Source organism: Athene noctua, chromosome 2 (genome assembly GCF_965140245.1).
Source record: "Athene noctua chromosome 2, bAthNoc1.hap1.1, whole genome shotgun sequence".
Lineage (NCBI taxonomy): Eukaryota > Metazoa > Chordata > Aves > Strigiformes > Strigidae > Athene > Athene noctua.
The window spans coordinates 9,771,890-10,060,247 of NC_134038.1; the positions used below are offsets into that span (position 1 = coordinate 9,771,890).

At 41.1% G+C, this 288,358-nt stretch overlaps 3 protein-coding genes across 3 annotated transcripts; all 3 read left to right on the forward strand.

The window, feature by feature from the left end:
* The first annotated feature begins 21,780 nt into the window (after positions 1-21,780).
* Positions 21,781-225,001, forward strand: KCNQ3 (potassium voltage-gated channel subfamily Q member 3). Its single transcript, XM_074898411.1, has 15 exons — positions 21,781-22,118; positions 191,022-191,112; positions 193,203-193,329; positions 195,096-195,268; positions 197,213-197,368; positions 198,570-198,680; positions 199,900-199,995; positions 201,333-201,427; positions 203,116-203,142; positions 214,804-214,991; positions 216,086-216,188; positions 218,648-218,779; positions 221,370-221,468; positions 223,211-223,295; positions 224,247-225,001. Exons 1-15 carry the CDS (start codon positions 21,781-21,783, stop codon positions 224,982-224,984), a joined length of 2,559 nt encoding a protein of 852 aa, XP_074754512.1. The 3' UTR covers positions 224,985-225,001.
* A 14,591-nt stretch (positions 225,002-239,592) lies between these two features.
* On the forward strand, positions 239,593-258,018 carry HHLA1 (HHLA1 neighbor of OC90). The gene is given in 16 exon segments (XM_074898412.1): positions 239,593-239,670; positions 242,488-242,596; positions 244,051-244,110; positions 245,238-245,318; positions 245,785-245,868; positions 245,962-246,045; positions 247,411-247,494; positions 248,062-248,118; positions 248,227-248,313; positions 249,095-249,187; positions 250,015-250,212; positions 250,734-250,805; positions 251,034-251,105; positions 257,047-257,203; positions 257,546-257,628; positions 257,847-258,018. Coding segments are annotated over 16 exon segments (1,443 nt in total). The 3' UTR covers positions 257,891-258,018.
* Positions 258,019-263,027: 5,009 nt separating this feature from the next.
* On the forward strand, positions 263,028-284,593 carry OC90 (otoconin 90). The gene is made up of 15 exons (XM_074897576.1): positions 263,028-263,062; positions 265,091-265,100; positions 266,723-266,792; positions 267,012-267,071; positions 267,301-267,475; positions 271,419-271,531; positions 272,928-273,056; positions 274,557-274,598; positions 275,428-275,484; positions 277,630-277,680; positions 279,963-280,109; positions 280,462-280,560; positions 282,125-282,299; positions 283,398-283,504; positions 283,977-284,593. The coding sequence occupies exons 1-15, from the start codon at positions 263,028-263,030 to the stop codon at positions 284,285-284,287; spliced, it is 1,581 nt and encodes a 526-aa protein (XP_074753677.1). The 3' UTR covers positions 284,288-284,593.
* Positions 284,594-288,358: the final 3,765 nt, after the last annotated feature.

The following is a 288,358-nucleotide window of genomic DNA, read 5'->3' on the forward strand; positions in this document are numbered from 1 at the left end:
CACAGCTCATTTTGTCTGGGTAACTCATCAGTGAAGACATCGTGATCGAAGCTCCAGGCTGCTCGCAGCCTTCCTCTGGGGAATTTCCTGGGAGGAAGGGGAAGCTGTGTGACAACATTAATTAATGCAAGAGCCTGTGCATAACTCCCTGTCTGGGAAGGGGACCAGGTGTAACCAGAAGGTGCTGAGACAGACAAGCACGTACTGCAGAGATAACCAGCATATATACACTCTGTGTAGCACATACCATACAGCTGGTGGCCTTTTGTAAGGTCTTCCAGTCACAAAGTGGCCAGGTTAGATGGTTTCCATTCCCACACCAGTGTACTGCATCAACCATGTTGGTAGGAGGGCACTGGGGGACAGGCTAAACCCCCTGAAATCCAAATCTCCTCCATACTAGGTAAAGGCTTGTTTGGATCCTTCTTTTGGCCCATGAATATTAGCTTTGCCTTGCTTCACCACGGCGGTCCTGATGTAAGTCTCCACCTTAGCTGCATACTGGGAAAGCCAGTGTCTACAGTGCTTGCAAAGGGCTTTGGGTCTAAGAAGCAAAGGATTTTCCTAACAGCATATGGAAAGCTGTGGCTGTGGTTACAAAAAGCAGGTAATTCTATTTTCTAGAAAGAATATAAAGAAGAAAAATTCCATAGGGACATTCCTCAAATCTTTTTCTTCCGTCTCCTAAAAACCATGAGAAATTCTGCTAAGAAATGCATTTGTTAAAAATGTATAGGAAAAATAAATCACTGGTTGGTATGCATGTGACAGGAGTACCGTCCTTCGCTGGAAATCTGGAGATGGTATTGTACCCAGCATGGCACTGCAGGCTCTGTGAACAGCCTCTGCCAACAGCATCTCAGAGCAGTCCTTCTGGAAAACTGCTGGAAACACACACCTGTGATAACCTAACTAACCACTGAGTGTCATCTTTGCTCCACAAACCCAGCTGAAAAAGTACTTGTATGACAGAAAGGAGAAAGTATGTTTGGCCCTTAGGGAGAGCTCAGATATAACAACTGTTAGGAGCCAGACACAATCCTCGTTGTAAACTGGAGAGCTTTAACTCACCTGCTTTAATAACATAGTGCTCAGCCTCTGTGATCTGTAGTTTCTCCCTGATGTTTTAAAGTAGGTAGTTGAACTTAAAGATCACAGCTTGCTTCTAGAAAAGGGAAAGACTAAATTTCTTTCTGCTGTTGACTCCACTGACAACAACCGCGTTAAACCTGGGATGGAACTGACCCAGTGACTCATAGGGCTGAGCTAGTGGGCACAAAAGCAATACTTTTATACCTCTCTCTCCATACTTAGTGGCTGGATCTCACAGTGCAGAAATTGTTCTGTTTCCTTCCTCATTCATTAATTCCAATATATAGTTCTCCTGATTTGACCTGTGTCTCTCTTGTATTGCAACTGATAGCCTAATTCTTATATTTTCCACTGAACATTGGCCAAGGTTTTTTGTCCAGGGATCAATGCAACATCATCTGAACCAAGACGCCCTACCCAATAACTATAACTCTGAAGATGGACTCAGCCTCCTTCTCAGCTCTTGCTGGATGGGCTTTTGCAGGGCCCCAGCTCTGTTCTCTGCCACGTCAGAGAATGCTGCCAAGATCTCAGGGACCTGCAACACATTTCATGGCTTGGCAGGAGACAAGCTGTGCCAGTTCAGGTTACTCTCAGATGACTTGTAACTCGGAGCAACCTCCAGCATGTCTCTCCCAGACTCTCTAGTTATGGTTCTACATGGGCAAAGCCATGCACATAGTAATTTCCAGCTGCTCTGAGATGTTCAAAGCCATTTTCATCCATCATTATTCTGCTGACTGCAAATATCTTTGCCTTTGCTTAGCCACAGGACTCTCAGCACCTTGGTTCTCACTTCCTAATCCCTCTCCTTATCACCCTCAAGATGATCCTAGGGAGCACTTCCTCTTCGTTGCTGTATCAAGAGGTACAGCTGAGCACCACTGCATAATCAAAATGTATTTATTGGTTTCTTGCTACTATATATAATCTGTTAGGAAGTTTGAATCCCTGCTGGGGCTGATCAGGAAATCATTAGACTGAAGTAGAAGAAAATTAAATTCTAGAGGACACCGTTCTTCCTAAACTGTACCATAAGGATGCAGAAAAATATGGAGATTCATGCAAGAGGAGGGCCCTGAATGCCAGAGGAAATTCTCCACCAAGAACTTCTGATGGAAGGAGAAACAGAATCATGGCAGTGTCTGCCATTTCAGTTTGATCTGTGTATCTTCTGTGCTGACTTATACAGAATTACTGTGTTGAGACAGCAAACGAACAGTATCTGGTTTCCCCCAGCAATTTATCCTTGGACGATTAAAACTGTAAACTCAGAACATCCTCTTGCAAGAGGACAAATCTTGCTCAAATCTGAACAATGACACTGAAAATACCTCAGTTACGGAGCTTTCATTTCAGCCAGCTGCTAACAGACTAATAGCAAGAACATATCTTAGTGTCACATACATTGGTCCAATCTCATAGGTGGAGCTCCTTAAACTTGAAGGCTGGCTTTAATTTCTAGGTCAGCTATTGACCCATTGTCTCTCTTGTCTTGCCCACCACCCCAATAAAACTGATGAAAAGTCACATGTTTAAGAACTAAATAACGCTCTTATATGGGCTAAAGATTTGAGCACATCAGATATGTAGTAGAAGTCTTCAGGTCTTAGCTGGGATGGAGGCAGTGATCTTGAAGTGTGACTTAAGAGAATTTGTTTTATTGAAGCACCAAGCAAAATGCTCCTGTCACCCTTTCTTTTATGTAACTTCAGAATATGAATTATACAGTGACTGACTTTCAACTAAATAATATGTGAATGTATTTTTGCATCCAGGCACTAAGCAGGTTGGACAGTCTGTATTTCACAAAATCACATAGTCATTGAGGTTCGAAGGCACATCTGGAGCTCACCTAGTCCAATTCCCTGCTCAAAACAGGGTCACCTAGAGCAGGCTGCCCAGGACAATATCCTGTTGGGTTTTGAATATCTCCAAGGATGTAGACCACTCAACCTCTCTGGGAAACACATCCCGTGTTCAACCACCCTCAAAATACAAAGGTTTTTTCTTATTTTAAGTGGCAGTTCCTGTATTTCAACTTGTGTGTATTGCCTCTTTTGCTATGACTGAACACCACTGAGAAGACTGGCTCCATCATCTTTATTTCCATGAAAAGGTTTTTATACACAGGGATAAGATTCACCTTATGCTTTTCTGCTTCTGCCTGGTTAGTATGAGCTCTCTCAGCCTCTCTTTGTGTGACAGAAGCTCCAATCCCCTTATCATTTTCACAGCCCTTCAATGGACTTGCTCCAGTATGTCCATGTCTCTCTTGTACTGGGGAGCCCAGCACTGGACACAGCCTGTAGATGTGTCTCACCAGTGCTAAATAGAGGGGTAGGATCACCTCCCTCATTCTGCTGGCAATACTTTCTCTGATGCAGCCCAGGAAGACGTTGGTCTTTGCTGCAAGGACAAATTTCTGTGTTATGATCAACCTGGTATCCAGCAGGGACTCCCAGGTCCTATTCTGAAGAGCTGTTTTCCAGCTAGTTGGCACTCAGCACATTCTGGTGCATGGGATTGTTCCTTGCCAGACACAGGGCTTCCCATTTCCATGTATTGAATTTCATGAGATTCCTGTCAGCCCATTTATCCAGCCTGTTAAGGTACCTCTGAATGGCAGCATGCCCCTCTCCTGTATCCGTCACTCTTTCCAATTTTGTATCACCTGAAAGAGGCTACACAGTCCAATCATCTAAGTCAGTAATGTATATGGTAAACAATATTTGCCCCAGGATCAACTCCAGATTACACCACTAGTGACTGGCCCTTGGCTAGACTGCTGCTGATAACACTTTAAGCCTGACAGCGGATTGTTTATGACCTGATGTGTTGCCCCTACAGGAGATACCAGAGTGATTCAAGTGCCTCACGAAGACTAGAGTCTGTGAATGTGAGGCTTCCTCCAGTTGTCTGAATGTCGTGGTTTAAGTCCAGAGGGCAACTGAGCACCATGCAGCCACTTGCTCACTCCTTCCCCTTAAGGAATGTGGAGGAAATCAATTTAATGTAAATGCTACCACCACTTAATTTTCCAATCAGAGTAGGACAGTGAGAAATACAACCACATCTTAAAAACACCTTCCCCCCACCCCTCCCTTCTTCCCAGGCTCAACTGCACTCCAGATTTCTCTCACTCCTCCCCACAGTGGCACAGGGGGGCAGGGGATGGGGGCTTTGATCAGTTCCTCATCTGTTGTTTCTGCCACTGCTTCTTCCTCAGGGGAAGGACTCCTCACACTCTCACCCTGATCCAGCATGGGGTCCCTCTCATGGGAGACAGTCCTCCATGAACTTTCTCTGATATAAGTCCTTCCCAACACACCAAAGTAGGCATCATCTACTGCTTTTTTTCAGCTCAGGTGCCCTGTAGCAGACATCTGTCACCATATCACCTCTGTTTGTCTGACCACTACTCCTGACCCATAAGCTTCCTCATCATCCATCCATTCCTAGGCAGAGCTCCATGTCTTCCTGCTGCTCTTGTGTAAAGGGCAACTTGCTAGTCTTTCCAGACTGTCCTTCCTGAAGAGCTTTTGTCCATCCACTGAGCACTCTTCTCAGCTACCCCACCACAGCTCTATGATCCCAATGAGACTGCGTTTGACAGGCTTTCTACTAAAAATAGAGCATTTTCATTGCATTAAAGAAAAATGGTCAGGTTTAGCAGCCTTCAAATGCATATCTCCCTGTTCATATAAAAGCTTAATGAATAATCCTAACAAAAAAAGTCACCTTAGAAATGAGCTATATTGATGAAATAGAGCAACATGGGAAGATGAAGAGACAGCAGCTCAGAAAACTAACATTCTTCAAATTCTAAAACATTAATAGCATGGGAAAGATTGTTTTAGTGAAATTTAGACCTCATTAAAAGCCAGTGGGATCTCAAATGACCTTTCAGTCCAGCATAAAGAGTGTGGTAGGAAAAAGAGGCAAAGGAAAGTTGTTGGCACCTGAGGACACAGTCCTCATCTTATGGCTTGGGAAACAAAAGTGTTTGTCTGCTCTGGTGTTCACCATCAGTTGTAGGGGTTTGTCTTGCTAGGACAGCTACTTCTGCACTAGGCTGGCTTGGCTTGTAAAAACTATGCCAAATGGAGCTATGGGGCTATTACTATTTGTTCATGTTCTTGGTCAGCATAGCCAATTGGTGAAACTTCTGCCTAGATAAAGTTGTTTCCTTGGTGTGGTGCTCATCTGTAGCCCCTGCCACAGTGATTTCTTTTGCCTATACAGAGGCACTAGAAGGTAGCTCACATATCATGATGTTTTGCAGTTATCTCATGTTTGTCTTTTTGCTTTATAGCCATGCATCTCTTCTTCTACAAATTGTAATGCATCTCCTTCTCCTTTCTCCTTCTCTCCATATTTTCACATTTTCCCAATTATTATTATTTTTTAAACAGTGGTAATTTCTGGAGGTTTATATTAATCACATTTTTGTCAGGTTGTACCTAGGAACACAAGAATGAGTCCTTTTAGTATGCAGGCAAAGAAGTTCCTTTGCTAAAGAACTTCAACAGAAGAGATCCCCCAGACAGAGTATATGACATACAAGGCAACGTGCTGACCTCACATGGTATGTTAACCTTCCCTCTGTTTTCCACTTCTTTGTAAAAATTATGTCCCAAGCCCAGACAAGCTAAAAATGTAAGAGCAGCAAGTAAAGAGTGAAGCTGAGGTGAAGGGAAGGAGAAGATTAAAGTGAGTCATAGTGGGAACAAAGCAGTGTCAGACCAGAGCTTTCCAAGGAGCCAGACATCCCCACTTCAGATGCTTTGGGAAGTCCTCCTATCAGGTGGGCCTCCCCAGGCCTTCATGGCAAAGATTTAAGGTGAAGGTATTGTCTTATCTGGGATGAGGAAGAATGTGATGTTCCCCTGGGTTGGAGGTGAAGAAATATCCTGTTACTAAACCTGTAGATTTTTTGTCCATCTGCATGGAGAAAAGAATCTAGTGTGCTGCCATGACCTCAGGTTTTATTCAATGTCTCTAGATATTTGTCACTTCTGATTTTTGCATTCCTCCTAAACGTGGAGCCAACACAATGCAATGTGCGGGTCTGCTTCTGCTTTGTAGATATAATTTCCTCTCACATCAAGCAGTTCTTGGAAGAATTCATCATCTTTAGGAATCCTTTCATAAAGGTTTGGGAACTGATGAAGCATAATTAGGTCATTTTTTAAGGCCAGACCTGGAGTCATGTCACTGATCCAACAGCTACAAGGCACAACAATCCAGTGTGGAGTTAAACACTGCTTGCCTTTACACCCAAGCTGTTTCCCCTGAAGCTATTTTTCATTATCTCAGATTACTTAGTTACGAAGATTTTAGGAATAAGGACACAAATCCTGTCTTCTTGGTAAGCCTTAAAATTGGTACAGAGCTTGCAATGCCGATATTAATAAAGGGTTGCAACAGTTCAGCTATTAATACATTTTCTCTGGCAGGGCTTAGCAAAATATGATGAATTCTGGGTAGAGTATGTTATGCTAATTAGCATAAATATAGGAAAGACCTTTTCCCTTCTGAATATAAGGATACTCAAAATGAATACTGTAGTTAACATATGCACACAGGAACATTAGATTATATGTATCACTGGCAACATCATCTTATTAGCTACGAACATATGCTTTGTACAAGAAGAGGCTCTGATTGTTAAAGAAAAGGCAGAATACTGGCAGATGAGGTGATGAGAAGAAGGAAGAGATGGAGCTCTTTGGATATACTTCTTAGAGACAACCTCGAAGACTTCTTGAACTGAAAACTGACTCTTTCTATACAGTATATAGAAGAGTGTCCTCAGGGTCCTTTGGGGAAAAAAATCAATGATCCAATCCCCTCCTCCACATCACATTTATATCAGTTGATTAATGTGGATTGCTTTTTTCCCCTCTTCAAAGGAGGGCTATCCTGCAAAGAAAAGGGGGAAAAAACAAACTACCAAAAGATATCTTTCCCCACAATATTCCGAGTATTCAGCTCTATAGAAATGAACTGCCTTGTCTGAAATCATTCCCAAGAATATAATAACTCCATAGGAATAAATGGTTGGCTTGTTTGTTGGTTTTGTTGTGGGGTTTTTTATTTTTTATTATTTTATTTTATTTTATTTTCCTTTAAATACTATCTTGAAATAAGACATGGAGAAACTTCCAAAGCTTTTGTAATCAATTGACAGAATTGGATACTGTGCATGAAATATTTCTTTTAGAAAGATAACTGGGAGTGTGTCACAGTGGGAACTACAGTAGGATAATGAAGCACAATCCTAATTACAAGACCAAAACGAAATGCTAATGCTTCTCAAATCACACATAGTGCACAGACAGTAGATGTTGTTAAAGTGGAGGTCTTTATATCTTTCCTCTTTCTTTCAGTATCCCTTTAAGCCAACAAGAAGTTCTCTGCTATTGTAGTTCACATAAAGCAGAGAGTTTCACTCATGTTTATTGATGGTGATGATATAAAGAGATTTAACCTCCTGAACCAAAAGTAGGAATTTAATGTGCAGTGGGAGTTTTGGATTTGAAGGCATGTAGGGCATAAGGCTGAGGCAAGGGTATCTTACAAAAGTCCAGGGGTGTCTCCCACACACTGCTAAAATTTACTCCTCTTGACACTGCACCAAATTTACTGTAGGTTTCAGTGAATCTTTTGTCAGGCATCTGATGGAAAAGTCCGTTAGGAATGGTGGAATTATTAGGTGGCCTTTGGGTCAGGCCTAATGAGGAGATCTTTCCAGTTACTTGAGGTTGAACTGTAATTTCTCTATGAATGCTTATGAGCAATTTTACATATGAGAGTAATAAGAGGAAGTAGAAACAAATGGACAGCACGAGTTCCTTTCATTTTTCATTCAGAAACTGCCAGAAAAATCTGCTTTCTTCATCTCAAGACTAGAAAATGGCATCAGACACCATATTTGAAGGACTCTGAGCAAATAAGGATATGAGCAGTCTGACCTAGCAAAGTTCACAGAAGTCAAAGCAAAGTTACCCACCGACTTCCTAGAGTTTTACTTTGGTTTTTGTTTTGTTGTTTTTTTTGTTTTGTTTTGTTTTTAAGAGTGACCGTTTCTATTTGACCTGTATTGTAGTGCTGTATCATAAAAATTTAAGATGATACACAATATCTTCTATTATTCAGTATTACTCTGAAGATGCATCAAATGGAGTATGTTTTCCAAACACAGGATGGTCCGTCTGCCGTGACTTATGTTGCAGTCAGTTCTCTGAGGGATACATTACATGACTCAAAATCAGTTTGAAACACAGTCCCACTTGGTTCCTGGTAATCACACTGGAGATGCACTTTGCACCATGCTATGCACAGAATGTGTTGTCTTATTCTGATCCATCTTTTTAGTCTCTATTTTCTTCCAAGTACACAAAACACAGGGGCAGGTCAACAAAAGTTCACGGTTTTGGTGAGACAGCATTTGTGATTATGGTTCTCGCCTGTGTGTTTGTTTATAGTAAAAGGAATGTATGTATATATAGCTACACTATAAGCGTGACTGTTACAGATTGACTCTTTTTTTCCAGGTTGAAGGAGGAAGGAAAGGGAAGGCAGAACTGAAACCAGCCATTCAGACAAAAAATGTTAGATTTTTTTTTTTCTTTCTGCATTAAATCTTAGATACTTTTATTTTAAAAATGCCAGAACTTTTTTTTTTTCATTAAATTTTAGATGCTTTTATTTACAGAATGCCTCTATAACCTATTCTTGATCCAGTCACTACAGTCTTACATTTGATACAATATAAGTGTGACAAAAGCAAAAATAATCTCTAAATTGTTGTATGCATTCAATATCTGCTTGTTAACAGAAGTGCAATACCAGTAATTTGCAAAAGGCTTTGGCTAGTAAGATAGATACCTCAGAGAATAAGTATTTCTCCTTCTGCCCAGCAACAATTTACTGAAGGTCTTTATTTAGAAACATAGTGAATGTCTTGAAGAGGGACACAGAAGTACATCTGCTCCAATCATAGTCTGTATAATTTTGATTATCAGGATCCAAACTGCAGTACATGGATGCAGTTCTTTAAACTTCTGAGTGGACTCCTGCAGTCCTAAAAATTAAGTGGTCTAAGCTGCCTAAACAGTTCTTTGATGTTTAATTGCACATGAAAGGTTTTTGCATATTATAGAGATGTTCTGAATATTGTACTTATTTTTCCTTTACATGTGTTCTCTGTCGACCAGATAAGTTAAGATTTCCTCTATCTCACTGGTGCACTGTAAACATTGGTTAAGTGAAGAGCTGGAAGTATTTAATTATTGTGATAATATGAGGCCATTATAACCCATTGATTGTAGGTAGCTGGCTCCAGGGAATGCACTGTATAAGCATCTGAAATGCTTTCCAGATACTAATTATTGCCACATCAGTCCCATTTGAAGGTAGGGAAATCAAGGCGCGGATCAGTAAGCACTGGGGCTTTCAAACATGACAAGTGCCAGTCTAGACCCTGAAATCCATATTGAAAATTTCCAACTAATTAAAGTGTTTTACTCTTTCCAAGCTTGCTGGAAATCTGTTGGGGAAATGCAGAGGTATTCTGTCAGTGCAGAACTTCTGGTGGTTAATACGTCTTGTGCCTAGGTGATTCAAGGACAGATGTTGGAAACCATGGGCCAAGCGGCTTGCTCTGTGCCATGGTGTGAGCCGCTGGGGTGAGACCTGGGAATCCCAGATTCAGCCTCCTGAACCTCCTTCCCTTCCATCTTTCAGTCTCCAGTAGCAGCAAGTCACACTTCTGGTCCAGCACAGCTATGGCACAGAAGGAAATGCCAAAAGGCAGCTGAGGTAGTGAGGAGAAACGCGGGCTTCTCTCCAATGTGCACAAATATGTAATGTCTTGCTAATGCATTTAAATTAATGCTCTTGTAGCTTCCTGGTGAGAATAAAAATATCTTGTGGTGCAGGCACTTTCCCTTTTAGTGAATAGTGATGCCTCCAAAGAATGAGGTCTTGACAGTCTGAAAGAATTAAGTCTCTTTTCAAGCAGAAAGGTCAGCTACAGGCGAAGGAGCTGCACTGAGAATACCTTTAAACTGCTCTGTCACTTCCCTCCATGATGAATTGCTGGGAGCTCTTTCTCCAAGGCTAGATATATTTAGACTTTCTTTGATAGATCATTCTTTTAAGGGCAGATTGATTTGGCCAAGGTATGAGCAGATCAGCTGTAATTTGGCCTGAAAGTAGATAGTGATCTGGCAAAATGGATCCTTGTCTGTAGCAATTCCCCTTAGCTTATTTTCCTGTAGTAGATCAGCCTTTATTCACTAACTGGACTCTGTGCTGAACCCTGTTACATTCACAAGTGCCAGCAGGACTCAAAGGGATAAGAAAATGCCCAAGAAGACATTTAACACATTTAAATCTCTTAAATTTGTGGGATTCAAACATAGGTTGCAAGAGTCTGTTGAACTAGAGGCTGTGGCGTGCTCCTCTGCAAGCAATAGCAAAGTCTTGGGATGGGCTCTGGTTCTTGCAGTGTCCAAAACCTCTGTCCTGCAAGTGACTGCAATTTCCAAGACCTCACATTGTGGCATCAACAGTCCTTTCCAAAGCAACCTGAAAGCTTATTTCCCCAAAAGGGACCAAACCTATTTTTTTTAAAAAAAACTTATTTTTTTCCGCATGAAATTGGAAAAGTGAGTTTGCAGTGCTCTTCGGAAGCTACACAGATGTGCCTAACCCCTGCTACAAGGAACTGTCCCCATGGGGATCACACATCTGGAATGGTAATTCCCCACGGCAGAAAAGAGAGACCATCGGATCCATCAGACTCTTAAATTATCTTGCAATGTTTCACAGCCCAAAAAAGGACACCTTTTTACCTTAATAGAGCAATGACCAGCTTAGGTATCCAAAAGCTATGGCTACAACAGTCAGAAGTCATTTCTCTGTAGGCAGAATTTTACTTGCTTGTGCACTAGGGATGTAACCTTGGCATCCTGCACTCCAGCAGTGCCCCTTGGCCATCATCAGTCTTTGGTGGGTGTGCTTTTGGATATTTGAGGCTATTAAGATGGTACAACTACACTAATGGACTACATTACAAAAATAGGGAGAGATAGATGCCGCACTGGAAAGGAACAAAAACTGCATTCTGGCTGCTGTCAGACTGCTGAATTCAGAGCAACACCATAAAAATGTCATGCAAATTCAACTCCACTAAAGAACATCATGCAACTTCAACAGTATTGCAAGAAATCTGAAGGCTTAGAAAGGACAGTGGGAGCGATTTGTTTCTTTCTGTTCAAAATTCTGCATTTTAGCTTTGGCCAAATTTCTAATTTTATTACTACTGGTTTGAACCTCTAAAAGAGAACTTTGAAATGGTAAAACACACACTTCAAACAAATCTTAAAATGAAAAATTTTGACTCTGTCTCAGCCTCTGAAAAATAGGCAAAAAGGCCTCCACTCCATTTCATCCTTGTCATCATCTTCCGGTTAACGTGTTTTGAGTTTGACAAAAAAAACCGGTTCCCCTCAGCTCAGCTTCAAGACCCATCATGAACTCAAGAGGCTGAATCCATTCATCTCACAATACTTCTGTTCTTATAGTTTGCTAGAAACATCTGTCAAAGATTTCAGCATCACAGTTCATAATAAACATGGATATCACAAATGATCTTCTGCCTAACACAGAGGATGAAACTGGAATTACGTTTGAGTGTTCTTCCATTTGGCTTCAGCCTCCTAGAAAACAATCTCAAGCCACAGCCAAAGCCCAAGCATCAGCTGCTGTGAAAATGAGATGGGACAGCTAGATCAACAGACAAGCGTGCAAGGAAGAAAGATTTTGGTTTTCATCTAAAAACCAGAGAATAAAACTGATGTCTCGTTTGGGAGCCCAGAAGGTTATGGTATCCTCTTTGAAAGGTGAAACTTTACAACATAATGAGATTTTAGGATGTCTGAAGATTCAGACAGACATGGGGGTATGTGGCCTTGCTACTGAACCTCAGTTAAAAATGCATCAAATCTTCCCAGGTTACAGGGTCCCCAGATCAGCAAACAGACATCTGACTGACTGGGAACAGCCCGTTCAGTCCCTGCCTCTCAGTGATGCTGCCCTGGCCAGCCACGTGTGTCCTCAGAGTCCACCCCGAGGAGAAAACAGTGCCCTGGTTTAAACCTCCCTGAAGATCTGAGCATGAGGAGCTACTCAGACACTGAAACTTTGAATTATTTTTGGCTCAGCCTTTTAACAACTCTTCCATTTTGTTGTTTTTGTTTTGTTAAACTGGAAAAGAATCAGCTTCCAAACTATTAGTGAACAAAAAGTGACTTGCCTTCTCTCTCAAAACTTGTTTCCAAGAAAGAATAACAATAAAAAGAAAGAGCTTAACTTGTCTCATATTGATAAAAAAATTGGTTTATCTTTTTTTAATCAGTTCATACCATTCAAAAGAAAACTCTGAGAGAGTCTTTAACTTTTTGCTGAAGTATTTCCACAGATTTACATTTCTAGCAAAGTTTTCAGGTGCCAGACCACTATTCTCATATCTGGGATGTGTCCACTCCTCAGCAAGCCCTGAACTAAATCACTGATGAAATAAATGACAGTAACTTCAGGCGCTGAAAGGAACCATCTGGTGGATATGAGGCTAACAGATGTGCTTTCACTGTCAGTACCTCAATCCACATAAGAACTACACTGCTATATACCTCCTCTTTCCCCTGCTTATTAATAATGTAACATTTCTGTTCTTCAGTGCTGAGGGATCCCATCCATCATGCCAGGCCCTGCGTAGTGCCAGAGGTTGTAGTCTCAAAGCACTAAAGCCCTAATGCTGTGAACTCTGTGCACTGGCCTTGGAAGAAAATGAATCACAGGACCAAGGCCTAAGGAACTGAGACAAACAACTGCTCCTGAATGGGACACAGAGTAATATTGATCACAGCCACCAGGAAATAAGTTATAGTTGGAAGAGAAAGCGAGATGTAAGTGCTACACCTACGTATTAATTGACAAATCAACTCTCCTCCTGAACAGATGAGAGCAAATCTTATCCCTCCCTGCTGTGTCTTCTAGACATACTGTCTCCGATCACAGTTTCTTTGGATCTTCCATTATGAAATCAAGCTAAGCATTAATATGATTTAAGGAGACATCCATATTGTCACTGGAGAGGTATCCTGCACTCACCCAGACCCACACTTGCGATGTTCCAGCAAGTGCAACTTGCTGGGTAGACAGAGGGATTCTTCAAAGCAGAGCCTTGCGACCTTGTTCTCATGGCTACCTCCTGCTCAGGCCTTTATAAAAACAGCAAAGGTAATGATAGTAGAAACAAGATGCTCTGATAGTGCAGGGTCTCACATCATTCAGGGCGGGTGGTGTGGACTTCTGCTGTACAGAAAAGTGGAATAAATAATCAATTTGGCAGATTCCCAGCGAATCTCTTGCTCTATAATCTATAAGCATTATGCTACACCTGGGAGCTGCAAGAAGGGTATAGGCACCCCAATTTCTTGCCTGAAGTTTTCTTTGGTACTGTGCAGGTTGATCAACATTTATCTTTGTGCAATAAAGTACAGTTTTCTACAATCAATAACAATCCATTTCTCCTACTGAAGACTAGCACACAGAAGGTGTAAATTATGGAATAGAAAACCAACATTTGAGAACAACAGAAGCCATAGATTTGGGAGCATCATTCAAAGACAACATGTTTATTGGGGGTCTGTTCAGCTGCAAACCACATAGAAAAATATTGTGAGCTCCTGGCACTGTGCAGCTCACTGTTGTTTTCAGCATGAAGAGACCGCATGGGCTGGAGAGCTGTGCCTGCTGGTGCAGAAGAATGTCTGTCCTGAGAGAAGCTGTCTGAAAAGTGGGGTATGTGTGTGCTGTGGACATGAAGACTTTTGCTGGTCCTTCAGAGCAGCACCGTTCAGAAAGCCCTCAAGGAGTTGCTTGTCAGAGGCTACTTCTGATGAGAGAAGGGAAGTTGGCAATGGGTTTTGTGTCATCTTAGATACAACTGAGCAAGGAAAGGGAGGCTGGAATTAGATTTCCACTTTCACATTTGCGAAGACAGAAGCTGTCCTAACACAGGGCAATTTCTGCCTGTGCTTGAGGAAGGTGACAAGTGACATTCTTGGAAGACTGGAGTGAAATATTGCTGCTACTAAAGACAGTGGACAGAAACTTTGCCCATAGGATCACTGCCAGCCCACAGGCTCTTTCAAAGGATGTTCTCCTCTCAAGGGCTCAGCTGGAGTTGGATTCCACATGTGAAGGGCTGATAACTATGAATGATAGTGCAATTCTGGGTTAAATTTATTGAAATTAAAATATATGTCAGGTACCTCAATCAATCATTTGTGTAGCTGCGTGTTTAGAAGTCAGAAATGAGGCAATATTTAATTGTGGAGTCTCCAGCCTTGGAGATATTCAAAAGTCATCTGAACATGGTCCTGGGCAACTCTAGGTGGTCCTGCTGGAGCAGGGGGGGTTTACCAGATGACCTCCAGGGGTCCTTTCCAACCTCAATCAGCCTGTGATTCTGTGATTCTGTGAATATCTGAGACTGCTTCCTATCCATCAGAGAGAGCTCCAGCTGAAGTTATTGGAATAGACTATCGAGTGTTGTAAAGCAGGCTGTACCGTGATGACTTGACAGTGAACATCACTATTTCAGTTTGTGTAATGCTTCATGTACAACCAGTTTATGGTCCTGTCCAGAGCTGGTAGTGAAGTTGTACTAGTATTCAATCATTCTCATATTTTACTAACAGTGGTGGAGCCCATGTCATGAAGAAACACGATTCTGGTACCCAAGACACTCAAAGCAAATGCCTCCCTTGCCTTGCTCCACTAGAAGGGACTTGACTGAAGAATTTGCAGCAGATCAGTTTATATCAATTATAAACTGATATTAAAAGGTTTCTCTCATATGCAGCCACCCTTCCCCCCTTTTTTCTACTTTAAATCATGCCATGTGGCCATTCCTATTCTGTGTAAATTTAGAAGCAGTGGATAAATATTATCAGAGGATACCCAAGATACTGGTTTGTTAAGCCAGGCTGCTTTCTTGTTTAAAAGTAGACAGCATAAAGGAAACCAGTGGGTGGATTCCCTGAAAGACACATCATTGTAAATGTGACTTCTTCAGGTCTGAAGGCAAAGAGGGAATTTGGGGTGCACCCTCTGTAAAAGCAGCCACAGGCTGCACCTCCTGGTAACTCTAGAGTGACCTTGTTTGCTGTTGAATTCATAGCATGATCAGACTGCCATTACTGACATTTCAATTCATTATTCTGATGTTAAGGGTAAATATCCAATTGATAGGGATTTTAACACTTTAACACAGAGAGACTTTATTATAGTAGGCATAATCTGGAATCTTAAAAATTATCTGGAAAGAAATGGAAAAAATATTTCAGTCAGTAATGATTCCACTACATATTCCTTAGAGCTGGCAGCTGTAGTGATGAGAGTTCAAATGTCAGGATTTTGGGTTGATCCTGTGATGTCCCAACACCTGGAAGTGAGACTCTCACCTTACTTTCATTCACTTACAGTCAGGAGGGGAAGTGAGAAATTCCAAGAAGCTCAGAAAAAGTTGTAAAACATGAGACAAGATGAAAGAAAGCGAAAGACCCGTGAAGAACCATCTTTATTTGCTTGGGTTTCTTCCCTGAAGAACCATGTTATTTTTTTCAGGCAGCCCTTTGGCAGTGCTGCCCTGCCTTGTGTGCTAAAGGGACATGCCTGAAAATGAATCACGATAAGGCAGATCCAACAACCTAAAAAGGATAAGCATGCTCTTCTCAGAAAGTTGAGGAATAAAAAACTTTAGGATGAGTATTTTTGTCAAGAAAGTCAAGGAATAGGATGGGCAGAGCTTGGCGGGGCTAGAAGTCCAAGGTTTGGAAGTGCTGATACATGGATGAACCTTACTGGCTGAAATCCTTCTCCTGTCTCAAAGACAAGGGCTGTGCGAAATCATGAGACAAGATTATGGATGCACACACACTTTCTGCACTGTGCCATGGATTCAGTAAGGTGAGCATGAGTGAATTATAGATGCTTTTTTGATTGGCTTGCAACGATCTTTTAATGGCATTGGGATGGCGTGAAGTTACAGTGTATTGATTTTTTTTTTTGTCCATGCCATAATTTGTAGTGGTGGAGATTTATTTTCCTCCTTATGTTTTCCATGAAGCTAGTAGACAGCAAGGCCAATGACAGCTGGCAGTTGGTCTCCCAATTCTATTGATGGCACAGGTGGCCACTTCTTGTGCTCCTAGGATCGTTGAGTGCCAGGAGACTCAATGCTTAGGGAGAGCAGAGTTGGCATGGGTGATTTCTGTGGACATATTTCCACCACTGGCAGGCAGTGACATTGTCTGCTAGGTCAAAGCTTCTGCAGTTGCAGTCAGGGAACTTGCCAGCTCCCAGACCAAGGGACCCATCCTGGTAAGTATTTCCCTCAAGCGAGCACTGTTTCTATGAAGGTATTTTAGAACTGGTGTTTTATTTTGGGTTTGTTGTTTGGTTTGGTTTATTTTTTTTTTCTTTTAATGAATTTTGGGACCAGCGCAGTGCCAGCCACACAGTTATTCTGACCCTGAACAGGAGCTAATATAGGCTTTCATTTCCAGCTGCACCTTGTCACTGCAGAGAAAGGGAAAACAGCTTGAGGCAGCAGCTACTTTTCATCAGGCTCATCTGCAGTCTAAGGAAGGAAGAGCTGGCTGTCATAACTATCTTTTATTTTTCTGCACAGCTTTGAGATTTCATGGACATCTCCACCCTTTTTCCATCAGCAGATTTAAGGAGCAGACACAGATTTCAGTCTTCCCGACAAGACTCTTGTGTGCCCTTCTGCCTGGCCTGGTTTCATGGAGTTCATGCAAAGATCTGGAAGCCAGGAGATGACATTTTGATCACTTTGACCATCTGCAGATCACAGGCTGTAACTTCAAGTTAAACTAGGCCACAGCTTTTAAAAATAAAGATCAAACCTGTAACTCTGTCCTAAGACCAAGCCTGAGAGTGTTTCATTCCTGACTAAGCTGTTCTGCTGATTGACTCTTAGGCTTCATTTTGTGTTAGTTTAGCAGGCAGGAGCAATAGCCACAGCTTCACCACAGCTTAGATTCCCTCAGTGCTAAGCCCTAAGAAACAAGCCCTAAAAAGAAGAGCTTGACGTGTAACCAGAAAGAACAAGCAGGACATGGATGCACAATGATGAGGGAGGAAAAGCTTGAGCGTATCTATGCTGCTGAACACTGAAGTCACAGTACACGAGATAGGTTGGGTGTTTGAACAGTGCAGCTGTGGCAGCATAATGCTGTGTCTGGGAGAGCAATCCCCTACATCACCCCCATGGGGCTTCAGGTCTCTTTTATGGCTAGACTGCTCCTACTGCCAGGCATTCATCAGTAGGTGCTCCAGACTGTATGCAGGCACACTGGTTGATTTTGTGGGCATCCCAGTAGCGAGTTTTAACAAAATGATTGAAAGGGATCACAAGGTAGGTTGGTGTGTGGATAGAGTCCTCCTCAAAGCCTTTGGAGCTTTGGAGGAGAGAGCACTGAGGGTGCTTGATGGAGCTCCTACCCAAGGTTGAGTGGAGGTTGGTGTTAGAGACCAGCTAAAAATGGGATCAGATCTTGTCACCCTAAATGGGAAATGAGAAGCCCTGAAGCACTGCAAAAAATTTGCTGGGTAAGATAGAGGAGCCAGCAAAAGGATAGAGAGAGAAGGGCAACAAAGTTCAACACCACTTGTGTGCTTACACTGAAACTGAGATCCCAGTTACTTCTGTGGTTATATAGCTTCACCCTCCATGCGCTGGGTCTTGTGATATGTAAGATTGCCAGGTCAAGAGGTCCTCAAGTTTCAAATCTTTCATCCCACAAAATGATCTCTGTGGTTCTGCTCTTTAGCACCTTTCTCAAAGCAAGTCCTACTAAAGTAGGACATGACATTTTAGTGACAACATCACACTATAGACAGTGCTGCTTTCTGTTCTCGATTCCTAGATAGCCCCCTGACCATTTTTTCAAGTACCAAATCTCTGTTCCTCTGTCACTGAAGCTCATGAACAGCTGTTTGTCTGTTTTGCTCCTGAAGTCTTTTGCAGAGTAACTGGTTCTCTGTCTGCAGTTTTCCTTCTTGTAAACATGATCCAGATGCTCCAACTGAATGTTCATGTGTCTCTACTAACACTCTCTGTGTGTCTGTGTGTGGTTTATTCCTGTGCTTTGTCATTCACAAGAATCCAGCTGATCTATGAATAAGCCAAGATAAAGCCATTTTATCTTGACCAACAGATATAATCTCTTCCTGTTTTTCTCTGACTTTAGACTATAACCTCTGCAGCTGAATCAGTTTTCTGTTCGACAAGGGCCAGCATAGCCTACTGGGAGATGTTTATCACCAGCCCCTCTGCCTGCTTCCAACAGAGCCTGTTACAGCCTCCTGGCTGCAAACTCCAGCTCGGCAGAAGCACTTGCTTTTGATTACAGACCTCTCCAGTGTCAGCCAAGGAGGTGGATATCAAACCTGTGCACGCTGGGTGCTGCCAGCAACACATCATAAATAATAGTAATGGAGCATAATTGCTCATCAAGCCAAATCATAGCCTGGAGTGCTCCATCTGGCCAAACTCCCTTTGACGTCAGTGGGAGCTTTGCCAGCAGGTGTGCGATAGGATGGGGGTCCCAAGCAGCGGTACCACCAACGAGGTGCTGTAGCACTGCTATCAAGATCTGATTCAGATCCCCTTGAAACTGCTGGGTGTCTTTGCACTGATTTAGAAGACTTTAGCTAACTCGCCTTGTGTTACACTGCTTCCCAGCTAGTACAGCTACATCTGCGTGATAGTTATCCCAGATGGAGCATGGAGGAGGAGAATTCCCGACACTGAGAGATAGGATTTTAAATTTAGAGAGGAGATGGAAACTTCTTCCAGTTGGGTCTTAAAAGGTGGTTTGTACGGGGGTGATTTGAGACTTGAAAATGCCCCAAAAGCCTGCCTTTTGGAGGATGCAACTGAAAAAACATACCATGTAATTGATACTGAAAAGTCTTGTGTCCCTGGTGTAACAGCTTCAAAAGCCAAACAAGCTGGTGTGCCTGCCTATCGATCACCTATTGCTATTTGACATTGGTACAACCCTTTGCAAGTGAAAATAATTTACTGCCCCCCCTCCCCAATTATTTACCATCCCCATCTTGGTTTGAACATTTACTGTTGTGGTTCAAAACTGTGATGAATTGGTTAGCTGTAAATTTTCTTTCCTCCCCCATCCTCCTCCCACCTCTTCCTGTGTAACGCTGGGATGAAGGTTAAGGCATAGGGTGTTATCTGAAGTAAGTGCTCTATTCTCAGTGCCCCATACATCCTCGCTAATGCTTATAGCTCCCCTGAGGTATTGGGAAGTATCATCGCTATTGTACTGAGGTAGAACAGGAGCTGGAGAGAGATAAATGGCCTAGTTATCAAAACTTCCTAGCCTCCCACAGCCCTCCTTGGGAATACAGCTATAAATGACATTCAAATGATGCTGATAGATGTTAGCTGAGCAGGGAGCAGAACGCGTGCGTTCCCAGTGCTGTGTTCGGGCCAGCCACTTCTTGCTGATAGTGTCATGGAGATCTCAGCGAACCTGACACTGGCTGCTGACGCTGTGGCCGTGTGGGTGAGATATCGCGCTGTCTGCTCACATCTGCTTGTGGACAAATCCTGGGGTTGCAAAGGTTCAAAATCAGATGGTGACTGAGACAGATTAATGCTGGAGCTTGCAGAGCCGAAGGCAGAGGTGGTTTTTCTTCTTTGGCACAGAATCTGCTCAGTTTGGGCCCTCAGAGATTCAAATAACAAATGGGAAACAGCTCTTCTTCCACCCAGCAATGCAATGACAGAAATGTCATTTTTGAGTGACCTGGGGACATCTCTAATCGTGGCCTATAGTCTGAAGTAGTATGGCCTCTGCAGCCCTGTGGTGGGTCCAAAAATCACCTCCAGGAGCTCCCTTTCCACCTGTTGGCCTTCCTAGTGTGTGGAACAGGAGAAGGACTGCTCAGATCATAAATCCCTTGGGGAATGGAGCAGGAGCAGCTAGAGTAGGTGGCAAATCTGCTTCTCTTATGAGTCTGGAAGGGCTCTTGGGTATCTTGGCATCTCTTCAGGAGATACCAGGAAAACTCCCCCATCTGGAGGAGGAGAACGTCTCATGAAAACAACCAGCAATCTGCAAGGCTTCGTCTTTTCTCTGTATTTTATTATTATTTTCTGGCAAGAAAGAAAGGCTCATTTAGACCCTTTGTATCCTCCCAAGGTGTAGCAATGCAAATGCTCAGCCTTGCGGGCAGGTTTTTACTGAAGAGCAGCTCTAAGAGGAGAAGGGATGTTTCGAGTGTGTTGCTGCAGAAAAAAATCCCAGGGCACCAAGGGTGCGGGGCACACACTGCCTCTTCGCATCTACCTTGAAGCCAGGAAACTGAAAGGAAAACGGTACAGGGCTGTCAATCAATCACATCCCGTCAGGATTTAGGTCCGGCTCTGGGCCGGGGTGCTGGTACACATGCTAAAGCGGAGGGGGGGTTGCTCTTAAGTCCAACGGGTGAGGACAGACGCCCCCTCGGGGCTGCAGCTGGGCTTGGGCCGCGGCGCTGCTCCCTCGAGGAGCCGCCCGGGGGGTGGGTGCGCAGCCGGGGCTGGGGCAGACGCAGCATCTCCCGCAAAAGCCCCGTGCAAAAAGCTGCTCCCCGGCGGGGCTGGGGGGTGCCCGGGCGTGCTGCCCTTCAACACCCCCCCACCCCCCCCTCCGCGGGCGGAGGCCCCGGCTCGGCTCGGCTCGGCTCGAAGCGAGCCGCATCGGCAGGCAGCGCCTCCAGCCGCCCACCCGCCGCCTCTCCCGGCATCCTTCATCCCCATCCTCCGCTCCTTCCTGCTCCGGCGGCGAAAGCAGCCCCCCGCCGGGGGCCGGGGATGCCCTCCCCCTCCCCTCCCTCCCCTCCAGCCGCAGCGGGGGAGGGGGGCTGTGATGCTGCAGGGGGATCCCCGGGTGTCGAGCGGGGTCTCCCCTGCCGCCGGCTGCCGGGATCTCCCCGCTCGGCGCCGGCGGCCCCAGCGGCGGCTGCTGGGGGCTGGCAACCGGGTGGGCGGGTGGGGGGCAGCCCCGCGGCGGAGGGCCGGCGCCGGTGCCCCACGCACCGTGGATGACTAGACACCCGGGGCTGGGGGAGCGGGGGGCGGGCGCCCGGCTATTTGCTGGCTGCATACAATGGGCCACTCCCTAACGTGAGGGCTTGGGGGGAGGCAGGAGCTGGGAGGAGGAGGAAGAGGAGGCGGGGGGGGGAGGGGGGAGGAAGGGGCTCGGGCATCGGGCTGGTAAATAAACTCCGCGATGATTTCCCTCCCTTGCGCCGGCCCAGGTGCCCGCCGCGCTCCTGCCCGCCCGCTGCCCGCCGGCGAGGATGACCTGACGGGGATGTGACTGTCTCCCCCCACCCCACCTTCTTCCCCCCCTCCCTCCGTATACATATATATGCACACAGATGTATATATGTATATAAATATCTAAGGGAGCCGCTGTGGGGGGGAGGGGCGCGGAGCTCGGATCATGGCCCTGGGGCTCCCGGGGCTGCCGCCGCCGATCTGCAGCTCGCCTCCGGGGCCCGGCGGCGACGATGGGGCTGAAGGCGCGGCGCGGCGCGGCGGGCGGTAGCGCGGCCGGCGGGGCGGCGGCGGCGGCGGGGCGGCGGGCGGCGGCGGGCGGCCTGGGCGACCCCGAGCAGGGCTCGCTGGCCCTGGGCACCGGCGCCGACCGCGACGGGACGCTGCTGCTGGAGGGCGGCGGGAAGGAGGAGGGCGGCAAGCGGAGCCCGCCGGGGCTGGGGCTGCTGGCGAAGACCCCCCTGAGCCGCCCGGTGAAGCGGAACCACGCCAAGTACCGCCGCATCCAAACTTTGATCTACGACGCCCTGGAGAGACCCCGCGGCTGGGCGCTGCTCTATCACGCCTTCGTGTGAGTACGCGGGCGCGCTGCCCCCCGCGGAGCGCGGAGCGGGGCTGCCCCGGGGGCGCGTCCCGGGGAGGCGGCGGGGGGGTGGGGGCTGCCCCGGGGAAACGCGCCCGGGGCCACCGTTTTGCTTCATCATCGTCGGCGTCAGGCGCTGCGGGGGGCTCGCTCCAGCACCGGGGCGGGGGTGGCGAGGGGTCGTCGTATGGGCTGGGCTGCAGAGCGCTTTTAGATTTTTTTTTTTTTTTTTTTCCCCGTCGTCGGGTTTTCCAAAATGAGCAGCTGCTTTTAAGTTTGTGTCGCTCTCTCGTATGTACGCCCGCGTTGCCTTGGAGCGGCATCCCCGAGCCTCTGAGCTTCAGCCCCTGGAAAAGGGATGCGAGAAAGCCCAAGCGCTGAGCGGTTTTAAGGCTCGAAGTGCTTAAGGGGGACGCAGCCGGCTCCAGTTCAGCCTGGAGCATTGCGTGCGGTTCAGCTAGGTGCTGTAAGCCCCGAGTGAGGCAACTCTTTCAGTAGTTGAAAGTGTCAAATGAAAAGCATCGGGTTTTGGTCCGGTAAGCGTCACCCTGCAGTGCATGGAAGCCGAGCGCTGCAGCCCTGACAACCAGAAAGTTAAACTGACCACGAGCGAACTGAGATGAAACAAACTCTTGTTGTGGCCAAAGCCGACAAGTCAAGTTAATGACCATGGTTTTGCATTCCTGAAAATTCTGATCCTTTGAGTTTTCTTAAGCAATATAGGAAAAATAAATCTGTTTACAGCACAGAGTGGAGTTGGCAGAGTCCTATTAAAATAAATGTGGGTTTTCATGTTGTGAATGTGTTTGAAAACCCAGGGGATTATCTGTGATCACGGTGTTACTGTTTTTCTTTACTGCTGTAACATGTACAGAGCTCTACGTGACAGAGGATTTAAGCCGTGATTTCTGAAATTGGTTTATTTGCCGAAGACAAACAAAGTGCTCTAGGCTGCATGGGGTGTGAGCCTGGAGCTGGATCTTGGGAAGTTATAATCATTGGTGTAGTCTTTGCACTTGGGAATAAACACCTTGAGTGCAGGGCTGTGATTTTACCTTCAGGAAAATGTCTTGTTGATGTTCGCAGGGGTTTAGCCCTGGGTGAGGAGTAAAAGGCAGTGTTCGCCATTGAGGTGCTGCTGTGTACCACTCACTCATTGCTGCTCCCCTCTTCTCAGTGTTTTTATAAAGTGCATCTTGGGACAGAGGTTCCTGCTTTCCGCCTTAATTTCTGTGAAAATGTGGACGCTGGGTGCGGTGACAGTTTTCCAGTTCTTTCGCCCCTTTTTGCCATAGGAAAACTTGTGCTAGCAGGCAGGGAGCGACAGCATTTGGGGTGTGTTATGCTGGGAAGACTCTTTGGTCCGGAGCTTGCTGTTTGGTTCTGCTCAGTATTGCATAACGCTGCTTCTTGTTGGGGAGAGCCATGTCTGGATGGAGGGGCACCCCATTGATCCCGCCTTGGTCAGCCCCCACACACTGCATAAACGAGGCTTTAGCACTCTCCAGAGCCTTAGGAGCTGTTGGCATCTCTCTGTGGCCAGCTGTGGCAGCTGGGTCAAATCCATGCCCCAGCTCATGTCTGAATATAAACAATAGGACAGTGGGTGAGTGAGTGGGTGACAGAGGCTCAGGAGAGCTGAGAGATTCACATTTATTTGCAATGGTATTTCCAAGTTACAACATTCATCTTAGATAGCTCTCTAGATGTGTGGTTAACCTTATGCAATACAGACTGCAGAATGGGAAAAATTTTGTTATGTTTGTAAGGTTTGATCCTTCTTAGAAATGGACCTGATGCTCTATGTGGCCAACTGTCTTTGGTGACTAGTGAGTCCTGCAAAACAGATGTGAGTGTGACCTGCTCTCACAAGAAGTCAATAATGGTCCTGTTAAGACAACATGCCAAACTCATTCATGAAAAAAAGCAATTTTAGGAGCTTTTATCCTTAAAGGAAGTAAAATACACAAGTCCTGGTCCGTCAGCACAGCACAGACATCCCATCCCTTCCCAGGACACCCAGGGGAGCTCAGCAGTCCAAGGCTGCTGTTGACCACACTGTGTTTCTGTTCCGTCACAGCTCCTTCTGAACTCAGTAGAAGTTATGGGCTCTTACCTCACTGTAGGATCAAACCCTACAAAAAAACCTGCTAAAAACGATGGAAGAGTGTGCTGAGGTCTTGCTGACAGGCTTCAGAGCTTGTTCCTGTGCCTAGGGAATGATGACCTGCTCAAGGCAGGAGCAGTGCCATGGGGAAGCAACACCTAAATTGATATTGAGTCTTTGTTCTTGCTTTCAAATTAATTGTCTTTTAACCTTTTTCCTTCTGAAAATGAGTCTCTCTCATGTTGAAGGTGCTGCTGCAATGCTGCGCAGTGACATCCCAGCAGCCCCCCCAGTGCTTCGCTTCACAGTAGAACAGTTTACACTTCCCTTGGGTAGGTGAGACATTGCCATTTCTTCCACAAAATTTAAAAATTTGATGCTGTTACAATTTTTCAAGAAAAGTCCCTTTTATCGTAATGATATGTTACACTTTGTCTCAACCTTCTGAGTAACTTTGCAATAAATAACCAAAATTAAGACTAAGAATGAAGGTTGCTCTCATATACAAAAAAACAGAGAATAAACAGCTGAGGGCCGAAAGGGATTGCAGCATGGGCGGATGTGATGAATTCCTTATAGATCCAAGCATTCAGAGGTGTTTAATGAAGAGATGATGCAAAGGACTCCAGTGCTGTGTATATCCCAGGATTTAGGAGGTGGGAAGCTGCTGATGGAAGAGGGTTGCAACTTTCAGGACACACAGAGGGTGTTGTGTGGGGGCAGGAAGGGGCTTTTCAAAGGTCTTTGCAAAAGCTTTGGGTGCCAGAACTTCTAAAAGGTTGGTACAGATGGGATCTCGTTAAATTGTACAGTGATACCCATATGGTTGCAAAGGGGTAGTGATCCTTTGTGTATCTCACTCTCCTAATGCACACATAAATAAGGTTTGACACCATGCCTGTGGTAAACGCTCACTTTAGGTGGGGTTAGATCTACTGAAATGACTCAATCTATTGAAATAATTCAGTGAGAATGCATAAATGTGACCAGGCCCTACCAAGCCCTAGGGACAAAGCTGCAGGGGAGAAAGGGAGAAATTCCTGATGGCAATTTTAGTGTTCAGCTCTTACTGGCACTGATTTATGGAAAGTGACATATTTTCCTTGTGATTCTTCCTCCTTCCTTGTTCTGCACAAGTGAGTTTATCCAAGCCTATCTTCACAGCAAAGAGAAAGGTGATTTGGTCCTAAAGAAGCTGACTCTGTTTTCTTCATCATCAGAAAACATTTATTCTCTGGCAGCTCTGCTACACAGGAGATTTACGTAACACCTGTGATGTTCCCCTCTGCTAGGACACCAGGGTTGACAGACTTGGCAATATGGCAATACCTTAATGGCACAGTTGGTAAAAGAAAATTGATTTTCCCGTGAAAAATTTCACCTCTGTGAAGCTAAACTCCCTCTGAACATTTTCAGTAAAAAAAAAAAAAAAAAAAAAAAAAAAAAATATCTGGTTTAATCTTCGAGGTTTTCACTTTGGAAATGTCTCTTGGGGGTTGCAGGTCAGGTTACAATCTATCCCTGCTCTTTTCTGAGTTAGTCTCCTGGCAGGTATAACTGCTGCTCCCGTGATGTACTGTGTTTTCCTTTGTGTTGAGCAGTGCAATATATTGCAGGAAACCCCTGTGGTTGTGCCTCGTGGGATGTGTGCTTTGGCCAGGGAGACTGACTTGAGACCTGTTCATCTCCATGAGCCATCCAAATGCTTTATTTATGCACAGACGCATAAATGAATCAAATGAAAAATTGAAAACAAGTAAGATTTTTATTTTCCAGCTTATTTTTAATTGTAAGCACAAAATATTTTGTGGATAATGGACAGAATCCAGAAAGGTGATAAAATACAGATCGTTTGCAATTGCAGTTTGTGGAAAATTTTCAACCTGACTTAAGGAAAACAGAGACTTAAGGAGAGGTAGCCAGGAGATATTCTTATTTTCATACTGTCCTCTGAGACAACTGCAGCCTTTACTTTCATGGAAAAATAAGACTAGGAAAAGGTTTGGGATTAGATTTTCTTTTGGGAGAAAGTGTGCAATATCGGCTGTGCTCTGCTGGTGTAGTTCACCATGGCGTATTTCCTGATGAGAGAGGGAAACAATGGGGAACACTTGAAAGCCTTCCATGTTTGCCATGCCATCTTCTTTCAATACCACTTAATACCTGTAATAAAAAGAGGAGGCAGAGTCATGCAATACATCAAATCATCAGTATTTCTGGGAAGCGCTGGTGAGCACCTCTTGCATGACTGATTTTAGGGGGGTTGTTTGCAGAAAAGAGTGTCGCGGGACTTGGGGAACAGGCTGAAGGTCTGGAGACTTTCCATTGTTTTCCTCTTTGTCCTTTGGGAGATGGTCTGTAAGATGTGCTGATCCACCAGCCTGGGTCAGCCATCGGGGGTGAGATGGGAACAGGCTTGGGGTGAAAACAAGGACCAATATGCATCCTTTCTTGGTCTGTTTGGCATGGATAACTCTCTAAGTGAGTCCCTGGAGCAGCAGAGCAAGCCCGGTCCATTAGCAAGTGCCCTTTGCTTATCTGTTCGCCAATACAAGTTCTGTTTTAATTATTTATGCTAATTCATTGTAATGCATGGATAAATATTCTGCAATATACTTTGTAAAAAGTAATGAAGTCTTAGTCATTGGAGACCTCACTGCACACCTCTTCTATTGCGTCTTCGTCAAAGCTTGCAGAGTCTACCCTGGGTTGGTTTGTGGTTTAGCGAGATGTGACTGTAATCTCAGCCGCTGGGATCAACCGACATCACAGGCTGTGGTCATCGGCTGCCCAGAGCTGGGACTTGCTGCTAGGAAGGAGAAGGGGCAGCAGAGCCTGGGAGAGCTACAGGCTGTGTAACATGGGCGGCTTGCGATCCCCAACCGTAGCTTTGGAGTCACTTCAGCAGCTCGTAAGTGCCCAACTTTAAACACCCAAACTACCCCTGAAATTACAGACCTGGCCCTTTGGTGGGAGTAGGTGTGTTTTCACCTACAGCCTCCTATCTCCTTGCTAGGCCATCAGTGCTGACAGCAAAACCCACTCCCGGAGCAGGTACCTGCAGGTTGGGTCAGTCAGCTTGGTGTTCGGCGTTGCCATGGCTACGCTGCTAACTTGCCTAGTTTTGGTGCTGCTCACGCCTACAGGCACACGGCTGCCCTTAGCACACATGCACATCAGTGTCCCCCAAAACCCCTGGGGATGCAGGTCCCTGAGTGCCCTTCTGAGAGTGCAGTCCCCGCACTCACACCACGCGATGCAGCCTCACCTGGAGAGGTGTCGAGAGACACCGTGGCAGCGATGCAGGAGGGAGGGACTAACGCACGGGTCAACATTTGCGCCGCCAGCGACAGCAAACGCTCAGCAGTCTTTTGATGCTCTCAGCTCCACCCGGGAATAAGCCCCTCAGAAAGAAGTCATAGCCCCTGGTGTAATTTCTGTAAAACTGAACGGTTCCAAATTTCATCATTTTGATGAGAGGTGATACAGCAAAGCCCCTCCAGCAGCCAGCAAATTTTGTTTCTCTTCTTTGTTGAGAAACTTAGTAGTGAAGAGTAGCACCATCTCAGTGCTATCCCAGCAGTCCTGGAGGCACCATCAGCGGTAAAGCCCAGAACTAGACTTACCACAATATCCAGAGCCGCAGCTGGTACTCTGGTTGGAGATACCACTCGGTTCATAAAAGCCGTCTCAGTTTCTTCTTGTCACTCTGCTCTTCACAGCAAACGTCAGATCATTATGGGCCACAGCAGGGTCTGGGCACCTCTGGGTCGGTTGCCTGAGGGAGAAGCCACACGGGTTTTACTTCTTGATTTAATCTGAGATGGATGCTAGGAAGATGTTCCAAAAATATGCCGGAAGAGATTTTCCACACCCATTTTACTCATTTTGGTGCAGAATTAGAAACATTCAGAACAAATCTAATGGAAAAAAACAGTAATGAAAGACTATGCATATTAACAGCTGGATTAAAAAGTCATCACATACTGCTGGTTACATACCACTGTGTGCTTGAGCATGTGTAAGTGAATATGAAGGTGCCCCAGCAGTGCCTGCCTCTCCCAAGCATCACACCAAAGGCTACTCACCCGGCATCTTTCTGTGCTTTCTTTGGGGCTCTGTGTCTTCAAACATCACTTGATTAAATTCTCTTTATTCGTAGTGTAGCCAAGGTACAAACTTGTGCATGTATGTAGAGCACAATTCTGTACTTCTCGGTCAGTAAAAAGTCCTTTCCATCATTGAGAGGTGTGTGCAAGGTCAGGTGATGGAATGCATGTTCAAGAACAAGGTCTAGACTTGAGTAATTTGGATCTAATTTTACAGCTGTAAGAAGCTTTCCAAACAAAATCAGTCAAATGAGTGTTAAGATCATTTATATTTCATTTAGAAACATAATAGATCAGTGACCTTAGTTATAGCTAGGCAGCTGGGTGGTTGAATACTGCCGTGATCAGCCTTGCATGGTATAAATAAATAATAATGTTTATTCTTGTATTTAATAATGCTATATTCCATTCTTGTGCGTGGAACTTTACAGAAGGAATGGAGCCATGGAGACTTTGCATCTGCTATTGCTTCTGGCAGATGCTGTATTAAATGGGATAACTTAAATATTAATAGCTTTACAAGGAATATGGTCCACAAGAGCCGTTAAGTATATGCTGCCTTCTGTCTTAGGATGATAGCTGGGAAACAGTATTTTCTGTGGAGAGAGGGACATGCCCAGGGATATTTAGGTTCATGGTAACCTACTTTGTAAGAAGGCAATTTGGGAGAACCTTCAGGCTGGAAATCTGTAAATTGCTTTCCCCAGCCTTAAGCAAGCAAACTACTTAAGAACATGTTTAACTTGGAGCAAGTGAACAGTCCCACTGACGTCAGGAGGAACCTATCCAAGATGACACTGAGGTCATCCAAAGCAGAAGAGCTTGACTGAGATTTAGTGGAAAGCAGCCCTAGGAATCATCATCCTCTGCACAACCAACTTGCTGGTCTACTTGGGCTGTGTGAGATCCTCCTAAACTACAGTTCTCCACAGGATCTGTGACAGGCCTTCATCTCTCTGCCTTTAGTAGACACCTCTGCTTATAGTCACCAGGATAACACCTTGCCCTCCTGAGACATGCTGCCTCTTGCTCATTTGTGTGGGTTTTAAAAACCATGTTGAAGTGGAGTTATGTATCTCCAACACTGCTAAATCTCAGTTTGGAGACATGCCGAGACCCTGACGGGAGAAGAATCCAGTGTCTCTCGAGGTGGCATGTACTCTCACTCCCTTCTCCTACATGCATTAATCTTGCCCAAGACTTTCCTACTTTCCTTTCCCTAGGTTGCTGGTATGTGGTGGTGGAGCACTGCAGGTCCATTGTATGGCAGCAGCAGTGGAGAAATCCTAATCCCCTCTGGGTTGGCTGTTGTCTTCTTTTGACTTTACAGGCTTTATTTCAATTTATGGATGCTTGCACCTCGCTTGCCCACCATGTTGTCAGTTGTTTCTGAGAGCTGTATGGATGTGTTTCACATTCCTTTGCCAAGCTGTATTAGTTTGTGATTGTCACATTGACTCTCTAGTGGTGTTTTCTAATCCCAGATGCTTTTAATATTTACTGCCTCCTGTCCTCACTGGTGTTCTGATCACCTTTCAGATTAGTACCTCGTAATTTTGTTAACATTCAATTTAATTCTTTTTATAGATCATTAAGGAAGTACTTAATAAGAGCGGGACTAAGAAAATCACTTCAGCATTTCACTAAATAACAACTTCCTCCCTTCCTGGTTAATAAGATATCATTTGTTATGGCCAGTTTTTAATTTCATGTAATTTATCCCAGTCACTTGAATTAATACTAGAACTAAGATTTTATGAGACATTGCTTCTATGTCAAAACAGCAAATATTTCCTTGTTTCTTTTTGTTCAAACCTGGTTTTTGGTCTACATTTATCTATTAAGTTCAGTGATATGCATTTCGATATGCATATCATGGTTTCGACATGATGTGCATAACTTGTATAACAAAATAATTCAATGTTCCTAGTCCTGTCCACCACCAAAGCAGAGCTAAAGAAATGCTTAAAGCTTAAATTCCCTGATCCATCAAAGTCCCAGTTCTTATATATTTCACAGGAACCATTAGACTTGAGTTATACCTAACTTTAGGTGACTGGCAGAGATGCTCAGCCTAAACCAGAAGTCTCTTGATAGGGCATTCCCCACTGACTGTAAAGAGAGTCTAAAATTTTCTGTTTTCAGTGGGGACGGAGGAGAAGCAAGTACAGCTGTTGAGGGATGGATAGTGAAATCCCCAAAGCGCATGGTGGGGAGCTGCCCACCAAGCTCTCAGCAGTGCAGCATCAGCTCTGCTTATCTTTCTTCCCCTCATGCCTCTCTATGCACCACTCAGAGCGTTTATGAGAAGGGATTACACCCTGAGAAGGGAATGTCAAGAGCAGCTGATTGAAATTGCAGGGGAATTAATTTAGGAAGGTAATTACAAGAACTGGAATTTGCTCTTCTACCTTTGCTAACATTGCTGCTCTTGTGAGACGTGCTGGGAGAATTTCAATGCACACAGCTGGCTGAGGCTCCCTGGTCAGACTTCAGACACTGTTGGTGAAGTGACACCACATGCATAGGCCCACGGCTCAGGACCTTCCTTGCACTGCAGATATGGCAACATTTTTTCTCATGCCTGAAGTAGTCATTAACTATGTCTAGACTAATTGGCAAAGGTGTGCTAGGGATGTTCCTGAGCAGTGGCACACACTGGCCCATAACACAACATTGCTGGATGACCTGTGCCATCGTTTTAGACTCCCTGCTTTGGAGACAAGTGAGGTCGGTGATACGGATGCTGGTCACGTCAGCTGGCCTCATGGACAGAGAGCAGGACTGAGCATCTTTGGGTTGCTAGAATAGACATAGTCATTGTATGTGAGATCTTACCACTTCTAGGATGTCCTCCTGCGGCTATGCAAAAGGTCACTTTGCTTTGGGATAAGACCTTTCACTTAGATAAAGACCCAAGAAATTCTACCCCACTGAAATAATATAGGTTGCACCCTATGTGTGTGTCCAGTAACACATTTTATTTTCCGTATCCTTTCATCCTCCTGTTTATGGGACTTTGTCAAGGCTTTTACCTTTTCTGCTTCAACACTCCTTGTGCGGAACAAACTCCCATGGAGGTTCAGATACTTCACTCCCACATCTTCGCATATAAACAAAAGATTATTTTTTTGTGTTACTAGTCCAGGAGGAAGACTCTTTATGATTTGCCTAAAACAGAGAAGAATATGTTTCTAGTTGTGTTGTTGCTGATATCTGGACATGTCTCCCGCTTTTTTCTCAGTCCTTATTGTAGATGTTGCTCCATTACCTTATTAAGTCCTGGGTGCAATGACACTGTGCAAAGGTGGGGTCTGGGAGCCGTATGCTCATGGCAGTTTCTGCTCTCACAATACGTCATTATCACATAGTACATTCTCAAATACACTGCTCTTTTCAGTGCTAAATTACTTAAAACAACTGTATTTCCCTGCTTTTCTTCAGGGCTTGAGAGGCTGTCCCTCAACATTCACAATGGGATCCATCCATCTAGAGCTTTATCTGAGGTAGCTGTCTGAACCCCTTTTACAGCTGCTGAAGAAAAACAGAAAATAGAAATTTCTGGAGTGCAATTAATCTCATCCTAAAGACGATTCTAAAATAGGTGAAATTAATCACCTCTTGCAGTGCCTGAAACCTTCCACTAACTACAAAGGAGACCTTGGGTGATTAGCCTTAATTTAGGTATTTACACCAAAACCACGTGAGGGATGGGAAACTTTTTGCTTGACCTGAGAGGCAGCACTGAAAGGCACATTAAGGTAACTAAATTTAGATATGTTCATGTACGGTTATGTGTGTGCAATAGCTATTTAAGTTCTCATTATAGTCAGTAGAGATCTAGTCAATACAGTCAATAGATTTTATGGTGCAATTCATCCAACCAGATGTAGGGGTCTGATTTACATGGAAATAAATCACATCTTCAGCTCCAATTAGCAACTCCCTGTTGTCTGTAGTGGAGCCCAGGTGCCTCAATCTCTGTTAAATGTCTGCAGTAAACCCCATGTTCAGACAGAGAAGTCCTACTTCTAAAGGCAAGAGGAATATGAGACTTACGGTTACACAGGCTTTTATTAATATCAGGCTCAACGTAAAGTTCTAATTTCCTTTCCTCAGGAGCTGTACATATGTGGCTACTTATTATCCCAGGCCATGACAGGCCTACAGTCATCCCTGACATGATGCCAAAGAAAAATATGATGGTGTAGTTGAAGTCCTCAGTTTCATAATCCTACTTATGCTGCTGATTTCAGTAGCTTTAAGATCTTTCCCTAGCTGAGAGTCTTGAGTTTACCTTTCCACCTTCCCTTTGTTCTCTGGTTTGCTCTGGGGTCTATCTCCCTAAGTCGTCCCATAAATTTGTGCTTCATTTATAATCATAGTTGCAGTTGATCTTGAGGTCATGCTCCAACCCAGATTTAGCTACCTCTTGTACTGAGCTTCAGATCCAAGGGCTATGAATGACTCTGTTTTCCCTCCATGCTATTTTGGCCATTCAGGATTTGCCTGGGCACAGGCGTTACTGTGGTGGGAGTTTGCCAGCGGCAGTCCTGCTTCTTCCTATTTCTGAATTTCTGTCCATTTGCATTGCTCCTCTTGTTTACATCACTCAAAATTAGTTCCCCAAATCAATGCACAGACAACACTGCTTTCCAAAAGGTGTCTTTTAGGAACGGGAAGCCACTTTGTGAGTGGCTTGGACATTGTCCTTATGAAGCCTGTAACAAACGTAGAAGGTCAGTTTGAATGGCCTGGGATGAACGAGGGTGATTGTGTGGGTCATTCATCAGCTTAGACTGTTTTTCATGCGTTACAATTTTCTCTGTAAAGCTGGAGACTTTATAGATATGTAAGCACCATTCAGTATTTTAGAGGGCTACTCACTTTCATACACCAGCTGAATCAGTAAACTAGCATAATTGAACCTAATACTGAAATCATTGGAGAACTGTACAAAATTTGAATGCATGAAAATGCCCTGATATAAGGAAGCATTTTTGGATGGTGGTGTATTCCTTTAACAGCTGCTAGTTTGTGTTTTGCTTGTTTTTGCAGAAATACTGAGCCAGCAAACTCTTTTAGTCGTGTCAGTGCAAATGTAGAGTAAATCTATTAACGTTAGAAGAACAATCGGATTTGGCTGCTGCACCGCAAGCTTGTTCTGGACCTACTTTTAAATTTATTTTCATTTTTAAATTTCTATTCATTTTTTACTGATATTCTGCTAGTGCCAGAGGCCAAGGTCAAGGTCCTGCACCTCTGGTGAGGTACTTCCCTGCCACAACAAACTTACCCTTCCATTAAGGTAAGATGAGAATGGCGCAAATAGGAGAGCTGGATATCCCCTGGCAAGATAACAAGGGAGCACCCACCTGCTTCAGAGCTGCCAGTACTCACACCATGGTGTTCACAACTTGTTTCCTTCACATTGGGAGCTGGTTTATGCAAGCATGGAGTCTTTCCTTCTCTCTCTACTCCCCAAAGTGGATAGATGATATTTCCTCCCTCCTAAATGGAGTTATTTAGTTAACAAATACGGTGTTATATGTAAATGAGACGGGAAAGTTGAGCAAGTGAAGCACTGTCTGTCTGCCCATTTCTTGTTGTAGATCCTGTCTGATGTTGGGGCTATAGGAAGGAGTTGACAATTACAACCATAAAACCATTTAGTTCAGAAGGGTTTAGAGGTCTCTAGTCCAATCTTAAGAGCAGGGCTAACTTCAAAGCCAAGTCAGGTTGCTTAGGGTCACATTCAGTTAAGTTTTGTGAATCTCCAAGATCTGAACTATTTTCTACTGTGAAGAGTGATAAATTTGGTTGCACTTCACAGAATATGTTGCTTTATGCATTTCTCATAACAGGCAGACATCTAGGCCCAGAGTCATGGAGAGTCTTCTTTCCTTCCTGCTCCATTCAATCCTGAATATGCACGGACAGAAGGGAGATGTAGCACCGGGACCGAGATGCTGGCCAGGTCAGCCCACTGTGTGGGAAACAGCACTCATATTAACCGCAAAGAAAGCTGCTTGCTGCTAGGCTAACTAGCACCAACATTGTCAGTGTTTGAATCCTGACGTTGGGAAATGCTAGGGGTAATCTGTAGTGTAATCAGTAGAGTTCACTGAAAATAGGAAACCTTTCCCAATGACTTCTCAATTTTTTTACTGATGTTGTAATTTGACACCTCCAGCAATTTTTCATCACTCAGAAGAACCATTCAGTCTCCAGTAATTTATCCCTACTCTACAACTCTTCCTGACTTTCTGATCTCTTCCTGTCTACCCGTTCCTCACTCAATCTCATCTTTTCTCCTTCCTTTAGTGGCATTCACCTCACTACTGAAGCACAGCACCAATCACTGGATCATCCAGCTGTGCTTTGTGTGGACACAAAGTCTTTCATACTTCATGTCACTACAACAGTAGAGTTTAGTTGGACTTAAATTCAGTTGGCCTAAGTGCTGATAGCAGGTTGATGGAGATGACATGACAATTTGTCTCTTACCCAGACATAGCTGTATATACTTTTTGGTCTTTTTTATACTTTTTTTTTTTAAATTTACTGGACTTTGACATTGAGTTCACCTATGTCAGGATTAAAATTGTGCCTCTAATTCCCTCAGAGTAGGGACTCAATAGGAATTACTTTGTCCATATGGTGCGAGGTAGTTTAGGTGCAGGAATTACCTTTGAATCACCTTGTGTTTCATTATCATTAGCATTTCTTTTTTGGATGCACAGCTCCCTGATGTTGAAGCTGGCATCCGGTGGTAAGGTACTCCCGCTGGACCAGCCTGTGACTTTGGGCACAGTCCTTACGCAAACAACATCACCGTAGGAGAAGCACTTAGAGTTGGTGTGATTCAGACCGACACAATTCTGAGTCACTGCTCCTGATCACTCTTTGCTCTAGGGGTGATGATGGTGTTAGGGAAAGAGTGATTTATTGATGACCTGTGTAGGTAACAGCTTTCTTGCAGTGACTCAGCTGTTCTCTCCAGAAAGAGGGAACACGAAGTGGAGTTGGACACCCATCTCCCTTCCCAGAAAGGGTAAAAACTGAGCTAATATCTGTCCCTTGAGTTTATCCACATTCCTGGTCTCAGCAGTAGGAGGAAGAGGTTTAGGAGCACCTCATACGGGTTAATCCAAGATCTGCATGCTACTTCAATCACAGCTGGAATCACATCTGCTCCCAGACCTGAGATGATAATACAAGGTCCTAGTCTGCAGCTCCATTTGCTGCCAGTGTTAACCAAGGAAAATAAAGGATGGGAGCTCCTGATGTAACAATAAATAGACAGCAACTTTAGCGAGTGAGCATATAGGCAGGACTGAATGCAGTGTCTTACTGCCTGGATCACCACATTCCTCAGCAAATGGGTTGAGAACAAAACATTGCTCCCAGAGACCAACGCAGGGCATAATCACCTTCACAGCAGCATTTTAATGGAGACTATATGAAAGCTTTTCTGTTATAGAGTAGTAACTTACAGATTTCTGGAAGGAGTAACTCTAAAGAAAACATTAGGATGAGTGAACAAAGGAGATTTTGGGCAGGCGGAAGTGTGTCAGCGTTCATCTTCACTGGTGGTGCTTGTTTTCATTTATTCTACCATGAGTTAATTTCCAGTAGAAGTAGATAATATGTTTAGAAGCATTAATCTGAGTGCTCCATCAATGTTTGTTCCAGGCTATGAAGACGGAGTTTCTGTTATAATAGAGAGTTTTTTAATTGCATAAATGATGATATAGCAACAGTTGGAAGATGATGAAAGATAAATTCAGGCTAAAGATAAGGTCTAATAGAGGAGCAGATATCTGCGGGAAGAATTTGTACAAGAAATTATCAATTTTCCACTTGTCATTTTTAAACCAAACTTGGAGAATTTTCCAAAAGACAGCCGTAGGCTGTATCTTAGCTGCAAAATATGGGCTTAAATCAATAATTCTGAATATTCTTGGCTGGTGATTAAGCAGGACTTCAAGTTATAAACAGGAATATGTTGGGTTTGAGTTTTTTTTTTTTGTTTTAAATTTAGCAACAGATAAGCAAATGTGCAATGAAGTAACTCAGGAAAAAGGAATACACTTGTTTCTTAACTGGACTGTTAGCATTATCATGTAACATAGCATAAGTAGTAGCAGTAACAGTAATTGGGCTGGGATTCTTAGGACTAAATGTAGGTGTCTTCACTGTAAATGTCTAAATGTGGCCAAGTCATTTCAGTCTCTTCAGTTGCCAGTATAGACCACTGCTATAGGAGTATTGGTGATCACCTCATCCTGAAGTAAATGATGACACTGATAAATCACATCCTGATGACCAGAGATGATATGAGATAGAGATCTCTTGACTATAATGGGAGCTCCTATACATGACTTTAAGTGAGATGAGTCCTATCCTAATCACATTGTTGAAGGCCTTGTGGGGATGATAACTGTACAAAGTACTCTGGACAACAGGCTAAAACAGAGCCATCTTTTTGGCCTGAAGATGACTGCTGCAGATGTTAAAATCTCATCTCAAGTCTGGAACACCTTTGTCAGAGCAGGTAAGTGCATGAACCATGATCACCAAATTTCTGCAGTGTTGGATTCTGATTCAGTTTTGTATATAAATCTTGTTGTGGTGTCTCTTAGGTTCACCTCGTGTTCCTGTGGGACTCTGCAGATGTCTCCCAGGCTCCATGTGCATGCAAAAATGAAAGCTCATCTCGCATAGCTTTGCGAGACTGGGATGAGAAATTGTTGCTAATCCCTCTGGGCAATGTAGTTCCTACATTGATAGCCAAATAATAATTCTCAGGATGTGTTGGGTTTTATTGCCTGGAAAGTCAATGTTATCCGATCTAGAGCACAAATATCTAGCTGTTTCCCTGAGTTATTTAAAAAAGTAATTACAATATGGTCATTCCTCCATAGCTGTCAGCTTTGTTGAAGAGTGGGATGTAATTTTTAGGTGTCCATGCAGTCTCTTTGCCACGGATCCTGCAAGGAGAACAGATGGACCTGTCTAGTTTCTGCCTTGTCCAGAGGGAAGAAAGAATGGTTTTCAGCCCACTTGGTTAAAAAAAAAAACCAACAAAAAAACAACAAACCAACAGAGGAGGGAGCAATAAAGCCAATATTTTTTCAGAGTGATGTGAGAGCAGCGATGGTGCAGGGAAGAAGCTGGCAGCTGTGCAGTTCCAGTGACAATGACAAAACAGCAGCCAAGCTGGAGAAAGGGGGCAAGGGAGATGTTGGGAATAAAGCTCCAAAAGGGAGAAAGAAGAGGAGTAACTGTGCTGTGAGAGATAAAACAGAAAGATGAGGGAAATTAAGGCTACTCTTACAGGTGAACATGTTAGGAGCTACTTAATAAAGGTGCTGCTTGTATAGAGAAAACAACTTAATTGCCCTCCTGGTGCTTTGGTGTCTGTTTCAGGCAAGGTGCCTATTTTCCTCTAATTAATTGTAAAGTGTCTTCAGTGTAAAACCTGTTGCTGCTTTTGGCCTACATGGGAGAACTCTATGTTCTGGGTGGACTGAGGACAAGCTCAAGACCTGGTCATCAGTGAGATGTCTTGGCCAGGTAGTGGTGGAAAATGGCTGTTTGTTTCTTGAGCTGCTCTGTGGGCAGCCGGGGGCCGTGATTTCTGAGATGTGTCCATCTTCTTCGTACATGTCACGGTTGTCATCTTCACTTGGCAGTAAGATCTATGAGTTACATGCTGGCAGACAAACGGCAGGAGAGTTAAACTTCATTGGTTATTTTAGTGCAGAGCATAGCCCTCAGAGCTGAAATCCAAGGACATTGTGCTTTGTGGCAATTTGAGACTGATCCTGGGACAGTGAACCTCCTTCTCTCCCCTACATGCTCATGGTTTAGCTGCAAAACCTGGAGAAGGTCTGAAGAATAAAGAGTGAGACTAAAGGAACAGCACATTCAAGGCATGTTAAATGTAACTTCAGTGGGGAAAAAGAGGAATAGCTTCATCTACTCTTGAGCTATAAAAAGGGATGCCAGTGAGACACAAGGCAGGTTACACTTCTGCTTAAACACTCTCAGGAGCAGCCTCCCGGTTACCTCAGACAACAACCACACAGGAGTATCTTTAAAGAGAAAGCAAGTTTAGGGCTTCAGTCCCTTGACTGGGAAGCAAGCCAACACTGGCATCACAGTTAGCCATCGCTGTGCAGAGTGTGATGGCTTAGAAAAGGTTAACAAGCAATTGCCAGATCATCTCCTTTCTTCCTGATGCTAGAGCCTTGGGACTGAGTGGTGTAGCCCTGGAGAGACAACATCTGCCACCATTCCTACATGGGAAAGCAACCTCATGTTGAATTAGACCTGAAAATGTGTCTGCTTTAGACATTGCTGGTTGAGATGTCTACCTTTGAGGGGGTCTTCTTTGCCAACTGGATTGTGGTTCTTCAGGCTGGCACCACGTGGACAGATTTTCCAGATTTTCTTTATAACAGTGAAGCAAAAATGCTACTTTTATCTTTAGCTTTTTTTTTTTTGTTTGTTTGTTTGTTTTTTTTTAATGGAATCTGTGTCTGTCATGACGTATCCTGGCTCCACAAGCTGAGGGTTAAGAGCAATAACAATAAACCTAAGAGTTTGCAGCACTGTGAAAGGCATGTAAGTGGGATGATGGTTTTAGCTATTCTCTTTGTTCTCATGGCCTGACTGCCTCTCTTCAGTAAGTTTCTTTAATTCTGTGACTCACGTAATGCCTTACCCTGGTACATGTTATCAAGGTGCAAGACCTTTTGTAATTCTCTGATTACAGTTTTATATCATCTACAGGACATTCCCTGAAGGTTGGTGGTTTGTTTGGGTTTTTTTTAAGATTAGGCAGAGGAAAATCACTGGCCTTATTCTGAGTCAGCAGATCTAACATAAAATCAGGCTTTTAGCTGGAGATTAATCTTCATGTCATGGCATCCTTTCTAAGCCCCCGAATCATTTTTAGTGGAGATAAGGAAATTATTAGCAGCGTGCAGTCATGTGATAGACTGAAATGAATGGGAGGTGAATGTGATGGCAAAGGTTATGTCTGACATACCTATGAATGTGTGTTTGAAATAGCATAGTACCACACAGACACCACAGCTCATATTCCTATTTGAATGCAGTAGGTGCCTTTTTACTAACCCTGAAATTATTTATAGTGCATTTATACACATTGCAGAAGTACCTTCAGGGACAAGCAGAGATGAAAGCTCTTTGGGCTTTGTATCCTTGTACCTTCCAGAGTATCCCAGGCTCCTTTCAGCACTTTTAGGTCCCATCACATTGTTTCCATAAAACCTCCAACCTTCTCCTGAGAAGCTCTTAAGATGCAGACACACCTGACCTCCTCAGCAAGATGCAGTCCCCCCTGCCCAGCTGTATCCCTTGTGCTGTGCACTGCCCATACATCACAAAGAGGATCCTTGCCCCAAGATGTGTCCAAGTTTGTACACAGCAAGATATGGAAAATGACTATGATTATCAACTGGGGCAGGTACAACTTAATAAGAAAACAGTTACGATTGCTGTAACAATTAGTAGTCTCAGTGCTCTGGTATTATTACTGTTTTACATGTGTGGCACAGAGACAAGCCTCTTGCAAGAGAAGACTGGAAGGAGCGTAGTGCTGGATTTGCTGATTCTCACAGACTGCTCTTTCCTTGCTCACAGGAATTGACATGAAAAGGAAAGTGTGAAAAAAGTGGACCAGTAAGTAGTGGAAGTTGATATCACTGGTGGAAAAGAGTGTGATGTCACTCCACAGGTAGCAGTGGTTCAGTATTAGTAAATGTTCTCTGAGAACTGTGGTTTCAGCCCTTCGTGGTGTGTTCTGGGATGAAATTGGGAATTAAAGGTCAGGGACCACTGGAGAGACTGTTCCCTCTAACTGTACTTGAATTGATATGCAAAAGCCATACTCAGAGCTGGCATCCTCACTGGCAGTGTCTTCGCTTATGCCACAGATTAAATGACTTTCTTAGGATACCTTTGCTTTGTCACTGTTCCTGAGGGGGTGGGCTCCAAGCCCAGGTGGGACTCATTGATAGTGGAAGGTGTGGACACACAAACTGGTTTGATCTGTCTATTTTCACTTCCAGGGAGAGAAGATAAACCAACTAAAGGCTGTCATGTTTCAGGGCTGCTAATTCAGCTTCTTTTATATCAGTTCAGCTCACCAGGGATGAAGGAGTTACTGACTTCAGGACTCGGGGACTGTTCCATTCATGGCGCTGAAGAAAGTGGAGTAAAAAAATGTGGTGGCATTCATTCAAGAACATACATTTTTTTATGGCTGGTGTCTCTTACATGGTCATGCCACTGGCTGTACTCCTACGCAGCTGGGTGCTCATACACAGCATGAGATGAGGTGGAGCATTTATCTAATTAACTATTACCTGATTATTATCTAATACATCTGCTTGCCAGGGCCAGCTGGGTTTGTGTTTCTGACCGGTTGGGAGGTTCCATCCATCTTCATGCTCGAACTGTGCTTTGCAGCCTCATCTTGCTTAGATTCATATACAAGCTCCAGGGAGATTAGCAGATTTGTTTAATTCACTTAACCTGAACTCTGCTGTTCCCTCGTATTTCCCTGAGTCTACTGACACTGGAGGGACTGGAGAATTTAAGAAATGCAGCCTGTATTTATCCTCTGCCCCTACCTGTGGCCTGTTTCATCTCTGCCTTTCCTGGATTGCAGTGGCTCATCTTTGGTGGAAACGCAGAGGATTTAGGGAGACAAGTGAGAACAGAGAGTTGTATAACGCAGAGATTTTCTTCCTCTTCTGGGCGACCGTGAGCTGGTGAGCTATAGCATTTCATGGCAGCTGCTGCTGCATTTTGGGAGATGTATGGGCTAAATCCTATGCACAAATCTCAAGGTGGCAAGTGCTCAGCTCATGTATGTTGTTTATGTTGTTGATTTATGCAGATAGGCTGTGGTTGGCTTTGTTTCTGGTAACTCTGGAAAGCAAAGCCTGTTTTCTAATGTCTGGATCCCATATGTGGTGCTGCTGTATGTAGGCAATGTGGGCAGTATTTACACAGGTGCTGGATTACACCTGCCTGTCTAGCTCCCTCAGGCAGCAATCGACATCTTCTCAACAAGTGGGTCTTGTTGCGAGGTGTCTGTTTTACTGGGCAGGAAAGCTACAGTGAGGAGAGATGGGCCAGAAGGACTGGCAAGGGAAGGCAGTGGATTGATTTTGTAATTTTAAAGGCCAAAACTTGTTACGGTGGGATGTCACTGGTAATTGGGATATTGAGGATCAATGGCTGAACTTTGTGAATTTTTCAGTAATTAGAGGAGGGAGAGCAAGCAATGAAAATGGAAGACCTGTTCATCAGAATTAAGACTTTAATTAAAACGTTTATGTTGCAGCAGCAAGAACCTAGTTACAGTTTGTGATCTCACTGGGCTTAAAGCTCTTCAAACTCAGAGTAAGAAACTGGTCTTTGCCCCAAAGACCTTACAATTTTAGTGTTATAGAGGAATTAACAGGTGGATCGAGAGGAAGAGGGGTGAAACAAGAATCATTGGCAGTACTCCCAGTTTGCACTCAGTAGAAACTGTTAATAATGTTATGTGCCACAGGAATGGGTAATTTGAAGAAAGGCTATTAGAGAAGTTGGGGAGGTAACTTCATGCATCTTTGCATCTTCCAGCTTATGGCAGCGCAACTAATGCATTTGGGGTGTGTGCAATAAACATCTGACACATGGCCAAGGGCTAGCACAGAGCTGGGACAAACTGCTGTTCCCAGCAAGAGGCAAGAGAAAGCACAGGAGGAGTCATGACTCAGAGGTACATTTTTCAGTCAAGATGGTCTCCTAGCATCTGGGCTCCAGCATCAGCGCTGAAGCCCAGCCCTTAACGGTAAAGCTTTCCTAAGGATGGCATGCTGTGCTTTGCAAAACACAGGTGAGTGCTCCTAGTGGGACACCTCTGCTCAGTGTCCGCTCCTCAGCCTTAGCTGAAAAATATGGGCAGATCCTGGATGAACCTTGCAGCACTCTGAAGAGCTCTCTTCAGTAGTGTGCAAATTAAAACTTTCTGATGTAAGATGTTTGTTGTGTCTCAGGAAAAAAAAACCTATCAGTCCCAGTATCTCTCTCGGTTCAGCTGCAGATGGTTTTTCCAGAAGGATCCTTGTCTTGTCTGTTAACGCATTGGAGGTTATCACTGACAACATAAATGGAAAGAAAAATGAGTTAGCAGCTCTGAATAGCACGTTGAAGGGCTCTCAGAAGAAACAGTGGCATTTCCATGTATCATAAACTGAACTGGAAGTTGGCTGGATCTTCTGGTGAAGATGAAATGAACTAAGAAATAAACTTGCTGCAGAGAGGCCTGTAGTGCATAAATGCCAAAAACCTGCTTCTGGCAAAGCCATAAGACATTCTGCCTTTCAGCATCTTTCAGTGTTGTGTCCTTTGGTTTTATAGTCTGCCTGCCACAGGGAGGAGCAGAGTTTGGAAATCAGAAATAAGTGTGCAACTAATTTTAGAAATGCTGATATGGCACGCCACTGCTCACTAATTTATTTAAATATTTGGCTAGAGAATTGCTCATTGTGGAGGAATGAATAAAGAGAGTTTATTCTGTAGACAACAGTTGAATAACATTAAAAGTGAACTTCATAAATTGTCTTTTGTATTTCCATCACTTCTTGTAGTAGCCAACTATTAAAAAAACAGAACAGCTCCCTTCAGAAAAACTCGAAAGACTTCCAAGGTGCAGAAGGCTTTTATGCCACACTTCAGACTTGGCAAACTGAAGAGGTACCAGGAGAAGCTGCTCAGTGTATCTACATACGGCTTTAACTTGGAAGTGTAACCATTTTAAATGTCACCACTGATTTCACAAATGACTCTATTGGTGTTGAACAATGTGGCTGGATAACACGCATATTATAAACAAGAAAAATATGATTTTTTTTTTCTCCGTTTTGGTGTGTTAAGGCAATGTCATGAAAGCAGCCATTATCTCCCACTACTAAACACGAGGTAGGTAAAAGTTTCCAGGACTATAGTATCTCATCATAGATAATAACTATCAATCTTATTTCCTGGTGTGTAATTGTATAGGCACTGTCACTGATAGAAGCAGGGACAGCCCTGTAAACTCAGAGCTGCAAGGCACAGACTCAGCCCTTTACATCTCAGAAGAGAGAAGTGTTTCCAGGTTGTCATCTCCCCTTATACACTTCATTACCTCTAGCTATTTCTATGACTGCATTACGGTCACCTCTTGGTCCCTGTTCTGGCTGTGGTGGGTGCAGGAGGTACGATGGCAGAGCCAGAGCAGGGGCATGGTCCCTCTGAGCAGTGTCATGTCCATGGGGCACGTCACTGTGGCTCCTGCGCCTGCAAGCCTACCTGCCCGCTGCAGGCCTCTGGTGCAGCCCAGGGTACTGCTTCCTTACAAGCTGCTGCTTCTCTTTGACGGGATGGTTAATTTAATGACATTGTTGCCATGGCATGAAGATCTGAATGGGTGGTTATGTGAATGGTGAGGATTTGCTAGCAGTTTCCAACGTAGGTGATGTAAGCTTCCAATGTAAAGAATATTCTACCCAGAATTTTTATTTTCTGTTTAAACTTGTCACTGTTTTTTCAAACGCAGTGTTTTCTATAAATCGATTTTTCCTGGATATGGTGTTTTCTCAGGCATGAGGTGTTTTGTTTGGGGCAGATCTTGTAGATGGCATAAATCCTTTGATATATGAGCACCTAAATTCAGTGTGGGGTAGATTATTGTTAGCAAAAGAGACTGGTAATCCAAACTTCCTAGACTACCTGGGGAACAGTACTGAGTACAAAATGGGGTTACCAGAGAGAGGGAAAGGAGGGCATGTAATGGAGCACATATCTTTCACTGTTGTGAACTGAGTGATAACTAGGCAGGTAGAGGCTGGAAACAATTGACTATAATTGGTCTGTTGGGAGTTTAATAAAACCTTTAAAGCAATTAAAATGCTTTTATGGAAAACAGATTTGGGCATCTTTACTAAGGAGGTCTTAACTGCAACTGCTGTTTTAAATGTTAATTATGGTTTTGTGAAATGTCTCTTTGAAGCAAGCGATATCAGCGTGGCGTGCTCCACAGTCAGGGGCTGGATCCTGTGGCAGAGAGGTGATCTGGTGTAGTCAGTCCTGTGCCTGTGAGATCACTGCCTTTTGGAGCATATGGTTCCTCTGTGGTTCCTTCTCACCCATGCCCATGTCCTTCTTGAAATTCAGACTGCTGGGGAATGATTTGTAAACCCCTCCTGCAGACTCCTTGGGGTATCTACCCCGTGTAGAGATGCAAGGGATCTGTGGGTATGCTGTGTCATGTGAGGGAGGACTATTTATAGCCAGGAAAGCTGAAAAGGTAGGCACTGAAAATAAGCAGATTATATAAAGATCAGTCAAATATTCCAGTTTTCCTCTAGGTTATAAAATAGCCTTTGTTATAATAGAAAGGCATAGTCTTTAATATGTATCTATATATTGCTGTCATTGCCTGTATCTTAGTGTTTGGAGAAAGCACAGGGATCCTTCTACAAAAATCAGTTTCCTGATTATTGTTACTAGAGCTTTTAGGAGTTAAAAGTTGCTGAGCCATTTCCAAACAAATCTTTCCTTCCTATGTGCTCCTAATTAGAAAAAAAAAAAAATCCCTTTAGACCTATAGTGCCTCTTTTTATCATCATTAGGCAAACACACTTTAAAAGAAATTTCAACACATTTGTTTATTGAATTTTGAATAACAGATGACCTGGCTGTCTTTTAAAAAAGTCTCTTAGTGGTGCTGACTCCCAGTTTCAGTACAGATCCCAAGATACTTGAAGTGTTTCTTGCAATTCTAACCACAAGAGCCTTTTTGTGATAATTATAGCATCTTTTTACATATATGCTAATCTTCTTTATTTATTCCTTTTGCCTGTGGAAGGTTTACATTTCCAGGCAGTCACAGAGACGTATGTATAAGCTTTCCAAGATAGAAAATTGGGAAATGAATACTTCCAGCTCTCTCAAATATGCTTTTTTTTTAAAAAAAAAAAACCCACAACACAAAAAACCCCAAACAAAACAAAACCCCAAAACAAAAAACTTTAATAGAAGCTTCTCATTTGTCCTGGGGACTCAGTTCTGATTTTGCCTGTGAGGGGCTGCTGCAATTATTGTATCTTTCCAGAAGAGAAGAATGCAGAAGTTTTTTTGAAACATGACAGGTTCATAGTCTTAAAAAAATGGTGTGGGTGAGATTATGAGGGCAGAAGGAGAAATAGCTGATGTAGTTAAGTGGGAAAAGTGACAAGTCTGTTCAGTAGATATTGTGTGAGACTATCCCATTTACTTGTGATATTACAGGAGGACCTGGCAAATGTCCTGGTGAATGAGGACTGCATTGGGCTGCATGTTGTACAGCCACGGGGTAGAATTGGATCCTTCCCTCATGTGCTCAGAAAGCTCTGCCTTCATTTGGACATCAGGAGAGACTTCAGACTTTTCAGACTCCTTTGGCAAGCTAGTGACAAAGATACTGGGATGAAGGAGATTTTAATTTGTTCTCTGAAAAGAAGCAGTCAGCGATGTAAGAATCCAGGACAGGAAGGCGATCTTTGCAGGGACTAAGTTCTGTCCTCTTCTATCTGAGGCAGGAACGCGATGTGATCTTTTCCTTAAATGAATAAAGTCTTTGTGAAAGCTAATTAGAAGCTGTCCATACCGGACTCAGAACAGGTCTGCAGTACAGTGCTGGACTGGCACTAGTTTTGAATCAGGAGCTCAGGTGTCAGTAGCAGCTGAGAATGGAGCTCTACAGGGACTGTGAAGGAGGCTGAGAAGGAAGCAAAAAGACTGAAATAGTCAGCAAATTAACCTGAACTGAGGTCCATGCTTCTGTAGCCAGGCAGTTTGTAAGAGCGAACAGTGTACAGAGAGCCTGGGCACATCTGCACATCACTGCTGGGTACATGGATCCCGCTGCTTTGCTCCCACGGCTGCTATTTGAAGGCTGTTCAAGGCTTTTGCTATTTTAGTGGCTCAAAACCTTTCAATTCCATATCTATATTTATGCGCAGCCTGTGTATATTCATTTCTGTCTTTTGCCAATGCCGGTTTTCAGTTCAGACAGCTCTTCTGCTTCCCCCATTCCTCACTTTCCCAGCATAATTAAAGGGAGCAGTCATCTTCTATCTTAACAGCTTTCTGAAAAGATAACATGTGTGGATCTAAGAGGAAAAGACCCAAAAAACAACCTCGTGACTTTTTTGGACCTATTTCTTTGCATTTTTCACCACCTTGCTCTATAATATATGAACCAAAAGTTAGCTCTGACAGACTCTTACTGTCTTGTGATTTATTGACATCAGTGTTTTTAAGTCCTTAATCAAGACCTGGCTTCTAATTTTCCTAGGCACTGCATAAGAACAGCACAGCATAAAAACTTGCTTTCCACCTGCGCAGTTCATGATTATAAAAAATGAGAGACAACAGAAATATGGGGCATGAGAGACCTTGTTAATGGATGTACTTGCTCCTCTTCAAGGTTTCTTGAAAATACCTAGTTAAATTTAAACTTGGGTTCTTTTTTTCCCTTATGATTTATTATAGGAAAAGTAATATAGGCAGGAAGAGTGCCTAAAAATATACAGGTTGCTTTTTTTCTTTATACCTTAGAATATTGGAAATGTCAAAGCTAATCTTTGCTCCTCTGGAGGAGGCTCTGGCATGTGTTGGAGCCCAGCTGTCGGAAACTGCAGCGATCTCTGTCCAGCTGTGTTATCTGAGTGCTGGGAAGCAAAGCCAGAATCCTTCAGTGCCTAGTGTCTCTCTGCCACCTCACCTGCATCTCCAGTAAAGCCTACAGGTCTTGGTTCACCTGCTTTACAAAAGCAGCCTACAACATTCGTTACCTGCCAGTCCCTTGAGGTGGTGTCAATGAATTTGTCTCTCTGATTAGAAATTCCTTTTGAACTTCTTACGAATTCCCATAATTTACCTTATGAATGCGTCCAAACTAAAGATTATCCAGGTATAATTATGGTGATGTTTTGCTCTTTGCTTAATCGATTTCTTTTCACATCTCCTCTTTAGAAACTTCTATCTTTGTGTCCCACTTTTCCATATTACTTAGGATGGATTAGCATTTCCTCTAAGTAATAACCTTAACGGGACAAATTAACTTTTAAAAAAAATCTAACCTCACATCTGAGGGATTTAATGCATGGGGTTGTTCACTGAAGCTAAGCCCCATCTTTAGGAAGGGATCAGTCAAACAGTTTATCTTTGTACAGATGTCAGATTTATAGCCTGCCTTTACTGTAAACTGCAGAATTAATCCAAGACATGGGCTAAGGTGTGACTGAGATTCACTGATGATTCATGGTCAGAACAATCCATGTTTGTAACTGTGCTGCTCTGTCAACAGAGACAAAGTTGCACTATGTTTGTACGAAGGCTGGGCACTGATTTTACGGCATTAATATCAGACAGTGGAAATGCATTAATTACAGCCTCCTCCTTGATTTCTTCTTGTTCTTGTCACAAGGTAGTTGCAGAGGTGGGAAAAATGCATAAATTATTTTGCAGGAGTGCTGAAGACTCCCATCAAAGATTTAACAAGAAAACTGCGACAGGACGTTGCCACATACAGCTTTTGTTTTTAAAGCTGTGCAGATAAACGATGACAGATCAGATAAAAATGGCTGTGATTGACTAGCCCCTTTGTGTTAAGTTTGGGGCCAGTAATTTGATGGAGAAGGAGGAGGAAGAAACCCCAAGTAACTAATAGGCATCCAGGATATATATATATTTTTTTTTAAGTAGCTTCTAAAATTTCGTTAGAAACCAGTGGATGATTATCCTGTGTTATTAACAAGCTTCACTAGACATCATGTGGAGTTTAGGAACATTAAAAAGCCACTGTAATGATGTAGGGCTGAGAAAAATGTATGAAAAGTAACCTTTTCTCTTCTCTGGAGTCCAGTTTTATTAAACCAGCTTGGAGGATAATTTTTCCACTTTCTAAGGAAATAGACTTTGCGAGGAAGACTTGTGAAACCCCAATTGTTTTACATTTTATAGCACTTCCTTGAACTCCTCCCATTCTTTTCATGTTCTGAGCACCAGGAGTAGATGTATTCTAGAGAATACAGTGTCCCCTATACTCAGTATAACCTCAAAATGTAAGATTGGGTTGGACTTTAGCTGGTCATCTAGTCCATCCCTAAACAAGAAACCAAAGCACATCAACATATCTATGTCATTTGTGAAAGGTATTTGTACAACTTCTTCTTAAATATCTGAAATCATGTTGAGTGAATAATGATTTAGAGCATCTACATCCATTTCACTACCTTTCCTGTCAGACGGATTTCCTCCGTATCTATTTGGAACCTGTTTCTTCTTACCTTTGTCTTTATATATACTCACTTTCATTTGATATCTCTCTTCTTATAAATCACACATTCCCTGCGCCTTTTTATTACTGCAGCAGGAGTTCATGTGACCATAACCCACGAAGTATTTCCATCTGAATCACCTTATCTGGGTTCATGGTTGGTTTTGTAGCTGTGGTAGTTGCATTTTGTAGTAGTGACTTGTTCTTGTTACTTTCTACCTACTGATCTGTGTATCACTGCACTTTCCTGGTAAAAGCACTCTATCAGTGACCATAGCAATAAAAATAAAAATAGTGCTAGACCAAGGACCAGTTCTTGGTAACTTCTAAAATATATCTCCTATTAATATCTGTCTTTTGTGATCTGTCAGTAAGCCAGTTGTAACCCATTTATTGTATGTTACTGTAAGTTTTTAAAGTCAAAATACTATGTTACTAAGTCACATGCTTTTAAATACAAGCACTATAATTAATTACATTTTTGCTTCAGTTTTTTTGTTGGTATAGTCTAGAATCCAGCATTATATTATTTACCCAGAATCAGCATCACGCTGGTTGGTTTGTAGTTCCCTACTTCATCACTTTTACCCTTTTCAGTATTAAAATGATGCTGATAGTCCTGCAGTCATTTGAAATTTTGTTTCCCAAGATTTGTTGAAATTAACTTTACTGAGAGTTCCTCATCCCTTAAAGGCCCTTGGTGCAAGATATGTGTCTGTTGTTTTTAAAAAAAGTTTAATTTTAGCAAATGCTACCTCACATCCCCTTTTCATCACAGATGGCAATCTCTCTGTTCCACCCTCGGTATAAAATTCCTGCTTAGTTTGATACACAGACAAAAATATCTATCCTTTGAAAATTTCTACTTTTTCTACTTGCCTAAGAACAGCTTTGCTGTGTGCCTCTAGCAATAACTCACATTGAAAAATATACTATAATTATTTCTAGCTGTATTGGTCATTTCATTGTTCCCTTCATTTCCCTGTTATCAGTCGTGTTTTCTACATTATATTAATTGCCATTTCCTTTCCATTTTCTGCCTGGCTCTACAAATATATAAAAATTAATGACTTACTGCCACTTCCATATCCCCTTTCAATATATAAGAAGTTTTGATATTTTTTTTTCAGCAGAGCACTGCCATGACTGGAGGATTCTGGCTTTTTGAGCCTCCAGTGGGAAGTTTGAGAGCAATTCCCACTACAGTCTTCCATTAGCATTTCTTGCTTTAAATTTGTGTTCCCGCCAGTGATGCTGATAATCTCACTAGGTTCACAAAAAATAGCCCTTTCAAAAATTCTTATACTGCTGGTCACTGGTGTGTTCTGTTTGAACACAATAAATGTAAACAGATTATCATAATAATCATTGGTATCTAAGCAACCGCTCATTTTTAGGTCATCAATTGATTTTTCTTTGTCCATCAAAATGACGTCCAGGATTAAGTTACACTGTACTAGGTGGAAGATTTCCTCTTTCAAGAAATTACCTATTTTTAGAATGGCATCTCAAGTGAGGTCACCTATAATGAAAACGATGCCTATGGATCAGGTCACCTCATTCTCCAGTGTTATTTAAAAACTGATAACAGGTAGTAGTACCCAGTTCTCCTTCTTTATGTGTAAGTATGATTCAGAGGGGTAAAGTGGTTTGTTTGTTGTCACTCAGTAAGTTGATGGCAGATTTAGGAGTGTTTACCCCTACCTTGTTATGCTACAGGTGGGAAGTATCAGTGCTGGGAAGTATCAGCACACTGAAGGCAGAGGCTGTGGGTGCCTCTGGCTTCAGTGGGGTAATCTTCACCCATGTCCCTGAGCAGGACTTAGCAGGTTTCAAAAGATTTTTTTATGGGCCGATTTCTCATTGCAGCACATAGCTCTAGCTCTTTCTCAGTGCCTGGAAGGCGCAGGAAATCCTGAGAAGGTGAACCCCATAAGCTTCCAATTTGAAAGTCTTCTTTTCGTTCTCCCAAATACCAAATACCCCTTTCAGGCAGCACATCAGCATTGTGGTGGTGCTTGTTTTCTTTGCATAGTGTTCCTGCAGCTGCAAATTAGAGCTACTGGAGGCTCTTGAGGGCCTACTGAGCTATTTCACTCTCAGTAGCCTAGGTGACTCTTCACATCTGATGCAATTTCTCATGTATTAGGTAAATATTCACCTAGGATGCGATTTAGAAGAAAACACTCTGCCTTGTGATGCAACAGCAAACCACCAAAGTAATGTACACCATGAGCTTTTGAGACCTGAAGTCCAAAGATAAGGGACATTATAACCCTAATAAACTGGCACATGACATGAGATAAAGCTCCAGAGCTGCTTTGCGGTATATTTTGAGACTGTGTTTGAGGCAAACAGGAAAGAAGGAGTTCCAGACTTGGTTTCATGCTGATGTCATTAGGACCACCTCCCAGGAGAGAAACTGGAAACTCAAAGGAGCAAGTCATCATGTGCTTGAGATTCTGAGCTGTTTTATTCTGCTGAAGCATCCCTCTCTGTTGACAACCAAGGAACCCTGGCTGGTTTACTCATGCAACCGCTTTGCTTTTGGGAGCTGTGGCTTAGTGAGTTGGTAGATGCATCATAACCTGTAGGTCATGAGACACGTCCAAGCTCACACAGAAATTCAGACCTGCTAGTTAAACCTAGCTCTCTTGGTCCAGATTAACACAGTATAAGCCTGGATTCTCTTTTCTCATGTAGGCCTTTTTCTTTGTCCTGTCTGTGGTACCTGGTTCATAGAACTGTATTTGTACAAGTACATGAATATGCCACTCTATCTTATCCTTGGTACACTGCAGATGGAAAAACAGTTCTGCTTCTGAAACTACAAATACATATTTAAACACATATTTTTTTATTAGATTGTAATTAATCCTTTGGATGAGGGATTCTAGGGGATTTTGGGAGGAGAATGATTTTAAATGGCAAATTATTTCATTTAGAAGCACATTTACTATACATAATAATGGATAGCTTTCTTATGGTGCTTTGCAACTTCAAAGTGCTTTGCAACTATTAATTAATTAACATGCGCACTCTTTTGGAGGTAGGAAACTAATTATTAACAGCCCTGTCTTGCACACAGGGAACTGAATGATAAACATTCATGTTATTTAAACAATTTAGCCATTGTATTGCATACTTAATTTGTCTCTGGGACTACCACTTCTTCATACATAATGTGGATTAATGCATATGCAAAGGAGAAAGTTAAATAGCTGCGTTGATACAATGCGTGGTGATTGGCATGCATAAATAAGTGCCCAGTGCCTAGCGTCTTAGGACTCCCTTAACATGACAATCAGTCATCCTTTCTTGTGTTCCCTCAAAGTAACTTGAGGTTGATATTTGTTCCCAAATGGGAGATGAAAGATGACATGAGCCAAGAGGTGTCCGGGGAGACGATCCCTGATGTAGTGTGTTTTGGAGCAAATCCTGTAACACAGTGGCGAAAGAAGCTTAGACTGTCTGGAGCTAGTGCTGCACATAGCTATCTATACTCTTGTGCCAAAACCCCCACACAATCCCAACTAAGACCAAGGGAAGAAGATAGTAAAAAATTCAGCCATGTTTTATTGGTGGCAGACCAGAGACACAGTGGCTCAATCAAAGTGCTATACCTGAGCTCCTATCACCTGCACCTTGTGCTCCTATTTCTATAGGCCTGAGCTAACCCTTATGTTAGCCTGTGTCCAAATCCTAGCAAGCTTCTGGCAGTAATTGTAGGGAGCCCTTGTCTCTGCCAAACATCAGTCAGGAGATGATGCTATAAAGATGGGTGGGACAGATGATTCTGCTGGAACGGGAGCAGAACACCAGGCTTGTGCCCCAGCCAGGAAATTCTGCTCCTGTGGATTGTTTGAGGAGGGTACACTTACATTTCTCCCTCTAGGAATACCAGGTGATCACCCAGTAGCATGTGCAAAGTGTGGACAGGCAGCACATTGAGATTCAGGTAGCCCTTGCAGAGCAGCACTAACAGAGCTGGAGAAATTCAGTGATCTGCTCAGAGTCCAGCACTTACACACTTTCACATATTATTTAAGGCAGGTTCCTAATTTTCCCTCCAAACTGTTGTCCATTTGGGGTTTGAGATGCTGGTGATGGGAAGCGATTTGCATCACAGACTCGAGCAGATACAGAGCTTACCCTGTAGTTCAAGCACCCTCCGGCTGCCAGGAGCAGAAGGCAATGTGTGTAACTTGTGTTGAACTTCCCACCTCTCCGTGATGAGAAGAGAAGCTGTGCTGTGAGATTTAGGACTCGCTGAACAGAACAGAAAGGACATAAGGAAAGCTGAGGAAAGCACCCTTGGGAGGGCACAAAGGGAGTGTGACAGCTGAGGGAGGAAAAGCAACTGCTAAGTAAGCAGAAGCATTACCAGGCTTAGAGACTTGGAGAGCTTAAAAAAGGCAACGGGAGCAAAGCACCTGGGAGTGTGCGAGAGCCTGTGGGATCTTAACAGAAGTGAAACTGTGCAGACCCTTCCCAGGCTCCCAGGACATCCAGTCTGTGGGCTGGTGAGAAATTACCAACATGATCTTCTGATCTCTGCACGGCGGTGTGTGTTCCCGTAAGGCTTTCTGTGCTTGAAGGTGGACTGTCCTTATCTCAGCTCCTGACTGTTCGACTAACAGTTTCCTTCAAGTTTTCTATTTGACAGTAATCCTACTTCTTCCTTCATGGTCTTTTCTAACTCAGCACTGTCCCACTACCCTTTGGGCTCCCCTTTGCCTTCCCAGCAACATCCACACTTTTTGCTTAACCCTCCCCATAGAGAAACCCATGGTTCACGACACTTGGATGACACTTGCATCTCTTCTCGCACCTCTCCTGCTACCTGCTGTCCCTCCCCCATGTTTTTGTTCCTCTTCTGAGATTCTCATCTTGTTCTGGTGTACTCTGCCCTATCCTCTATTTATACAGCTCCTGGCAGGCTTGTTTCTGATCTGAGCTGATGTCTCTAGGCATTGCCTTCATACTATTAACAGTAACGACCACATAGCTTTTTAATTTCTTGATGCGTTTTTAAGAAAACCTATGTTTAGCTCTTAATTTTGGTGTAGACAGTGTATTCTTATCAGTAATTGGCCTATTAAGTTATGGGTACAGCTGAGTAAATTTCATGCTTATAAAAATGTTTGAGCAGGCAATGCATTTAGCTGACAACAGACTGGTATTTATGTAGTTCCAGGAGAGTAAATAAAGCCTATTCGGTGGCCATCATTATAGCATTATTTTCTCTCCCTCCTTCCATTGCTCTCAACATGATGCAGAAGCCCAACCTCATGCACAGAGTCGTGCCTCCCAGAGGGTATTAAATTTCTTCAGCTTCTGCTGAAATGAATGGCACTGGGGATGTTCCCTGCCCTCCAAGACCAGGCTCCAATTCCCAAAGTATAAGCCTGAACGGTTATGAGGCTGTTTCTAGTGTTCATACCCTTTGTGACTGATGGTGTTCAGTGCAGGACTGATATTACCTTTGCCTCTCCAGCCCCTTTTGTGGACTGTGCTGGTGACACTCATTATTTCATTCATCAGTTAATATATACAGCATGTAGGGGAGTGTTTTTGAATGCTGGGCAAAGTCAAGATTCCACATTTTTTTTCTTCTAATGTTTATGCTTGGAGTAACTTTTCTGATTCTACTATCCTTATCCTTATCCTTATCCACAAAACAACCTTGTAAAGGAAATACTTATTTTGAAGTCATTAAAATGACAGCTACAGACCTCTGTAACCCCTTAGACAAGTCTTTGTGTTTGTTGATATTAGTATTTGAATGACAGCTTTGTAAAGCAGTCAACTTGTGCTTTGTTTTCTTTCAGTTTTAACAGCTGAGGGTGCATGAGTGGACATCTTCGAAACTTATAGAAAGGTTTAAAATTAACCACATCACTGTAATCAATGTCTTCTAGGTCTGGGTCTCCAAAAAATGGACCCAGGCAAAAAGTGAGCATAGGTGGTTCCTGAGAAAATGAAATCTTTCTTTCTGCTTTAAAAAAATCCAACTTTTATTATTTAGGACTTCATGTGTCTTGATGCTCGCAATAAGATGATACAGGCAGAGATGAAAGCACATACATGTACTAAAATTCATCAAAACAAGATTAGCATAATTATAAGAGACTGACATCAAGATGTGGAGGTTTTGTGGAGCTAACGGCACCCTGGCAATTGCTGGCACTTTGGAGTGACCCGTTGCAGTTTCCCAGTGGACATCAACAGCTTACTAGCTTACACCAAAGTAGTTGCTTGGTTTAGAGTCACTGAGTACCAAACTGAACACATACCATTTGCTTGGACAAATAAACTGAAATTAGGTTGTTGTGTCACATAAGGTGCTTGTAAAAGAGTATGTGAAGCCTGAGGTGAAATGAGAGAGTCAATCAATCGCTCTCTTCCAGCTGGAAGGAGAGTGAGCCTACATAAATAGCCAACAAACCAGATAAATACATGACAGCATGAGCAGCATCTCTGCTCTAGATTACGTACATTTGATTCTACGGCCCCAGTGTTTCCCAGCCTAGCACATCCTTTTATGAGGATTCCCTCTGCCTTTTACTATGTTGCACCAAAACGGCAGAAATGATACTGACTTAAAACTTTTTGGCTTCCATCAGTGTGCCCAAATATTGGTTTCCTATGCATTTCTTTTTTGGCTCGTTCTGTCTTTCAAAAGCTGGTATGTCATCTCCACCAGTAAGGGGAGAAGTACTGTGCTTCAGTAACGCTAGAACAGAGGTGGGGAGTGAGGCCCTTGTACATAGGAACAGGCAAAGTCATGTCACACAGTTTGAACTGAAGGAAAGGCCTGTGTGTTTCAAGTGTGAGCGATTAACTGTTAGGACAGATTAACTGAGGAGGTGCATCCAAATGCTGTCTGCCGGCAAGGCTTTTCACTGAGAATAGCTCTCTTTCTGTTTCACTTAACCAAAAATAACTCAATGGATTCCAGAAAATTTGTGTGTTAATTTCTGTGCTATGCCATGAAATCAGGGCACATGATCCTAACAGTCCCTCAGAGATTTTCCTGCACTCCCCCCATTGCGACCAGTTAGTCTGACTTCTCACGTCGCGTGGATCAGGGATTTCACTGCGGAGATTTCCCAGTATCAACCCAGTCCCTTCTGATCTCCAAATCAATGCCTCTGACTCTCCCAGGCTGACACATGGAGACAGTTGGTGCTTGGAACAGAGTAATCCAGATCTCCCCACTCCCACACCCCTGCTGTGGTGCTGCGCTCGCCGTCCCTCATATAGAGCGGGGCTATAGGCAGCAGAGCAAATGCACAGATCAGCTCTTCTGGCTCCAGGGAGCTGGTGGTTCCTCTTTGGCTGCACAGGCTTAGAAAAGCCAGGGCGAATTTTTCACGATGAATAATTTAAAGAGAGCCTTTCTGACCTCATTTTCTACATGCATCTCCTAGCAGAAAGTTGAAGCTTAAGTCATTTGTCACGGCTGAGTGTAAATCCAAGGGGAGCAGATGGGGGGTTCCCTGCTATGTAGCTGTGCAGGCACTGTGTGTGTGAAAATGGACTGCCTGGGACGAGTCAGGCAAAACCTACACAAAGGAAAATGTAGCTGCAGCTAAATTTTTCAAAACCAACCCCCTGAGTTTACGGGTGGGGCTTTGCTCTCTTGTGAACCTAGTCTAGGTTTCAGTCAGCTAGGATGCAATGTCCTTGTCAATGAATTAAACTTGTTTACTTATTTTTTTCACTCTGAATGTTTTCTGCTGTCCAATAAACTGTTTTTCTTTCTGGGATCTGCTTGTAATGGATTTGTAGCACACAATGGAAAGGCCTGACGGCACTGCCCAGGATTTTATTAACCAGCTGGTTATTCCCTCTGTATTTGCATCACTAAAAGATTCCGAAGAGATCTGGGTGGTTTTTGAGAGGGCAAAGACTGCAGTGCCACATGCAGAACTGCTGGTCATGTTTGAATGCTTGGTTAGAAACAGGACCAAGGTGGAGAACAGCTTTCTTCTGCCATTATGTGCTCTTTAATGACCTTTAAAAGTCAGTTCTTTGACTCCAAACGTAGTTGTTTGTGAAATGGGTGCAATGCAGCTGGTCTGGCTGGAAGTGCCTAGAGCTTAGTGAGATTGTGGAAGATTCTCCATCATTTGAAAACTTTACATCTGGTGTAGTGTCTTCTCAAAAGATGCACTGTAGCTGCATGTATGGACTTGATGAAGAAATTATTATCATATTGTTAACAATCTTTTACTAGTGGAGTCCTAATGGTGATAGAATAGCTTTCTGTTTTCCTGGGAAGTCCCAGTTATCTTCTTTTAGCTTTCATTACTGTGCATAACTGCATAGCCTGCCAAAGAGCAATATCGATTCCAGAGTATTGAGCAGATCAGGGCTTTTGTTTGCTGTGCAAATAGCAAAACAGCAGCAGTACTGCAGACAGTAGGAGCAAAATGAGACAACGGTCTGTCTCAGGCATTTGAATTTATTCATTATGCTGCGTTTGCAGTGCAGTATGATGAGCTACCTTAGTCTCAGTGCACATTTTCCATACGAGCTTGAGGCTGCTTTATGTGCTGTGGGGACTTCTGGCTGTTAGCTGCAGGAGGCAGCTCTCGCTGGAGCATGCCCTTGGAAGGGCTGACATGAGCTCTTAAAGATGAATTATTTAGACAGCCTCGCAAGCATCTTCTAGCCAAAGCTAAAGATACATCTGCTTGTCATGGGCAGCCATAAATCTGTGACGAGAGCAGAGGGGTTTCCCTGTGACACAGCCCAGCCTGTTGCTCACTGCTGCAGTGCTGCGCAGCGCGAATGAATTACAGGAACGGTAAGAAAGGGAACGCTCTCCCCATACGAGGGATTTGCTTTGTATCACTGTTACAATAGGATATATCCCAACATGAGCTTCAGCTGAATCAAAATCTTACACAATTAGACCAGGATTTTGCTGAGATTCTGGCTGATCAAGCATGGGGTTGCGGTCTAGTGTGAAAGGAGTTGGTACTGAGACCTGCCACTTGTGCCACCCCTAAGGCAGTTTGCACATACAGGTGATGTCATTTAATCTAAAAATAGACTCTAGTGGGGTTTGCAGCAGTTTAAGTGCTGCCCTGAGCCGACTGTATTATGGATTTTCCACTGATGTGCTCACACTGTAGGGAGTTTCCTCAATACAAACATGGCCCTAATGCCTTCGACAAATCATTTAGCATCCCTATCTCCTTTAGCTGTCAGATCAACAAGGTGCTACCTGTCTGCCTTGGATGAGGAACAATGTCTCATCATTTTAGCTTTAGCTTCCAAATAGCATGAGGTTAGAAAGAGAATTTCCTTGAGGTTAGATTCCTCTGTTCTGGGGAGCTGTGAGATTTCTTATACCTTCCTCTGAACTCTCCTGTGGGAGATGAGATGCTGTAACTACGGAGACCTAAGGACTGATCTGATCTGATCTGATCTGGCAGTTCCTCCCCTCTTGCTGGTGTGGGAATTAATTAATATTTTTTGTGCTATGTGCAATCATGCAGTGGTAAAGAAAAATGTGATGGTTAGGTGTTTTATCACTGAGCTTGTTTTAAAGATATTTCTTGATGTAAAGCCTCTTTCTGACTGCTCAGTGCTCTATTGTGCAGTGCTATCAAGTCTGTCTGAAGGACTTCTAGTAGTAGTAGCAGTAGTATTAATAATAAAAACATAATAATAATAATAATAATAAAATATAATCTAGCTCTTATTAAACCCTCCTTTGCAAGCTTTCCCAAAGTACTTTTCAAAGGTTAGTGTTTAACAGAAAATAAAATTATTTTCCTTGGGTCCCACCAAGCTCGTGTGATGCAGGTAGGAATGGAAGCGAATTTTTCAGTCTCTGTATTTTAGCAGGCACCACCTCTCAGGACCTAGAAATTGAAACTAGGTATCTGAGTTGCTTGTACAGTGAGTTTGGGCAGTTTGTCTAGGCTACAGTTTTGAAAGGGGAAAAAGAGTTATGGATGCTTCATCTGAGGGACTGTGGCTTTTGGGAAAGAAGCAGCAGCCTTTCTTATGTTGCTTTGCACATCTCAATCTCCGTGCCCCAGTTTCCTTCCTTGTTGCATGGGTACTTCCATAGCTTGAGTCATTATCATCCTGGGTGGGAGGCATTAAGTAGAGCAATAATGACTCTGATGCCTGACTCAGTTTGACATTGAGTGTCAGGAAATAGTGTATTTTCATTTGGAAATAATATATTCTTAGTCAAAGTTAGTCTTAAATAGGATTAACTATGCGACCACGTACAAACCAGTACAAGGGCAGTTCAGAGCCAGGCAGAGGACTCAGCCCTGCCAGTGCTCCTGGACTGAAAAGGCTACTACACTTCAGGAATTTTTACAGACTAAAAAAATAGCAGAGCAACGATCAGGCCTAATCCTCATCCCAGGGATAAAAGCTTTGTCCCATAGACAAAGTACCTCCAAAGCAGAGACCATGAGTGAAAGAACTGCATTCCTTGAGGTCCGAAAAAGGGACTTTGAACAAAACCATTGGGACCTTTGAAGCCACAACTGTGAGTGAGGTGGAGACATTTCCTATATCATGTCTAGAGATGCCCCCTCCAAAGGACTTGAATGCTCAACTGTGAGCTGCCAAAATGCATGCCATTTTGCTTTAATTTATAAAGAGAAATCATCAGGGATGATGATAGTTTTTCATTCATCATGGCCCAATGGAGATAGGTTGCTGGTGTGGGTTACAGGAAAAGAAGGATCCTTGTAGGTGAGAAGAGTGACAGCAGTCAAGGAAAGGGGGGGGGGCACATATGGAGAAGCACAAGAGGAGCGCTTGGACACAGACTGGTGGCCCATACCTCACTTGGACTGTTACAATACCCTAGTGTTTGGCCCAGGGAGGGTTACCTGAGCTAATGACTCTGGAGGCGAATCAGGACCTTCTGGACATGAATCAAATTTACGCAGCAGGTTAGTGTCTTGGAGAGATGTATCACTGAAGAGAAACAGGAATGAATTCCTGTGCTTGGACTGAGATACTGAAACTCTTTTAGGGGATTTTATGATGGGTACATTTTGAGAAGAACATCTGAATTCAACTTTCAGTCAGATCTTCCATTTTTCCCTTTTATTCAATACACACGTCGGTACTTTGAATGTTCCATATTAAATGCTATGTACATGGCTTGTAAATACATCATGAGTCAGCATTACCAATAGCTATGTGGCAGAACTCATGTGGAGCACTCTGTTTTTTTAAGAGCTCTTGCTTCTTCTAGAGCAGCACATTCTGGTGAGATACATTTCCTGGCGGTCACAGAGGAAAGGAAGATGAGTTAGATTTAAGGATTCTAATTTATTGGGAAGATAAACAGTTTGTGGCTAGTATCTTACAGTTTCTTTCCCATTCAATAGCAAAACACAGATGCCAGCTCTTGCTGTGTAGAACAAAAGATGAAATAGTTTCTGGGATGATGGAATATATTATTTTAAAAACCATTTGGTTTTGATCTTTGAGGAACAGGGAATGTACATTTGAGAAGGGTTTAATTTTGTTAAGGAATATTTTTGTTTGTTTGATCTTGCTTTTTGTACTAGGATATTGCAAATCTTTTGTTATGCATTATTAAAACAGATAATGAGATATAATTCTTGCTCTAGGGAATTTTCAGTCCTTGCAACCAAAGACTTTACAGCCAAAGAAACCGCAATTAACAAGATAGACAAATGGTGGAAGGAAGGAAAACATTGTCTCCAGTCTTGAGGTGGAAAGTGAGTTACAAGGAGATTAAAGCTTTAGGTTAACGAAACTCTTAAATGAATGTAACATGTGCCTAGATCCAGCCCACAAAGGAAATGTGGATGTCTTTAAGTCCTGCTGACCTTGGTTGGCTTCTTAAAAAGACCATGGAATCCAAATAGAACACAGTCAGAAATGAGTTTGTTAGTTAAAGAGATGCTTTTAGACACTTGAACTGTAACGCTTTAATATTAAGCTTGTGTTTAAAGACATGCTTGAGCTGGGACTAGATTGGGTCAAAGACCTTTGGGCAGGGATTAGATGGAAGTCAATGGCAGATTTCAAGTTCTGATACTTTGTGAGTTCTTCTGCTGGTATCTCTTATTTTTCAGGCTCGTCTGCTGATAGAATTGAGAAGTGTCCATCTCATGAATGTTTTTATCCTGATCTAACACTTCCCATTGCTCCTTTGTCCATGGAAGCATGCAGTTTCAAAATTTTGAGATTTGATTCACCATGACTTTAAAATCTATACTGATGCAGGTAATCTGAGATGATACTTTTCTCAGGCATGCAAGGAGCATGGCTGTCCACATCAAAAGGTCCCCTTTTCAGAATAAAATAATCACTTGCAGTCTCTTCTCCAAGCACCCAAAACATATGTCCAGTTTGTCAATCCTGGATATTCTTTCTGTTTACGCCCCTCTTCCAAAGCTTTTCTATTTCTCCGAAAATGGCTCTTAAAAGGGTGGATTACTGGTTTTTTGTGTCCATCAAATGACAAAATTTCCTCTGTATCCTTTCTGCTCTTGCAGTCAGAGTCTGCATCAGATTTTTGCCTTTGTCATAGGGTTTGTAGGCTTTTTTTCTAAGCTTTTATCTTCCGTGCAAAAGATATATCAGCTGCACGGTCTCTGCTGTGGGACTGGCTGAGTCATTCCTGCATTCACAAATAGCCTCAGACCTGCTGTGCATTGATAATATCTGTGCTTACTGTTGACCAGAGCTGGAGATGCTGTATTTATCTCTTACTGATGTTCTCCCTCTTCCCTTTCAGACATTGCACAGTAAGTCTCAGTTTTCCTCTCTCTGGGGTCTGACCTCTGGAGGATTTTGTTCTTCAGGGCAAGGGACTGCAGTGGTCCCTGTGTGGGACCCATGTCTGGCCAGATGATGGGGGAGTGTTGACAGTGCTAAGGTGTCACTGGGAGGTGACACTGAAGTGGGGGAAATGGTCCACCTTCTGAACATCTTCTGAACATGACGTCCATCTTCTGAACATGAGGTCTTGCTGTGTGCCATGCTTCTGTCCTGCCACAAACACCACTTTCTCTTGAGGTCTTCTCCCTTACGTGCTGGGGACAGATGGCGTGCAAACTGCCAAAGCACTTTTGCTTATTCTGTGGTATCTCGGGACAGCAGAGAGGTCATAACCATGCATTGCAATGGTGTAAGATGCAGGCATTGGTTGAGAGGAGGAAGCGGTTGTGTGAGCCCTGTGCTCAGTGTCGGACCTGTAATGGGTCTGGGAGTGCTGTGGGACAAAAGTGTTTCATTTTCTGCTTGCTTCCTCAGACCTGAGGCATAAAATGAACAATACAATGAGACCTGTTCCAGCATGGCAATGCTCTGTTGGTACACGTAGCCCTCACAGTCTCCTTCAGGGCTCAGTTTGAGCAGTGCAACTCTTGCTTGAGATCCGTACTGATGCTCCCCTTGATGTTGCAGCCTCTGCTGCTGCTCTGGATTAAGCTCCTACTGCTAATGATAGTTCCCAAATTCCCTTGTTAGCCCAGAGGAACCCGGTCCTCAGCATATCCCCTGGTATATTGCCTCAGGAGGAATGGTCTAGCAATCTTTCTATCTTTGTCGTCTGTATAGCTGCCCTTCACCTTGTTTTTTTACCCTATCATGCAACTTGAGAGCTTCCATCATAGTATGTGGCTTTGGCTTATGGCCACTGTGTTAAGATCTTTCTGTAGTTTTCATAGGCTTTTATGTCTTGCTTTCTAGAGCTGTAATTAATTCCTAAATATGGAGTAAGTAGGTAAAGAAAATTAATTTCAATGTGTCCTTCCCAATAGTCTCATTTACAAGAAAATAGCTCAGATACTGTCATTAATCATTCTTTTACACAATCAGTTAGCCAGCTGACTTTCTTCTGTTTTCCTGGTCAACAATTTTATAGTAGGAGTGCTCAGTTCATCATAGAGCTCTTTTACTGTAGACTGCACTCCAGGTAGTCGGTGCTGCCTTAGCACTGTATCACAAATAAGAGTAAGTTGTCCTGAAGTCTCAAAAATGTGATGGTGGAGGGGGTGGTAAAGGGCCAGAGTGAAGCTCCGTCCTGCATTACTCCAGTGAGCACTGTTCACTTGATAATGAGCATTTCCTACCTGTGTATCAAGCACCTGGGGGAATATTTAGTAATCAGTCACGGTGGATTTGCCTCTCCACTTGGAGTGACCCCATTGCAATTAGTGATATTAAGCTTGGGTAAACTGGGTGTAAAGTGTGAAGAGAGCTGGACCAGCAGCAGTCCTTGCACAGAGCATCTGAGGCCAGGAGAGCTGGCAGTAAATAGGCAGCTTTTTGTTATTTTCCTAAGTGCAAGCACAGAGGTTTGTTTTCTCTCATTATTTACATAATTCCAGCACATATTTTGAGAAATGTCTTTCCCTCTTCCCCTCATTTTAATTAGCTTCTTGGTGGGAAATGCTGAAGATTTCCCAATCTGTTGTCATATGACTTATGAAAGGGATAACCTCTGTATCTCAGTTCTTCTGTTCGCATTTGAAGCTGCTTGCTGGTTTCCATTTAGCCACAGATAAAATTAATTCTTAGCATCTGGCTGTAAATAGTGTTATGTCTGGCTGTGGCAGGGAGACAGGGAGACCAATTAACACAGTCTTGAATATCTGCTAGTTTGCTTTCTGGACCCATTTCTATGCTGTGTTAGAAGGCTTAAAACATAGAGGAAAAATAGGAGCAAAAGAAATTTCAGATGTGGTATTGTCTCATTTAATATTAATTTGGTGAATACAGTATGATAAAAGCTGTTGAATTCATGAAATGACTCTTTCCCTTCTCAGTAATATGATGATGGTAATTACATGTGCAGAATGTAGTAGAATACTTATAGGCCTGCCTCCAGTGAATTACTTTCAAAGTAATTTGCTGGGGATTCTTAGTAAATCGGTAGATAACAGGGAAAATAGGATTCTTACTTGTCGGAGTAGAAGAATATCAATGAGGCAGTTTAATTTGGTGGACACTGTACTATGTCCAACGTTAAGAGGTTGTTGAAAAAAATAAAGGGGTTTTGTTGAAGAGTAACAAGACATATCTGAGGTTTTCAGAACGTCATTTTGAGAAAGAGACCTCAGAAGATGGAAAGATTTAATTTATCCAGGAAAAAGGTTCTCTTAAGTTCATTTAAGAGGAGTTTGTGGAAAACTATATGGGGAAGACATTGAAAAAGAAAAAAAAAAAAAAGAGCCAGTGGGTAGAAACTGAGGCAACTGCCATTAAAAATTACACAGAAAAGCTATCTTGGCACTGAAACAACTTAGTGGATGTGATAGGTTCTTCACTTGTTTTGAAGTCAGTTTAAAAGTATTTGTCTTCCACAATAATATTCAAAATATCAAATAGAAGTTGTGTACTTGAAGCAAGCTCTGTGGGGAGGAGCTATAGCCTGTGTGACACAGAGGTCAGAATACCCTACATGACTCTTGAGGGTTCCCTCAAGGTTTAAAAACTCCGTGTATCTAAACCAAGATATTGCTTCTTCCAGAGCGTGTTATAACAGACCAAGGCAGCATTTTCAGTTGTGGTACCCTCAGGAGAACATCTGTGGAAACAGAAACTTCCTTCTCTTCACCCTTTCTCTATTTTCATGAATGAATCACCTAAGTTTTGGATTATAGTATCTACACTTCAACCACTTAAAACCCATAACTCTGCAAGAAAAAGGACATCCTGCATAGCACACTTGTTTTGTATTATTTAAGTTGCATTAGCTCCTGTTTTTCAAAACTGATGCACAACATAAGGATAAAAAAATAAGGATGGGATTCAGTTTAAATTCAAGACACCTAAATGGAGATGCCTACTATTCTCAGCTCCCACTTTAGTCAGTGGCTACCTGGGGCTTGATTCCCATGCCTGTATGTGGGTATCTCAGCGTATGAGAGATCCCATGGAGTGAGCAGGGGCAGGTTTTGGGATCAATACAGGACCTTCAGGAAACAAAAAGCCTTCTGGACTGGCACCTGGAGGCCAGGTGGGATGCTGGGACAGCTCGAAGGACACTGAATGATTAGGTGTGAGCTCAGCATAGCCAATGAAATCTGGAGTGTGACTCGGCTCACCCCACAGCAGAAGTCTACTGACCTCAAGAGAGGGTAGCGGCAGGGTTTGCTCAGCCAGAGACTGTACTTCTGTGCGTGATGATGTGATTCATGGATCGGCATCATTCATACTGCTGCAGATGGAGGGGCTTTACACCTGGGGTTGATAAGTCCAAGGAGGAGGGAGTGATGGAGCCAGGAAACTTGTAGGATCCCTTTCAGCTGTGGGTCATCATCAAAAAGCCTGCAGCTGGGAAGGGCACGTCAGTACTCTGACTTTTGCTTCCCACCTTCAAAATTTTTCAGGACCCATGCCAGGAGAACACAGGTAAATATTTTCTACCTCTCAGCCTTTCTCAAATATTATGCAAATGTTCAAATATATTCAAATATAAGCAAGACTGTTATTCCAATAGTCCCACTGACTCTTCTGAGAAGGCTTTTCAGGATCTGGATCCAGAGGGCTCCAAGAAGTTTACTGACACTCAGAATGAAGTCCCAGCACAGTAAAATGTGTCAGGAGCATCACAAGGGCTCAGAAGGAACCTCTCAGGCCCCAAGTGCACAAACATCACAAGAGTTCCAAAAGTCAGGAGGTAACTGTGTGTGATTATTCTCGACCAGTGTTTGAGCCATTAGGCTGCACTGGCTTCCCATTTTCCAGAAGCTGTGGCGTTAGCAGCGCAGTGAAGATTAATCTTAGAAAAGGTTCATCCCCATATATTTTCCTTGCAATCAGAAATTATAAAACGTAATGGAAGGTGCTAATGTTACCTCTGTGGCATAGGCAAGAAATGGCCTGTGCAGCAGGATTAGACTCTCCAATTGCAATTTTAAGTTGCAGAGGTGTTTTTTCATTTTGGATGTGTATTGCATTTACAGCATGACCCTGAATACTCCCTGTTAAGTTTTGTGACACTGATAGACCTAGTGGGGATATTTCTGAAGTGAGCAACTTTCATCCAGCAGAAGGATTGTTTCATGGAACATTTCATACTGAAGGTCATTCTAAGAATCAAATCTGTTTTGAACCTTTCCCAGCTGTAGGTGAAAACAGCAGCTTTCTGCAAGTTGGTTGCACAAAAGTGGTCTGTGCAGGAGTAAAATAGTCTTATGAACATCTGCCTCATTTCCCCTTCACTGTTTGAAAGCTTCTCATTAAAGACTGGGAACTGAGTCTTTTCTAGGTGACACTTGTTGGGAGAGGGGGTATGTGATCCTTAATCACAACTGAGTGTCAGCAGTATTATGAGAAAAATAAAATAATTTGAAAGTATAAATTGTTTTGTATTGTTCTGAGGTTGGTAAATTCTCCATCATCATCTTCTCTTCCAAGCGCTAGTTCTTTTTCTAGGCTTGTTAACTATTCTTCAGTCAATTAATAAAGTTCATTTACCCGAGCAAGAAAACTACATAATCCTCTCTGATCTTATATCAGATGATATCAGCAGCTGAGCTGAAAAAAAAACCCCCAATCCAAAACATGTTCAGTATGACAAGTTTCAGTATTGTTTATTTGTCCATAACTGGAATTCAAAGTTAAAATTCCCCCCCTTTTTTTTTTTTTCCATTTTAGAATGTGTACAGGAACATTTTGAATGGGAAAGATCAAAACAAGATGTATCAAGTTCTTGGACCAAACCAAAAAAGGTTGTTGACTCAATACTGCTTTGAAAATGATTTTTAGTTGAAACTGACATTCCTGAATTTAAATTTCTTTGGATAACTTGAGGGGAGACTGTTTGAGGGAAGAATAAACTGCTACCATATCAATCTTATTTTGCTTGTGTCAGTGTTCACAAAGCAAAGGTTGTGTCTTAAATTTCCTCTTAAGACGTTAAAAACAGGTCATGGGGACTCCTACCAGCACCCAGCTGAGACGTCCCAAAGTTAACCAAACCACAGCTGAAGTTAAAGATGACAGTTGATACATCACCACTGTTGTTGGGTTTCAAGCTGTGGTCAAGAGCTCTAAAAACTGATCTTTGGCTGAAAAAAGAAAATTGCAGAAAATAACTGAAACACCTTGGTTGTGGATTTTTTGCTGGCAGGGAGGGAAACTTTCCCAGTGTGAACCAGGTCACTGATGTTATATTATTTCCATGTGGCTTGAGAGAGCCTGACAGAGATGTATAGGGTGGAATGACTGTATTTATGTCTGAGTTTTTGCTCACATACACTGTCATATCGATTGCCTGTGTCAACAAATATACAGCATTTAATATGTCATTTTGGCATCCCCAACTAACTGCAGCTAGGAGAGCAGTACTGAATATTTTTCTTCTGAATGAAGAATGAGCCCGCAGGCAGGACATAGAAGTTCTGCCCTGAAGAAGCAAAGCCCAAATTGCTTCTCAGAGACTGAAGTTGAGACAAACTTAAGGGCTACATCTATGCTGCTGCTTCAGGTAGTGGTCACCTGGGCATGAAGTGTGATGCTAATTACACATAAGTTTACTGAAAGTGGCCAATGGAACAAGAATGTTGAGTTTTCTGGAAACATAATCTGCTTTTTGCACATCGGTTAGGTGAAAGTAATACCCACCTCCCCATGCCGCCCCCCCAGTGCCTACCTTCCTGCTCCGTTCAGCCTTGAATAGGACATTCTGCAGATTCAAACAACTGCCTACACACACATCCTGTTCAAGATTTACAGTATAAAGCATTAACATATTTTAATAAATCATCAGATTAGGCTTTTCTTCCCACCTCTTCCCAACGACTGATTCTTAGATCTAACAGTTAGCTCTGAGGTGATGGAGATAAAAACCTTAGTTTGTGAAATGGAGGACCAAATCTGGGATGTTACATAGGCACCTTTTTTCCCTTTCTATTTGGGTACCCTCCTCTCTTCACTGCCTGTGAAAATACCCAGATCTTAATACAAATAGAGGTGAAAAGAGTAAACAGAAGGTTCTTGTTGATATCAGCCAGAGTACAGTGGAGGCACAGTGAAATAAAACCAAACCACTCTTTTAAAATGAGCCTCCTTACCTTGTATTATTTATCCCTCGATATCTAGGGAATGTTGTTTCTCTGAATATTTCTCCCATCCTTTGCTAGAGCTGCCCCATGTTACCTGCCTCCCCGTGTAAAAGATGGGCACACAAATGGAGAGACAAACCTTTGAAACATTAACATGGGGCAAATTATAGTGCAAAGAGATGCACATGGGAATGACTTTTAATTCATGAGAGGTGAGAAGGATGTGCTTTGAAGGCTGGGCACTGAAGAACACTGCATAAATTTGGCACGGGTTCATTCTTACTGAAATATCCTGTTCGGTTGAATGTTGATGTTTAAGTACTCATACAGAGCAGCCCTTTATGCGAACCCAGAGGTCTTTGGGCACATTAATAAAAAAACACGGTTTAAAAATATTGTCAGCCAAGCACTGCAGCTGTACCGCACAGTTCTGTACTCTTGACTGCAGCCTGGAAGAACAGCTTTCAGTGTTCAGCTTTGGCATGGCCCTTATGGCTTACCTGGAGCATGCCTTGGCTTCCCCAGCATAGGTAGGATATTGAGCCTTTCTTTTCTGAATGCTCCAGATGTGTTGATGAAAAGAGCAGTATGAGAGCCCACAGAGGAAGCTTGGGCCCGCTGTGGGAAGGTGGGAGGTGTTTGCTCAGCCCAAGCTGACAGTGCATCAACCCCTGTTAATGCACCCATCTCAGCAGGCTTCTTAGCTCAGGTTTGGTGCCATGCAACCTGCTGCTAGCTACTGCGAGTCAGCTTTGCTTGCCTCAGGATGAGCAGAACAATGTTGTACCTAACTGGAAAAATATTGACAAACCCATACCTGCTTTGTTTCACAGTCCTCTCCATGTTGCGTTTGCCTAGCGTATTATGAATGCACAGCATCCTGCAAACCAGAAAATTCAAGTTTTATCTAAACTCTCAGAGCAGGTGACTCTTCCGCTCAAAGTAATATTTTTCATGTATGCTATTGTCAGCTCTTTTGCAGTCCTCTTTTCTACAGGTTTTAAGGTGGTTGAGGACATGCCCTTCCTGATCCCAGCCCTGCTTCCTTGAAAAACCAAGGAGAGAATTGCCTTGGGCTGCAGCAGCAGTTGAAAGTGATGCTGCAACTGCTAATTAATGAGCTGAGTCTTGACTGCCCAAAGAAAAAGCCACACGTAGTTTAGGTTGGCTGCATCTGCAGGAGCAGTAGCAGCCAGCAGTGTCTGTGTGCATGGGCTGGGCTGCAGCGAGGCAGGAGCAGGTGGTGGAACGTGGAGCTCATTCAGACCTCTCTGTCTAGGTGAAAAATCCTCCTTAATTCTCCAGTGCCTTGAAACTTCAAATCTCAGGTGTTCTCCTGCCTCTTAAAAGTTGGATAGTAGGAGAAACAAGAGGCTCAGTGAATACAGAAATCTGATTTTTCTTCCAAGAAAAAGGCTGCACTCCTGTATACCCTAGTGACAGAAAGTAGGCGGGTCCTTTTGTATCAGATATAGGCAGGACAGGTACTGATGTCTGTCGTTAATACTAATTAGTACTGGCAAAATTTTGACCATTGACCCCAGCTGAAAATTTGCCACCAGACCTTTTTAAATTTTCCACAAAAAGAACAAGCCATTACAGAAAACAAAATTAGGATGCATTCTGCATGTTAAAAAAGGATGCTACATTGGAATTTATAGCATCTTTATGAATGTGGGCTTAGTAGTGGTAAGAAGCATTACATTTATGTCTGGGATATTCCATTTGCTGTTCCTGTAGAAGTGTCCATATCTGGAGAAACTGTGTGTTTTGGAAAATTCTGGTCTCTCACAAGAAACTCATTGAAATTTGGCAGCTGACTTTTTCCTAGATTCTCACAGCTGATTCTGCTCAAGCTGGAGGGTCTCAGCTGGACTTCCCAAGAGACAGTTTTTTCCCAGGGAGCGGCAGGAGGCTGGAAGAGGAGAGCAGGCTTGCTTTCCTCCTTGATGCCCGGGGAGGAGTAGGATTGGGTGTGTAGGTGGAAGGGACATTGGGTGTGTAGGTGGAAGGGACATTGGGTGTGTAGGTGGAAGGGGGGAATGGGACAGCACATCTAACTTGCAGAAGCACTCATCGCTTCTAGCTGCAGCCAAAGTCAGTGAGAGCTGTGCTGTGGACTGATAAAAATTCTGAGAATAGAAAAAAGAAATATAGTATCCTTATTCTGAGACATCAAAAATTAAATTGTTCTTTTGATCCAGTCCTGCGGGCCTCAGTTCCCCCCTCAATAAAATAAATCTGGGATCGCTCTGATGTCACAGCAGATTTATGAAAATAAGTTTGTGTGTGTCTGTGAAGCTTGCAGAGGTTTGTACCATTGGGTGTGAGAAAGCTAATAGTCTTATTTTCCTAGCAGGGTTTTGAAGTGTGCAGCAAGGTTATGCACAGTGCAAATACAAGGAAATACTATTTAGAGGTTTGCCTAGCATGCCCCATTCTCTCTGTGCATTGAGTGAGTTGTGAAACCTGTAGAAATAATAATATATGTTCATTTGTAATTAAAGGCTTCATCATAATGCATGAGCACAGGGGAGGCAAATGAAGGTTTGTACATGTGCAATTATTGAATAACTTTCTAAATTACAGCATCTTGCTAAAGCAGCTAGAGGATCAGGCTAATTTAGTGAGTGATGAAAAAGGTCTGTAATACCATTCTGTGAAGAAATATTCTTACTCCCTATAGCATGATTTTCATTTCTTTATCAAGGTTTGGCATATTTACTTCATTTTTATTTTCTGGATTCTAGAAAGGGAATGTAAAAATAAATAGTTTTTTTCTTCAGGGCAGAGACCACTTGCTGCTTTGCCTTTGTACATTACCTGACACCAGGGGCACCATTCTTGGTGGCCTTTTGGTCATACTCATCAAACGTAATAAATAATGTTCCAAGTTCCAGATTGCACTGTGACTGTATGTTTATGCATATATATGAACATGTGTGTTTTAAAGACCCCGTACTACAATTTATTCTCTTAAGCTTGCTCACAGTTAAATGAAAATTATCCATCTTCTTTTTTCCATCGAAATTTTTAACATCCCTTTTTTCAAGAAATGTGCACAAAATTTAATAGTGAAGCCTTTCTAAAATCTCAGAAGTGGAAAATACCTCTTTACATCAAATAAGGATAATTTGGATTTAATTTTTACTTTTTAATGAATACATGGTATTGGAGAAAAGAAATGGAGGTGAAATCTTGACTCCACATAAATTGAATTTCTCTGTGGTTTTCAGTGAAACTGGAATTTTGCCTTAAGTGTAGAAAAGAGCATTTAGCTGCAATCGTTTGCCTTTGTCTGCTACATTTCATTCTCTTGAGTAGGTTCATACAGCTATTTTTAGCCTCACCTGTATTTTTTTGTCTTTGGCTTCTGAAATTGGTGCTGTTATGCAAAAGCAGTACCTGCCTTCCACTTTTCATGGATAGAAACCTCTACAAAGCTGAGATATGTCTGAAAGGATAAATTAATTAAGAAAGTGCATCAAAACACAGTAGAGGGAGCGAAGCACTTAATTCCCTTTAACTCTTTATAATCCCCCTCCATACAGAGCACAACATCAAATCAGTTACTGCATTCCCATACTCCCAGTGGACATTGGAGAAGTCAGTCTGTACTCCCAATACGACTACAAAACACTACTGTTTTTCTGGACCATTTAAGAGCCCTGGGCAAGGTTATGTCAGCATAAATACTTTTATGTTTGTCTTCAGTGACCTTTCCTGGGCTCTAAGAGGAAATCACTGCGCTGAAGTCTCCGGTTCAGTGTAGGTGAATTGGGTGCAAATACCCTAACCTCACAAAAATATCTCTTCACTCTTGCAGCCACCCAAGTCCGACTTGCACAACTTTCCACCGTACTTTTAGTCTCTGGTACCCACCTGTCAGGTTCTTTTCCAGAACAGCTGAGATGGTAGGTAGAAACTTGAGAAAATCCTGCTAGGAAAGGGCCGTCATATGGGCAAGTTCTGGTGCATGCACCATGCGGGTAGTTTGCAATTCCCAGTATGGGCACGAGGCCCACATACAAGAATATGGAAATTTGGAATCATCTTTCCTCAGCCCTTGTAAGACATGTAAGATGTTTCATACATGCAATTGTATTACATTACCCTCTGTTCTCATTTTCAGCTTAGAGACAGGAAGAACAGCATATGGTGAAGAGGAAAATAACATTTAGATGCCTGACAATGTTGCTTAGATTCATTGCAGTAGTGCCTAGTAATCTTTCTCAAGGATAAAGACCTCATCTACTGGGCACTGTGCAAATACTGCAAAATATGTAACACAGTTTCTGCCCCGGAGATCTCACAAGCCAAACATGACCAATAGGCAGAGCAGGTACCTGGAAGATGAAGAGAACATGAGACATTAAGCGAAACAGAACTTTTCTCTGACTGCTATCCTAGCTTATGGAGTCAGGCAGTTCAGTAGAGGTAATTTTAAGAGTCTTTATGTTATATCGTTGGATGCTAGGTTTTTCTTAGGTGCAGGACATATCAAAACATGACTTAAGTTTGTTCCAAACTATTCCTTTGTTTGTTTAATAAACCATTAGAAAGATAAGAAATATAATAATAACAACATAATTTTATGTGTTCCAGAGGCCCCAAATCTAATAAAAGAGGAACACTGCACTGCATGTTATTTATTTATGTTGGACTTTTGATCTGAAGTCACTCCAACAAACAAGATCAGTTCACAGCAAAGTAGACAGACCAGCGTAAAAGAATAAGAAACATCCTGCAGGAAAACAAAGTGATGATCTGGACAGAAATCATATTTATTAGAATGATTAAGGTTATGTACTTTGAGTAAACAAATACAATATCAAACGCAAGTTTTCGGTCTGTGCATCTGTGGATGGTGGACTCATTAGAGAGAATCTGTCCTTAAATCATGCAAACAGGCTTGCTACAGATAAGATTAATTTTTTAAAAGCATTCATGTTCCAACCATGAGATTTTTAAAAAATGGCAATTTAGACAGCAGGATCTTCAAACGTCCACACATTCATAACACTGCTATGTTTATTAGGGGATCGTCCAGCAGATTATTAAGACATACGTAATTACATATTCTTAGTCTAATAAAGAGGTCACTGAACTGGAATCAAGAAACCTGGTTTCTTTAATTGAGTCTTTCATTGATTTGTTGAGTATTATAGCTTATTCATTATCTCTTTGGGCCCCAGACAGGATGTGGAGACTCATGAGAGTAGTTGTGGTCCAGACAAGATGGTGCTGTCATCAAAAGCTCCCAAGTGGAGTGGCTCAGAGTACTCTGTATTGTATGGACACCAGCAGGATAGTGACTTCTACCAACCAAAAGAAGCATTTCTCTAAACCTTAAAAGTATTCAGCCCCAAAGTGACAGAAATTGAGAGGAAAGAGCTTTTTGGGAGACTTGAGTTTGCAGATGAAAAATCAGATTTTTCTCAAATTTCTTTTGTTTGGTTGAAAACTCAGTTTGACATCAAACCAAGGTGTTGACAGAGAACTTTTTGCCAACTGTACCTTCAGTCTCATTGGTAGGGACAGGTAGTTCCTGTGAACAGATGTAAAAGCAGAAAACACTAGTGAGGAACTACTACTGTGGACCTCATGTGTTGTGCTGTCTCAAGTAATTCCTGCCAAATCTGTGTTCCTGTCCTTTTCCTGGCTAGCAGAAGCATCCTGAGGCATGGACATGTACACCAAGACCAAAAAGATAAATTACTTCTGAGGCATCAGACTTTTGCAAATTCCGTTGAGCTCACTCTCTGTAATTTAAAAAAAAAGAGATCTGATGAAATTGAAACATTACTTGCATTATGATATTATATTTACTCTATTTCATTAATAAATTCAAGGAGTTTGTAGGTTGTGTGCATGGCTGAGAATGTTTTATTGGTTGTTTTATTTCTATGAATAAGATCCACTTTAATGGGAGCAGAATATTTATTTTCTCACAGAGGGATTAATATGGCATAATATAGTACAGGTTTTGTCACATAGCTATATTCAATGCCACTATAACCTGATTTGGGATAAAATATAGAAGTGCATCAGGGAACATCTGATTTTATAGCTTTTAAATTTGGTATAATATAAACCTAGCTCACTCACTGAGAATTAAAGTCATTGTAGGGCAGAAAATTTTGGAACAAAGACCAAATCGATTATTCAATATGCAGAGTTACAGACATGGTGTTTTTCTTTAGATTCATTGCCTCTGTGTAATGCTGCCTTTGTTTGAGAAAGTTTGGTTTTTTTCATAATATGCTTTTTTAAGTCCAGGGCCACTTAAATGTTTTAAAGAGATTTATTGACCATATAATATGATACCAAGAAGCCAGAAGAAGGAACAGTAGTTCTGAGTTGCAAATTCTTTGCATGTTTGAGACAAATCACATGTTATGGATGGCCCTATAACCTACACAGTAAACACTAATAACCTGTGAATTAACACATTCCCAAAGGAAGGGGATGTCAAACACATTTTAAGCCTGATTGAAGACCAGTTTTCCAAAACACAACAGAAGAACTAAACATTTAGGGGTCAATACTAAATGCACTAACACCAACAACTCCTGTTTGTGGAACCAAGACTATGGAGCTAAGCAAAAGAAGTGGACATAGTTTCTGGAAACTTCAGCATATGTTAGATACAAAATGCTTCTGCAAATCAAGTTATTGGTTTCCTGTCTAAATCTGAATGAAATAATTTCGATAACTGTGGTCCTGTTTTTGGTTTTCTCTCTGGACCAGGGCCGTGCTAGACCCCAAGGAGAAGCTATGGGCCTTGTTCTCCACTCCTTAGCCTAGTGATAGCCCTCCTATCAGCCAACAGATGTTAATTTCTCTTCCCCTTCACCTAACCTATGTATCCTAACTACCTGCTCTTAAATAGAACATAATGTTTTTCAGTCTGTCTCATCATCCCTTGTGTTACAAAGGGGAAAATAAATCTCTGAGGAGAAACCTTGGTGAGGGAATGTTGTATTAGAAGTTTTTCTGAACTGCCAAATAGCCAACAACTTCACTTATGTATTTCTTTCTGGGCTTACACTACTTGCTAATGTGGTGTAGCTTCAGAGTTTGCTGGTACTCCTACGTTCATTTTATCTTAGGGTCTTTGTGCATATTGGATATTTTTTAGCATATGAAATGTGCTCTGATCATGTGCATTCATAGGAGGCTGAAAACAGAGACCAAGGTTTGAGAGTCCAGGGACCGTTATCAGAGGTCACTGAGAAACCTCAGCATGTGTCACCAGGTCCTTAACCTGTGTCACACCCATACTGCTTTAGATCACAGAGCAGACATTTTGTAATAAACAAAGTGTGCATTTGCAATATCAAGGGATAGGAGTATGGAAGCTTACACGTATCAAACTAGAAGAAAACAGAGTTTGTAATGAGGGTATGAATGTCCTGTCTTTGGATACCTGCTCAGGAGGACTGTCACTATTTTGGGACTTGCCAGTTGGTGGAAAGCTTGATCAATAGTTTGAAAATATTTTTTGGAACATTTATTATTACGCATTTTTAAATGAGTTCAGCTTACCACTATATCTGTGGTGTATCCAAGAACATGTTTTTCCCTGCAGATACCAAAAGGAGGGAGAGAAATCATGGTATTAGACAAGAAAGAGCAGCCTGATACAGCTCACTGCACTGCAGTCGGGAATGCTTTGTGGACCAGGGGCAGACAATTTACAAATGGTATCTGTGCTGCCGTGAATGTGAAGCTCATCATTTGGGAGCTATCTATGTAATGACCGGTCCCTGTCTGATTAGTTGTAATGTCCATAAATAGTAGTAGTAACATCAAGGGCTTCTGAAGCAAATGGTGGAGCTGCCTTTGACACTGGAAATCACATTTAAGTGGTTAGTGCAGATCAGCTTGTCTGAATGTTGTTTTAGTTGAGTCTGAAAGTAACTGAAAAATTGTTTAAAAAATTCTTTTCACAAACCAAGCAGACAGCTGAAATCACTGCTGTTCAGTGGGCTCTGGAAAGAAACTTTTGTTGTTGTGATTGATCTGTAGAGTTTAGAAAAGCATTTGCTTTCCACAGTTTTCTCCCTCATTTTATCAGGGGCTCTGTTTTCTCCTGTGATCACAGCTTCTGTTACCTCTTCTTTTTTGGTTTCATTTTATTACTGAAAAAGAAAGGCCAAGACAAAGAGAAAAGTCATGAAGAGGAAAAAGAGGAAAAATTTAACATTTTGTTGGAAACATTTCATTTCTAATGAGGGGGGTTTTTTTGACACCCAAAGGAAATAGTTCTTTTTTAACAACCTGTAGTGCAGAGACTATTGCTTTTGGCTTTTCTTGTGGAAAATAAATGAAGTGAAGCTAAGGTACTTCTTTAATATTCAAATGCATATAACTGAATTCAAAGTGTTTAGGATTAAAAGATAAAGGGACCCAAACCGAAAACTTTTGGATAGCTCTGCAACTGGCCTCAATGCTGACTCCACTGTGCTAGGGGCACTATTCAGCTCTCTGAGCCATCAGAGCTGTCTCGGGGTATCCAGCCCAGCCTCCAGCTGCCTGTCCAGAAGCATGCAGCTTGCTCGAAGGTCCCCAGACGCTTCAGAGCATCTAGATGGCACTAGCAGCCTATATTTAGATACCTGAACTGAGCCCCAGGGGTATGACTCAGCTTCAAATTCAGACATTTGGATGTCTACAATGTGCTCTGGGCATCTACACTCTCATACTGAACAGAGACCCAGGTCTGAATTTGTCTACAGACAAACATCTAATGTTATGTGAAATTCCCCTGGATATTGGAAGCATCTCTGTGGGGCTGGCAGATACTAGGTGGGTGAGCAGAATCGCTTCACAAACTCCCTCAGCTGTGCTGGGTTTCTGCACGTTGCTCCCAGACAGACACCTCCGCTGTAGATGTTTCCATTGAGCTGTCTCAATCTGGAGCTGGCAGCCCCCGGGTGGTATCCATGCTCTCACACCCCGCATGTTCAGCCAGGAACAGATGGGGAAAGTACTCAATGGTGCGCGTGCTGCAAACCAGACCCCGACTGCCCAAGTGGCAACTCGGTAAAATGACAGTCCCGTCCTCTCATTTAACAACCATTCTTGAGAAATCATGAAGGAGGAAAGCCAGGACAGCACAGTGATGTTCTCACTGTATTGCAACGAAGGAACATGACTATTCCCTTTAATCTGATGGATAGTAACAGCCGCGTCTAGGTGATTCCCTCTGACTACCTTTTAGCGCTGCTGCTGCTCCGAGTTTGACAGGCAAACTGTTCATAAAATTAATTTATAAGGGAAGAGGTCACAGGAAATCCTTCATACACAACACAGTTCATCTTGTATATAACTGGGAGGTCAGGGCAAATTTTTGACACCTGCTCCCAGCCTATTTTTGGAATGGTGAGTAGGTAAATCTGCCTCGTTCTCTGATTTGCACTGAGCAACAATGTACCTGTAGAGATACTTACCTGAATCCCTGAACTGTACCAAGGCTAGTAGTTTCAGGACCATTTTTTCTATAAGAAACCACTTCAGGTGAAAAGTAAAGTTGATCTACAAGTATCTCAGAAGCATTTGTCCTAGAAAAACAAAGTTATTACATATGCAAGGAGAAAAAAATAATCACCTGGATATCCAGGTCTGACAGAACACCTTGAGAGGCTGTGTAGTCCAACCCTAGATCACAATTATTGTCTGTGTTTTCTCATGTAATGGGTAGGGAAACTGAGGCATGGTATGATTACAAGTTTTCCCTGGAGGCTCACAGCAAGAGACACTGACATGAGCCTCACACCTCTGTCTTAACCTCCATCTAATTCTGTCCAGGAGTCAAGTTGAAGTAGGATTGTGTTATGACACTCTTCTTTAGTGAACCCTGAAATGTGCCAGGAGAGTGTGCGCAGTTAATTACTGAATCTCAGTTTAAACTTCTCCAACTATATCTTCTGAGTGAGGTGCAGGAGCACTCCGGATTAGGAGCCCTGATGAATGGAAATGCAGTCCTTTGCTCAGTGAGTGAAATAAAGTGGACACTAGCTCACCTCTCCACTAAAACCTTGATGAGGAAGAATAAAAAGCAACCTCAAGATTAATTAACTAAGTTTCCAACTGTGAAATACTGCACACTTAATACTTTGGTAACATTGTGACCCTCCTGCAGAGGAGAGTGATAGCTTATGACCTTACTTTCCCCACTATTCCTGATTTATACCATCGAGATTAGAGGCCTTAGAGGTTCATCATAAAAGTGCTGACTTGTGGGGCTGTGATAAATATTGCATGAGATATACATACATGCAGAAATCTTTTATGGAAAATGAATCACTGCTAACTTAATGCTGTGGGATGCTTTACTATTTTGTAAGTACTAAATGATTCATTAAAAAAGCTTATTTACTCTGAACTTTGACCCAAACTCTTGGCAGAGATGCGGGAGCAGCAGAACTTCACTTTGAACCCGAGCATTTCGGTTTAGGGAATAGGCAGAGATCAGCTTTCTGGTCTTTTTTCCTGTCCATTTTTATTTCCCATAAACTTTCTCTGGAGTTCCCAACCTAAAGAAGGGCTCATGTACCACTTAGAACTACAGAACATGGGCACTCATCCCTTTAATTTATAATGATGGACCTCAGACACTCCAGCCATATTATATTTTTCATTTTCCCTTAGTTGCAAATCTTTACTTTTCTTGGTACTTTTTTCTTGCCCCAGGCTTAGACCGAGCCTTAGGCAGTATTCATCTGAGTGAATGCAGAGGCATGATTCATCTCAGCAAAGGCAAGCATCTACTTTGACATGTGTGACACTCTAAACTTGCTGCCTGTATGACAAGCCTTTCTTCATCTAGAAGAGGAACACAGAGATAAGCCTTCACCTTTTGTAGCCATCACTAGCAAATAGTGCTCAGGTGAAGACACTTTTAGTTGGGCCACCTCGCATCTGAGCTTCCCATCTAATCAATGAAGAGAAACAGGTCTTTTGGGGAAGATTTCTCTCACCCTAAAATAGGGCAGAGAAGCTGTGAAAGCTATGATCTACATGCACCTGCTTCTCTTCACGATCTGTGAAATATGCCAAGGCAATTTGTTCAGTTACAGACATTTATAGATAGATGAGGTGATCTCATCCATTAGCACCAGGTTCAGCCATATGGACCATGCAAGATGCCCCAGGGCATCGTGGCTGCCCCCAGCAGCCCCCTCTGGAAGGCGCCGATCCTGTGCCATATCAGCCAGTCCTACAGATGTCTCAAGGCCCTTGGACATCTCCAGTAGCACCTGACACCTACATATGGGTAAGTGAATTAAGTCCTTGGTGTAATTTATTTGTATTCCTCCCCACATCTTACAAGGTTTCTATTTGAAATAGGAAAATAGTCCCTCTTGTCAACATTTTAAGAAAGAACCTATTTTTACAAGAGTGTGTTGCAAATATGGGAAATTAAAGTCAAAGCTGAACTTCTGAACCGTGGTCTCCAAAAATAAGGCTTCCTTTTTCCTTTTACTTGCAAGCAGATCAGCAGCTCATGCAATCCAGTTGCAGACATTTAGGCTAGAAGGGTTTTGGCTGTTTGTTGCTGACTGGGCTTGTGATTGTGCAGATCACAGACATTTTCAGCATCCTGTGGACCACAGCTGACCTTCATGTGTTTGTTTCCTTCCTTGGCTGACTGTTTACTTGCTTCTCACAGTTTGATTTCCTTGGGAAGTGTGGAAACTTTCTCCCTCTTTTTTACTAGTGCCCCAGCAAGCAACATCTGATGAGCTGTGTGCATCTGCCAGCTGTAGCTGCTGGCACAGATCTCTGCTGTGCAGGTGTCTTCACTACTCTTTCATGTAACAGCTGAACACCTGTGTGGCATTAAGACATTCAAGGATTTATGGAAAGCAGGACTGTATTTGTATGGAAAATGACTCTGGTTTCAGACTTCTTTTAAATTTTTGATAGGAGATGTTGAAACAGAGGTTGGGTGCCTCATGTAGAGTTTGTTTTTCAGAAAGGTTTTTCCTTTGTTCCAGAGCACGCTTACTAGCAAACTGTTTGCATAACTAGAATAGGAGTTTGTGACTGCATGAGATTAGGAAACATGTAGACCAGTAGGATGAACAGAGGGGATGGAATTTCTTGTATCCTTTTATTAAATGATCAGTATATATCACAATTTAGACTTGATTCTCCATACTGAGTGTAACTTGACCATAGAAAACCTGTAACAGATCAGAATGCACTGATGTCCTCTTATTTGATGCTGGAGAAACAAATCTTAAAGATAACAATCCAGCCAGCTAGTTGTGAGATAAAAATACAGAAAACCCACATTGCATTTTAGCAGTGCTGGAAACTTTCTATTCCTTTTGTTATGTCTTCCATTTTCCTGACAATATCTGTATTTTTGAATTCTCTTAATATGTAACTGCATAGAAAAACTCATACATTATGTTGATTTAAAAGAAAAGTAACCTTGTAAACATTTTGCTGGAGGTTTTAAATGTTAATGAGCCAGAGTGAAGTTCTTGCTGTGGGCAACCCACGCATCTTTGAAAAGTGTAAACAGCAAGAAGGAAGGGGAATTATTATAGAGGATGGCAAGGTGGTATAATTATTTGTACCTGGCTGGAATTGCTGAAGGGAAGATGTAGGCAGTTTACAGGGGAATGACTGCGAGCACTGGCATGATGAAGCTGTGGAGCAGTACCCTGGTTTGCTTGGACTAGTGATGCAATGGACAACACAGGTCCTTGTTAAAGGACAAGAAATTGTTAAGGAAGAATTGTGCAGCAACAAAGCACTGTGTTTATAGCGTAGGTCTGTATGTCTACCTTTCTTTCTTTGGTCCCATCCCTGCCATGTGATAGGTGTATATCTGACAACCTGGAAAAAGGGGACTGAGGAGCTGGTTAACACCGCTGGAAGAGTTGATTTCACCAACTGTTTTCTGCCTCACTCCAAAATATTCTGAAGAACAAGGGCAACTGTTCATTTTTGCTCCTGAGGTTAAAACAGAACTACTGTTGCATGTACAATGCAAACAATGTCCGTTGGCTGTCCAGTAAATTCAGCAATTCTAGGAAACCTTAGATTTACTTAACAGATTCACTGTGTTGTCCATACACCAGAGATCTAAGCTACCCATTAGAGGAGAAGGTATAGCTCAGAGCCCTTTCATACCCATACAACTTGACAAACAACCCTTCCCAGACAAAGAAGTAAAGCATCACTGGTCAACACTAGAATTTGTTTAAAGAAAGTCATTGTTCCTTGAGATGTTTTGCTGTCTTGAGGAGAAAAGAAATCAAGAAACCATATGAATTTTGTGTAAAATTGTTAAATAAAGAGAAATTTTAATGGCTATTACTAGAGTAAAACAAGTGGTTGTGGTCATACAAAGTTATAAAATACTACAAAGGACATACTGAATCTGAAGTCAGACTGCACTGGAATCTAACTGCTAATGTAGCTCTAAAAGAAACTAAAGCTGTTACAGAAGTGATTTCCCACTTAGTAAAGTCTGCGGGAAGCCAGACTTTCCTGCATCTTATCAGAACTAAGAAAGCCTTTCAGAGAGGGAGTCTTCTCAGGTGATGGGATAATGATAGGGGACCTGAAATTTTCCTTCCTTCTCTGTCACATTCAAATCATGGACCTGACTAGCAAGCTTAAATTTCTTAGCTAAAACTAAAGAACCACAAAAGCAAAGTGAAAATAACCCTAAGATAAACATGGGAACTGTGGAACCATGTCACAGGTGGCGGGCATGTGTGAAGGCACCTGGTGTTGACGGGGAACAAAAAAGGCCATGGTAGTAAATGCACAGCATCTCTCTCTTTATTCTTTGGGTTAGCAATGAGTATTTATGCAAAGTGGAGCAATTCCCACAGGAAGCTGGAGAGACTTGGGGGGGGTGTTGGAGGGGTGGAGGAGGCTGGCTGGTGGAGGGGCTTATAGAACAATCTTTTTATGCTGTCTCTCTTTCTCTCTTTGCCTTTCTAATTTTAATCAAATGTTTTGTTTCTGTTGAATTTGGTACAGGCATCCCTTAAAAATGGCTCCATTGTGAATGATTCTCATTTTCCTGCCAAAAGTCATTTTAGTGGGACATGCTGGAAAATCCTTTTGTTTGCTGGCAGTCCCTCCTTGTGGAAGACCAGCTGCTCATTTCTGTTAACAGAGCAGGTCTTGATTCCTCAGGGGAAATACACTGTACCAGCAAAGCCTGCCCAGATGGAAGTGCAAAAACATAGGAAAGCCATTGGGGAAGAAGGCAAAGATTCAAAGACAAAGATGATTTTTGGCTACAAGAGTGTCTGGCTTTGCTTAGGGAATGATTCATGACCTTGTGACAGCATGTGCAATAAGGCTTCCTCTTGTTAAGAACATTTTTGGCCACTCTGGGTCCTATCACATCAACCTGTGCTGATTGTTTGGGCTTTTGATCTTTCTCCACCAAGTCAGGTGTTTCTGACTGACACTCAATTCACCCGTTTCTCTAGAAGGGGCTGTGAGAAACACACCTGGACAGACTGGCTTCATGGGGAGAGACAGAGATGGATGATGCCATCTGTCAGGAAATCTGTCAGTAATGTACAAAACTGTGAGTACTGCAGACTTACTGGCTGAAGTTTTAGATACAGGCATCATACAAGCACCAAAAAGCCCATGACACCTAACGAGGCGATTTTCTCACCAGGGGCTATTTTATTACTTTCATGTAGTGTCTGTATTCCTGTCTGCTCTTCACTTTTCTCTTCCCTTCCTCTCTTTAGTCAAAATAACCATAATTAATTTCTTTCCTTTAATGTAGATGTTGCTTGTCTTGGGAAAAACCTATTTCATCTGTCTAGGTAATGAACCCTCCGTTAAGAGCTATGGTATTTTTAGGAATTGCTTGCATATATAATCATGCCTTGCATTGCCAGGTATTTTACAGCACACCAGATTTTCCAACTTTGTCAGACTCTTTATTTCTTTACTGACAAATAGGCATGTATCTCATTCCCAGTGATGATAAGCTTAGCTGCAGGAGATACAAGAGTGGAAATCAGAGCCTGAATGTGGCTTTTTCGGTACCAGCGATCCTATTCTCCATCCTGCTAATGATGGTAGAGAGGCTCTAGACTTACACAGGGGAATTTGAAGATCGGAGATTCTAGGGAATCTAAAAAGTGTCACAGAAAGTGGTAGCAACTACCCTGCACTTAATTCACTGAATGCTGTACTGCTTTGTTTCTTAGAGGAATTAGCTGAATGAATAAATAGCTGTCTGCCCCTACGAAAATAAAGTCTAATATGCAATTAAAATGAAAGATTTTCCTTCTGAGGGTGTGGGGACCTGTTAAATAAAATTATAGGAGGACCAGATGCAAAAAGTACTGTTGTTTCACATATTTAAAATGAGGATAATTAAAAAAGTGAAACGTATAGAGTCTGTCTTTAAAGGGGAATGCATTTGTAAGCCCCCATGCTAGTATCTGTATCATTAGGGAGAATGTAAGGACTAGTTATGGTATGTGGCAGATAGAAGACTAATTACAGAACACACACTTGAATTTCCTTAGTATAATAATGAGACTTCATTAAACAGTGGCAGGGAACAGCATGATCAGTGCTGCAATCTTATTATTATTTATTTCTATTACAGTGCTACATGTAGGAATCAAATGAAATGAGAACCCCTATTGTGCTAGGTGCTGCATAAGCACAAATTAGGTGATTGACTCCTGCAGTTTGCCCACTGCTCTCTGTAGCCATTTCCTGTGGGGATTAGAGTCCAGTTCTAATAGCACTGAAGCAGGTAGCTTTTTCACCAGAATTTGTGGGAATTTATTTTACATTAAATGTGTCAAAGGATTGACTGATGGAGCACAAGCAGATGGGTCATGCAGAGCTGCGGATGGATGTACATGTAAGGGCAGAAGTGGAAGTTTCATTGGGTAAACAGGATAGTCGCACAGGTATATAAATTGAATAAATCCCTAGGTGAAGAGGTTGGATTATTGCAAGAATTGCTATTTCAAAAGAAAAAAAGGGAAACTGATAAATTCAAATTTCCTGGACCTTCCTGTGTGTCCCAGAGACTATGAAATACTGACCATAGTGACTGCATGGTGTAACCAGTTCCTAATCCTCTCCCATTTGTAGGAATAGGATTTGTTTGACTTCCTAGAAAAGAAAGGGATTCAGATGAACATGACCCATGGACCAGCCAATTCCCAGATGTTGGGCAGGACTCTCAGCAATTTTTCCCCAGCTCTGTCATCTGCTTTGGGAGTACGATGCCATGTTCTCCTTGGTCTGCAGAAAGCCTGGCAGCAGGCTGACTGGTCAACACATATCAGAGGAGTCCCGCTGGTTAATGCATGTTTCCAGGTGCAGCCCTGTCCTGTAATCCTTCCACTGTCACCTGTGACATGAGCCAACGTGTAGAATCTCACCCATGGGGTCAGACAAAAAAAAAAAATCAAGAATTTTGTCTACAACTGAGACATCTGTCAAGGAGAAAAATTTCTATTTGGAAGGCTTTTCCTTCCACTAAAATGTCTTACATCTTTTGTAATTTTACTGATTTGTACCCTGTGATGTAGGTAACACAGGGTAATAAAGAAGAAAGGAAATCAAGACACATCTAAGTAATTTTTGTCATCATTATTTCTTTTAACAGTGAACATTTGCAGCATTTATTAGACATACATTTTGCTAATGTAAGAGTCCCCATTATCAGAAAAGATCTACAAGCTCAGGATACTCTTCCTGATACTTATCTGAAGTGGATGTAAAGAAAGAGATTAAGACTAGGATAATCATATCCTGATATTTTCCCAGGATAGTTTCCCAGTTTCCTAAGACTTCTGGCTTAGAAATTTCTGGAGGTAAAGGTGCCTTCTGGATTCTTTTCTTTGTAATGAACATCTGGTTTCTCTTCTGTTATATAATACCTTCAATCAACTGTTGCCTATAAACCTGGTATGTAATCTCATTTTTTTCTTTGTTTTTCTTACTTTTCTTGCCGTTTTTATGTTATTCCTTCTATTTTGTTGGAAAAGACAGCTGGCTTTTGCTGACCCTTTCACTATCTCATGCTACTTATGACATCACAGACCTTTTTCATATCAGTTATTTCACTTCCAGCCAAAGAAATGAAGTAGATCCTCAAATGGAGACTATAAGTGTACTTTGGGAGATAAAACACTATGCTGGAATGAACCATGTTCATTGGGGATGTTATAGATTTCATTTGGCAGTAATTATATACAAATATATATTTTATATATATATATATATATATATTTACTTTTAAAAGTTTGTCTGCAGTAATCAGTTTCTTTGGTCAGGAACCAATATCGGCTTTCCAAAAGTCTTGAGTTGTCAGTGTTGCCCAAAATGCAGTGCTGTTTGATGGAAATGATTCAGTTGCGTAAACACAGGTGTCTAGTATGAGAAATCCTAGATTATCCAAGATAACTGCGTAGGGTACCAGAAATGAGATGGGAACTAAAGGGGACCTAAACTTTCTGGAGTCTGATCTGGGCTTTCTCAAGGCCAGATCAGATAACCTAGGACATGTCAGGTGATATTTACTGCTTCCTTTTAGCCAAGTGATTCTTTACATCAGTGAAAGTTAACCCTTCTTTATGAAGGTACCCACATAGGAATTAGGTGTTGGTTTTCAGGCTACTTCAGTTTAAGAATGTTGTCACCATGATTTTCACTTACATACAATGATAATTTTTATCCTAATCTATATGAATAGAGAGCGAGCTCCAGCTCTGGTGCAAGCAACTGTTTAATGAATCCACATTTGGTTAGCATTACTGTAATTTCTCTGGATGTTCTTGTGTGGCTTTATTTGTATGTTCTAATTAAAAGAACTTAGAAGCTCTTGGATGTCTATGCATTTTTTAATTAGAAAATTCAATAGTTAAGAATTGGGGAATGCAAAGATACGGCCATTTCATCTCCTGCTGTGATCTTCTTATATATCCCAAATTAATTGGTATCAAGACAAATTAGAACTTGGATAAAAATGCCTTTAGGGATTAATCCTGGGTGTATTCGCAGGTCAGGCTAATGATTTAATATGTGTCAGCTGCACAAGACCACTGAGTCATGCATTTGTTCTTGTCATATGGTGCCAGGCATCCTTGTCCTGGAGATAAACACTCGCTAGAGATCCTGTGATGCATTTTTCCAAACTAGGATATTTTGGTCTGGATGGCCTAGTCCGTTTCCAAAGACCTTGTATCCTCTGGAGTTAGTCATACCTGTGTCAGTGGGGCGTGCTCAGGCCAAATCCTCTGGGTCCAAGAGAACTCTTTGATCTGAAATGAATACACAACCATCCAGTCTAGCTGTGTTCTACAAGTTGCTTCACAGAGGCCATACTCAATTCCCTACAAATAAATAATCAAATAAAATGATTGGATCCTTGAGAATGGTGCTTTTAAATAGCACACATATGCTGTCCTTTTCTTACAGAAGACACTGTGCCCCATTTTAGCAGTTGTAGGCATGAGAATATACTTACGGCAGTCGTTTGGACGCTTTTATTTTTGTGTTGCTGTGGATGAGTGAACCTTGTGAACAGTTCTCTCAAATGCTACTGTTTAGCTGGAAAGAACAAAGATGTGGACAAATAACTTGACTGGTTGAGTACTCATTTGCTCCTAGAAAAGTAAAAAAGGGCATTGGGCTGGGGACTCCCACAGGTTCCCAGCCTTTTTAGTTTCTCTAAAAATCCCTTTGTTTTTCCTGTGAAAAGGAAACACACTACTAAATATCATGAAAGACAGCATAACTCCACAGCAGTTTTCCTACAGAGAGCTGATATGAAATTTTTCACCTTTCCTCTTGTGCTACTTCTGAAAACAAGGTCAAAACATCTGTTAGTTTTGATGAAGCCAAGATTATCACCTGCATTCTCCTGACAGTGATTCTGTGCAGCACAAATAAGAAATTATGCAAGAATAATGTCTTGGCACTATACTATTTGTATGTATGCAGTGCTAAATGAATAAAAAGTTATATGTACATGATTATAACATGTCAGCACTTAAGAACTGATAGAAGTAAATGACCCCTTACTCACAGACACAGTACAGATGCAAAGGCTTGAACATGCAAAAAAAGTGGTGTGCCTCTTTTCCCATAAAGAGAGAAGGCTCAGATAAAGTCCATGAATGCAAATGTTGCATCATGATTGCTACTGCTCTATCTGTTATAGAGCAGTGGAGTTATGTGGAGGAGAACTTGATTGCAGATATTATTTACTGTCGGATCCTTTTCCCTGGTATAATTTGGCTCAGCATATTCTTATGAGTTCTGCCTTGGGTCAGCTCTTCATGCCATTAAATAAACTGTAAATCCAAGTAACCTTCCCCTTCTCTCATGCAAATACATGTAAAAATGGCAACTGAAATTTATCAGAAATTCATGATCAGGTTCTCGGCTAATACCACCAGTTTGCACCAGCTGAGAATCTGATCCTAGCATTGCTTTTTTTTTTTTTGTCACCTAGATTTGATTAGAAATCCCTTTCTTAAAGCCTCTGTAAACTTGTGTTCTTTAATTCTATTTTAAATTCTCAGTGGAATAAGAATGTGTCTAATTTACTCCTGCAGAACGTGTCTAGAAGAATGTTCTTCAGTGCTGAAACACTTTACAGAGCATCTTTAAAACACTTTATCGAGACACTAATGGAATTTTTCTCTTTTCTACCCAGCATTCCCATTTCTAAAACTTCAAAAATATACCAGCCAGCATAATGCAGAACATGAATTGTTTAAAATCAGGCATCTTTCCTCTCCTTCCCTTCCCCCATGTAAAGCAATTTTCTTTTTAAATGTTTCAAAATTTGCAGCTGTGCTACTGTAACAGGATGTTCTTAGCTATGAGCATCTGTATGCTTTTTGACTCAAATTGTTTTAATTCAATTTTAGTGTACACTTGACGTGATGAATTCAAGTCATGTAACTATTGAATAAGCATTGGGGAAGATGGATTGAGATGGGGAAAAGTAATGTGTCATCAAATGACACATTTTCTTCCACCCTATCTCAATGTCAAGGACACAAAAGAAAGGGAATGAATTAGTTTGAACAAATATACTTAAGAGACTTGTATCACATTGCTCCTAGTTTGAATTCAGACTGCCATGGAAGGATTTGGGACTGAAATGAAGAGGTAGCAACACTAGGGAAGAAGTTTGAAAAAATGGAGCTCTTGGTGACCTCTCTGTAATGTTTTATATTCCTTGGAGTTGCCAGTGTTGCATCCGTCCAGGTTTCCTTCGAGACAGTAACAGACAAAGGACAATCCCACAACGAGAGCACTTTCACCAGCCGAGGAAGTCCCACAGCCTGTTCTTTTTTTCTGCCATGAAATTTCCATATTATTTTGGGTTAACCACACAACAGGGCTTGAGGCATGGTCACAGGAGTGGTGGGAAGTGAATTAGTGCAGCTTAATGAGTGCTGTGGTGGCTGGTCTTGTCTGTGCTTTTGGCTGCCCCCAGCATGAACATGTCAGCTCCAGCCCCCAGGGTGTGGTTGGTAGAAGCAAAGTGCGTGTTTGTGCACTGTCACCACTGAACAGTCCTCTGTGATGCTGTGGTAAACAATAGCTGTGAGTAATGTGACAGTGCAGATTATAATATATTGTCAAAATAGTTATCCATTGGTTTTAAAATTAAACTGATAGAAATATAGTTAAATTCATCCTGATTTTTTAATGGCTCAACATCAGACTTCAGTTCCAGTAAGTGAGGAGCCAGACAACCACATATTTCATCCTTTGAGGGACTGGGATCTAAATTCTGGTTCAAGGAAGAGCCTGGTTATTTAATATTCCTCTTTAGTATCTAGTGCTGCTATAAATCCTTCCTATGTTGGTTAGTTAAATGGTATTTTATATTCCTGATATATTGATTAAGAGACTAAATTAAATAGCTTCTGTTAGATTAGCATTTTCTTCTGGGAGCAGTTGAGCAGTAAAGGCTGCGTGACCTCTTCTGGAGATGCTGGGGACCCCCCCGTTGGTGTGCAAAGGTGGGGTTGGGCTTGTGATGGATATGCAGTGAATGCAAGAGCCTGCCATGTGTGCCTCAAAGTCAAAGTTTATATGTAAAAGCTTTGTAAGAGGGAAAACATAGGCAAGAACATGAATCTGCATACAGCTTCTGCTTTCATAGTGTTCAGGAAATTAGCCATGATGTAGTAGAGAACTTCTGGCTGTTGGTAATGTGTGACCGCTGTCAAGAAACTCATCTCTCAACAACTTTTTCCTCTATGAATTGCACTGATTGCCTTTCTGAATATGACGAGGCTTCATCTGTATTTGCACTCCTTCTGCAAAATGCTTTCCAGTCCTTCTCTGAGATGTATTCAATGCCTGATATTTGTGGGACATGCTTAGTAAAGATTTGTCCTTTTGCTCGCAACAGCTTTCACTCATGCCCTCTATTCACCGACAGCAGAAGTGGCCTGATTTGAATGCACACTTGGCTCAGATCATGCTTTCCCAGTGATTTTTTTTTTTTTTTTTTTTCTGTACCAGGTCCAGTGATTGTTTTGAACAAAACTCTTCATGCCCTTCTGAATCTGTTGGGCTTTTCATTTTGTTTTGGTTTGTTTTATTAATAGTGACTAATGGGAATTTTGAACAAAGCTGTTCACAGCAAACATTTCAAGTCTTTCTTCTGCTACTCCTCAAGGTAAAGCCAGGAGACATTGCTGGGAAAGTACTTTGCCAAGATGCACGTGTACATGCAAACAATATACAACTGAAGGGGTGACCCCAAAGAGAGCCTTTCAATGTAGCTCTCAGGGAACTTTTTTTAGTGCATGTGAATTGGGATATTACCTGGAATGAACATGTCACAAATTTTTCCTCCTTTTGTCTATACCTCAAGTCTTATCTCATAAGCCAGATTCATCATTCTGCATAGTTCTTTTAAAGATGTTTCCATAGGTAAAGCCAAAACTAACTGTTGCCTGTCCAAAACTAATTGTTCTATTAAAAAAGGTAAATATCTCAGTACATCTTGTGTACTAAGCAGATAATCAGAGTTATCTGATTTTTGTCCATAAAAGATGCAGGAGAAAATTGCAGACTTGTAACTGTGAAAAACCACAATTCGGACAAAAAAAACCCAAACCACAACACCAAAATACCAAGAAAATGGACTGAAATCTCTGAAGTGGAATCAGGATTTCAGATATATACTGTATTTAATGAACATGCATCTGAATCTTTGAGATCACTTTGAAAATTTCATCCTCAAAACGTATGCCGCACCTCTTAGCTTTTTATGCAACAGGCTCTCTTTCATGGAGAGTCATGTTGCAGGTACTTAATGTTATCGAAATGTTTGATGAGTATGTAAGGATAGGAGATAACAGATATAAATAATTGCAAAGGATATGATTTATATATTATATAAATCATTATCATTTAATTATCATAAATAATAAATATATAAATTATATTATTAGATATATTATACTAGAGATTTGATGCTTTTGTAGCCCATGATGTGCTCACACACTTTGTGACCTGCTTTGTTTTAAACTCCAAGCCTTGGCCATGGCAGTTCTCTTTGTGCCTTGAGTCTAGGGTGAGGATGGAGAATGTCTCTCTGAGCACAAATTACTATACAGCAGAGAGTTATTCTAGAATTTCACTATTAAGATACAAGTCTGTAGGCAAGAGAACTTTGATAGATCCTTATAATTTTAGTTACCTGCTAACACAAAAAATAGCAACAAAACATGAGGAGAACTTGCATTAGTTGAAAGCCAAGTGTTTTCAAGTCAAAATGATTAAAACTTTTTATTATTGTTATTATTTTCTCAACATCTGGAAGGTAAAGACTGAAAAAATATTATGTACTCATCCAGGAAAACCTTACACTCTGCAAAAGCTGTATGTAACAGTTTATGAAGTGGTAACTTCTCTCTCTCCCTGTGCTTGTTATGCTATCAGATACCTTTCTGTACCTCCCATGATGGTGTCAGCATCTCTTACATAGGGTAGTGGTTTTGTCAAGATAAAATATATGGTACTTGAGCAGCACCATTGTGCTCTAAAAAAGTTCATAGCACTGTCTTGGATTGTCCCCACCACGCACTGCTTCAGCAGCAGCTGAGAAGTGTAATGGATGAATTTGCTGCTGTGGGGAAAACTACTCAAGCAGACAGCTGGGCTTGCTTCATTGCTGAGGAAAGAGTGATGTCCTCTTCCCCTGCCTCAGCCTCCCACCTGCCTTTGACACCCATATACCTGCTCTTGCTGCCTCCTATAGCACCCCTCAGACCTCTATATGTCCCATTTAACTCACTGCACCTGCAAAAATTTATTTCATTTTTTTGCTCAGGTTCACTTTTCATGCAGATGGCTCAGTGTTTACAGACTTTCCTAGATTTCTTTACTGGGATCAGGTGCACTGAGGTTGTTCCTTTCCTTGTCCCATTATAATTTTCTGAGTTGGGATGTGTAGTAATTCACAGTCTGTATTTCAGTATTTTTTTTTTTTCTGTGTTGAGTTCTGTGTTATTCTAAGGACTGTTCCCAAGATGTCTTGAGAAAGAAATTTACCTCTGTGCAGTTTTTATCATGACCAATTGCCCCATGTGTTACTTGTCAGCTATTATGCCAGATCAACTCTCTGAGGACTTTGCTGTTCCTATTATTTGCAAATGCTGAAAAGTTACCTCAGTGATATAACTTGATTTGCTGAGGAAACCGATAAGAATTGGAGTCATGTCAATTACCAGGACCATGCATCCTATTTCATTTTATGAGACTGTAGCATTTTTTTTATCCTGTTTCATAAAAGTGTGTATGCCGGGGACACTGGCTTGGTATAGGCTACAGTAGTTGATTTAAATAACTCTTGACTTTTGTGGAAATAGAAAACAGACTTCTGATAAAGCATATAGCTTCAAGTGAAAGCTGGGGTCTTCAAAGGTTCTAGGCTTTCAGAGCCCTCTTCTGCTTGCAAGAAGGGTTTGGGTTTTTTCTGCTAAATAGCAGTTGAAGCTAATCATAAAACTAGGAAATTATGGGAAAGCTGACTTTCATGAAATAACACTCATAGGCATGAGGGTCCATCCCCACAATGAGATAAAATTCTCTCTGGGGTGAAGTTTTAATTCCTAACAAATTTCAGAAGAAACTGAGGAGCACCATCTGAGGCTGAACTGATCAGTGGAGGGGACCCAAACAGTCACAGCACAGTGCCTACCAGATAAAATGCTTTCACGGTCTGGGGCTTGTTCCTGCTCTGTCTGTAAGGAATATTTTCAGCGTTACTGAGCCAAGCTTTCACCTATAGCTTTTGGCACCTGAGGTCAGTCTGATGGCTAGGTATCATCAGTCTCGTGCATTTTGTCACCTCGATCTTAAAACTGTTATGGGGATTTTGGGCTGGTGGCAAATACTGAACTAATAAGGAAATCGATCCAGTTGAACTAACCCCCCAAATTTTCAGAGTATGGGTTGGTTTTTTTTTTACATGAGTCCTCTCTCTGATCCTGGTAATGCGCACATATACCAGGACTTCCACCCTAGACACACACGTCAACTTACCTCCCATGTTTCCTCATTGCCGGCTGGGCACATGGCAGTTGACGTGGCAGGAATGCCCTGTGTAGGGACATGGCATGCACTGGCTGGTTGGCTTGTATCATGTGCTGCGTGGCCAGCTGGTGGGTCCATGCTTGTGCAACATGAGTTCAGCAGATGAATTCCCACTGCAGCTTTTCCCCACTGGAGGCACTCATTCAGTTCTTACTCTTTCTGGACACTGGCTCTCAGGCAGCTTGTGGGAATTTCTGTCTTTAAGATTTTCTCTCTCGCCTTTAAATCTGTTGGAAATTGGAAGAGAGTTGAAATGCATTGGGAGAAAAGGGCGGAGGAGTGTCTGATAGACATATATAATCTGGTTTCACATGAAACTAGGCTAAGACGTGTGGATGCTCTAATGCAAAAAAGAGGATGATTTCATTGTACAAAATGTACAGATGGTTAAATAGGAGAAATAAAATGAAATAAAAAATTGTCTAAACAGTGTTATTTCTTTCTTTTCAGTCTTTTATATGCTTGCAGCCATCACAGCATTTTTATCATAGAATAGAATAATTTAGATTGGAAAAGACCTTTCAGATCATTGAGTTTTATATTTCTTTTTGCATTATTCCTTTTCTCTAGTCTATTTTCTTTTTAAGACAAACAACTTCATGGTGTCTCAGCTTTGCAGCAGTTGCACTGTTCCTTTATTTTAGTAGAAAACAAACACACAGGTGCATGAGTAGCTTCAGATGGACAGCACTGGACTTTGCTCTAGATGTGAGTACTCTCGCCTCACTGGTCAGAAACTACAAGTCTGACTTGCAAATACTGCAAAAGGAAGATTCAATGTGAATGGAGCTGGTGAAAAAAAACCTGCAATCACAAAAAACATCAATGCGAAACTCTCCTCTAGTGCATTGAGAACCAAAGTTTACAACATTAACGTGCTCCAGCCTATGGCTTTTCTTCAGCATCCGCCCAGTTTACGTGAGGGAACCATCTCCCTGCTGTCCTGGTGAAAGTAAAGCTGAATGTCACCTTCTTATTTCTCTTGCCTCTCCCTTTTGATAGTTTTCCTTTCAGTACAGGCCTAACCAAATTCTTCTTACTTTGTAAAGCTTGACAAGATCACCATTCAAGGTGCTAAGTTTTTAAGGTGCATTCATTTTTCATTTCAAATTCTGCCTCTCAAGCTATCTATAGTTCAGCATTTTGCCTGCAAATAAAGCTGTAGCTGGTGAACTGAGCAGAAAAAAAGGAGATGATAAATGAGTTAATACTGAGTTTGTCACAAGACCATTTACTGCATGAATTAAAACACAAATTGGCCTACAGGTTTAGGGTTTACCAGCCCTGCTACAGAATGTTAGTGCAGAAATCTGGTGATAGTGTGTTTGAAGGTCTATTTTTCTTAAAGCTAGGCAGCTTGGCTGTCCTCTCTTTTACTCTGGCACAAAGTCAAAAGAATAGAGAAGAACACTGTGCCCATATGAATGATGCTTTAAAAGGAGAGTGTCATACATGCATTAAATTAATCTCTTCAGGTCAGGGAGCTGACTGCTTAGCAGTGTCTGTCCGCAAAGTATTATGTACTTGTGGTCCCATTTCCTGAGGTTTAATTTATTTTTATGTCAGATGGGACTCTTAGCTGGCCTTCTCTCCTTTTGGTAGTCACAGCTACCATTGCTGTTAATTACTGTGATACCTGACTCCATGCTAGAGAGCAGGGCCACATGCCATGAGACCACTGCATTCCTACACCTCAAACCATCTCCGGTTATGAAAAAGTGAGGACAACCCAGACCTATAGGAGAAAGGATTTAACATGGGAAAAGAAGAGGTCATGTACTAAATGCCACATTAACCTTCATTTTTATTTTCATTTGATGTAGTGCAATTGTGTTACCCTTGTCTAAGAGAGCAGCTTACCTTTTACTCCCTCTCTTGCAGCCTGCAAACATCAGGTCTGGGTTCATGAGGTTTTGGCTCCATCACAGTGTCCCTCCCTCTCAGAGACTAAGTCTCTGTCAGGCTGCACTTTACAGCCATCATCTGTCTTCACTTGGTGACTGAAAGTCCTTTTCTTCCTTTGACAGCCTCTTCAAAACAAATCATTATCTTTTCACCTATGGCAAACTGAATAATGAGGAAAGGAGCACAGGACTGTGTGTATATTTGACTAATGCAAACCGTAAATATCCTAATAAATTCTCATAAATCCCAGTCAGCCAGGTAACCTCCATCTCAATGCATGAGACAGTATGGAGCGACACGTTCTTACCTCTTCTGAATGTCCCATGGGTTCCATGTGCCTGAACAGCATCCACCAACAGTAAAGTCTTGTCACCCCATAAGTTCAGGGAATAGTGCCTTTATCTTACAGATGGGAAACTGAAACAGTGGGTAAAGCCATGATCTTCAAGGGTATGTAGGTGAAATGGGATCCAGAGGAAAGTAGGCATTTAGACTGTAAGCAGATACTTAAATAACTGGAAGCTCTGCACCTATGGGGTTTCTCAAAGTCATGCAAGGAAGGCTGTGGATGAGCAGGGAGCTGAGCCCAAACAAATTTCTGTATGCTTAGACAAACACTTCATAATGATCCCAGATTTCACTACATCCAGTTATGCATAGGCAAAAGTAAGTAGGTATTCGTGTTAAATATCCTTTTCTTCTGAATGAGTTTGTGAGGATCTTTGTCCTTGTCAGCTGCGAATGTGAAGATTAAGCCCACAGAAATAAGTGGTACTTTTTTATATGTCACCCTGAGAAGTTTCCTAAGAAGTAGATCAGAGAAAGTGGCTCTCCTGCCTTGAAAGGCAGATGTCACATGTGGTTTTTTACCTTCTGTTTGGGGGTTTCATCTCTGTGAAAAATTACCCAAATCTGTCAAAGATCTGAGACCATATTTTCTGTGGTCCTCCTTGAGACTGCGGAGGTGAATTCTCCCACAGTTCTGACTATGTCAAACTTACTCCTTCCTCTGCTACTTCTACAGTGTTACAGTGCTTTGCATTTAGCCCATTACACATTCTACTGGCCAAGTGCCAAATCAGAGGTCAAGAAAGATTTGTCCCCTCTGTTCCTTGACATTAGGATTTGTTTGCAGTCACTCAAAAGCAGAAAGACAACTGCTCGTGTTCTCCGAGCCTCTCATTTTAATACCAAGACAGCGTAGAAGAAGTGAAGGACCTGTCTCACCCCTGGAAGGACTGGATATTAGGACTGTGAATCCTAGTTGTCTAACGGGTAAGGCAGGGGACAGCAAGATGACATGGTTAACCAGAGGACCACCCATTTACACACCTGATTCTGATTCAGCCTTAAGTCATACCTTCATAAAAGACTGATAAATTATACCTTGCCCAAAGTGGTCTTCTTTTATGGGGTGTGCAACAGTTGAGGCTTGGGCTTCATCTGAGGAAAGGTCAAGCACTGGTACCTTCAGCTGAAGTCTCTGGGAACTGATGACAAGACTTATGAAACTGAAGTTCTTGGTGAGTTAAATGTATGAAAATCAGGTTTTTTAGTTATAATTGTGGTGTAGCTGGACTGTGCCTGTGTGTGCACATCTGCTGTACTTAAAGCATTAATTTCCCAAGCAGTCCAGGAGTTTATTGGCTGGTTGGTTGTGAAGATGAGATAATGAGCTGGTTTAAGACAGTGGACTGACTTGAAACTAGGTGTTAACAGAGCCTTCATGACTAAGTATACACTGATGGCTACAGGAGCCATCCAGATAAGAATTTTGGACAGTTATAAAGATCTCTCCCAGCAGCTCCTGCTGTGCTTAAATGTGTTGCTAAGCATCCTGGTTGGAATGACCAGACAGGAGGTTCCCTATAGGGATCAGACTGTGCTTACATAAGACACTTGTAAATAGTAAATAGAAATTATTCCTGCAAGTGCAAAATTTGTTATATGGGGCAGTCTTTTTAGTGTAGTTATTTGTGAGATGTTTTATATGTAGTTAAGATATATCAATAGCAATACTTTATGGTTATTGGGGTGTTCACTTAGGGCCAGAGACTCCCATCATCAGTGGCAACAAGCAACTACCTCTGTTTGAGAGCTCTGATTCCTCACGAGTGTTACCCTGTGCCAAGATCTGAATAAACTAGTTCTCCTTGACAAATGTACTGTCTGTGAGTGTCTGTGCAACAGACTTTGGCCAGAAGTGCTACAAAAATGTCAAGTATTCAGAAAGATCAATCCATAGGCATGACAAACTGTGCTTTCAAGGTTAACGGTGTGTCTAATAACATGTCCCTCAACCCCAGTTCCTCGTATTTAAAATGGGGATGTTAATATTCCTGAAGTCTTATGAAGATAAGTCCGTCTTGAAGCACACAAGGACAATTATGATGCACTCAGAAAAAACTGAATGAATTCAAACTATGCAGAGTTTGAATGAGTCATGACAAAAATGGTACAGAGTTACCATTAAACAGTGGCGTTCAATTGGCGTTTTGAATAGCTACCTGCTCAGGTATATGCAATCAATGTGGTAGGGGCCCAGTGGGAAACTAGTTTGTGATTATGTAGTTAAAGACTATCATAGTACCCATGAAGAATTAGTATAGAATAAAAAGGAATGGGAAGTTAAATGACTGTACCATTTTTGGTATTTTCTTGACTGCTGAATGCTTTGACCCTAAAACTTGCTATTGTGTCACATATATTTCTGTACATGAGTGGTAATAAAAATCAATTCATTAGGGCTGAAAAGCTCATTTACAATTTCCCTTCAGAGCTTCTTGATGGAATAGTTTGTGTCCCACGAGACTAGCTTTAAGAAGTGGAACATTTCTTTTCATAAAGCTTTACCATGACACATGCAATAACAAACACTGTGCTACACCAGTATGTGTTTGTGTTTACTCTGCTTGAGATTCCCCATCAGCCCTGACCACTGTTAATAATTCTGTCATCAAAGCTGAGATTGCCATGGGAAGCATATAGACAAAGTTAAACAAACAAAGTGAAGGACTAAGGAAAAATAAGCTACTTGCATCATGGAAATCTGTGTCCTTGCAGTGTGCTAACAGCATACCAGCATGTGGAAGAATTGCCAAGAAAGGAATTAGGGAACTTCAGAGTTCCTTAGAGAGGAACCCAGGCAGGCAGACCTCACTAAAATGGAGAACTTTTTTTCTTGTGGATCCAGATTGTTTCTTTCTCTGAGCTCATTTCTACTTTTCTTCATCCAGTGTGTCTTTTTTCAATCTTGATGTATTTCCATTTGGGCCACTCCATGCTTTTAGAGTTACTTTGGCAGCATTTTATCTGAGCTTGTATCTCTGTAATAGCTGAAGGAAAAAAAAACCCAACAAAAAAACCCAACAAAAAACCCAACACAGAAAGTGCTGCTAATGTCAAGCTTGATATTAGAATCAAGTGGAGATACCCATCTCGAGCAAGTAAGAATCAGTCTGTAGGTTGCTCTTACTATGAGAAAAGGAAGAAGCATCCCAGACATATTAATGAGCATCTTGGCACTGCACAGTTGAGGATTAATGATGAGATATTTGTAGGTATCTCTGTATTAGAAATGAGTTACAGCTTGCCTGTGTTTTACAATTAATCTTGAAAGACAGGAAGGGATGTATTATTATTGCTGTGTAATTATGCTATGGAGGTCCTTTCAATAAGCTCTGTACAATGGCAGCTGAGCACTCTTCTCCTCATGTGGCAGGTGCTATGTAAAACCAGCGCTGAACCTGTTTTTCAAGTAAAGAATTGGGGACCCACGGGAACGTGCATTCCTGCGTATGCAACACAGCCATAGCAGAAGTGAAGAACGTCTCAGAGGGAGACACTTACTTGCTTCAGGCTGTTTCTGACTCAGGTTTGTTCTCTGCTTTACCCCAGAGAAGGAGGCTACAGAGAAAATAAAGGAGGTCAGATGTGTTACAAGTGATGTGTCCTTGCACAAAATATCTCTGAGATTGGTGATGCTCCTTGCCCATCATCAGTCACATAATGGGGGTGAGAGCTTGCTGGGCACCACCTTTGACTCAACCCATCAGCTGGGTGCATTGCAAGTGCAATCATATTGGCTTCCAGAGATGCCTGTCTAGAGCTATATTTACCTTTCAAAGCATCATGTCATTGGCTTGATAGAGACAGTTTTCTGAGTGATACATCCAAAATTTATGCTGAAATGCCTGCCAATACATGTAAGTACCTGGCCCTGAGACAGGTGATCCTTGGTCTTTTGCACTGGCCCCTCCTGAGAACACCAATCATTATATTGTGTTGATAAAGTCTCTCACACATCGCCTAATATAAACTGGTTTGCACTTATCCGAACTAGGCTTGCTTGTTAGGATGAGTGCTGAGGAGTGAGAGGGCTGTGTGCTAGATGAGAAGAGAAAGACTGGGCAACTGCAGGCTTTTGACCCTTCTTTGCAGGTTGGGTCCTGGTGTGTGCAAGAAAAGGAACAAAGCCCAAGAGAGCAAGTTGTCTGACATTACATTTTCTCATCACCCTTTATCTAAGCAGGCTGAAGCCTGCCAGTTATAGCCAGAAGTCCGAACAAGCTTCCTAGCTGGAGCTGTGTGTGTTAATTAGCTGCTGTGCACTTGGTGACTGAGCAGTGACATAAAGTAGCTTTCTTAGATGGATTTTAAAAAGCTGGCACTTTATGGAGAGGAATCTCCCGTTTTAGCAATTTTCTTTGTCTGAGTGCAGGTGCAGACTGTCTTTGGGTAAATATTTCTTAGAACAGGATCATTCAAATTTGTATGTGCCAGGTTTTGAGATACTTATACTAACACTGCTCAGTTGAAGCCATGAATTGGTCTGTCTCAGCAGCCGATACGTACTAGCTCAGGAAAAGGAGAAAAAAAAAGAATGTAAAAAAGAACAGGGAAAGTGCAAAATAAAGGACAAACTCTGGCAGTTTGTTGCTTTAATTAACTTCAATTTTTAATCCACAGAACATTATCTTGGCCCCATTTACACCACGGTAGCTGGACTGTGCTAGCTTAAAGGCAGTTATTAGAAAATCTTTGTCTAAGCTTGGTGAAGCTGATGGAAAGGTTTGCCTTATTTTAAGTGAGCCTGATGGTAGACACAGCATCACTGGATGGTTTCTAAGAAATACAGACCCTTATGAATATTTTCCTCCTGCTGTGCAGGGGACATGTCTCAGGGCTGTTGTTGCCTTTGTTCCATCACGACACTCCTCTGCCAGCCTCAGTGCTGTCAGAGCCTTCTTGCAGGGGAGGATTCCAGCTCCGGCAAGTGATTCCCGTTTCTTTTATTTTTAGCATCAAGATGTCTTTTATTCTGGCTGAAGGACAAAATCCCTTTTCACAGGGGCTGCTTGAACAGCAGAAATGAGTGGCTATTAAAAGAAGGCTTACTGTAAAATAGGATAATAACCTAGTTATTTTGCATTTCTAAGTCATTCTTGCATTGATATTTCCTTTCCTAGGATGCACACCAATTAAAAGCCACTGAGCAATAAAAAGCAGTCTGTGCAATAATCTGACAAAGAATCATGAGCTGTGAAATGAAAGAATTATTTTGTTGCATTAATGTGAAGATCCATAGCAAATTTTTACAAAGCAGAATTTGTCCTGGACTATTGCTACAAATGTCCTCTAAGTCTCTGAAGTCTCTTGTATATTTTAATGCCTTTTGTGTACAGATAAACACAGATGATACGTTAGGTTTCAAGGACAGCTCCTCTTCTTGCCTGTCCCCTGAATGCTCCTTCAGTGTTGTCCATATTTCTACTTGTGAACAGGTACAAGGGCTGAGCAAGGCGCTCTCATCCATGATACATTAGATCAGATTATTGACAACACATGAATATTCCTTCAGAGAGGTGGGGGTTGTTGTCTGGGGGGCAGAACATTGACTAGGAATGAGGGTAGCAGAATTTTCTCTTTCCATGTCTAATAGTTACAGGATGGTGCATTTCAGTGCCCCTGAGGTTAATGAGAAGGTTGGGAGAACCCTCTGTCAAGCTACTTAGCAAATATCATCAAAAAACAGCCGTAACTGCACTGTAGATTTGGATGCGAGAATGGAAGAGGACAGATGAAGCCTGTAAACAGAGAAGGCACTCATTATGCTAACTTGATTGTAGCTAATTAAAAAGGGATATTAGCTGATTGGATTACAGGGCATGGAGCAGAATGACCCTTTGTTCATGCCTGTGCTTGCATCAGTAGGATTCTCTGGTCTGTCCAAGAGCGCTTCTGCATTATCCTCATTCTTGTTTCTTCTCTTCTGCTTTCAGGGACAGATGCTCCCACACAGTCTGCTCGCCAGAGTAGCATGCCAAACGCCCCAATAGCTGATGTGCCAGGCTAGCTAGCGCTCTTGTCGCTCTGCTGTCAGGCCACGGTAGGGAGAAGCTGCCACAGCACGCTGTTGTTCTCTCTGACTGTTCTCAGCGGGCGTGCGGGCTGTTGGCTGCTCCAATCCGACCTTGGACTAGAGAATCAAGAAATCATATCCAGCACCTGTCAACACTGTACTAAGCAGGGCCCTTCCATGTTTGACATCCTCAGTTTCCATAAACAGAACCTCTGCAAGTTTCTTGTGCAAACTTTAATTAGATAGAAGTATTGTGTACCTACCAGATGTGAAATAATACATACACTTATTGTCATTCAGGTAACAAAAGTAGCAATATCGGAATATGCATTTGAGAACTGAACCTGACAAAGGCTGAAATAAAGCCTTGTATCCCTTCATATAAACCAACAGGATGCCTTTACATAGTCTTTTTAGTGCTCGATGTGTGAAACCACAACTCTTAGAAATGCAGTCTTAAGTGGGTACTAATTCTTTTGCCTTTGGTGGGACTGAGGTTGTTATGATTTGTCATGGTTGCCTTATGTTTTAAATTCAGAGCAGCGTGGTAGACAGGCAAGACTTCCAGAGCAGGCAGCAATATTAGAAAGCCTGAACAGAGAGTTGCATATGTGCTGGGCAAGGAGATAGAAGTGTGAAGTCTTATCCTGTGAAGAGATGAACCAAGTGATTCTATTTCCAGACTTTCTAGCTGGCCATGACCCTCTCATTCTGTTAAGCAGGCAGACATCAAATCACAGTGTTGACACTAGAAGCTGTTCAGTTCAATTTTCAGTTGAAAATAGGGTGACCACCAGACTTTCAAGGAAGGAAAGAAGAAGGAGATTAAAAAAACTATATGGCACAGCTTATTTATTAAGGAACCCATCTCACAGCATTTCCTGGAGTGGACGTAAACTATGGCTGATCCACTGTGCACAATCATTTTTAAAAGCATTATTTTTACTTGTTTTGGTGTCCCTGTCCATTAAAGTCACGGAACATAAGTGCAGATCTCATCTCACCTGTCTTTAGCTCTTTGATAAGTAGGACCCCAATCTGCACTGCTCATCTGGGCTCATGGTATAACCATGGAGAGAGACCAGCGCTTTTGGAGGGCTGTGATCTCAAGACAGGTGTCTAGCATATTGAACACTTTGTCTTATGGAGATGCTTTTCTGCATAAGCTGCAATTAATGGTGTATAAGAAGATTTTTAGACACCCAGATGAAATTTGCCTGACAAAATCTTTAGGTGTTTGTGATCTGGGTATCTGCTTCTAAGATTTAATCAAGGCTTTCATTATAGTCAATGCAGGTAAGGTGTGTCATTCATCCGATCTCTTCCTGAGGTCATCTCAGCATGTGTGAAGAGTATTCCTATAACTCATAGATTATATGAACAACAAGAATCATTTAAGATTAATCTCACCCTAAGTTTCATTGAACACCCTGGTTAGATCTCTGTTGACTATGAGGAAGCCTTTGGTGACTTGCTCAGATACAGACATCTACCATTATAGATCTGCACATGGAGTAAGATGAATGCTCTGTCACCAATCAGTCTAAATTTTCTTATCAGGCTGTTGATCACCTTGTAGGGAAAGAGGTTGGATTACCATTTTCCCATTGATAGGCAGAATGGTTGTCAGTGTGCCTGCAAAAATCAAGATTTGAGGATGCAAACCCATGATTTTTCATTTTTAGATCATGAATATAGTATTCATTAACACTTGATTTTAAGGCTACCGGTTATCTAAATCTGCCTAGGAAGTTTACTTTTATTCAGGGGTCTGGAAATGCAGAAGGAAAAAAAGGGACTCCTTTTAATCGCAAAGGATCAGGAGCTGCTACTGAAGGAAAACCTTTGATATAGCAAGAATTCAAGTATGGTCCAAAAACTGTTAAGGGAATCTCAGTCAGTCTCCAGAGATGCTACTCCTATTGTGGTTAGAAACGCAAGATAGCTAATAACATTACTCCTTTGAGTCATGGTAGATAAGATTGATAACAGCATACCCTCTTATCACAAAGTAGGGCAGACACAGTAGGAGCTAGGACTATTTAGCAGTAGATTTTTTGGCTGCCGTAGGACAAGTGAATGGCAGCAGATTTTGTAGTCAGAAAATAGGGCACTCTTACTGCAGGGAGTCATATGGCTTACCGACAGCCATTTTGTTTGAAAGGAAATATGGTCATTGATGTTGATCCAAAGAGCGATGCATACAGGGGAGACTGTGGAAATCTGGATTGAAAATAAGGAGATTATTTTAAAGGTGTTTCTTCCTTTCTTCTTTTTTATTAGTTTGGCTTTGGGGAAGATATCCTCGAGCTTTCTGTTTTGTGTATATTCATCCCTATTTCAAGTTAAAACTACCATTTAGTTGTAAAACCAGTGAATGAGTTCTTATTGCTTTGGTGCCTGGAGAATTTTTTTGTCTCATCTGCAAGGTCATATCGAGAATTATTCTAGAAATATCTGTCTCTCCCTTCAGTGGGAAAGTGAAGATAGTGATGAAAGGATTAATGTACAAAGACTTGCTGCACTGTTTTCTATTCTGCTCAATCTCTCATGGTCAGTAATGTCAATAATGCTGCATGCTTTGGTTTCTGCTAGGTCTTGTCCAAGTTTTCTATTGTTTAGAGCTTTTACAGTCTGTCTAAAAGTACATCAGGTTAATGCCCTCTTTTCTGAAATGAAGAGAAATGAACATGTAAAAACATTTCAGAAAGAAGTTTTAAATTCAGTAAATGTGTTGATTTTATATTTTAAAGTTCAGCTAAAGGTGAGGAACTTGGGAGGATTACATTAGAAAAATAAAATAGTCTAGCATGAACAGAATATTAAGGGATTCAGGTGCAAACCCTAACTCTATAGGAAAGTGCTCTTCTTTCACTTGCTTACATTTTGCCAAGAAGCTGACACATCTAAATAATACATTTTACTGGTGAATGCTGTAATTGGAAGAAATTTAGATAAGAGTGGATTCTGGGACATGGGCATACACTAGATGACCCCTCAAAGACCTTTCCAGTCCTAATTTTTATGATTCTCCCTGTAGTATGAATTGGAAAGTACTTAAGCAATTTGACTGAAGACTCTCATAAAACCCCCACCTTTCTGAAGTTCAGTTTCCTGACTATGTCCACAGACATATAAATTTGGATCAAATCTAGAACCAGATTCCCCTGAAGCTGGCAGTGAGCTAGAATGGATATAGACCAGTTTACCTAAATTCCAATGTCTGTTTTCCACAAGTATAAAAGTCATAAAGTATGTGCCCTATGATACCCCTCTCAAACATGAAAAAAGATTTTCCTACAGCTCACTGGGGAGTGGAAAGCAATAATTGGTGCCATTATTTAATAATACGCATCTTGAAATTCTTTGGGTTAGATTATTTTTTTTGTTGTTGGGTTTTTTTGGTGGGTTTTGTTTTTTCTTTAATTGAAATAGATTATTACTTTGTACATTTTATTTTATGCTCCTGGCTATGCCAATCAACCTGTCTATCCTTACCTACCGCCAATCTGGAGCTTGTTGTTTATTGCTTTTGAGAAATAGTCCATGGGTTTTCCTGGGAGTGAAATTATTGTCAAACCAAACTGTGAGGTCAGACATTTGACAGCTCTCAGAATTCAGTGTCTGGGATGTTGTGGCCTATGAATAAGTGCTAGAAACATCTTTTTTTGGTAGTGTGATTAACAATTGCAGGAAGAACTACAGCTTTCCACCCTCCTTGCAGACATTGTCTCACAGAAGGGTCAGTTGCTGTACTTTCCTGTAACTTTTTGTGAGTTATGTGATGCATTTCCAGTGACAGAATAATAATGCCCCCAAATGTCTGTAGCCATGAATCAAGCATAGCTTCTCTACATTAATGGATTATTGACTAGAAGAGCCTAGAGTTGCTGTATGATTCATTTTGCCATTCTTGTGAATACTGAGCTTTAGTGTGTCAGTTGACCTACATACTAACCTGGGAAAGTGCTTTATGAAAGACGTTCAAAGTCAGATTTTGCCTAGTGTATGTTAACAGATTTCCCTATAGATTTTTATCATGCAGTTGATTAATTTATTATTAGAACACATTATAGGCAGCACTGAGATAATTCTTTTAATTTACTTCTTGTGACCCATTTTGCCCTCTTTTTATTTCAGTAAATTTTTTTCTGTCTCTGATTAGTAGTTTCATCTTAGATTCATGGAGTCTGCGGTTGAAAAATATGTATTAGGTCATCTGGGACTTTTGTCATTACTAAAGCTGCTGTGTAGGTAATAGATGGAGGTATCACCATAGGCATTTCTGTCGCAAGGATACATCAGAGCAGTCGGCAGTGAATTTGCATAACAGAGCAAGATTGATCAGACACTTGTCCATCTTCTGGGCTTTGCTAGGTGCCTCTGTCTTGCATCAGTCACAGGGTGAAAATTAGTCTGAATTTCTAATTTGAACTATATTGCTTTTCTGAGCTATCTTGTAGTGGATTTGAACACAAATCATACAAAAACGGCTGTGAAAATAAAAGAAGAACCCAGGGATATGGGTAAAAATAGTATGCAGTGAGTCATGAGATGTGGCTTTTCTGTGTGATTCAGGCACGTTTCTTGTCTGTCACACACTGAATCTGACTTTCACAGAGCGAACATGTCTCTAGATGAAGGAGGTGATGATATTCTGCCTCATGCGTTACTACCAAAAAACCCCCCAAATCAGCTAAATTCTGATCACAAATATCTTTATTCCTGGTGAAGGGGAAGGAGGCAGAAAGGTCACAATTTGACTTTCAGATCTCCAGTTACATCTGCAAGGCTGGCACTTGGTGCGTGTATGTGGGGATCATTTCACTTGCAAATTGAGCATATTTATTGACGGGTTCTCCTTATGTCTGCCTCTTTCATACTCATACATCTTCTTGTCCAGCTCATTGAGACATTCTCAGAATAAGTACTATGTTTATGGACTGGAGGGACTAAGAGAGTTATTCAAGACCAATTCCAATGCTACCATTTCATCCAGCCCCTTCCTTGAAGATATCAAGCTCAATCTAAAAAGATATTGGTTATTTAACTCTTGCAACTCCAGAATGAATGTTAGTTCTGGAGCTTTACTATCTAACACTTAATAACCTTTTGCTATTAATCTTTTATTCCCCCTAGCTTTTGCCGCTATTTGTTTATGGTTGGAATGCTTCATCTGCTTCCCTACTATTTATTCTCCTGATGAATTCAAACACCTTTATTTAGCCATACTGGCTGCATTATTACCCGGTATTCTCTTAGATGGGCATCCGTTCTCTTTGACACAACATTGAACTTTGACTTTCTTTAACATGGACTCCTCTTTCTTGAAAATTAGTGACCCCATTTAGACATAGTATTTCAGAGGCAACCATACTAGTTATTTGTCAATTAGTCTGCAGTCAGAACTAGTGTCTAATATAATATATTAAAAAAGCTTCCAGAGCAAGAGTCTATACTCCTGAAGGTAAAAAAATAAACAGAGAGAAACCAATTTTTTTTTGAGAATTAACGAAATTTTAGTAATCTGGGGTGTATAGTCTGTTACCAACACATGAATAGAATTAAGCAGTAATATTGATGTGCCTTGGCACTTCTGTCTTCAAGTTGGAAGAGTAAATATAGTTGATTTCTTAACAGAGACACCCTAACTATAACCTAAATGAGAAATTCTTCTAATTAGGCTATTTAAAATAGAGAAATTTCGGAAAAATCTGTAGTGATAGAACATGAAAAAAAAATGTTATGCTGAACAAATATATCCCAAAACAAGAACGGAGAAACCCTTCCCTGAATTTTTAACTGTTTTATTAAAACATTACTAAAAAATAAAGACAAATATAAAGGGTTGTGAGATTATTTTTTTTAATGACAAAACATAATTTTTCTTCTTAACATTGGTGAAATGCATAAATATTGAAGCAATATTGATGATGAGAGTGTGACCCCACTATATGGGTACACTGCACTTGATCCCAGTGACACTTGTGACTCACCATCACTATGTCTTTAGTCAGACTAGAGTTTCAGGCATCCTGTGCCTGACTATGGGTCCCTCCATCCTCTTCATGCTGGTCATAGATTTTATTCATCAGCTGAGAGGAGAGGCCAGTCATGCTGGGGATGGAGAATTTCGTTCCTGAGTGCTGGGATCAGTGGGTGGCTAACATCTGTGAAGTGCTTAGGAGCAGCTTCCAGACCAAAAAGGTGCGGTATTTCACTTCCCATTTCAAAAGACCCAGCTCTTCTCACCAACCTTGGACCTGAGCTTCCTCAGGAAAGGCAAGCTCATGTTAGATAGGACAATTAAACAAAATGAGATTTAAAGGTCAAACCCTGGCCCCAGCTTGGGTTTGAGGTATGATCTGGATCTAAGTGTTGTCATTACTATGGTATGCAAACGATTCCCTGTGATGGTCATCTCAAAACAGCAGGGAACAAGAAGGAATTATGAGTTCACTGGGTCACACAGGCTTTGCCACTGGGCTTTTTCAGGGATAGCACCATGGTGTCCTAAATTAGATCCCAAACTGGTCTAACTCAAAGAGATCCTGAAGAAACACAGCCAGGTTGTAAACCATCTGCTCCCTGATAAGAGCGGACAGAGATTTCAGCATCCTCTTGGTATCACTTCCCTCCTCACTAACATAATTCCTAGATCAGGTGGGACTTTTGTATATATCCCAGTTTTTCAGCTAAAAAATGATACCACAGGGTTCAGATGATTTCCCAGACCACAAAGGAATTTAGAGCAAACAACAGAATGCTTTGGTAGAGGTCTAGACTTTACATCATCCAAAATAATTGAAGACCAATTCAGATTGATACCAAGGATTGTTCATGTAAGTCAGCTAGAGCTAAAGATAGATTAGCTTTATCCAAATAAAGGGTCTATGGATGCTAATCAAGGACAATGCTGAGATCATGTTTGGTAAACAGGAAAAGTGTAGAGGTGGAAATCAATTGGGAAGTAAGACTGACGAAGGAGAAAATGAGCCAATGGGATGTATAACCTTTTTGGGCTCAGTTGTTTGAAATTATACAAGTCATGACTGGAGAAGGGGCATATAGAGCAGAAAGGACCAGAGTCATTATTCCCTTCATCTACCGGACTCCCATAACCATCCTGATGTTGTTAAGCTTTCGTATATTCACTTCAAGAAATGACTGGGCAAGTTGGATGTGAAGAAATGTTTTTAGCTTTTTTTTGGTTTTTTTTTTGTTTTTGTTTTTTTTTTTTCATCAGTTGGCTTCTGCTGAAGCTCAAACAGCTCAAGGAATAGGAGTTCTAATATCTCTCTTTATCTTATGTTTCCCTTCCCTTTCTATGCTTACTTTTTCTCTTTCCCCTCTCTTCTTGCCATGTGCTTAAAAAAGGGATCATGCTCAGAAAACATTTGGCTGTGAAGTCATCACCAAAAAGGCAGCTAAATAGCAATTCTCTAAAGAGCACCACAATGACATAAGTTTGCCAGGTCTCCAGGTGGCCTGAAAGTATGTTGTGTCTGTCTTTCTCCTACAGTGAGCATGTTTACCAGTTAGCATCAAAATCAGAAATGGCAGGTTTTATCTTTGCTGTTCTTTTCTCTCCCCTATGTGTATCCTGTTGTTACCCTGTCCAAGGAAATGGCTTAGGATCCAAGTAAGAGCAACAGAGCTTATTCCCATCTTATCTTTTTTTTTTTTTTTTTCCTAAAAGCAATTGTATTCAATGTCAAAGACTCTTTGTAGGAATTACCTGCAGGGGAAGGAAATGAGGGATGCTGTTTTCAAAGAAATTTCAAAATCTGACAGTACTTCACTATCAAACATTTGCACTGATTTCCCCTTCCTCCTCCCCTTCCTCTTTCTCCCAGGGGCCAGCATAGCTCTTATCCAAACTATCAGTCCCATGACATGGCATGTCTGCAAATCAAGCCATGTGATGGGCATATACCTTGTCTGGTGACAAGAGAGAGACTGTGATTGTGGGGAGAAGTGGGCATTTCTGTGAAGTTCCCTTCCCCATTGCAGCCCCCAAGGCACCTTGTCTTCAGCTGATGTGAAACTTCTGATTTTCATTCCTTCAGGCCAGCTCCAGGAAATCAGCTCGTCACAGTTCTGGCCCACCAACTGCATGTGGCATAGGTATTTTGGGAGTCTGTAAGGTTAACAGTTGTCTAACAAGACAAGTAGTGACATAAGTGTCAAGAACATCTAAAAAAAAGTTTAGTTTGGGGGCTAAAAGTGCGTTGACTTATCACCGTCTCATCTCATATTTAATTCTTCATCTTGCTGCTGCTCTGGTCTCTCAGATCCATTGAAACAGAACTACCCAAACCTGAGATTTTTTTATCTTCGATCACCAGATCTCACAAGAAAACAAGCTGTAAACAGAAGCTAACTGCATGAAGAAACAGGAGAAATTTACAATGTGAAAGGCTGCTGCTTTAGAAGTAATAAAACTGCAAATCTACTGTGCTATCCCCTGCCTTTTGTGCCAATGGAGATGTTTATGTTTGTGACTAATGCATCACTGCCCAAGGCTTGCATGTCCTAGTTAGACAAGGGTGACTCTGTCTCAGTTTCTGGGGTGAAAACAATTTTAGGTTGAAAAAATGTGTTCAGCTACATATAAAACCAGAAAGGTAAAAGCAATGTATTTTCCATCCCGAGGTAACCACCTGTGCAAGCTCTTCTCTCCCGTTGCAAGTTTGAGTTTCACAAACCTGATCCAGCGCTACAGGAAGGAAAGAAAATTCTACCACTGACTTCAGTGTGCTTTGCGTCAGGGTCTGCGGAGGTCAGATGTAAATGGTTTCTGACATTGCATACATCCACAGCCTCCATCTGCTGATATCTTCTGGGGAAGATCAAAATGAAGGAACAGCCATAAAACACAAGCCCAGGAAGGGGCACAAAGATGTCTGAAATGAGGGGATTTTGTGGGGTTGTTTTTAATGTGGAGCTTTACCTATTGAATCAGTCTGAGAGGCACAACGTGCTGGTTGTTCCTGAGCGGTGAATCACGGTGGTTCTTGAGGAGCAGTGTGGGCAAGATGTACCTGTCTGCTCACTCTCCTCTGACTCAAAGCACGAATAAAAACCTGATCTGACATAAGAGCTGGGGCTGGAGCATCTCCCCTGGTTAAGCTAGAAGGAACCTTTTCTATTGCTTTCTCTTGTCTTTTTGACACGTATATTTTGGTTGAGTGTTTTTCACAAGTGTGTGCTTTAACCCATCATATTGACTCTGTCGTTCTTTATTGTTTTGAAGTCTCGAATGTAGTCCCTCGTATCATTAGCTGCATATGGCCATATGATGTTTCCCCTGCCCTTACTAAATGCAAGTACAATATAAAACTCTTGTTCTCTATTTACACACATGCTCTGAGCCAGTATGGCTAGTCTCTTATTACATATTAAATGAAGAACTTGCTTGGCAAGACCAGCCTGACAGAAGCTGCCTGCATTTGTGTGCTTGACAGTCGACCTTCATGAAAATTGCTATTTTGGATGCACTCAGTGCATCAGCACGATTTACAGCAAGTTGAATTTTCAGGAAGAAGTTGTTTCCAGATGAGCTGTTGTAGATCTGAGAAACATCCCTTCAGGGGATATGAGATCTGTCTCTCTGGTATGCAAACTTCTTGTCTCACCTCAAGTACTTATTGGTAATGTTCGTATTTTTACTAACAGTGTTTCAAGCAGACAGAAGGCCAGTGAATCGTGAATACACAGAAGAATGTTCTACTGTTCTGGTAAATTTTATTCCAGAGCAATGGAGAAATAAATTTCTTGACTTTACTGACACAGAGGCTGAAGTTTTCAAATACAGATGTGTCAGTTTAGCCCCCTAAAACAACCCTTGTAGGACATTTCTTTTGAAATGAAAATACAAGGGTACATTCCCCAGTTATCTGCTGTATTCATTTTCACATCCCATAGTTATTTTTTGTGAGCATATCCACATGCAGAATTATGTATTATGCAGGAAATATAAGAATATGTAGATATATTTAAAGCTCATGGTATGTAACCATTTCTTCACTTTCAGTAGGCTGGTTTTTTAAGTAGAAGTGTGTTTAAATTTTATCCTAGACATTAAGTCTGGAGAAACTTGCCCTTAATGGTTTAAGCTGAAATCAGTGATTATGTCTGCACTAATAAAGCTAAACAGGGCTAAGGCATGGGTGTAAGAACTGTCCTAACTCTCTAGACCATGCAATTGTTAGCATGATCCTTGTGGCTGTAACCAGGGTAAGTCCCTCAAAGGTCACATCTCAGGGAACAGTAGAGGCAAGGACGATTCTGAGTAAGAAGCAGGGATGAGGCCAGCCTGTGTCAGGGGGCAAGAATGCTGGCCACGTGGGCATGAGCCTAACCATTACCATCTATGCCAGGGGACAAATAATGAGTCTTGGTCCTTTAATTTACTAGAATAGATGTAGCCAGTGGATCCTCAGGAATTGTCTGGAGAAAGTAGATGTATGATGGCAGCAGAACCTCTGAACTTGTACTAATGAAAACCCTGAGAGAGCATCAAAAGGACAAAATGGAGAAGGCAGCCAAAGCATAGAGCACAGATATCAGTTGCATAAGTGGCTCATGCAGAGCTGGAGGCAGTAGTTAATGCCTCCTGGGTCTTAGAAGGTCTCTGCTCTATGACTGGCAGACAGAAAAGGACTTCCAAATCCCACAGCATTGCTGTTTATTCCCTTGAGCAGCAGGGAACGACTGTTTCATTATCTATTCTTATGGGACATGTCTTGTTTCAGAGCAGCTTTGCAACCCACTGCTGCAGTTAAGAGGAGGTGAGGTGACTTTGAGCTCAGTGCCCAAGGCTGAGGAGCCAAGAGGCTCAGCTTTATGCCAGAACGGGTGACTGAGGGTAAGAACTGGAAGTCATGGTACCCTGTACTGGTAATTTGGCAGAATGCTTCAAAAGTCTTGCTGCTACCAGTGGGCAGCGTAGATGTGTGAGGCGTTTCACATATTGCAGTGACCAGCGGTTGGCTGGACTATGCTTACACTGATACCCCTTGAAGAGGTGCTGAGTGGAAGAAACAAGTGCTCAGGTGAGTCCCAGGTGCTAGACATCTGAGGGCGTTGAGGCTGTTGTGGCTCAGAAGCAAGGAACAAGGGAGTGTTTCTCTGTGAGATTTCTGGCTACATCTGCACATGAAATTGTTTCTGCTGGAACAGACACTTAACTCTCTGATGGCAATATTTGTGTGTGGATCTCTCGGTCTGTCTTTTGGTCTCCTTCACTTGCCAAAGTTTAGAAGTGCTGATTAAGTTTCCAGTTGCAATCGTTGAGCTAATCTCATGCTCCCTAAAGTGGTGATATCAGATGTTGGATACATTTCTTATCAAATATAGCTTTTGGCTTCAATGAGAGTAGACGCCTACAACAAATAAACATAATAAATCTGGACTTTGAAGTCCTGGTGGGCAGTAGGGTAAGCAAGCATCAGCAGTGTGCCCTGGCAAGAGGGAAGGTTTGCAGCATACAGGGCTGTGTTAACAGAAGCACAGCAGGTAGATCAAGGGAGATGATTATTTCCCTTTACATGACACACGTTAGATTCTGTCTGTAGTACTGTGTCAGTTGTCCATGTTTGGGACCTAGTACAAGACAGATACTGGATGAAGTCCCATGGAGAGTCACCGGGAGGACAAAGGTTTGGAGCATATGCCTGGTGAGGAGATCCTGAGAGAACAGGGCTTGCTCAGCCTTGAGAAGGGTTGTCTTTGTGGAGAGCTATTAGTAACCTTCCAGTACATAAGAGGAAGTTACCAAAGAGATGAGGCAAGGCTCTTTACTGAGGTGCCCAGCGGGAAAGAGGCAGACAGTGGTCATAAATTGAAACAAGTTCAGACTGAATAAATGGATAATTTTTTTTTTTTTTTTTCTATGAAGATAATTAAGCACTGGATCAGGTTGTACAGAAGGCTTGTGTGATCTCTGTGCTTGGAGGTTTCCAAGACTCAAATGGACAATGTACCTGCTCTGATTTCAGTGCTTGGAACAGGAACTTGATCTAGAGACCTCCTGAGGTCCCTCCAGCCAGAGTATGGTTCTGCTGAGGTAACCATTTTAACTTGTGATTTAACCAGGTCAGATGGCTGTTTTCTGTTACTGCTGTGGTGCCATCTATATTCCCCAGGTTTCCAGTTGTTTATATTTGCTTGTAACTGTAGGTGTAAAGTAACTTTTACAAAGTGATAATTAGAAGTGTATCAAATACATCAGTTTCCCCCTCTGACATACCTCTGCATTCCCTCATTCCCAGTCTGTCCCAGTTTTTCTGGCTATGTATACAATCACAGGCATACACACGCAGCTGCTCCCCCAGCACGCTGCCCATGTCAGAGGCGGCACACCTAAGCAGTGTCACCTTCCTATTGTCCCCACTGTCCTGTGGTCTCAGGATTGCTCCGTCTGTCCTTCCCTCTCTGCCAGTCCCTAAATGGAGGCTGGGACCTGAAAGCACCAGAAAAACTAGAGAGGGTGCACCCCCAATCAAAAAGAAGAGGAATCATCATTTCCTAATTCACTGTGTCCTGTTCCTCCCTTTCAGGAAACTGAAACAGCAGGAGAGACGGCGATTTTTTAAAAAAGTTTAAAACTTTGGCATTTCCCCCTGTTGCAGTGTAAGCAAGCTCCCTGCTGGAGCGTGGCTGGGGGTCACTGTTTGCAGAGTGCTGCTCTGCAGCATGGCTACCCACAGAGGGGTTTTTGGTTTGGTGTGCTGCTCTCAAAGACAACCAGCCTTATCCTCCCCTCAGCTAGACTGATAATAAGGGGCTTTAGTCTCCTTATTGTTTCCATTCTGATGTTAACAGCTCTGATATGCTCAAGGAAGTCAAATGGGTAAGCTTTAGGCACCTTATTTTAGGGAAAGGTGCTATGTGCACATCAGCTGGGTACTCTGACACATTTTTCTTGTTGAGAGCATGTGGATGACAATGTGGCTCTGTCTCTGAGCTGTGGGCGAGGCTCTGGTGTCCCCTCTGCATGGAGGTGACATGGCACGCTGTCTGGGCAGAGAGGCCGAACCGACCTAGAGAGAAACAACATCCAAGCAATACTGAACAGTACACAAGACAAGGAAACCAAATAAGATGAAGAACACACTACAAATATCTTTCCTCTGGTTTAGCTTGACTTCCTTCCTTGACTCAGGCTACTTTTGGGTACACCTGTGAACTAGAGATCTCAAAAATAACCCCATTTCCAATGTGAGCAATTTTAGTTTTTTTTTCTGTCCAGGTTTTATTGCATTTGGCTGTAGACAGTAGCACGCTGGTCCAAGCTCTTGGCTTGGTTTGAATTTCTAGTGCACAGGCATTAATTTTAGTCATCACTGGATCCCTCAGAAACTTCTTCTTTTCCTATTTATTCAGAAAACAGAAGCCACAAGCACTTCCTAAGGACAAATGGAACTAATTTTAAATCCCTGCTAATTCCACAAGACAGCAGTTTTACTAATTGCCACCTTGATTAATTAAAGTGGAAAGAATTTAAGATGTTGTTTGCTTCTGACTAGGAAGGTCATTTTAATCTGTTTGTTAACTGAGTCTGAAATATAAAACTTGGTCAATATCTATTAATCAAGCTCATGCTGTATATTATCAATCTCCCTTCCAGATTACCTTTTCAGTAGGATCATATAGTCACGTTTGATTTCAGCAGTGATGGGGACTGTTACTTAAGGCCTATCTTCCTTTCTAAAGGACTCAGCAAACTGAAATTGTTATTCTGCCACCTATTACTGTAGGCTTTCAAAAGATCCCAGTCTCTTCAGTCCTCAGTTCAGCTCCAATGAACTTAGCTCTTTTTAAAAATAACATCTAAAAATAAGTGTTTACTTGGGGAGACAAGGAGGACTGTCACAGTCACATTGTGCATATATCTACAGATACATTCAGTGTTGGGATCAATGATTTAGGAGTCTTTTGAAGCTCATATATCCTGCAACTCGCAGAATCACAGAATAGGTTGGAAAAGACCTTGAAGGTCATCTAGTCCAACCATTAACTTAATACTGGCTGTTCCCAACCACACCAGATCCCTCAGTGCTATGTCAACCCGACTCTTAAACACCTCCAGGGATGGGGACTCCACCACCTCCCTGGGCAGCCCATTCCAATGCCCAACAACCCCTTCTGGAAAGAAATGCTTCCTAATAGCCAGTCTAAACCTTCCCTGGCACAACTTGAGGCCATTCCCTCTTGTCCTATCGCTTGTTACTTGGTTCAAGAGACTCATCCCCAGCTCTCTGCACCCTCCTTTCAGGGAGCTGTAGAGGGCGATGAGGTCTCCCCTCAGCCTCCTCTTCTCCAGACTAAACCCCCCCAGTTCCCTCAGCCGCTCCTCGTACGACCTGTGCTCCAGACCCTGCCCCAGCTCCGTTGCCCTTCTCTGGACACGCTCGAGTCATTCAATGGCCTTTTTGTAGTGAGGGGCCCAAAACTGAACACAGGAATCGAGGGGCGGCCTCACCAGTGCCGAGTACAGGGGTCAGATCCCTTCCCTGTCCCTGCTGGCCACGCTATTGCTGACACAAGCCAGGATGCCATTGGCCTTCTTGGCCCCCTGGGCACACTGCTGGCTCCTGTTCAGCCGTCTGTCAATCACCCCCCCAGGTCCCTCTCTGACTGGCAGCTCTCCAGCCACTCCTCCCCAAGCCTGTAGCGCTGCTGGGGGTTGTTGTGGCCCAAGGGCAGCCCCCGGCATTTGCCCTCAGTGAAACTCCCCCAGTTGGGCTCAGCCCATGGCTCCAGCCTGTCCAGGTCTCTCTGCAGAGCCTCCCTACCCTCGAGCAGATCAACACTCCCACCCAACTGGGTGTCATCTGCAAACTGACTGAGGGTGCACTCGATCCCCTCGTCTAGATCATCAGTAAAGATGTTAAACAGGAGTGGCCCCAACACCCAGCCCTGGGGGACACCACTCCTGACCAGCCGCCAGCTGGATTTAACTCCGTTCACCACAACTCTTTGGGCCCGGCCATCCAGACAGTTTTTTACCCAGCAAAGCATGTGCCCATCCAAGGCACAAGCAGCCAGTTTCACCAGGAGAATGCTGTGGGAAATGGTGTCAGAGGCCTTGCTAAAGTCAAGGTAAACAACATCCACAGCCTTTCCCTCATCCAATAATCAGGTCGCCCTGTCGTAGAAGGAGATCAGGTCTGTCAGGCAGGACCTGTCTTTCATAACCCCATGCTGACTGGGCCTGAGCATCTGGTTGTCCCACACATGTTGTGTGATGGTGCTCAGGATGAGCTGCTCCATCAGCTTCCCGGGCACCAACGTCAAGCTGACGGGTCTATAATTTCCCAGATCGTCCTTCCGGCCCTTCTTGTATATGGGTGTCACATTGCCATTTTCCAATCTGTTGGGACCTCCCCGGTCAGCCAGGACTGCTGGTAAATGATGGAAAGCGGCTTGGCAAGCACTCAGCCAGCTCCTTCAGCACCCTGGGGTGTATCCCATCTGGTCCCATAGACTTGTGTGTGTCTGTGTGATGCAGCAGGTCATTGACTATCTCCTCCTGGACTGTGGGAGGCTCGTTCTCCCGGTCTCTGTCTTCTGGCTGAGGAGGCTGGATTCCCTCAGTACAACTAGTCTTGCTATTAGAGACTGAGGCAAAGAAGGCATTAAGCACCTCAGCCTTTTCCTTATCACTTGTTGCCCTGTATCAAGCAGGGGATGGAGACTCTCCCTGGTCTTTCTTTTGCTGTTGATGTACTTACAGAAACATTTCCTCTTCTCTTTGTCTGTTGAAGCCAGATTAATTTATAGCTGGTCTTTAGACCTCCTGCGTAGCCTCACAGCATCTTTGTAATCACTGTGAGTTGCTATCCCCTTCTTCCAAAGGCTGTAATCTCTCCTTTTCTCCCTGAGTTGCAGCCAAAGCTCCCTGTTTAGCCAGGGTGGCCCTCTCTGGTACCAGCTTCTCTTAGAGCACCTGGGGACTGCCTGCTCCTGAGCCATTAACACTTCCTTCTTAAAGAGCACCCAGCCTTCCTGGACCCCTATACCCTTCAGGACCATCTCTCAAGGGATCCTGTCAAGCAGGTGTCCAAACAAGACAAAGTCAGCCCTTTGGAAGTCCAGGATGTCAGTCCTGCTTAGCTCTCTCCTGGCTTCTCTAAGAATAGAGAACTCTATTATTTCATGATTGCTGTGCTCTAGTGCTCCAACCACCACACCATCCACCAGTCCTTCTCTGTTCACAAAGAGGAGATCCAGCAGGGCACCTTCTCTGGTCGGTTCACTCACCAGCTGTGTCAGGAAGTTATCTCCCACACATTCCAGGAACCTCCAGGACTGGTCCCCCTCTGCTGTGTCGTATTTCCAGCAGATGTCTGGGAAGTTAAAGTCTCCCACAAGAACAAGGGCAGGCAATTGTGAGATTGCTCATAAGTGCCAATAGAATATTTCATCCACCTCTCTGTCCTGGTTGGGTGGCCTATAGTAGACTCCTACTACAACATCTGCCCTGTTGTCCTTCCCCCTGATTCTAAAGCAAAGACACTCCACCCTGTCTTCACTACACTTGTACTCAAAGCAATCACAACTGTCCCAAATGTACAGTGCCGCCCCCCCCCCCCCCCCCCCCCCCCCTTCCTTGTCTATCTCTCCTAAAGAACTTGTAGCCATCAGTTGGTGCACTCTAGTCATGGGAGACATCCCACCATGTTTCTGTAATAGCCACTACATCATAATTTTCCTGTTGCATCATGGCTTCAAGCTCCTCCTGTCTGTTACTCATGCTGTGTGCATTGGTATAGGTGCACTTCAGATGGGCTGATGTCCCCGACACCTTTTTGCATTTAGAGGTCCTAATTTGAGCCTGACCTTTCACAGGTGTTAGCGTGGTTACCAATCCATCAATATCCCTTTCATCTTTGTTGTGTTGCATGTCTCCATCCCTTGCCTCCACTGAGATGGCAGGGTGAGTGTCATCGCTGGCATAACAGCCCACAAACTCTGGTAATCTATCCTGGGGTTTATGTGTGGGAGTTCCCTTCCCCCTTCAAATCTAGTTAAAAGCTCTCTCAATGAACTTGGGTCTGAAAAAATGCAATTAGTCCCTGGGGGTGCTAGTTGTAGCTCAACACCATTGCCAACATGTTCTGACTGCTCTGGAAGTGTGTGTAGGCACATCAACATGCTTAATAGCTGTTCTTATCAATGAGACTAGTGACACATACCTACCTTGTGAAAATTTAAAATGAATGGTCCAATCAGTCCATTACCAATCTGATCCAAAGTCCCTTAGTATCAACACACTTCTGCTAATATTTGTGTGGTTTGTTTGTGTTTTATCATGAGACACTGGTGTTTTAAAGAGAGAAGTGCTTCAGTAGTCTTTCCAGTGGTGCACTATGAGAGCATTAAGATAGCCGCGGCATTTTGACAGAACAGCAGTTTTGTTGAAATATCTCTTATGTACTTGATCACAGTGCTCAAAGGATTTGTTGACTTTGGTCTTATCTCTTATTCTCTTCCACACAGGCCTTAAGTGAAGGGTTTAAAGCAGCCACTAGTGTCTAACAAGAATATTTTCTGAACTGACTTTTACAGGATTTTAAAAATTATTATTAAACATGAGGAATATCTTACTTGACAGGTCAACAGATTATTGGGGTTTGGCTTAAATATCAAAAGCCACAATCCTTGGCACATTTCAGCACGCTGGGGAAATGCTTGAAATTCACAGCAAATAAAATATTTAAAAGCCAATTACCTAATGTTCTGCAGGGAAACCAATGGGGAGGCATGCTATAACCCAGCACTGTGGTTTAGCTGGATTTGTAGCTTCTCGCTTCCTGATCCACTTTTACAGTGTCTGTGGGAATATTCCAACAATGTCTTGGAGACTTCAGTAAACATGAGGGTACCTATCTCAGACCTCTCTGTCTCTCTGTCTTACTGTTTCCATGGAAATGTCCTTTGATGGGGTAGGTGCACAAAGGCTGCTCCACCCATCTCACTCTTCTTGTAGTCCAACAGGCCACTACCATGGTCTCTGCCAGCAGCCTCATACAAGAAAACATGAGAGTCAACTGACAAAATGATGAAAGAAGTGGGACATTTCCTTGCTAGTTTCAGTTATTCAAGGTCCACTGAATTCCACAAGCCTGGGACAATTTACTTCAGCTGAGAATCTGCCTTAACGTTGTTTTAACTATAAATCATCTCTAGAAGCCTGTTCTACCAAACTTTATGGGAATTTTGCCATTGCTTCTAGTCCTTAGCAGCTGGATTGGAGTTCAAGCACATTGGCCAAGATCCACAAAAGCACTCTTGCCCTCGACTCCCATTAATTTCAGTGGGACTCAGGCAGCAAAATGCCTTTATGGATCTGGGACTTTATTCCAAAAATCCTGAAAAATTGAGGAAGTTTATTTAGAACACACTATACTCAGAGAGTGTGTGCCATTCCATTTGTTTGTCAAAGCCACTAATTCTTTCACAGTGCTAATATACAAATTAATGTAATTAATGGGCACATAACTTCCTGCTGATAGGAAGGGTCTTTAGTGACCATTGCTGACTTTTCTGTTAAAAGCACAGAACCTGAGCCTGCAGTAAGTCATTTAGATGAAGCAATCAACAGGGTAAGGTTGAAACCCAGGCCTCCTCGAAATTAATTCCTACACAGCATTGTTAGTTCCCCTTATACTAATAAGACTAGTGACTTTCAATGAGTGCAACTTGCCATGTAGTGGGAGAGAAGGGTCTTTATGTTGACATATTTCTCAGACACATATTCCTATTCAATTTGATCATTTTTGCTGATTCATGACATATACAGAAGGTTTCTCTGTGCAGTTGTCCCTCCTGTGTAGTAGAGCAAGACCAGTGCACAGCAGGGTGATATCCAAAGGGATTCATCAAAGAAGCAAAGCCAGCTTCTGGGTAAACTGCTGGGTTAGGAGTCTAGGACCTGGCTGTAACTCAGGGCTTTACTCCAGACTTGTTACAACCATTTTAGTAGGGAGAGGTGCAAACAGAATAGAGACCTGTTTATCATGTTCATCACTGCATCAGCTTCTCCTGGCTTTCTATCCCTGAGGCGGTGTAGAAATGTGTCTTATATTCTGGAGAAAGGCTACCAAAAATAGAGTTTTCTTTCTAGTTCAGCTAGGCCATCTTAGGTCCTTCAGACTAAAGGAAGAGTGGAGAGCTTTTACCTTTACAGAATGTGTAGAGATGTGATGCATGAGCTACTGCTGTATGAGACATCCCAAGGAGAAGCAAATGAAAGATACCCTGGATCATCTCATGACACTGGGTAAAGGCCCACATGGACAATTGGAAGGAGCTCATTGTGTCTAAAGATCCCATTGTTGTCCAGTACTGACTGGATATGCAGTCAGTAAAGTCAGTGCAGCCCAGAGAGCAATTCAGTTTACCCTAGAGTGGACAGCTAGTGTCTAGATGACTGAATCACTTCTCAGGCGCCATTGGCTGTATTGACTGAATGTCTTTGCTGCAAAAAGAGCTTAAGATACTCGGCATTCAGGCAGGCATCTATGTGGATATATATTTCTTTACTCTCAAACTGATTTCCACCCAAGGCAACATTGGCTGCTTCCCAGGATAACAGGTTGAGTTCAAACCACAGGCAGAATTTTAGCTACAGGTCAAAGTTAAAACAAATCCATGCCAAAAACTTATCTTTCTTTGCAGGACAGATATATATACCCTCAATCAACACATTTTTGTGCTGGGTTCTCATTTGATTTTAGTGCAAACACTTTATTTGTGTGCATAATTTGTCTTTTGGAAGTGTTATGTCCAGGAATGAGGACTTTCTGGTAGACAGGGTGAGACAGTAACACCAAGCAAAAGACGCACTCAAAAGACTTTACAGCCCATATCAAAGACAAACAACAGAAGGAAAGATGATGTTGGGGAGAGATTGTGCCAAAACAGGAAACTAGAGGTAGTGTTTCAAGAAGGCTGTAATCAGGGGATGGAGAAACAAGAAAGCCTTCAATGAACCTGTAAAGAAAGAAAAGTTAAAGTTTTGATTTTCAAGCACCTCTTTAAACCTAATGGTACAACAGCATAACATAACATGTAGAGATACCTGGTTTGAGTAGAACTGCTTGAACATGTATGCGTAATAGTCTGGAAAATCACACAAAGAATGGGATGTTATGAATGAAGGTCTGTACTGAGTGTGATTAAAGAGCTGTCTGGCCTGTGTGGCCTATTATATTTTCACTGATACTATAGATGATGGAATGAGAAACATGCTTAGGCAGTTTGCAGGTACCACCAAGTGGGGACTGACCAAACGCACCAGTGGGTGGGAGTCACATTCAAAAGAAGTTATCTCTGAACTTTTTAATAAAATGGTGAAATTTCAGTGCACTCGAGGTTGCAGATATTTACCTTAGGCAGAAAGACTCAACTACAAAAATAAAGGTGGGGGGAAAACAGATCTGCAGAAGTTCTGGAAATTATAGTAGGTGAGAAGATGTCCTTTACTAAGTGAACAAACGCATGCTCTTACAATAAAGGCAGACACAGGAGGACAGTAATCATACCACGTCGTTCAGTATTAGTAAGACCTCAGTCTGAAGTTTTGGGAACACCACATCCACAAATTTGGGCTAGCTGGAGAAAGCCCAGGGGAGAACAGTAAGATCAACTGGAGACATTGGATTCGTATCAGAAGATAGGCAGGACTGGGGTTGCTCAGTCTGGGGAAGACTGACAGGTGTCAAGTAACAGTGTTCAATATATAACAGATTGCTGCAAAAATAGTCTATTGTCTGTGTTGATTTAGATGGGACATGATGCAATGAAGGAATATCTCAAAGAAAAATCTTGATTTAGAAATTAGGAAAATGTTTTTAGCAGTGAGCCTAGCTAAATAAGCAAAAAATGTGAGAGGCTAGGAAATGTTTCTTCTAGAAGGTGCTGCATTTGACAGTTGTCTGTCCAGAATAGATTATTCCAGCCTGGGACTGCCAGCTGTGTGCCCCCTCCAGCTCCATTTCACTCTGATTCTACAGTGCTGTGACAGAGGGATGGCAGAACAGCTCGATGCATGTTTGTCAGTAGAACTTGACAGCCCACTAATACGGCACGCTATCACAGGCTGCCCAAGGATTTGCCCGTGTACAGGAAATACAGCGGGTAATGCTGCAAAGAGCATGAAGCTTTAAGAAACTTGCATTTGTTTTCCTTTAAATTTCACTTTCTATTTTCTTTCGGTTGGTCTATTTGTAAGCACAGTGCTCCACACAGACCAGTTCTGTTGTGGCCCACGGGCTGGTTTCCCACTGGTTAATTGCCTCTTGATTGGTTATGACTGTCATGTCAATCCTTTCCAAGGGAGTTGAAGGTAGACAACTCTAGGTATTGCTTGCAGTTTGCCTTCACTCAGGGAGACCTAGTTATCTGCAGGGGCAGCACAGGGAATGAATGAGGCTGTGTTAGAGAACCAATTTTCACTAACCTTTTCTTTGTTTTATACAAGCTTAGATCTGCTGGCCATTGCAGTGGGATGGCTAAAGGCAGTAGTCAGGCACCCAATCCCCAGTCATTCTTTGCCAGTGTGTGTATGGGAGAGAACAGTGAATTTCCCTGAGAGAACAATGAGTTTCTCTCTCTGCACCATACCGTGACCTGTGCTATGAGGACAGGACACCGAAGTATATGTATTATATCTTCACTTTAGGGGATGATAGTCTTGTTTGTGGCTGTATAATGACAGTGAGTGTTGGGATTGCTACCTATTTCTCTCACAAGGCCAATAACTGTAACAAGCTGGATGGTCTAGCTCCACTCTGGAGAGGACCATCTGAGCTGATGAACTGCTTGGCTTTGGTCCGGGCTGGCTTTCCTTCCTCTTATGCAGAGAAGGTCTGTTTCCTTAAAGGATGCAAGATGGTATTTTGTCCTGTGGCCACCATGACGTTCAGGGGAAACACAAGTGTGTCTGTGCTGAACTTATTTCACTTCCCACCTTTAATCTCTTGGCCTCTGTAGGTAGATGTTTCCAGCACCCCAGTAACTACATGCCATCTTTTGCATGTGCTTGCTTCTTTTACTTCAAAATAGAGAACAGCAATGGAGTTGATCTGCTTTGTACCATTTCCTAATGGTCAGTTCTCCAAAGAAAAGATTGCCTTTACGTTTGCCAGTTAGCAGCCTTACAGCCTGAACATGCTGAAGACATCCTCTTTCATTCAGAAATCTTGCCCTTGAAGGTCATACAGGTGTATACCCAGAAGATAATGTAAGCAAATACAGAGTGATGCCTGAGCTGTATCAGTTGTGTAGATAGACATGCTTTGCTCCCAAATATCTTTCCAGCAGCTTTTGTATTCTTCATGCTCTCTGTGTCATCCAAAACAGATATGGGTTTTAAGTGCTGCATAAAACAAAGTCAGATAACAGTGGTGCCTACCTTAACTTCAGTGTCTAAATTTATATTTAGCAAATTGATAGGTGTTTTAAGCAAGTACGTACCAAATGAGCAACTTAATCTACCTCATAAGGACTCATAAGTTCCACAGTAAGTCACAAAGGAATTTTAGGATCCATTCAGCATGTAAGAGTATAAAATATCTTTTATTTTGCTTAAATATGTCCGAAACAGCCAGAATTAGGTGTCCAGATTTAGAATCTTGGAATGTAAAAATGAATTTAGAATTCATTTTTTGTCCTTTTTTTTGTCTTTTTACTTGGTTGACTCTGTGTCTACAGGTATGTGTGGGAACTGTAATGCTGAACAATGAAGTATGCTTTCCTAAGGAGCAATGATTAGCTGTTCCAATGCAGCAATGAGTGATAGTGCTCCAGTTATGCCAAACATGTGGAAAAGAAAGCCAGTACAAACAGAACTCCGTATTTTGAGAAGTACTCGTTTACATTTTTTTCAATGACAGAATAATGATATTCTCTAGCTGTTACTTTATATCTCATTCTCCTTAATATATGCCATTTTTAACTCAGATAGATACATTTTTAACCAGTGTAGCTCCAGGACAGTCGAGTGTCAGCTTGAACATTTGAAGACAGAATTAAGGCTAAGTAACTACAAAAGGAGAGAGCTGAAGGATAGGAAAGAGCAAAAATTGGAGAAATGGATGCTCTGCACAACAGAGCACTTCGGTCTAAAAAATTATTTTTCTTTAGAGGAAACTGCAGCTCTTGTTTACTAGGCGTTTTCTGTTATTCACATCTTGTTAATGGCTGAATTTTAAGAGATGCAGTTATTACTGAATCCAGAACTGGTGTAAAGAAACATAATTTGGCAGATGAAGTATACAAGCCAACAGCATGATGAAAGAACAAAACAAAGGACTCAACAGAAAACAAGACCTGGCAATTCAGAGTGTAGCCCTCATTAGCTCGGTAGGATTTTAGAAAGTGACTGTATGCAGTGGAGCTAATCCTAAAGGAATATATGCTCTCTGAAATTAAAGATAGGGTAAGGACCATTGAGGAATACCTTGTGTATGCTCTGAGGAGCCTTTATAATTTACCTAAAAATCATAAACTTACAAGTTTTAGTATTGGCCAATTTAACAATCTCAGAAGCATTAAAAGTTTATGTTTTAGCTCAAGTACTGCATGGAATTTAATTATATTGCTATCTCTTGCCACTCCAGCAGTTTCATTAGAAGCTGTGTATGTGGATCTGACTTTGATTCTCTTCCTAATGAGATAAGACAGAAAGGCTAAAAAAACCAAATAAGTACCTGAATCTGAAATAACATGAATAATTTCCTCAGATCACCTATATCCTTAATTTTAACTGTGCTGAACAGACAGGCCCTTACTGGAAAGGATAATACACCCATAATCTTGAGCTCAGGCCAGTAATAGAGCTTTTTAATAATTAAGCTTTGGTGAGTTTTTTCCCACTGCTGTTTGCATTACCTTTCAGGGGTCCTTGCCTGGGTCACGTTCAGCTCTTGGGTGGTCAAGGTTGTCATAGGTCAGGAACTGAATTTGGACAGGTTTCCATGAACTTCTGCTACATGTCTTAAGTCTAAATCCCCCCAATTGAAGCATTGTGAAGATAGCTGTGAGTCTGTGTTTTCTTTGTGGTCGTCACCAGAGCAGGAAGGGTACTAAAACCAAACCAAATTGATGGCACAGGCGTAGAATGGGATCTAAAGTGATAATACGCTTAGTTCAGACTCTGTAGATAAGTACTTAAAGCAACCCAGGCTGAATCTTGGCCCATATCTGTTCACTCTCTAACGTACTGGTATGAGCCTTTCTTTCTCCAGAGTGTCCTGCAGCAGCCACCTACACCGAGGTTGTGTAACGCTGCTGGGAATGACACTCAGGTTTTTTGAATCTCAAAACAGACCAAGTGGGATCCCGAGTCAGACCAGGTAGAATCCTCAGGGAAATTGAGTCCTTAAGCTGGAATTGAGGACATCAGGCAGTTCTGGGTACAGCGCTTTCCCCCACAGGTGGGAGCTGGAGTCAGAGGTAGTGAATGTCTGTCCAGACCTTCTCAACAACATCCCAGGAGAAAGGAAGAACTTTACCTCAAATGGAGACTTTTCTTCTGTGGAATAGAAAAGCTGCCTCCCACCTCCATGCGGAGTGAAGGGCTATTGAAATCTGATTGCTGTAGGACTCATGCTTGCTCTCCTGCCTGTGAGCATGAAAAACGGTGTAGGCATGACTATATACATGTTTTTCTCTCAGTTTCGGTTTTAATTTTTGTCTTTCCTGTACACAGCAGATAACACCAGAGTTTCTCACAGGCAATACATGTCCTGTGCACCACATATGGGAAGTCATGCACTAGAATTTGAAATGATCAGATTTCCTGATTTATGATCAGTCATTTGTGCAATTTTCCTCCCAGGGCAATAGCACAACTTCTTTAACAAAGCAAGATAGGTCAGTTGCCTCAGTTTGTCAGGAAATGGTTTGGAAACTCTGTCAGGTCTTGTCTGTGACCTGCAAGAGTCAAAGAAACAGAATATGTTGTGTTTTGAAATTGGGATAGTTGGTAATTTAGCCGGGAGAAAATAAAATTCACTTCTGTCCCAGCCTTGCAGGACTGTCAGTGCATTTACCGAGGTAAATTTAGAGTCACACCATAAAGTTTATGCAGCGACATTAGTGACTAGTGGGGGAGAGGATAACACAACCTTCTTATTGGGCATCTAAGGAAAAGGATTAGCAACTTCGTGATTTGCTGATTGACTTTTGTAAATCAGCAAATTTCCTTCTGTGTAAAAAATTGAATCTTACTGACAATAACTTGTCTTTTCTCAGTTAGTTTCTGTTATGACAAGCAGTCCGGTTGCAAAGAAAATACTGTGAAGAGTCTTTGCTTTGGTAGTTACAGGACTATGCAGGTATAAGACACTTATGAAACCATTCCCCAGTGTGGAGCTCACAAAATGGCAGCATTTTCCACTGAGGGAGATTAAACCCCAGAAGTCAAGACAGCTTTCTAAGTAGACTGAAATTGCAGTGGAACATCTCCGTGCCCTTCCATTGACAGTTAATAAACAAGAGTGAAATTCATTTGGTTAATATGGTTATCTACAACATAAACATAAAACTCCCCATTATATTCAGGGGAAGAGCTGCTCAGTAAAATCAGTGGCGTTTAGGATGTAATTTGCCTTATCCTAAACCTCTTACATTTGGCCCCCATTGACTCTATTGACTTGTTTTTTGATTCAGTACTAGAGGTTTGGGCAATAGCTCAGGTGTGACAAAACAAAAGTTATGTTGGCTGTATCTTTATTTCGCAACAGCATGGTAATAGGTATTTTGAATATATTATGTAGAGGAATGTCATCTGCATCTGCCTTTCCTCAGAAATAAACCTGGCATTGTCAGCCTGTTCTTGAACTGTCTGTAGTTCTCTCACATTTGGGACGGAGACTTTACATGTGTCAGCTCCACAGTACAATGACCCCCAATATCTACTGTAAGTGCAAAGGCATTTTAGACATAATTAGAAAGCCCTGCAATGGGCTTAGACGGGTTTATTTCCCTTAGCACTAAGAGTTTATTGGCTTCAGGGTGAGCTGTGGGTGTAATTCTGAAAAGGTCAGCAGCGTAGTAAGAAGAGTGAATCACTTTTATAGCCAAATAAAGACTGACAGTGACCAGGGAATGATGCTTCCCATCCATGAAGGAGGATGGTGGCCCTAGATGTGTTGCTTTGCTAGGGATTGATGCTGAATCCATCTTTGAAATAGCAGAGTAGATACAACTTTTCAGTGCAAGTAAGGAAGGCAGAATATGCAGGGAGGAGAAGGTGGACTATAGACAGGACCATAATGCTGCAGAGGCAGGTGGAAATCTCTCTTGGACTAACCTGGAGGCCTGGAAGGACCACAGATATAAAAAGGTAGATGGAAACCAAAAAAAGACATCAGAGAATAACTAACCAGCGTCTGCTTCAGCTGTCCTTCTTCCTGACACACCAGGCCAAAATGGTTGCTGAGCTTGACTCTGGCATCTAGACTTTGTGACTAAAAGCAAATGGCAGGAGTTCAGAATCATTGTACCTTTATAGTAGATCCAACAGGATCCAAGTTTGTTGTTTGGTTGTTTGTTTTTTTTTGTTTTGTTTTGTTTTGTTTTTTTAATTAATATTCAGTCCATCTTTATAAATAGTTTAAAAAGGTTAAATAAAAAAGGTGTTAAAAAAATTTTGCTAACAAGAGTAGCATATACTTTATACATGGTACAATCCCATCACTTTAGCAAATCTGTTAACTGTCATAAACACTGACCAACCATTTATTGATAGTCATTAATCATTTATTATCTCTGCCTGAATTGCTTCTAAATGTTCCAGTAATATAAATTGTTCTTTCTTTCAAAATTCAATAACGCAGCAGAGCTTTACCTTCAGTGCTCTCTTTGCCCAGCATTTAATATGTTTAAAATCCCCTCCGAGTAAAAATTTCTGTAGAAAGTCATTAGAAGGAGAGTGTTCTTTACCACAGTAATCCCCCATGCATGGATCTCTGTTAATTGAGCTACTTTTCTAGACAATGCAGTAATTATAGTTCATTCAAGAGCATTGAAGAACTTCACTGTTATTTGTCCTCATTTTCTCGATCAGTGTGTGGTCTCACCAGTGTAATAAGAGGATTCCCCTTTGAATCATGGCATACAGGTATGAACTGGGTTGTCCTGTCAGTGCTGGGAATCTGCGCTGTAGGCACTCACGTATTTTGCATAGGATCATTTTTCATGATCCCTTCCCTCCATGTAGACACAGCGCAGACAGACCACACTGAACAATGTGAGGTCCCTGGCTAGGAGTCTGCTCTGTTGTTGTGTGGCGTGTGCCCTGGCTGGCACCTCTATGTGTCAAAATACTAAAATAGGTGCCAAAAATTTTTCTTGCTATTTTTATCTTGCGATTTTTAAGATCTGAGACATGTAACTATATTTACAGGCTGGGACCTGTTATGTTGTGAGGCTGACTGTATAGTTTGGGTTTGCTTTTCTTGTAAGACAAACCCAGTCAGCATGGCTGTGTTTCTGCCATAGGCAGTGTGTGGACCCCAATTTTTTTGACCAGTGACTGGGCAAGGAATTGGATTTAGCAAGTGCAGCATGTATGGCTTCCTGAGCTTGGAGATGTTTGTTCTGTTTCATAGCTCAAAGATATCACAGATAAACATTAACAAAACATTCAAATCAGCTCAGTTGGAGTGCAGAAACAGGATATGGGAACAAGACTTTATGTTACGAGCATTCTGATATGTTAAAGAAGTGAGTGGGCTTTTGCAGTGATTAATTTTCCAGGTCTAATAATTTATTTGATAATTAAAGCTGTTTCTCTTCCTAAATTATGTAATTCTGGATATAACTTCTGTAGAAAACCCATCTGTTTACTTATTAATGTATAGACACCTCTTAACCTATCAATATTGAATACTTGTTTAAACACTTACCTGAGCAATGTACATCCATGGCAGGAGGTTTATCAAGTGTATACTGGATGAGAGTTTTGAGGGAGAGAATAGATATATTCAAGTGGTAACAAAATAATTTTCAAGGTGAATTAGGTAGGGACCACAAAATTCATTGCTATTTAACAGCATCACTTCAAAACATATCTCCAGTATCTGATGATTTTCCCATTAAGACAAAGGAAAGACTCCAAGGAGGAACTTCAGTCTTCAGCTGGGAGCTGAAGCCTGACTAAGGACAGTGATGGCTAAAGGTTATTGTTTTCTAGTGAACTATGTGATACATGCTGAACTGGATCCAAAATGCTAAGATTAAGCACGTGGCATAGTTGGCAGTGCTGGTCAACCATAACTCCAGATGCAAGTAAGGAGCGATGTTTGAATCTGGATGTCGGCTTAGACCATTGTGAATGTCTGGAAAAGCTCTCTGTAACCTGTCGATCCCCTCAGCAAACAAGTAAGAGACCGAGCAAACTCTCCATTAGTGCTGATCTTTCTAACACCAGGATTATGCTTAGTATAATGCAGCTGTGCTATGGTTTCTATTGCTCCCTGCATGCCCTGCTAGCACTCATCCTGTACCCTTCACTGATGTTTGGCTTTGTAACATTAACTGCCAACTCCTCGTCCTTGCAGAAATGCTGCAATTCCTCAGGGGGGAACAAGGTAGAGATACATCCAGGCCCCAGATGCTGTGGAGCCTCAATGAACTGTCTTGTGATCAAGTGGGTAAGGTTGCAAAGGAGGCAGGTGAAGTTTGCAGAGCTATCATCTGGCAGATGGACCAGATCTCACACAGCTGCTATTGATATGTAAGCTGGGAGCTTTCAGCCCTATGGAAATTATATATTGCTTAAAATTACTTTGGATTGGCTCTCAAGATGTTGCTATCAAGGCTGTCATCTTAAGGGACAAGCTCAGACAAAAGAGGAAGAAACTAAACTGAATCAGGCAATGGTGAAGGCTGAGCTTTTATAGTCGTCCTGACCTCCATATGAGTTCTTAATTTCAACTTAATCTTCCGAGGAAAAAGCTATAGCCTTCTCCTTTTGAACTTGTCTAAGTGGACAGAAAGTTGGAAAGACTCTTTGTTTCTTTAGCCAGAAACAAGCCAAACCCATCAGTGCTTTGACAATAAAATCACAGTTAGCATTTATTGTTGTTGTTACCTGCCAGGTTGTGAATCAAATCTCTGCTTGCCATTCATTTCATCACAGAGCTGATAACTTTTACCCACCCCACTGTTACTCATGTGAAGGGCAGTGTAGAGATCTGAAATTTACTGCTGAAATTTTTAAGGTGAAAGTAGGTATGATGTCAGTAATTGCTCTGGCTACTGCCTTTTTAAGCTGCACCTTGGACAGGAGGCTGTTGAGATACACTTCTGGATCTCACTTTGTAGCTCTTTGCCCTTCACCTCTAAACAGTAATGTGTTTAGGAGTGAGATCTGTCAGGAAAGTTGTAATGGTGCATAGCAATTTTAAGCAGCCTTTAAATATATATATTTTTAATCAGATCCTAAGCAAAGAAGCACAAATAGTACTCTGAATCTGTGATGGTCTTGTAATGTTTTAGCTTAGAAATGAGGAAAAAGCAACTCTAATGAAATAATTTTGCTGCATTATACTTGGTAATTTGGCCTTTGCAATTAAAAAAAAATGTGAAGTGGTGTGTTTGTACCTTTCTGGTATGAAAGATTAAAGGCTTCATGATCATGTCTGCATGTAGTGTTATAGTGAGTTTCTGCTGATGAGCATCTCCCTGTGTTCACTCTGATAACTGAAAATATAATGGGCTCTGAAGCTGCCATTATGTTCCATCATGTCATTGATCCATAGATTAAGAACTGGCACACGCGTGCTGAAGAGCCCTAAAGGAGCTGTAATAGCCTATCTTGTCAGCAGTCAGATGCTATGGATTAAAGTGGGAGAGCGCTGAACCACATACACTCCCTTCCAGTCCCTGTGCTCTTTCATCTTTTTTAAGCTGGGAGACTTGTCAGCTTTTGGAAATATGATGTTCAGCAACTGTTGGTAAAAGCTGAGGTCACTGTGTCATACTTTTCTGTGGGCCAGCTAGGGGGAAAATTGTTGCCGTGTGGTGGTGGTTTCTCCATTGCAAATGTGCTTGTCTGTGATCACTAAAACATTCCCTTGCTGTAATATGGCCAATTCACCATTCTTTGGTCATACCGCTGGGATGTTGAATACTGGGGTTGCCGATGACTGTCCTTGCTTGCTAGGTCTATTAGTCAGCCTGACAAGTGCAGCTATGCTCCTCACAGGGTCTGCTGGAGGCACCAGCATCTGTGATAAAGCACAAGATCATCTCCAGCGCTCGATCCAAGCTCAGTCTGCACACAGCCAGTTCGAGTGTTTCTGTGTGAGGCTTCAATGAAAGCCCTGGCAGCTGAGCAACAGTGGTCCTCCTAAATGTAAACTCTGCACTGTGCTCCCAGTGTTTGTTAGCAGCATGACACTGCAGGGACCAGGATCTGTATATGTGTGTGGTGGTGGGTATTCATCTTAGTCCTTTGGGACTGCAGGGGACTGGAGTGGCCAGTGGCTTCACAAGAACCAATCCAAATCTTTCAGGGATGGAGCTGAAAGCTAATGAGTCCTCCTGGACCCAGACTGACTCCATACAGAACCGGATGGATGTCTTTGCAACTTGTGTCGGTATCACCGATTCTTTCTGTTAATCCAGTTATCTGAACCCACCATTATCCTGGATAACTGACAGTTGATCTTTAAGACAATAACCTCTATGTTATGATATTTGCAAGACATTTTTAGACTTAAGAAATCAGGTGAAATAGCAATTGCTTATTTAAAGTTTTAAATGGGATCCACTTTAGACTTTTGTAACGAGATAACATTTACCTCTGGCCACTACTGACCTGGAGCAGATCCAGCCTAATGACCTATATGGGAAAGCATCTATATCTGTTGCTGAGCATCAGAGCCAGACATTCCCTAGTGAGATGTATTTACAGTCCTTACTCCTGCAAATAAATCCAGAAAAACAGAGTTTTATGACCAGGCTGGTATTTGTTGAAATCTGTGGGATTTCTGTGAGAAGGAGCAGGGGCCACAGTCAGGGCCTTCAGGAAGAATAGTTTATGCATTTCAGGTGAATTCTGAACACTGCAGAACACTATATCATCCAGATCTCAGGGTTTTCAGGCACAGAAAGTCAGGACTATGCACTTCAGTATCAAAGTTTGATCTTTGGCTTTTCCATTTGAGAAACTTTTGTTTCTAGTCACATCTTCTACTTGCTCCATTTGCTCTTATGGATCAGGCAACTGAACCACAGTCTCCCCCTCTCCTCTCCTCTCCTCTCCTCTCCTCTCCTCTCCTCTCCTCTCCTCTCCTCTCCTCTCCTCTCCTCTCCTCTCCTCTCCTCTCCTCTCCTCTCCTCTCCTCTCCTCTCCTCTCCTCTCCTCTCCTCTCCTCTCCTCTCCTCTCCTCTCCTCTCCTCTCCTCTCCTCTCCTCTCCTCTCCTCTCCTCTCCTCTCCTCTCCTCTCCTCTCCTCTCCTCTCCTCTCCTCTCCTCTCCTCTCCTCTCCTCTCCTCTCCTCTCCTCTCCTCTCCTCTCCTCTCCTCTCCTCTCCTCTCCTCTCCTCTCCTCTCCTCTCCTCTCCTCTCCTCTCCTCTCCTCTCCTCTCCTCTCCTCTCCTCTCCTCTCCTCTCCTCTCCTCTCCTCTCCTCTCCTCTCCTCTCCTCTCCTCTCCTCTCCTCTCCTCTCCTCTCCTCTCCTCTCCTCTCCTCTCCTCTCCTCTCCTCTCCTCTCCTCTCCTCTCCTCTCCTCTCCTCTCCTCTCCTCTCCTCTCCTCTCCTCTCCTCTCCTCTCCTCTCCCCTCCCCTCCCCTCCCCTCCCCTCCCCTCCCCTCCCCTCCCCTCCCCTCCCCTCCCCTCCCCTCCTCTCCCCTCCCTACTCCTGTTTAACATCTTTATTGATGATCTGGATGAGGGGATCGAGAGCGGCTGAGGGAACTGGGGGGGTTTAGTCTGGAGAAGAGGAGGCTGAGGGGAGACCTCATCGCCCTCTACAGCTCCCTGAAAGGAGGGTGCAGAGAGATGGGGATGAGCCTCTTTAGCCTAGTAGAAAGCAACAGGACAAGAGGGAATGGCCTCAAGGTGCTCCAGGGAAGGTTTAGACTGGCTATTAGGAAGCATTTCTCTCCGGAAGGGGTTGTTGGGTGTTGGAATGGGCTGCCCATGGAGGTGGTGGAGTCCCCATCCCTGGAGGTGTTTAAGAGTCGGGTCGACATAGCGCTGAGGGATCTGGTGTAGTTGGGAACTGTCAGTGTGAGGTTAACGGTTGGACTGGATGATCTGCAAGGTCTTTTCCAACCTAGATGATTCTGTGATTAAATTAATGCTACCTCCATTAATCTAGCATCACTTAGACTCTCTGTATTCCTTGGAGAAGACAAGAGAAAAATTTTAACTATGAGTCATTCTATCATTACTATATTTTTCCTCATATGCATAGGCATGAACTTCAAGATCTGAAAGGATCCTCCAAAGCCTGTTATAGTGGGGGAGAGAGAGACATCTTTCTGCAGTGGGAAATCCAGTCTGCCTATCTTAGTGATCTGTGTCCCTCCTTCATGTTAAGATGTTTGCATGTTATTTATAGTCAAAACTTTCTGACCAGCTTTAGACCTAGTTTTATATTTTTCTGTTTCTCTTTCCTTTTATTTCTTATGGCCCTCGGTTAGTTCCAGTATGCCTTAGAAACCAATACACATTTACTCCCCTTCACTTCTCTCAATCAAAATCATGTAGGAATTACATAAGAGAGGTAACTATGGTTATAAAGAGTCTTTCACTCTGAAAGAAGGAATCTTACATGCTTTTTGGTACAATAGGGTTGAAAGAGACCTTGTTTTTTATGTAGAATCATTTGCTGCTACACTTTATAGACTCCAAATCATAATTATGCTACATGTTTTTGTTTCCTTTGACACTTTTGTAAGACCATGCCAGAGCTACTGTCATCTAATTGCTACTGATTTTGTAGCCTAAAATTTTCATGGCCAATGTTTATTTTTTAAAAAATTTTGATTCTTGGGACAGAATGCTTTCTTAACCTGAACAGGCTTGTTTTTCTTCTCAGTGTTTCTACCTCAGTCATTATTTTCATATCTCTTGTTCAGGGGAACTGATGGTTTCTTATATCAAATAATGTAGTTTCTGTTATGTTGATGTATATATGTATAGCTTTCTGCAGTAAGACAGGTATGTATGAAATGCCAGGACTGCGGTGTCAATGCAAGGCAATGGTTCTGAAATACTGTGGACTTCTGTATTAGGTAAACAACCCCTGTTTCTATGCAGTCTAAAAATTCACATTCTTTAACGTCTTCATCCTCACACAACGCTCAGTCCTCACAATAGGTGACAAAGTGCATTGTCCACGCTTTGCGGATGGGAATGCAAGGTGAAGTCTTAAATCACCGAGGGAGTCCCTGACGGATCAGGCAGCCTTGGCACACAAAGGCCCTGGCTGCTGAAATATCCTCCCTCCCTTCTGAAGTTTTCATAGTTGCTTAAGGGATTTGATTCTCAGTCCTCATTAAATTAAATGGGATGAGGGCATCCAGACATCTGAAGTCGCTCTGAAAATCTCAGCTGTAAAGGACAGCTTATTAGGCTATTTCCCCCATATCTTACAAGCAAAAAAAGAAGATCCATTGTGAGTGAAAGAGAGAGACCAGTACATCATAATAAATAAGAGAAATGGCTACTACTTTGTAATTCAATTGCAACTTCATATTAAATTTAATAATGCATACACTTTAACTTCATTTTGCTCTTATTAAGAGAAAAGAAATTGGCCCAGGCAAGCAAGCAAATAATTAAATAGAAATATTAAAAAATGCATGAACAGTATGGAGCTTAAATATATCTCGCTTTTATAGCAGCAGACATGATTTAGAAGCTGAGTCCCTAAAAATGAAGCATTCTTCAAGCTTTTGAAAGCTCTCTAGGAATTCTAGCATCAGAAATGCATTTTCACATTGCCAGTATCTCTAGAGACACAAGATTGCTTATTATTTTATGGTCCCCAGCATGGGCTATATTAAACACAGGAACACTGAAGGAAACTCCACACTAAGTGATAGAAAAGGCTACAGCAAAGCACTGGAAATACTTGTACTGCCTTTAAATTAGCTACCTGGGATATCAACATTGTACTTCCTAGCAGGCTGAGGGAAGACATGCTGTTTTCTAACAAGTACGGGCATTGGAAACTGAAGTAGCAACTTTAAAACACAACAAAAACCACTGCAGTGCCCTGCAGTGATTGCCCAATGGACCAGCCCAACCCAAGCAGATGAAGACCAACATTTGGGTTCTGAAAATAGAGATGTCACGAAAACCACTGAGCCAAATTCCAGGGCTCTCTAAGGACCCTCATGCTACGAGAATTTTGCCTGAAGAGCTTGAAGTTAAGCCAATGGAGCTGATTTCAGCCAGTTTTGTCTTTATAAATATACCCAAATCTGACCTCTTTGAGGCCACCTCACATTCACTGCCCAAAGATTTTCCAAACTCCACAGATTTTTTTTTCCACAGAGATTTTCCTTCTTCAGCCAGAAAGTTTTCTGCCCCCACACTGGATAGAGAGAACAGACAAGAAAAGGACAGGGCGCATTTAAATACACAGAAATACCTACTTAATTTGACTGACCTCTCACTTATATGCCTGTTCAAAGCTTTCTTATTCTTTCAACAAAATCCATTTGTGGTAGATAAATATTATCTGGACGTTCCAGATCAAATCACTGGGGAAAAAAAAAAAAAAAAGTGGCCAGAATTATCCTATTAAGGAGAACTGAACATTATTTCTTTAATAGACCTAAGTCATCTTTTATATTTAGAGCACAAGAAGTGCTATTGCAAGGCCAGGCAGACAGGCAAGCTACAGGAGAGGAAACCTTTGTTTCTTCAGTGTTATCTCTGCAAAAGCTGTTCATCTTGGTGACTGAAATAAGCTTTACAGTATCAATATTCCTCTCTATTTCCTCTCCTCTGCTGGAAAACTTTGCATTCCCTACCCATTCTACCTGATGATTTCAAGTCCATGTGGGAAAGGACATCCTTCTGAAAATTCTCCAAAATTATGACCCTTTCTGCCTTAGAATCACTTCAGTTCTGCTGCCAGTGACCCCACATGGTACACAAGCACTTGGGCTTGGCTATGTAAGCTTTGCCTTTAAGTCTTGGTTTCCTAAACATCATTATTTGTAGGCACGTCCATGCTCAATTGTATCTGGAGGCATTCCTTTGCAACGCAGAAGGGCTAGGAGGTTTTATTTTAAATGCCAGGAAACAGGACCACCAGAAATGAGCAACTACTACTGGCTTTTAATGTTGCTACTAAATTGGGTAAGATGGAGTGATTAAAGGCAGCCAATACAAATACTGAAAGCACATCAGGCAAAAGAAATATGCAAAAAACTCAAACTTAATTGGTGCTTTTAGGGAATCTCCATAGCAGATAGAGAAGGGTGAAAGTGTTGGTCAACTAAATGCTACACAAATGAGAAGAAAAAGGATGTGAGGTCAAAGAACTGAAAATGAAATATGTGGCTGTGTGAAAGATTTGCTTAGCAAGTGGAGCAAACGGGCTAGCAGAGGTGCAGAGTTTTTTTAACAAGGAGGGAGCTGGGAAGCAGTGCTGCACAGGCTGATGCGAGAGCCAGGCTCTACTAACTCTACTAACTGCGAGAGCCAGGCTCTACTAACGATTACAGTTACTCTACTAACGATTACAGTACTAACGATTGTACTGTACAGGTGGAAGATGGATTGGGTTTCAAAAGAAAATATGTGTCATATTTGCTAACGACAGTGACAAGCAACAAGCTAACCACTGGCAAAAGGGTGAATCTAGTTTTGAAGTGTCAAGGCAGAAGTGACACCATGGGCCAGAAAAACAATCCATGAGATTGTTGTAAGTATGGGTGAAGTTAAAAGACTTCTCACCCCTTTGTTCAGCTGGATAGGATGTTATTTCACTTAGTGACATTGTGCTTTATTGCTGTAGGATAGTTTTGACTGGCTATTTGCTACCAAGCACAGAGGTTCTGGGAATAAAACATAATCCTTGATATAGTGACAGTCTCTAAAGATCACTTCAGATTTCCAAACAGGTGAACATTATCCATGGCAAATACATGACCCGAGCCTGAAATATAGCATGACATGACTTCATTTCTGACTCAGTCTTGCAGTGGGGACAAACCATATGAGAATGACACAACTGAAGGCAAAAGAACAAAACCATAAAGCCATGGTTCCTGCATTTCACAACATAGCAAGCAGAACACAGGGAAATGGTTTTTAGCAATCACAGCAGGAACAATATTTTCCTATACTTTATCACCTGGAAAATCAGGACAACCACTTTGCATTGGCAACGTGCCTTGCCACCACCTAGGCTTGTTGTTGGCTCAAAATGTCAGGATGTTTGAAGTGTTCTGCAGAAAAGCCAATATTTAAATGGACCTAGAGTCAGATTCGAAACCTCCCTGGAACAAATGGGACTCTTACTATTTATTTGAGTGGGTTTTGGATTAAGGCAAAAAGAGCTAATTTATCCCAGTGCCTTTGGAAACCAAGGACTTGGAGAATTGGAATGGTGCTTCTTAAGGGATGCTTCTTTGTCACTGGCAGGAAGAGTTGACTCTTCAGCTGTCCCATGTTGTTATTTTGGTACTGGACCTAACTTCTGGAATTTATTGAAAGTAGCTTTATATGGCCAATATGAATAGTGTGTGCTTTTCCAAATTTTCCAACTGTTCAAACTGTTATCAGCACAGATATACATGAAGAAGTTTTTGAGGATCCAGGTACTTTGCTTTCAAAGCAAAGCAGATGGGAATGAGGTAGTTATGGAAACATCTATAGTTAGCAGAAGTGAGCTAGGTGCATATAAACATAAAAACTAAAACTGTATGATTGAAATATTTCCTATCTTTATAGTCTCATTGCTATATATCCAAAGACATGACCACTGAGAAATGTTTGCCTGTTTGGTTGATTGAATATACTTCTTTAAATACTGTGAGGCTGCTGGTAGAACAAAGTTTCAGGTCTGGTCTTTTGAATCACATGCAGGTATTTATTTACTGAAGAAACTGGCAGTTTTACTATTAAGGATTATTTTTTCTGTAGTTTGTGTCATTACGAATCCAATCTTCTCCCTGAATGTTACAATATACGTTTTTAAATAGAGCAATATTTGAAAAGATTACAGTTTATTAACATTATTAACAGAAACAGTTGTATTCATGGTAGAGTTGATGTTATAATCACATACCATTTTTTGCTACGTATTCTGAAGTTAGACTGAAAGAAAGATTCTGGTTTGACCTGTCAAACTCATACATCAGCATATAATCTGTGCCCTGAAAAATGCACTGGTATTAAAAATGCACTGGAAACAAAAGTTCTGTTTGAGTGGGGGGCATTTGTTTTACTTTTAATAAGAGCAACTTACCAAAATGGAAAGTTTCTAAGAGAAAAGCATCAATAATCATCTTGTTTTAAAAAGATCTTTCCACGATGCACAGAGAAGCCTGTGATGATGTTTGTTGCCTCTGCAGTTCTGAAGCAGCAAGATTTAAAATCAGTATGTCCAGTAGCTATGCAAGTTCATAATGACAAAAATAAAAACCTTGCTGAAGTCAAAATGGCGTATCATTTAGGCATTTCTATGCTCTTCACAAATTGATTCCTTACCATATTTTATCTGGTCTAGACTAACTTTGCCTGTTCTGAATGTACTGGTTAAATGTGAGGCTGATTCACAGCCCAGCAGATCTTGTTTGTTTTCCTGACTTTTATTCAGTATTTTTTTATCTCTTAGATATTGTTTTCTTTGGCTTTTCATTCACTTCCCCTGCTGTTTGATTTCACTGGTAACAAGAAGACAGATACACTTTTTTGAGGTGCAGTTTTATAGTTAAATCCTGCCTGGATTTACACTGGATTTTGCCATCACAAGCCAGGAGCAAGACTGAGAGTTTGACCTACACAGAGATTTAACACTTCTTCCCTCTGAGTCCTTGCCCCACTGGAACAGAACATTAAACAAGTGCCTTTGAACAGCAAGTTCTGATCCTCCTCCTCTTTCAGTCTGTGCTTATGAAACTACAGACTGATTTCCCAAGTGAAATGACAGGGGCAGCCCCCTTCATCCCTACACATGCGGGACTGTCACAGTCCTGTTTCTGCTTCTCTGAAATGAATGCTGCAGGTGGTCATGTTAGGCAGTTTTTTATTTTAGTAATTTCTTTGATTTAAAACCTATTTTATGCTGGGGCTAACGGAAGAGTCAGATCTGGAGGTCTTAGATTGTGCTATAACTCACCACCTTCTTCCTATAAGATGAACTGAAAAAAGACAGCAGATAGCAGAGTCCTTAAATAGCACAAATAGTTATTATAATTTCTGATCTAGATGTTAAAAGGAAATAGCATCGTGAAACTAACTGTAATTCAGAAATACCAGCTTGGTTTAGCAGTTAATGAAAGACTGAGATTGCAACATTTATACTTGTGATTTTCAGATAAACACCCTATCTTCTTCCTCACACATAGCTGGATCCACAGCCCTTCTCACAGCCATAATACTGGGTAAACTTTGTTAATCCTCACCACTGCTTTCAAATAAGACTCCAGTAAAAGCTACCTGGTATTTTGGTATTTAGGAAGAACTATCCAAGAATTGATCCTATAACAAATATCTGTATTAATTGTATTTTAAAAGTGGGATTTTATAGTGAAAACTTGGTGATCATAGAAATCCTGAATTCTGCTCCCAGCAATCATTAAATTTTTCATTGCTTTGCTTTATTCAATGCATGCTCAGTGAAGGAATTATACTATATATAAGTAGCTGGATACTGCCTCATCCATTCTATCAGAATGGGGTTACCGAGACAAAAGGAATACAGAGAGATCCTGATGGAGATCACAAAAGCTGTGCATTAGCATCTGTGCAGTTTTAAGGAGGTAAAAAGTGTTTCAGGTCCAAATGTGAGAGGAGTGAGGGATGATCTAAAAATTGTAAATGTCAGTGTTCTATTCTTTGTCTTCTGTAAAACAGGGAAAAACTTGCAGAAATGTTTTGCCTTCAACTATATTAAATAGGTTGCAACACTTTCAGCTGTTGACAGCTTATGTTCAAATGTAATGCAGGTTAGATTGGAAAAGAAACATTTGACAGGTTCATCCTGGTACTTGGATGTACAGTGAAAAGTTGCTTGTGCCGTACTCATTCCTTTGCATGTGGTGTGGTTTGGAAGAAATAACCTATGCAGAAAGCAATTGAAACTAGAAATACCTGCATTAAACTGGTACATGAAATAAGGTTTGGACACTGTCATATGAAAGCAAACCATTTGCAGTCTGTGGGAGTTATATTTCAGGATGACACAAAGGGCAGCTTTCATGGATTTCACTTGTTATATGGCTGCATGTCACTGTGGGAACTGGGGTATGCATCCTGGATGCACCCCATGCCTTACGTTCAGACCGGTGGGTACTCAAATCCTACATCTGCTTAGAAAAACACTGGAAATCAGAAATACTTGTGGATTACAGCGGATTATGTCAGGGATGTAGGAACTGCTCAGACTAATTTTCACTGATTAAATGTGCATCACTGAGCGATTATAGCAAAGTGTCAATTTTAAAATAAACCATTTTAGGGTGGTCCGGGGGACATTTATGCTGGACATGAGCACACAAACAAACACACAAAAAAATCCACAGTTGGAGTTGCAAAAGTTGACTCCTGAACCAACAATGATCCAAATGAAAATCAAGGTATTTAGAGTAACAAATAGAGTTCTTTACAGTGATGTGACGCAAAATCCCAGCTGCTCACGTGAAGAGCTTTCTAAGATACATGTTACAATTCTGATTTCTTAACAAGTGTTTCTGGAGTTTACCAGTTAAAGAAAAACTGTTTTGTGCTTTATAAACCTGTTAGCATGAGCTAACAGAAGTAAAAGCATTTTCTTTTAAAATATATTTGTTATGGAAAAAAATAGAGAAAGAAGGGAAGATGATTGTATGTAATTGCATAAATATATTTCAATAGGTAGTAAACTTAAGTGAAATCTTAAAGTCTTGTATCTATACTTTAAATGATCTCACTGTCAGATTGGCATCTTGACAGTTTAGTTCTGAAACTGAAATATCAAAGCGGATATTAGGTAAAAGAAGATGAATCATTAGTCATTAACTCATGGATTTATTTATAATTGCATTCAGTTTTCCAAAACTATGGCAGCCAAGAGGTCAAACTGCATCTTGGGTACATCAGACACAATATAACCAGCTGGTCAAGAGAGGTGATGATCCTGCTGTACCCAGCGTTGGTGCGGCCTCACCTTGAACACTGGGTGCAGCGCTGGGCCCCACGGTGCAAGAAGGGTGTGAAGGTCCGTGAATGCATCCGGAGGAGGGCAACAAAGCTGGTGACAGGGCTGGAAGGGATGTCCTGTGAGGGGCGGCTGAGGGCTTTGGGCTTGTCTGGTTTGGAGAGAAGGAGGCTGAGGGGGAACCTCATTGCTCTCTCCAGCCTCCTGAGGAGGGGAAGGGGAGAGGGATGCGCTGAGCTCTTCTCCCTGGGGTCCAGTGACAGGACATGTGGGAATGGATCAAAGCTGCACCAGGGAGGTTCAGACTGGACATTAGGAAGCGTTTCTTTACTGAGAGGGTGGTCAAACCCTGGAAGAGGCTTCCTAGAGAGGTGGTCCATGCCCCAAGCCTGTCACTGTTTAAGAAGCATTTGGACAATGCCCTTAATAACATGCTTTAACTTTTGGTCAGCCCTGAAGTTGTTCAGGCAGTTGGACTAGATGATCATTGTAGGTCCCTTTCAACTGAAATTCTCTTCTCTTCTCTTCTCTTCTCTTCTCTTCTCTTCTCTTCTCTTCTCTTCTCTTCTCTTCTCTTCTCTTCTCTTCTCTTCTCTTCACAAATAATTGCTATTACACGAGAAGACCTCACAACTGGACAGCCAAAGTGAACACTTCTCTTAAATTTCTCAGTTTGCTTCTGCTTTCGGCTGTTTTTCATATGAATGTCTTTCCACCTGGAAAATGTTAACTTTAGGTTTGTAAGGTCAAAGCTCACATTAAGGACTATTTTTTAAGGTGGATCAGTATTTGAATATTAATTGCTCACAGTCCCTAGAGTTAAAAGCATTATTCATCCTGTAGCCAATTTGGCTGTGGTATCAGAGATGTTACAGTATGATACATAATGTTCAGTCTAAAATACCAGTGGGCACCAATATACTGCCCAAGTAATATTTCTATTTTACCGCAGTGTTAATAAAGCAACTATGGAAGCTATAAACTGCAAGGCTGGAAGTTAAAACTGTGCAATGTTCCATGGAGGAAGTTAAGATGACCGTAAGAGTTCCACAACCCATCAGTCATTTCTATGAGCAGGAAAAAAAAATAAATTCAGATCATGATCATATGTACTGAAGATAAAAAAAGAACTTGTCAGTCTTGGGAGTGACTGTTAACCTTTGAACTACTGGTAATATGTCTCCCTGGTGAGTTTATCTGGTTGGTGAGGCAGAAGGATGAGAAAAAACAGATTTTTAGGGAAAAGATTTAACAAATTTTGAATGCTCACTGCTTTACTGACAGAAACTTCCTGCGATTCTAGGGCTGACAGAGAGACAAGGCTGAGGTTCAGTTTGTGCATTAGAGGCTGCTGAGCTCTGGCTGGCAGTGGCTCATCCCTGTGAGTTCGCATCCGGATAACCGGCAGCTCCTGCCTTTCTCTGCGGTAGTGTTGCTAGGCAGTTGCTAAGGCTGCTTTTGCTCCATCTAGATGATCTATCTGTTTTCTGCTCTAAACTGTGGGATTTAAGGGAGGATTATTCTTGCCAGCCTGAGTAGTTACACCTGGCTACTCCCTGCTGATACAGGTCTGCATAGCTCTAACGTCTCAGGTATGTAGAAGGATCCCTCATCGCTGTGCCCCAGTAACGGTCTGCATAGCTCTAACATCTCAGATGGCAGCTTGGATTAGAGCCAGGCTGCAGCAGGAGACTCCCAGGGCCACAAGGAGGGATTTTCCTTGGGGATTTAACTCCTCAGGATGAAGACTGGGACTTTTTCCTTCGAGAGTAGGTGTCACAGGTCAGCATCCGAGTCCGAACACTGGTATCATGCAAGCAGGACAGATAGTTCTCCTGGGGGTTATGGCTGATTTTGTTGCTCTGATGATTTATCTTGTTTTTCTAGTTATACCCAAAGTAGTTTTCCCTTAAGTAAAGAGAAAAGCTTTTTTTATGTCACAGATAGCTAATATTCCTTTAGTGATTAACAGCGTTATCTGCAAAGAATTTAGATCAGGGTCAGGGTGGTCAGATCTCCTATGTTCAACCACCAATAACAACACTCACTTTTTCTATTGCCAACGCATAGCCCTGAACTTGCATCTGCCTTATATAGGGACAAATGAAATGTGCAGAACACATACATATCTCTTAGTCCTGAAGTCCCAGTAACAGTTTTGATAAAATTTAATCTGCCAAATTGGATTCAAGAGATCTGGGATTAATTCTCAGTTCAGCTGTTGCCAGTTCTTTTGCTGGATATCTGTCAAAAGAGCCTATCGTGCAACACTTCTGTGCACTCTTAGGTAGTTCACTTAATCTAATTTATGGTTTGGTTCCTCTTCAGTGAAATGAGGCCAATACCTTATTACCTACCTTAATAGAGAAGCCAAAAAACATTACTGACTATGAACTATTCAGATGTTTGGAGAGCTGCAATACACAGAGGAATGTATCTGTATTTTTTTTCTTATTTAGTACAGTGATATTTTCTAAGGGAGTGTTCAGTTATCAAATTTTATTCTGGGAGAAATATTTCACATGGCCAAATCATTCTTTATCACGTGAGGTTTTTTTATAGTCCCTTTCTAGGAAGTCTTATTTTATAGAGTTTTCTCTGTTTCATCTCTTAATGTAGCTGATACCCTACTGGGTGCTTCATCACTTCTCCCCACTCCAATTTTTCAGAATGGCTTTCATTTCCCTACTGAATTATTGTGATCTCTGGTGATAGTTGAGAAGATTCAACAAAGCAGAGATGCTTCCTCTGTACCTCCAACCACAAATTCGCGGTTTGTCCTTTCTCTGTGATTGGTACAACAGTTGATTCACTTAAAATACACAGAGAGTAAGATCAAGCGCCTATGTGAAAGAAAGTGAAATGAGGTTTCATAAAATTACTGCAGGGGCTTTTGACAGATATATGTTGGCTCTTTGTATCTGGGCATTGTCTATTTTGGTTTCAAAGTGTTTCCTTCACTGGACTCATTGCAGTTACTTTACTGGGCTTCTTTAGGCTTGTGAAAAGAGGTGGCTGACAAAGCTGCAGCTTGTAGCTTCCTATCTTCAAAACAGGTATAAAACCAGACCAGAAGGGAACTGGAGAGGTTGCCTTGACAGTCTTTTGCCTGCAGGAAAGCTTGGCATCACAGAAACTATTTTTTGACTGGTCCTTACAAGCTTCCAGTGAGGAAGATGGTCACTGCCTGTGAAACAGATCACTACTAGTGTATTCCTGGTATTGGACTTCCCTAGTGATACGTAGACGTTACTTGCTGTCATTCTCTCTGTCATAACATCATCTACATACCTCCACCAAAATCACTTCTCCTTTAGTGTTATGCAGGCAAAAAAATCACACATCTGACTGCTAGGCCAGTATCATATGCTGTGACCACTATGAATAACATTGATTAGATTCAGTGAGGACAGCAGTAGCCTTAATTTTACAGGAGTAAAAAGTATTATGTAATCAAGTGTTCAAAAAGGAAATAGCAGAGGGACATGTCTTTGTGACATACTGTATCGCTGGATATGTACCAGGTAAACCATGTAGAACTGCTCCTGCTGTTGGACCCTGGATCACCAGATGTTTCAGAAGAATAAGCTGCACTGCTCATGGTTTACTGGTGAGAATTGTTCCATCTGAGAACTATCTTTTCTCAAATATTCCCCATAGACGTTACAAAGCTTTTTCTCAAGTGGAAGTTTTCTGTACCCAGTTTTGTCTCCCTGTCCCAGTCATGTCTCTCTGAAGGTATTCACATGTATCTGAACCAGATTCCATGCTCACCCTACAGATGCATTCTTTGATAAGTTGTTCTAGGGGGTTGGGTCTTTGGAGTAAATTTGCATCAGGATTGCTTTGGAAAGTATAGGTTTATTACAGAAATAGGTCCGAAAAAGGGTCCCTATCTTTCTCAGTTGTTAAACTGTGGGTAAATGAGGAGAAAGATATAAAAATATACATACATATGTAAAGACTGAAGAAAGGGAGTGATTTGGGGGGTGGGTGAGGGGGGAAATTAGGGAGTAATCAAGTCCCACTGAGAAATATGGAATTTAAACTGACTGTTGATTGCACCAGAGTAGTTCAACAAAAGAAGTAATAGAAAGTCTGCTAATCACAAGCAGCTCATATCTGACAAAATATGAGATAGTGAATAACTTTGTGTCCTTGTCTGTTCACTCAGAATTTATTCTGTCTAAATTAAAGCATATAAGGTGTGTTCGGCAAAAACTGTTTTGCTTTAAGCTCCTTATATTTGTCAGAGGAGAGATCCAGCCACGTCTAGAGTTTGCAAGAATGGGCAAAAAGTGGTCAGGTTTCTCAATAAATAGGCAGAATATTCTCCTCAAGGCATTTCTCTCTCTTCATTTACTGTTAGAAGGGCCTAGGAAAACTAGTTAAATTTTGGAGGCAATCTAACCAAATAGGGCCAGTTTACTAGTATGTTCCAGTGCTGTTGTACCTCAAATCCCTACCTAGCAGAGATCTTAAACTCTTGTACAATGCTAAGCACATCTTTGAAGTTAACTCACATAAACTAATGGGTATGCCTGTTAGAAAGCAGGTAAGTTAAGCGAGTGCTTCAGTAGCAGGCTATGTAACTTGCCAAAAGACACACACGATATCTGTGATAAAAACAAGAGCTGAACCTACAGCAGTAGAATTTCTTCTTTATTCTATAATCACAAAACTACCTTTCCTAAGTAAGCTTCCTCTTCTGCTGTTTGGATGTGAATTTTCTCCATCTCCCTGATACTGGAGCATTGTTCTCTGCATGTTACTGGGTGTTTTGTGATAAAGGATGTTTTGAAATGGAGAAGCTTGAAATATCTTTGGGAATCTGTTTCTCTTCACTGAACTTTATTGAACTTGAGTGTCTTGTGTTTCACTCTGAGAACAACTGACTCTTTCCCAGGCTTTTGGAGTTCACTTTTCAAGTGTGGGGAGGTCAGTATCGTTGGCTTTTTTCCACCTCTGAGTGCCTGAGTTTCTGCAGGAGAGAACACAAATTGTTAATGGTGAAAACTGCTCAATATCCTCTAGTGTTCTGATGACGGCAATATCCTTGCTTCGTGTTTCTTGGTATAGCAAAACACTTCAGCAGAAGAGGTTTTAAAAATCTGTTTTGTCTACTTGAATAAACAAGTTTTGTGGTGATGAACAGCCTTCATATCAAGGTCAAACCAGAATAATTGTAACTAAGCAGATTTGATAGTAGAAACAAGGCTGTATTATTTGATAAGGGAATAAGAATCAGGGTTATCCTCTGCTCTTGCTAGTTCTCAGTAAAGACCAAAACTTGCAGGAAACTTGGATGGGTAGAGATTTACTCATCGTTTTTCTTTTGACCTTCACATTGCCCAGTGTAGGGGGCACAGTCTGGATGTTGTAATGGCAAAGGTCCTGCCATCACCATTATCCAGACATACATACTGTGTATTTGGATCCAGCTCAGTGCTATGAACAGTATTCCGTCAGCTGAGTCTTGATAGGCTTTTATTTAGTTTATGACATTTATTTTGTTGCAAACCTATATATTGGCTGGTTGCCTGTGACAGGTAGTAAAGGATATCCTCCACCCTTGGCCTCCCTAACCTAGCACATCACTTGGTTTTGTCAAAAATTAATTGCCACCTTTTTGTGAAACAGCAGTTTGGCTATGACAAGAGATGGGATGATGGCCAGAACCACGCTGGCATTCCTACAGGTGTTACATGTATTGTTCCAGAGTTTTATTTATGCAACCTGGGTTAAACTGACTATCAGATATATGGTTTGGAGGAAATTTTCTCCATTTTTGGTGATCAAAAGCTGTTTGTTTTTTTTTTCTCTTTTGTTACTTCTGTAGTGTATTGCATTTGTGTGGCAAGATTTTGGTAGTGGGGGGGCTACAGGGCTGACTTCTGTGAGAAGATGCCAGAAGCTTCCCCCATGTCTGACAGAGCCAATGCCAGCTGGTTCCAAGACAGACCCACCACTGACCAAGGCTGAGCCAGTCAGCAATGGTGGTAGCACCTTTGCGATAACATATTTAAGAAGGGAAAAAAGCTGCTGTGCAATGGCAACTTGCAGCCAAGGAATGGAATGAGAATATATGACAGAAACAACTCTGCAGGCACCAAGGTGAGTGAAGAAGAAGGGAGAGGAGGTGCTCCAGGCGCTGGAGCAGACACTCCCCTGCAGCCCAGGGTGAAGACCATGGTGAGGCAGCTGTGCCCTGCACCCATGGAGGTTAATGATGGAGTACATCTCCAACTGCTGCCATGGAGGACCCCACATTGGACTGTGTGGATGTGTCCCAAGGCGGCTGTGACCCTGTGGGAAGCCCACGCTGGAGCAGGCTCCTGGCATGACCTGTGGCCCTGTGGAGAGAGGAGCCCACGCTGGAGCAGGTTTGCTGGCAGGACTTGTGACCCCGTGGGGTCCCACGCTGGAGCAGTCTGTGCCTGAGGGACTGCACCTCATGGGAGGGACCCATGCTGGAGCAGTCTGTGAAGAACTGCAGCCTGTGGGAAGGACTCACGTTGGAGAAGTTTGTGGAGGACTGTATCCTGTGGGAGAGACCCCACGCTGGAGCAGGTGAAGAGTGTGAGGAGTCCTCCCCCTGAGGAGGGACGAGCGGCAGAAACAACGGGTGATAAACAGTCTGCAACCCCATTCCCTGTCCCCCTCTGCTGCTGGAGGGGAGGAGGTAGAGAAATCAGCAGTAAAGTTGAGCCTGGGAAGAGGGGAGGGGTTGAGGGAAGGTGTTTTAAGATCTGGTGTTATTTCTCATTACCCTACTCTGATTTGACTGTTAATAAATTAAATTAATTTTTCCCCAAGTTGAGTCTGTTTTGCTCATGATGGTAATCGGTGAGTGATCTCTCCCTGTCCTTATCTTGACCCATGAACTTTTTGTTACATTTTCTGTCCCCTGTCCAGCTGAGGAGGGGAGTGATAGAGCTGCTTTGGTGGGCACCTGGCATCCAGCCAGGGTCAGCCCACCACATGTAGTTTGAGGTATAATCCACTACCCAGGAAGAACAGGGTATTTCCACTTGAATGCTTTTGCAGTTGAAAGAATGCAGTCCTCGACCTCTCCTGTTCTCTTCTGCTATGTTGTGTAGTTCTGGCAACTTTTGATCCTTTGTACTTTTACATTGTTATGGTGTGTGAAGATGACTTGTGGAGCTGAGGTTTTGTGGTACTTTTAGATGAAATGTCTCCATAGTTACCTGCAATTGCAAAGACTGTGTAGAGGCCCAGCTGGTCTCATCCATCCTGTGTTCCTGGTGTACCTATATATATACAGTCCTACAAGCAAAGATGCATAGAGTTATTTTCAGAAGTTCCTCTGAACATACTTGCTTAAACTCTGCCAATCCAGCCTCAACCTTCATTTCTGACTGGAGATGTCATTCTTGCATCCTGTTTTATGTAACTGTGTAGCATTGCTGTCATTGTCCTTCATGATGTGTTGTACAAGAGAATTCCTTATGGATTTTAAAACAGCACAGCCCTTTGATTTGGACAGAAAAATGAGTGGGTAAAATCTTAACATCTTTCAAGCTAAACTTTGGAGTATTTGTAGTAAGTCACTACATAGTACTAGTTGTCACTTACAGCATTAGTTGCCCAGCCAAGCCATCCCAGGTGGGTTATTTTAATAACAGGGTTTTAAGGCCAGAGATGTTTCCCAAATAATTTCATTATAATGCTTAATGAAATGAGACAATCTACTAGGAAAACAAATAGCACTGCTCCACTGCTCCTGAGATCTGTGTAGCATGAACAAGTTTGCATTTGAAATAGATCCTAATCACCTGGCATGACTAGAAAATGCTTATAATTCTGTTTTTCAGGGTAACAAGTGTGCTAGAGACTTCTTAGAAACTTCACAGTCTGCTTCCTCTTTTTGACCCATATGGCTAGATTATTTTTTGAGTCCTGTGAGCTGTGCTGGAGTCCAAAGAATGGTCAGGGGCTGTACACTGGGACATGGCTCCTCATGGGTGACATTGTGAGTCTCCATGTGTTGGCACCTGTGTGCCAATCTAATGCAGTGTAACATACTGCTGACAATCTCTGTTGGTTTCTTCCCTTGAGCTGTAGTGAGACCCACCAGAAGGAAAGCTATCTCAATATACTTCTGTCTTTCCTGCCTTTCCTCCCAGTTCTGAAGGTGATTTTTATGTAGAGAAGGATGTCTACCTTGCAGAAACCTGTGGTGCAGGACTGTTCTTGTCCCCTTTTGATTTTCTCCTTTTAATTTGTCTGTTTTTTTGAGTAAAGATAATTCTGAACTGACTCAAACAGACCCAAACTTGTAGGGGTGGGCGATTGGAAAGGCACAATCAGAATTTATCCACAGTGAAAGACAGGAAATTAATTTCAGGGTCTACCTCAAATGAAGTAAAAGAACCTCAGAATTACTATGAATTTAAATTACTATAAAATTCCTTCAGGCTTAATCATTAAAAGTCTAATTAAAAGGACATTATTTGGCACTATATTGTTCCACTACCTTGTAAAATATATTAGTCTGGGGCTTCTTCAGCATCAGTGCCTGCCTGCCCTCCTTCTTTCCATTGTCTTCCTCTTCCCACTTCTCTTCCTTCCTTTTCTCCCCTCCCTCCATTCCTTTTCTTTTTCCTTCTGTCTTTCCCTCCTTTGCTCTCTCTCAGCAGCCTGGGCAGCAAGTAAATTTGCTTTATTTTGAACATAGAACTGTAGTTTCCAACCTGGGGTCTGCAGACCCCCAGGGCTGCTTGTAAGAAGAGGAAAGTATGAAAAGGAACTAGGAAAAGCAAATTGAGGTACTAAATCCCTGCATGACCGCTATGCCTCTGAAAATAAAATTGGAACTTCACAAAGCAAAAAAGTTGGAAGCTGCTAGGAAAGAGGAATTATAACAAGAAAAAACATCAGGAGGTTTGGAAGGTCATTATGGGCAAATATATAGGGGAGGTAAACTTCAGAGGAAATCAGTTCAGTGTTAATATGATTTTAGATCAAAGGAATAATGTAGTACCTGAGCTGTAGACAGTTAGTGGAATTAAACTTTTGAACCTCTTCAAGATTTTTCTGACACTTTGTATAGCCATTAAAAAAAATAAATTCCTAGTTCCTTCCCTGGAGTACGTTGATGGAAGCCCGTTAATGAATTTGAACTTGAACGTTAAGGCTCTGAAACACCATTATCTTTACTTGTGTCGGATCTTTCATTCTAGTGCATCTCAGAATGATTTATAGGCATGCATTTCATAGGGCACAGGTGGCGTCAGAAGCCACATTTCTTACAGCTGTATCTGGTGCAGCCTTAAATACCTTAGCAAAAACATTTAGGTTGAATTTTTAAAGAGCTTTAAAAACAAGTGAGATATTTGTTTACAAAACACAGCAAAACTGCATGACTATGCCAGGTCTGTAAGTGAAGAATTCTCCATCACATAAAGCACAAGGATGCAGAATAAAATTTATTTGCAATTCAGACACTTAAGTGTTATGTAATTAAAGCACACTGGTTTAAGTCAGGGACATCTTTATATGTCTGTACATGCAAAACTGTCCACCACTTATTGGGTCAGGCCACAAATGTCCCAATTGTTTGTCTAAGGCTCAGCGATTTAATAGCATCTGCTCTCCAGAAGAGGTCTCAGGCTCTTTGCATGGACAGGTTGAAAGGATAAGTCTTCTCTTCCCAAAAACAACAACCAAAAAAACCCTAACCAAAACTCCAGATTGTTTCACTGCAAATTTTGGCTAAACCAGGTGATGGCAGAATCATTGCTTACTGCCTTTGTGCCCTTACCCTTATCAGTGGGCTAAATGCTGGCCAGCTTTAGGACTACAGATTCTGTTAGATTTGGAGCATCTCAAAAGCAAACTCCTTAGTGAGGTACACCAGGAGGAAATCTTATCTGGCAACACTCATTGGTGTCACTGCACTGACTGAATTGATTTGCATTAATACAGCCCTACCTATGCAGAGACTTTTGTTTAGAGCCGTCACACGTTTCATGTCAGTTAACCTTGTTCCCACCCCGGTGAACAGTGCTGCTACTTCTCATTAGGATTGAACCTGCTTTCCTTAAAATGAAGGTCACTGTGACAAAACACATGGAGAATTTTAACCATAGTTAAGCTAGAAAAGCATCTGACAAGCTTTTGGTCTTAGAGATGAGTTTATAATGGTTATACCTCTAGGACTCTTAGGAGGCAGAGTTAAATACTGGGAAGGGGTGGTAGGAAGCTGAGGAGGAGCTGAGTCATGCTTTCATAGTGCCCAAGAGTTGGCTGCTCTGCAAGGGAGGAGGGAACATATGGGAATGGTGATTGCACAAAGAGCACAATTGCATGCCTCCATTCACTCGTGTGTTGGGGACCTATTCCAATTTCTTCCCAACTTTCAACCTGTTAAGGTCCTCAGTGCTCCCAAGACTAATTTTATGGCTTGTGCAGTGGTTGTGAGTTACTTAGCCATGGCACAAGCTTTTGGAGTGCATCATTGTCATGAGCAAAATGCCAAGCATGGAGCTGCTCCAGGCTTGCAGGCATGCCTCAGTGTTCTCTGTCATAGAGGTAAAGATGCCTTTGGATTTGTTCTTTTGTTTTGGTGAACACATTTTATGGCCCAACTTTTATGGTCTACAGTTTCCAGGATACAGCATGGAGATCTGCTTTATTCCTGTTATTTAGTGTTTCTCCTGAACAATACCGATACACAAGAGGATAAGGTTTTTCATGGGCACTGCAGTGTGAACAAATATCATCTGGTTAGATTCCTGCCATTATTTGTCCACTACCTCGGTGGTGTTAATGAAGTGATGAGTATGGTCCTCAAAATAATAAAATATTAAAAATTCGAAAATCTAAAACCAAAGTTACCAGCTTTCTGAAGTGGGAGCTTTCATGTCTGATACTCTCAGACTTTTCTGTATTTCTGTCACATCAACAGATTTTTTTTTTCCTTTATTTTGCCAGAACCAGAGATTCTTGTGTAATCACATAACTGAAGGAGCTGGGGCTTAAGAAAAGTGCTGAATATTATGTTATATTGTTGCAATTTTTCAGAAGAATTGCTTCTCTGAGCAATTGAGATCTACAAGGAGGTTTGGCTTAGATTATCCAGAATAAATCCTCCCTAGACTGAGAAGCCAAAAGAATAGCTCCATGATTTTTATTCTGGGACAACCTCAAAGTAGGATTTTCCTCCCTTTGCCCTCGCCCCCCTCCATGTGGCAAACACTCAGCCCTAACCATCATCTGGGTTTCACAGCTCCCAGGGGCTGCATATGCTCAGTTGCCTGCAGCAATTGAAATGTGAGCAATAAAATAAGTGTTTTGCTTTCTGAAGCAGATTCTCGGTAGGTGTACAGAGCGATCAACACCTTTGGCTCTTTTCAATACCCTCAATATCTGTGTTAGGGATAGCCTAAATTTGGAATCAGGAAGGAGTTGCAGGGGGGTGTATTGCAGCCACACCTCCGACTGTGGCGGCCCATGCCAGAGGACACTACACAGGACCATTTCCACTCTGTGTTAACAATCTTGTGTTCTGTCAGAGCAGAAAAGCCCTTCACGTAATGGAGAATCAGCCTCTTTTCATGCACTTCCAGAACTGTTTCCAGCTGCACAGCTGAAGACTTTGCCCATGTCCCCAGCCAGATCCCCAGTGACCACCTGGAGAGGGCCCGGTGGATCCCTACTGCGTGCCAGTAGGGAGCGTTGTCAATCTGCAGACACTCATTTAATTGCCTGCCAGGGCCTCTGTGTTTCCAAGGGGGCAGGATTTAGGATTCAAAGAGATCTCATATCACTGCAGTGTGGAGCCAAGACTTGTCAAATCAATTGCCAGCTGCTGCTGATTCACTAGATGCCCAAGACAAGCAGCTTAACTTTCTTTTTCCTCTGTTTTCAAAGAAATCACTTCTCAGCTGCACACCAGGGGGCTGTTGTGAGTTTGAATTAATTTGAGACTTCCAAATTAAAATTGCTGCAATACAGCAATTCATTTCACCCTGTGAGGAATATCTAAGATCCGCTGACTCTTCCTGTGGAGGCACCTGTTTCTCTCTGAAGCCCAGCTCAGCTAACTAGCTTAGACATTTCACTGAATTAGGCACTGACTCTGATGAGCCCTATCTGAGTGTCAACTCATCTGTTTGCAGGTCTTGGGAGCCCACAGGCAGAAAACAACCCTAACTTGTGTCACAGCAGAAGTTAACTGAATATTGTGAACATAACCTATTTCCAGCAAGCGCAGGCGTGCTGCTGTTATATTTATGCTCTGGCTTAAAAACATTCATTTAAGGATGTCATTAGGGGGTTATTGGAAGCATTGTACTTAGAAAGTCTCTCTGTAAGCTAGGCTAGCCTTTTTCCCTTAGTGTGTGATCAAATTCATTATTTTCCTGTTCCTGCTGTGATTGCCAACAGTCAGATTTGAGCAAACGAGCTGAGGATGTATTTATATCAGGACGATAACATGAGGGGGTTTGCAGAATGGCATGCTATGACAAGCTCAAGAAATAATGTAATTAAATTATTGTTTACAGAAAAAAAGACTGGCACTTCGGGGTAGATGATATTTTTAAGCTCTCTTGAAAAGAAACTAGAGTCTGGAACATCCTTTATAAACAGAAATTAGAGGTCAAACACTGGATGAGAAAATAAGAATAGAGGAATTTCAACCGCAGAACTTCATTAGCAGCATGTACACATGCACATACACACACATATATGATTACAGCTCATGTTTGTGCAGATCTTGGGCAGAATGAGAACATCTATACGATCAAGGTATCACTCAGGTAAGGTTGTGTGAGCAACTACTAAACCCATGATTTCCCAGCTATTAGAAGACTGAGTTTCCCTGAGCTTGATATTAAAAATGGGTACAAGATGTCAACATGCAGTCTTCATTTTATAAATGAGGGAACATATTGATCAATTTTTGGTTTGGTTTTCTCTCATTTGAGGAGGAGTAGGAGGGGGTAAAAGAGAGTTAATCATTTTAAACTCAAGTTATTGTCTACCTATAAGCATCTAGTGCCATTTGAGATGCTCCAAAGTATCTGTATGAGATGGTAAGTAGGACACGGAGAAAATCTCCCATGGCAGCTGAAATGATAACTATCTCTGTGCAAATAAACCAAGCCCTAGATCTCTACTAATGATAATGGGAAATGTAGATGCTGAGACTACTTGTGGATTGAGCACTGAAGTGTACACACCTGTGTTTAGTCTGAGAATTAACCCTACCCTGATGCTTTTATTTTGTATAGGATTATTATTTCAAGAAAGAGTGATCAGTTTCATACTTGCAACTCTTATTACAACTGGGTTACTACTGTGACCTGGTAAATAATACTGAGTGATTTTCATGGGCTTCTCTTCACTGACAGCTGTTAGTGCTCTCACAACACTGGGGAGGTGTGCTGTGACCACACATGAACATTGTGCAGCTGTTCAGTTTTGCAATTTAGCTTGTGTATATCATAGACAATCTCCCAAACTGTGGCTGCCAACCCCCAAAAGCTTGACAGCTTTGTCTGATGGCATTTAGACTGACTTGAAACCTGTGCAAAGCTTGGCCTGTCTCCAAAGCCAAACTAGAGAGCCATCTCCACTATCCATACCCTGTTTGCATCCTCTTCCTATTTCAGGAGAAACTTGGAGGTCACAAAAAAAATGCTGTCTGCCATGTTATCACTATGCTATAGTTTATGCAGTCCAGACCCTTCAGCCCTGCTGGGATCTCAAGTCCTTTCTTCTTCTTCCATCAGACTTCATGAGGTCCATGGCCCAAAATATGAGTGTCTACTGTAGATCATCTTGTCTCCCTTGACATTATGATATTCCCCTTACTATTGACCTTTCTCTCTTCTCAACATATGTCTGTATGTGCCACTTATTTCTTCCCAGTCTCAGTCTGATCACCTTTCCAGTTCTCATGCTCAGATTAAGTTTTATTTATATATAATAAAAACATCCTTGACTGAGCTAGCAAGATGAACTTTTTGGAAAGAGTCCTATTAGAATTGGATTTTATATGGATACTGTCAGAATGAAAAGATTCAACACTGCTAATACAGCAGTTGTGTATGTTGGAAGAGTGCAAGGAGTAGACTGGAAAATGTGTTACACTCTCAGTATTGCTCCTGCATAGCATATCCTACTGCTATTTCTGGAACAGAACACCTGGATGGACCACTAGTCTGAGCTAGCAGGGTGTTTCTTTGATACCTCTTTTCCAGATTACTGTCTATTGAGGTAGACCATGTAGATCACCTGAAAAATGGTAAGGGAGAAAGTTTTTGGCTTTTCAAATTGTAGGCAACTTGCCTTGTAAGGACATATATCAGAGAAGGAGGTTACTGCCTTTTCACCCACCTCAACTGAATTCTCACCTCCCACCTTGGCCTGGGAAATGCCACCCTCACAGATCTGCTAGAAAAGATGTGGTATGATCTCTTCCTATCCTGTTTCTGTCAAAATGACCCACAATAGAAAAGACATTCCAGTTATCCCGAGCAATCTAACGCTTTTCAGCATTCCTTCCCAAAAGGGAAGTAGGTGTCATCAACTGGATAAAGACTGCTGTGATTGAGAATACTGTGGGCAGGTTCAGAGGTGTGGTTTGATTCTCAGATCTGCAGAAAAGCATGTTGCCATTAAGGAAAGAGGTGGGAAGAAGATTGTGATGTGAAAATGGGAGAACCTTCCGATGAAATGCTCCTACCTGTGGAAGGTTTGTACACTGCGCTTCAAAGAAATGTGGCAGGTATAAAGCACATTGGTTAAACAGAGAGACATTTCATTCTTAAGCTAGGACAGAGCTGATGAATGACAAAAGATGTATAAAAATCAGGTCTCAGATTTAGCAGATTTAGCTCTTTTTGGACACTATTAAGGAGATTTCACAGAATGGTACTGAATATGCCAAAATGGAGTAGTATATTCCATTTGTTGTTTACCCATCAAATAGAAACTCATGCACTCTCATACTTGAATTCCTTAATTTTTAAGTCAACAAAAGATCCTTCTGACCAACTAGTAAAATCAGCTCTTATAATAACAAGCAGACTCACAATGTCATTCTGTATCCATGAAAGAAATCTGTGAATTTTGTTTTTTCAGAGCATCTCTTTTAGAAAGAAATCAGATTTTATTCTTTTACAAAATTCTGGGAAGAAAAATCCAGCATAGTCCTCTCAATATAAAAGAAGCAAGTAGGAAATAAAGCTGTCTGTCCTTTATAATCAAAATGCAGTTAATCTAAAAACTTTAGATAATTTATTTTGCTTCTAAATTGATAGTTTGGCCTCAGCAAGTTTTCAGAGAAGAATGCTTGATTCACTGTCAGAAACTGGAACAGAGTCCACAAGTCCTGACTCTCAACCCCATATTAAATCCAAGGGAACCAGAACTGTCCCTGAGGAAAACTTAAATTAAAATTAATTTCTAATGCACTCTAAAGGCCACAGTTCTGTGGCTCTTTTCACCACTGGATTGTTTCTGATGATCTGTACCAATTTGGAACAGAGACAAAATGACAGTTATGCTTCCTAACAAGTCTCAGAAGAACCTGCCAGCTTTTGAGGTACTACAAGAAAATTATCTTTTCACGTATTATTGGCTAGGACCCCCAGGTTCTAGTTCCATTTCTCTGCAAATGTCCCTTTACACCAAACTCTGATTTCTTACTAACTAATTTGTGAGCACAGAGAGACCAGCCCAAAAACTTAAGCCTAGCCTTAGAATATACTCTTCAGTACTCACCAGCCCAGCTGAATTCTGAGCTTGGGTGAGGCCCTGTAACCCCTATATGATATGTGAAGGGTAAGGTCTATCATTGCGAGTAGATTAACATGTGAATTGACTGTCAAGAAAAAGAAAAGAGAAGATGAGTAAATTCTGACTCTCTTGGAGCTGGCTGTTTAGCGCTTGGGTAGAGATTGTGCCTTCATTCGCTACTCAGATATGAAGCCTGGGCTGGGGAGAGGCTCTTACATAAAATCAGTCCTACTTTTTTCATAACACGGGAGGCTTCCCATGGCCACAGCTCCTTTCACTTTGAAGCCCTTGGTTAGAGTTCACATTTGGATCTGGAAGAGTTAAGTCAAATCCATCAGGTCCTTTAAAAAGTGGTCATTGAATAACTTAGAGTTCTGCACATGGGTTTGGTCTGAGTTAATCCTGAACATGAAGTGGCACCTGGAGTATAATGAAATAAGAGAACACTATGAAAGAAAGGGTGGAACAGTTGAAAAACATATTGAAATTTCCTGGAAATACAGATTAACAGAGGGACAGTTTTTAAACAACAACTTCTGAAAGACATAGGAACTAGGAAAAAAAGAGTCAAATGTAGTTCTGAAACTTTCAGTGCTTTTAAATAGTTTCCACTTAGTTCTCTGGTGCAATAGGCAGCATGTGAAATGGTGTTATAGAAACCTGCACTCTTGGCAGAACTAAAGTATATGAGCAAGTATGTTCTAAACAGATCGTACAGGAAGGTGAACTTGTAGAGGAGTATGGTTTCTCTAAGCCTGAAGACCCACATTATCACAGTGGGAAGAGTGGTGAGGTAGGCTAATCCTTTCAGAGAATAGATTGGATTGATAGAGGGATCTGGTTTGTAAAGGTCAGCAAATCAAAGTCAATCCTTGAATAAGCAAGCAGAATTTGCCCAGCAGGGGAAATCTTCCAGTCCATACTGAAGCTCAGTAAAGATGACCAAGGCTCTAAGAATATAGCTATGAAAAAAAAAAAAAAAAAAAAAAAAAAAAGTCAAAATAGGGAAAGAGACTTGAGACAGAACGGCATTTGAAATTTCAGGTCAGAAGGATTTGAAACATGACAAATTATGGATTGAGTCGACTAAAACAGTACTCATTCTTGGACAAAGAAATCCGTGGTGTAGTTTATCAATTGTCTACTCATTAAGTGAAACACAAGAGGCTGAAACACATAGAACAGCACAAAGAACAAAGCTAATCCTACTAACACAGATATTTATATATGGGCCCTGTTGAGAAAGGGTACAACAGCCCAGTCTTGATTATTTACCTGAAAGAAAATGGGCATTTCAGATGGGTCATCAATGTTTTAGACAAAATGTTGTTATTGATAGGTTGATCCAGAAAGAGTGAGAAGCTGCTGAGATGTTTGTTCATTAAATCAGGCAGTATAAGGAAGGCACCAGAGCTGCTGATGTGGAACAGCAAATCAATAATTACAGAAATAAAAATGTACTGGAGTTGCTGTAATGATTGACATACAGGCACTGAAGTCAATCCTGTTCAAGGAAGACAGGTATAAAAATAAATGTAGTGAGTATTTCTATATAGCAATAAGTCATTAAACCAAAGATTTATGCTTCTGTTTAGTATTTTGCATCTCTACTCGCTGAATAAAGGCATTTGGCTACATGTCCACTTCTAGTATATACTCCTCAATATAACCCTTCAAATACTACATCTGTATATCTATACAACAGAATCACTTGCCTGAGCTACTCTTTTCCCCACGCTTCTCTTTTTACTTCTTATTACGTTGAACACAAATAAATAATTGTTCAAATTGCTGTTGTCTAACATCATGCTGGGGATAACTGTATACAAAACTCCGCAGTGGTGGTGCTGGGAATGAGACATCTTGGGTAGGTCTATCTTAATTATATACACAGAGCTCTGTGAAGTTATTAAAGAGGTGAAAACTCCTAAACTCAAACAGTAAAAAAGATTTTCATGTTCTCAGTGCAATGTGGAGAAGAGCTTCAGTTAAAAGCAGTCAGTTCAGGCTACTCCTGCATGTGTAGCTGACGTATTTCTTCATCAAATAGTCACTGAACCAACAAAAGGTAATGCCACTTTGGATTTTATTTTGTAAACAGTGAGGTAATTATTGAAGGCTAGGAGGTTAGGTGTACTTTTTTTTTTTTTTTTTTTAAAAAAAAGTACTATTGAATCAAGTGATTTGCAGTGATTAAATTTAGAATAAATGAAAAGAGATTGTTCCTACAGATTTTCCTTATGAAAAGATGGAGTCTAATTACTGAAGCCATTGGGTCTGGAGACCTCAGTGAAGTGAATGTAGTATAAACTTCACATTTCTTTTTGCCAAGGGTATAATTGGAAGTCAAGAACTTGAACCACAAGAAAGTAAATAATCTGAAAAAAAAAAAAAAAAAAGGATAAAAATTCAAATCTGTTTATCCACGTTAAAAAATATATTGAGTAAGGGAACAAAAAAGAATTGAGTAAGAAGAGCAATGTCTTTACAGGAAGTGAAGACATGATCTGCTAATTACAAAACCAACGGATTTAAACATTGTGAAAGAAATAGAAAGCAAGCACAGAAGGTTTTATGGAAGTATAAGTAAAAAAAGAAGAAGAACAGAAATGCAGGGGATGTGAGGCCAAGAGCAAAGCTTATTTGAGTACAAGCTAAAAAATACAAAGTAAATATATAATAAAGGAAGCTGTCATATTCAATATGGTAACAAATCTCAAAGAAAATAAGGCTTTCTCAGTAGGAGAATGGTTACACTCTTTGTCCCACGATCCTGAAAAACTGTCATATTGATTGTTGTGTGAGTGTTTTTAGTAGATCCATCAAACTGAGTGACAGCACGTGTATGAGGAATAGTCAGCATGTTACCTGTAGTCAAATACTGAGAAGATGCAGATACCAGCTGGCAGTCTGGCCTTAGGAGCATACATGCTGTAAGAGTTTCCTTCTTTTAAAAGAAAGAGATAAACAGAAAACGTAATGTGGCTGTGAAAGAGCAAATGCATTTGTAGGATACATCAGAAGCCTTTGCCACTGGAGAGGGGGAAATATTGAAGCAAGCTATTGCTAAGATACTAAGATCTGAAATACTGCAAGTCTGTGGTGTTTTATTTGAGGTACAATGGCTACTTGTAGGGACTGAATAAAAGGCAGATCAGAAAATCAGCTTTGTTTTCCAGAGGCTTTCAGCCACTTGGAAAGTATCTCCAGCTCCATTCAAAAATTTCTGGAAGGCCAGAGACTGACAAAGCTGCAGCCCATATCTATATACAGTTCTGTCCGTCCATATTCAGAGCAGAATAGTTCAAACTAAGTTAGCTGCAGAGGTAGGCCATGGGATAATGGAGCAAACAGAGAGATTATTTTCTTATGAGAAGAGACAAACTGAGTCAGCTTGTTTAATTTAGCAAAATGGGGGCTGCAAAAAAATATGCTGTCTGTCAATACATCAATGTGTGATCACTGGGGAGGCAAATTAAGCAGACAGGACAGTGTTGGCAGAACCAAATGTGAATATAAGGCTGATGAATATTTTAGGCTGTATACAAGAAGGGTTATGACTAGTTGAGGAGTGAGATTCTATGACACTCTCCCATTAGAAGCACCAGAGGAGAGACAAACACAGCAATGGAGATGGAGTCTGACATGCTTTTGCTCAGGATTATGTGATGTCCCATGATAGAAGAGATGTAATGACACATAGGATCAATTTCCCTTATATGTTTTATATCCTGTAATTTGCCTCGCTGCACACTGGTTTTTTAATCCCATAACCTGTCAGATTGAAACGTCCTAGTTTCAATTCTCTGTCCTAGTATCAGCAAGGTTAAAGCAGATGTTTTGCTACTATAACATTCCCTGCTTGTTTGACTGTAAGTTTCATGCAAAGCTTCAAAAGTTATTTTTACAACTCTACAAAACACTGCACCTCCCAGAGATCTGAGAGAATAAAGTTCAACCAGTGCAGTTGGTTGGGTGTTGCTAGTTATGATAACGGTTTACTGTAGCCTTACATGACATTGTTCACCCAAAAGGATTTCATATGGCTCTGAAAATTTATGGCCTGAATAATCTGTTCATGATGAGTTGTGTTTTAAACCGTGACTAGACCTACAGAGTGAATGAGATCAGCTGAGAAGTAAATGTGTTAGAATTCATTTCTCAACAAAAGGGTGTGTAGGCATCATCCATACATGTTACTCCTATCTATCAGCTCCGAAATGCAAGCACATGGGGAATGAAATGTGCCAAGACTACACTGTGGTTTGGGAGTATAGAAGTTTAAGGCAGACCATTTATTATAAGGTTCATGATAAGACACCAGAATGAGCAAACTATGCTCTTCCCGGATGTTGACTGATCACAGCTGATGAGACGTACTGCTCCTTAGCAAAATGCAACATGTACATCCCAAAACATTGCTGGGAAGTTGTTTCATAGGCATCTTAGAAAGAGGAAGACAGAGTTAATCCATGCCACTCCAGAATGCCTTGGACGGTGGCAGATGTCACAGGCTGTGTAGCTGAGACCTCCCAAGGCCGTTAGTCCTGTTGTACAGTCATGCCTCCGGAAGTCCTGAAAAGATGTAGTTGTTCAAACAGCCCCACCAGACCTACCTCCCAACCCAGAAAAGAAGAACTGCTTGGTGCAGGGTAGAGAAGAAAGAGTAGACTAGATGGTGGCCAGTTCACCAGCCTCCTTCCTTGCATTTTTTATACTGATGACGTCAAGGATCCACAGTCATGGGCATAGAACAATCATAATATAAAAGCTAATCCCTGCACCGAGTTTTTATTGAGTTCGGAGAACTTAATGCTAGAAAGATAACATCAACAACAGAAAATAAGACTTAGTCAAATACATACTTTTTAGAACCTTTTTAGCATCTGGTCACTTTAAAAATTAATTCATTAGAGCTGTTATTTTTTGAAACATTCATGAAAATCAGCAAGAACTTTACAAGCTTGGCGACAAACAAAATTTTCTGTGCCACATTTTGACCTGGTCTGCTAATGAATCAAAAAGTGTTGCTATGTTGCTCCTTATAATACATGAAGGACCATACTGCAGTCTCTCACACTCCTCCTTTGTGTGGGGTGGGGTTTTTTAGGGGTCTAATTTGCAGTACAGTTATATGGTGACATATCACTTTGTTCATAAGTTTCCTACTTATTACCATAAGTAATATTTTTCTGGAAACTTTTCTGGGCTAAAATTAAAGACTTATCTTGCTTTACTATTTCTCTAGTCTCATACTTATAGAGGCAGGTAACTGTGGGTGAATACCCTTCAGCTTTCCCACTTCTTGAGGTCAGCAGTAGAATTTATAACTGGATTTTAGTCTGAAGCCAGTCATTATTTCCTCTCTTTTTCAATTGTCTCCTTTAATATTTTGTTACCTTGCCCTTTCCTAATGCAGCCTAGCATCATCCTTGTGGTTTTGCCCAGCACAGAGCACTGAACAGATGTTTTCTTTGAGCTGTGCTCTGTCATATCAAGGCCCTTTCCCTCAGTAATCACAGTTAATTTTAGGAATCCTCAGTGAATATTAATAGTGGAAATTGTTCCATCAAATATACATAACATTACACTGAATGCTCTTTGACAATGCACTGCTCAATTACACAGATGCATTACATCATCCTGAAGTTGTAATTTTCTTTATGCTTAATTAGATTGAAAGAGAGTGCCAGGAGGAGTGGGAATGGACTACAGGTTCCTATAAACCCCTAAAGCACATTATACCCTACACTCAGAAATGTCTCTCTCCCCAGTGTTCCCCTCTAATTTTGGGTGGTTTCTACATGTTTTATCATCTAGCATGATGGAAAGGAGATAGTTGCCTTAAAAATAATAAAAGTTTTCCCTTCACCACCCTGATCAGTTTCTCTTGTTTGACCCTGCAGTAAAAACACAGATCTGCCATAGTTATAGACAGACCACAGCACAGCCTATAACTATGTCATTGACTGTCATCATCACAAATTTAGCCTGTGACTTCATCCCAGGGCCAGACAGGGGAGGGGAATGGGCAGGAAAGGAGAATGGCTGTGATTAAGTACAAGTCACCAGAGCAATTAGAGAACATGACCAGACTGTAAAAAGCACAGGGATACATCTCTCAGCCCAATGGATTCACAGGTTTTTTTCCTAGTTACAAAAGCCTGTTTTTGATGTTTGTCATCTTCTTTGCTCCCATCCTATTTAAGGAAGGTTGACTAGGCATAAAGAAGAGATACAAAGGCAAATAGCCAGGTCATTGTAGACAAGCCATGTACCTAGCAGCTGTAGCGCTGCAACCCATGGTGGAGGTCAAAGAGACAATTATCCAAGTCACGATGCTCCCTGACGCCAACAGAAGTGCATCTCTCTCTCTGCCCTCTGACATAGGCAAGCAGCTCTCACTTACAGATCTCTCTCATTACTGGTTGATTTGTGAAGGAAATCCCTGTCTTGTTTCAGTTGGTTTCGGTTACCAAATCAGGCTCTTGAGGAGTTGTGGTTCTCTTGCAGTCGTGCAGAAATTTGCTCTATAAAGCTGGAATCATAATGTGCATCAATTAGCCCTCTAGGTAACTCAGTCCAGATCATGAAGTCAGTCATTAAGCAGGACTTAATTCTGCACAAAGTCTTATTAAAACAAAACTCCAGTTAACACAATAAAATTTGGACTAACGGTGTTCCAGATCAAAGAAAAGAAGACTTGCTGTAAAGGATGAGAGAGAAGCTAAGGAATTATATAGTGCAGGGGTGTCCCGTGAAATAGAGACAAACCATCACCATCACCTGCAGTCACGTTTTTCAAGGGTCTGTGTCCTAGGAGCGAGCCACAGACGATACGAATTGCCCTACCAAGGTACTCCCTGATGTTGTCGTTCCCAAGAGCCATACAGGCTATATGACTAGAAGCGAAGACGTCAGCCTACTTCAGGTTTGATGTCCCCTGTCACATAAGTGCAATCAAATGTTCTATCAAGTGACAGGAGTGACCTTATGTATAGAGAGACACATTAGTTGCTGCTTCAAAATCATATTTTGTGGCAACAAGTTCTCATCATTTGTCAGAGGATGCTCACATGGGGCTCATGGACCAGATAAAACCCCTGTCACATCAGTGGACATCTACCCATATGTAGGCAAACTGCAGGTACTTTATTAAGATGTTATGACATGACAGGATATATCAGCTTTGTGGATGTGTATCAACCTATATGATCTGACAGTGGAGGGCTTGAGGTTCAAGGTCTCCATGTGCCTTGGCAAGATGTTGCATCCATCAGTTTGGGCAACATTTGGCATAGCATGGGATCAAGGTTATTATTTCTTTTTGTGAAACATGCAACTAGTGTTAAGTAAGATCCTTGTTAAATGACATAGCCATTCAAGGGTACTGTTGTAATCATGTTCATCTCAAAAGTGATGAGAAATAAGCCCAGTGGCCCAATGCTGTAAAACTCTGCCCAGCATTCAACTTGCATGCATTATGTTACAGGTTTTGATTTCTCATGAATATTAATAATGATCCTTTAGCACCTTTCATCTAAAGATCCCAAAGCAGTTGACAAGTATAAATTACCAAAGCTTTACAACACCCAGAAGGGGAGGTAAGTGCTGCATCCTTTTAACACTCAGGCATACAATGGCAAATGGAGGTTAACTGGCTTGTGCAGGGTCAGACAGTGAGTCAGAACGGGAGCTGGAAAGCGGTACCCAGGAGTTATCATTCCTTTGCTACCGCTGCTGAATATACACAGGAACAGGCAACCAGGGAGTTGCCTAAACAATGTTTGCTACAGCTGGTGCTGAGTCTCACAGCCCCTTGTCTGTGTGCATGGTGCCCTCAGGAGCTGAAGCACAAATGCACTCTCAGCCCATATGCTCAGGTGCTGGGAACATCCCAGAGAGCTTCTACAGGTGCTGTGGAGAGGATTTGTCTGGGCTGATGAATGTAAAAAATAATTTTAAACAGTGTGTGAGTTCAGTATGAAAGGGAAATAGGCACTGTTAGACTCCTTTTTCTGCATTTCTAGTAACTTCTGTATGGGAGTTTCTCTGTTGCCATGGTCCTTCCAGGTAGGAAAAGGTGTAAGGAATTTTTTGGAGGTACCCTGAACTGGTAACAACAATAACAACAACAGTATTCTAATGTTTCTTGATTTCATCTTAATTTGCTGAAATGACAAACATTTCATTGCTCAGAACTGTGAATAAATCATAGGGTTTCCATTTCACAGATGAGTTAACTGAAGCTAAGGAAGTGCATCTGTAGCAGAACTAAGAACAGAAAATCTTTCACTGACACAGACAGCCTTCCTTTAGTGGCTACAGGGAAGCTTTATATATGTACATGATAAAAATTTGAAATACTCTCCACTGCTTTATCTAGAAAATACTTGTCATTGTGCTGCTTCCCTAGATTATGAGCAATTATAAATGAATCTGCTGAGACATTACCCTGGAGACTAACACTAAAGTCACTGTCTAAAATGGAGCACAATAAAGATCATTACCATAATTACCAGCGTAGCCAAAGCTATTACCAAAGCCAAACCATGGCTGAAATCATTCATGGTTCCACAGATCAGAAGTTTTACATGTTTTATTTCACAGCCGAAGAGGGCTACGGATATATGCATGGCAAGTTCCCATCCCCATCTGAGAGTCAGTAACATGTTATACAATGATGCATGATTGCTTTGGCTTAAGGACCCGCTTAGAATTGTGGTCTGAATTTTGATTATATTAAAATATTCTTCATCTACCAGGTTTTTTGTCATTGTGAGCTGGGTTTGTTCCTGTCCCATATATACACTAGTCAGTGGCTGCTTTCCCTCTGCAATCAAATGGGCACTGGAAACAGGTCTTCCCCACTATGTGTTGTCCACCAAAAAATTCAACCTGAGTCAGCCATAAATCAGTAGATGATCTCTGTGGCACAGTGGCTCCATGTTGCTCAACCTGCACTAAAACAGTGTAAGGCAGAGTGCCACAGTCCAGCTGTTAAGATATGAATAAACTACCAGGAGTAATTTACAGAGATATTTAAATACTGCTGACTTAGGGGAAGTAAAATCACTGAAGCACTGAATGATGCTGGCAGGCTTGAAGCCAAAATCACATTTGCTTTTGTTCTGCCCTGACATGGGGCATAATTGGGTTACAGCTACAACTTAGAAATAATGTTGAGATTTTTTTTTTTTTTTAAGGCAAAGAACATAGATACATTTCTGACAGTGTCCGATAGAGTGTGAACACTAATTGTTCATCAAAAATCAGATATCTTCCAGACATTCAGATAGGCAGAGGTTATTAGCATTAAATCCAGAAAGAGATACTAACAAAAAAAAATAATCTGGAATGGGTGTCTAGATAATTTTTTTTTTTAATTGGAATATTTAAACTGATATTATTAATATAACTGATATTATAAATATATATATATATATATAAACTGATATTTAGTCCACTGAGGGTAATGGGATCCACCAGTGATGGTTCCCTCAAACTTTCAGTGAAACATGGACTGAAAGTGCTTCCCCCTGACACTGAGGGGCGCAGGGGCTGGGGCTGGGGGTCGCGGTGGGTCCCTGGCAGCCCTCTGGGCCGCTGCTCCCTCCTGCCCCGTGTCCCTGCTCCAGCGCGGGCCCTTCCCCGGGCTGCAGTCCTGCAGGGACAACCTGCTCCCGCCGGGGCTCTCCACGGCCGCAGCTCCTGCAGGAAATATCCCCCCGCTGCGGCGTGGGGCCCTCCCCGGGCTGCAGGGTGGGTCTCTGCTCCCGCGGGGTCTCTCCGGGGCTGCAGGGGATCCCTGCGCCGGGCCTGCAGCACCTCCTGCCCTCCTCCTCCTCCGGCCTCGGGGTCCCTCTGCTGCTGCTCCCTCCTCGGCTTCCTCCTCCTCTGCCTGGGCCGCCTTTGGCCCTCGCTCGAACCTGGTTTCCCCCGGGTGCCTCCAGCTTGGCTGAGGGGCTCAGCTGTGTCACAGAATCACAGAATTGTCTAGGTTGGGAAAGACCTTGAAGATCATCCAGTCCAACCATTAACCTCACACTGCCAGTTCCCAACTACACCAGATCCCTCAGTGCTATCCCGACCCCACTCTTAAACCCCTCCAGGGATGGGGACTCCACCACCTCCCTGGGCAGCCCATTCCAACACCAGCAACCCATACTGTAAAGAAATGCTTCCTAATATCTAGTCTAAACCTTCCCTGGCACAGCTTGAGGCCATTCCCTCTTGTCCTATCGCTTGTTACTTGGTTCAAGAGACTCATCCCCAGCTCTCTGCACCCTCCTTTCAGGGAGCTGTAGAGGGCGATGAGGTCTCCCCTCAGCCTCCTCTTCTCCAGACTAAAACCCCCACTTCCCTCAGCCGCTCCCCGTACGACCTGTGCTCCAGATCCTTCACCAACTTTGTTGCCCTTCTTAGACACTCTCAAGTAATTCAGTGTCCTGGCAGCCCCAGGCTCTCCCCACAGCAGCCTCCCCATCCTCTCAGCCGTTGTGCCTCACAGCAGAGCAGAGGTGTGCTGTGCATGGCACAGACAGCTGGCTCAGCTCCGGAGAACTGAACTCTCCCTGAGATAAGGAGGAGAGCAACAGATGGTTGAAACAAAAAATAGAGGTGAGACTGGGAAACTAATTTCTGCATGTAAAAGCCCTTGGCCTTTGCATTTTTAGGAATAGAGTTTGATCACATTTGCAAATGTATTTTGGGTTGTCTGGTTTGGGGATTCTTGATTTTGCCAAGTATCACATATTACCATACATCTGAAGATGCCAAGTCAGGTCAAGCTATATCACCTCTTGGAGTCTATCCATCACTGCAAGTGACAGCTTTGGAGGATTTTGCTTTGACATTTACTTGGCTCCCGCTGTCTTACCATTAACACAGTTCTGGTGCCTCCCTGAGAGAAACACAGGGCATCGAATATGCCTTTAAATCACCTGTTTCAGCCATAAAGTTTTAGTAACAAAGAATGAATTTCTGTCATTGGGGAACACTAGTCATTTCTTCACAGCTGCACTGTGCCCTTGGTCCTCCAGTATGACAGATCATGGGCTTCCTGGTGGCACTTCTGTTAACCTTGCAAGCACTTACACAAGGTGTTGAATTCCTACCTTCCCCTGCACAGCTATTATTTATTAATGGATTAGACCTTCACTCACTATGAGTTCTTGGATTTAGTTTGAAATGAGATATACAGACATTCAGCCTGTTCATCTATTCACTGAAAGTCGATAAAATACCGTAACCTGAAGAGGGAGAGATGTTGCACATTATAGGGTCTGAATCTTCATCCACCGGAGACTGCAGATGGTGTATCTTTCCCAGTAGGATTAGAACAAAAATTTTTCCAAGAGAACTAGTGAGTGAGAGTAGCCTTCATCCTTTTATATGTTTAATATCTCAGAGCCAGAAGACTGTATTTTAAAATAACATGTGAATGGATAAGTATTTAAAGCAGACCAGGAAGGATTAATTTTGATGCTTTGAAGGTGGTAGCACTGTTTTGCTAAGGTGAGAAAGGAGTTGCTAGAGACATATCTTGGCTTTTGTTTTTTCCCCAGTAAAAATGTTTTTTGTTTTGTTTTGCTTTGTTTTGTTTTTCTAGGACAAACTCTGTATCTCTTTGTAATGTAAAGTCCGTTGTGTCCTCAGGGTAGGAAGAAGCAAGTAACAAAATGAAGAAAAAAGCAGTGGGCAGTTATAAGATAAATTTCAAAATCTTTGGCAATGGCAAGCCTTAGAGGCAAAAAGCATTAAATTGCCTTTTGTGTATATCCAATGAGAATGTTTTTCTCCTTTGGTGTGTTGATTCTGTGTGTTTGTCATGTATTAAAATTGCTGCTTGGTCTGCATTGTAAAGATAACATAAAATGAATCCTAAATACCAGATAGAGGTTTACAGCCTGAAGCGCTCTCCAGAGTTGTCATTACTTCTGGGTTGTGGTTGTGATGGGATGTAATGTTTTATGCTCTGCAGCTTCTGGGCAAAGCCATGGGTAAAGAGGTTTAGAGAAGCTGACCGACAGATGTAGGCTAGGAGACTACTAGAGAAACACACAGCAAGTAATGAGGAATTGCTAAGGAAGAGAAAAAACAGCAGAGGGACAAGATTAAAAATGTGGGTTATCGGCTCACAACCTATCCTGCCTCTCTCTGTCAAAAGCTCTGCTAGGGACTGGGACTCATGGGGACTTGGGGGACGAATGCAAGCAGGTCCCAGGCTCTCATGAAGAGGTGGGGGGGCAAGTTGCAGCCTTCTGGCAGATAGAAACTGTTCTCATTCCTTCACCAAGGTCACAGCAGACACCATGCACTAGATGAAGTTGCTTTACCTCTGTATTCATAGCTTCAAAATCACTTTCTTGCTTCAGTGAGGTGGAGAGAGGTGTCCTGGTTTAAGCCCAAGCAGGCAACTAAGTGCCACGCAGCCACTCACTCACTCCTCCCCCTGGGTGGGTTAAGGAGGAGAAAATATACGAAAGTCTCAGAGGTCAAGACAAGGACAGGTAGGGCTCACTCACCAATTATGGTCATGGGCAAAAGATTCAATCTGGGAAGAAACCACATCAATTTAGTTTGAACACCACCACCACTATCAATTTACCAATCAAAGCAGAGTAGGATAGTGAGAAGTATAACCTCATCTTAAAAACACCTTCCCCCACCTCTCCCTTCTTCCCAGGCTCAACTTTGGTCATGATTTCTCTACCTCCTCCCCACCAGTGGCACAGGGGATGGGGAATTTAGGTTGCAGTCAGTTGATCATCCATTGCTTCTGCTGCTTCTTCCTCCTCAGGGGGAGGACTCCTCACACTCTTCCCCTGCTCCAGTGTGGGGTCCCTCCCACAGGCTGCAGTCCTCCCAGCAACAGACTGCTCCAGTGTGGGCTTCCCTCAGAGTCCCAGCCTTCATTGTGTGCAGCCTCCTGCTCTGGCGTGGGGTCCTCCATGGGCTGCAGGGGAGCATCTGCTCCACCTTGGACCTCCATGGGCTTCAGGGGCACAGCCGGCCCTCTCACCACAGGCTGCAGGGGAGTCTCTTCTCTGGTTCATCTCCTCCTTCTTCACCAACCTTGGCGTCTGCATAGGTGTTTCCCTCGCTCCTCCTCCCTCTCCGCAGCAGGTCCTTCTAAATATGTTAACACAGAGGTGTTATCACCATCACTAATTGGCTTGGCCTTGGCCAGAGGTGGGTCCATCTTGGAGCCAGGGGAGCTTCTAGTACCTTCTCACAGGAGCCACCTCTGCAGCCCCTCTCCTGCTACCAAAACCCCGCCACACACAAACCCAATACAGGAGGTAAGATTCAAAACATGATGGCACCCAAGGGTGGCTATCTTTAATGTGGTCCTGGATAACCAAAAGTAACTCATCTTTCCTTGTGATGATATTACCTGTGAGATTTTTAGCAGTCTGCCCCTTTACATAGCCACAGCTTGGGAGTGCTGTAGAAATGAACTTTTGCCCAAGTAGACCTCTGGTCTGATGTTCCATGTTGCATGTACCAGAGATGATTTTTATCCCATTCCTCAGGAATATAAGTGCTCCTGGAAGTGGGACAGGTGTGTTGACAGCAGCTGTGGTCATCAAAATGGGATGTGCTGGCAAACACCACTTGGGTCATGTGGCATTCAGGAAGGGATCAGGGATGGAGAGAGGTCCTTGCTCTCAGCATAGGTACACCTCCTCCTTACACTGTGAGCCAGTGGCTGTTTCATTGCAGGGTTGCATTTGTGATTAATGAATTTTTATCAGCACTGTTAGAAAATCCACCACAGTTTCTCGCCAGATAACATTCATCTCCTACTCAATTCCTGATTTTGGCTGTCAGATTTTGGCGGAAGTCAGACACTAAGGTGATAAGTGCTGGAAGACAGTGAATGGTTTCAATAGGCTGTATCAAAACACCTGTGTGTGTTTGGTATTGATAGGATTCGTGCAAGATCATTCATATTCCAAGACCATAACCTGGTTTCAGATAAATAGTATGTCCTGCAAAGGAAATTACCAAGCCATTCTGTGTTAATAACGCTGTACATGCATTTATTTTGTTTTTAAATGAATTTTGAGTACCAGCTTCACACTTCAGGACTGTCTCGACAAGCTATTACACCTCCCTTAATTAAAGTTTTGCTAGCACAATGGATCCTTGAAATTTCCAGGAGATACTGGTCCTGTGGCCTGTGTAAATTTGTGCTTCCTGGAGTCTGTCTTTCAGCTGAGCTCTGGACTTGTGCTGCATGCTGGAGTTACCGGTGTAACTCAGGGAAAGCAGTATTAGGTATTGTCTGGTATCATCCAGCAGAATTATGAGGATATCAGAATTAATTTCTCGGGTTATTATTAGCGCGGTTCCAATAGAAACGTCCTGATAGAAATGTTCATCTTAAGGGAAGCACAAACATTTCTCCCCTCTGCTGTTTGGGGTCTTGCCTTTGTGGAGTGTTTCAACATTATGGGAATCACAAGAGCACTGCAAGACTGCACTGAAAGGCTGTACAGGGAAGTTACATCTCAGCTCCCTGTCTGCAAAAATAAATTACTGAGACCTAGTGCTTTAAGAATTCTTAGACAGACATCAAACTGATACCAGAAACTAAAAAACCCATCATTTTAAGAAAAGTGATGAGAGTCAAGCAGATTCTTTGAATTATGTAATCTTGAATCTTATGTGTGGACAATATCTTATACGACAGGAAACTGTAACTGTGAAGTTTCTGGCATATATTGTGTAGGATGACACTTGTCTGCAATTTCAGTTGCTCCTTTCAGTTTTTCCCTTGTCATCATCAGGCAAACTTTATAGCATTGGTCAGGTTAGCTAACCTTCTGTCTCATATTTGTCAGGATGTGGTAGCAGCAGGACATGCACCCACAGAGGTTTGGTAGGTCTTCATCAGCACTAGGGTTTAAAGTGGTTTGAACATCTACATGTAGAATAAATGCAATTGTTTCATTTTGGCACCAGGCTATATAGAAACCAGTGGTTCATTCTGAATGCAGACATGTCTGCTGGCCAGTAAGGACTCTTCTGTACTGTTCTTCCTTTCTTCCACCATTATGTGCAAGATCTTACTCAACTTATGAGGTGCCTCTCACCATAAATGTTTGCATTAAAATAATAGGATTACAGAGACACCATAACACTGAGCATGCATAAAGATGCCTGCCACTTTCCACCTTTAAACAGTTTTCAAGTCTCTTTAGCAACGGGGTTTTACATGTGCAACATGTTTTTGATGAGTGATAATCCTTAGACCTTGATGCCGATGCTGAAGAGTTAACATTAATGCCCTCTTCATGCTGCAGAGATTTGCTCACATTATATAATTAGATCGAATGACCCTCTGACATGTTTAACATTTCCTTGAGGATGAATGGAAGGATTTATTTAGGAAATCATTTGTTATTTATTTTTCCCTCAGACTAGTTCAGCTTTGAAAACAGACAGAGTTTCAAATCGGTGCTGATATTGATGGAAAACTTTACTCTGTTAGTTTGTGGTGGTGTGCCATCCCACAAACCCATGAAATTATCTCCACTTTTCTTGTTTATTGAATCACTGCATTCTAAATTAAACTAAAGCTTTTTACAGTCATGAGTAGCTTTTTTCAGCAGCTAGTGGCCTTATTCATTGTAAAGTCATGGTAGACCTCCATTGTTTTGCCAGACTATTTGATCCAGAGCTTGATTTAGCCCAAAACATCCACAAACCTCTCATTTTCCTAACACTTTTCTTCCTCCAGTTTAAGATAAAACATTCCCCCTAGTTTTTAACTGTCAGTTGCCTCCTAGCACAACAACTGCAGATTTTTTTTTAAAGAAATTGTTAATGATGTCAGGGAGGAAAGAAAGGGGGTTGCTATTTCATGTTCTCCTACCAAGGGGCAGTGAAACATCTGAGGTTTTTAACCTTGACTTTGAAATGGTTTTGTAATTATGCCTTCTTAAGAAAGTACATTTGAAAGTCTGCTCATCACTGGCTGAGTGGGAGAAGGAATCTTGTCATTCATGATGGCTGATAACTCGCTTGCCAGATCAAAATTAAGAATAACCTTTCACCACCAGCTGTAGCACAGCCATCATCCTTTCTGCCTTCTCAGTGGGTACCAATGAGATTACAGTCAGTTTGCACATGACAAACCAAAAATAACCCCAGCAGTCTGTTAAAATTTAACTCCCCCAAAGGATTACATCCTAACAAGCTCTGCAGCCTAGTGCAGTTTAGCTGATCAATGGGAGGTGAATCATATGCTTTATTTTTTTCAAAGTTTTCAAAAAATCTCAATCAGAAAAGAATTGTGTTGTGAACAGGGAATGATGTATGGCGTTGTCATATCCAGCACAGATTGCATGGTAAAGTCTTTGCAGTATTAAAGCCCCAGGCCATCAAAATTGCCACAGTAAAATTTAAAACTAATTCTTTTTCATAATAAAACCTTAGCTAAATCCTGTCTTCTTTCAAGCCTTTAATTGCTTTAGCAGGTTTCTCCAATTCTGTACGTATCTTTCTGTTCGAAAGCACATGTAACTACAGCATTAGCTAAAGGGCACCTCAATTTGCCATCTGTATTCCAAGCTATTACAATGTAAAGGTTTTCTTTACAGTTGTAAGAACTCTCTTTAAATTGCCCTTTAAGGCTTCTTTTATTCACCAGAGACACGGATACTCAGTATTGGTGCGGTAAAAATTCTTGAGCTGACAACAGATAGATGGAAAAATAAAAGGTAAAAGGAGAAAACATGAAAGAGAAATAATCATCTTTGAACCTCTTGTGTTCAGTGCATAGTGACAGTATGTTTGGGGCCATCTTGCCCAAAGAGGGAAATTACAGACATCAGAAGTGCGTAGGTCATTGAAGCATGGAGCTTTTTACATGAAAGTGTTTGGCTATGGGCTTTGCTGTCTGTCACCATTTCTCTGTGCCTACTGTCTTTCATCACAGACCTGTTTCTTCTCTTCCTCTCTTGGGCTCATGCTTTGAGCTCTGATTTTTCACTATTAAAGTCACTGAGAGTTTCACCAGTAATTTCTGTAAGCATAAGATCAAGCTCTTGCTTGCCTTTCATATTCTTTCTTAAGTTTCCCAAATGTTTCTTTCTAGGCTTCATTCCCCAAAGCACAGATGTTCTTTCTGTCTCTCTATTTTTATTTTTTTTTTTGGTCTAGAGTAGCAACACTTCAGAAAAGCAGTGAATAATCTGACTTGTCAGATTACTTCAAGCATTTTGGGAAATCCTCTTTAGGATAGGGTGATGATCAAGGTAGATCAGATTTTCCAGCTCTCCTAGAAGTAGCAAACCAATGTCTGTAGGCTGTTTGGTTCCCAGAAAATAAATTCAGATACACATGTGCATGCTCACTCCCATGTACAAACCTGCCTGTAAGTAGTTCGGTATTCATGTTAAAAATAATTAAATAATTTCTGGTTGCTCACAACTAAGCCCTGTGAACAATTCATGCAGTCAAAGCTGCTAAATTAAACCTTCCTGACTCCATAATGCTGGTATACCAAGCAGATGTATTCTGGAGTACTACCCACTGGCATGCTATCTACTGACTAGCTGCATATAGAGAGAGAACACTCATGTAACACTGTCTATAAATATAGCAACCAACATACACTCTGGAGATGCAAGGGCTCTGAAGTTAAGTTTACTTTGAGGTTTTGAGCTTAAATCAGAACTAAAACTGCCATAAAAGATGTTATAATGATTGAATATACTTTCTAGATTTAACATCTTCACAGACCTATTTAATTTCCTGTAATATTTTTAGTTCACTTGAAAAGATGTTCTCCCTATTCGTCAAAAGATATTTTAAACCTGACGGGGGGAAAATGAAGCTACTGCTGTCTGCTTCCTTTATTTGGTATTTTTTGCTTGACACCCTGTGCTCTCCCATCAGCTTCTTACCACTGTTCTGGAACCAGGGAGAAGGTCTGGGTCAGTGGAAGTGTAGGAAGTGTAGGAAGATGGAGTAAAAAGACAGATGTGCATCTTTCTGGGTTCATTTCAATGACCTGTTCGCTGCATATGCTGGAGTTACAATCCCTCCTACACCCCCATGCTGGAGGGGTCAGGGTCCTGACTATGAAGATGGAGTTGTTTCACTGAAAAAGGCTACAAGGACCAATGGCTTCAGTCACATGCAGCCACAGAAAATTGTTTTATTCAGATATCAGAGACTATCTACTTATACACTGCATTCACCAGAACAATGACAAAGTCACCTCTATGATGAGCCTGAAGCTTTTTTTTTAAAAAAAGCCTATGCTAAAGAACAAGCATCTCAACTGTAATGTACATGAGGAAGAGTGAGACTGTAATAATTTCCTGCTATAGCAAAATAATTCCCAGACAAGCCCAAGAAATCAGCAATGCCTTATGTTCCAGGGAAAAGAAAATGAAATATCCAGGCCTAAGCAATACTCAATGCCAGAGTGGTGTGAAGATATATCCCTTCCTGATGCCAAATCTGATGCTCGGCTTAACTCAGACTGTGGAAGTAAGATACACACAGTGTGTCATCCTGTGCATCAGAGACTTTCTGGATTTTATGACACTTCTGTTTAAGCTGTCATTACTTTCCTTAAATGGTGGCCTTTGTATATGTACTGCACTTAAGAAACAAAATATATGTCTAAGGAACAGGTTTCAGTGGGATGTAGAAATACCTGAGCTAATTTTAACTAGGCTACAATAATAATGGAAGCAGATTAACTGTGAAAGCAAAGGACTCTGTGCTTTCAGATTAATTAATCACATAATTAATTAATTGGTTCTCAGCATGGAAAATTAACCCATTCTATTTCAGCTGCATTTGCCTTAATGCCCTAGATAGCTTCATGAATTCTAACACTTTCATACTAAAACATGCTACAATTAATTTAGAGGTACTAACAAGTAACAGTAAAAATATGACTTGCTATTTGACCAGATCTGGATCTCCAGCTTCAGGTTAAGGTTGTGAAAATGTGTGTACAGAAAATTGTTCTTAGGACCACACATAAATTTTTTTTTTTTTTTTTTTTTTACTAACCTGTATTGAAATCCCATTGAACAGCAAAAAAACTACAGCGATGTCAATATAAATTTGTGGTGCTTAGTGTAGACTGAGGAACAGATTCATATGGCCTTAAGTCCTCCTAAACCCAGTATTCTCTGTTGCAAGGTGACAAGATCCAGCCTATAGGACTGAGGTCAGGGTAGAATTAAGGTTATCCAAATCCATCCAGGTTGACATTTCAAGTTTTGTCGGTTGCCCCTGGGTACCAAGTGATGAGAGACTCTCCTAAAGGCTTCAGTGTCTGTTCTTCCCTTGTTGAGATATCCCTGAGAGCAGCAGCACTAACCTGGAGCAACAGTAGACAAAGAGTTAACCCAAGATAACTTTGTCATATCCGTTCATTTGATGCTGGTTCTCCTGAATGCTGGTCGCTGGAGTGCCACAAGCTTGAGTCTTGCCATCTCTCCTGATCGCTGGCGTGCGGTCTGTCCTGCCTGATGCAACGGTGCCTTCAGTGACTGTTAAACTCCTTAGCCTAAAAATTTCTGTGTCAACCGGTGAGTTTCATCCTCACTGTAGAGGCCATAAGGCACTGAAGTCCACCAAATAGCATGTAGTGTTTGAGAGATTACCTGCTCTACCTCCTCTTTGGAGTTTCCTCACCAAGCAAGCAAGCTGGTACCTGTAATGGAGGAGATCGAATGACATCTTGTAGGTGGAGTGGACTAATGGCAGAGGACCTGAGAGCGCAGGCAGAAGCATACAAACCATGCTGATGCATGCTGACTCTAAAGTCATTAAGATACAAGGACTGGTATCTCCCAGAATGTTCTAGGCTATATACTTATGGTATGGATTTTATGTGTGCAAATCCTAGAAAATATATCTATATTTAATTTGTTCTTAGCTGTAGGTGGGAAATAAAGGAAACTCATGCATGGAAAGAATGCCTGACCTCATGCACTGGTATCTTATCAATTAGGAACATTAACTGAAGCAATTGCTAGTGTGAGCCCAATCTATCTAGCTTTCTGTACTGTAAAAGCAAGTGGAGAGGAACCAATAACCGCTGAATTCAATCTGGTTTTAGCTGTTCCTTCTTATTTCTTCTTTTATCATGTATCTCATGAAGTTTGGGTCTGTGGTACATCAACCGACTGATAGGGATTGCTACTAAATCAGCCTATGAAGTCATTGCTGGATCTGATGCCTGCAATATAAACCCTGCTTTTGAGCTGATAATGGAAAGGTTAATGCTGTAATAAAGGATGAATAGACAGACACGTGAAATTTACTCCCTGCTCTGTAAACTAAGGAACTAATAAAAGCCGTGCTAGAAATAAATAAATAAAATAAAGAAATAAATAGAACAAAAAAGCCAAACAGCTTTCAGGAACTGAGAAAAATTTTATATATGACTGTATTTTCCAGCATAAAGACATTCCACATATTATAAAAAATTACAGAAAAAAATAAAGCTGACATGAGTTCAAACACTGAAGGTAGAAAGATGCAACTGAATGTACAAGATGACTGCTGCCTTATCCCCTTCTGCTGTCCAGGTCCAAGGGAAAAGATGCTCCTGCTTTTGTGCATGGTGTGGCATGCCTTGTACAAGGATAACAGTTCAAAATTCCTGGCAAAAAAATATTTAGGTTTGAAAGATTTCACACACTTTGTATCCTTCTGTCCTGTGAAGGAAAAAACACAATGGTGCATGCTGAGGAAGGAGCACAAGTTCCCCCAAGAGTGTAAAGCATGAAATATTTCTTAGCCTCCCCCATAACTCCAGTAATGGTGTGTGCAGATCTTAAATGCATGCTTTCTATTACAGGTATGTTGAATCATTTGTGTTAGATAAACAACATCCATAGCCACATTACAGCTGTTTAGCGTACACTTAAAGTGGGCACCTTGAGATACATCTAAGAACCTTACAAGCAAGCTGAGTACAAACATGTGCTTATTTTTAAAATGTCACAATGTCTGAAATAGGGCGAGTAATTCAGTGTGAAGTATTCACCATGAAAATCTTTCAAATTTTGTTCTTGTAATTAACTTTATCATCAGACTTACCACAGCACCCTCAGAATTCAAATAACTTCTAAACTAATAGTTACCAGGTCTGATAATTTTACTGGGTGAGGTGGGATTACAATACTGGGTTTCTTCAACTTTTCTCTGACTATAACATTACCTTCATAGGAGAAACTAAGCTTTTGTTCTTTAGAAATTATTTAATAGTTGTCTTGTCTATGCAAAAACACTAGAATACATGCACCCTCAAGGGTAAAAATGGTGTGAGGGAGGTATTTCTAAGAACATCTCATTATTAATTCTGTTTTCATCTCATGTTTTTTCAATATTCACTTTGGCAAATATTTGAGTGTCAAACATGTTTTGTATGATTACAATGGTAAGAGAGTAAGAAAATAATGCCCTTTTTTCCCCCTATCTTTAAAGGTTGTATTTAAACATTTTTTTCCCTGGTGGAGAGCTTTCTTCCCTTTTTCTTCTTTTTTATCCTTCCCAACATTTCGAGAGAATGTTAGGTTTGATTCATGGCTTGTTATCTGACATTGTGAGTGAGATTCATCTGACCTGGTCACCTGGGGCTCTTTTTCCAGTTTGAGAAGTAGGCACTTCTAATACATAGTTCATCTCCTAAAGTAGGTACCTAAAATAGAGCAGATGAATCATTTAAGGTCCTCAGTTTTCCCCACTGCTTTAAAGCAAACTGGGCATGCTGAGATGCAGACACTTGCACTGTCAGTATCTGCAATAAATTGAGGTGAATCCCAGCCTGTATTTCACATAAATCTGACTTATTTTTTGTTGAATCAAAATGCAGTCAGAAATCCTAATTGGCAAAAGGATAGGGCTGAGATCCTGTGCTCATTGAAGCCAATGAAAATGTTCTAATTTATTTAAAGGCACTTTGAATTAGTCCCTCAGAAAAAAATAAGAAGAGAGGGATGTTGGAAGAGCAATCTTGTCACAATCCTTAATTTCCTATTTAAAAAAAAAAAAGGTGTGTTTTGAATATAGACCAGACTTCTTCTGAACCTTTGTAGGAATACTGCTGCTGGTAAGCAATGGAAAAATCAATGTACAATTGGTTGTGAGCATCTTGCTCAAGACTACTCAGAAGTAATTGTAACACCACTGCAACAGTTAGTGCCTATGATCAAAATAATTAATCAGTGTTGAGAACAACTTCAAGCTATGCTATACCAAATACAAATATACAGGCAGTGCTGTAGATAGCCAAGGGTAATGCACATATATAATCAGAGCATTGAGATACTGGAGAGATCCTCTGATTCATTCAGTATGTCTCACCAGGGAAAGAGTTACTGCCTAGTGCTCACTTACTAATGTTTTCTGTAGTCACATGGCAAGTGTGCCAGCCCATCCCTGGGGATGTCTTGAGCGGGTGTGGAGGGAGAAAAACCTGACTTTTCACACACTTTAGATGCCTGTGTCAACCATGACAGTTGTCTGGGAGGTCAATAAATAAAGCCCAGACCAGACATTCATCCCTCTGCAGTAGTCTTAATTTTACAGGAAAAGGGAAAAGCTCTGCATGTCTGATGCAAACCTTCCCCATCATCCATCCCACTGTTCAGGACTGGAAGAAGCACTGCAAACTGTGAGCACAGCGTCAATGTTGTTGCCTTCTGCTCCAGGCGTCCTGCTTTTGTTCACCTACATTCAACTCATGACTAAGAAATTCAGTTCAGGCATCCAAATATCTGCATGCCTATCTCTGAGTTAAGTATCTACTAAGCCACTAATCTAGTCGGTACAGTCCGTGGAGCTCAGAGGACAGTTCAGCTCACTGAATGAGCTTTATTGGCTAGCTGGCTGGTCAGATCTGTCATACTATACCTGAAAATGGGTTTAACTCTCCACTCTTACAGAATTAATATTACATTGTGATTCCAGCCACTCTCTGCATTGATGCCAGAACAGAAGAAGGTGGCAAAGCTTGAATAAGAACAGGAATTCCTGTTCCCATGGATGTTGAATAAGAATAGGAAAGTTATGTCAAGGCTGTGTCCCAACTGTGCTCTATACTCTTCTGTTATAGAGGAGTTACAGAGGACCTTCCTTCAGTAAACCCAGCTGCTTCATTTAGGAGAGAACAAAAGATTCATGTTCTTTGGGGATAGAAACATGTGAGTCCCAATAGAACTGCTTAGCACAGACTTAACTGCTTCGACAGATTGTATTCTGAATGCAGAACTTCTCATTACCGCAAATTGGGTTTTATTTTTCTAAATGTACATGTATGCTGAATTCCGTGCCATTTCAAATTACTTACTCAACTAAATAGAGCTCTTTCAAAGAAACACAAATAAAAATATTCCCTTCCATATTGCCATTTTTTCCTGAAGGTTTGATAGAATTGTCTTTGTTTGAAACTGTCAGGTTAAACAGGGATAATGTAATCTGAGATAGTAACAAGTCGGTTGAGTAAAAGATCCATCATACATTTTGTTGAGGAACATTGTTGCAAATGCTGGTGAAACACTTCAGGAATAAAATTGGGCAGGTCTGGAAAAAGCTGATAACCTCCTCCAAAGACTTCAAATGAAATATCACATTCTTACAGATGATCATTCTGAATTTTGAATGCTGATTAATTGCTTATTGTAATGCAAAGCAGCAGAAATACTTTAAAACAGCATTAAAATTACATAGGTACAAATACCATGTGCTATTGTTATTGTGTAGTTGTGTAATTCAGAGTTCTGAGGATACAGTGACCTCTAAAGAGGTCGTTATCCAACATTCACCTTCAAGGAGGATGTGATTCATTTGCCATGCTAACACAACTCATAATTTACTAATGAATGTGAACTGGAGGTGAAAAAGGAGCACATATAACTTATCTGTACGACATGCTTCAGCTGTTCCTGGGTTGGCCTTAGCGACTCTGTTAGCACCATGGGTCTGCAGCCCACTGAGAGTTACAGACCCTTCAATACTTTTTTCCTGTGGAGGTGCAGACCCTATGGAAATTCCACATGAAACAGCCTCCGTAAGCACCTTTGCTGAATCACTTCAAGGTTATTGACATACTCTCATTAGTTTAAAGACAAGATATTGAAAAACCGTGATTATAAAGGGATTTGCCTCTAATCAAATGATCATCCCCCTCACATTTCTATCTAGACCATATATCTTGTCATGTGGTAAACCATCGAGGTAGCAGCTGACATTTTAGAGTTGTAATCCACATTCTGTCCCTCCTCTCTCTTTCCAATAAATTGTTAAAAAAAAATCTTCCCAGTGTTCATATAGAACTATGAGAGAAGCCTTCAAATATATTTTGAAAGTCGGACATTAAAATGCATAGGACCTGTGGCAGCAGTTTGATTGATGTGCAGCTGAGTTACAGGGGGTGGTTTCATTTCTGCACTGTGAGAAACGGCATGGCAGTGAGTATTTGGCCAGCTGGGCAAGGTGTGATTAGGAGACCACGCTGCTCAGGTTGACATCCAAAAGGCAATTTCATCCACGTGACACTGTATTCAGTGCCAGGACTCTGATAATGCTCTCAGTTGGTATAATGGAGCCATCTTCTTCAAAAAGGCAAAGAACCGGGGCTTGAATCACATGCACCTCGTGCACTATGAGACACCACGCAGGATCTTCAATATCCGTATAGGGCTGGAAGATAGGAATCTATGAGACTTCAGCACCCCTGTGGAGAAACAGCCTGAGAGTGAAGTTGCGCCTGGATGTGCATCATTATCTGATAAAAGCCCAGCCCTTGGGCAGGGTTCTGACTGAGATAAACATTGATATGTTTAAAAATGCCTATTTTCATATCATATCTGAGATGAACTGAAGCCTCTGAGACATCCCCAGTTAGTTTGTAGAAAGAGATATTCAAGAATATTCTGCGTTCAGCGCTTAGTAACCTTCCCCCACCCTCCAGCTAATACCATTTTATGGGGCACCGGCAATGGGCCAGAGCTTGTTGCCTAACCAATCATCAGTGCCAGACTACAGCCTGCTTATCTGTGGAGCACAAAGGAAAAAATAAGTCTGATGTAAGAGCAGGTTTATAGGAAGAGCATCAAGCCAAACAATACTAAAAATCTGGTTTAATTTGCAGGGAAGTTTGACCTGTCTATTAACATAGTATTTTGCCTGGTTTTAATTTTTGTATCCCAAGAAAAACCACTGCTGTTCATTTGATCCACAGCTACTGTAATGTGAGTTTAGCCCTTGCATCTTTTAGCACAGATCCTTTCTCCTCTTCTCTCCCTGTGAATTAAGTGAAAGCATCTCATCTGCTTTGCATTCTGCACAGTAAGAAATCCTTTCCTAACCGATTGACGTGATCTTGTTTTGCAGCACCACTGGATTTGTGAATGGGTCATAGGCTACAGACCAGTTTGTTAAGGAAAACTGATGTGCAGTGTTGTCACATAGGATAAGACATGGTGGGTGATGACTCTGCATTCTTCACTTACTTAAAAATTAGAAAAAAAACACAACGGGATAGTTCAAAGCAAGGATCTGAGACCTTTCTCTGATTTTCCATTGCAGGCAGTGATTAAACAATATGTAGAAACGATTTCTCTTTCATTCTAGCTGTAATACTTCATAGTTTTAAGTGGAAAAGTCCTGAGTCAAGTGCCCTGTGTGACAGCCAAAACTGTGGCCACCTCAGGTGCAAAATGATAGAGCTCTCTGTGGAGTTAATGCCAGAAAATTCAGGAAGGGGGTCTTAAAGTGATAACATTTACCTCCTGTAATCCAGAGATCTCACTCAAACTGAGAGAATTGAGACATTTATCTGGCTGCAGAGGAGCTGCATTATCAGGACACCCTTCATTGCCTGTAATAGAAAACCCTCTAAACTGTTGCCTGGACCTGGAGCGTACTGGCAGTGTTGTTGTAGGATGCAGGTCATGTGCAGCCATGCACCTCTTCTTTTTGTGCAAAGATTTGCACAAGATGCAAATCCCTGACCACACAAAAAAGTCTGTTGGGAACGGCACCATGCAACTTTTCTTCTGTATGTCCCATTCCATGTGAAAACTGTGATCATTGCATAAAGTGCTCGTGTTCACACATAAAGGTGAGTGTGTGATAAGAGTCTTGAGATGGCACAGGCAAAGAAAACACAGTCCAAATTGGAAATTGTTTTCTCACTTGGCAATTCCACCTGTCTAAGAGTGCTAGATTAGGTTGGAAGTATTGTCACTGTTTTAAAAAAGTGTATTCTTTTGCAATACAGGGTCAAAACCAGAAAAAAAAAAATAATCAAAATTCCTAAATGGGTTGAAAGTCTTGGGTAAAGAGTAAAGATTCTCTTCTCAGTTCACTGGAAGAATCTGGCCAGCCACAGAATTAATTCACTTCTCTACCTAGAAATCCTGTATTAGAGACTACAGAGGCTATTTCTGGACAGTGCTGTCTTCTTGATATTAGAAATTCACTTTCAGCTGTATCAGCTTTGGAAGACCAAATATATTTGATGAGAGTGCCTGTGAGAAAAGGGCATTTGGTCAGGTGGAAGAAAGGGTGGGTAGGCTGTGTGACTGGGGTTTTTTGCTTGTTTCTTTCTTTTTTTCTCTCCCCTACAGTATTTGATCTTCGTTGATTTCAGATGGGAATGTGTATCACAACAGTGGGTTTAGTCAAGGCAAAAGGCATGGCAGTGGATTCAGTAGTTTCTCACATTTACATCCATTGGAGCTCTTTAAAAAAATCATTCAGAGGACATAACTCATTCTTCTCCTCCTTTCTAAAGAAATGGGAAGGGTTTGTGGGGAGGTCAGTGCATGTCTGTGTGAGAGAACCTAATTCTTGGGTATCTCTGAGATTTGTCATATTTGGCAGTGGATCTTTCATCTCTCTGGACACAACAGTGTTGGTGATGTTTTGAAATGTACCTTCCTGGATATTTCTACTCAGAATGTTTAAGCATTAACACTCTTACTTTAGGCTCTTTATATACTCAAAATTTACTTTACTTCTTTACAGGGTTTGCTGAAGGCCAGTCTGCTGAACTACAGGCTGACTTTCAAATGTCCTACCCTTTTATTTCACAAAATTAGCAGAAACCAATGCATGAATCGTAAGGTTTACCTTCAGATGGATTCACACAGATTAGTTAATGTCCTTTTGAGATTGTCCTGTTAGAAGCATTTCTGAAACTCATTTGATTTGCAGCTATTGCAGCTGGGGCTGCTGAGTAATGCAGTTTGACTCTGCTGTGCTGCATGGCCCACCGTGTTTCATAGTCTGTGTGTCTCAACTCAATTAGCAGCATGCTGCCAGCCGGAGATAAGCCCATGGACAAGCATACTAGTCATGGCAGATAAAAGCCCCAAACAATAGTGCAGTCCAATGTCACTCACATAATATAAAAATAGAATTTAAAGCCACTAACAGAGCAACTCAGAATATTTAGTTACAACAGTCAGAAGGTTTTCCATCCTTATTCAAGCTGGAGGAGGATAGGAGACATCTAACTCCTTGGTGGAGAATACCGCCATTGCCTCTCCTTTGCTTCTGCAATCTGTCCCCTAGTCGCTCATGTGATAAAACATCTAGGACTCTCCTTGTAACCTCTTTATGCCAGGCCTTTCAGAGCATCTTCAAAACTCATCTCAGAGACAAGATGGAAATAGGATCTTGGTGGATGACACTTCCAAGCTGAGAAAAATCAGGCAGGGAAATGTAGTGCTCTGGGCTATTTTGCAATCTCATGCCATCAAACCTGGGAAATGTGTCAGGCCACTCTTCTGAAATGTCCCCTGGAGCAGAAAATCCAGGTCGATGGTGTTCATGCTGTCTGACATTGCTGACCCAAAATATTTTGTACCAGCATGCCAGACTCCCTAAGGAAGTTGGCAATGGTGGCACACAGGGCACTGAAGCAAAAAGTTTTTAGGACCAGACCTGAAGAAAAAGAGGAGGCCTTAACCAGGCTCTTGACTTGCACATGGAGGACAGGAGCAAAGAACTGTCTGATTTAAAAGCTGTTCTTTTGCACCTTAAATGTCCTGCTGTAAAGCACAGCTTTCCTCTCCCAGGTCTTGATTTTAAAAGCTTTCTAAACTTAAGGAAACATCAGTGAAGTCCATTCAGAGGCATTCCTGCTAATGAGAACCCAAGGTCATCAAAAACCTGACAGGCATAAACATTTAGGCTTTTCTGGCTCAGCTTCCTACTGTGAGAGGTACAATGTCTCTCACTCCTGTCACCAATGGACTAGTGTCATTCTGGGCTACCACTCCATCACCTGCCAGATTGGCTGGTATGCCAATGAGAATAGGGATCTTTGGGGGATCTTTCCTTACTTCCTAGAGTTTCCTCCAGTCTTGTGAAGGATCGTGCTCTGTCTCTGCCATTGCAGCAGAGCAAGAGTGCAATTCAGCTTACTGAGCATGGCATTTCTGCCCTTGCTGTACAATGGCGTTGGGCCAGGGGCTCCTGCATGGAGCTCTGTGTGTGTGTGTACTCAGCGGAATCTGTGGATGCAGAGAAAAAGGAACCTTTGAACATCCCTACGTGCAGCACTTGCTGCTTTTTCCCTCCTCCTCCAGGACCTCCACTGAGTTTCTCAGGGCCCTTATCCACACACCTCTGCACAGTGCACATTTGTAGCCTCACAATGTTTTGCGAATTTTTCCTGTCATCCTTATCTCAGCACTGATCTCTGTAAAAGTAGCTGGCCTATTGCTTGGAGGAGCAGACATGCAAGAATCTAAATATTAAACTGAATATTCCCAAGTGTATGAAAACCAGGCATGAAATCCCTTCTCTTTGAAGAGCTGTTCACAAATATTTGGTAATGTCATTTAGTGTTAAAAATCCCAACTCAAGCTTCTCATTAGCAACCATAAAATGATCAGTGCAAGATACTGCAGATGTCTGTGAAAACTGAAGTTTGGATGCAGAGAAGAAGATGGTGGGTAGGAATATAGAGCAACTGAAAGAACTGTGAGAAAAGATGCATTTTTAATCCTTATGGGTAAAAGCCAATAGCTGAAGAAAATAAGGTTGTTCCAATATGAAATTTGGGAAAGTGTGTGGGAATCATGGTTTTAGAACCATATTGCATTGGGAACCCTAAACCAAAAATTTAGCAAAACACTGCCAGATTTTCCTAGTATAATCTTAGAGAATCCATTAGCATTTACCAGGTGGCAGTTCATAATGAAACTAGAGCACAAGTTTTAAGGGAAAACAGGAAAGAACCAAATGAAGCAAAGCAGAAAAATCTAAGATTCATAAGAACATTTGGAGACAGATGAAATTCCAATGGCTTGTAAGAAATGGGATTGAAGATGTGAGAGCAAACAGAAGTCTATGCACTGTCGCACTGGAGAGGATTTCTTACTAGTAACTGTTCAAGAGGCTTTCCTGCCCAGAGCCTGGATTAGTATTTTGTAAGCAGGATCCTCAACCACACATAGATGTAGATGTGATACCTAAGTTACAGCAAAATATTTCAGAGAAATCTGGTCATGTAAGAAGTGGGCTGATGGCTGGTAGACTAATTCTTTCAGTAGTAAAAATATATAAACATTATTAAAAGGTAGTGCTTGCAATTGTATCCAAAACAGGGCTGAACATAAGGGGTGGCATTCAGCTAATTTACAGAGTAAACACCTCCATAGGAGCTAGTCACTAGAATATTTCCTTACCATTACAGAGAAGAAATTGTCTCTGTAGGTGCTTCTGGCCAGCTTGAGCTGTCTCCTTTAAAACAACATGAGTTGTACATTTGAAGCATATGTTCTTCTGTATTAACTATAAGTCTTCTTGGGGCTTAAAATTTTGCCACACAAGACAAAAATTTGCCAAAATTATGCCAGATGCAAATATGGTTTGGCCTGCCTATGACAAGCCCTGCCTATGCCTAGTCCTCTTGACAGCTTCAAAAGGACTGCTATGTTTTGGAAGAGATTATAGGCAAATTGCTATGTGATCTGCTCCTGAAGTTTTAAAGCAAGAAATGGTGAACAGGATACATGATGAGCACCTATATATGGAAAAAATATAAAAGTTCTCAGCAAGATCTGCATTATATTGGCTTTAAATGAAAGCAGATATAGAACAAAAATTCAAAGAATGTGAAATATTAAAAGAAATAAAAAATTGACAAACAAAACAGTCTCTAATGTTCATCCAAGAAACATTAGATTCGTGGTCTAGCATAGTCATAAATTACTTCTTCTTTCCCGGAAAAAATATATATTGGTTTTGGAATACTGTCTTTAATACACCAAAATAGTACAATTAGAAAATATTAGTGTTAAACATGTGGTTTCCAGTAACAAGAACATTTATTTACTAGAAAAGCATATTAGCTGTGACAGTGACAAAAGAGCACTGACATTTGGTGGTCTGGAACTTATACATACAACAAACTAATCAGGATTTTTGGCATAATACTGCAAATAAGTACAATGTAATGGGCTGTGAAAAATGATATGAAACGATAGGAAGGATGATTCTAAAAACCGAAGAACAAAATTCAGTTCGTCATTTGGCATATCTGGTTTATGTTCTTGAAGTCTGGACTGCCACCTGCTGAAACACTGTTCAGTAGGAAGTTTAGGCTTAATATGGCTCTATTTGCATTACTAAACCTTGACTTTTACCTTATTTCTTTCTTCTAACCCTTGATGCTCCATGGCCCATGGATAGTGTCATTATAACTGTGAGTAAATTTGAGACCTTCTCCCTCTCTGCCCCTTGATTCCCCAGATTGGTGTTAGTCTCCCCTCTGCTCATCCGTTGGGATTTCAGCAGTTTCTTTAACTGCAATTTGCCTGTTATGATTTTACAGTCAGGCTCAACCACTGGACCCACACTGCTGCCTCAAAAAGATGAAATTAAACAATATAGACTCAGCTGTTGTCCTATTGCTATCAGACAATAGACTCAGCAACTGTCAAGCAAGTTAAGTCTTTGTGTTTGCAAGGCCACAATACAGGCACAGGCAGCAAGGTGAAGATGTACCTTGTTATCATCTTTGCTGAGCAAGGGGGATTGATGAAAAAAGCATGACACCTGCGTAGCATCTTCCATAGAAAGAGAACACAAGAAGAGATGCAGGCTTCGTAAGCACCAAGATCCAAAACGGAAGAGCTGCAAGGAAAACAGTGGGTTGCACAGCATCAATGGAGATTAAAATTCATGAAGTGCTCTGAACCCGGTCATCATTTTGGATGCTAAAGGAAGATTGCTGAGATGTGATTTCATTAACTTGCAGTGGGTGTTTATCCTTTGGAAACAGTGCAGTAGGAGGATAGCTGAGCCTTCCAAGATGGATTGCAGTTATGTGACCCAACACAGGCTTTTTGTCCCTGCACACCCCAGACTACTGCAGAAAGGTGCAGGACCCTTACTCTGTGGTCTGTGTGGTTTTTGGGACTATGGTTCGTGCTCAGCAGTTGCACCTCCAAGGCACTCTTCTGAGCTGCATTAATGCACTTCCTGCAACTGGGGGTTCAGACCACATTCCTTGCTTAGATTTGCCCTCAAAATTATCCATGGTGACTTGTGAACTTCAGTCTCACCCTCTCATCCTATTTTCACTTTTATTTTTTTGTCCTGTGTGTTCTGTTGTTCTCATGGATGGGCTCACACTTGGATCAGTAGAGCTTGAAGCATGGGCTGTGTTCGAGCAAGCAGCACCCCTTGTCCATTAATGACAATATGTGTGGGTTTTAGTGACCAAGGGTAAACCTTGTCACCGCTGTGAGACGCCTTTTCTTGCATATCAGATACATGGGTGTCATCACCTGAACATCATCTGCACTGAGTTTGTCTCATGGGGGAGAAAACCAGAAGCGAAAGCAGTATCCCCTTGCTCTATGGAGCACTGGTACCCTCTAGTGGTAAAACCGCAGGCATTTTTAGGCAAAAGTTGACAATTTCACTACTAATTTATCTTCTGTCTTCCTCTTGGACAAAAATCTGCACATCATCTTTATCTGACAGTGCTGTTCTGTTGAATGATATTGTGAATTCACGCCTTTATTTTAGGTAGCTGATGATGTAATTTCCTTGGACTTTTTTCAGTGTGTTTTGCCTTTCATTAAATCATTTAAATGATACTTGTGAGCTGATAGGTTACCGAATTTTCACACGGTATCAAAAAATGGCTGTAATGGAAAGCATCAGGTAGCATCAGCTCAAGGATTTAAATGGTACCACTGTAATAGCTGTAATGTGGCAAGCCATAGGTAGTTTATAGCTAATCGAAGGAATCATGTTGTCTTGGTTAAGTTCACACCAGTTTGATTGTAGAGGTGCTGTGTAGCTGGATAGTGGGTCTTGGGAAGACAGTGGCTTCGTAAGTACAAGATGGGGGACAGCAAGGTATGGTGTGACAAAGCAAGCTTGAGGACATGGCAGGAACATCACAAAATCGCTGTTAACTGCTGAATGCCTTGAGCAGCAGGAGTATGGTTATTATTGATAAATGGTAAAAGACACTTTCTGGACCCAAAGGCTGTTTCCTACCAAGCACTTAGCCCTTGCTCTGGAGCATGACTGGTGAGTGGGAGAAGATGAAACTTGTCAAAGAAATTCAGAATTATTTAGCATGAGCAAACACATTTATTTTTGTTCCAACCTTGTTCAAAATGGCTGATCTGAAATTTTCCTGGCATGGGAAATTTCAGTCTGAATAGCTAATGTTAGGAAAGCCTCAGCAAAGTAATCCTTCAGGGTTTGCTGTCAAGTATTTCACAGTTGCCTATTTCTTGCACAGGGGTTGCTAGTTGATTCTGTTTGGAGGAAACGCCTTCCCAAAAGGCAGCAGGAGCTATCTGGAGCTCACCTCTCCTTTTACTCCAGCTGCAAACATGCTGTAGATTCTCAGAACACGCTCCCTTAGCCCCAGGTTTCCCTGCACATGAAGAAAACAAAGCCCCAAGACAGGTTAGAGGACACGTGTCTCTGAGCTGAGCCTCCCTTCCCCATGGTCCTTGCTTGCTGACTCCACACTGCAGGCTGTGGACTCTGCTCATTTTACCCAGTGAAACAAAGAACAAAGTGGAGTTTTATTCAGCAAGAAATAAAATCACACTTTAGGTATCAGATTGAAATTCAAAAGAGGTAGTAAACACACGCTAAACACAGTTTGATTCTTAACAAGCTTTTTTCCCTGGATGATTTCAGTGCCTAACGCCTATCATTTCTTTGATGTACCCTAGCTATGAAAACAAGGGACCCAGAGTCTTTATGAAGACATCCTTCCAATTTATTTACTCAATTCTGAAACATTTTCATGGACACCTGTCCCTCTGTTCCTGTGGATCACGTTTTGGGAGCACATTATAATGTCAATGTTCTGGGTACATGAAGTACTAGAATATGAGCTTCCCCCACTTTGCTTCACAGTAATCACTTAGGAGACTCCCTTGATTTTTCTTATTTGTTTAAGTATAAAAGATTTTGAAAAGCTTGAACCTGGGAATAGTTTTACAAAGCAGATCAACGTGACTTTAGATGGGACTGAATTTGATTTACCAGCAGTGGGAGTTAAATTTTCTGTCAAATCTCTGTGTTCTGGAGCCTCATGGACAGATAATAGCACAGGGGCAGTGATTTATCACGCACTGTGTTTATTGGAGAGCAAAACTTTCCCTCTCTATTGTTTCTGTTTCAAACCTTTTAATCTTTTCATCTGCATAGAAATGAGTGCAAACAGGGAAAGAAAAAGTAAGTGCAGTGCAGTTTTCAAGGGAGGGTTTGTCCTGGTGCTGCATTATATTGAAGCATTTACTGTTTCTCGAGTCTCAGGATGTGCCAAGTGGATTTATTTCACTGTAACTGCAGTGTCATTTTGTGAAGCGCACAGCACATCAGCTTGGAATAGACCTCCTGAGCATTACAGTCCTCTGTCATACCATAAAATCCTTCCAAAAATGCAGTATCATCCATTTCCTTCCCGAAGAGTGCAAACGAGTTAATTACTGCATGTCTGTCCCAGGCCCATTCTGATTTAGGATCTTGCCCTAATTTCTTGAATTAAGGCCCCACCCTACCCAGGCTGAGAACCCTTGCTCTTCATGAGAGCTCACCTCACTGCTCACCAATGGGAAGTAGCCACCCTCTGAAGGTCTCCACACAGTTTTTTATAGGCAACATCTCCAGTATGAACACAGAGAGGGCTAACAATGCTGTGGTTTTTCATTTTTTCTTCATTCCAGGTTTCTGATTGTCTTGGGGTGTTTGATCTTAGCTGTCCTGACAACTTTCAAAGAGTATGAAACTGTTTCTGGAGACTGGCTTCTCTTGCTGGTAAGTAGACTGGCTGCTGCATCACCCTGGTAATGTCCTTGAATTGAAATCAGCTCCATCAGCAGTGATGGAAACTTACTCCCAGCCTTGCATGCAATAAGATTTATTCTCTTGGTCCGGGAGCAGTGACCATACACTTACATACTGGAGAGTCCCTAGTCCATTGTCAGCACCGATTGAGTAAAAGGGAAGTGAGGAGAGAGGAAAAATACTAGCCTGAGACTTTTAAATAATGACTTTTCAGCATTTGCTTAACAGCTCCCATTGAAATGTCAATAAGTATTCTACTGATCATGCCAGATCAGAGGACATTTGAAAACACCTTTTTTTTTTTTTAATCTTTCAATGTTTTTGATTCATTCTACAGTATTCTACCAATACCAACATTTCTTTCAAGGGGAGTCATCAGAATTCAACTCCTGCTTAAGCCAAATAGCAGCATAAATGAAATTGTTGCAGGCAGTGCCTCTGATGACTATCCATGAAAGAAAAGGTATTTGCAACAAATATATTACTTTCTCTGTGTTCCAGCATGCTTGTTTTATAAATACTGGAGTTCATGCTCAAGACTATATTTGTGTAGGGCTTCCATTTGGCAGAAGAAAAAAATAGGAAAAAACCCCTTATTGAATATACACATGACATATTCATCATTTTATGAAAATGACCCTACAAAGAACTTCCTCTTCTCCCATAGGGAGCCTAAAGGGGGCCTACAAGAAAGCTGGAGAGGGACTTTTTACAAGGGCATGTAATGATAGGACAGGAGGTTATGACTTTAAACTGAAAGCTGGTAGATTTAGATTAGATATAAGGAAGAAATTCTTTACCATGAGGGTGGTGAGGCCCTGGCACAGGTTGCCCAGAGAAGCTGTGGCTGCCCCCTCCCTGGAAGTGTTCAAGCCCAGGTTGGACGGGGTTTGGGCAACCTGGGCTAGTGGAAGGTGTCCCTGCCCATGGCAGGGGGTTGGGACTAGATGATGTTTAAGGTCCCTTCCAACACAGACCATTCCACGATTCGATGATAGCTGTCATGAAATAAGGAATGCAAGCTCTTAATTAACCTGGCCTTGTAGAAAAACATCTCTAGGGAAACTGCACAGCAATAGTAGTTCTGAGATCTCAATTTCCATTTCCCCTTGTACCCCTAGAGCCATGTAGATCCGAGCAAGAACTAAATGCCAAAAGGAATGAAAGGTGAATTCCCCTTGCATGTTCCTTCTCAAAAAGTGCCTGTATGAAAACATCCTCATCCCCTAGGGAATGTGAAACTCGCTTTTGGTCCCTGTTACCCTGCTTAGACCCATGTTTTCACATTTGAAAAAGCCTGAGGTTATTTTTCCCTCTCCTGTGCTTGCTTTTCTGTGGTTCTCAGTGGTTTTTAGAAGTACCTAGCAGCTGTGGGGATGAGCATCAGGAAAAATCCCCCTTTCCTCCTTGTCAGCTATTCACAGAGAGGAAAAGTAACTGCGTGCCCCATGCTGCTCTTGGCCCATCTCTGCTGAGCACCTCAGAGAAGCTCTCTCCTCCCCATTCCCTCCCCATGCTCAGAAGAGTTCTTGAGCAAGGTGGAAAATCCCATTCTTCCACGCACCGGAAATTTAAGGGAATAATATATGCCTTAAATTTGTCTTATATATGCCTTTATCATTGCCTTAAATTTATGACTATATGAATATACTGTATCCTGTCCCTATCTCTATAGATAAAGCTGCATGAACAAGCTGCTGGTGGGTAACCCTGGGTGTGGGTATACAGAGCATATGTTTTCTCATTTTGCCTGAAATGAGGTCTTTTTGAGAAGTAACTGCCCTTCCATTAAGGCGGGGTAAGCATTTCACATTTACCCAACAGCAGGCGCACATCCTGTCTGCAGAGTAATTAACAGGCTGTAAAGCTATGTCCTACTTTGTTTTGCCTCTTTCATCAACCTATACTCTCCTCCCCACCTTCCTTCTCTCTCTCTCTCTCTCTCTCTCTCACATACCCCAACACTTGCACTTCATCTCTTTCCTTCAGTTATATCCTTGTGTCCAGAATTACTGCACAACTTGTTGAGTCTAACAATGTAGCTTGTGTCTTTGATGCAGGAAACTTTTGCCATTTTCATCTTTGGAGCAGAGTTTGCTTTAAGAATCTGGGCTGCTGGGTGTTGCTGTCGCTACAAAGGATGGAGGGGGAGACTCAAATTTGCCAGGAAGCCTTTGTGCATGCTGGGTAGGCACATGCTCTCTACTATTGTTTTCCCCGTTATGTCCTTTTCTTTCTAAGCTAGTTTGGGGAGATGTCCAAGAACCAGTGAATGGCTGTGTAAAGAGCATTGAAATCAGGTCTACCCTTTGTGCTAGGAGCTGTGTCCTTCTTGACATATTTATTTGAAGTACCTGGCAATAACAATTAATTCAAAAGACACTTGGGTTGCTGGTCAGTGAGAAAAAAATGGATCTTTCTACCCTTCAAACACATTTTCCTTGTCCCGAGTCCCACTGCATTTTTCTTAAGCTCATCCCCAAATACACCCTGTCTGCCTTCAATTTCAAACCTCTTCAGTTCCCAACCCTACACTGTCTTTCCCAGCTCTCTCATATTCAGATGTTGTGTTTTACTTTTGTAATGTTGGTCTGCTTTTGCAAACAAGTATCTTTGTGATTTCACCCATGTTATCTTGCAGGCTTGGAAGGCACTGCCTATCACTATCCATAAAACTACTCATTATTCAAGTTTGAATCCCCTCCTACAACTCCCCATTATGTCCACAAACCAACCAGCCAACATTCAGGAGCTCACTCTGCCCTGAGCGCCTATCATGCCCATCCACATTCATTCATTGTTTCCAGGCTCCTTCACTTATTATGATGCTCTTCAGACCAAGCACTAGCTTATTGTTCCTTATTTGTACAGAACATACCACTCTGGGGAGCAGTGGTGCTAGTTATATGGATGCATGTCACTCTCTTCCCTCACACTCCTTTTGTTCATCTTGTGGGTCTAAATGATAGACAAAATTGGAACAAAATTTCCTTGTCCATCTGTGCTATCTTCAAATTAGGAGTGCTCCTTTGGGTGCTACTGTTGTATAAATGCTTCTTATACTTCTAATAGCATTGTGAATGCAGTAGAGCACAGTGTGAGCAAGTGGGATTGACACTGTCTCATACCTTCTTGGTAAAAGTCTCATCTCATTTCTGAGAATGAATCTTCATGGATATCTGGGTATAATAGAAAAGATCCCACTGGATTTGTTAGTATCATTTCCTGGCTGTCACTGGCACAAGTTAGCTTTGAGAATGATTGAAAGTGAACAAATCTGAAATCCATCCGGTGCCACTCTTTTTGGCTGGAAATAGAATATGAAGACAATTTAAAGACTGAGTGCCTGGAGAATGTTTGCAGCCTTTTGGTACCACTTTTTTCTTTTATATGTATATGATCAAAAAGCAGAAGGGAGACAAGGAAAAGAAAGAAAAAAAAATCCAGAAAAACAAGAAGCAGCGATGTGATTTGCATTTCAAACCTTTTCAGCTGATGAGCAAATTGGCCCTGTGAGTGCCTACAAAAATTAGTACTGGCTTTGAGATTTTAATGGGAAAACTCAGCCAAAAAACCAAAATACTAGATGCACCATCAAAAACTGAATTTCTTATCTGCTGACCTGTTCACTATAGTGCTCCTGTGAGACAGATGAATTTAAGGCTGTTTTTCTGTCAGCATTAGGACACTGTTTCTGTGTATCCCTAAACTAGCTCAGACAGTGTCTCAAATCCAGTGCATGGATCTGTAAACAGATTATGTGGCTTTCTGGTGGGTTCTGTGCATGATGCCGACTGTGTGGCAGGTGCAGATATCTGTTTAATTGGCAAGAGAAAGCATTTTCAGGCAGCTTTAAAATCTGCCTAAGGAAATTTGCAGCACAACCAGATGGGATTAAGAAGCAGGTGATGGGGCCACTTTTGTTGGCAGGCTTTGTTCTTTTCGCCTTGCAGATATCTTTGTGCTGATTGCTTCAGTGCCAGTGGTTGCTGTTGGGAACCAGGGCAATGTTCTGGCCACATCTCTCAGAAGCCTCCGCTTCCTTCAGATCCTACGGATGCTCCGAATGGACAGGCGGGGCGGCACATGGAAACTTTTGGGATCAGCCATTTGTGCACATAGCAAAGTAAGTGAGGAGCTTGCAGGGCTCAGCTGGGGTTTCGGGGAGAGACACTGAAGGGAAAGAGAGGGGATGCACAGGTACAGCAATGCCTTGGGATTATGTCTAGTAGTTCAATCTCAGCTTTATTCCTTCTTCCGTTCTCTGAACCATTTCTGCCCCTTGTTTTACCCTTCTCTACTCAATAGAGGTGCTCGGAAGTGATAAGAGAGAATGTTCATTCCCACACTTATTCCAACAGGAATTTTGCCTTTACACTGAATGAGAGCAGGGACATCCCTTTTACAGTGAAGTATGTTGAAATCTTTTGACAGAAACGCCTCTGTAGTTGCAACATGTTTGTCGTGGCTTCGCAGACTTGTCTGATCAACAGATGGAGCAGGACTCAGAAGGGATGGAAAGAGTCTGGTTAGCAGAAATGTGGTTTCAGAGGGAGCAACTGGTATAATTTCTCTTTGGAAGCATGGGTCAGACAATACAAAGACGCACACAGTGTGAACCCAAACAGACAAAATTTCTAAAATCATCTTAGTTCGGTCTAACTTGATGTTATACTCAGACACATCCTGTCTCACACCAGACAGATACGTTGTGTTCTTGCATTTTCACCAAACATTATTACAAGTTAAAATCTATCTGCATAAAAATCCTCTAGAAGAAATTTCTCATCTGCACAGGGTGTAGAAAAATTGCATATACGCTGTGCTACTTACTGCTTTTTCTTATCCATGAATGACATTCCTGACATTTTAGGGGGGGTTGAAAATTAAAATGCCAGCTGGCACAGCATAATTAGACTTTGTTTCTTTGTAGTGGCTGATAGGGATACCCACCCTTCTTCATTTCATACCAACTTCTGTTTCTTCCCTGCTTAAACGTGCTACAAGGCAGGTGGCACATAAACACTTACGTCAAATGTTTCTCAGGAAACTGAAATCATGGAAGAAGTCTATATGCCAAAGTCATTGTTTAGAAATTGTTTAAGGCTTCATTGTGTGGGATTTCATTCAAATGTTCCTTGTTTGATTCCCCATCATTACCCTTTGGACCTCAGCTGTCTGAGGGAGATAAGAGGTGTTGCGAGAACTGAAGTCACTAAAGAAACAGTTTTGATAACAAGGTTAGTCAACATATCTTTCTGTGGTTGCATACCAGAAATTAGCCAAGAAAGTTGACTTATCTCAAGACTTGATTATGAAATTCTCAGCTACAGTTTTTTTTCCCTTCCAAATGCAGTTCTTAGAAAATGAAACAAAGTGGAATATTGATTTTTTTTTTTTAACCCACTTTTAAAGACCTTTACTAGAAATGTTTCTTCTTGGTTTCAGACATTGCTGGGATTTTAACTTAGGTTGCTGCACCTCCCACCTTAATGGCATTAGCCACACACTCCACTTTAGTCACTCTCTCTAAAACAAGGAAGCTCAGGCTTTGTTTTCACACAGATGATTTTCAAAGTCTGTTCTTATTGCATCAATTCATAGTGAAAACATTATTCATGGTGGAACTTCCTTTGATATACCTGAAGAGAAGGAACTGCTTCCTGCAGCCTTGGGTCTCTGGAGGTAGGGGGAAGGCAAAGCTGTTGGTTTGCTTGCCAAGACTGACCAAGCCTAGGGGCAGCAGGAATGGGAAGAGTCAAGGTCAGGGACAGAGCAGCACCCTGTGTCATGGGTGCAGCTAAACCCTTAACGCATTTATGCAGAACTACAACTGCAGATTGCTCCTAGCTGTTCCCAAGGAAGATGCTATGTAAGGGCTAATTCTTGTAAATGTCTGCTTTATTTCCCAGTAAGTGCTGAGCTGGGCTGGTCAGGGACTGTGACCAAGCCAGCAGTGACAGCTCCGCTGTTATCCTCCATGCTTCCTGCTTCTCCTGACGTTTACTCTGCCGCTGTGGGTATTGAGACTGTTTTCAGCCCCTCGATTGTCCATCTGTTTCTTTTGCAGGAACTCATCACTGCTTGGTACATCGGGTTCCTGACGCTCATCCTGTCCTCATTTCTTGTTTATCTGGTTGAAAAAGATGTTCCTGAAAAGGATGCTAATGGGGTGGAGATGAAGGAAGAGTTTGAAACCTATGCAGATGCACTGTGGTGGGGTCTGGTAAGTGACTCCAAAAATACCTTATCCCCTTCTTTAAAACTTCATATCCAAGAAGAGATAAAGTATTGATATTAGGGATTACAGTATATGTGCTACTAAATTTGATTGAGAGGCAAGTTACTGGTATAACAGTCGGGATGTTGCTACAACAAATTAACAGAACCTATATATCCCTGTTGATTGCTCAAACCTTCTTCAGAAATCAGTCTGTGCTCCTGGCTTCTGGGAAACTTCTCTTTTAGAAGAGTATCTCTTTGGGTATAACTGCACTGGCAGACTCTATGTGTAGAGACCCATGTCCCTCAGAAAATGGTAAAACTAGAGCTATCCAATGGACTATTCTGCTGGGCTAGCAAAGTGCATTAAAGGTTTGAACAGTATAGGTAGGCAGTCATGGAAATTTGGTCTGTAAGGAGCCATTGGTGGCAGGATACTGAGCAAGAGGGACTTTTGATACATCTGTTCTTGTTTCTTCTGATGAAGAGAGGAGTATTGGTTTGCACCACTGCTCAAAATATTCCTGCCACCTGGTAGACAGAATTCATGTTGCTTTGCTACCAATAGCTAGGGGAATCTATATCACGCTGTGACCAAAATTCAGAAGCATATTTTTTAATTAATGCAGTTCACTCAGAAATGGCAAGATCCCTCCCCCCTACTATTAATCAAAAGGTCCCAAGTGTTGCATAGAACACCTGGATATTTTCATATCCTTTCATACCCAGAACATTTAGGTAGGGTCTCAATGATGAGAAAAGGTACACGGTTGGAAATTAGCAATTGTGCAGGAAATGAGCAAGATTTCACAAAGTCATCTTTGTTTTAAAAAGACTGGGACTTCTGACAGAGGTAGTCCTGTTAGGCTGTTCAAGCTCTGCAAGCTGGTAACTGGCAATCCCCATTCCTAACTGCACTGATGGTGGGCAGGAGACTGACACTGCATGAAATGTCACATGGAGTTCCCTTTCAGCAAATACATCCTAGAGAGGCAGCTTCTTTAAGGCTAAATCTGCTCCCTGTGCAATGCCTCTGGACTATGATACCATTAAAAAGAATTGCATGGCCCAGCATCAAGGTCGTATTTCGAGAAGCTGTGCATGAGCACCTGTAGAGCTGAGTTATGCAGGTTTCATGGTGACATTTAAAGCAGAACTGTTGACTTTGCCTTTCTTATGGGAAGTCCTGGTCATTCTGCCCACAGATCACCCTTGCTACGATTGGGTATGGTGACAAGACCCCCAAAACATGGGAGGGACGACTGATTGCAGCTACATTCTCTCTCATTGGAGTGTCTTTCTTTGCTCTTCCTGCAGTAAGTACCTTCCCCCTCCTCTGTTAGGCATAGCCCATCATAGTGCATTTGCGAAAAGAAGGTAAAGTGATCAAAACTGACAGTGGAATCAAAATACCTTTTTAAGAAGTGATTCGGGCACTTGAGCTGGTCTATATCAGTAAATCAAACTCCTTTCTTCCCAACTTTGCATAGAGTTTATTGGGAATATGACGTCACCCTGGTACTCCTTGAACCATGTGTGGGCATTTTCTGAGACAGTGCTCATCGCCTCAGTACAGAATTAATCCATCAGGTGTACAGTCTGGGAAATCACAGGGCAGTTCATGAGTCTGCACCCTGGCCTGGGTTAGTTTACTGGTATTGACATAGCCACACAATATGCATTTTTAAAGGATATGGGCATTGTTTTAATAATTAGAGTTGGGCCATCTTACCCAGCTCTAAACACTTACAAGCTAGCGATCGACATCTGAGTGATCATCAGAGACCAGTGATCATCCTTTATAACCGATGTAACTATGCAGAGCATTTCATCTCACTTATTTCCCTTCCTTCCCAGAAGAGATCTCTGACACCACCACTGAAGTGCTGTTTCTACCCACTAAGATTAAAGGGAATTTAGATATAAGATGACAGCACAGGTATTTTTGATCTAGTCAGGTGAATCCTACTCTGACTGCTTAAGAAATTATCTCTAAGTGTATTTGTTCTGTTGGGTTGCATAGGCCAAATATTTCCTTGTCTGCAAAGTCCTCAGGTAAGAATGAGACAAGGTCTGGGTGAGATGGACAGAATAGCAACAGAAACCATCCCAAGTCCAGATTTTAGGATATTTTTACTTTAAAATGAGACTTGGGAAGAATTTTACAAAGGATAGGAAGTCCCACAGACCCCAATCCAGAGTATGCTTAGTATAGCTCTTTTATCACAGAAGTAGTTTCACTCTACCCTGAGCGGAAAGTAATACACCACCTGGACACCTCCAGCTTGGAAAGGTAGTAGACATTTGAGAAGCCTGCTGAGGACCTTAAAAAGATTTGGTGTGGCCTGTGACCCTTGAGAGGTTCATGACAAACTTGTGTCTCGTAAGCAGAGCAGTGGGAAAGGCATGCTGTACTGCCCAAAGGTTCCACGTAGCCATATGCATCTCCACCAACAGACCTGTTTCCTCTCATTATTAATCTATTTTTTTCTAAGTTAGAAATGTCTAAAATCTTGCATCACTCTCTGCTTTCAGGGCATTTTGGGCTCAGGGCTGGCACTGAAGGTCCAGGAGCAACATCGTCAAAAACATTTTGAGAAAAGAAGAAAGCCAGCAGCTGAACTCATTCAGGTTTGCCACCACTTATACCTTCCTTGGAAAAGTGTTGTGTATGAAGACCACTGCATCATGTTAACAAGAGACACCACTTTCCCCCTGCCCAAATTCTATTTCTCATTGCAGGAGGTGAAAAGATGTGTTAGTAAAGGAGTCAGGTTTTTCACGTTGAGCTGGAAAATCCAGTGGTCCTTGCAGTTTTTAGGGAATCTTTCAATTCCCAGACTGTTTCAGAACAGTGTCTTTAGAAGAAAGGATTTCATCTGCTCGCTTCTGGAAACCAACCAACTTCTGCATCAGTGCTACAAAATCACAGAAAACAAGCTGTTGAAAACATTCTTTCCAAAATCCAGATTTTGTCAGTTCCCTTGAGAGCTTTTATGTGCAAACAAAGTTAGGTTGTTACTGATGTGAAAACAGCAATAGAAGTAACATAATAGATAGTGACAATCAAGACAAATGATGTAAATATTATGTGTGGTTTGTAAAAACTGACACATACCCTGAGTCTCCTGTTATGTCACTGGACAACCAGAGCATTCAATGGGAAGAGACTCCTTAGCTCACCTAGACTTCAGTTATGGCCTTTGTTACAAATTCAGAAAATTAAGCTTCAAATTACTAGTCTGGGGCTGACAAACTTGACTGGAGTTACTCTTAGTAGGTGTGGAGCACATCCTGTTGGCAGTGAAGTAAATGGCAGCATTTCCACAGAGGGACACAGAAAGTTTCTGTGATATCAGGTGGAAGCGTTGATGCTCAGGACTGCTCAGGATCAAGCCAGTCCTCAGGAGGAACAGGCTGAGTGACATATTAAGTTGTTCTAATTAAAGACACTCCTTAGCAAACAGAAGGGGCTGCAGGCATGAGTGGTAAATTGAATTCACCTTTTCAATTAAAGCATCTCCACTTAGCAGCTAATTTATCTACAGTATTTTTTAGGTTTGTGCTTAGAGAATTTTCATTGGAGCTAAACGCTGAAATAGAAAAATGCTCAGAAAAATTTCCTCTGATGGTACATTAGATAGTAAACTAGCTTAAATGCTTCCAAAAATATTTGACAAATGCTTGAAGCTCTTTTAGTCATACCACGGAGAAGAATAAAACCAGTTTAGTCAAATATAATGTCTTGTTGATGTTGGCGCTTATCTGTCATGTCGTGTCTTTTTTAACAGTCCTCACAGATCATAATCCAGTGTCAATAGTGACACTCATTTGGTATGGCTGATTAATAATTAATTTCCAGATAGTGACTCAGGTGCATTGTTATATTATTTGAAGCAATCTGGCTGCTGTCAGCCTGGGGAATAGCTTTGCCTAACACTGATTATTTCCTCTCCCTTGTAATTCAGGCTGCTTGGAGATACTATGCTACTAACCCCAACAGGATTGATCTCGTTGCTACCTGGAGGTTTTATGAATCAATTGTATCATTTCCATTTTTCAGGTAAGTGCATTGTCTACCTCTCCATCATAATTTTCTGTGAAGTATAAGTCAGGACAGGAAACATAGACTTATACATACCAATGAGGCTTTTGTAGGTAATGGAGGGTTGCCAGTTAACTTCCTAGCTGAGACTGAAAAACATGGTTTTTGGCTTCTGAATCTATTTCTTCTACCTTCCCCTGGTGGGATTTGTTAGGAGCACATGGGTAACTCCATCAGGGGCTCTCATGTTGGCATTAAACAAAGGAGAAGCTTGCCTCACCGTCGGCTTCCCTTTGCAAATCTCTGGAGTTTATTGCCCCGGAAATCTCGATTTCTCCCTCTATAATTTTGATCCTGATAAAGACTTAGCCCTGGATTGCAGAGGCACCTGGTACTTCCTGCACCCTCTATGATGTGGTTGTTTATTTTGAGGTATGGGCTATGCTGAAAATTCATACTTTTCCAACTCTTTGACTCAACTGGCCTTAGAACTGTGTTGTTCACAGAGGTGGCCATGGCATGTGAACAAAATTAATGCTTGTTAAATGCTTGTCTTTTGACAGTACCGGTTGCTCAGGGGGATAATTCAGTGGAGGACAGCCAAAGCATGTTTAAAACTGTCTTCTATTAACTGAACATTCACAAGGAAACTATTGGGGAGTTAGAGTCATGGTTTTATTTTAATCACCTCTTCTGAGTTCAGTGGAAAATATTCCATACATAAAGACATTCAGACTTAATGGACAGTCACGTGTTTATGGATATAAGTCTGTCTGATCTCACTTTTCTTGCCTGTCAAACAGGCACCTTCCTCACCTTGAGTTCTTAACATGTTAAAATGTTGGCCCCATGAAAGCCAAGACTTTTAGCTATAGACTATCAGCTACTAATAACAGTCATTACTTATCCAAGTTTATGATTTAAACTTTCATTCTGGACTTACCGTTATGCTTCATTCTGTCAAAAATGTACCGTTAAACTACTGCTCAACTCAAACAGAGGTCTCCACATGCAAGTTGTGCTCACTGTGCTAATACTGCAGCTCTAGTTGTTGCTTAAAAATGACTTGAAGAAACATTTCAGGCTCCTGCCTTCACAAAGGGTAAATTACAGACATTACCTCTTTCTCTTTTTAATTTACAATATATTTCTTTAGGATTGATTTCACTTAGGTCAGGCAGGAAATCTCTAAGAATAAACACCACAGTGTTCATTTAAGGCCGAGTACATTTCTTTATCCCTTCTCACTCTGTATCTATTCCCACATTATCCATTGCAGAGTCATTTCTAGAGGGTTTCTTGACCTCAGGTTTTGTTCAGAGAATAATTCTCAGGCTTGCCTGGGGTCTAGACTCTTCAAGCTTCTTCATTGTACGTAGGTTCTTCTGTGATTCAAATGCAACCTGAAATTTGATAGATGTTTTGCAAATAAGGTCCTGGGAGAGAGGGCAAGGGAGTTCACTTCTCACCAAAGACTAGATTGCCAGTCTAAGCAGCACAGATTGGTTTCAGAAACCGATATCACTTTCTTTGCTTTATGGCTAGCTGAAAACGTAGCTTTTATTCTGCTGTCAGTTATAATCACAGAACAAAAGAGGTATAAACCATTAGCCATAGATGAGAAATTTCTGTTTAAAAAACTCTGAATTTATGATGTAATTCTTCTCTCCTTGCTTTCTTGTAATGCTTCCTCTCTTCTATAAAAGGAAAGAGCAATTGGATGGTACTGCCAGGTACGTAGCTGCCATTATTATAGCCTTGTTTTAATACAGTTATTGGAGGAGGCAGGTTAAATGTTTCTTTGTGGATTCATAAGCTGTTAACCAAAACATGTTACTAACACCATAGGTAGTCATTAAAAATTATTAACCAATCCATTTCCTAACTGCTTGCTTTTTTCCCTGTTTAACAACACAGCTAAAATGTTAATCATACAAATGCAGTGTTGCTTGCTAATTGTATGTAAACAGCTTTATTGTTCATTATGAGTAATCATGGTCTAGATTTCTCCTGAACCATGCCATAGAGCCAGGGTTTAGCACCCAAGTTGCTCTGGAGTGAATTTAAAGTTCTGCTTCATGTTACTGCTCAACAGTCCTGCACAGAGCAGTGTTGGAGTGTAAGAGATCAAGTCTACATTGATTTACCATATGCAAAGATTTCTTGACGATAAATACAAAGATGGATCAGCAGGATAGTCCATCTGGCAGTACTAAAAAAGCTACCTTAGGTTTGAGACCTTGGTCCCACCCCTGCTGAAAGAGATAGGAAAGCTCCCAGTGACTTTGGGGAATTTACAAGCAAACAGAATGAAGGAATCATTGATCTTAATGCTAGTCAGTCACTGAAGACCACAACACAGCAGTCATTGTCAGTCAGCCTGCAAGGTCTCAACTGTAAGTATTTATAACCACCTCTAGCTAAGTTGCAGATTGAAAAGCACATAAAATAATTAGACTTCTTAGGTCAAAAATGTGAAATACTTAATGCTAAACTGCTATCCATGGATCACCCACAATGAAAGTCAATAGCAATTAAAGGATAAATAGTTCCACAGACTCGTGTTGAAGATATTTTCATTTTCATCCCCCTTTACAGCACAGAGAAAAAGACCAAGAATTGTAGCAAAATTTGAAAACTGAGGTTTTCAAAAAAAGGTTAGGCCTGGTTTTAAGTCCCTGCCCTGATGAAAAGGTTTTTTTCTTTTTGTTTTTCAACATTTCATGCCACACATGAGAGCTTCAATAAAGGAAGCTGAAAAAAACAGATGCATACTTGCTGTTCTCCTATGAATTTTTGGGGTTCAAACCTCCTTTAACAGAGAAGAAAAATCTAGTGTATGTTTTCTTATAATACAGGGAAGTGCTGTAGTGCTGAATTACTGGGAAAAGATGACTTCCCCCTCCTGCCACCATCATCATGAGCTAACCGCTCCTCTTCACAGAGTACCTGGGAGTTACCCAGTTTGTGAACCCTCATCAGCCTTAAGTACCATACATCCATGGCACTGCCCAGGCTAAGCAGTCATGAGCAAGCTCAGTTGCATTAATGTAGATGTCTAGAGATTTTAGCCATCTCCAGGGTTGGCAGGAGCTGAATTTTGGCCTTTAATATATAGGAAAGAGCTTAGGAGCTGAAATCCTTTTGAGTATGTAAGTCCATACCTTGAGTTAAAACATGTTCTGACTCAGATGCAGCAGCAGATTAAAATTAGGAAAGTGAATGATTGCTGCAGTTTGCTGTTAGTCACGGCCCCACTAGAGAAACTCCTGCACCTGCAGTGATAGAACAGTTTGTGGAGTAGCTTCTGTGTTACTGGATCTTTCAGGCCAGTAGAAGTAGTCATTTTATATTGATGTACTGGATTAAAAACTGAAAAGTATTGCTCACAGCTCAAAATCTTTAAAGCTGTAATCCCAAGGCTCCTCATTCTAGCTGGCTATATCTTGATTTTATGTTGTTACATATGTAATAACCTTCAGCAAAATCACTAGTCAACCTGCATTGAAGCTTTCCTGTTAACAGGAATATGTTTATGGAAATAGGCATTCAATGAGAAGGATTGGAAACCCTTCAGATAAACAGAAAAATTATGGTGCTTGTGGGAACATCCACTGACTTCAGTAGACATGGGACTGAGCTATAAAACCTAGTTGTTTTGACAGTCCCACCTCCCATCTCTCATGAAACTCTTATTTACAGACCAGATAATTTAAAAAAAAAAAAAAAAAAAATTCTACTTTCTCCTACAGTGATTTAGTATAGAAAGTATTACTCATACTTCACTGCATCTTGTGTTTAAGGCTGTACTGAAATAAATGACCAATAAGGGAATGCAGTCCCAGTGGAGATAACAGCCCATAAGTGCACTCAGTGTCCAGGTTCTTGCATCAGTTAAGTAACTACTTATGGAAAAGATGTAGTAATAAACTGCATTATCTGAACAACAGTTGATAGAGAGAATTGGTCCAAAGCTTTCCCAGAAGAGTCAGAAAATGTAACTAGTTAATAAACTAAAAATGAGTCCTGGCTGTGTGAAAATTTGAGGATGTGCAGCGCTTTAAGTGTCAGGTTTTCTATTCAGTGGTGCAAAAGCTCTTTGGGAACTCAGCAGTAGTAGAGTTGAACTGTGACAGATCCTTGAAATCTGCACCTCTCCTTGGAAGCAGGACCTGGCATCATGACAAAGTCACAGCTAGATGCAGCTACTTGTTCTCAGACCTTTTGGGAAAAACACAGGGGAGACAATAGAGTGGAAGAGTTCATTTGAGAAGTTGGATCCCAAGGCAAGGCTGCAGGGAAGGACTTGTGATAGTAGAAAGCCAATTAAAGTTTGGCAGCAGCCTAAGGCTTTGTTGAAGCTCCCTCTAAACTAAAACTGTGAAGATGTGAGACATGATGAAGAGCACATTGGAATACACTTGAACTAGACAGTAGGCTGGGTCCTGTAGGCAGTGAAGGGAAGTGGTACACATGATGCTGCTCTGTTAAGAATAGCATCTTCCTTACATGCCCTGTATAGTCCCCCAAACCAGGACAAACTGGGGCGCTGCTATTCATTGCTCACTGATGGGGGGTTTACTGACTTCACACCAGAGGCACCACTACCTTTTTCTTCCTTAATCAGTGCCTAAACCTACCAATACATGATATCTCAGATAGAAATTGCTCTTCTGTATATATGTATTGCAAAGCCTTGTTATCTGTTCGGCTCCCAATAAGGAAGATTTATGAGAAAGAGATATTAATGCTTATTTCTTCTGGAACGCAGCAAATGATTCAGCATTTAGGTGCCTGACCGACATTTAAGCTGGGCCTTTGCTTGAACATATTGTTTGTTTTGAACGAACTTTTTACGTCTTATGTTTGAGGGATGAATTGTGGGCCTGGTTTTTCAGCAGTGTACTTAGCAGCTGTTCCACTTATTTCAGCTAGTGTCTAAACTTCGACACTTGTATGTACAGGCACTTTAGCTAAGGATTTTGAACTTTCTCCTAGGGTTTTGCTCCTAATCAGCACCAACTGTAAAACTAGACATCAGAAGAGCATATTCTTTCCTAGATCTATTATTGTGTCATTGCAGAAAAGTAATCTATCCCTGTTTCCTATCTTTACAAGACAAATAATATTTCTCTGCCTTTGGAAAGTTGGTTTGATTTTTTTTAAGTGACAGAATCAGAACTAGTCATTCCTATTATGTGAGTATGAAAGAATGCATATAATGTGGTGCATTTTTGTATTGCCAATAGTAACAACATAAAGAAAATAAAATTATACTTTGCAAGGTGGAAAATTTCACTGTCAGCATTTCTTCTTAATACATTTACCCAAAACAGGAAGGAGGAGAAAACCACTCTGATCAGCACACTACATTAACTACAAATGAAAGGCTGTTCCCATTCTTTTTCATAGAGCTTTTCATGGGTAATCATTAACGTCTCATCTTAATAACTTTTCTTCACTTTACAGTAATGTCATGTTTAGTAGGGAGTCATTCTTTGGATCAAGCCTCACAAGAAAACTTAGGTATATACATTCAAGTAACAATTGAGCCTTACTCTTTTCATATTTCTTGCATGCCATTTTCTGCCTGCACTTTCTGTTTTTAATACAGTAGCTCATCTGACCACCATAAAAAGTAAGGGGCAATACAACTGAAGTTATTTAAGCATAAAAGAAAGTTGCATGACCTTGCAGATAGTTCATTGTTCTGCTGTTCAGAAAACATGGGATCTAATCCTGGCTCTGCCAATGATCTGCTTAGAAAAAAGTGCTTTTCTCTGTTTCCATAGAATGGGAATGATACTAACCTACTCTGCAAATCATTTAGAAATTTACTATAAGAAAAATATACTGTAAGAGCTAAATACCATTGCTTATGCAGTCCCAACCCTGCCAACACAAATTCATGCAATTACTTTGCATTTGAGTTCAGTGGAACAACATCTCTGCATGTGCATTTGCAGGTTCTGGTTCAGCAAACGGAAAACAATTGGATGCTTTTGATCATCTGAATAAAGTTAGTGACATGCTTAAATATCTTGCTGAACTGTGATCTAAGATGTGGGGCAAGAACTTTATCTTCCTACAAAGAGACGTGGAAATAATTTATGGCATTTCAGGAATCTAAAAGACACATCATCAGAAATAATAATATTTTGACTAAATTGTCAAGCATTTTCTTCTACCCCACACAAACATCTTTCTATCATTCAACTTTAGCTCATTGTTCTCATTCTCACTTTGTTCCACAAACGTGAAATCATCAACACACAACTCAGCTTTTCTAGCCTAAGCTCTTCAAATTTTGGAGAGCTGCTAGTGAAGCACTCCATTTTTTCATTGGATGATTGTCCCATGCAAAATAGTCAAGAGATTGATTTTGCAGTTTGGTTTGCTTTCTAGTGGTTGATACATGGAGATATCTTCACTGCAAAGAGTGGGTCAACATCCATATGGTTTCTACCTACACTGCTGATTGCATCTATTTATGAAAAATATCCATCCTGTTTTCACAAAGAAGTGAACTTGGATTATTCTCCCCATGGACTTGTGTGACATTGCTTATTTTTACCCACTTCCAATCACTTTAGAAAGTGTGGAAGATAAGACAGGCTAAGCAAAGGCCTTTAATGTGGTTCAGAGCTCTTCCTCTTTCTGAAGAGCATCAAAGTTGAGCCCAAGTTAGGACTTGTGTTCGTTTTTCTGAGCAAATAATCTGCATGGTAGGTGAGTTTGGATTTAGAGTCATGCCTACACTTAAATACTGTTAAGGACATACACCACCAAAGAGTGTGGAAAATGGTTGGCTAAAAGGGATGTTTCCTCCTTAGACATTAGAAACTTGCAAATTTAGACCTTAAAATTCAGGGTGCAACTGGCTAAAAATGAAGACATCAGTTGTCAAGAAGTTGCAGTCAATTATTTTGAAACTGAACATTTTTGTGAGATCCTTTCTAGAGAAAGGAATGTTACTTGTTAAAATCGAAAGCTGATTAGCCAAAGTTCAGAAATACCTTGAAAGTGCAGAATACTCTTTGTTTTATATTAAGAAAATTCACGGACTCTCTGAGATCAGTTGAATGTGTTTGCTACAGGATTGTATCTGTCCTCGTAACAGTTTTCTGCTAATTTCTTCTGGGAATAGTTCAAAGCAGAATACTTCTAAAAATCTCATTCAGAATGTTTGGTTTTCCAAAGCTAAGTTTACACACATAAATTCGGCTGATAATGTACTAAAATATTGGAATAAACAGGACTGACTTTTGCTTCCAGTTACTTGAGACCAACTAAATTTAGTGATTAGCTAAACTGCAAAAAATATGGAAAAATTTCCTGATTATTATTAGTCCTTAGTAAGTGAAAGCGGTAAATACATGGAAAAGGGCTGTCTTTGATTCACTGTTAGCATTAATTCATTCTTTTTCTTCTCATACATGTACCATTTGTTTATGAAACTCCATACTAGGCAAAGCACAGAGAGGAGAGTATCTGACTTGCATGATGGGATGTAACTGCATTATTTCCTTGCATGACTGTTTCTGGAAAAGTATTTCTAGTTCAGTGGTTCCCACTCTTTATTTTGAGCAAGAGTAAAACATCTGCAGCTAGGCACCTCTTGTGTATCCAGCCACCAGATTCATCTCTCAGATGGTCCAAAATAATTCCCAATGTTCTTGGGGAGCAAGAATCTGAGAGCTGAATTTTTCTTTAGGTAGGAAGCTTTCAAGCCTAACTGTCTGCACTGCTTCTGCCTTCCTCCCTTTATGGTGGTCTGTATCTACCACAGAGTTAAGGTGTTCTCTTCCTGGGACTCCACTTCAAAGACAAAGGGTTTGAGAAAATTTTTCTTCCATCACAAGGGAGAGAATGCAATAGCATGCAAGACCTGCAATGGCACCATATCCAAGCTACTCAGAGAAACTACTCTGCACTTTTATTAGCATGTATGGGATGCATTTGAATCCCCCCAGTTTCTGGAACTGTGCTGGAAGTCAGGAATCACATTTTATTGAGTGTAAGGAAGAGAAATGAAGTGGGATGACTATGCCAGGGGGAGGAAGAGTAGCTAATATCAGTAGGAGGAATCTGGAAGACAAGCAGCAGTACACGAACCTGTGGGTGGGAACCACTGTCCTAGTCACTCTCATGAAGGTTGATGTGATCTGCGCATGCTTCATACTCTGAGACTGAGCCATGCGCATGCTGTTTTAATGAAGGAGATTGTGTCATGAGAACAAATGTTTCCTAAAACTTTTTAAAAAGCACAATGAAAACAAAAACCCCAGCAGACCCAGATTTCATCGCTTGGAAACAAGAATAAAGTCCATTTTCTTTCTGATGACAGCTAGTCATTATCTGGAAACAAGCTTGGGTTTTGTTTTGAGTTCTTTTGTATACAACGTACTGCTATATTTTTTCATGTGAAGCTGATGAATTATTTTCTGATGATTCTACTGCTCTGGCTGCCTGGATATGAACACAATTGTCTATATTTATCACAGAAACATACTGTTATGACTCAGAATGTTACTTTAAGGGTTAATCATAAGGATTTTAATAAAGAAAGTTTCAGCTCAGGTGACCTGAAGACTAGATAGGCTGGCTTTTTAAATGACTTCTCATCTAGATCTTTCTCTACACAATCAAAAGAGAAAAATTCCCCCAACTGTAAAATCATCCCAAAGTTAAATGGAGCTCAACTGCACTCTGTAGGTGGCTAATTTTCCACTGATAATAGAAAGAGGTCTAAAGATTTATCTTAGACCAGACATTTAACTTTTTAAACAGCTTAAGATCAGATGAATTCTAGGTCCTAAACCTAGGCTCAAGCAATAGTCTTGGGACAACAGCTTGTTCCTAAACTGACACTTATCAATGGGGAAAATTGAGAAACTCCTAGAAGGAGAATTTGGAAATGCTTTTGTTTCACATTATCTACCTTAAGGCCCATCCCACAAAAAAAAAAAAGAAAAAAAGCCCCAAACCAAGTTAGTGTGCCTACCTATGCAGTGGAAAATATCACTGCAAATAAGTTGCTTTTTGTGCTGAATGCAGAGGAATACTTTAATCTGTTTTGTTCTATGAGGAGGATATCAAATCTTGATCAGTCCTGTACTTGTATAGTTCTATGGCAGAGATTTCTGCATATATTGCCTATATTACTGTCCTATATTGAAAGAAAAATCCACAAAATGAATGTTTTGGATACTTTGCATTATGCAGTGACCCTTTTCTTGATGGTCTGATCCCTATAGATCCTGGCAGTGCACATTATGCCTCTTAGTCGTTTGTTAGGAAAGGCAGTTATTACAGGAATTTTAATGGGCAAACTTTGAGAGATCTGGAAATGTATTTTGAAGCAAATTTCTGGAGAAACAGTCAGAGACCACATGTAATGACAACTATAGTCTGGTAAAATAGTATTAAATTACTTTTTATAAACAATAGAGATCTCTCTCACCTACTTTTCTGCTTCATCTTTCAGGTTCTCTGCCTTAAACATATTCTTCTCTTGATAATGAGTAGTGTTACTAAACCAAACCTTGTAACATTTAATAGACCCCTTATTGTCTTTGAGGAAATCACTTCATCATCTGAGTTTCACTGACAGATTTCATTCTTCTAGGAGCTTTCTTCTCATCCTGGAAGGTCTCTCCAGAAGTTCTTGAACCAAGACATTTAATCTTGAAATCCTGAAGAAGAGGTGGAATACAGTCTCCCCTTTCATTTGAGATTCATCTATCATTGGTGACCTGATATTCACCCCCACCAGGAAAAGCTGATCTCCACAACATACTTGTTGTACATAAACTTTTTTCAGATCTAGGTAAAAATGTCATCAATTTATTATTATCACTGAATAGACCTACTCATCCTAAAACTGCTTCAGTTTCTTCCTTCTTGTAGCTTATTCCAGTCTCCTTCAGTCTGCAAAGATCACCACCATGACAAACATGCTTAATTGCTCTGTCTTTTTTTCTTCACGTTGAAGACCTCACAAGCTCTTTCTCTAACATCGTCATGCCCATCAGTTTGTATTGCTGGCTGACTCATTGTCATCTAGAGACTCAGCTAGATTTTTGGTCCATTTCTTTGCATTACAATCATTTTCAGTGATGTGCCATGATTCCAGACTCTTCTTGATCATCCTTCTTGAAAATTAATTCCTCCTTCAAACTTCGATTTTATTACTAAAGAGACATGAGAATTTATTTTCCCTACTTCACTCCCCCCCCCCCCCAAGTGTGACCATTCTGATTCTTTGTCATTCCTCACCTTTATTTTTCAAATAAGCCCTTTCAAAACTTGCTCATTAGCTGTTGCCTTCTCCTGAATATATTTTTTGTATATATGGTAGCTGAATGCTTGAAGAATCCAAATTTCACAGAAATGACATGGAGTTAAGATGTCTGTCTCGTAAAGCCATACTGCTATCAAACCTAGCCTCTGAAACAGAGAAGTGAAAGTAATACAGAAAAGATGTCACAGGATTCTCCCTATCTCAGAACACAAATCACTTGTGGGGACTCTGCACTCACCACGAGTTTAGCCTTTAGAGCACATTGGTGAATCAATCAGATCAAGATTCCAACCCAACAGCAAGCACTGTGAAAACATTTTTAAAAATAAGTTCTTAAGAAGAAACATGAGACTGCCCTACACATTCTGTGGTGACTAATTTGCCACATATGTCAACAAATAGCATCTCATATTTTTCTACAAAGAAGGGAGTAATCCCTGATTTTTGCACCGTACTTTTGTCTGTACTTTGTATATCTTCCCCACATGCCATGGATTCCTCAGGAAATTACGTAAGGGCAAAGTCTTAGTAATATTAATGCCATTCACTTAGGCTGTTCTAATTCTTCACTTAAATCCATGCTTTCATCTTTTCACATCTTTGTCTTCAGTCCTTGCAATACTAATGCATCAGGACTAGTTCTCTGTCTCCATACACAAGTCCTTAGCTGCCACTTTCATACTTGCACACACATATGCACTTCATACATGCAACGACAGGGCAAATGTCTGAATTTACTAGACATGAAGCAATTGCATTCACAAGTATTGTCATGTCAACGAGAAAATTCAGAAGGCCTGAAAAAACACTCTTCACAAAGGTTTAGTGCTTCCATCTTTTGTGACAGGGAAGCCCATATTTCATTACCTCCTGGATCAAAGATACATTAATCAGAAACAGATAGTAGAGATGAGGGCTCTAGTAATTCATATTAAAAAGAAAAAGAACACAAAACCCTGCAACAGCTGTGATGTTCAATGCTCAGATCAGGTCGGCATTTTGTATGCTGTAAATTGCAGTATTCTTACTTGAGTCAGCACTCTAAAAAAAAAGCTGCAATGTCATCATATACGTCTTTAAATCTCGCCTTTATCATTTTAAGAGGAATGTCCTAAGAACTTCTTTTGTGGTGGGATACTGCAACAAGCAGAGTTCTGAGACAGAAATAGATTCTTCTTTCAAAGAGGTGCACCGATGACACCAGAGAACATAGAACATAAAAATAATCTGTCTGACCAAAATAACTCCTTAAACAGAGGATAAGTAGTTCTGTGAGTAAGGCCCTTCACGTACAAGGTCTGCACACAAGTATCCATCTTTCTCCACTGTGTCCTTGCACAGTGGACCCTTCCCATGCTTGCCTTTTCAGCCAGGAAGTTTAGTGGCTTCAGCTGAGCCTACTGCACAGATACGTCTCTGCATACCTATGAAATCTCTTTCTTCTGGTCACCGCTGCTGTTTGTCCTTCAGCTCTGCTCCCATCTGTGGCTCTCAGAAACAGAAACTCTCTCTCTGTGGTGGCTTCTTCCCTCCTCCCTAATCAACCTGCTTGACCCTGTGTCCTGCACAGAACTGCCTCTTGACCATGTGATCACAATTCACCTCTCCCCAGAGCTGTCCCACACTGCAACGTACAGAAATGGCTTAAAAGGCAGGCTTTCTTCCCATGGTTTAGCCCTACATTTTTTTAAAAAAAAATGTGAAATTACCAAATATTTAAGCAGCAACTGAACAAGCAAATCAAATATTTATACCATCTACCATCACCTCCAAAGTCTTCAGAGCATATATAATCTGATGTACTCACTGGTAAATTCATTTTGTGTTGCTATTTTCAGTGGTATTAGTAATTGCCTTTAAGACTGTTAGAGTCATCAGGCCGTCAAAAGGGTTACTGATGCTGGTAAGATGACAGATAGATGCAATTCTAGCTATATATTGACACTGAAAGACAAATGTCTTTGGTCAGTAAATCTGTTAGAGAACAGTGGAAGAAATCATCAGAGGAACAAAATATGTCCCTTTACTACAATTCGTATAGGTCACCTCCGTTTCTAATATAGTGAGAGATGACTGAATGTGAGTGGTGGAGAGAACTGGGTAGCCTGCCCTACCATGTACCCAGCAATTGCTTGGCAATCCCTTTCCAGTATTTTGCTGATGATTCCTGTGCTGATTCACAAATGTGCTGGTTCACAACACATCTGACGTTCTTTTACTCCTGCTTATGAACACCTCTCCTATGAAAACAGGCTGAGAGAGTTGGTATTTTTCAGCCTGGAGAACAGAAGGCTCCAGAGAGACCTTATAGCAGCCTTATAGTACCTAAAGGGAGCCTGCAGGAAAGATGGAGAGGGACTTTTTACAAGGGCATGTAGTGACAGCACACGGGGTAATGGCTTTAAATTGAAAGAAGATCGATTTAGATTAGATGTAAGGAAGAAATTCTTCCCTGTGAGGGTGGTGAGACACTGGCACAGGTTGCCCAGAGAAGCTGTGGCTGCCCCCTCCCTGGCAGTGTTTAAGGCCAGGTTGGACGGGGCTTTGGGCAACCTGGGCTAGTGGAAGGTGTCCCTGCCCACGGCAGGGGGGGTGGAACTAGATGATCTTTAAGGTCCTTTCCAATCCAAACGGCTCTGACTCTATGTTTCTATGATTCTATATTTCTATAATTCTTACGATTCTATGAGTTATTTGTTTAATAGCCTGCCACAGGCCCAGTCGTTAAAGAAAGCATTGAACAGGGAAGGCCAATCATCCTTATAATTAGAGAGCATAACTGCCTAAGTAGTGGTGTTTCTCAATAATAAATCAGACACTATGGGAGCTGAAGCACTGTGATACATTATGTGGAGAGGATAGCAAGACCCTCTGGTAACATTTTCAACATTGATACAAAAATACTCATAAAAAGCAGTTAATTATATGTGGTTCTTAACTGTTGTTTACAAAGACAGTGATGTATTATGGTAGCCCCAGCAGTGTCCTTGTGTACAAAACATTTATTTAGCCCATTATATATTTAAAGCATCATGAAAACAAGTTAAAAGTGTACAAAGGAGGAAAATGATTACTTTTGCTTATTTTGTAGCCAAAAGCTGGGTCTCTTGGATCGGGTTCGTGGTACCAATACTAAAGGAAAGCTATTTACCCCTCTGAATGTAGATGCCATTGAAGAAAGTCCTTCAAAAGAGCCTAAGAATGTTGTCTTGAATAATAAGGAGCGTTTTCGCACTGCATTCCGAATGAAAGCGTACGCTTTTTGGCAAAGCTCAGAAGGTAGCCCATCTGTGTTGATTTCTTTCTACCCACCCCCTATTCTCCCCATTTTACTTTGTTCTTCTCCATCTTCTGTTGAAGCTTTGCGACTTTCTGGGCCAAGCATGGCTGGTCCCTGGTTTTACATGGCACATTTGGGGAAGCTCCAAGTAATGAATGCTGGAGTCCAGGCAACACAGTGCTTGAAATTAGACAATAGCCCTCCATAAAACCAGCAACTGATATGGGATAAAGCCAGTGCTGGAATCAACCTATTTGACCTGGAAAAAAAGGGCACACTGGGCAGTGAATCTGTATCCCCTGAAAACCACATGCCGTCATGGCGTGGTTTATCAGCAGGGATGCTATGTTAAGGTAGGTCCCTCCTAGACCGCATCCAGCCCTGCACTAGCTTGTGTCCAGGCATCCCAGACATCTCCTCATCGTAATCTCTTAAAACGTTGGTTTATAGAGTCAATGGCTGCTTCCCCCCCCTCTCCCTAAGACTGCTGCCCCTCAGCAGATTTCCATTGGGTGTCCATACAACATCATAAGGCATTTTTCCTCTCAGCTTCCCTGAGCACACATTTTCCTCTTCTTGCCTATAGCATCTAAATGGTCTCTAAATAACAGTTTATTGTGCCAGCTGGCGTCAGTGCATGCTGGGCATACTACCATGGATGTAGCCTGGGTGTCCACACCTGGAACTTGATTATTTTCTACCATGACAGTACATGAGATCCAAACAGTGCGAGTGAGAGGAGAACTTGGCCTGTAGTTTCTACACCTCTTTTAGACTCACATAAAATAATTTTGGTAAAGATTTTTCATTGTAAAAGCTCATAAAAGTGGGAACTTATAAATCCATTGAAAAGGAAAAAAACTTCCCACTGTTTCACAAATGCTGGAATCTGAGAGGAGATCCCTCAAATTTTGTGTCCTACAGCTGTCCCAACAGAATTATGAAATCCTTTTCAAGAGCTGACCAGAGAGAGAGGAATTTGCAAGAGATGTTCCTTTACTAAATTACACTTACTTTATGTAGTCAACCAGACCTCCCTCTAAATATTGTGTGCTCAGATGTTCACACAGCTTTTGTTTGACCTGCTTTGCAGATGCAGGGACAGGAGAACCCATGGCAGAAGAGAGAGGCGACAGTAGCGACTTCATTATGGAAGATATGATCCCCACATTCAAGACAGCCATCCGAGCTGTCAGGTAAATGTCTCTGATGCTCCTTGGTCCTTTGTTTTGACTTTGAATGCTTGTGCTTCAGAAAATTACATTACCATGTTGCTACATGTTGATTCATTGTTGCTGCTGTTGGGTTTTTTTAAATGAAATAGGTTAGACAATTCGAGATATGTTGAAAAGCACAAGACAGACTCTATTTAAAGTCCTCATTGAAAATATGCAGAAAGGAAAATGGTTTTCAGTAACACTGACCCTGCCATTTTTGCAAGATACTCCATAAATATATTTATTATAAATTAATATTGTATACAGTTCCTCATTAAAATTTGTTATAAATATAGTATCTTGCTCAATTTAGTGACTATAGTATTTACGTAAGACTGGAGTTTTCACTTAACAATAAACTCTGAGCTGACTCAACTCTATTCACAATTGTATGAGTATGCAATATACTTTTCAGTTGTCATCTTTTAACAGATTCTGAGGTCTCCATTTCAGGAGTCTTCAGCTTGTGACATGTGTCACCTCTATTTTCATATCACAAGAGATATTCCCTAAGGTTAGAAAACTCCTAGTAAAGCTTGATAATGTGTTTAGCACATCAAGCACATAGAATTCATTTATTGATGTTCTGTTACTCCGCCACTCAGTATTTTTTACTCTCTTCCCTTGAGAAATGCCCCCATAGGAAAATACTCTTCTTTCATTGCAATTGTTTTTTATTACAGAAGTTGTTAAGTTTTGGGCCAGGGAGTTACTACCTTCCAGGTGACATACAGCAAGTCTGGAGTGCCCCAGAACTATCTTCTTAGAAAAGCTTCAAGGAAGATTGTTATAAGTATATAACCATATACTTATATGTATATAACCATAGTATATATTCTCCTGGTTCTTTTTCATTTGGGTGCAGGAGAACAAGTCATTAAAGATTCCAAGTTTTCTCAAGCCTGCTGAAAGTCATTGCTCACAGGCTTTGTTCATGTTACCCATGACTGCTTCCCTCCTGCTGGAAGTTTCTTCATCCCTACTTCCTTCACAGTTTTTTCTGTCTTTCCCTGATACCTACTTGCTTTCAAACAGAGACTATACATCTGCCTTGTTTTCCAGCCCCATCTCCACGAGACATGCCGTTATTACTTTTGCAAAACTTCCTTTCCCACATCCTGTCCAAATCTAATTGATTTTAAGCAATTTCCCTTTAAACTCAATCATGAGCCAAGCTTTTTTATTTTTTCTTGTACCCAGACCCTGAATGCTAATGGGAAGCAATTCTTTCAGACAAAATCACTTAATGGGTTTTCAGGGCAATGATCAAGGAGATTTTAAATTGAACTTGCTAACACTGTGATTCTTATTTTTCATTTATCTTTATGTAAGTACAGTTTTGCTGTTGTCATATATAGTTTGGCTAAAATAGGCATATGTGTAACTTTGAAATCTTGGAAGATTTATAAGCAACATAGTTAAAGAGTCAAAAACCCTTAAAAGCTTGTAATAGAATTACTTTTGCTAAATGAAAGTTTATACAGATTTTAAAAAGTTTGAAAAAACCCCCAACCTTGACTAAAACACAGGTCAGAATCGTCACAGATGACAGCAGTCCCCTAATTCAGACCAATAATAACATGGAGAATCTACTGAGAAAGCAAAACCGTCAGATCCCAAGCCTAAGGCAGATTAAACAAATAAAATGTTTTTCATTCTTTACATATGTTTCTTGTCTATTTGTTTAATCTACCAAGATATAACAGTATAAACAGAAAAGAATGAAAAAGATATGCTCTGGCCAACACTGGTCCATATTATAGGAATTCTGTTATTAATTACTATGACATTTTATAATAATAGTAATAGTAACAGCAATTATATTATTATTGTTGTTATGTATAACAATAATGTTGTACTCTCTTTTTTCAAGTACACTTCAGACACTTCAGACACTTTTTCTTTTCTACACAATTTGAACTTCTGCTAGGTTCTTAACTTCCACATTTCTATTGAATTAACATTTCCTATCCAAAACTTTCCCAGTTACAAAAGGAAAACAAAGCTGAAAATGATTCAGTATTATATATATTATATAGTATAGTATTATATATACTAAAAATTAATTTTATGAAGTATTAAAAAAAAACAGCTTCAGCTTCACAGCTTTAAAGTATCTTGTGACTTGTGTTGTTCAAAATCAAATTCCATATACAATTCTGTGGCTTTGGACCATTTCTTCTTATGATGATAATGCTGAAAAAAGCATTTTGTCCATATAATTCATTTTAGCCTATTAATTATGAAAAGCCAACTACTATATATTTACAAATACGGTATGATGTTAGAGATTCTCTACTTATGTTTTATTGCTTTGTTTTGAAATAAGATGCTTAGTTTTCAAACATCCAGAGTGTTTAGCAATTATTCAATAAAAGTGCAAATTATCATTATGGAATTTATACAGGAAGTTAATAATTGTTCTGTTTATTATACAGAATACTACAGTTTCGTCTCTATAAAAAAAAATTCAAGGAGACTTTGAGGCCTTATGATGTAAAGGATGTGATAGAGCAATACTCAGCAGGGCATCTTGATATGCTTTCCAGAATAAAATATCTTCAGGCAAGGTAAGAATTCTCTGGTAAGTTGGGAAAATGTGTATCTGTGTTGGCAAAATAAAAGCGTAGTTGGTCTATTTGCATACAAGACCACCCAGAATCCATCTCTTTGCATAGCGTAGCTGGTTAATAAGAAAGCCTTTTCCCCAAAGAATAAAGGCAAGTGAGCAGCTAGCAAGGGTAACTGCAGCAGAAGAGACCACTGGCTCGTAGTTGGAACAAGGAAATCGGACTAAAATATCCTGTGAATTTTCTTGACAGTTGCCTTATTTGATTTGGGTCAGGTTTCTCCTCTGTTTTTTACATACGATAAATGCAAGCAATAGTTGCTCTACATGAGCTTTTCTTTGGGCTGGATTCTCTACTGACCTGAAACATCTCATACAAGTGCAAAAATACATCAACACAGAAGGTTTTACATCCCCTTCACTCAGGTGTAAATTGACCTACATGAAAAAAAATGGAATTTCATGCCTTTGTGTCTGTTCAGGTGCAATCTGCCCCCACAGTTGTTTCCTCACAGAAGTGGTTCATCACACTGTGCTTTTGAGGCACGCTGACAGAAATTTGTGCTGCTTGCACTGTGAGCCATGAGCACAGGTCAGAGCTTGAGCTAGTGAGCTTGTCTGGTTTGGCGTGCATGTGTGTGTATACCAGTGTAGCCATATTAGTTCAGTCTCAGCACAGCCCTGTCCACATTCCCTGAGCTCCCCAGTCACTCTGAGCAGCAAAATGCCATTCAGGCACACCCTTGATTTCTCTCAAGGGTATCAGCTCAAGGGTACAGGCTGAACCAGTGCAACTCTTGCTGCATGTTTTGACCTTATCTAGACTTACCTTGCCTTTGTAAGGCTGTTTTGGCCCTTCCATTGACCTTCATAATTTCTTATTTCAAAGTGCTTTTCCATGTACTGGTCTATCTCATTTTCAAGTATCTACCATGTCTGGTTCCTATCACACTATTATTACCCTAGAAAAGCTGCTTTCTTTAATTATATACTACAAAACACTACTGTCACTCTATAAAATGAGCTCTGCATCACATAAGCTTAGGTTTCAACGCAGTAATATCTTTTTGAACTCATGAAGTTGAGGAGGGCTCATGATGTTAGAAACCTGCACCTGTCTATGGTGAGGTCTAGATGCCTTATACTGGAGATCCTTCCTTACCTCAGACGGAGGTGTTGAGTGATTTCAGTCAGCAGAGCACCCCTGAGATACTTGCTTGAGTCCTAGCAGCAGTAAAGGTGCCTGACATGATTAGGCCCATCTCACGCAGTGGTTGTGGCAGAGCTCTGGGGGATGAAGACCCATCCCAAGTGAGTCAGGGCAAGAATCACAGCACAGCCTCAGCCCTGTCATGTTCAGCTTAGCGATGCTGTGCCCCAGTATAAAGAATCACCAGTAGCAGAAGAACCACAAATTTTCCACAGCCGTTTTGCATGTATACAAGGAAGATGTTTTTAGAGGTCTTTGAAGAAAAAACATAATCCTGGCAAGGCACATGAGATTCCTCTTATATTTAACAGAGAGCTAATCAACATAATTAATGGCCTTTTAGGCAAAATTGATCTCTGCTTAAACGAGATGCCTTCATGTGATCAATTGAATCTCCCTTACTCTCCCCAAATTTTCTTCACTGTGTTGATAGTTCTCCACTGATTGTCACTGGACAAAACCAGGGAGGTGAGTCCTACTGACTCTGTCTATGAATAGCGAGATGCCATAGGAGTTTGATGAGGCATTGAAGAATGGCCCAGCAATGATTGGGTGCCTAGCAAATATCGAGCTAGTTTTGTGAGATTTGCTTTGAGCTTTTTAATGTTCTGTTTTCAAAACTCCATGGGGCACCATGAAGCCATGCAATGTACCTGAATGGCTAACTGGTCTGTGGACTAGTGCTGACTGATACCTGGTCAGTTTGGTGTGTGAACTGAATGAACAGAGGCTGGTTTGCACCTGGGCAGTTGGATATGCCAAATGAGAGAATGTACTGATAGAGTAAAAGAGTGTAATTAAATGTGCTGGATGTCCTGGAGCCTCCCAAACAATCCTTTATGGTTTGTTCCAAATAAAAAAAAAGTAGGAGTCCTTGTGAAACCTCATTTATAGTTCTCAAACCAAAAGAATAATTAGTAAAGACAAAACAAAATACTGATAATTAGGCACAATAACTGCTAAGAAGTTATTGGTTTATTAAGAGTATCAAGAATTTCCACCTTTTGCCAATTTTGATTTCCAGTATCCAGCACAAAACCTGATGTTTTTAGGAGCAGCTGTTATTGGAGGGTTTTTTGACAATCATGCTATTTATTTCCTTGGAAGGAAATGAAGCCATGTGTTTCAAATGTCAATGTTTAGAAACAGGGAGCTAGATAATTACTTAATTACCACGAAATTATCAGGTAATTACAATTCAATGTATTGATTGTGGACCCAGAACAGAACAAACACGTCATGACCCTCAATATATTACCAATTCAAAATGTGCTTCCTTTTTTAATCTTTATTGCTGTTTGCTGCAGAGATGCACAGCGTTTTCTATCATGTGTTACAATTTAGAGATGGACTTATGCAGTTGCACTTTTCTTTTTTTCAGAGTAGATATGATTTTTACGCCTGGACCTCCATCTACACCCAAGCATAAGAAATCCCAAAAGGGAGGAGCTTTTTCTTACCCTTCACAACAGTCTCCCAGGTGAATTTTTTATGCCTAGTATTTTGCACAGACCGAAAAAGAAATAAAAAGTTTACCCATACCCAGCTAGCACACTGTTATAGTAATGATACTGAGAGGGTATGTTGCTACAAGGTATATATGTGTAAAAATTGAGCCAGAAAGAGACTAGCTTACAATGTATGATGGAAATCTAAACTTAATGGGATCTTAATTGTTTAGCTCAACTTCTCTGTGTTTTGGAAATGTGATTTTACATGAAATGCATACATGTGATTGCTGATGTGCTGAATTTCTAACATTCAACTAGTAAACCCACTTAAAAAAAATCAATAAGAATCACCAGTAGTTTGAAGGTAAACTAGTTATCTTCATGAAGTGGGAAAAGTTTTGTTATAGCCCCCAACAAATGGTAAGCACAGAGTTTTAATGATGCTGCTTTAAAACCAATAATTGGTGAGAATTACTGAAAATAAATTGCAATACCAGGTTTCTGGGTGTGAACATTACAGCGTGTAGTTGTATTGCTGCATTCCTGATAGCAAGAATTCAATAATAAATGACATTTCTTCTGTTATTTACAACTATCAATCTGTCAATAAATACCCATGAAGAACCACACAAGACCATCAACAATCTGTCCCCAAAGCTGTTATGGTTGCTCAGAACAAAAGTAATCTTACATAAAGTAAATTAACTTGGCTCTATCTGGTTTATTCCACCCGGTGAAAAATCTAAAAACATGTAAATGTGAAGACAGAGACCTACATATATGGAAGAGGCAATGATCATTTGGGAAACAAAGCAGATTGCAAAATTTGAATGAGTCGATATCATCAGTAACCCAATGTGCAACATCTGACAAGTTTTAGTTATAGTTTCTGCTTTAGTAATATCTATTCACAGATATATTTTGAATTTTGTCAGAAAGAGAAGAACTGGACCTGATAAAACAAAACTTTTAGGATATATTTGTTCTAAATCATGTTAAAGAACAAGAGCTTAGAAATTGTTTTTCTAGACTTGGACATAGGTTATAGAAAGACAGAAGTACCTTTGAGGTTGGTTTGGAAACCTTTTGAGAAAGATTTAACTTGTTAATGACCATCCTAAATCCCATGAAGTTATAAATCAAAGTTCTTTAGTTAAGCAGAGATCATCTTCTTACCTCCTGAAGTTAGTCCATCTGATGGACGGGCAATAGAAAATTACGTAGAAGAAAATTTATTCAGGAATCTACTTTAAATCTCCAGGCCAGACTGTCTCTTTTCGTCATTTCCAGTCTCTGCCACTTAATATTTGGTTTACTCAAATTGAGAAAAAAACCCTTAAAAACTCAGATTCAGTCTTCAAAGACAATTATAAAGAATTAGATTTAAAAACACATGTCCATCTGTAGATCCACTATCTAGACTATCTCAACTTTTTTCATAAACCTGAAATTATTTCACCAAATCTGAGACTAATTTCACTTTCATTTTGAATTTTTTGTTTGCTTTTTTTTTTTTTCTTTAAATCTTTTAAAATAATTTTAAATTGAACATCAGGACTACATATTTTATAAATGCATTGGAATCAAATTGAACAGACTTTTGGTCCTGTTTGCATGATAACTAAATTCAATCTTTTTTTTTTTTTTTAAATGGGTCTCCAAGGAACTATATGAATATACCACCAAGATGGTAATTCTGTGTTCTGATATAAAATAATTACTGTGATGCAAAGAAAAACTGAACACTAATAAAGTGATTCATTCTTTATAGAAATGATCCATATGTAGCCAAAGCATCTACAGCAGATACTGAAGACCAAAGTATGATGGGCAAATTTGTTAAAGTTGAACGACAGGTATGTAATTTCGTGACAATGATGGAGGCTGAGGCGCTTGTACAGAAATGATAAAGATGACACAAATTCTTTATGGGTCTTGGCTGACCCAGTCAGATTTGTACTGTTGGTGATCAAGACTCACACAGATCTTGTACTAATGATCACAAAACTATGCTGTTAGTTTTTTGTTAAAGAATTTAATTACCTGGGAAGTGCGCATTCTGAAGCCTGATGAATCAATGTCATTATATATGGCAGCAAGACTCTAACCATGATGTTTAGAAGGGACGTTTTCATTCCTTTAAACTCCATATTCGTCATGCCTGGTGTTTTGTTATGAGCACCACCTTCTTTTGTAGGGCCTGGCACTCAAAAGCATTGCTTCCACAGGTATTTTTAGGCCCTCTGTGTATCCTAACCTATCACTTCACAAGTCGAGACACTCTCATTTTTAAATACATAACTAAGATGGAGGCAAGTGGCATTGATTCACATCAGTTCCCTTCATGTTTTCTAAATGTTCAGAAACAAGTATTCTCAAAAGAGAAAGGAAAATAGTCCTGATATTTAACACTGATGTGGGACTATTAAGAGTTAAGAGAGTAGGTCTACGTGTGAAGGTGATTCCATATGTGGTATTTTGGTAATAGCTATTTACCATATGGTCATGATTGGTCATAACATTGTAGACTGCTGTTGGACGCTGGACTGCCAAATATCCAGCAATTCTAAGAAAATTTTTTGGCACAGTTCATAAGGATAGATCTTCTTAATCTGGAGCAGTTAGAGGATAAACTGGCATCCACTGCAGCCCAGCTTCCAAAGGAGTGTCATGATTATCCTGTAAATACTTTCATGACTAATTAAGATGGCAGCACACCATTGCTGGGAGCAGTATATGTACGGAAGCATTGACTCTTTTGTTGAACAACTGACTTGAGACAATATCGTAACATTACTATTTTTCAGGTTAATGACATGGGGAAGAAACTGGATTTTCTTGTTGATATGCATATGCATCATATGGAACAGCTGCAAATACAAGTCGCTGAGATAAGTCCGTTGAAAGAAACTGCTTCTCCTGCAAAGGAGAAGAGAGAAGAAAACAAATATTCTGAATTAAAAACAATAATATATAAATACACTGAGCAGTGTGCTCACGAAACTCCTTACAACTTCCAGCAGGTTCCAGTCAACAAAGTCAGTCCTTATGGTTTCTCAGCACATGGTCATACGACTCATTCACAACCTTTATCAATAGGTGGGCAAAACTCTGGCAAACTGCAAGCCACACCTTCCTCAACTTCATATGCAGAAAGGCCAACAGTTTTGCCTATATTTACATTAATGGACTCCCAGGTTAGCTACCACTCTCAAGGAGACCTACAAAGCCCTTACTCAGATAAGGTATCTCCAAGACAGAGAAGGAGCTTAACAAGAGACAGCGATACTCCATTATCCCTTCTCTCCGTCAACCATGAGGAACTTGAGCGCTCCCCAAGTGGCTTCAGTATCTCCCAAGACAGAGATGACTTCCCATTTGGCCCCAATGGAGGATCGGCGTGGATGAGAGAGAAACGCTACCTAGCAGAGGGGGAAACGGACACAGACACCGACCCTTTTACACCAAGTGGCTCCATGCCTTTGTCTTCTACAGGAGATGGGATTTCAGATTCAATATGGACCCCTTCAAATAAGCCAGTTTAAAAGTGCGTGTGGGGGCAGTCACTGGTTGACTTCTCCATGTAATGTAAGCATACTTTGTATATCTCACTTACTCTACACCCAAAGCTTACTAGTTCAAAACACCAATGGCTGCATAAGATGCATGTGATATTAGTGGTAGTCATTCTGCACCATTTCATACAATTTACTAATGCAGTTTTTTTCATGCTACCAAAACTAAGGAGCTTAGTTTTGAGCATGGTTTGCATGACTTTACCCTATATAAATGGTACAGCTGATTTCTTCTATGATACATATCTATCTGATACTCTTCAATACAACAATGGTGAATTGATAACAGGCAAGATATGGTGGTCCTTGCTACATTTTGTAAACGGAGCAGCAAAGTAAAAATATTTTCAGGAGCAATATCCCTTTGTGGAAACATAACATCTGAATCCATTTTCCAATATAAGTAAATCAATCTCTAACCAACCTAGCCAAGAGGGTCTAATATTCAAAGCAGGGAAAAGCTGAGTGAAAGTAAATGACCTTACTGAAAAGGTTTTGTGAACAAAATGTTTCTCCTGTGATGTCTTATTTACAACTACCCATGAAATAAAATGTCAAAATGAAACTAAGAGTAGAATTTAAAATTATCAAATCCACCTCCTAGGTTTGATCATGGGTATTTATTTATTTATTGCAAAATGTATATATTAATCCCTCAAACTACTTTGAAAATCTTCACTACTGTTTATAAAATTGCTCAAAGCTTGACTACAATTCTTTAGAATATCTTTTGCTAAGACTACTTGCTACTTACGGGGCCAATTTTTTTTTCTCTTCCAAAAATAAGATTGTTCAGTGTAGGGAACTCCAGGTTTATACACTCCACTGTTTTATTGACCTATGTGCTGCTAGGTAAGCTGCATAATGTAACTGTGCCTCAGTTTTCCTATCTGTTAATTGGGAGTTACACTTCTGTACATATACACAGGTTGTAAGGCTCAATTCACTAATATTTGCCAAGCGCTTTGAGCTCCTCAGGTGTGCAGAGTTTTGCTATTCTGTTCCCTGGGAGTTTCACAATGTGAAATGCTGCAAGGATCCGTTTCTCTCTGTTTACTGTTTCTCTTGGAAATGGACTGCTCCAAATCCATGAATACGTGCCATATTTAAGATCAAGGTACAAATACACAAATACCATTTTTGTCACCTGTCCCTGAGCAACAGAGGGATAAGTGTGCTCCCTAGGCCTCAGCCAAATATTTTTTAACGGGAATTGAAAATTATGTTGAGGGAGAGCAGGAAAACAATCCAGTGTACTAGGAACAGGGAAGAAATGAATCAAAGCTCTCACCACTAAGTGGGAATGTAGTATCTATACAGGTAGTGGACAGGTAAACTGTCCAAATATCCTGTGTAGGATTCATCTGGGGTGAACACCAGCGTCCATGAAATAGAGGCCATTTAATGTTGAGTTCAATGGCTATGCATTCTTTACAGCTGGTGGAAAACTAATCAGTACAGTTGATGAGCACAGGGTACAAGAACCAAGGCACACAATCAGCTTTAGGATGAGATTAATCTCATCTTTAATTCAATTATCTATAGTGACCAAATTTCTACTAACTTCAAAGGGAGCAGAGGGTGACTGGCTTAAATGTCATATGATCAGAGACTCACAGTCAGTGGGAAGGCTCTCACCCCTACCCACTGATCCAGGGTGCAGCCCCTCTACCATGGTTCATGCCCACCTCCTGTGGAGAATGACCCCTGTCACTCCACACGATGACTTCACCACCGTGGCTAGAGCACTGGACAACAAAGACACAAGGATTTGGCCCATGTAAGATGTTAGAAAGTGGACTTTCTGTAGTGACTGCTTGTATTGTACTGCAGCTGCATATGTGAGCATCCTTAACACATCCAGTCAGAGCACAAGAAAAAGAGACACTTTACTGGGGTTCCCAATATTTACTGGGTATTTACAGCTTGGATAGAGTGCACTTCAATGGAAAATACCTTGTTGGATTTTGCCTACTGTAGTAAACTTCATGTTTAATTCCTCAGTATCACTGACATCTTGTAACAGTCATTTCATCCAGGAAGCTTCTATTCTCTTCGAGATATAGGCATTGCCTTAATCTTCATTGTTTTTTCTCTATTTAAAGAGACATCTACAGGATTAGGATCTTCTTACTTCATCCGCTTCTTCAGTTAAATCATGATACAGCCTTCTGGGACAAATCCTCAGGGAAGACAAACTGTAGTGGTTACTTGAGTAAATAATGCAGACCAGTTACCAGTTTGAAGACTGGGCTGAGTCTATGGAGCTGTTCTGAGGCCAGTAACTATGATGACACGAGGCACCATTTTGGTAATTACTTAATTGACAAAACAGCCATTACCTGAAAGATAATCTGTGTTTGGTACAGTTCCATTGCTAAACCTGAATAGAATAAAACTGACAAAAGTGTATTTCATTATAACTTGGCATATTGAGAAGAATTCTTTGGCCATCAGTGATTCTTGGAAATACCTGTATTGCATCTGCTGCGGGCTTTCTGATACAGTAAGTATCAGTGCCACATCTGTGGCAGCTTGTAAGATTTAACCCTCATATCATAAATGAATGAAAAAGAGTGACAAATGATTTTAACATTTCTAGACTTCTTCTAAAACTGGTGTAAGTGCATGCTAGACAAGCCTGCTTCACTTTTCTTATATGTCAAGTGCCTGGCATTCCTACTGATTTCATTTGAGTTTGTCCCTTCTTAAAATGCTTTCTAGATCTGTGCAATCAAAAATCAAGGCAGCCAAAACCCAAGTGCAATCTGAGAAATTTGTTTGCGAATGTCTTTGACAGTGGCTCTGCCATGAAGTTCCCTGCCCAATTCCCCCTCAGATTCTTCAGTTCAGGTTTCTAATCTCTCCCATACCAGGTCATATAAAGGGAATCATTTCTCAGTATTAAAGTTCACTGGAAATCCATAAATCACCACATTATAAGGTATGTTAATTCCAAAAGAAAATGCAAGCAAGGGCAGAGACTTGGATAAGTCTTCACCTGCACACTGAGTGCAGCCCCCGAAAAAGTGGGATTTGGGCTGCCCTGCCTTGTGTACACTTAAGAGCTGAACTGCCTTTAAGTGAGCATTTTCTATGGGCTGTAAGCACCAATTTACTGTATGCAACTCAAAGCACCAGGTCAGGTATTTGTAGCCACATCATTAAATATTTAATGATGTGCTAGCTGGCCAGATAAGGTCTGTCTCTTCTTAATAGGCATTGGTGGTAAGCTCAGCAAGACCTTCTGCAGTGGACGTCTCTGGATCCTCTGGAAGAGTCACAAAAAGAGGGTCAAGGAAGGACTGAATAGTTTATTTTAGTATTTGTTTTTTCTAACACCCTTCTTTGCACGGAAAGCAGTCACTCCTCTCTGTCCAGAAGGGTGAGGTACTTAGCAGCTTTCTGCCTGCTACATCATCTGGATTAAAAATAGGGTGTGCATCAGTTCTGCTGTCTGTGCTGACAACAGGTACATGTCAAAATGTCACCAGCAAGGTGAGATCTGGAGACCATCCGTGATCTGGGATGTACACACAAACTTCATCAGACTCCAGTTCAGATTGAGTCCAGGGAGTGCATCAACTTTGGAACTGCAGTTTATGTGTCTGCCATAGATACTGGACAAAACAGAATAAAGTATGTGTGATTAGTGACCCTGCCAACGTTTAAAAGGTCAGGACCTGTTTTGGAGAACAAGTTCCCCACATACAAGGAATCATTATTCACAATTTCACTTGACTGAGGCACCTGGGCCAATAGTACTCTTTGTACTATGAATGGATTAGATTTATCCCTTCTTCCATCTGTGTGTGCGACATTTCAGTTTAACAGTTATCAATTTTGTTTGGGTCCAATCTTCCTAGTATCTAGACTGACACTGACATTTGTTTACATGTAGTTAACATTAAAGAGAATTAACCATTGAAATTCACTCTTGGCTGACTCAGCTCCTACGAGTGACCAAGGATTCATTTCAGGCTTTGAGATGGTCTTCATAATCAGAAAGTGTGGGACTTTTCCTTTGCTCTCCTCAAAGTCGGTAAGAATCCTTCTCAAACTGAGGCACGGGGAGCAGGATCGGGTCCTAATCTGCCTTTATTTATGAATTTCCTTGTGAAAGACAGGGCTGATCTGGAGACATTCTTTTTAGCTACATTTTTACACTCATTTTTCAGTCACTAACAAATGACACACATTTGGAAGTTTTTGAAAAGGTGAATCTGTGTTTACGTTGTGTGCCTCTCTTTGCAGCATTATTATCAATCAAGTTTCCCCACCTTAGATTCAAACAGAATATTTAATTAAGGCAGAAGTGAATGTTTAGTTAAATTATGCAGGTAGACAATATGTGGTTTATGCTCCATTTAAGGAGTTGGTCCTTTAAAAACAACCTAGTCAGGTAATGGTTCTTGTCCTTGCTTTGGCTTTTCCCTGCACTGAATTAATCAGTCTGGCTCCTATCAAAACAAAAGGGAATTCAGCATGTGGAGAGATTGATGGAAAAGTTCCTAAACTGACTTTGGATATATTTGCTCTGTTTTTATCTGTAACTTTGCTGCAATGTTATGGTTCAGAGTGGAAATAGTTTTAAAATTTTCTGCTTCAAATTGTGGCCCAGCAACACCGCAAACTAGTTCCCACCTGAACCTGCGTGTAGTGGGGCTGCTGACTTGTGGCCTTCAGGCGAGCACCGTGGTCCAATCGGTTTGCAAGATCACAGCCTAAAACAATCAGAAAATGCAGATTAAGGAGCAAATTCAAGTGCTGCTGGGAGCCTAGTTGTTACAGGGGGTGTCACATCTGCTTGTGTAAGAACTGGATTTTTCCTGCTTAGTGCAGAGCATGTGAGAAAGAGCTGAATCTTGATTCCTTGCACCCCACAGCCCCCACCACTAAGCTTTAGGTGCCTAAGACCTGCAAACCTACATTTTCTACAGCACCTCACAAGTTTGGTGTGATAGCACTTTTTCAGGAGCCCAACTGAATGTGGGTGTTCACTTCTGAAGACCGTTTTTAGAGGTACAAAGCAAAAAGGGGCTATTTTCAAGTGCTTTTAGCTGGACACTGTGGGAACAAAGATCCTGGGTATCGCTATTGCTTCTGATTATTTAGGCTGTAAGATTTGATCCTTCCCAATTCAGCTTTTAGTAGCTTCTCTCTGAAGTTAAGTGAAGCAAAATCCTGGAAGTGGGATCCTATTTCCATCCTCAAGAATACGCTGAGACTGAAGGTTACATAGCCAACTGCATTTTGTTTTCTAGTTATGGCATCTTATTATTACTAGTATTTGTGCCTTGCTCACTGAAATTTTCTTCATGCTACAAAGATGCTTTTCAGATTCTGGCTGACAAGGGAACACAACTTTTATACAAGTGGCCTTTAGTGCTCTTTATAATATTATTTATTGTAATTTTTAAACTGTATGTGTAATTTATATTCTGGCACTGTCCAATATTTGAACAACTTTAATATGTTTATTTCAATATATTATGCAAACAATACTTCTTAACTGATTTTTTATGTTCTGTCTTTAAAAACTGCACCACTTATTAATAAATAGAAATTTCAATTATGATGTGGAAGAATTTATTTTCATGTATATCATGATATCTTCACACATATTCAAAGAACACAGTGTCAAACGTACCCCCAGCAAAGACACTGGAAAAGATCCTTTTAACTTCATCTATGCAGGACTGAACCCATAGCTACAAATAGGCTTTATTTGGCTTCCACAGGTAGTCCTGTTATAACACACAGTAGATCCCATTATTTGTGACTTCTTTTGATTTAGTGGCCATGTAGCTTATGTGTCTTTGATCATATGTGTGTGGGAAAATGCAAACTAGGGAAAAATACATTCATATTATGAAAAATACATTCACATTCACATCATACATAAATACATTAATGTGGTAAAATATTATGAGGTTGCACATTAATATATAGAGAACATAGTAATGGCACGAGGCTGCTCTAAATATCTTCTACAAGGAATTTAACTTTTGGCAAGAGGGTTGCCTGAATTCTGTACCTGGTTCTGTTGCATTTCTGTGTGCTCTTGGCCTTGCATCTTCCTCTGTTTGTCTTCCTGATGCATAAAATCACAGAAGGCTGCTCATTTGCCTCCCAGCAACACTGTGGGACAGAATGAATTATTTAAAATGTCTTGCCTTTTACACAAATAGGAAAGTGTTATCGAGGAAAATTAATCTCAAACATCTTTTTTACAAAGAGTTCTGTTTGTGGTTTTGGCTGGGTATATCATTTTAATAGTATTAAAAAACATATATTTTTTTAGGTAGGGTATGAAGGTTTTTTTCTCCTAGCTGCTAGTTTGGAGGTTGCCATGGAGGGTGCATGCACATGTGCATAACTAGATTTGCTTGTCTCACAGCACTGCAGGAAGATTGGTGTGTGTGTGCAAGGAGAGATACACTGAACAGCCTGTCTGGATGAGAGGGTTTGATTTGTCTGAGTGACAGAAGTCGTGTAACAGTTCAACATCAAGTCAAAGATATCAGTTTCTGTTCTTCTTAGACCCCTTTCAAAATGAGTGGAGGAAAATCAACACTTTTCAGAGCATGGTCCAGTCAGTCCTACATCACATGACCCAGACTGCCTCTCTCAGATGATGCCTGTCTCTAACTGGCATCTTTCTTAACTATAGAGTTGAAAATGACCAGCTTGGACGAAAACTTATCTTTCACGTTGCTAAACAAGATGAGATGAATCCCATCCTATCAGTTCAGACAGAAGGCTGAAGGGTAATTGTCCTGAATGAGACAGGAAGAAAGCGTGTGACACATCACGTCTTCCCAAAAATATCACTGCACCCAGTGAGATATTTTTAATGTATTCCCTGTGGCTTCAGCATCATGATTGTCACCAGTGAACCAGATCTGCTCAACACTTGAAATGCAACGCTAAAAAAAGATTTCTTAAACTTTTGTGGTAGGTAAAAAATTATTTGGCAGTTTTTCCAGTTTCTTATCCCACTTCTATATCCCTGTAAATTGGGAATAATTTTTAAAATCCTGTAGTAGTACAACATCCAGTTGTGGTGGTTTTGAGTTTGTTTTGGGATATTTTTGTTGTGGTATTTTTCTTTTTTAATGGATCAGTTTAAATAGGATCAGTGACAGGCTTTTACAGCCAAGTCCTATATTTTTTTCCAAAATAGTATTTTTTTAAACTAATGCACCGGAGTTTGTCATTCTGAATCTCTTGGGTTCAATTTTCTGTACAGCTCTAAAGACTATGTACAACACTAACATTTTCCTTATTCCCTAAAAAACCCACAAAAGTACTTCAAATATATTCACATCCTCTCATAGACAATATTACCCCATATTATCATTACTGACTTAGCTGTCAATGTCCCAGTTTGAACTGAAGAGCAACTGCGCAGCAGAATTCATTAGCAAAGAAATGCAGTCAGGCACAGCAATGACAATAGGTGACTCAGCTTTTGTTCACCTGAACTGAAACATACTGCCGTAAAATGTCCCCTTGGCTGTCACCCAAATACATAAGCATGCCAAATAACTGGATTTCAGTAAGCCACTGGGTCTGATCGTTTAAGAAATGGATTCTAAAATGGGAACAAGATGTGATACCTAACCTCAGGCAAAGCCCTGCTTATATCCAGGGAGTTTTCCCCTCCTGCAGGCTCTGTCTGCATCTGTATGGGACTGCTGAGGTCATGTATGAATGGCCCATGCCTGAGCAGAGTAAGACTAAAGCTTAACAGTTTAGAAAAGGTAAAAATCAATGCATCCAGTATGGCACAAGCAACAGTGTCAGGAGTGGAAGTTTCTTAGTGTATCTTTCTCTTTCTTCTCAGGATGCTTTGATTTTCAAGACTTTTCAGAGTCTTGAAAACTAGCCCAGATGGAATGGTCTTTTGGTTAACACGGAGCATCCTCTTGGATCACATAGAAGGGAAGGAATCAGGAAAGCCAAGTCCGCTGGTACAGAGCAGCAGAAGAGCTAGACTGTCTTTAAAGAAATTGCCCTGTAAGATGATTTTTTCAGGCATATGGTCCTGATGGCTGGTAGCTCAGTGGGGCTGGGACAGCACCACAGCTTCTCTCCTGCTTCCTTGTGTCAGATGCAGATGATCAGCAGAATACAGACCAGGGATCATGAAAAAAAGAAGGAAATGCAAGATGTACTATGAAAGTTTTTGCAAGTTTGATGGAACCAGTTATGTATCTAACATATTATACCAGAAAAAACAGCACTGGATAAACCATTAAATATTTTCTAAGTAAGTTCTGGACTGCTGCAACTTCTCTTTATCTTATCAAAGCTTTATGAGTCTCTAAATATGTTTTGCTCTACCAGCTCAGGCAGCTCATCATTTTTCCTGTCACGACATGCCAACAATATTGTTGAGGAATGGAGTAGCACCCAGCTACTCAGTTCTTATGCACTTAATGCATCTTCCGTGGGGCAAGCAATGGCAATCTTAAGCTGATGAAATTCTGGGTGTCCCTGGTACAGAAATCTTGGCCCATTTAAGTAACTGAAACAAAAATTTGGTGACAGAAAAAAAGTTTCTGAGAAGCATCATCTTTCTAATTTACCAGCTGAGGTGAATTTCTGGAAAGGAACATGGCAAAAGCATCTCATAGTCTTTCCACATCAGCTGTGAAAACATCATGCCTATTGTCACTACATATTTTCACAATTTCTAAGCCTCCTTTTTTTCCTGTCTCTCTCCTTTTCTTCCCTTCCTTAAGAATGTGCTTGAATTCGCAAAATTGTTATAAATGTCAGACACTTTACAGAAAAGTGTTCACTACTTTAGACAAATATATGCTTACTGGAAACGGTCAAACTTAATGGCTGTGGAGTTTAATGCTCATTCTTTTCAGGAGGTTTTGTGGTGTTAGTACCCATTTTAGCAAAATATTATTAAGAAAGATTAAAAAAAGAATGTTATAAAGGACAAGATTTGTTTTCAATTCTACATAAATTTCCTGGAATGGGAAAGAAGTTTTATGAATGGGAATAAATAAATATTTATATATAAAAATATATATTTGAGCTTCAACAAGTCTGTGACAGGTCCTGCACTTGGGTCTCAACAACCCCGGGGCAATGCTACAGTCTTGGGGAGGAGTGGCTAGAAAGCTGCCTGGAGGAAAAGGACCTGGGGGGGTGATTGACAGCTGGCTGAACAGGAGCCAGCAGTGTGCCCAGGGGGCCAAGAAGGCCAATGGCATCCTGGCTTGTGTCAGCAATAGCGTGGCCAGCAGGGACAGGGAAGGGATCTGAGCCCTGTACTCGGCACTGGTGAGGCCGCCCCTCGATTCCTGTGTTCAGTTTTGGGCCCCTCACTACAAAAAGGACATTGAGGTGCTGGAACGCATCCAAAGGAGGGGAATGAAGCTGGTGAAGGGTCTAGAGCACATGTCTGCTGAGGCAACTGGAGTTGTTTAGTCTGGAGAAGAGGAGGCTGAGGGGAGACCTCATCACCCTCGCAGCTCCCTGAAAGGAGGTTGTAGCAAGGTGGGTGTTTTCTTTTCTCCCAAGTTACAAGTGATAGGACAAGCCTCAAGTTGTGCCAGGGAGGTTTATTTCTTCACCAAAAGGGTATCAGGCATTGGAAAATGCTGCCAAGGGTTGAGTCACTATCCCTGGAGGTATTTAAAAGATGTGTAGATATGGTGCTTAGGGACATGGTTTAGTGATGGACTTGACTGTATGTTATGGTTGGGCTTGATGATCTTAAAGGTCTTTTCCAACCTAAGTGGTTCTATGATTCTATATATAATTCTCCTTTTAAGAGTTGAAATTTGTTTTATTCTTCTAAAAGAAGAGTAACAAAGAAACATTATTACATTTGGAGAATTGTACTTAATGAAATTTGTGCAAAAATAAAATAGAACATTACTAAAACCTGAAATGAAATTCAGATTAAAATAAACTTTATAGAGCTATTATATTTCTTAATAAAATAAACTAAATACCTTGTAAAATTGTAATGACAGAGGACTAAAGGAGAAGTGTTGAATTCTAATCAGGCTTTTTCAGAAAAAAAAAAAAGTCATTTACACGGTTGATACTTTTCCATAGAGTTTAATAAACAACTTTCACAGAAGCATTTATGGTAGTATAATACAGTGTAACTGAGGATAAAACTTCAATCCTCTAGAACAAGCTTGGATTAAGTTCTCTGGCTCTTTTTTTAAAACCAGTCCTTCAGTTTCTATTGCATGTTAGCATCTGATGAGAGAGAGGCACAGCTGGATATGTGTTTTCCTACTAAACATATAAGACAGGTTGGTTTGTAAGATATTTCAGGTACTACAGTATTCCATGCGTGACAGCTCATCCTTTAGGGCAGAGATGGTTTATACCCCAACCAGGGAGGTGGGTAGTCATACCTGAAGACACCGGCAGAGCAGGACAGAGCGGGTGGGAGGGGATGTTGGTTGTTGACTCCGGCTCAGGTCACAAGAACATAGGGCTGGAGCCCTTGGAGTCACTCATGTGTATTGCAATTGCTACACAGAAGAGCGTGTTTAAAAGGTCTAAGAAAAAAGGCACACAAAAGAAGTGCATTACTTCCCCACTGTGTTCTCAGCCCACAGAGAGATAAAGCACCAACATTCTGACTTTGTTTTGTCCCTCCTTAGCGGAACTCCATGCCATGCTGTCCTCTCTCTTACAGATGAGTCACAAGCATTTAGCTTGAATGTGTGTTTACTTAAATTGCATTAGCAGGGACTTATCCTGAGTAGACTTCAGCAAATGAATGCTTTTACTCAGTAATTTATATGAATTATGTAGCTATACTGTATTAATAAGAACACACTAAAAATGTCTTCTTTTCTTGTTCTGGATTTTGGGATGCTAGTTATGGACACAGTGCTGTCGTACAAAGAGACGCTGGAAAAATGAGGCACGTAAAGACTATACTCCTGAGAAAGTGACTTGCTCAGAGTGATGCTCTGAGTGAGAACATGGCATTGTCCTCAGGAGTCAAAGTTGGGGCTGAACAATAGCCCCCTCCCTGATCACCTGAGCATTGCTCTGCAGCTGAGGAAAGTTAAAATTTCAGAGTCCCAGGCTAAAACACAGCATGAGGTAAAACCTGCTGAAAGTCAAATTATCCTCATAGCCGAACATCAAACAGTTGGAACTGATCCCAGCGCGCACATTTTCCTGGCTATACCTGGTTTTGTCAGCTGTTACAGAGAGGACTTTCATCCCAGCCTTCCTGATGAGATATTGAACAACTGGTAATTAAATCAGCAAAAGTAAGTCTTGTCAGAGAAAAGGTGTTGCCATATTCCTCAAGCTGCAGCATTTAGTCACAAGTCATAAAAGTTTTCCTTTTATCGCACAAGTAACTTTCATATAGAATTACATAATTTTAGATGCAATGACATCCCACTGGATAACGTTTTTTCATGAAAGGCAGAGTGAAACGAAGCAAAGGCAAGATTGCGCATGTGTGTGCACGCACATGTGTAAGATCATGTTTACCAGCCATAACTCTGTTAAACGTGGCTGCAGCTGCCTTCCAGCTTCCGAAGTTCTTGCTGAAGACAGTATTGCAGGACAGACACAGGCACAGCCTACTACATGCATAACATGATCCCATAAACATCTTTTCTGTGGGAAACATATGACTGGAATATGAAACCAGAAAAATCATTTTCTCAGAGCTGACATGCGGGCGGGTTGCAGTGTTTCAGCCGCTGTGCGAGTTTTTTCCTTCTTTGAGTAATACCACAGCTTTCTTTGCCTTAACTGGTGGAAGTGCAAGATGGGGACAATACAATTAAACAAAGGCAAGTGACAACATACCAGGCCTGATGACACATTAGTTATCCAGGCAATATCTACAATAATAAATTAAGTAGTGCTGGAAAGCCCTGCAACCCAAATGTCCATAGTAGAACCATGACACTGAAAGGTCAGTTCCAGAGTGCTCCTGACCAGTAGCTCCAATATTCCCCAAGCCAGGTCTGAAAACTGGGGAGGGGCTGGGGACCTTTCCCAACACACATCTTGTATGTAGCTGTCCCATGAACCTCTTCTGCCACCTCTTCTTTATCATTTCTCTTTCTAACAAGGGTTAGAATATATCTCTGTGGAAGTTTTGTGCAGATCCTTAAGATACTTTTTATTCCATGGACTGACTATGAATCCTTTCAGGTTTCCTCTCTCTAATTGTTACAAGGTTTTGAATGAATTCACACATTGGGGTGTTAGGTGGTTTATGATAAAACTACTGAATGGATGGTTATCTGCTTTTAACAGTGTTGCATCTAAATTCACTGATTTTCAGACTTGCAGTCCAGGGGAGTAAATGGGAGCAGAATTTCATCAGCTGCTTCCAATAGTGATCGTGTCCTGTGTAATAATCACTTATCATCACCAAAATTGCCCTACATCATTGTGACCAGATCTCTCTTCCTTCCTTGACGCTTAACCACAATGCCAAGCAAATTTCTATTTTATCTGTCATTTTGTTCCTTTTGATTTTCTACCTTTAAGATACACTTCAGGTTTCTTCTCCATCATCTCAACAGTGCCCCTTGTTGAAATTGCTTCTCCAAGGATGGCTAAAGTTTTACCAAAAGGGTTTACCCTGGCCTACCTCTTACCTTCAAAGGTGGCGTTGGCCTAATTGCAGTAAAATGAACTGTCTCTTTAAAAGGCAAAAAAATCCCTTCTGCTCTGCAGTTCCAGTCATTACTGCCAACCGGAGCTTCTAATCCTCACCTGACCTGCCACGGAGCCTTTCTGTGTGGGATTCAACAGGCACTTTGTGTGCTTATGATTGCATTACCTCTAGTTTTCTTTCTGGGATTAGGATAACAATTTTCACAGGATTCTAAAGCAAGATAATCAAGTCTGTCTACCCAAAATCTTTCACAAAGTGATTAAGACCTCACAATAACCTCCAGTTTATATAGGCTCTGAAGATAATCATCTTTGTCAAGACAAATCAGGTAAATTGATATTAACTATTCCAAATCTCAGTGGTTTCATGTGTACTTGGAGGAAATAATTTCAATTGTGCTATTAATGTTTGGTGGAAATGTAGCGAATGAAATATATTTGTACTAAATGTACATTTATTACATTTTATTAAACTCTCATACAAATAAATTTGAACTTAAAAAGTAGTTGTAACAATTTAATGTGGTGTACAATTGTAACATGGGCATGTTTTCATGTTAACGTGCAATATTTCTTTAGACCTGGTGTATCATGGTGTGCTTAAAATGAGAGATGACCTTTAGATGGAACTGAATGAAGGTAAGGAAGTTAATATTGAAGGACTTTCCTTCTTTTATTTCTTTGGTCTCTTAACTTCTCTTCTGCTCTGTTTAGCATGAAGACACAGGAAAACTGATTGCACTCTGTTTGTACAAGAAAATTTAAACCAATTCAAGTGTCATGGTTACCTGACACATTAAAATTAGTTCAAATGAAGCATAGATAATAAACACGCTGGTTTAAAATTGCTGTTAATCCAGAATGACAAGGAGTTATTTAATAAGAAGTCTTCATGAGTGTATAAAGGTAATCTGAACTGGATTAAAATCTCCAGTTCATCAGTTCATGGAACTCTGGATCAACAGTTCTAAGTAAAATTAATTCCACTAATATCATTCAGCTTAAAATAAACATGAGAGGAGGATTATCATATCCAGTAGAGGTGAAGGAGAATTTGTAACAAAAGACTTGACCTGCAGATTGTATCCAATAAATGTTTGGAAGGAAAATATTCACTGGGAGTCAGTTTCTGGGATGTGTCACCTGTGCCTTCAGTGCCTGAGAACTGGACTATGTTTTGAAATGGAAATTATTATTTTGAGCCGGAGTACAATGAGGGTTTCCACATCTGCAATCTGGACATGTATTTTAGTCATAATGATAGTGTCACATGCTGGCAAACGGAAGAGATACAGTTACAAAGTAATAAAGACTTGTCACAGGTAGATAAAAGTCAGCTATCAGAAGACCTGAGTAATGCAAACATGACATGTGTCTTAAGAATTAATATTACCAATATCCACATTGCTGAAAGATATTTCAGGTGGCAGTTCTAGGAATATTTGTCACAGATGGCTTTGAAATTTAATTGAACAGCATAAATCTTCAGAGAATTATTTCTGGGAAAAGATTTTGGAAAGCAGCTAAAACCTAATGCTTCAAATTTAAGACAGTCTCTACCAACTGATGAGTAAGGGCAGTCCTTCCTAAAGTGATGTTCTTAGTATTGAGATTTCTCTGCAATTTCTTTTTAAGCGTCTTATTCTGGCCAGAGGACACTACAGTGCTAAATCTGGCATTCAGGCAAAACAAACCCTCCCATGAACAGAGGATTTTATATTCATTTTATACCAACTTTATTTAATATTTCTTTGCTACAAGCAGAACAGGATTTGGCTTATTATGACCTGTCCTTCCATGTTAGGTTTGGATGTTGTCCCAATATTTGGTTCGACTGAGTCTGTAGTATGCAATCACACCTCAGTTAAATGTAGGTGTTGTGGCCGTGCAATGCCTGCTCTCAATTCCTGCTGCAAATCAGTGTCATATGCAGAGAAAATTGTATGTGTTGGTTAGTATGGAGGAGCAGCTCAGTGGGGAGGACAGCAGGGAGCTGAAAATTCAGGTGAGCAAGAAAGCATCTCTCAATGTGTATACGATGCTTCCAAGCACAACTTTGTATCTCACACTTTTTTTTTTTTTTTTTTCTGCTTTTAAAACTGCTTTTTTCTCCCCTCTCTCTCTCTCTCCTAAGGTGCTTTGGCAGGACAGTTCCTTCATGTGTCAATCTTCTTGCCTCTTCTCTACCTCTTGGGAATGTGGTCTCTCTAGCCCCTGCCTTAGCCTGCAGCACTGAGTCCTCTGATGGATTATTTTTCCCATCCTGTCACCATGAACAGCTCTGGGCCAGTTTAAATAAATGAGTAATGAAGCTAGATCCCTGATAGGAAATTATCTACAGTCTATCATCCCTTCTATTTGTGAACCTTTGCAGAACAGCTGTGCTTGCACATCAGTCTGAAATACTCTTACCAAGGATTTTTGTCTTAGTCCAAGCGTGATTCGCTTGTGACCCAGAAGAGCCCATGTTCCTCAAAATATGTGCTGGAAATCAAGTCTCCACACACTGGCCTGAGCAATGACCACCAATGTGTAGGGGCAGATTGAAAGTGTGACAGAGGATGTCCTCTCCTCCCATTTCCTAGGTCTGAATCTCTTGCTCACCACACAGGCAAAATCTTCATGAAGGTCAGAGGTTTGAGCTCTTTTGTCCATCTGGGCATCAGTGACCCTCCAGCCAAGACGAGCCTTATGCCACAGGGACAGTATGGTGGCAGCACTGCTTTTGGCTGTTGATTTCCCTTGGGCGGTGTACACAGAGACAGCACTAGCTGTGCAGCCTGCTCACACTATGTCATGTCATGAGGAACTTGCTGAGGGGGAGGTCTATGACCCATAAACACTGAACCATCATTATGAAGCACAGCTCATCATAACCTAGGTCTTCCAGAGCTAAGGAGACAGTCACTTGTCATAGTACAGGAATAAAAATTGATTAAGTTCCATTAAAAAAACCTGCAAATCACCCCACAGATGACCCTGCTCAAAGACACAACAATTTCCCTTAATAGGACACTGAATTGACAGGGTGCACCAGCCACTATAGCCCTCCTGCTCCAAAACATAGGTAGTTACAAACCTCCACTTGACATGATCAGCCAACTCTCCATCCCACAACACCAGCTGGCCCCAGCACCTGCTCTCTCCCCAGCAGCCACCTCCCCACACCTTTGCAAAGCACCAGTTCTTCAAACTCAACGCTACTGAGGAGTATTTCTCACTAATTCCTCTCCGTTTCATACAGTCAAAGCAAAGAGCAGAAAAAAAAAAAATACAGCATTGTGCAGAATCCATAAGCATGGGTTAGTTTTATACCTACCTCAGTGCAGATTACATCACCACTGCTTCCATCACATCAGCATGTTGGCAAGCTTGAGCTACCGTGCTACAGTCTCCCCTAACTACAGAGTCCACAGGTTCATACAAAAAGCTGTTACAAGTCCCAGTAAGTTTCATAATACCGGCTAGTGGAAGCAGGGATAGCCCTGATGGGGTTTCAGGCCATGTGATTTTCAAGCCAGCAATACATTCATGTTTTGTATTCTTAATTGTTGGTCAGATCCCAAATATTTTTGCAAGAAGAGCCAAGCTTAGGATTTTTGATTCTGGACTGGTCCACAGGACACTGGACTCTGTCCATGCATAATTAGTCCAGTTCACAGGAAGGTGGTGGAGTATGAAGTCAGGTGAGTGCAGTTTGGCCACGTCTTTCTCTCTGCCTCGGCCCCACTCTTCTGCACATGCTGTGCAGAAACCGCAGATGAGTATAGGCTTAGGGTCAAGTAAAAGGGATTAGGCAGATTGACTGAATAGACAGGATGAACTAGCTAAAAAGCTTCTCAGAGCTTTGTCTGATTTAGCCGAGCTGGCATTTAAATGCTTTTGACTCATCAGATGAGCAAACACAGACATTTCAAACACAGAAATGCTTGGTATCATTTCATCATCCCAAGGAAAAGTCTCTTTAGAACTGCTAAGTACAAATTAGCTATTTTCAGAATGTGTTAGCTCTCTAGTGAATTAAATATAAGAACATGATGATAATACTTTGTTAATCAAACAGTATTGTCTTCAAGATAATGGTTTGCTGCATGCTCACAAGATTAACTACTCCAAGAGGATATGAAAAAAAATTTTGGACTTTCTTACTTGTTTTCATACTCTCCCTCATTTTCTGACAGCTACAGAGCTATTTGACATGTTCTGGTATTACAAAGTCAGTGGGAAACATGTAAAGTAGCAAGGACTCTCCTCTTTTTTCTAACTGCCTCTAATCAAATCTTTGAAACCTGAAAGCAGCTCATTGAAAGTCAGAGGACCATTTATCCCTCCCAGGCAACTAGGCAAGGCAACACAGGACATAGCTTGGTGACAATAATTACCTATAGAAATACAAGACTAAGGATGACTGGGCAAGCAACATTTCCACAGAAAGAGAGCTCAGCTGATACCTGGTCTGAAATTGAACATAAGTAAATTTTATTTTGTTTCAGCAGAAAGGGTGTAGGCATCTGACCTTTCAGTGTGCTTTGGTCCCAGGTCATCCTGCCAGAGAAGCTGACTGTGTAGACAACCTTACCAGATCCCACCAAAGACACGGTTACATAGGACTCAAAAATTAAAAGTTACATACTAAGGTCATGAGACCTGCACATACATGGAAAATGCTCTTAGTGTGATTTCTGATTCTTTGCTATTTACACTGTCAATCTTTTTTCCACATCCTTGACAGGATATTTCTCTCATGGTCACATCATTCTGGGATAAGAAGGGACAAAACTGTACGATACTGAAAACTTTAACACCACCAGATTTCTTCTAGAACAGCTAAACCTGCTGGAATTCCGAGTCCGTAATGCAGTGGTTCTGCTGGCACGTGGCAGTGAAGATGAGCCTGGGATTTCTGTGTCTCTTTCTGGTTTTCAACACAGGTAAGGATGCTGGTTTTGGGGTCCTCAGGGAATAACCCAGGTGTCTCCTTCCCAGTTGTTCCCACAGCCCCATTCCCATATCTGTGGCAGTCTTGGTTTTTTTCACCCTGCTTGGGCAAGGCTGATGGGCCGGACATCCAGGGGTGGTGCCATGCAGCAGGGCAGACCAGATGGTGGTAAAGGTCAGTTCTTGGCTCCCGTGCTGTGCATCTGGAGTTAGATGGAAAGGGAGAGAAAGATTAGAAGAGCTCCTCCCACCCAGATTGTCACTCCAAATGTAGCGCATAGTAAGTGAGAGTTGTTAATATAGCTGACTAGCACTGCATGAGGAGGCCTTGTACCATGGATTGTCTGTAGAGCATTTTTCCTTTATATATATATAGAGAGAGAGAGAGAGAGAAGGAGAAAGATAAATGTATCCAGGGATTGTCTTCTGTACAAGACAGAGATTTTTGTAAAAATAGAGATAAGCACCCAAGTTTTTCAAAGTTAGGTACAAACAGCCAGACTACGCAGTCACATCTCCTCTTTAATCTGCTGCTTCCAGTCCTGCAGATTTCATTTTACTGAAGAGGAAGCTGAATCCAGGTTTCCTAGTCCTTGGTGAGATCTTTGCCCATTAGGTTTTAACACAGTGAGGGGCATCACCACCACTGAGGCAAGCCCTCCTCACCACCAGCTCCCAGGAGAGAACTTCTCTCTGGGGAGCTTGGACAGACTGAGAAGATTAAGCTTCAGAGGGGCATGGGAGTTTAGCATTTGCTAGCGCTGGCTTATCTGGGGAGCCTTCTGGATTATTCTTTGGAGGCACTCAGCTCTCCACTGATGGAATAGGGAACCTAAGCACCAAACTGCTGCACTTCACCTTGTCCTGCAATGTCTGAATCACTGCTCTGCACCTTGCCCTTGTTGGTCACTGAGGGAACGTCAGGAAGCGATTCCAATCTCCTGAGCCCAGCTCCAGTTCATCCCTCCTGCAACACAGCTCCTGAGAACAGTACTCAGTTGAATGACTACTCTGAATAGCAAACATGCACACAGCCTGTGAAGCTTGGTTTAGATCTGGCTTTATTATACTATGTTCCTTGCAGTGAATATTGTGTGCAAGACTAGTGCAGATCTCCACAACAGTTTGCAGCTATTTTTTATCTACAACTATTTATTTTCTTTTGATTCTTGAGTTAAGGACGAAAGGACAGATATTTAACATGTTTCTTTCTATTAGCTGGCAGCTAAAGGACCTGGCAAGTCCTTTAGGACATCCTTATTTTTAGGCACTTGATGAACTGCTGTTGTGGATATTTAGTGGCCTGCTTTGCAGTGTTGATGGCCATCAGTTTCTGAGGTATAACGAATGAGAGCAGCAATGTAACCCAGGCAGAGAGCTCAACAGAGAGTTGCTTGGTGTCTCAACAGGGAAAAACAGCTTCTCAGACTCTTTCTTCACTTCACAGTTTCATGCATAAGAAGAGAAAGCAAGAAAGACAAGCAAGTGGCAGTGCTGGCTACCGCAGGTAACAAGCAGCATGTCAGGAGACTGTGTGGGGTGCTAATAGGAGTGGGAGGTATGATACGTGCTGGGCATGGAGGGGTCAGCAGATGGGCCCCTCTCCTGCGGAGTTTGTGAGCCTGAACCCACCACCGCTGCAAGGGCTCCTCACCAACCCAGGGTTTATTGCAGGTCCATGGCCAGTTTAACCTCTGTCCTCCCAGAAGTCTAAAATGTTTTCTCTTTTTCCTTCCAGCTCTTCATTCTCTTTTGTTTTCCCTTTCCACTCTTCTACACTGTGGACAAGCCCTGCTTCCAACCCCAGGGTGGAGCTTGGTTTCATATTGGTTAAAAATAATACTGATATCATTGGGAAGTTTTATTTTTTCCCAAAATTCAATTTTGTTCTCATCTTGGCTTTCTGTGCTTCTTTTTCCCTCCTGCTCTGTTTTTTCTCTCTGTCATGCACACAGAGACCTTCCTTCTCGTACACACACAGACACCATACTGCTTTGCTTCTGCATGACTTCGTGGGAGGGAAGCAAATGAACATCTTCAGAAATTTCGACAGGAAAAACAAAAAAGCAATGCCAACAGAAAGAAAATCTCTTAAAAGAAAAAGTGTGATTCAGCTGCAGTCCGTTTATTCTGTCCTAGCAGTATAAACATCGAGGTAGCTGAAAAAAAAAAATAAATCTGTATTTTCATCCCAATTCTATGCAGCACTTGGGAAGGGGGGAACATTTCCTAGGCACTTTCTCCTCCGTTTGTGATCTGCAGAGGGATCTGCATCTCTTTTGGCAGTAAATACCCACTGCCCAGCACGAGGGGGCACCAAAACGTCAGGACTGGCTCTGCTCCCTGGCAGCTCGCACAAGGGCGTGCTCAAGGGAATATGTGACATAAAGCTCGACCTAAATTTTTGGCCTACAATTGCACTGCCCACTTTATCTCGCTGTTTCCCAGACTCCTCTCTTCTAGGATGCACTCCTAGCGTCTTTATTTTCTCACCCCAGGTTTTTCAGTACACTCCAATACATAAACTGCTCGTTGTTTTTCCTATTCTGTTTTTTGCCGCATACAAGCAGGGAAATAATGGCCATTTCCTTGTACCTTTGTGCAGCCAGTGGCTCAGAGACCCTTCTTTTGCAGAGCTGCCTGCAAAGTCCTTGGATCTGGCTGCTATTAACCTGACAGAGCTGGTGAACAACATGCTGAACACAGCACTCAGAGGTAACGTGACAAAGCCAGGCAGGTCATACAGGCTCTCAGCCTGGTGGTCATTGAAATAAAGGGCTAGTGGTGTTAGCACAAGAAGCCATAAACACATGCTGTCCACCTCCAGAATTAATTCTAGGAGCGTGTTACCCTTGTGCATTTATAACAGTCTGCCCCAAAGAATTTTAAAATTAGTGTAAGTTTATATATAGACACAACATAATTACTTACGGGATGCCTTTAGAAAACACTTTATAATCTAATGTAGGTCTGAATGAAAAAAAAAATTAAAAATAAAAAAAAAAAGAAGTAATAGAAATTATCCTGCTCCCAGTGGAAATGAGATAAAATTAAGTCTCAGGCAGCTGTACAGTATCAGCACCTCAGGAGTCTTTTAGAAATTAAATAAGCAGAGTCAAAGCATGCTCTTCTCATGTTTTGTGCCTACCACTAATAGCACCACGGGCATGTGTTTCTGCAGGTACCAAAAAACTCTTCTCTTTGCTGAGCGTCACATCTTACAGCTCATTTGCCTTCCACAAAGTGTCAGTCACCATTTACAACAGTGAGTGCCTCGACATTTTGCTCCCCACAAGGGCATTTTCTCTCACACATCCTGTGCATCAAGATACTGATATTTCTCTGCCTCTCCCTACAGTTTCTAACTTGAAAAATGTTGACCCTGGCAAGTTCCCTATGCATTACTGCTACTGTTTGAACAATGTGACAAATGACTTGACAGGTGGGTACACAAGAGACGTTGGCAATTGTGTGTGCTTAAGCTGAATTATTTCCTTTGGAGCTGAAAACTGTAGCCTGAGTTCTGTAGACTTCATCCTTATGAGTAGCATCACCAAATTGAGGTTAAGAGCCATAACTCACCATGAGTGGCTGCTCTGAACCTTGAGGGAGACTCAGTGAAAGTCTCAGAAGGCTGCACCCAGCCAGCCAGTCTGGGATTGAGCCATCAGTCAAGTGACAGGTGTGGGTTACCCAGCAGAAATACCTCCCTTTTCTCCTCAGAATACAAAGACCAGCACAGGAGAGAGAACCCAGCTATGCATGATGCACTACCTTAGCCACTTTTGCTCTCCTGAGATAACCCGCAAGAAGCGGACAAGGGCTTCTCCGCACCAGTAGACTCCAACAATTTCAATGAGTCCAACAGGAGTGAAAAGCAAGGATTAATCCATTAAACATCTCTGTGAAGAGTGTAAAATGTTATTGGGCAAATCCTTCTCCAATAATACTCATTCACACCCATGATCCCACAGTATTTAACATTCCAGGATGTTTCTGAGCACTTGGATTCTATGGCTGGTTAATGTCAATGCCAAGAGCAGTCAGCAGCTAGGGACCAGAACCCACACCCTCTAAGCTGCACGTGATGACCCCACACATGAGCCTCAATGGTTTTCATGGCTTTTTTCACACATCTCACAAGCCTTATTGCATAATGAACCAGTCTGTCCTGGAAGATAAGGGAGAAACTTTAATCTTTCTGTACCAAATCCAGAATATCTTGGTGATTAGAGCATCCCCTCAAGTAGTAAAAATTCAGGGCTCAACACAGGACTCATGTTTGTCACTCCCTAAGTGAGAACATTGATCTGTTATTGCTAGAACTTGTTATGAAAAAATCGTAACACCACACCACCACTAGCCATTTTTTGAGCTGTCAGCATCATTGGTATGTCTGAAGTAGACCTCAGAACAGACAATGAGGTGCCTCCTGGAAGGTCCTTCATGGCACATAGGCAATGCAGGCAAAGTTTGCAGGCTTTGGATCTGCTTCTACATTTAAGCAGACAAAGTAGAGTTCTACTTTAAATTGTTCTCTTGAACAGATAAGTTCCATTTAAGTTTACTTTTAGGCACATTGGTGCTGGTTTGGATATCATCTTTGAAATGTATTTCTGCAGACTATTCCAGTGGCTTCTTAAGTCCACCATCCAGCAGAAACACTTTGAACTTTAAAACATTTTAAACATTGTCATGTACAAGCATAGATCCAAACTATGACCACATATAAAAGTGATTATTTGACTTAGCATAGATGATAGAATATGTGTTTTCAAACATAAACCTTGTCTATTTTGTTGTCTAGATTTTACAGCTTTACTTGTTGATATTATTGGAAACTCCACCAGTTACCTCACAGAAATTTTCAAATCTGCTTCTATTCTCTCAGGTTTGCATTTCCTTTTAACATTTATCATTGTCTTATTGTCTGATTTATTCCTGGCATGGAAACAAGCATAGAAATGTGTATAAAAGCCTACTGCTCTTACTTAGCAACATTTCTTGCAAACCACAGACTGCAATTATAAACAAAGTCTCCTTAGAGGAACAAGATACATATATAATGTGTATATATATAATATAGAGGCTTACACGTTTCTATGAGCAACTATGTTTTGTTTGAAAGTTTGGTGAATTATTATTAAATACTGGTATTTTGGTGAATTATGATTCCCAAAGAATAATTATGGGGTATATTATCTGAAGAGGTTTTTTTCCATGTAAAAATACTTGTAACTTAGAATTTTAATTAGATAGAAATATTTCCTCTGGAAATATTAGCATTTGGATTTGATGCTGGTTCTAGGATTTTGTCTATAATCAGATCAGAAGGAAAATATTTGGCCAGCTGCAGCAGCCACCTACCATTTTGTGTTTGTGTTTTCAACTGTTTAAGATAATATCATATAATGAAAACTGGTAACAATGATCTGGTTTACATATTTTATCATTTCAGTCCGTCAGAGCAATGATTCAGATTGTATCTACATCTGCATGATGACAGGACAGACAGGTAAAAGTTAAAGCCATTCCACTGCAAAATATTGCCCTATTTATTCTCAGTGATGACTTAGACCAGAAACAACCCTTTCTTGATATTTGTAAACATTTCTATTTGCAGGGAGAAATCTGTCTGACTTCTGGGAAATGCTGGAGCAGTCTCCTGTTATTAATTACACATTTTCCAGTAACGCATCTTCTGACCAGGGTAAGTACATCCTGAGGAATAAAAGGAAACAGCAGCAACAGTGAAAACCATGTCCACATAGCACTTGCAATGAATACTCCATCTTCATAATGTAAAAATATTTTAAAGTATTATTTTATATTTTTATCAATATGTATATATGTACACATTATATATTTTATTATCATTAAGCTAGAAAATATTTTATATTAAGTACAGTATAATATTTATATTAGAAATATAAGCAAAATTTACAAACTTTTAAATTGTTAGCTACAAAGTCTTCTAGTGGAGGAGCAAACAAAACCTTCTGGGATGAGAGCTTTTACAGAATTCAGCACTGGACTGGGGAGGCTCCCTGATGCTCTTAATCTAAACAGTGTCTTCCTCAGCTCTCAGCATAAATAACCTCTTACCTTTATGTGAGTTCCCTTCAGAAAGAAGTTGAATATATTCAGTAGAGTGCTGTGTGGCTCCTCCACCCAAAAGTGCTTTGCCAACTTGAGCTGTACTTTACATACTTCACATGCTGACCTCTCGTTGTTGCCCATGACTACTACTCATTCTCAATACTTGATTAAAGCAGGCAGATCGTGAAATCAGTGGCAAGTTTACTTGTGCTGAAAGCTGCAGGATGCTTCTCCCTCATTCAAAAAAAATTGATCCGATAATTTGCCAAAAATTACTTTAATTAAAAAACACAACAGCTGTTTCTATTATACCAGAACCTGTTTTATTTCCTTTTTATCATGCAATATGCAATGAGTGGTGAGTGTTCTAACCCTATCTTCTCATACCTCAGACTTAGACATGATTTTTTCAAGTTTCATGAAATTACAGGAAGACCCAAACAGAACAGTGGATCCATCAGCAGAACATGTGTGGACGTTTAAAAGTGAGCAAATATTGTCAGATCAAATTTATATTCTCCTTGATTAACGTCTTGACAAGTGATTATGTATGTTTGCTGCACAGCACTGTAATGCTGATCTACAATTACAGAGCAAGATAAAAGTGTGTCCAAAACAGCAGATCAGGCCAGTAATGCACTGAGCAGTGAGGATAGAAGAAGTATTGTAAAAAGTCATTTTATTAGAAGAAGATTTGTAAAGAGACAAAGAAGTAAAGAAAAAATGGTCGTTGATTTTAAACAACAAAAATGATTGTTTAAACTACTTCCTCTCCCTTTATATTGTCATTTTTTTCTCTGTCTTTGACTTTACATGACGTGATGTTGTGAGTAACTGAGCATCTTGTAAACTTCAGTGCATTTAGCTTCATCACAAGACTGTAATATAGAAAAGTGCTGGTCTGCCTCATTTTGAAAACCAAGAAGCAAGGCTTCACACTTGCTCACACACAGTAGAAGCCAAGAGAAATTCAGACCTTGACTTCATCACTGCAGATGACCTTCTCATCACTGCAGCTTCATCTCTCCACATTTCACTTTTGTTGTTGTTGTTGTTTATGAAAACTTCAACATTAAAATGTTCTTGGTTAAAATTTTAAACATTATTGGCACTCCCCATGTTTCTGTATTTAAAATGAAACGGAGAGGTGGCAGCTCACCTGCCAGGGGAAGCACTAAAGGAGTAGATGGGATTTTCTGGGTGTATTTTAGATATTATTGTCCCCCAGTTTGTTACACTCGATGCTGCCATGGGGCATCAGCATCCACAGTGCATTGATGGTGCCCCCCATCTGTCTCTCCTTCTTCTCCAGCTACCAGGATCCCTCTTGCCCTGAAAGGAGAGGAAACCCCCACCATGAAGTTCCCACCATGGCCAAAGACAGTTGGAGTGAAAGGATCAGGGTTTTCATCTCTGCAGGTGGATGTTTCCAGACCACGAGGCACGGCCGGACCCCCCCCGGCCTCGGGGGAGAGCTCAGCCCCATGGCCAGCCCTGCGGCCCAGCCCCAGTGAGTACGCTGAGGGGGACTGACTCCTGCTTCACCCCACTAGCGGTGCCGTTTGGCTAAAAGCTGAAACCACAGCTCTGAGGTTGAGGTGGGGAGGCCCTTCAGGGAGACCCACCCTGGGTCGTTAGTGAGTAGAATTTTTTATTGTAGAAGTGTTACAGTCAGATTGGGGAAAAACAGCCTTGCTCCTCACAGACACCTCTGACACCCAGGTCTTCACTCACATTTTGCTCCAAATAGAGTGAGCAGACTTTTTAAAAAGCAATATAGAGCCATTTCTCTTGGTCTCCACTAAACACACCTTCTTTAAGTCCTACCTTTCCCTAGCTCATGGACTTTTCAAGATCTAGCAAAGTACAGCTTTTGTCCTTCCTTTTTCATCTTGACATTTTTATATGCCACTGGAAGTACAGGGTGAGGGACTCCGGCTGTTGAGCTGTCTCATATCTAGCAGTTCTCAATAGACAGATAAATAGCAAATATCCTGAATGACATGAGTATATGACTTTCTCTTCTCATAGCCGGTGTGTATGCATTTTGGATGCAGATGGTGTCTCCTCAAGAAACCAGCAAAGTGATGCAAACAGAGCCAGGTGAGATTGATCTGGGATAATAACAACGTGCATGAGTTGGCACATTTATGAAGCAGACAATAATATATGTAGAAATAGGTGACTGTGAATGTATTTATGCATCAGTGTCTATGTAAGTGTTTATTAGTGGTTTGTGACTGCAACTTTTTTTTTCTTTTCTGTTATTCTTTCAATCAACCTTCCCTTTTTTTTTTTTTTTTTTTTTAAGATGTCTTTTCCCTCTTTCAGATTTGCCTTCTTCAGTACTGTCTACACCACCCTATAGGCCTGGTGTGACATTGAAACTTTACTCAGCTACCAGTAAGTAGCTGCACCTCATGCAGCAAAAATAGTAGCATGCTTGAAATTATATCAATATGCAAATTTTCCCATGCAGAAACAACATACATGTTTTTATTTAAGTGATATCTTATATATGTAAAATGCCCAAAATGTCTAAGGGACTGCTTCCATATTTGTTTGTGAATCATACACATTCAAAAGATAAATTATACTGTGGTAATATAATTAACATATGTACTCTATGTGTCAATTTTAACATGGATTGGTTATTGGAGAACCTTAAAATCTGTCCATTTCAAAGAAAGTATCATGCTTTAAATCTCCCTATTGGTACAAAGAAAATTATTAAGTCAATCTATGTCAAATGAAATCTCCAGAATTGCCCTGAATTTACAATACTGCAAACTTCCTCTTCAGCTAAAGAAGGTTCATTATCAACTAGATTTTCAGGAAAGCTCAGTTCTTCCTTTTAAGCACCAAAATAAAGAGTTAGAAATTCAAAGTTAATATAAGATGATGTGCCACTCCACTTATGGGTATTTAGTAAGAGATTACATGCTTTGAAAACGACCTGATTCAGTGCCAGGAGAGGAGTCTTGTTATAATCAAACTAAGCCAATTTTTATAAAAAAATATAATTTTATTTGGGTTCAATTGATTTAGGGTGGGAAGCAATAGGCAAAGCAGCGCTGGGTGTGCGGAGAGCCGTAACTCTGGGAGAGTCCAGCACCTATTCTGGATGCTGTGTGTCTGAGTCCAGGCTATTTACACCTAAATTTGCAAAGTAGGAGCAAAGCTCAGGAATACAACAGGAATAAATCTCAGCCACAAATCCCAGTCTTGGGGACTGAAGATGACCAGTTCAGCTCTAGATACCAGCATCATGGCTATCTAAAACTAGGTAAAAGGCACCCCATTCTGTAGGCATCTTCAGTGCCCTTGGGGTCCTTCCACTTCCAGTCTGGTGTCCTTGCTTCCAGTGTTCACACTGGAAACCAAGGCACTTGGCCAGCTGAGCGGCAGGGAAGGTACAGTTGAAGTTGCATGTGTGTCACAGTTCTTGACTATATGCTGCCCATTAGCGTGGTACTTAAGGAAATAAATTTGAGGGATATGTTGGTGTATATGTTCCAGCATTGATACTCGCATGTAAAGCATATCAAAATGATTAGGATTTCATATTGGTGTTGTATTTGAAGGGAAAATCCAGACTGCCTGTTCTGGGATCCAGACAAAATCTACGTGCCTGGATTTTCTGCTAATCCCACCATTTCTAATGTTATTTTGAATATTGGCTTCTCTCAGCTCATTGCTGAATTCCAACAAAACTTTACTTGTCTGTAAAGGACTTCTTTGTGGGAGTAAATATATTTGAGTCAGACACAAAGGTTCTTTCACAAATCTTCAATTTTCCTGTCACTAGGAATGATCACAGAGTAGGTGTCATTTGCTTTTTCTCTGGGTTTTGCTGTTGTTGCCTATTGCAGCAATCCAAGACCAGAATCCTATGCTATTACTTTTTTGTAGCTTTCACTGATTCTGATTAGGGTTTTCATAGTTCCCAGTCCTGTCCTAGTTGGTATATGTTGGGATGCTTGTAATTTTTTTTTTTTTGTCTTTTAAAATTTTCTTTTAATTCATATTATTACAAAAAGAACACATTTGAGATCACAGAACTCAGTGAGGCATCCATTTTCAGAAGTAAATAATGTTATCAGAGTTAAAAATACTGACCATGAAAAGCAAAGTTTGACGATAAATCAAATGATCATGCAAACACAAGTCCTGCAGAAAGGCAGTGTCAGGAAAGAGGGGGAGGAACCTGTGGCCTGGGAGGCCTGAGAACATGCAGTAAAAAACTATCTATGGAGACATTTTTCCCAGGAGAAGACTCACTGGTGCTGAGCTAAGGAGCAGTTCTTGATGTAAGAGGCTTTTCAAACCATGAAGATAGGAAGCCAAATACCCTTTTTTGATCTTTCTCTCATTTTACTTCTGTTTAAAGAGGTCAAAATACTAGAGTCCTTATCTTGCCCTCTGCAACATACATTGGTTGCATGAAGAAAATGAGCTGATGTCATATCACGTGAATATCGGTTGACTTCTTGACGTTCTTGGTGGTGTAAAGAGAAGAATTTAAGATGAACTAGGTCTTCTTATCTTGACTGGAAGCAGAGGCATATGCTATGGTAATTCTCATCCATCAAAAACTCTGCACAAACCCAAAGTTTTCTGCATGTCTTGTTTGCTTTGGGTGAGTTTGACTTGAGGATTAAATAACTGCCAGTCAGCTGGAAGTTACTGGTGTGTGTGACTGAACTTGTGGCGTGCGCAGTACAGTTTGTATAAGTTTGTACAATATAAACCCTGGACAAGCTAGGACTGGGAACCAGACCCTTTTGAAAAAACATGAGATCAGGGAATGGAGAGTCACTTCATACCTCTCTATCAGAAACCACAATGACAGAGGCTGTCTACCTGTATATATCAATCATGCATTTGGGGAAATAAATAGAACAATGGGATCACAAAGCAATGAAAGGCATCCACAATGCTCTGAAGACTGAGACATTATTCCAAGAACTCATTTCTGAAATCACAAAAGTGGATGCCAACAGATAAAATATCTAAGTGTGCATATTAAAGCATTCAGGGAGAGATATTGTGAGTCTGAATTATTCACAGTAGCGCTAACATTTCTTTTCACTGGCAGCAAAATTTAATCTCAGTGTCAGAGAGATGTGATACTGAGTTAATAATGGAAAAGTCTGTTTACTGCAGCAAGAATTGGTCACTTATCTGCCTGTGACAGTAACATGGTGATTTCAAATAGACAAGAGCAAAGCTCTGCGCAGGGAGCTGTGATTCCTGCATTTTCTCACCTCTTTTGACTGACTTGATTTCTTAGGAAAAAAATCTTACAAAAGAAGGTTCTGAAATAAATTCCTATTTCTAATGATTTTTTTTTAATTTCAGTCCAAATCTGTAGGAACTTATAAATTGAATACAAAACACACATATCACAGTAGAAATCTATAACAGAAGAGATTTAAAACACTACTGTGAAGCACTGACAATTTTAATTTCAGCAATACAATGTGAGTATACTATTCAATCCAAATAAAATTAAATGCAACATTAATTGAAATAAAATTTCAGCATTGCATAAAAATAGTTTTATGTAAATGCAGCATTAATTTAAAATTGAGTGATTGTCAGAAATGAAAACCAAAGCAATTTGTTTAACTTTCAGCGTTTTTATTTAACTTCTCTTTCCCACACAGATGAATCCAAATTGAAATTGCAGTCATTCAATTTACATTTAAATAAAGCTGAATTTCTGCTGGCAAAACACATGGCTTGAGTAAAGCATTTAACACCTGCTAGGTGGGATAGCAAGTATCCACATCGGTGGAGATTTGTTGGAGGGTGACTTGTAGCAAGTTTTAGCTGTTCACAGCAACTGTAACACTATTTTTCATGGACAATTTATATTAAAACCTCATTGCATCATGATCTGATGTATGGTTATTGACACGAAGAGTGTTTTTAAAACAATAAATCATTAATTTTCAATTGACATTGAGTGGGAAAAAATCAAGGTCTGTCAAATGCTATTAAGTGCACAAAGCCTAATGACATTTATGCAAAGCTGCTAAAATTAAGAGATTAGATTCTCCCTTTTGCCCATCCCCAACTGATTATGCTGGATATTTGTGTAGTGCCTTTGACACACAACTGGTTTTTGGAGGGTCCTGAGAGTCTGGGAGCTGTGAGTGTCTGCCACGACTCTTCCATGACTCCTGCTACCTTGGGCAAGCCCAGGCAGAAGGGAAATACTTTCATCTCTTTCAGGTTGGCAGAACCTTTATTTTCCTCTTGCCCATGAATGCCATTTTATATTAAACTTCTTGTCAGTGCTAGGCGACTCAAGAATATTTCAACAGAACTTCATTAGTCCAGATTTAACCTCCGTAACCTCTCCTATCACATAACGTAAGATGGCCTAAAGCTAGAAAGCATATGAGACACGTGAACCTGGAAATGCAATTACACTGTCTAAGAGGATTACACTCTGCAGGTAAGGCAGTTTATCCACACATGGCCAAAGCCTGCTGCTACTTACACAAATGGAAAAAAAACCATTGTCAATCTCACTGCAGCAGCCTTTGCTCTGCATGTTCAGGCTCTTCCACCCCAACGGCTGCATGCAGAGGGACACCCACATCATGCAAAATGTGCCCTCTCACAGCCTGGTCCCTGATTATCGTTTCAGAGCCCCAGCATGGCGTTTGCAGAGATGTCTCTTATTTTTCAGCGTGCTGGTGTAGGGGAGACACCCCTTTGGAAGACTTGCTGTATGCAGGGGACAACACGGTGTGTGTGCAGGCAGCTCCCCAGGGTCAGATGTGATGCCTTGCAGGGCAGGCAGCATCACTGCAGCTACCCAAAGTGTGGCCTCACACACAGCCTCTCCTCTTCTGAGCGTGGTTATTAAATATGCAAAGGAGAGATGGCAACACACCTATTTCAGCCATGCCCTGATAGCCTTTTAGTATATTGTAAATGCTGCAAGTCCTTTGGTTCTGACTGTTGTAACACAACTGTTACCCAAGATGCAAGATGATATGTGGAAGGTAATGGTTTGGAGAAGGCAAGACTATGGCAAATGTTAAATTATTCTCTTCATAAGCTGAAGAAAAGCCCTGAAAAACTGAAAACAGCTTCAATTTTGACTTATGTTGTCTCAGTTTCCCACATTTTCACCTTGCCTTCTTTTCTCTTTTCTGTAACATAAAGGGAGTCTGAAGAGAGATTGCATTAGACACTGAAAAACCACATAGCAAATCAGGATTTTGTTATAAGCTGCCATCACCTGTTCTGTAGTATTGCTTTTTCTACAGTGTGGCACAGCTGCATTTGCTGGTGGGATGAAATATTTGGTGTGCAAATCTTTATCTCTTGCTGCTGACTGCAGAGGATTCAATGAATAAACTAGATATTTTCCTTTTAGTTATCTTAAGAGAGGGAAGAGGGAGTCCATCCCAGACACACCATTTCCCTGCATTTTTCTTAAGTTAAAATAATATAATGGTGGTCAATTGATAAAAAACCCCACCAATTAACCAGCTGGTTCCTGGCAAACAAATAGTAAAATGGATAAATTATTCCTACCTTCATCTCAGTGAAGGCAAAAATTGACCTTTTCTCCTCCAGTTACTTGTCAGTTTTCATGAAACCTGTAAGACTGTATTTATCCAGACAATCTTTACCCATCCCTAAAAACTGGGATGAAATTAGGTGATTATTCAAGTCACTAGAAACAAGAAGGGGAACACCGATGGACGGAGAGATGGACAGAGAAAGCCATAACCTCTGCATAAACCATGTTTATTTTGTTAATGAGGCTAAAAAAAGTGATGGAGAGAGCAATGACAGTCTGTTTGTTTATTAGCTCAGTTGTATTTAATCTAGGACTCAGATTTAGAGGGTGGATGTAGAGAAGCGTGAGGAACTGGAAGTGATTTTTTCATTAAAGTAGCATATGTGTGTACGAAATAGCAAATATAGTAAGTGTACAGGGCTGTTCTTTGTCTTGCTGTTTTGCACTGTGGAAAACTGATGCTTCAGTGACAGCTGAAGCTCCACCTAAACAGGTAACAATAAATAAATTCCATCCTTAGATTTGTTCCTTACATTTGTGGTAAATGAAAGCAACGTGATTTTAAGTAACTAACCAGTGATTATAAATAATAAATTGAACAGATTATTTGTGCTTCACTCAAGCAACTGCCAGGCTGTGTGCTGCTTTCTTTTCAGTTATTTGCCTCACTCAGATTTCATTTTAAGATTCCTACCTGAGTTTATTAATCTGCATGTTTCTCATAGCCCTGATAAGGCATTGCAAGAAATTTAATGGGACAAGTATCTGACCTAGTTGAGTTGTATTTTTTCCTAGGGTGTCCACAGGCAATCCTCAAAGAGACCCGTGTGACCTCGCCTCCTGTCACTCTTATAGTGCAAAAGATCAATCCCTGTGTGATGGAGCTCTGCAGGTTCTTTCAGCTGTGTCTCTGTGTTGGACAGAGAAGATACTCCAGAAAGGAAGCTATGAGGTAAAACCTGGCACTAGCTTCTCAATCTCTCTGCTTAAAATACTCCATCGGGCTTTTTTCAAGTGACAAGTTTCAGTCACCATTGCTTATTTTTGAGAGTTTGTGGCTACTGGCTGAGAACCAAATGGGTCCCCAGTGCACTAATCAATACCTGATCTGGCTTCCAGTATTCAAACTGAGTGAATAAAGCTTAGCTGAATTTTTCCAAGTATCTAATGACATAATTGAGGTCAGGATCTAGCTTATTGTTTCCATATTCATTATTAGCAGTATGATATGCATACAATTACACTTATGAAAGATAACAAGATTCTACTCTCCTAATTTTAACTACATATTTAGGTACTGTGTTGAATACTATTCCTGGTTCTTGAAAAGCGCAAGTTATGTCTGTGAAAGAGTCAAAAGAGTTACTTACTCACACAGTATGTATATTTTCTCTTTATATCTCTACGTATCTTATTATGAAGGTATAACAAACATTTTTAGATATCCAGAGTATATGCTGTCTTTCACCAGATAGCTATTTTATCTAATAATGATTTTAACAGATTTTTTTAAAAAACTATTTAATCTTCAAGTATTGTTTTTATATTCTCCTCGTAAAACCTATTCTAATAACAGTTTTCTCGTGTTCTTCCAGCATTAAAACAAAAATGCCTTAAAAACATCTGTACATCGGTCTAGAGCACTGAGGAATTTTACTGCAAATTGGAAGACTGATGGCAGTTTTAGTTGTCTCTTTCATTTCTCGGTGTAAAAATCAGGATGCAACATGTTATTTGCAAATATTTGTAAGACAAGCTATTAACCAGATGTTAATTTAGAAATGTGTCTTCCTCCAAGGCATTGTAAAAATAATGTGTAAAACCAGACTTATTGTATAAAAGTGATGTAACTGCAGTAAAAGCATTCAAAGGCTTTTAAAAACTGTATTTTATAAAGGATATTTGTGTGGTTGGCTAGTGAATACAAATAGTTTATTCTAGTTTTATTTATATTTAAGAAAACATAATCAAATTGAACAAATAAAAATAATTTAAAAGCAACCTGAAATACTGAAGACAAGAAGGATTTTTTCTGGTATTAAACACATGCAGATTATCCATTATTTCAAGTCAAGATTCTCCCATTACTTCAGCAAGTGCAGAGCTTGACCAAGGAAATGTTTACACCACTGGTACTCTCACTATGTGATACATCTGTGTGAGATCACCAAGATTCATCTCCTTCCTTGTATGCACCTCTGGTGAACTAAAAAACAGTTCTAAAGAAGGAAAGAATAACTAAACAATTTGCACAATACTATATTTTGCTACACTGCAGCAATATGGTGTTACTATCAACCCAAAGTACATCATCAAGCCAATAATATTTCAAAAAAAGATTATTTGCACTACAGCTGGTGCACATTGATGTTTCACTGAGGAAATATGTGTCCAATGTGGTATAAAGCTAGAGAGAAAGGTGGCACTGTAAGGAATGCTGCCACCAGGGAGAGGTGGGATGCAGCATCCCTCTTCCAAAATACATTTCACTGTTGTGTTCAAGAGCATGACAGAAGCATTTCTGTCATATCAAAGAGCAGGATAGATTGGAGTAGCACCGGTTACAGTGGATATTGAAAGTTAGGCCAGTGGAAGAAATAGGAACGTAGACACAATGAATGTATATATCAGGAATATTAACATGGCCATGGTACTGCAATGCTGTGGAGAGATCTCGCCTGCAGTAACTCTCCTCACCCAAGGCAGGATCAGTTCTGCTGTGGAGAGCTGCGTGAATTACATTTTTGTGCATCTTTTGCTTTTAAATCTCAGAAAAACATCTTAAAGCCTGAAGACATGATTTTTTTTAAAAAAAAAAAAAAACCTCTATATTGTTTCTTAGGTTTTTATCATGAAGTTTTCTGAGAACTCAGGAAGAGACATGAAAAAAATAACATAAGGGTAGAAAACAATGATTAAAGTAATTTTGACTTGCTGGGTTCCTTTAGGTTTGAATAAAAAGATGATATCAAATAAAAATATTTTTGAAGAGGATTCCCTTTTAAAATATTTTTTTTATTATTTTAATGAATTTAATGAGCTCTAAGTTGTAGCACTGATCTCCATGTAAAAGGACACTTCTGTGTTTATAAGAAAACATTCTGGTTTTTTTTCCTTTAGGGATAGAAGTCCTTGGACGAATTGCTAACCTCTCTATAGTGTGATAGAGTGCGCCTGAGCCATGTCTGGCACTGGGGGTAGGTCACAGCCATCTCCACTCTAAGGCTTTGGAAAAGGCTGAGAGCTACTGCCTGAGCGTGTTCGTGAGGAGAGAATTAGAAGATATCACATAGTTACGGGTGTCTTCTGAAAGGAGCCAAGAAAAGGTTAATGGTGCCTGTCCTGAATGACAACCTTCTTGTCACGGTTGTTAAGACTTATTGTTTGGCTTTCCCATAATGAAAATTAATGGGGAAAACCTACAAAATAAGAGGAGTGAAAAAGGAAGGCTCCATGAAAAAAATGAACTCATTGACTGCACTCAAAACCTTTTTTTTTTCCATATTCCAGGTTTTTCAGTCCTGAAAAACATATGTGCATGTTGGGCAGAAGTACAGAAATTATGGTGGCAGATCACTATCTCAGAGGACTCATGTTTGTTTTTATGCCCTGTCAAGGCCACTCTGATTTGTCAGGCTGAAAACGTTCGTCAAGGTACTAAAAGTGCACTTGACGCGATCCCTGGAGACTCCAACTGGAAGAAACAAAACTCATATGGAAATCAATTTTCATATCAATATGTTATAACTTCTGACATGTTTCACTCTTCTGTAAAGTTCCTTGATGCGGTTGGTCACAGAAATGGTATGACTGAACCCTGTCCTTTTCCTGGCAGCATCACAGAATCACAGAATGGTTGAGCTTGGAAGGGATCTCTAGAGGTCATGTGGTCCACTCTGCTGCTCAAGCAGGGCCACCTAGAGCCAATTGCTCAGGACCATTCCCCGATGGCTTTGGAATATCTCCAAAGGAGGAAGTAGGAGGGAGACTCCACAACATCCCTGGGCAACCTGTGCCAGTGCTCAGTCACCTGCACAGTAAAAAAAATGTTTCCTGTAGTTCAGAGGGAACCTCCTGTGTTTCCGTTTGTGCTCATCGCCTCTTGTTATGTCACTGGACACCACAGAAAAGAGCCTGGCTCTGTTCTCTTTGCACCCTCCCTTCAGGTGTTAAAGGCACTGACAGAGAACCCCCTGAACCTTCTCTAGGTTGAAGATTCCCAGCTTTCTTAGCTCCTCCTCATATGATAGATGCTCCTGTCCCTTAACCATCTTTGTGGCCCTTCTTTGGACTGTCTCAAGTTTGTCCATGTCTGTCGCATACTGAGGAGCCCAGAACTGGACACAGTACTCCAGGTGTGGCCTCATCAGTGCTGAGTAGAGGGGAAGGATCCATTCCCCCCACCTGCTGGCAATATTTTGCCTAATGCAGCTGAGGATACCTTTAACCTTCTTTGCTGCAAGGGCACACTGCTTACTCATGTTCAACTTGGTGTCCACGAGGATCCCAAGGCCCTTTTCTGCCAAGCTGCTTTCCAGGTGGGTGATCCCCAGTATATATTGGTGCATGGGGTCGTACATCCCCAGGTGCAGGACTTTGCACTTCTTGTTGAACTTCATGAAGTTCCTGTTGGCCCATTTCTCCAGCCTGTCAAGATCCCTCTGGATGGCAGAATGAGCCTCTGACACATCAGTTACTCCTCTTAGGTTGTGTCATCTGCAAACTTGCTGAGGGTACTCTCTGCCCCGGCATCCAGATCATTAATTAAGATTTTAAGCAAGACTGGGCCCAGTAGTGACTGCTGGTGTACACTGCTAGTCACTGGCCTCCAACTAGACTTTGCGCCACTGACCACCACACTCTGGGTCCCACCATTCAGCCAGTCTTCAACACACCTTGTTGGGCTCATCCAGCCCACATATCAAGAGCTTCTTTACAAGGATCTTAAGCAAGACAGTGTCAAAGGCCTTTCTGAAGACAATGTAGTTCACAGGTCCTTGGAGGAGCCAAGTCTTTTGTTATTTGTTTCCAATTTGTCAGAATTCTTACCTCTCCATGCTCAAACTCAGTGGAGGGTTTGCCTTTATTGATGGCATCTTTGAAGGGTAATTGTGTCTGACCCGGACAGAAAACACACCTTCCCAATGACAAACCTTCCCAAAGCTCACTGACTCAACCTTCCCCTGGATTTCACTCAGTTTTGGACCAGATCCACTGTGGATAGACAACAGACTTCTCAACGCTGAGGAATGTCAGTGTTTAAAGCTGTATAAATTTTCACTCATCTTTCATCACTGAACACTACCTCTTGCTAAGCTATTAAAGCCATATTCACATGCCCCAGAGATTTTGTGAGTGATTAATAACAATAAGATGATTGTTGTTTAATTACATCCAAGAGTATTGGAGAAAGTTACCATACAGTGAATGCACCTGCAGAACAGAGTTCTCAGTATAGATCCTTTACATGACTGGAGCTATATTACTAAGATACACTGTGGGCATAATGACTCTAAGGAATCTCGTGGAAGAATTAATTAATAAATGTTGAAGTGGGTTTGATAAAGGAAGTGATCACATGGGTGAGGTATATATCCAGGCGAGTATAAATAACTTACTACTGACTTTGTTGAAACCCATTTGTCCTCCATCCAACTGCTTTCGAATAATATCCCTCAAGGTAAGCCTTCCTAGATGTACTCTATAATACAGGAATCAGGAAGAAAACAATGTAGAATAAGCTATTTGATACTGTGGAGTTGTAGGCTAAAGTATAGGTAAGAGATTTGGGATAGTAAACTATAAATATTTAGAGGTGTTAGATTTATAACCTCACTTCCTGATGAAATATTACATGATTTTTTTAATAGAAATGAATGCAATATTTGACCTTAGGGGAGCAGATAATCAACAGTAGATACATATTTGAAAAGTGATAAATGTTCATTTATTTGGCTGTAAAAAACTCCATACCTGACTTACTTTGAAAATCATTCTAGATTTACGGTAAACTGTGACTGCAGTTCAAAACAATCTATTATCTGCCATTTAATGAATACTAGTGCAAGGCTTTTAGCTGCAGAAGAATTTTTTACACACATTTTTCTAACAAGCACATCCAGAACTTGAAGATCTCCAAATAACATAGTATTTATCATTAGGAAAACATGTGATGCATTAGATCAGTCTCAACACAGATTAGACTAAATGACAACAAAGTGGGAGAGATTTTTGCAATGTGAAGCAAACTAATATAACAGATTGAAAATTAACTGGGTTCAATAGAAGTAATCCCAGAATATCTCTTCATTTACAGAGTGTTTCACAATATCTGCATTTAAACTTAATGTGAAGAGTTGTTCAAACATTCTGTTAGATCAAGTAAGACGTGAAAACTCTTTGAAGAACAAAAGAAACTTCAAGTACACCATTTTATTGCTAAATGGACTTTCCTCATCTCTGACACTTTTGCAGAGCCTGTTCTCACCTAAAACAATTCCAAAATGAACATTGTTAATCAGGTTTATAGAGGACATTGGTAAAAATCGAAGGATACATAAGGCTCATCATTGCTGTAATATGTTCATTTACTATGATAAGGGTAAAAACTGTATTGCATCAGGCAGAAATATGGCCAGGCTACAAAAGAATGATTTTCTAAACTGATGTCTTCCCACTCCCAGATTCAAGAGTTAACGTCCTGCCTAATATTTTTTTTAACTCACCAGGCACACCAGTCTGTTGTGTAACGCCTTGTCTTTGGATTAAACAAAAAAATGATTGTACTTCTGATGGTGTCTATGTCAATGGTGTTTTACAGTGGTAAGTGTCAATGTATTTTTATGATTATTTGACATTTATGCCTAAATACTATTTTAAGTATGTACATTTGGAAACAATTCTTTAAAAGCACACTTTCTGTCCCCTCAAACCTGGTTGTTCAACATCCAAACGCACTTAAATAGGATTACCTATGGAGTACTTCTAAAACATATTTTCTCAGGTCTTGTAGTGAAGCAAGAAACATCTAGTGGGCTTAAAATTAAAACCAAAATATTGCAACTTCCCTTCTGCTAACATTTGGTCATTATTTAAGTCCTTTAGACTCCAAAAAAGTTACAAGTTACATATAAAGAGATTCTATTCATTAAATATATGTGTATTGCCTAAATACTCCATAGTATTGGAGTATTTAGTAGAATAAATTCTCCAAACCATTCAGTGCATCTGAAATATAACTCATGTTCATCTAAAGCTCCTCCTTCAAGTTTTACTATGAATATGTTTTTTACCTTCATATAGATCTTTAGATTTTATTGCTATCAGTGAATGAGCTTTCCAGTCACAGGGATGGGCAAACATTTCAAATTTCTGCAATCCCTGCTCTGGGTAGGAATATCATTACGAGTAGCAGTGTGTAGGCGAAGAGAAGGACTCTTAGAAGGTCTAACACCATTTCTGGTCACTCCATGGGGTTATTTCTAAAGGGAAAGGAAAGCTCAGGATTTTGGCATAGACAAAACTCTGCACTGACCTATTTCACCGGCTGCCTCTCTTCTAAGGGTTTTCATGCAATAGAAGTCAGTAAAGAAGCAGGTCTAACACAAAATACATGGGCTAAAATACATTGATGCTGAACATTAAGACTCCTACTACACAGAGTTATCAGTAAGAATATTAACATTTCCCACTGCAGTGATAAAGAATGTTAAAATACCTACCCTATTTATTCATAAAAAATAAAAGAGTATTAAAGGGGACTAAATTTTTCTGACATAACATTTGAAAGAGATTTTGCCCCAAACCTCGCAAGGCTATGCCACAGCTTTTAGATTCTTTTCTCTCAGCTAAGCACAATCTGAGCATAAAGATTTAAAATGCTACTATTTGGGGGGTTGGAGAGGATTATTGATTTATATTTATGTGGGATCTATTCTGCTGATCTCTGCTTTGAGACTGAAGCAGGTATCTGTGCATGAGCTAGCATCTTTGTGAGGAGCTAATGTGATTTACCTTGAATAAATCAAATAGGTTGAGTTTGCTGTACCCTGACTTTTCCTGGCACAATCAAGGTTTCTGCTCCCTGAGGATTATAATAGCTGTGTCCATGCCTTATATTATGACATTTTAATGGGTCATGTTTGCAAAAAAGAACTGGAGGGGCACTGATGTTTTTCTTGATGGGCCTTTTTCAGATAATACTTCAGAAAAGCATTGTGAGTAGCAACATCACAGACACAGCCCAGGAACATTTTTACATGTATCTGAATGTTGAAAGAAATTCTGTGGATAATGTATACAACTGGAAAGCCCAAGAGCTGATTTATCAAACAATTCTCCTCAGGACATGTGCCAAGTAATTTAGCAGGTTTTGAGAAAGGTGAGAGAAGTTGACCTCCCCAGAGTCTTCTGAGGTTTAAAGGATCGATTTTTGTAGTGCAATCTTTCACTGGATATACAGGGAATGATCTAGGACCAACAGACCTAAAAGACATGATAGCAAAAGAAAAAAAAAGATAATAATTAATCCAAAAATGTATTTTCTTTTTGTCCCACTCCCCACAATTTAAACAAATTTTAGCAGTCTCGTTAGCAAACATTGGTTCACTGATCTTGGCTTAGTGACAATTAGAAATATCATTCTTCATAATTCAAGGATTAGAAGAGCTAAAGGTTTACCAAACTGCTGTCCCTGTGGGAGAGATTTTTCTCCAGGGGAGCTTCAAACATTTATGTGTTAATTGTGTGCAAATTAAGTTTGCTGAGAAGAACTAAGTGCAAGTGAAGGATGCTGGAGCAATCATAACTTCCAGCAGTTCTGTAACGTGGCTTTATCGAGTCTCTCCTCTGTCTCATTTCAACTCAATGGGATTTTCATATTTTCCAAAACTTTGCTGAAAGGACTAAATTATCAACAGACACTGAGTTTGAGCCATGGTGTTATACAGTGTGTCAAAACCTGGCTCTAGATGCATTTGATAGAGCATGTCCTGGGAGAAAGATGTTTGTCATTGCAGGGCAAATACAGGCTTTAAACCAGAAATAAGGGGGAGATTTTCTTTAGCAAGCATGTGTACAAACGTTATTTATTTTGTAAGGCACACCATTATTTCACTTGAATCTGAACTCCTCATGGCTGTCAAGGTTTCAGCAGACTTGTTCCAGTTCTGTGGAAAGGCCAGCCTTTTTCAGGAGACCTTTTCTGGTTTGAGGAAAGCAATCTGTTCCCCTCAGACCTGCTGCAATGAAGGACAATGAAGGATGGATTGCTGTTCATCTAAAAGCTTTTATTTGTGACCAAGACTTTCAAGGAAAGAATAGCTTAAGAGGAAGCAGCTCTTACCCCGTATCCATATTCTGCCACTAAACTTGAGAAATTACTTGCTGGAGGCATATGACTGTTACCATGAACATCTTGGTCACCCCACAAAGTTGTAGACATCCTGAGAGGGCCCTTATATATGGCCTAAAAGAGTCTTATTTTTCCCCAATCCTTTGCTAAACATGGAGTTAAGCCTTATATTTAAAAACCCCACCACTCCACTTTACTCTCTTACGCTTGTATTTTTTGCAGGAAAATGCAACATATTAGCAAGATAACTCAGTTCTTTTCTAGAATCTTTTGTAGAAAAAATAGACAGCTTTCCTAATGCCAGTTATTCTAAGACGTAAGTTATGCCATGAATTTAACATTAGGTATTTTCATCAGTTTTTAGATTCTTGAGACAATAAACACCCTTGATTTATTACCTTTTTAAATTTTTTTTTAGAACAAAGGTCAAGCTTAAATAAATCCAAAGTTACATTCTCTTCTAAATCATACAGAAGAACAACGGGGAAAAAAAAAAAAAAAAAAAAGGAAGGGAGAGAACACTTATTAGATTTTTAGATAATTCAGGACATGGGAAACAAAAAATAAAAAGTGTGGAAAATATAACATGGCACCTTCAAAATGAAAAAGAGATAATCAAGTTAAGAAAAATAGTGATAGAAAGAGAGGCAATAAGGCAATAGGCAATAAGAACTCAGAAGAAACAAACCTCTTGACTTCAGATAATTGTGCTTCAAATAAGAGCACAGGGTTACAGAGTAGAAACATTCGGGACAATGAAAGTAATTGGACAACTAAAACAATTTTATACAATTGTACTGATTTATCCCAGTAAGTGCTACTGTTCAGAAAAGCACAGGAATACAAGGGTTAGCACAGCCTCACTAGCAATACCTCAGCTTAACAGAGGACTGATTTTTAAGCCGAAGTCAATGTGATTTACCAGTACACTTTTGGGCTTTTCTGGGTGCAGGTGGAGCTAGCAAGTGTTTCATGGCTTAGATAAATCAACTTGCTAGTGTAGGAAGGTATTCAAAATGCCTGCAGTGTATGTGTCATAATGAAGTGTATGTTGTGGGATTGTCCTTTTGTTTTTGTTATTATTTTTAAATCTTTTTCTTCTCAGATTTGTTTGCTGAGGTAGGTGGCCAAGAATTGGAGCCGCCAGCATTCCTGCCAGAGCTTCTTAACACACCTGAAAGAATCTTGAGTAAGAATGATTTAAGCTTTACTTTCTGCAATATTGCATAGCAGTGGGGAATCACTTGTACTCCAGAAACACTGCAGGAAGTGTGCTGTTAGCAAATAGCTAGTAACTCTTACCTCAAAATGGTTTAACAATTGAAGCAAAACCAGGGGCAGTCTGGGGTCAGTTCTTGTCATCTATTTTTTTTAAAAAGAAGTGTGGTTTCTTTATTTTTTCATTTAGGTAATGCCACATTCTTCAATGGTGTCTTTCAAAATGTGGAAAGTGTTGCATTATTTTTTGGTAAGTATTTGTTCCAGTTGTACTTGGGCACTGAATATAGATCCTCTGGAGTTAGCTTTTATATATACTGGAAAGGAACGGGGATTTTTGAGGCTGTAGATTTCCCCAAAGACTATTATAATACTAAATACTTCTGAGTGTCAAGCCTTGTTCAATCTCCCTGTGTTACTGCCTTGCTTACCTGGCTCACCTCCATTTACCATGCATTTTATGGCTGTTCTCTTTCCAGACTGCCTGGGTTCTCACTTCACCTGGTTACAGTCCATCTTCACTAACTTCCCTGCCCTGCTCAACTTTGTGAACAAAATGAAGTGTGTTACTGGTTTTTGTCCCAGGGATTTTGAGGACTATGGTTGCTCTTGCCGGTTTGAGACAGAAGGGCTCCCCATGGATGAAGCTGATGAGTAAGTCTTATCCATGAGATGTCCTCTTCTGCACTAACTGGCTGTCAGTGCCTTCATGCTCTGTTGACACAAAGCCTAACACTCACCTAAATGATTTAGTTGTGAAAAAATAGATTATTTACCCAGAGGGTAATTCAGTCCCACACCATCCGGCTCTGTTTAATCTAGTCATTACTCACTTGCAGCTTAAATATCTGAAGTGACCTACAAAAGATAACTTCAGCTCTGGTTTATCAGACCCATCCTGTGTTATTCCTACCTGCTGGTAAGCACTATCTTTTTGCTGGTCCAGCACCCCATACCAGTTGCCTTACAGCATGGCTTGGAAACAGATGAAATCAAGGTAGTCATAACCTACAGTGTGTGATGATCCACTTGCTTTTTTTTTCTCATAGCTTGGAGTGTCTCTTTATTTCCTCACACTTCAGTGTGTAAAAATACTCCCATCTTACGGATAAAAGCAGAATCCCACACACCTGAATACAACTCCACCAGTGCAACTCTGGTGGCACAGCTGTTTAAGCTGGTTACAAAGAGTGACCATTAATGTGATAGAATAAGTAAACACCATACCCATCTCCTTGACGTATCTTACCCAGAGGTCTCTAAATTCTGAACGGATCTTTGTGAACAAAGACTCATTCATTTCTTTGTACTGGGGAATTCTGTCTCACACTTAAATCAGTGCCAAAAACTGGAGGGCCTGTTAATAAGGTGAGTGGGAGAGCATTAACCTGAGCAGTTTAGTAGGTTTACAATCTTACCAAACTGTTGGTATTGGGATCTGTGTAAGGCACCAGCAATGTAAGCTCATAATGGACTATGATGAAAATGTTGGCATCTGAGGGGGATTTAAGCATCAACAGAACCAAGTTACAGCTAAGTATGACTTCAAGTGGCAGTTAGGAGGTTAAGTAGATCTTGCCCTGAATATCTGTGTACATGCTGAGGTTGTAAGACACCGGAGCATTCAGAGATGGAGAAGAACAATGTAGCTCAATGGCTCTTCCCAATATCATGCATTGGGAACAAAACCATCCAAACTCCACTCTGAGCTTTGGAGGAATACTGCCCCAGACCCTGACTAGGCTAGTGAGAAAAAGTCTAATTTCAGGACAGGACAGTCAAATGGCTGTTCACTTATACAAGCAGGAGATGTGAAAAGAAAATAAAAGAGAATCAAGATCCATCCATGCTTAAATAGAAAAAAGGTTTTCCAACAATATAAGGTAATGTATTAATTCCCTGAGTGAAGACAGCAATGGCTCAGAAAGGGCTAATGCTTATAGCTAGATGGAAATTAATCCATCCACTTTCCTGCATGGGACAGCTGGGAAAAAGATCTAAACCTGCTACTGGAAGAAAGCCATAAGTCTTCTTATTAAAGGTTTTCTGAACAATCGTGATGACATGCTGAAACAAGAGCTTGAGCCAGTTCAATGGATTGATACCTGAAGAACTGAGCACCTGGGCTTTCACTTCACTCAGCTTCATTTTAACACAGAACACATAAGTGAAGAAACAGCGGAATGATCTATCAGCTGTTTTGTCCTGAAAAACGTCTACAGGGTCACTTTTTGTTTATAAATTGCTTATCAGTCTTGCGGTGAGGTTTCTTTAGCAGCATGGCAACCTCACTGCAGTTTGCAGTAAATAGAGACTGATTATTGTTTCACCACTGACACAGAAATGCCCTTGATTCAAGAAAGCCTCCAAACAGGTGACTGCCACATGTCTTTCTCAGACACAGTTCCCACAGTGTTGCAATTTTTTCACTATCTTTATTTCTTAGAAAGTAGTTTTGCAAACCTTGGATTTTGTCACTGACATTTCTGCTCCATAAAGCAGGGCTGAACATCTCACTGTAGGTTTTTGTGGAAAGTGTTTGTGCTCATAAGACCAACCTTTTCTCATTTCCCAGAGTAGCTAATTGTCATATCTAAATTAGGAGCCTAGTCTACCTCCATAGTCCATGGGGAAAGAGAAATATGCCCAGAAGGCAATCCATGTTTTACAATCCCCTGCTTGCAAAAGGAAGGCAAGTAAATTTTCTGATTAATTGTTCCAGTATGTGTTGATGTAATTGTGATGCTCTAAACAAACAAGAACTGCAGGGAGTTTGTATTAGACTAATTCTGCAGTTAGAGGAGCTTTCAGCTGCTGACACCTCACTAGACCTCAGGCAGAGACAGAAGTGAGTCTTGAGACATTTCATCAGCTGCATGTTTAAAACCCCGTTCCTGATGGAGCTCACAAACTTCAGCCTTGCTTCTGAAACAAGGCACAGTAATGTTTGTGGTACAGAGGAACCTTCAGGCCCTCTCTGCTGAATGGTATTTGCCCTCACCTTTGTTGAATACATTCCTGCAGGCTCCTAGACCAGGTTAAAGCAGGGAGCAAAAGCACTAACAGGCAGCAGAGACACTGGAGTGAAAGAAATTGGGCTTTGAAAATTCATCAGGTGGGATAATGCTATTCATGAGCTCTGATCTGCTGCTGGCAATCTGAGCAAACCTCATCACTGATGTCTTTCACCAAGACTTGGACTGCTTCCCTGGTTTTGAGAACATATTAAACATTGTCATAATTATTTATTAATATAGTCAATTATTAAATATTAAATGCTTCCGAAATATAGGAAGTGAGACAGTGAATGCGTAGCCTAGAAGGGAACCTGCAAGGGACAGGTGTTTCCTACCTGCTTTGATCAGTGCAGGACTGCTTCTGTCCACCCACGAGTTCAGTGCATATGCAGGGCTGCGGGTGACGTGTAATAACACATTCACCGTGTCTTTAACAAAAATCCCACATGAGCTTAATTAAAATCCTTACATCATGATCACAAGTTTACCCTGCCTGGCAGCAGATGCTGGGTTTGAGTGTTAATGTTGTCTTTGCGTTTGACGTGGTCAAGACCAATGGCAATTCAGTAACAGAGCCCTGTTCTGAGTCTGTTTCTTTGAAATTAGGATATCTCAATCTAAATCTAACACCAAGCCCTTGTTTAATCTATGTAACAATTTTATTTGGGGTAAATGATTGCTGAACATTTTACTGGTGTTTCATTTATAGCTGATGTCAGCGCATACAGATGCTGCTATAATGTAAAAGTAAATGACTTGCCTGTTCAAGAACAGCTGAAGAGAAAAGAGGATTGATGAAGAGCTTGTTGTTCTGGTTTACTTTTCATTGCTATTCACAGCTAAAGTGGTCGTGCAGGCATTTGATGTTTGCATGACAGCAGGGGTGTAGGAAAACACAAGGTTTCCAACTGCCTTTATTGTTTGGTGGTGGATGAAAGCTGCTTTACTTCAGTGTGAAAAAATATATTTCGTGGTCCCTTCCCATGGCTAAATGGTGCATTTTAATTCTGATTGTTGCCTAGAAGAGAAAGTACAAGAAACAGAAGATAGCACTGCAGTGTTTAGTGTCAATGAGACACAGGGATGCACAATGCGTTGCAGAGACATTAACCCTCCATGAGTGCCAGGTTCTATATAGTTCTCCAAGTCTGCAATGAGAAAGGTTGTGGCAGGGCTGGAGCCAAGACCTCTAGAGTTGAGCCATGGGGCACAGTTTGGCAGTGAGCTGACAGTGCTGTGGGCAGATATTTGGGCGCTGATAGTGGATTTCTCATTTAAACTGCCTGTAGAGTCATTGTAAGAACTCAGATACTACAGCAGGACAGAAATGTAAGTGTGGTCTCCCACAGCACGCAGACCCGGTGCCACCTCTGAGTTTTGCATCCATCTGTACTTAACCCACTAGACTGTTCAGGGGAAAGCAATACTCAGCCTTTCTTGTGTCTAGGGACCACACTGAGGATCCCTTTTTCTCCTTTGGCATCTTTTGCATTCTTGTGTAAGAGCAACATGAAGGCATTGCAGTCTGATCTTGAACTGAAACTAAATTGTGCAAACTCCTTGTTTCTTCATTCTTTAAGATGCTGTTTCCAGCACCGCAAATGCTACGAGGAAGCAATAGAGATGGAGTGCGCATGGGACCCATCAAAGATTTCGACAGATGTCAGCTGCTCTACTGAAAACCTGACCTGTGGTAAGATTAACCTATCCCAAGAGCTTAATACTGGAACCTCACCATGACCAAGCCATATGTTCTCATCTATCTACCAAAAGTCATGTATAAATTAAGCAGAAAGCATCTCCACGTGTAGGTTTTTAAGGGTATAATTTTTCTGCTCAGGGGTGAATGGAAATAGGAATACACAGAGGCATCAAAGCCCAGCTAGGCAGGAAAATTGAAGTCAAATAACTAGAAACTTTTCAGGGCTTCTCTAAGCAGCAGCCTCTTGCTGACTTTGCAGGACCACTAAGCATTGATTGAGATATCTTCACATATCAGAAATGCAGTGGATACTGGGGAAAGACCTGAAAAAGAGTTCCCTTCTGAAGCTTCAAGGCCTGATTTTTATATAGGTTGAGAGATCAAATTCTTTGTTTGCAGGATCGTATACACTCCTCAGCTACAACAGTATCACTGACAAGGGCAGAGATCATGGTGTTGTAACAGAAGCTACTCCACACAATACTGGTACAGTCCTGGCAAATGTGGAGTGGAGATCTTTAATGCTTAAATACTTTTAATATATTTTTTCACAAGTATTGACTTTCAGAAAAGACTATATGCTAGAACACAATTCGATGATACCAGTAAAGAGGAGCAGAATCCCCAAACCAATATACCCTTACAGCTTGTTTAAGCAGCCATCTGATCCAATTTCCTTTTTTTTGTTTTAAATTTAACACATTTTTGCTATTTAGGCCAAACTATAAAGGTCCAAGTGTATTTAAACATAAATAGTGCTTTTTTAGCTCTTTCTATATTTAAAAATCAGAAAAGATTTTGTTCAAACTAAAAAAAAAAAAAAAAAAAAAAAAAGCAAGAACAAAATAATAATACCTCATTAAAAAAGGGAAACATAAGTGTGACAGCTCCAAAAGGTCAATGTTTTTTTGAAAATCTGAAAGGTAGGTTTTGAAGTGGGAAAAGAGTATTTGTTGGGAAACTTTTATATCCTTTATAAGGAGCAAAACACATCTTAGGTGAAAGGTTTGGCTTGTGGACTACGACTTCTTCAGGTTAGGAGGAATATTTAAATGAAGCCTGTGAAATGTCAGACTCGGTATCAGCTGGGTTAAGTTTTCCATGGAAAAACTACAGGCAGGAAAACACTGCTCTGTAGCCCTCACTACTCTGCAGGAAGAACCAGTACAGGCAAGATGTCTATTGCCAGCTGTGCCAGGCTGTATTGGATGACATTTCAAAAACAAATTGTGTTCTACTTGAAATTTGACTGTGTTTGATGTGAAGAAGCAAAGTATAAATATGTTTGCACTAACAAATACAGACACAAACCTTACAGGGAGGAAAAACCAGGAGGTGGAAAAGATATTTCAACAGTACCTTGTTTGGATTTTTATTTTATTCTCAGAGTCTGGGGATCCCTGTGAACAGTTCCTCTGCAACTGCGACAAAGATGCCATTGAATGCTTTGTGAACGTGCGTATTAACTCTTCCCTGAATGGGCTGGATATCGCCTTCTGTCCATCTCTGGTTACAGGTAATAATAAGGATCTCATTGACTGCCTCCTCCTGCCAGATTTTTCTCTGGCATTGAATTTGACCCAACAAGAATGAAACAGTAGCTGGGTGCTTTCCTGAACTAAATCTAGCAGTCTGTCTTATTCTCTGTTTCATGTGTCCTTTCCATTTACTGCTACTCAAGTGAACACCAAGAGAGATGAAGAAGGTGGACTAATTGCCATCCTGGAGCATGTCCAGGAGAGGTTACCAAGCTGGTGAGGGGGCTGGAGCACCCAATAAAGAGAAGGCTCAGGGGAGAATTTTTTGCTGTCCTCAATACCTAGTGGGGTGTGTAGAGAAGATGGAGCCCGACTCTTCCTGGAGGTGCACAGGGACAGAAAGAGGCAAGAGACACAACTGTAACATGCAAATTGCAGTTAGATATGAAGAAATATTTTTTTCAGGAGGCTCCTGCCAACCCTGTGAGGCTCTTGCCAACCTGAATGCATGGGTGACACTTGGGTTGATTAGTGACCCACTGAGGTCACTAGCAGGAATGCCAAACCAGAGATATTGCTAGCTCATATTTCCTCTTAAATCATGCAAAAACTAGCTGGAAAGGCAAAAATAGACCCACTCTGCTCTGTTACTTGGCTTCCATCTTGGAAGGACAAATCCTTTCTAAAGATGAAGGGGATATTTATCTCCATTGTCATACACTGATCTGTGCCCTGAAGCTGAAATTACAGCCTTGTAAGACTGAATACCTGTCCTGTGGGAACAGGGCTGGATAAAAACTTAATTCATATGGATTGCAATCAGAGCATGGCAGGGGGAGAACCTCTGAACTCCCAAGTGGAGACACACATGAAAAGGCAGTGCTATTTTTTCTAATCCTTTGGCTCATATTCACACACCCCAGAGCTAAGGACAGATATACACATCTGTATCGACCTCTGGATTCATGTACCCCCCTCATGAATAGGTCAAAGGAGAATAAAATGGCACAGGAAAGTTTGCATCAAAGCCAGAAAATTGTTTCACGTAAGCCAGTAACCTTTCACTGGGATCCGGTGGCTGTAATATAAAAATGGCAGTTCCAACACATTATAAATAAAGGGGGAATTGTTAGGTGCTAACAGGAAAATCGTGCTGGCTTTAGCACTGCTGATAAAGAATCAGTTTTATCTTACTGAATACCTCCACTAATTTTAGACTTTTGTTATATTTCTTAATAAAAAAAAAGAACCCTTTGAATGAAACATGCTTATTTAATGTTTACTAATGTTATTATCTTTCTGTGTAGCTGTTCTGTTCAGTTCAGACTGAAAAAAAAAAATCCTATCTGGCAAATTTCTAGGAAAAAGATTTTGGCAGATTCTTTATTACAGAGGAAAATTTGAATGAAAGGGGAATCTCTTTGCCTAAATCTTTGTTTTAATAAGAATAAATTCAATGAACTCCTGATCTGTACTGTTCAGATTAAACAATGACAACCCCCCTTCTCATGATTTAGTCTAAGCTTTCTTTTTTACAGAAACAACCAGCAAGAGAGAGCTAGCAACACTTCACACAGACGGTATGTCGTTATCTCTAATTCTTTGATTGGAGTATATTAAATTGAGACCAATTTATACTCAGAAAAATAACCCGAGTATTTTAGAAGCTACAAATGCTTTTCGGAGAAGCAAAGACAAGTTTTACTAAGAGGTCAAAATATGAAAGATAGAGAAAAAAGCCTAAGAAATCAAAACACCATTTTTGTGCCAAGCTTTTACGCAGGTGCACAGGAAAATTTCAGCCAAATGACTCCTTTTTCTGAGAAGGAATTCAGAAGAGAACCCTGAATCTCATTTAGAAATAATATGAGAAGAAACACACTAAAAGCAACTGAAAAATATTTTCAGATGGATCCTTTTCTATTTACATGCACTTTTAAGGCCCTGCTTCAACAAGGTTCCGAGCCAAGTGCCTGGATTTAAACATCTAATTTTTCTGTTTAAAAGCTTAATTGTTATCTTCATACCTTCACTATAGGTCATGCATCTAAATGCCTGCTGAAAGAGAATTTTAAAAATGCTGATTGCTAGCCAATTTCTCTTGTTTAGGTTGAAACTATGATAGAGTCTGAGGGATTTTTTTTTTTATTCTACTGTATGTTGCTGAGTAGAATTTAGTATCAGTAGTGAATAAATATTAGAGTAGGATTTTAATAGTGTTATTGTAATAATCAGTAATTAGGTTTGTATTTGCTATATTTATATAATAACTGTACAAAAAGCACAGCAGTAGTAATATTTAGAAATAAGTTCCATTCTGATGACTCTGATCCTGTTATGCCAAGATCCTGTCTGATAAGCATCCCAAAGGCATGACTCTCTGGAGTAAAAATGCTTTTATTTTTGCAGAATTCCTTCATCATGGGACTGACAAAACACAGGCTGCAACTGCATCCGTGGAAGAAGGTTTGAAACTTACAGTGCAAAAGGCACTCTTTTCAGCTCCCAAAAGCTGAAAGAATGAAATACAAGAATAAGCTTTTTGAGTTCTTTCTGCCCTTCTAAAAGCACTGATATAAAATAAGATACAAAGTTTTGGTGATCGAATTCAAGATTGAATGGGAAGGTACAATTTTTTCAATTTGTTCATGTGATGTGTTCAAATGGTGTTTACAGTAAGTTTCCCAAGGGTTGAGAATGAGCACTCTACAACAAAACCTGTTTTCACCCAAACAGACTTTTTTTTTTTTTTTTCCCCTGGGAACACAGGTGGCAGCAGATGAGCTGTTTGGCAGAGACTTCATGTGTGGGTGCCAACCACTGGACCCACAGCCAATTGCATATCCGTTCTCTTTAAAGAGACTTTTAATTGTACAAGACCAAGTAGTATCATGAGGAAAAGCTGAGCATGGTTTGTTGCAAATGAGCCAGCAGTTTGGTGGCTTATTTATTGCAATATAAAGATGCAGGTTTAAGTCCCTCTCAATCTGGTGCCCCTTGGTGAGTTCATAAACCACAAGATCAAGTGGTTCTTCTGACAATCTTCATTATTTTTCTGCTACAATCAATAGCTATCTTATTCTGGAATAGATGTTTGTAAATTCTCATTGCTGCTGTATGAGAAAACTATTCTCTTCCTACCTGCATAGTGTGCACTACAACACAAGAGGCCATGGACAGAAGTCATCCAAAGCCCTGGGTGGCTCTGGGAGGGCACACCTAGTGAGGGCCAAGTCATATCGTAGTGAAATAGAGAAGGAGACCAGTCTTGGACTACCCATTGTCCAATTTACAGAGGTGGAAAGTTGCACTTTTTGAGAACTTGAGAACCTGGTTTCAATCTGTAGTAGTGTGATCCTCTGTGTTTCTCATAGTGGGCCACTGCTCTAAGCATGAGTCTGGAAGAATGAAAAACCATATGGAATTTTTTTTTTTTCTTCTTTTTTTTTTTTAAAAAAAAAAAAAAGTAACTATGCTTCAGACTTTAACAGTTTTTTTTTTTTAGTTTATTTTTTTAAAAAGTGCCACGTGCACAAATGTACCTGCCTGAAAAGGCTTTATGCCAAGTGTAAGTGCTGGCTGCTCCTTCATACCTCTCCTGTATTATTAAGGTGGGTTTTTTCACCAGATCTTTCCTGTTCTCACTTAACAACAGCTCCAATATTGGTTAATGTTTTTCTGGCTATTTCTGGAAGGCTTGGTAATAGAAAACTAAGAACTCCTGAAGGAGTGAGTGCACTTGTATTTGCACATTTGTAGCAATCTCTTACTTCCCGAAAAAAAAAATAAATTATTTGTGCTCTCTAAAGAGGCATAGTTCATAAGGCCCAATGTACTACCAAGGGATAAAAACCTGTTTTAGGAATTTTAGAAAGCTGAAAATGTATCATAGATAACATATCTAGTCAGGCTTTGAAGGAAACATTTGGAGAACCACTTACCATTAAGTAATTTTCTCCCCATTTAAGCCTAAAGGTGCTTCACCATTGACAACTGTGGGAACTGCATTATATAAAAGCTAAGCACTCAGAAACTCATTCAAAGGCAAAGACATTCTTCCTCACACTACAACATCCTAACAACACACAAAAAGATGCAGAGATGATTTTTATTTTTTGATAATTTGATAGCTATATTTATAATTTAGCAAAAAGCAGCTGATAAATGAAAATCATTTTATCAGGTAAAGAAATACATTGGGGGGTAGAGAAATATGCCCATCCATACTTGACTTTCAATGCAGGCAAACACAAGGTGTTCATGAGAAGTGTGGAACCTCTCTGTGCACAACAGTGAGATTTTAGACCTAATCCTCTTTAGTGTATTTGCTTGTCAAATGGATTTAATATTGAATTTGCCACCTCAGTCATATTTATGCTGCTTCTTTGTTCGTGTAAAGCACATTATTTGAATTCAGCAATAAGATTATTGTATCAGCATCACTTTGTCTAGAACAATCAATGCACTGCCGAGAAAAACAGGTAAATCTTTATACATGAAATGCTGGGGTCTTCTCGCTTTGCTGAAAAAGCCCTTGTCAGCAGCTTGACTTTTCATAAGACTCTGTGCTGGCAACTTGCTTTCTCAGTTTACATTTTCTGTCTTCAACAGTGATTTCTTCTGAGCCCAGTGAGATGGTCCTGGGGACTTCCAAAGCCAAAGGTAAGAGTCTGATTATACTTTTGTTGATGAATCACGCGATTGAACTCTAGGTGAAAATGGATTTTGGTCTGTGAAGCTCTTTGGTGTCACAGTTAAAAATCTGCAGCACAGGATTTCTGAATAATAAATCTAGATCTTCTGCTGACTTGCACACCCTTCAGCAAATCACTTTGTTTCTCCTAATTACCCTCTTTATAAAACAAGGCTAATAGTGATGTTTGGTTAAGCTTTATGACGTTTTCAGTAAAAGTCACTCCAGAAACGCACTGCAGAAATACAGCAGGTAGGTCACTACCATGATGCCTCTGTTTTTTGTACAGTTACCACAAGGGACCACAGAGGTACAGCTCCTGCTACCCCCATCCTTTCAAAAAAAGGTCAGTGACACTCAGCTTTCCTTCTTCTTTGACTGACACCGCAGTACTTCATCTAAAAGCATCACAGTTAAAAATTCATGCGTGGTGACAACAGGGCTGCCAGAGAAACAAATTTAGATCAAGGTAAGATAGCAAAACCATAAACAATAAAATCAGACTGAGAAGTATTAGCTGTTCGTTGCCTCTAGCCACTCATTTATGCTTCTCATCCAAGCATTTGTGAAAACCTCTTCACATAACGCTTTCCAATGTAATGGTTGGTCCTTTAAATTGCATTCATAGCAACTGCTGCCAGAAGGGTTTATTTTGATTTTCTCTCTTCCTTTATTATACAGAATTTCATGGAGTTCTTTCCCAGTCTAAAACGTATTTCAGCTTTTGCAGTTGTTACTGCTTTGAGCACAGCCACACCAGTAGCTATAGCTAGAAGTGGAGCACCTTGGTAGACTTGGAAGTTTTCAGTGGCCCCTTTTAGAAAGGATTGTTCAGGCAGCCTGAAATGCACCAGAAAAATGTCAAGGAACACTGAATATGGAGAGTAGAAAATAGTAATTTTTAAACTCTGATTACACTTCTGAACAGTATCCATGTCTCCCATCTCAATACAGAAATTTGGCATTGCTCTACTAAGCACTGGTCAAAATCCCTACATCTTCTTCTCCGTTAACTTGAACGTACCAGAAAATCTGTGTGTTGTGCTACAGGTCTCCATAGCTCCGGGAAGATAACTCTGTAATGTCTATTCTTAGCTAAGTGCAGAATTTCCCAGACTCCAGTTTTATTTTTTATATCAGGAATCACTTTCATTTGAACACAACACTGTCAAATAAAGCAGCATGAAATGTGCACCTTGCTGAGGTATTAAGACTAGTGTGCTGCTATTGATCCCTTTCTGCAACCTTTCATGGGCTTTGTTGTGTTCTTAGCAGTACTTTCATTCTTTTAATCTGTTCTCTTATCCCATGAGAGGTTATTTTCAACATACTATAAAACCAAAACATCAGAGGGACAAATTTAATGAATTTGAGTTTAATCCAATTAATAAGTTCAGCCAAGGAATTCAAAAGGAAAGGCTTCAAAAACGTGGAAACACACGTTCACTAGTATTTTCAAAGTATTTTGTTTGTGAAATGCCACATTCTTCATATTGATGTTTAGAAAAAAATAAACCATTTGATTTCCATTTGATAAGTGTTTTCATTTACAAGTTAGCTTATACAAAAAGGTTAAAAAGGATGTTAAGTAATCCCCAAATTAAAGAATATATTTATCCTCAACAATAAAGCTTCAAATAATCTAAAAATAAATACCAATTTAATTTTTAAGATAAAGAATCTCCTTAAATTTATGTTTCTATTCAACATCAACTTATTTTCCCCTTGATATTTCCTTGTGGTTACAACATAGTAAATCCTTCAGTTTCTCAGGTCTGCATCAGCCATATAACTTTTTGCATTCACTAATGTTGCTCTCAGTTTTGGTAACCTCATGTGAGCTGACACTTTTTTTTAAGCAATTTGCTCAGAAAATTGCATCTCATGACATCTCACCTGCACTTCATCTCTCAGTGTGGCTGAATAAACAGCAACCCCTGTTATTTTCAGCAACTGGCACAGCTCCTTACCTCAGTATGCAACTCACTATAAAATATACAAAAAGAATCAGCAGTTAAACTGGTCATATTTAACCAGTGTCTTTCCTTCTGAAAGACAAGATTTGTGAAGAAATTCAGAGTGTGGATTCTCTTTGCTTTAAAATTTTCATCTTAAATGTTTTTTTCTCTATGACCATCAATTCACACCAGTTCTGCCCGAGGATATTACTCTGACCATCTATCTAAAATGAAAATCTCAATGTTTATTTTGCATGTCTTCTCCTGATTTCCTCTTTCTGCTTATTCAGAAGAGGATGGATTTATGGAAGCTGTGGTCCCAGTGGAGGAGATAACCACCTCCCCAACCTCATTCCTTGGAGATATTAACTCAATGCAAGCCAAAATTGTCCCCACCGAGAAGACTCCTGCAGGCACATCTGCAAAGACCAACGGAAAAGGCAAGTAAAAACTGAATTAAACCTCTTCCAATTTACAATATTACCCTGTACTGTAAATTCAGGATTCAGCATTTCTCATGGATATGTAAAATAGCACTATTTTCTCCCTAAATCTGGACAGGTTACACAGAATATAGGGTGCCCAACACTGCACTGGAAAGGGGTGTTCACTGTCAAACACTGACCACAAAACGTATCTAACCATTAATGAACGGTCTTGTAACTATGAATTAAATTAATGTTAGAAGACTACCAGTTGATTATTGTTCAGAATATGCATTTTTGGACACGTTAGTGAAAGAAGAGTTGATGCTACCTTTGCAAGTCTAATATATGTATATGTTGTCTTCAGAGACAAGTCCTGCAAGGGGTGGCCAGAGCACAGCTTCCTCTGGCATAGCTCTGGAACTGGTATTGTCTGAAAGGGGACCCAATGAACCTGCAGGAAAAGGTAAATGAAGTTGTTTTGTTTTTTTTTTTTTTTCCCCAGTTATATCTAATGAAATATTCAGCTACCTCTATCTTAAAAGGTAGGTGTATATTACGTATAAAGATTATAGTTATTCTAAACCAGTTAGACAAGTACATATATATTGCTATTTATAAGAACAACAGGAGATGCAGTCATCTGCAAAAGCTTCCGACAGTTTAACCTCTTCCACCAATGTGCGATCATTAACACTTACAAAACTATTTATGATTAGGTTGTAAGTATATTTTTCATACAGTACAAGATCTAAAATGAACTCTGTGAATGTTTCCCCTTGCTTTAGTTTTCAGTGAGTTAATCATGCCTTTAAGTTACTTTGTTTTACGAGCAGCAGAAGCAATAAAAGGAACTTCCCCTGCTCCTCACTTTGACCTGTTGCCAAAGTCTTGCCAGATTCAGCCTTTTTCCCACCATTTCTGATTTTGTTCCAACTCCTGCTCAGAGTTCACCAATGTTCCAAGACATTTCAAATCTTTCACTGCTGTAAATCTACACTCAGACTGTCCCATCCATCTTGTTAGACTTCCCAGGGGGGAGAAGCAGTCCCAGAACTGGAAAAGAGCAGACATGAAGAATCAATCCAGCCTTCCATCAAATTGAAATATTCGATCGTACAATATCAGTTTTTAGAGAGTGCACGTCGGTGCATGAACCTGAGAATCGTTTTTAGTGAAGTAACATGAGTGAGCAAAGACCCAAGCAGGTACATGGGCAGAATTTCCTATTGGGAGGAAGTAATCCAGGGTTTCCCCTGGAAGAAGAAGAGACCGTCAGTCTAGAGCTGCAGAAAGGAAGATAGAATTACTCATGGAGGATGCACAGGGAACAGAAACCTTTCCTCTCTCTCCTGCAATTCTACTGTCGGCCCCTTCAAGTCCTTCCCCTGGCAAAGTCCCAAAAGAAGCCCTCTTGACATTTTTTTTACTGATATGGAGCACAGTCATCTCTCAAATCTTTGGCATAATTCACACAGTATCAGTTCTTCCTGAGTGGGTAAGCCACAGAGTCATTACTGTTGGGATATGGAGATGCCTAAAATTCATCAGCACAGTAACCATTATGACAGATTGCTCCTGCATTTGGGCTGGGGATATCAAGCCCAAACTGTACTATGTTTAAATCCAGAACAACATAGTCAGTGCCCAGCTGTCACTCCAAGCACAAGAGGTTAGGGTTTTGAATAACCAAGACAGAAACTACTGAATACTCAGCTCGGTTTGAATATTCCAGAAGAAAAAAATAACTATGAAGGATTGCCAAGGATTGAAAATTACTCTCATTGCGATCCAACTGATTTATATCTTCATAGGGATCTCTGTCTCCTTTAAATATTTCCCTCCCCCCTTCTGCTGTCTTGCTCAGTAGTATTCTAAGAGCCATAGTTCATGGGCTTGAGCAATAATATAGAAATAGTAAAATCTTGTCCTCAGAAGTTTCTGATAGCTCTGAAAATAATTCTATCATCACAGGAGAACCCCCAGCCTGTGAAAACATGGTGTGCCAAATAACATTTTTTGCTTTATAGTATGTGAGCGATTAACCCTTCTGCAAGAGAGAGGAGATGGAAGAGTGAAGAGGGAGCTGCCCCAGCTAGGAGAAATGCTGTTCTGTTTAACTGAGCGATGCCCAGAGGAATTTGAGTCTTACGGCTGCTATTGTGGCCAAGAAGGAAGAGGTTATCCTGCTGATGCGCTGGACAGGTCTGGGCTCTTCTATAATCTGCCATTAACTGTGGGTATTATTGGGGTGCCTATGGACCAACAAAGCTCAGTGTACCTTCTGTTGGGCCTTGTATAGCTACGTATTGGTAGTCAGGACACATTGGAAAAAAACCCCAAAACTATTTAAAAACACTTAAGTACTTAAAACATGAAATACTCTAATGTCACTGAGACACATTCTATTACTGCATGTTTTGGAGAGGATTTACTAACTCAAAATAAGAATGAATGATGGGAGGTAAGAACAGCAGAAGGAAGAGTATATGAAAAGAGATGAGGGTAAGGGTTGCCATGAGATTTGGTTAAGAGGTGATTTGGAAAGTGATTTATGAAGAGAAGTGTTAACACAGGCCTATGCTGCATTGTCCTTGAGAGAGAGAGTGGAGCCTGAGTGCAGTACTGCCCAAGCTGCAGCCCAGAGACCTGCCGCAGCCGCCTGTGTGCTGTCACCGTGTGGCTGACAAAGAGGAGGAATTCTGGAGTAAGGCAGAGAATTCGATCAAAGTAAAGCAATCTCCTCCAAGAGTGTTGCATTTACAACTAAAAATCTCTCCCTGTGTGGAAGCTCATAATAGTTGTGGCCACATCAAGTCTAAGTGTAGCACTTAGTATCCAGCACACACAATTTTCCTACACTTGCACACATATAAGACTGCCTGCGCATGACAAAATAGGCTAGATGAAGGCTAGTCAAGGCTCTGGCTATCATAGTTTTCAGAATTTCAGCCAATAATATTTGAACACTTGAAGACACTTCTCACAGCAGATTAGTTCACAGTTACAACTGCAATTATATGTCTTAAATTAAATTAAAACAACCCCCCCGAAAAAACTACAGCACTGTTAAACTTATGATACCAAAGGAATAAGGAAGGAGGTAGTGAAAGTGCAGACAGGTATAGGACGAGACTAGGAACAGTTTGGGTTGTTTTTCTTCTTTATGGAAAAGATTTTTTCATTATATGAAACCTAAAATTTCTCAGTTTTAATGGGCATTAAAAATAAAGAGATAAAATAATTGTGAGTACTCTGTGATGCAGGAAGATATTTTTCATTTATATCTACTGTTTATTTTAGGTGTTGCTTCTCTCATCACTGTTGTATGGAACAAGTTAAGAAACTTGGATGTCAGGCAGAAAGAAGTTCAAGATCTGAAGTTGTATGTTTTGATCATAAGCCAAAATGTAAGTTTGTGTTACAGGAAATTTCTCATGTCCTGATGACAGTGTATCAAAGCATTACAGACTGAATGCCATCATGTCTGTGAGCTGCTAGACCTGAGTATGTAGACAGAAAAATTTGGCTTACAAAATGTTAGCAATTTTACTGTAAACCTGAGCATTTTCCTAGTTGAGATAATGGTTATTTTACCACAGTGCATGATGTGATAAAATTACATTAAGGCATTTTATGATTGAGACAGAATTCAGCTCTTAGTGTGTTTACATTCACACATTCAGCTTAAGCCAGTCAGAACTTCAGCTGCCCAGCACGTTGGTGTCAGGCTTATATTTAGATGACTAAAGGTGAAATTAGAGATCAAAATTCAAGGCATATTTGAAAATTTTATTTCCCAAAGCTCATCTACCTATGGCAAATTACACATCGACTAATTGTAACTGCTTTCAAACATTAATCCTGACACTTCTTTTTAAGGTATTGGTTGGAGCATGTGTGAGAAACTACTATGTGATTGCGATAAGACAGCGGCCGAGTGCATGGCTTCTGCCTTCTTCAATGAAAGCCTTAAGTTTCCACACAGGCAAGAGTGCCAAGAGGGAAAAATCTTATGTCAAAGAGACCCTTATGAAAGACCTTCAACAGGCACAGAACCAGGCCCCGGGATTTCCAGCTCCGAGGAGAGCAGTGAGGAAGAAGGTCCACTGTGGAGCGTATTAAGAAGAGCGAAGAGAGAGACACACCATCCCACTGGAAACTCCAGGACTGTGCAACATGAAGGCAGATAACCAACCACCACCACCACCACGCACTTGAGAACGGCACGGAGACTTTCAGAGTTGGCCATTGTGTATTTCACTTTTTCTTATCACTCTACACGCTCCCTTACGCTTTCCAGCACAGAAATGACATAATCATAGACTAGGTATTAAATGTTAGACTGTATAACTCCTTACCATAGTAAAGTTGGCACTATGGACCATCTATTTAGGTTAAATATTACCTTAAATAATTGTTTGACAGTATTCTGTAGAATTTAATTCGATTTCCAAGTAAAAACTGTTCTGATCAAAGACTGATTTTTGTTAACTGTGTAGTTGGTTCAGGCTGGATTTTGCTGATGGTGGCTAAGTATTTCAGGTTTTTAATCAAACCAATCTGCAACTATTCCAACTCATTTTGCAGACATTATTCCTTTACTGAGCTTAGCACAAAACACCCAAAAAAAAAGCTAAGGGAATTACATGAAAACGAGTTCCTTCCTCCCTTTTTATCTAACTGCAATTTTCAACTCGCAGAGTTTCTGCTGGTCAATCAGAAGATGACAGTAAAAGACACATCCCTTGCCCCAAAGCTGTGTACTATGCATGGTTATCTTCAGAGAGATTTCAGGATGATAAAGGGAATACATTTAAAGGTTCTGCTTCCTGGAATCAATTAAAACTATTGTATTCTGAAGTATGTAATGTAAAGCTGTAATAGTGCTTTTTGCTTTTTACTGAACCCAAGTTTTTTTGCTTTTATCTTTTTTTCCAAATTCATCACTAATAAGGTTCATCACTTATCAGACAACAGGACTATGAAAGGATATGTGTATGCTTTTACTTGATAAAATGCAAATTTAGACTATTCTTTGATCATAAAATTTACCCTAAGAAATAAAATTACTAGAACGTGACTACCAATAATCAAGCTAAACCACAATAAAACCCAACTAGGGACAAAATCACTAGCAAGCTCATTACTTTGTTATGAAATGTACACAAAGATATAATCTCTATATGACTTTATAGTTAGATTTTAGTTGTATAGCACACAAATACACAGCTTTAACCCAGAAGGTGACACCCAAAATGTCGTATAACATTTTATACAGTGGGATTACTTATACTTCCATACTTCTGCTGAGCATGTGTTTGCAAAATCATAACCATACTAATAAGGGACTTCCTCTGTAAGCACATCTAGTTGTAAGGGTAAAGGTTTGACTTCTTGATCATAAGCAGTCATATAATTTTTAACTTGACTGACCATTCATCTGTTGATCTGACATGACTGACGTTATGCTGTGTTTGCATCACTCATGAGAACTTCTAAAAGTTAGATCGGTGATTTCCATTCTTTTAGTCAGCTGAGTCATAGTGGTGTTCCTTTGTCTTATTCTCTTCAACTGCCTCCCTGACCCCTAGTGCCATATTTCACCCCCTAGGAAGCACTAAGAGCACTTCACTCTCACCAGCAGTTTTCCCACTGCTGAGCACTGAAACAGAGACCAACCCCCCCACCACCACCACCTCTGAGTTCAGAGCTTGGGTTCAGTTCTGCACTAACCCTCAGCATAACTTCCCAGCCATCTCAGAAACTGGAACCTGAAATCAAAACAAGGTAGTTTTACTTCTCAGTTGAGGTTTCCAGTTGTGACCCAGCTTAGGTACCACATTACCTGAGACACTTGGATTCTGAGTTGTACAGTTCTGAGCCTGCAGACACTGGTATCAGAGTTTCTGCTTCGGGTATTGTTCTTTGTAAGTTCAACTCCAAGTGATATGTCAAGGCATCAGGCTTGTCTGTGTGATCCTGAACATACAGAAACACATTAATAATTGATTTGAGGATCAAGTCATTCCTGTCTCACTTTGTCTGGGAACTAAAAAGGTATCCAAGAATTCTCACACTTAATGCTTCAGTTTGTTTAACAAAGGCACACTTTTATTTGTTATTATTAACTGGAAAAAATATTAAAAAGCAAAATAATAATTTTACAAAATATTTTTACTACAAAGACTCAAAATTTCCCTTGCTTTTTAACCCTCTCTTGGAACATAAGATTTAAATGCCGTGTAACTGAAGCTAGCAGTCAGTGGCTGAGGTGAGCTGCTCTGGAGCCAGCCCAGCCTGCAGCAGAGCAGTGGATCTCGGTGCACAGGAGGATTCCTGAGGTAGGGAAATGCCAGAGTCATGCAGAGACCTGCCAGAAGCCACCAGCTCTGGTGAGAGACAACCTGGGTGGCTCAAGTCCCCAGCAGGACCAGAGCCTCTGAGCGCGATGTCTCCTGTAGCTGGAGTAAGAAGGTTCCATCAATAGGCTCCCCTTGATTGGGCGGCCTCTAGTAGACACCAACCACAGGATTCCTTTTGTTGCCTCAGTCTCTGATTCCTACCCGTAGGCTTTCAACCTGCTCATGGCCATTCTTCAGAGGCAGCTCTCCACACTCTATCCATTTCTGCATGTAGAGGGCAACCCCTCCACTCCTCCTTCCTTGCCTGTCCCTTCTGAACAGCCTGTAGCCATCAATAGCTGCACTCCAGTCACAGGATTTGTCCCACCAAGTTTCAGTAATGGTAACTAGGTCATAGCTTTCTAGCAGCACGGTGGCTTCCAGCTCCTCCAGATTGTTGCCCATGCTGTGTGCATTGGTGTGGAGGCACTTCAGCTGGGCTGTCAGCCATGTCACCTTTTTAAAGGAACATCCTTATTTGCTCTGAGGTATTTCACTTTATTTCCCTGTTGGCTCTCTTTCTCTTCTCCCTGGTATTGGTTCAAAGCTGTGGCAGGGGAGGTTTAGACTGGATATTAGGAAGCATTTCTTTACTGAGAGGGTGGTCAAACCCTGGAACAGGCTTCCTAGAGAGGTGGTCCATGCCCCAAGCCTGTCACTGTTTAAGAAGCGTTTGGACAATGCCCTTAATAACATGCTTTAACTTTTGGTCAGCCCTGAATTGGTCGGGCAGTTGGACTAGATGATCATTGTAGGTCCCTTTAAACGGAAATATTCTATTCTATTCTATTCTATTCTATTCTATTCTATTCTATTCTATTCTATTCTATTCTATTCTATTCTGTTCTGTTCTGTTCTGTTCTACCTCAGAGGCAGGTTCTCTCTCACTTCCAGTTGGCATGGTGAGATCTTGGTTCTGTTGGGATCACTGCTGGGAGTGGGCTGGGTATTGGTCGGCAGGTGGTGAGCAGTCACATTGTGCATTACCCATTTGTACTTTCCATTACTGTTTTATTACATTCACTAAACTGTTTCTTTTTAATCTCAACCCACAAGTTTTCCCAGTGTTCCTTCTGTCCTCTCCCCCATTCACCAGGCAGGCAAGGGTGAGTGACTGGCTGCATGGTGTTTGGCTGCTGGCTGAGTTCAGACCACAACATATAGCTAAGCTGCTTCTGGGAGGGTGATGACCAGCAATTGAACTGACCTCCTGAGCTGGTATGGTGATGGTGCCGTTCCTGCACGCCCTTCCGTGCAAACCGCTGTGCTGGTTGATGTGTTGTGCCCTGTGTTCCTACCCTGGTGGCAGTAATCCTGGTTGCTTAAACTCCCCAGACTGCTTTTTATAGGCGTGAGGGTGGCCATGGTTCCTCTGGTGACGCCCAAGACTCATGAGCATCTCTCTCGTGAGACCTGCTGCCTCCTGGCAGGTCTCTCTGCTTTCCTGCTGTTTCCCTACTTCAGGAACCTCCATGGCATGCAAAGATCTGCCACTCTGTTACAGACCAGGCTGGCTGTCTGAATTGGAGACAGACAGAGTTGATGGGTGGACTGTTCGGTGGATGAGGAATTGGCTGGATGGCCACATCCAGAGGGTGGTCGTCAACGGCTCAGTGTCCAGATGGAGATGAGTGGTGTCCCTCAGGGGTCTGTACTGGGACCAGCACTGTCTAATACCTTCATCAGTGACAGAGATGGGGATTGAGTGCACCCTCAGCAAGTTTGCAGATGACACCAAGCTGAGTGGTGTGGTTGACATGCCTGAGGGATGATGCCATCCAGAGAGACCTGGACAAGCTTAAGAAGTGGGTCCATGTGAACCTCATCAGGTTCAAGGCGGCAAAGTGCAAGGTTCTGAAC

Coding starts and splice junctions, on each gene's coding strand:
- KCNQ3 (XM_074898411.1), top strand. CDS start 21,781: ATGGGGCTGAAGGCGCGGCGCGGCGCGGCGGGCGGTAGCGCGGCCGGC. Junction 201,428..203,115: donor GTATCATTTCCATTTTTCAG/GTAAGTGCATTG, acceptor CTTCTATAAAAG/GAAAGAGCAATTGGATGGTA. Junction 216,189..218,647: donor ACAGCCATCCGAGCTGTCAG/GTAAATGTCTCT, acceptor TTTATTATACAG/AATACTACAGTTTCGTCTCT.
- OC90 (XM_074897576.1), top strand. CDS start 263,028: ATGATTGTACTTCTGATGGTGTCTATGTCAATGGT. Junction 267,072..267,300: donor AAGTGTTGCATTATTTTTTG/GTAAGTATTTGT, acceptor TTCTCTTTCCAG/ACTGCCTGGGTTCTCACTTC. Junction 275,485..277,629: donor AACTGCATCCGTGGAAGAAG/GTTTGAAACTTA, acceptor TGTCTTCAACAG/TGATTTCTTCTGAGCCCAGT.